The sequence below is a fragment of the Pseudorca crassidens genome, chromosome 8 (assembly GCF_039906515.1).
Source record: "Pseudorca crassidens isolate mPseCra1 chromosome 8, mPseCra1.hap1, whole genome shotgun sequence".
NCBI lineage: Eukaryota > Metazoa > Chordata > Mammalia > Artiodactyla > Delphinidae > Pseudorca > Pseudorca crassidens.
Window position 1 is genome coordinate 11145643 of NC_090303.1, and position 278154 is coordinate 11423796.

General features: G+C 54.5%; 7 protein-coding genes and 1 pseudogene across 43 annotated transcripts; 5 read left to right on the plus strand and 3 right to left on the minus strand.

Annotated features, from left to right (window-relative positions):
* Positions 1-14456: 14456 nt before the first annotated feature.
* LOC137229565 (homer protein homolog 2 pseudogene) lies at positions 14457-34271 on the minus strand (annotated as a pseudogene).
* A 3817-nt stretch (positions 34272-38088) lies between these two features.
* On the plus strand, positions 38089-132887 carry CAMK2B (calcium/calmodulin dependent protein kinase II beta). 13 transcript variants are annotated; one of them, XM_067745783.1, is made up of 24 exons: positions 38090-38301; positions 71715-71809; positions 89855-89914; positions 97000-97054; positions 100766-100831; positions 106577-106649; positions 109978-110080; positions 110169-110252; positions 110959-111053; positions 111213-111335; positions 111790-111873; positions 112615-112657; positions 113580-113654; positions 118809-118846; positions 119018-119089; positions 120566-120610; positions 122173-122221; positions 123619-123732; positions 124075-124155; positions 125133-125246; positions 130125-130200; positions 130306-130400; positions 130581-130815; positions 132336-132887. In XM_067745783.1, exons 1-23 carry the CDS (start codon positions 38237-38239, stop codon positions 130811-130813), a joined length of 1938 nt encoding a protein of 645 aa, XP_067601884.1. In that variant the 5' UTR covers positions 38090-38236; the 3' UTR covers positions 130814-130815; positions 132336-132887. The 13 variants fall into 13 exon arrangements, with proteins under 13 accessions (XP_067601889.1, XP_067601884.1, XP_067601885.1 ...); XM_067745782.1 differs by having other exon boundaries at positions 38091-38301; positions 131035-132887; XM_067745784.1 differs by lacking the exon at positions 120566-120610 and having other exon boundaries at positions 131035-132887.
* A 2403-nt stretch (positions 132888-135290) lies between these two features.
* Positions 135291-145593, minus strand: YKT6 (YKT6 v-SNARE homolog). 2 transcript variants are annotated; one of them, XM_067745804.1, is made up of 7 exons: positions 145451-145593; positions 142919-143001; positions 141627-141727; positions 140507-140611; positions 140152-140217; positions 137807-137908; positions 135291-136992 (listed from the first exon to the last, which is right to left on the minus strand). In XM_067745804.1, exons 1-7 carry the CDS (start codon positions 145552-145554, stop codon positions 136957-136959), a joined length of 597 nt encoding a protein of 198 aa, XP_067601905.1. In that variant the 5' UTR covers positions 145555-145593; the 3' UTR covers positions 135291-136956. The 2 variants fall into 2 exon arrangements, with proteins under 2 accessions (XP_067601905.1, XP_067601906.1); XM_067745805.1 differs by lacking the exon at positions 145451-145593 and adding an exon at positions 144818-145342.
* A 112-nt stretch (positions 145594-145705) lies between these two features.
* On the plus strand, positions 145706-201183 carry GCK (glucokinase). Of its 5 annotated transcripts, none has more exons than XM_067745796.1 (10): positions 145706-145850; positions 190428-190590; positions 191018-191325; positions 192342-192461; positions 194131-194226; positions 194415-194514; positions 197562-197745; positions 198900-199055; positions 199603-199836; positions 200094-201183. In XM_067745796.1, the coding sequence occupies exons 1-10, from the start codon at positions 145737-145739 to the stop codon at positions 200236-200238; spliced, it is 1620 nt and encodes a 539-aa protein (XP_067601897.1). In that variant the 5' UTR covers positions 145706-145736; the 3' UTR covers positions 200239-201183. The 5 variants fall into 5 exon arrangements, with proteins under 5 accessions (XP_067601897.1, XP_067601899.1, XP_067601900.1 ...); XM_067745798.1 differs by having other exon boundaries at positions 191111-191325; XM_067745799.1 differs by having other exon boundaries at positions 191171-191325.
* Positions 201184-201327: 144 nt separating this feature from the next.
* MYL7 (myosin light chain 7) lies at positions 201328-205779 on the plus strand. 2 transcript variants are annotated; one of them, XM_067745801.1, is made up of 7 exons: positions 201328-201539; positions 203545-203658; positions 203846-203921; positions 204253-204357; positions 204787-204865; positions 205073-205121; positions 205604-205779. In XM_067745801.1, the coding sequence occupies exons 1-7, from the start codon at positions 201360-201362 to the stop codon at positions 205703-205705; spliced, it is 705 nt and encodes a 234-aa protein (XP_067601902.1). In that variant the 5' UTR covers positions 201328-201359; the 3' UTR covers positions 205706-205779. The 2 variants fall into 2 exon arrangements, with proteins under 2 accessions (XP_067601902.1, XP_067601904.1); XM_067745803.1 differs by having other exon boundaries at positions 201410-203313.
* Positions 205780-217120: 11341 nt separating this feature from the next.
* Positions 217121-224962, plus strand: POLD2 (DNA polymerase delta 2, accessory subunit). 7 transcript variants are annotated; one of them, XM_067745825.1, is made up of 13 exons: positions 217199-217237; positions 217657-217715; positions 218355-218416; positions 218534-218807; positions 221584-221705; positions 221895-222018; positions 222306-222420; positions 222566-222764; positions 223034-223114; positions 223266-223423; positions 223627-223754; positions 224242-224343; positions 224697-224962. In XM_067745825.1, exons 4-13 carry the CDS (start codon positions 218588-218590, stop codon positions 224855-224857), a joined length of 1410 nt encoding a protein of 469 aa, XP_067601926.1. In that variant the 5' UTR covers positions 217199-217237; positions 217657-217715; positions 218355-218416; positions 218534-218587; the 3' UTR covers positions 224858-224962. The 7 variants fall into 7 exon arrangements, with proteins under 7 accessions (XP_067601920.1, XP_067601924.1, XP_067601922.1 ...); XM_067745824.1 differs by having other exon boundaries at positions 217211-217237; positions 217657-217761; XM_067745821.1 differs by having other exon boundaries at positions 217191-217237; positions 218355-218807.
* Positions 224963-225070: 108 nt separating this feature from the next.
* On the minus strand, positions 225071-234654 carry AEBP1 (AE binding protein 1). The gene is made up of 21 exons (XM_067745806.1): positions 234380-234654; positions 232398-232739; positions 231796-231858; positions 231595-231666; positions 231329-231463; positions 231186-231251; positions 230415-230492; positions 230209-230292; positions 230044-230091; positions 229294-229403; positions 229077-229216; positions 228652-228736; positions 228408-228552; positions 228220-228305; positions 227934-228057; positions 227470-227666; positions 227202-227381; positions 226648-226999; positions 226428-226567; positions 226175-226274; positions 225071-225964 (listed from the first exon to the last, which is right to left on the minus strand). Exons 1-21 carry the CDS (start codon positions 234630-234632, stop codon positions 225357-225359), a joined length of 3408 nt encoding a protein of 1135 aa, XP_067601907.1. The 5' UTR covers positions 234633-234654; the 3' UTR covers positions 225071-225356.
* POLM (DNA polymerase mu) lies at positions 233945-262223 on the plus strand. Of its 13 annotated transcripts, none has more exons than XR_010945371.1 (10): positions 234779-235218; positions 238804-238858; positions 239425-239531; positions 244693-244767; positions 255434-255543; positions 256616-256794; positions 257524-257622; positions 258764-258835; positions 260605-260717; positions 262060-262190. XR_010945371.1 is itself a non-coding variant. In XM_067745810.1 (10 exons), exons 1-10 carry the CDS (start codon positions 234779-234781, stop codon positions 262081-262083), a joined length of 1269 nt encoding a protein of 422 aa, XP_067601911.1. In that variant the 3' UTR covers positions 262084-262223. The 13 variants fall into 13 exon arrangements, 11 of the variants coding, with proteins under 11 accessions (XP_067601919.1, XP_067601911.1, XP_067601914.1 ...); XR_010945370.1 differs by lacking the exon at positions 262060-262190 and adding an exon at positions 257818-257917 and having other exon boundaries at positions 258377-258835; positions 260605-260682; XM_067745810.1 differs by having other exon boundaries at positions 260610-260717; positions 262060-262223.
* The last annotated feature ends 15931 nt before the right edge of the window (positions 262224-278154 follow it).

Sequence of the window (278154 nt, forward strand, 5' to 3'; positions counted from 1 at the left end):
GCTGGGGGTCCTAGATCCTCCCCTTTTAACCCGGAGCCCTCAGCTGGACGCCACTCTGCTGTCCTAGCCCCACTCTGCAGGCTCGGGCACCTGCTGCTGCTGGCGTGGGGAGGGCGGGGCTGGGGTCACGCACTGCAGCCCACCCTGGGAGAATCTGGGGACTGACTCGGACTTGGTGGTGCGGAGAGGGGCCAGCCTGGTAGAACAAGCGTCACGCCAGCTGTGGACAGAGAGCCAGTGGGCCTGACGTGGCCATCCTCCTGCAGGGCAGGCCCGAGCCTGTCCCCTGGAGATGGAGGCCGTCGCGAGAGAGGTGCCTGGACCCGAGAGTGAGTCAGGGCTTCTCCAGGGAGCTCGAGCCAGGCCTTCTACCACCTCTGTCCTGGTTCCTCCTGGGAGGGATCCTAGGCTTTTTGGCCAGCGCTGGATGGGGCATTAGGGACATTTTGGTTCAAACCCCCACTGTGCAGTGGTCACAGAGGAAGTGTCACCCCCGAGGCGTGAGCTGGGCCCACGCTCCTGCCCACATTCCCAGCGTCACCCCGGAGATGGCCTGGCCATGGCTGATGCTCTGCAGGTGGATGATGGAAGGAGGGGGAAGGCCCCCAGCATTCGCCTACTGAAACCCTATCAGCCCAGACGTTGCAGAGGAGGACCCTGAGGGGTGGCTAACTCTGGACGGGACCACCGGAGGTCACGGTGAAGCAATGGCGCCGCAGGGGTTTGGGGGAGGTCCCTCCTGCAAGGATGGGGAGCCTGCTCCTTGAGGGGCCGCGTAATTGGGAAGCTGCCCAGGTTATGACCTTGCAGGGACTGGGGTTAGGAGCATCGTGTTACGGTTGGGGTTAGAGCAGTGTCCCCTGGTGGGCCTGGACTTGGGAAGATCGCTGAGCTGCAGCACGGGAAGTCAGAGGCCCCAAAGATGGTGTGCCTGGCCCACACAGCGTCTCACAGGGGGTTTGGGGTTAACAAGAGGCCAGGGAAGGGCTGCAGAGCGGGGGCTTCAGGTGGGGAAGCTGCCAGCAGCCTCAGTGACCACCTGTCAGGGCTGGGCCGGTGCAGAGGGCACAGGGGCAGGAGACCACGGGCCAGGGTGCAGGGTGCCGGCAGAGGGTGGAGGATAGCAAAGGGAAGTGGAAGCAGGGGCAGGAAGGAGGGGAGAGGACGTGCCCTGCTGGGCCCCGTACATCCTGTGTGTCCTCAAGGTGAACAGCCCCATCGGTGTCTGGGAGGGCAAAGCATCAAGGCGGGCCACCCCTAGTCTCCCAGTTGCAAGGTTTGTGCCAACTCCTTGGGGGAGCCCTTAGCCCTTGGTCAAGGGGGAGGCAGGCGGTGTTTCTGGAGCATTTCGTCGCAGTGTGTTGGACTGGACAGCATCAGGACATCCTGGGTGCCCCCTCGGACTGTGGATCAGCGCCTCCCAGCGCCAGTCACAAGATGGCGCACCCTGTGTTTATGCTGGATGGAGACAGCATGGCCTCTGGAACCCCCGACTTCCTGGCTTAGTGACCCATATAAAGCACAGAGATCTGGGGCGGGCAGGCCAGGTGGAGCCCACAGCACGCCCACATACCCCAGGGCCTGGGGCCAGGGATGGGGGAGTGGGCATCCAAGGAGTCCAGGTCTTGAAGGCCAGGGTCATGCCTTGGATTTCACCCCAAATTCCTGAGGATTCGAGCAGGGAGAAGCTTCTGGTGTGTGCTGAAGAAGAGCAGGCTTGGGGAAGGGGAGTGGGGTGGGGGTGGGTGGCGGCCAGGCCCCTTAGAGCCCCCATCAGCTTCTGTGTCCTATCTGCCTCCCTTCCTCCCTCCTTTACTACCCCCCCTCCCAGTCCTCCCTCCTTATTTCCCCGCCTGACCCAGCTGGTCCCAGCTCACCTCGCATGGTCCCAGGATCCTGGCCCACAACCTGCTCCACTAGGAAACTTGAAACCCTGTGCTGGCAGAAGGTGCAGGCCGGGCCCAGGTGTGCAGGGTGACAGGTCCTGAAAAGGCACCTGTTGACCCCTCCAGGGGCGTCGTAACCCCATGGATCCCCCTAGCCTTCCCCCTCTCACCCCCACCTCCATGGCTGGAGGTGCACCTGTGAGTCTCCCCAACCTTGCCTCAGGCTGGAGGCCACCACTGGGAGGTGGAGGGTGCCTGGCTCCTCGTGCCTCAGTTTCCTCAGCTGCAGAATGACCCATGCTTGCGAAGGGCCTTTGGTGCCTGCAGCCCCTCTGGGGTACCATCCCATGGCAGGTCAGCAGTGGGGCAGGGGAGGAGCACCGCCTGCCAACCCTGGCCTCCTAGAGCCGGGCCTCCCGCCCACCCTGCACCTGCAGATCCTCCCGCTTCTCCTGGCCTTGGCTGGCCCCTCACGATTGCCTTCAGAGACCCTGACAGAGGTCACCACCCTGCCCTCCTTCAAGGAGCCCCAGCCCTGGGGGGACAGTCCCTGGCCAGGCCCCCTCGGCTCCCCTCTTAACTCTTCCATTTTTCTCCCCACCCCTCCCCACTCTGCTCCTCTCCCCGCCTTCCTCCATCCCACTCCCCCACCTCCAATTTTCTCTCCTCTCTCCCCTCTGCTTTCATCTCCCCTGTTCCCGTCCCTCTTTCCCTCCTCCCTCTGTTCTCCTCCCCACTTCCTCAGGCCTCCCTTCCTCTCCTGACCTCAAGGTGGGAAGGTGACCTGGTCGCCAGGGCAGTCAGGAGGTCCACATCCTTTAACATGTTTATTGTGGTAAATATGCATAACACAAAATTTACCATCTTAACGATTTTGAAGCGGCATTAAGTGCATTCACCTTGGTGTGCAATCATCACCACCGTCCGTGTCCAGAACTTCTTCATCTTCCCAAAGTGAAACTTCATACCCGTTAAAATATTTTTAAAGGACTTCCCTGGTGTTCTAGTGGTTAAGACTCCGTGCTTCCACTGCAGGGGGCGCGGGTTCAGTCCCTGGTTGGGGAACTAAGATCCTGGATGCTAAGATCCCCGATGCTGCATGGCGTGGCCAAAAAAAAAAATTTTTTTTTTAACTCATTGCTGGTATTGGAAATGAGATTTTACAGAAGTCTCAGTTTCCAGGCTCTCCTGAAAGCTTGGGAGCCCAGGCAGATGGGATCCGGGCGATGGCTGTAGCAGGTGGGCAGTCAGATACTGCAACCCCAGCACTCTGCACTGCCCACCACGGACTCCCTCTGCATCCAGACATTGGAAGTGGGGGGCAGAAGAGTTTGTGTCAGAGTGCTGTAATGATGGAAGGACTTGACCAGCAATTGCAGGTCGAGGGGACCGTGGGCCAAGGAATGCAGGTGGGGTCTGTGAGCTGGAAAAGGCAAGGAAGAGGATTCTCTCCCAGAGCCTCCACAAGGACACAGCCCTGCCAACATTGATTCTCGCCCCACGAGACCCATCTGGGGCTTCTGACTCCCAGGACTCTGAGAAAGTAACTGTGTTTTTTTAAGCTACAGAATTTGTGGTAATTTGTTAAAGCAGCAGTAGGAAATTAATACAGGCACTGCCAATATTTTGTACTTTAACCAGTTTAATAGGTGGGTGCTGGTATCTTGTGATGTAATTCGCATTTTTCCACTGGCCAACTATGGTAGACATCTTTTCGTGTGCCTTTTGCCATCTATATATCTTTGGTGAAATGTCTGTCAAGTGTGTTGCTCATTTCCTAATTGGATTGATTGTTTTAATGTTAAGGTTTAAATTTTTAAAATGTATTCTAGGTAAAAGTCCTTTGTTTGATACGTGATTTGCAAATATTTTCTCCCAGGCTGTGATTAATCTTTTTATCCTTTTAGCATAGACTTCCCAAGAGCAAAAGTTTTTAATGTTGATGAGGTTCAATTTATTAAAAAATTTTTTATGAATCATGCTTTTGGTATCAAGTCTAAAAAATCTTAATGTAGTCCTAGATCTCAAGGATTTTCTATTTTTTTCTAGAAGTTTTATAGTTTATGTTTTACATTTAAGTCCATGATCCATTTTGAGTTAGTTTTTGTATGCAGTGTGAGGTGTAGGCTGAGATTCTTATTTTTACCCCCTGGTGGCTCCAGCACCATTTATTGAAAGGGCTATCATTCCTCCACTGAATTGCTTTTGCTCCTTCATCAAAAATTAATTGGACATATTTCAGTGGATCTATTCTGGGTTCTCAGTTCTATTCCATTGAGTTATGTGTCTACCCCCCCGTCAATACCACACTGTCTTGAGTGCTGTAGCTATATGGTCAGCTTTGACATTGTGAATCTTTTTCTCTTTTATACTTGTTTTGGTTATTCTAGGATCTTTCTCTTTTCATACAAATTTTAGAATAAGCCTGTCTAGACTACAAAAAATCTCATTCGGATTTTGGTAAGAATTGCACTAAACCTGTAAATCAATTTAAGAAGAATTGACATCTTTAAATCTTCCAATCCATGAATGTGGTATGTCTCTCCAAGTATTTACATCGTTGATCTCTCCATCAGCATTTTGTAATTTTCTTCATATAGATTCTGCATGTGTTTTATTAGATTTGTACCTAAGTATTTTTTTAACATCTTTATTTTAGAGTATAATTGCTTTACAGTGCTGTGTTCGTTTCTGCTGTATAACAAAGTGAATCAGCTATATGTATACATATATCCCCATATCCCCTCCCTCCAGCGTCTCCCTCCCACCCTCCCTATCCCACCTCTCTAGGTGGTCACAAAGCACCGAGCTGATCTCCCAGTGCTATGCAGCTGCTTCCCACTAGCTATTTTACATTTGATAGTGTATATATGTCAATGACATATGTACTTAAACACTTTGTATTCTTTGGGTCCATTGTAAATGGTATTGCATCTTTTATTTTCCTTTCCTCTTATTCATTTTCAGTATATAGAAATGAAATTGGCTTTTTTTTTTAACATCTTTACTGGAGTATAATTGCTTTACAATGTTGTGTTAGTCTCTGCTGTATAGCAAAGTGAATCAGCTATATGTATACATATATCCCCATATTCCCTCCCTCTTGTGTCTCCCTCCCACCCTCCCTATCCCACCCCCTCTAGGTGGTCACAAAGCACTGAGCTGATCTCCTCCCTGTGCTATGCGGCTGCTTCCCACTAGCTATCTGTTTTACATTCGGTAGTGTATATATTCCATGCCACTCTCTCACTTCATCCCAGCTTACTCTTCCCCCTCCCTGTGTCCTCAAGTCCATTCTCTATGTCTACGTCTTTATTCCTGTCCTGCTCCTAGGTTCTTCAGAACCATTTTTTTTTTTTTTAGATTCCATATATATGTGTTAGCATACGGTATTTGTTTTTCTCTACAACTCAATTTCTTTAATGGTTATGGGACTATTCAGTTTATTATTTCATCTTGTCTGAGTTTTGGTAGTTTGTAATTTTTGAGAAATTGGTCCATTTCTTCTAAGTTGTCAAATTTATGTGTATAAAAGTGTTCATAGCATCCTCTCATGATCCTTTTAATGGTTGTAGGATCTGTTATGATATCCTCTGTTTCATTTTCAATATTGGTAATGTGTGTCTTTTCTCTTTTTATCTTGTCAATCTTAGTAGAGTTTTATTAATTTTATTGATTTTTTTTTAAGAATCAGCTTTTTACTTCATTTATTTTCTCTGTAGTCTTTGTGTTTTTTATTTTGTTTATTTCTACTCTTATCCTTTGTATTTTCTTCCCCTTCCTTTGGGTTTATTTTTCTCTTCTTTTTACTGGTTTCTTGAGGTAGGAGCTTAGGTAATTAATTTGCAGTTTTTCCTCTTTCCCAATGTACGCATAATGCTATAAATTTCCCTCTCAGCACTGCTTTAGCTGCATCCAACAACTGTTTTTTAAATTCAGTTTTCTATCTCTTACTTTTCTTTGAGACTTCCTCTTTCAGATATGTTGTTAAATTTCCAAGCAAGTTTTGTAGAGTTTCCTACAAACTCTTGTCTTTCTACTGATTTCTACTTTAAATCCATTATTGTCAGAGGACATACTCTGTGTGATTCAATTCCTTTAAGTTTGTTAAAGTTTGTTTTATGACCCAGGATATGGTCTATCTTGGTGGGTGTCAGTGGGCACTTGAAAAGAATGTGTATTCTGCTGTTGTTGGGTGTAGAGTGTGTTCTGTAAGTATTAATTCCTGTTGGTTGATGGTGTTGTTCACTTCTTATATCCTTGTCCGTTTGGTAGTTTTATCAATTGCTGAGAGTCCTCCACTTTTTTTTTTTTTTTCCAGCTGTGCCATGTGGCTTGTGGGATCCTAGTTCCCCGACCAGGGATTGAATGTGTGCCCTTGGCAGTGAAAGTGTAGAGTCCTAACCACTGGACTGCCAGGAAATTCCCTGAGAGTCCCCAACTTTAATTCTGGATTTTTCAATTTCTCCTTTCAGCTCTACCAGTTTTGCTTCATGCATTTTGAAGCTCTGTTGTTTGATACATACACACTTAAGATTGCTATACCTATTTGGTAGATCTTTTTATCATTAGGTAAAGTCCATCTCTGTCCCTAGTAATTTTCTATGCTCTGAATACTGTTTTATCTCAACTTAATATAGCCACTCCTGCTATATTAATATAAATCATAAAAATAATAAAAAGTATATGTTTTGATTAATGTTTACATGGTATACTTTTCCCATCCATTTATTTTCATTCTATTTTGAACTGAGTTCCTTGTAGACAGAATGTAGTTGGGGCATGTTTTTTTTATCCATTCTACCAATCTCTGTCTCTTAATTGGTGTAGCTAGACCATATATAGTTAATTATTGGTATGTTAGGCTTTTATTTGTTTATTTAAATTTTCTGTTTTTTCCCTTTGTTTCTCATTCCTCTGTTTCTTTTTCCTTGGCTTTCTTTGGATTTCTTGAACCTTTTTAAATAATTCCACTCTGATTTATTTGTAACATTTTTTAGTATATTGCCTTGCATACTTTTATTTAGTGATTGCACTAGGTATTTCCATATACATATATAACTGATCACAGTCCATTGGTGTTGACATTTTATCACTTTGAGTTGAGTGTAGACACTTTTGTTAATGTCTCTTTATCCTTCCAAATTTTAAAATACAACTGTCTTCAGTATTTCCTCTATGTTGAGGAACCACATTAGATGGTATTAGGATTTTTGCTTTAGCCATAAAATGTGATTAAAGAAATTCATGAAGTGAAGTAGTCTATTGTGTTCATCTTTATTTACTTTTTGGCCACACCACGTGGCTTGTAGGATCTTAGTTCCCTGACCAGGGATCTAACCTGGCCCCTGGCAGTGGAAGCACAGAGTCCTAACCAGTGGACCACCAGGGAATTCCCTGTTTATATTTGTCCTTCCATTGTTCTTTTCTTGAAGAAGTTTCCAGCCTTCTTTTGTTATTATTTTCTATTTGGAGAGCTTCCTTTAGCCATTCTTTAAAGATAAGTCTGATAGCAACAAATTCTCTTAGTTTTTCTTCATCTAGGAATATCTTTATTTCCCCTGCCTTCCTAAAGGATAATTTCACTGGATTTTGCAATTGACTATTCTTTTCTTTCTGCACTTGAAAAATGTTGTGCCACTCACCTCTGACCACCAGGGTTTCAGGTGAGAAATCTGCTATCATTTGAATGGTATTCCTCTATTATAAATATATTGTTTCTGTCTGGCTATTATTAAGATTTTCTTCTTTGCTTTTAGCTTTCAGAAGTTTAATCATGATGTGTCTTGGTGTGGGTCTCTTTAGGTTTTTCCTATTTAGGGTTTTCTCAGCTTCTTGAATCTGTACATTTATGTCTTTTGTAAGAATTGGGATTTTTTAAAAGACCTTATTTAATTACTTTTTCACTCCCTCATTCTTTCTCCCTGCCTTCTGAGATGATATGAATGATATGATATGAATGTTGGATCTTGTGTCGTTGTCCCATAGATCTGTGAGGCTCTGTTCATTTTATTTTTCAGTCTGTTTTCCTCCTGTTGTTCAGAATGAGTAAATTCTATTGATCTTTCTTCAAGTTTACTGATTCTATATCCTCTGTCATCTCCAGTCTACTAGAGAGTTCATCCAGCAAAGTTTTAAATTTGGTTAGTATATTTTTCAGTTCTATCATTTTTTTGTTTTTTAATAAGTTTATTTATTTTATTTGTTTATTTCTGCTTCGTTGCCACGTGTGGGCTTTCTCTAGTTGCGGTGAATGGGGGCTACTCTTCATTGCAGTGCATGGGCTTCTCATTGTGGTGGCTTCTCTTGCTGCAGAGCATGGGCTCTAGGTGCGCGTCCTTCAGTATTTGTGGCGCCTGGGCTCAGGAGTTGTGGCACATGGGCTCTAGAGCGCAGGCTCAGTAGTTGTGGTGCATGGGCTTAGTTGCTCCGCGACATGTGGGATCTTCCTGGACCAGGGCTCGAACCCGTGTCCCCTGCATTAGCAGGCGGATTCTTAACCACTCCACCACCAGGGAAGTCACCTATACTTTTTACTTTATAGAAAATATTTATTTTTAAAACATTTATTTTATTTAAATTAAAAAAAATTTCTCCAACCCCTAACCCCACCTCTGGCAACCAACAATCTGTTCTCTGTATCTATGAGCTTTTTTTTTTTTTTTAAAAACTTTCCACTTATAAGAGACATTATATGGTATTTGTCTTCCTCTGTCTGACTTATTTCACTTAGCATAATGCCCTTGAGGTCCATCCATGTTGTCACAAATGGCAAGATGTCATTCGTTTTTATGGCTGAATAAAACTGTATGTGTATGGCTGTATGTGTATACCACAATTTCTTTATCCATTCATCCAGCAGTGGGTATTTAGGTTGTTTCCATGTCTTGGCTACTGTAAATAATGCTGCAATGAATATGAGGGAACATATATCTTTTTGAGTTAATGTTTTCATTTTCTTTGGATAAATACCTAGAAGTGGAATTGCTGGATCGTATGGTACTTCTATTTTTAATTTTTTGAGAAGTTTTCATACTGTTTTCAATAGTAGCTGTACCAATTTACATTCCTACCAACAGTGCACAGGAGTTCCCCTTTCTCCACATTCTTGCCAACACTTGTGTTTCTCCTCTTTTTGATAGTAGCCTTTCTAACGGGTGTGAGGTGATAGCTCATTATGGTTTTGATATACATTTCCCTGCTGATTAGTGATGTTGAGCACCTTTTCATGTACCTATTGGCCATCTGTATGTCTTCTTTGAAAAATGTCTATTCAGATCTGCCCATTTTTAAATTGAATTTTTAAATTTTTATTGTTTATTTATTTTTTATTGCTGTTGAGTTGTATGAGTTCTATATGTATTTTGGTTATTAACGCCTTATCAGACATTTGACTAGCAGATATTTTCTGCCATTCAGTAGGTTGCCTTTTCATTTTGTTGATGGCTTCCTTTGCTTTGCAGAAGCTTTTTAGTTTGATGTAGTCCTGGTTCCAGTTCAAGACTGTGACTTAGGAAGATCCTAAACTCCCCTCCTCCCACAGAAATACTGACTCTACAACTATATATGGAACAATTTCCCCTTAGAGAAACCTAAGGGCTGGCTGAGTGATAACTGTACTCAGCAAATGAGAAGAAAACCACATCGAAGTGGATAGGAGCGGCTGGGAAGGAATTCAAAACCTGGAGCTTCTCTCTGATGAGAGGTGCCCACATCAGGCATCCCAACTTTTAAGACATGCACTTGAAAGACGAGCCCCTAAAACATTTAACTTTGAAGACCAATGGGACTCACACCCCTAGACCCACAAGACTGTAACGATATGAGTGGAGACTCTTATAAAGGGCTGGTGCACTTGGACCCACACACTCTAGGGCCCAGCTCACAGGCAGCCGATCACACCCAGACTTAGAGTGAAGAAGGCTCATCTGCTTATATTAAAGCACTGGCCTGCGAGGCAGGCATCTAATTTAACACACACCTCTAAGAGCCTGCTAGAACACGTTCTGGGGATGGAGACTGGTGGTGCTTTGTGCTTTCCCTTTGCCATGCTCCAGAGCACCAGTATCTCCTGGAAGGGAACTTCTACACACATCTGATTTTTGTGGCTGCTGCTGAGGGGATGCCTCTTGATCACCTGGCTCTGGAGGTCAGAAGAGCTTGCATTCCTCGTCCCATAGGACTGTAATAACTGGCATCACCCAGAAAGGAGCTCATACCCTTGTCTGGTGCCCTGATTTTTGTGACTGCTTCCAGGGGACACATCTATTGATACATTGCCTGGCCTTGGTGGCCAGTGGGGCGTACACTCGTGGGTCTCACAGGACTGTAAGCAATGGAGAAAGAGTTCTTAAACAGCCATCCTCAGGTACAGCAAGAAGTAACAGACCCAGGAGCTTTGTCTTTCTATGAAGAAGGCCTGTTGGCTAATCATCATGACTGAGGCCTGAGGGGCAGGCTTCTAATTAGGTATGCATTTAGGGGCTAATTATAATCTTTTCTAGAGATCTCGGAGGGTGGATGTTATCTTTCTGCTTATCCTCTGCCATGCTACAGAGTGCCATGTCTTCTGGAGGGTATCTTTACCTGCATTGGTGCTCTGTTATTTTTGTGTGGTGCCCATTTTTTGGTGGCGGCCACCCAGGAAACACCCCTTGATCACCTGGTTCTGAGGACCAGGAGGGCTTGCATTCCTGAGTCGCACAGCACTGTGGCAATTGGAGAGATGGTTCTTGGCAGGCTGCCACCCCCGGGGCACAGTGGACTGAGGCATACCCTCCAGTCTTTCTGTGAAGAAGCCTTCTTTGCTTATCTTAGAGCATCAGCTTGAGGGACAGACTTCAGGTTTGGCCCACAGTTAGTGGCTTATAGAGCCACTCTCAAGGCGTGTAGGCTGTTGACACCATCTTGGCACTCTCCACCTGCCTTGCTCCAGCTCACTGGTATCACCAAGAAAAGAGCTATGCTCATCAGGAGGCCTGATTTTTGTAACTGTGGCCCAGGGGATAACTCCAGATCACCTGGCTCTGGTGGCTAGCAGGGCTTATGCTTACAGTTCCACAGGACTGTGTGTATTTGCATACTTTAAAAGCTGCTGCCTGAAGGTCGGACTTCCAGTCAGCATGAGCATGAATCTAGGTACTGAGATCCTCTTCTTTGGGACATTGACAGGTCTTGGCACATTCTTAACTACTGGGAGCTATTAAAAATAGAATAGGCTGTTTGGACAAGTACAAAATTTGAGGGAAAATCAAGAGTTGGGGCAGGGTTGAACAAGTTTTATCTTCTAGACAAGGTTACTCCTTCAAGACTGGGAGAGGTGGTGGTTTCATCTACTGGATAGAAAGCTACACAAAGTCAAGCAAAATGAAGAAACAGAGGAATAGTTTCCAAATGAAAGAACAAAATAAAAACCCCAGAAAAAAACTTTAGTGAAATAATTAAATGATATTTAATTATTTACCTGATAAATAATTTTCCTGGTTCAAAGTAATTGTCATAAAGATGCTCACTGAACTAGAGAGAAGAATGGATAGACACAGTGAGAACTTCAACAAAGGGATGGAAAATATAAGGAAGTACCAAATAGAAGTAACAGAGCTGAAGAATACAATAACTGAACTGAAAAATACACCAGAGGGTTCAACAGCAGACTAGATGAAGCAGAAAAAATAATCCGTCAACTTGAGGACAGGGCAGTGGAACTCACCCAATTACAGCAGGAAAAAGGAAAAAGAATGAAAAGAGTGAAGGTAGCTTGAGGGAATTATGGGATAACACCAAATGGACTAACATTTGCATTATAGGAGTCCCAGAAGGTGAAGAGAGAGAGAAAGGGGCAGAAATCTTATTGGAAGAAATGATGAAAACTTTCCTAACTTGGGTAAGGAAACAAACATCTGGAGCCAGGAAGCCAAAGACTACCAAAAGAGAGGAATCCAAAGAGACCCACACCAAGCACACTATAATTAAAGTGTCAAAAGTTAAAGACGAGAGAATTTTAAAAGCAGCAAGAGAAAAACAACTTGTTGCATACAAGGGAACCCCCATAAAACCATCATCAGATTTTTTTTTTTTAGCATACACTTTGCAGGCCAGAAGGGCGTGGCATGATATATTCAAAGTGATGAAAGAAAAAAAACACTTCCAACCAGGAATACTGTACCCAGCAAAGTTACCATTCAGAATTGAAGGAGAGATAAAAGAGTTTTATGGACAAGCAAAGCTAAAGGGATTCATCACCACTAAACTACCCTTACAAGAAATGTTAAAGAACCTTCTTTAAGCTGAAAGAAAGGCTGCTAAGTAGTAACAAGGGCACATATGAAAGTATAAATCTCATTTGTAAAGGTAAATATACAGTAAAGGTAGTGGTTTGATTACTTATAAAGCTAGTATGATGATTAAAAGACACAAGTGGTAATAATGAGTATAGTAATTAGCTAAGGGATACATAAGATAAATATATGTAAAATGTGACATCAAAACCATTAAGCAGTGGGTGGAGAGGAGTAAAAATGTTGAGTTTTAGAATGGGCTCAAACATAAGTTGTTATCAACTTAAAATAGACTGTTATAGTTACAAGTTGTTATATGTAAGCCTCATATAACCAGAAAGCAAAAACCTACAGTAAATATACAAAAGATAAAGAGAGAGGAATATAAGCATACCACAAAAGAAATCAAGTCACAGAGGAAGAGAAAGAAGAAGAAGGAGGAAAAGAAGAGGAAGGAGAAGAAAGGAAGAGAGAGGAACTGTAAAAATAACCAGAAAACAACTAACAAACTGGCAGTAAGCATATTCCTATCAATAATTACCCTAAATGTAAGTGGGCTAAATTCTTCAATCAAAAGATTTAGAGTGGGGCTTCCCTGGTGGCGCAGTGGTTGAGAGTCCGCCTGCCAATGCAGGGGATACGGGTTCGTGCCCCAGTCCGGGAAGATCCCACATGCCGCGGAGCGGCTGGGCCCGTGAGCCATGGCCACTGGGCCTGCACGTCCAGAGCCCGTGCTCCGCAAGGGGGGAGGCCACGGCAGTGAGGGGCCCGCGTACTGCAAAAAAAAAAAAAAAAAAAAGATTTAGAGTGGCTGAATGGATTAAAAAAACAAGACCCATCTATAGGCTACCTACAAGAGACTCACTTTAAATGTAAGGACACACAGACTGAAAGTGAAGAGATGAAAAAAGATATCCCATGCAAATGGAAACCAAAGGAAAGCTGGAATAGCTATACTTATATCAGACAAAACAGACAATAAAAGACTGTAATGAGAGATAAAGAAGGGTGTTACATAATGATAAAGGGGTCAGTCCAACAAGGGACTATAACATTTATGTATGCACTGAATGTGGAAGCACCTAAATATGTAAAGTAAATATTAACAGGCCTAAAGGGGGGAATAGACAGCAACGCAATAGTTGTAGGGGACTTTAATACCCCACTTACATCCAGACAGAAAATCAATAAAGAAACATTGGGCTCAAACAACATGTTAGAGCAGATGGACTTAACAGATATTTATAGAACAATCCATCCAAAAGCAACAGAATACACATTCTTCTTAGGTGCACATGGAACATTTTACAAGATAGCTTGTATGTTAGACTGCAAAGCAAGACTTAATAGATTTAAGAGAATTGAAATCATATAAGCATCTTTTCTGACCACAATGGTATGAAACTAGAAATTAATTACACGAAGAAAACTGGAAAAGTCATAAATACGTGGAGATTAAACAACATGCTACTGAACAACCAATGGGTTGAAGAAGAAATCAAAAAATACCTTGAGACAAATGGAAACAAAAATGTAACATACCAAAATTGATGGGATGCCGTAAAAACAGTTCTAAGAGGGAAGTGTTTTTTTTAAAATACATTTAATTAAACAAATATTTATTAAGCACCTACTTTGTGCCAGGCACTGTGTTATGCACCCTCACTGCATGCTGTCCACACAGCATGGTAATCTCAGAAATTAAAACCAAGAAAAGGAAAGTTGTCAGAACCCTACAAACTGGGGGCGGGTGGAAGCAGGCAGAGTGCATATAGGCGATTCCCGTGCCAGAAAACACACCCACCAGAAACTTGTTTTCTTTCTCGGGACAAGTTTCTGCTAAGTGGTTGTTTTAAAGCATGTCTGTATATACTGAGAGGGAAGTTGCTGTCACCACACCCCCATACGCTGAGGCTTGATGGACATTCGAATACTATGAATGCTACTCAAAAACAGGAGGTGGAAAGGGTATTTATATTTGGATTAGAAAATACTCTTTCAGTTCATATGGTTGCAACAGCCCTTAAGAAAGATATAAACATCCCTGCCCTGACTGCATAAACGTTTAAGGTAGACCTAGTTCTGGATTCCTGAGTCAGAATTGTCCAGTTGTCTGCAAACTTGCAAGGCCAGAGAAGCGAGGGGAGATTTCTGTTCTGGAGAGGAGAGAGTGGACGGCATCCCTGGTTTGGAAACACGCCAACCTGCATCTGCATTTACAGAAGCAACGCGAATGGGAGGACATCCTAGTGCTACTCTGTCTCACGCACACACTGGGGACTCAGAAATGGTCCTAGTGGTTGGCGCCCAGCATGGAGAGGCCCCTGCGGAAGTTGTGCAGGTCGTCAGTCTTCCCATCCAGCACCTCCAAGAAGCTCTTCAGCTCCACCTTCAGGTGGCGCTGTCGGTACTTACTCTTCTCAATGTCCGTCTTCAGAGAACACACGTTGTCTTCTAGGTTCTGACTGTCTGCTGCCTCTAGTTTCTCAGCGATGTATTCACACTCTGACCTGAGTTGTGGAATGATTTCACTTTGTTTTTGGAGGTCTTTCAACTTCGTCTCCTTTTCTCAGAGTTCTGATTCCAGCTCCTCAACTCTTCTCTTCAACTGGATAGTCTTCTCGTTCTCTCTGTTTATCTCACTGCATTGCTCTTCCAGCTCATCAAATCTTGTTCCAGAGCTGGTCGTTCTCATCGTGGCAGAGGGAGAACTGCCTCTTCCACTGCTCCACGCTGGCTGCTGAGTCCTGTAGTGCCGTGGTCAGCTGGGTGTTGCTAGGAGGGAAGTTTATAGCAATAGATGTCTATCTCAAGAAACAAAAAAAAGTCTCAAACAACCTAACTTTATACCTCAAGGAACAAGAAAAACAAGAACAAAGTTGAAAGTTTGTAGAAGGAAGGAAATAACAAAGATTAGAGTAGAAGTAAGTGAAATAGAGACTAAAGAGGCAATAGAAAAGATCGATGAAACTAAGATCTGGTTCTTTGAAAAGATAAAATTGACAAACCTTTAGCTAGACTTACCAAGATAAGCAGAATACATAAAATAAATAAATAAAATCAGAAATGAAAGAGGAATGAACAATTATACACCAAAAAATTGGACAACCTAGAAAAAATGACTGATAACTAGTAAGGAGATTGAATCCATAATCAAAAATCTCCTAACAAACAAAAGTCCAGAACCAGATGGCTTCACTGGTGAATTCTACCAAACATTCAAAGAAGAATTGATACCAGTCCTCTTCAAACTCTTCCAAAAAACAGAAGAGGATCGAACTCTCCCAAACTCATCTTATGAGGCTAGCAATATCCTGATACCAGAACCAGCTAGGGATGCCACAAGAAAAGAAAATTCCAGGCCAATATCCTTGATGAACATAGATGCAAAAATTCTTAACAAAATATTAACAAATTGAATTCAACAATCCATTAAAATGATCATATACCATGGTCCAGTGGGGTTTATTCCAGGGATGCAAAGGTGGTTCAACATCTGCAAATCAGTCAATGTAATACATTAACAAAAGGAAGGATAAAAACCATATGATCATCTCAATAGATTCAGAAAAAGCATTTAACAAGATTCAACATCCATTTCTGATAAAAACTCAACAACTGTAGGTACAATTTTTACTTTGTAGAAAATATTTTTCTTTATAGAGAAATTTTTTATAAACATAAAACTTCTTTGCTGAGACTTTCCATTTCTTCATGTTTTTCAAGAAAGTTTGTAATTGCTTATTGAAGCATTTTTATGATGGCTGCTCTAAAATTCTTGCCCCATACTTCCAACTGCCAGTTGAGCTTGGCATTGCCCTCGGTTGTCTTTTCTCATTCAAATTGTGGTTTTCCTTGTTCTTGGTACGACGAAGGATTTTCAACTGTATCCTGGATATTTTGGTTATTATGTTATGAGTCTTAATCTTATTTAACTCCTCTATTTTTGCAGGAAGTCACCCTTTTCAGGTTTAATGTATACTTTCAGGCCTACTTTTATGGGTTAGGGTTCCAAGGTTTAGTTTTTGGAGTTCTTGCATGGCAGCGAGGTCGGCGTGCTTCCACTGGGCCTGGGGCTCTGCATGGCACTGGCTGGAGGTGGAGAGACTCAGGGCTCCATGACGCTTTCTCCCATAGGTGTCTGGTGGGGGAGCCCACAGCACCAGCTCTGTTGGGCCTCCCCTCTCCCATCCTTGGGCCCGAGGGCAGCCTTTCCTGTTGTCTGCCTGTTTTGTCGATGCCTAGTGGCGATTCAGATTGCAGGCCCCTGCGCCAGCCCTGATGTGGGAGATAAAAAGCAATGCCGGGACATACAACATGTTCTCAAGTCCCGTGGCCCCAGGCTGCCTGACTTCTTCTTTCCAGCTTTCAGGATCCTTTAATGAGCGTCTGCTGGATTATGTCCAGGGAGGAGGAACTGGAAAAGGGAGTCCACGCCATCCATCCTGTTCTGGAACTGGAAGTCCATTTCCAGGAGGTTTTCCCATCACAATATTTTCTCTCTAAAACAAGGAGCCATGATGGCTCCTAGATGACAGCTTGGCAGATGGCAACCCACACAAATGGCACTGGGGCTTGAGGCTGCCGGAAGGTTCCCAACATTGTGAGGGGAGGAGAGAAGGCAGGCAGAGAGGAGCTGGGAGAGGGGTGCGAGGAAGTGGTCCAGAGCATCGTGCAGCTACCCAGCCTGCTGTGACCCCGGCCCCACAGACACCCCCCCACCCCCGCGTCTGCTGGGGCACAAAGCACAGCACAGTGTGGAAAGTGCAAATGATCTGGGATGGGGGGACAGAGGGATGAGGAAAAGGAAGAGGGAGACAGTGAGTGAGGACAGGAAGACAGGCTGCTTAGGGAGCCTCAGCGTCCATCCAGCGTCTCCTCACGGACCTGGGGGCTGACATTGCTCGCGGGAGGCTCTCGCGATCCCCGTCCCCACCCCCCGGGCTCAGGGACCCCTGCAAGCAAGAAGGGAAGGCAGAGCCGGGCCTGGGGCCAGGAGGAGCGTGTGGGGACGTGGGGTCCCCAGGTGGCGCAGGAGGAGGCCACTTTTCTCAGCCGTTCCAGTCCCAGAGATAAAAATACCAGTTTGCAAAATCAGCTGCTAATCTTGTTGCTAGGTAGAGTTCAACCCCAGAATTGCCATTTTGTGCTAAGTTTGGCTGAACAGCTTTTCCTGGGAATTAGACTCAGACACAGGCCCAGGGCTTAGAGGGGGCACAAGGAGACGGGTGCTTTGCTCATAGCCTTGCGAGGGGACAGACCAACAGACAGGGTGTGTGTCACACCCAGACTGTGGAGGGACAGTGGCCCCGTGGAGGAGTCCCCACTCCACGGGGAGCCTGTGTGGAGGCAGCACACGGGGCTGGGGGCTCCCAACGGGGAGGGGCTGGGGGCAGGGGATACTGCAGTGAGCACCCTTGGGCACCTTGGGGGCGGGGTTCCTGAGGTGCAGGCTAGAACCCAGCCCCTCCAGCTGAGGACCCGGGGACCGGAAGCCCTAGGGAACTGTGAGCCCTGGAGGGGCAGGGGAGAGGGTTAGGAGCCAGGTGGAGGGGATGAGGCTGAGGTGCTCTGCAGAGAAAGGCCTGGAAGATACATGGCCACAGCAAAAGGAGGCATCTTAATGACTGTAATTAAAATGCCAAGGCGGGTCTGCAGCGGCCAGGTGGTTGCTGAATCCTGCTGAAGAGCTGCAAGTGCCTGAGACCAGGGGCCGCAGGCCAGCCAGGCCTCTAGGGCCTCTGAGCCAGGAGGTGGAGGGCCATGCCCTCCTGGGAGCTTACGCTCTGGTCCTTCTCCTTCCTGGCCTTATGGACCTCACGGGGACAATTGTAGGACCCTCTCCCCAGGCTGCTTTGTTCGTCTGTTGGTTTGCTGGTTTTGGCCACATTGCGTGACCTGGCCCCCAGCAGGGAAAGCGCTGAGTCCTAGCCACTGGACCCCAGGGAGCTGCCTTCCCCAGCCTGCATTCGCACCCAGCTGCATTCTGCTTCCTCTGGGCCCCTGCTCTGCTGGGAGGCACGAAGTCAGAGACGGCTCAGGGCCCCTGGGGCCTGGTGGGGAACCCGAGCTTCCCGGGCAGAGGCCCACTGGGGGCCACACAGCAGCGGCACCAACCAGACTGGCTCCCGCCCTCTGCTCCCAGCCTAGAGCCTGGGTCATACGGAGGGGGCGGGGGGTGGCCCAGGGACCCATACACAGTCTGTCAGGCACAGTCCTCACCCCGTGTCTGCCGCCTTCTCCTTTCTGGACCCGTTGTCAACAGCCTCTGCCTAGGAAGGCCACTAAGGTTGCCTCTCCAGGGCCCCTGGGAGGATGCTGACACCCGTGCCCCTCCAAGTGCAGGAAGGGCTCCCTAAAACGTGACATTGCAGAGGAGAAAGAATCCTGGGCTTGGGCCACGTGTTTGATTTAGAACACAGCCCTGGCAGTGCAAGAGTCTGGCCGGCAGCCACTGGAGGCCACGGGAGGGCAGCATGTTTTCTCTCCTAGAAGCAGGAGGCGGGGCTGCCAGGCCTGTCCCCCTCCTAAGGGGCAACCAGCTGTTCTTTTTGTTTGTTTGTTTTAATAACAGCTTTATTGAGATATAATTCACATAGCATAAAATTCACCCTTTTAAAGTGTACGATTCAGTGGTTGTTAATGTATTCACAGAGTTATGCAACAATCACCACTGTCTAAATGTAGACTATTTTCATCACCCCAGAGAGAAACCTCCTACCCATTAGCAGTCACTACTAATCCCACCCCCCCATCCCCAGGCCTAATCACCCACTAATCTGTCTGTATGAATTTGCCTGTTTCATAGGATGAAGTTGGACCCCTACCTCACACCATACACAAAAATTAACTCAAAATGGATTAACAACCCAAATATAAGAGTTAAAAGCATAACACTCTTGGAAGAAAAAACATAAATCTTCAGAACTTTGGATTTTATATTGGCTTCTTAAATATTACACCAAAAGCACCACCAACCAAAGAAAATTAGATAAAGTGGACTTCATTAAAATTAAAGGTTTTTTTTTTGTTGTTTTGTTTTTTTGCGGTACGTGGGCCTCTCACTGTTGTGGCCTCTCCCATCGTGGAGCACAGGCTCTGGATGCGCAGGCTCAGTGGCCATGGCTCACGGGCCTAGCGCTCCGCAGCACGTGGGATCTTCCCGGACCGGGGTACGAACCCGTGTCCCCTGCATCGGCAGGCAGACTCTCAACCACTGCGCCACCAGGGAAGCCTGAAAATAAGGTTTTAATATCCAGAATGTAGAAAGAACTCCTACAACTCAACAACAAAAAGACAAATCAACTAAAATATGGGCAAAGGACTTCAATAGACATTTCTTCAAAATAAATATACAAATAATCAATAAACAGATGAAAAGATCCTCCATGTCAATACTCAATAGGGAAGTGCAAAAACTACAATGAGATACACTTCACCCATACTAGGATGGTTATAATGTTTTTTAGAAAGGCAAATAACAAGTGTTGGTGAGCATGTGGAGAAATTAGAACACTTGCATATTCCTGGTGGGAACGTAAAATGGTGCAGGTTCTGTAGAAAACAATTTGGTGGTTCCTTAGAAACTTAAACATAGGATTGCCATATGACCAAGCAATTCCACTCCTAGATATATGCCCAAATGAATTGAAAACAGGGACTCAAACAGATACTTGTGCACCATTGTTCACTGCAGCATTCCTCACAATAGCCAAAAGGTGGAAAGAACAGAAATGTCCATCCACTGATGATTGGATAAACAAAATATAGTATATCCATACAACGAAATAGAAATGAATGAATTTCTGATATAGCAGTTCACCCTTATCCATGGCTTCACTTTCCAAGGTTTCAGTTACCCATGGTCAACTGTGATCCAAAAATACTAAATGGAAAAATTTTAGACAATTCGTAAGTCTTAAATTTCTGCCATTCTGTGTAGTGTGATGAAATCTTGTGCCATTCTGCCCGAGATCCCCAATCACTGACATTGTCTGCTCCTGACATTCAACCACTGACATCATCATGGCTCGATGTTCCAGGATCACTCCAGTCAGATGATCCTCCTTCTCACATATGGTCAGAAGGTCAATAGTAGCCTGATGCTACATCACAATGCCTACTTCGTTCACCTCATTTCATCTCAGCATGTAGGCATTTTCTCATGTCACATCATCACAAGAAGAAGAAGAGTTACTACAGTACGATAAAATATTTTGAGAGACCACAGTGACATAATTTTTATTACAGTATACTGTTATAATTATTTTATTTTATTATTGTTGTCATTCTCTTATTGTGCCCAATTTATAAATTAAACTTGATCATGGGTATGTCTGTATAGGAAAAAACACAATATACATAGTGTTCAGTACTATCTACAGTTTCGGGCATCCACTGGGGGGCTTGGAATGTTTCCCCTGTGGTTAAGGAGGGACTACTGTACATGCCACACCATGAATGAAACTTGAAAACGCTATGCTATGGGAAGTAAGCCAGATGAAAAAAATGGCAAATTGTGTATGATTCCATTTATCTGAAATATCTAGAATAGGCAAATTCATAGAGCTAGAAAGTAGATTAGAGGTTATCAGCAGCTGGATGGTGGTGGGATGGGGAGTTACTGGTTAATGGCTACAGAGTTTCTGTTTGGAGTGATGAAAAAGTTTGGAAAGCGATAGTAGTGATGGTTGCACAACATTGTGAATGTACTTAAATATCACTGAACTGTACACTTAAAAATGGTTGAAGTAACTTTTATATTACATATATATTACAATAAAAACAACTTAAATTTTTTTCTATGTATTTCCGTTCCAGGGGATAGACAGATTGCCTGGACAAGTTAGTTTGCCTCTCTAAGCCTCAGTTTCCTCATCTGTAAAATGGGACTGGACATAATACCTATCCTATGAGGTTGCTGTAAAAATCGAATGACATAACACATGTAAGTACATAGCACCAAGTTTGGCACGTGATAAGGGCTCCTTAGGGGGCAGCGGTCATCATTAGTTTGTGTGTGTGTGTGCGCGCGAGAGAGACAGAGACAGAGAGAGAGAGAGAGAGAGAGAGAAACCTGTTCAGTTTCCAGTTTGATGCCATCCCTTCCTCGAGTTACTACTTCCAGCTGTGGTGGAGGACTTGGCTAGACCACTGCCTTCACTGAGAACAAGTAGAAAATCCAGATGAAAAAATTGGTTTGAAGGCATCAGACAGCTGCAGACAACCATGAATTGAGGAGCCAAGTTTCCAAAGAAAAGAGAATTGGAGAGATGTGAGCTCGTATTCTGCACACCACTTACATCTCCAGGTGTGAACCAGTTCTTGGCTTAGAGTGGCTAGGAATCTGAGCATGGGGCTACTACCTGAGAGGCAGGGAAGCCAGTAGAGTTCTCAGCAAGTTCCTGGAGAAGCAGAGAAAATTTTAATTATAGTGCTGACAAAATAGCCAGCACTCAAGAGGCTGGAAGCCCCAAACTCAGATGTTGCCCCTGAAGCATTTGCCTATATATTTAATGCACATGATGAGAGACTAAGAAGCTAAGAGTGGAATTTTCAACAATCTAATGGTTATGAAGAGACAAAAATTGGAATTTAGGATCTGGGTTGGGGCCTGGGGAGGGCTCCACCCTAGGAATGGCCATGAACCAAAGATAGAAGGAGGCATAAAGACTGAAATCCTGCTTCCTGTTACTTTGGATTAAGATAGTCTGCCCACACTCTAGCTGCCTCCAGAGGATAAGATGAACACTCTATGGAGAAAGGTAAAAGAACCCAGAACCTCAATCAATTGTCATGGACTGTGTCCAACATTCAATTATAAATTATAGACATACCAAGGAAACCTCAGATGACTCAGATCTTGGGGTTATCAGACAGACTTTAAAATAACTTTTTAATATTTTAAAGAAAATAGATGATTAGATGAAGAATTTCACTAGAGGAAAAATAAATAAATAAATAAATATATATATATATACATTTTAGAGCTGAAAACACAATAATTGATATTTACAGTACAATCCGTGTGTTTATGATAGGACACGAGAGAACAGAGGATTAATGAAAGTTGACTGATAGGATTAGTAGAAGATAGGACAGTAGAAAATATCAAGGCTGATGCACAAAGATGGAAAATACAGAAAATAATGCAAGAGATACATGGAACCTGTTGAAAAGTTCTAAAATGTGTACACCGGAGTCCTAGAAAGAGAAAGATATTGGAGCAGAAGAAATATTAGTGGACATAATGGCTGATAATTAAAAAAAATAAATGAATGCTATCAGTCCACAGATTCAAGATACTCAATGAACCCCCAAGCAGGATAAATACAATGATAATCTTAAAAGGAACCAGAGTAAAAATAAATAACCATAAAGTAACTTCAAAGGAGTAACAATCAGACATAGCAGAGTTTTCAACACAAATGAATAATCAGAAGGCATTAAATAACATTTTTAAGTGCTGGAAAAAATAACTACCAACCTAGAATACTATAGAATTTGATAGGAAAAATATTCTTCAAAAGTGAGGGTGAAATGAAGACACTTGAGGAAAAATAAAAAACTTAAAAATGAGAGCCTTCATTGGCAGATTATCTACACTTAAAAAAAAAAAAGTACAGGGAGTTCTTTGGGCAAAAAGATAATCCCAGATAGAAAGATGGAAACTGAGGAGGGAATAAAGAGTAATGGATGGAAAGGGTAAATCTAAATGAATAGTGACTCTATAAAACAACAACGATAAGGCCTTCTGAGGTTCAAAATGTACATAAACCCATGGGAGTACAAGTTAACAATTCTGATAGTACTATAATAAGCAAATAGATGGTGGATGGTGGTAAAAAAGGAAAGAGAAAAAATTTTTAAATAGAAATAAGTATACCTTGAGCCCTTTGTTTGTGCTGTGCCAAAGACAAAAAGGGGAAACACAATGTAGCTCTTCCCATATGATTGCATTCTGCTATGTTTTTTTGCTTTTGTATTTGATCTTCCCTTTCTGCATTTAGTATTCCCTACTCAACCTACTGAGTTAATTTGTACTCCTCTAAAAAAGGAAGGAAGGAAGGAAGGAAGAAAAGAAAGAAAGAGAAAGAAAGAAAGAAAGAAAGAGAAAGGAAGGAAGGAAGGAGAAAGAAAAAAAGAAAGAGAAAAAGAAAGGAAGAAAGAATAAGAAAGAAAGAAAGAAAAGAAAAAGAAACCTATTCTCTACCCCAAAGCTTGGCTCTTATCATGGAAAGCCAGGCTTTCAATAATATTGCTTCAGCTAAAGTTTATAAATTAATTCAGGTAGTAATGTATTTCTTGGTTCTCCACTATAATTACCTTTTCCATGAAGCAGTGACTATCACTGAATAAATGAGAGAAGGACCCAGGCAACAAAAATTTTAGGGAAAGAAAAGGACTATGTAAATATGTAAAAATAAAATGCATGACAATAAAAACAAAAGAACTAGGAAGGTTGGAAATGGAAATAGAGAGTTTTAAGGTCTGGGAAGAGGTTTAAAAAAAAGAGTGCTAATTTATGGTAGACCCTAATACCCTAATAAGTAAAGGATGCATATTGTCATCAAGGGTAACCACGAAAAGAATAATAAAGGCATGTAAATAGTAAATAGTAAAATAATAGTAAAGGAATGTTTACAACACAGGGAATATAGTCAATATTTTATAATAACTATAAATGAAGTATAACCTTTAATAAGCGTGAATCACTATGTTGTACACCTGAAACTTAAATAATACTGTACATCAACTATACCTTGATACATTTTTTTTTAAAGTAAAGGGATGCGTAATTAACAGGCTAATAGATGGGAGACTGGAATAATAAAAAAAAAATCCAAAAAAAAAAAAGAGGCAAGAAAGGAGAGGATTGAAAGAATATAAAACAGGTGGGATAAATAGAAAACAAGGATTCACATAGTAGGTATAAACTCAAATATATCAGGAAGTACATTAAAGGTAAAGGGACTAATTACTCCAAGATAAATACTAAGACAGACTGGATCAAAACAAATTAAACTGGTAACTGCCTGATGGGGTGCCGCCTAGACTCGGAAAGGGCCGCAGAGAGAAGTCTGATGTGGCCTCCAGCCCCTGGGAAATCAGAATGCAGCTGGAAATGGAGCTCCTGGTGAAACAGGAGCTGGAGGACTTGTACCAGCATCATCATCACACACTGCAAAGCTACAGTAATTACCCAGGGTGGCCTTAGTCAAGAATAGACAAATAGACCAATGGGGGCTTCCCTGGTGGCGCAGTGGTTGAGAATCTGCCTGCTAATGCAGGGGACACGGGTTCGAGCCCTGGTCTGGGAGGATCCCGCATGCCGTGGAGCAACTAGGCCCGTGAGCCACAACTACTGAGCCTGCGCGTCTGGAGCCTGTGCTCCACAACAAGAAAGGCCGCAATAGTGAGAGGCCCGCGCACCGCGATGAAGAGTGGCCCCCGCTTGCCACAACTAGGGAAAGCCCTCGCACAGAAACGAAGACCCAACACAGCAAAATAAATAAATTAATTAATAAACTCCTACCCCCAACACCTTCTTAAAAAAAAAAAAATAGACCAATGGAACTGAACTGAGTCCAGAAACAGGCCCACACATGTATGACAACATTAACACTTGCTTATAAATTGGGGGAAGAAGAGTCTTTTCCAGAATTACTGCTGGGTGAATTGAATGCACGTATGGAAAAAAACTTGATGTTTATATTACACACACACACAACACACGTGCACATGCACATACACACTCTTAATTCATAAGGATTGTAGAACTAATTCAGAGGGAGAAAGGATAAAGTTATAGGAAAAAGACATAGGAGAATATCTTTATGACCTTGGGGGTAGGTAATAACTTCTTAAATAGGATATAAAAAGCATAATGCCATGGAGGAAAAAATTGATACATTTAATCACACTGAAATTAAGAACTTACATTTATCAAAAGATACTATTAATAATGTGCGAGAAGGTGAAAAGCCAAGCCACAGAGTGGCAAAAGATATTTCCAATGCATATATCTGACAGAGGATTCTGATCCAGAATATTCAAGAATTTCTACAAATCAGTAAGAAAAAGACAAGCAACCAATAGAAAAATTGGGGAAAACATGAACTGCACTTCACAAAAAGGGATATCCAAATGGCCCAAAAACATATGAGAAGGTGCTCACCCTCAGGTTATCAGGGAAATGAAAGTTAAGATCACAGTGTCACATGCACCCACCTGAACGGCCCCAAATCTTACAACACCAGTGCTTACTAGCTAGACTGTAGAGCAGCCAAAATTCGTATATTGTGTTGGTGGGAATGTAACTTGGTACAACCACTGTGGGAAGAATTGGCAGTGTCCATTAAAGGTGAGCATACTCATCCCCAACGACCCAGAAATTCACTCCTAGGTATTTGCCAAAAGAAATGCACACACTTTCACCGAGACATGAGCAAGGATGTTCACAGCAGCATAATGGATGCAGGAACAGTGGTATAGTTGCATGGTTGAAGATAGTGTGGCAATGAAAATGTTTCTAGTCCTAGACACAGAAACATGTTTGGACATCACATGGTATTGAGGGGGAAAACCTGGACACAAATGAGAAAATGCTTCACAGCTCCAATTGTTGAAACCTCACAAACAGTCCATACTAATCTGTGTTGGCAAAGGTTGCTATAGCGGCTGTCACAGTGGGGGTGGGGTCGTAACTGGGAGAGGATAGGAAGCATGCAGCCATTGTTTTGTTTCCTAACCTGGGTGCTGGGTGAAGGTGGAAGTTTTTTGTGGGTACATACTTGTGATTTGTGCACTTTTCTGTATATATGTGATACCTCAAAAAAAATAATTATTTAAAATAATTATCTTTCTTGAACTTTGACCCATTCTGTTGCCGTCTCTTCCTCCTTTTTGCCCCAATGAAGATGCTTCTTATTTAAATGTTTTTTAAAAATAATCTCGAATTTACAGAAAAGTTGCAAAATAGTACAAAGAGCACCTATATGCTCTTCAACCAAATGCCCCAATTGTTAACACTTCACTGCATTTGCCTTATAAATCTGTTTCTCTATGTATTTTTTCTGACTCATGTGATAATAAGCCATAGGCATGATTCTTCATTATCCCTCCATGGCCCTGTGCAAAACAAGAGTCCTCTCCTACATCAACCCAGTACAACTGTTAAAATCAGGAAATTATTCTTGCTCCAATATCACCATCTAATCCCATGCAAATGTTGCCTGTGGCCTTAATAATGTCCTTTATAGGCTCAGCATTCAGCCCAGGACCCCGAGTTGCATTTAGCTGTTGTGTGTGTTCAGTTTCTTTCTGCCTAGAGCAGTTCTCCAGTCTTTCCTTTTGGGCCTTGAAATTTTTGGAGAGTTCAGGTCTGCTGCTTTGTAGAATGTCTCGTTTGTTTTACTTCCCCTGTGTTCCTCATAAATGATGCAGAGGTAATGCTGCAATGTCAATTTGTTCCACTCTGGTGATGCTCACTTCTGTTGTGTGGGTAAGATCGTGTCTGCCAGGTTTCTCCACCTGTGCTCTTCATTCCTTCCTGTAGATCTGAGTTTCCACCTGGTGTCATTTACCTTAACTGTAGTGTGTGTCTTCTGTCAGTGGACTCTCTTAGTTTTGTTTATGTGAATTTATTTCAACCTTTTTTTTTTAAGGACATTTTTACTGGATAAGAATTTGGGGGGGCTGATAGCTTTTCTCTTACAGCACTTTGATGATGTCATTTCATTGTTGTCTGGCTTCCATTGTTTCTGGTGAGAAGTCTGTTATAATTCTTATAATCGTTCCCATGTAAGCAACGTGTCTTTTTTCTCTGGCTGCTTTCAGAATTCTCTTTGGTTTTCAGAACTTTGTCTGTCTGAGTGTGGTTCTTATTATATTTATCCTGATTGGGGTTTGTTGAGATTATTGGATATGTAAATTGATGTTTTTCATCAAATTTGGGAAGTTTTTAACCATTGTGTTTTCATTCATTCTGCCTCAATTTCACACTCTTTCCTTTGAGACTCCAATTATACGTGTGTGGGATCATTTTATATTGTTCCACAAGTCTCTGAGGCACTATTCATTTTCCTTCAGCCTTTTTACTCTCTAATCTTCAGATTAGATCATTTCCATTGATCTATCTTTATATACATTTTCCACTTGGGGACTGAAATTTCCAATCCATTCACTGATTAAGACCATATCTTTCTTTAATTCTTTGAACACAGTTATAATAGCTGCCTTAAAGTCTCTAAGTTCAACATCTGGGTCATTTTGTGTCCAGTTTTTCAGCTTTTGTAGATTGCTTTTTTCTTTCCTGGGGATCATATTTCCTTTTCCTTTGTATACATAGTGATTATTTTTTAATTGACTATGGACATTATGACTAATATGTTGTAAAACTCAACATTCTGTTAATTTCCTCTGAAGAATTTTGACTCCTGCTTTGTAGGCAGTTCAGTCACTGGCTGATGACCTTGGTTTTGTGCTTTGTTGTTGCAGATCCTGGAAAATCTGAGGTGTTTCCCAAGGCCCTCTAATTTAGCATGACCCGATCCTGCCCAGCCTATATGCACAGACTGGCTCTTGGCCAAGGACTTGCAGGTACGCACGTGGAGTTCTGGGGACCTGCACACAGCTCCCTCGTCTCCGGCATCCTGTCCCACATACTCCCACTGCTTCTCTGCCCAATCTGATCTTTACCTCAGCAGGTCCATGTGACCTCTGTGCCACAGAGCTGAGTGATTGTAAGTTGTCCTTCTCTCAGGGATTCAAGTCTGGCCTGTCTGTCGCCTATGGCCTGAAAACAGTTGTCTCATACATTTCATCCAGTTTTATGGTTATCTCTGGTGGAAAGGTTATTCTGGTCCCAGCTCATCCACAGTGTCTAGGCATGGAAGTCACAAGTAAGCTTTTTGATGGAGAAGGTGGCACTTATCTCCACCCGCTGCCCCCACACCCTCCTTGAGACATTGTGCCCCAGCCACTGGACCCACCACCAGTGTTCTCTGCCTGGACACTTCTCAACTCTGGCTTCCAGGACTCTTTCCTCTCCTAGTTCTCTCACCCTCAGCTTTCTCCATCTGATCTCTTTGATCAACCCTTCCTCAGACCGTCTGCTCAATGCAGGCTTCCCCCGGAGACCCATAATTGGCCTTTTACTCTCTTCCTGGCGACGTTCACTATGGCTCCCACCCTCCTCCTTCTGATGATTCCCTGGTCTGTACCTTCAGTTTCCATCTTTGCTCTGACCTGCAGGTCCATCTTCACCTGATGCTGCAGGTGGTGGTGCCAGGAGGCCCTGAGTGGAACTTAATGCCTTTACCCCAAAGCTGCTCCTCTCTCGTGTCTTCCCCCAACCCTGCCCCCTCAGAAGGAGTGGTCATGCAGCCCTGCCCCCACCCCCAGCCCTACTCATTTCTCCCTTGCAATGGCCACCAAGTCCTGATTCCAAATGGGTACCTTCTAGACCCCTGCCAATAATGGTAGCTATTATTAATATTGTTAACATTAACACCATGAAGAAGGTGAGATGTGCAGTTTCCACGGTGTGGCCCCTAGCAGCTTCTCTTGGGAGTTGAGAGAAAGGGGAAGCTGTGGAGGGTTCAGGAGACCCTGGGTCCTAGGATAGGACCAGAATCAACATGGCCCCCCTGCAGAACCCTGGGCAGAAAGCCCTGGGCACCAGCCACTTTGATAGAGACTCAGCCAGGTAGGAGCAAGGGAGCTGTGGTGGTGTGAGGGGCAACCTGCCTGGGGACCGGCCGCAGTCGGGGCTGCTCTGGAGCCTGTGCACACTGACTGCTATGAGGGTCCAGGACCACCAGCCAGCCTGCCGAGACCCCAGCTGAGGTCCTGCCCTCCAGCTGTACGGAGAGGGTTTCTGTAGTCACCTTCCTGAAGGAGAAGGAGCCTCCTCCTCTTGTGACTGTCCTATATGAGAGCCCGCAAACCCTAGTGGCCTGCCAGGCTTGGGGGGATGCTGTGCAGGAGGGTCAGGGACCGGGGAAAGGGGCAGGAGGGCTGTGTCCATGGTGTGAAGCTTCTGGTCCACCAGGAAGGCCAGGTGCAGGCAGCAGCTGGTGGAGGCCAAGGCACCCTGGGCTGGGGCCTGGGCAGGAGTGAGCCCACTACACTCTGCCGGCCTCCTGGCAGAGTCCACCCGCCCCCTCTTCCACCCACTGTCCTCAGGACCCCTGGGTGGAGGGAGCCCAGAAACCTGGGAGACCCCCATGTGATGACTGCCAGAGCAGGAGACGCTGCACACGGGGGTGGGGGGCACCTCAGAAGAGGGCCGGGGGGGGAGTCCTGGCAGGATGAGGGAACGTGGCCCTCTGGGGAGAGTTTAAAGCGTTACCTCCCCTCCGCTACCCGAGACCCACGTTTCTGGGGTGTGCGAGGAGGCAGCATGCTCAGAGGTAGGCGTTGCTTCCCTGGGGCTAAGGCCTGTGATCTTAAAGTTCTGTTTCCATCGTTTGGACCCTTTCCGGGTGGCGCTGCATGACCGGCTGGATCACTTGCCCCTACGCCTTGGGAGGGCTGGGGTGCCCCCAACCCTTACCGCTGTTGGCCCTACAGCTCAGAGCCCAGTGTCCTCATTCGCAAAGAGGTGACCATGTGCCCGCATACGGAGGGCCACGGCTACACTAGCACTTGAGTCACCCTGGCTGTTGGCCGCCTGGCCGTGGCCTGACACCTCTGAGGGAGCGCATGCCTGCAGTGCCCCATAATTACGGTGGCTGTGTGCAAACTGCATTATATTTGGCTCCCCCCACGCACGAGGCTCTTGTCTCCACGGAGCTCTCCCTCCCCACGTGTCACGTGGCCCGGCATCTCCATCCCCTCCTCCGCGTATCTGCCAGGCCAGTCCCAGCGGGGGGTGATTTGGGTTGCTTCCAGTTTTCTGGGTTATAAATAGCACTGCTATGCATGTCTTTATTACAAATCCTTCTTTCCTCCCAAACCCTGAATAACCGGTGCCCTGCGAGCACATCCTTCCAAACCCTCCTTGCTTCCCGGCGCGTCCCACCTGCGCCACGTAGACCCTCACTATGGACGGTTGCCTGGCAAGTGGACAAAAAGGCACCAGGGGCAGGAATGCAGCCCCTTCCAGGTTCATGGGCATAAACAAACCAAACAAAAACTAAAGGAAGGAGCACCCAGTATTTCCTGATGTTTTAGTCCTTTAAATTTAGAACAAGCTCCTCGTGCACCTGGGCAGAGGCTGTCAGGTGCCCTGGGCCCTGGTCATTTCCTGGTCAGGGCTGTTGGGTTTGTTTACTTACCTGTTTTTTTTCATATTCTCATTGACTTTTAAAAATAGTACAAATATAATAAGTGAAAACATTCTTATTGTGCAAAGTTCACCATAGTTTTTGCATTTCTTCTGTGGTATTTTACTTTTGAGTCTCTATGAGTCATTTGTATTTTCGTAGAAAATTTTCCATTTCAACTACGTTTTTCCAATTTATTGGTGAAGTTCTGTGCATAGTGTTCTTTTGTAACCTTTATCTCTTTATTTCATTTTTGTCCCCCATTTTAACCTTTTTGGACTTATGTTTGTTATTGACCAAACATCAAAAATTTGTCTATTTTACTATGAAAAATTTTTTCAAAGATCCAGCTTTTGGTATTACTGGTTAGTTTTACTACTGGTTGTTTTTTATTTCACTAGTTTCTGTTTGGCATTATCAAGCTCCTCCCTTTACCTTTCTTGAGGTTGTCATTCTTTTCCAGTGTCTTCGGCTGTAAATCTTAGTTTATTCTCAATCTCGCTTGTTTTCTAGTAAGTCAAGTTGGCTCATCTCCCCTGAACACTGCTTGGCTGCATCTCACAGCATGTGAGCCATGGTGGTCACTTGTGTCCGTTTATAAGTTTCATTTTTGTAGTTTCTAATTTAGATTTCCTGCTGAGTGGATGTAATTGTCTTCCTGTAGTTATTTATTTTTAATGTTATTGCACTGTTGTCACTGATTCCTGCTTTTGTAGAATTTTTTGAGACCCTCCTTTGTCTGCTACTTGGCCCATCGCTGGGACTGTTCCATGTGACTAGAAGAACATGGTTCTCCACACGTGATACCAACATTTTGTGTAATTTTATGGTGACCAAAGAGGAAAGTGGGGAGAGAGAAATTAGGAGTTTGGAATTAACATAAACACACTATTGTATATATAACAGATAACCAACAAGGACCTATACTGTATAGCACAGAGAACTATGCTCAATATTTTGTAATAAGCTATAAGGGAAAAAAATCTGAAAAAATACATACATACATATACATAATATATATCTCTCTGTGTATATATATATATATATATATAAAAATCACTTTGCTGTACACCTGAAACTAACACAATATTGTAAATCAACTATACTTCAATAAAAATAATCAATCAATACTATTATAAAGCTAAAAAAATTTTAGGGGTAATTTACATACATAATGACATGTCACGCATATAAATTACATTCACATAAAAATGCACTGATTTTAAGTGTTCAGTTTGCTACATTTTTGACAATGTATACACTTGTGTAATCACAAAGAAATACAGACCAGTTCTACCACCCCAGGGACTTCCCTCGGGCTGCTGGGAGTCAATCCCCACATTGCCTGAGCAGTGCAGCTGCTTTTCTGATTTTTATAACCATGGATTAGTTCTAGAATTTTGTAGAAATTGTATCCTGCAGTGTGTGTTCTTTGTGTCTGGCTTCTTTTGTTCAACTTTAGTTCCAAGAGATTCACTCATGTTGTCAAGTGTATCCGTAGTTGTTCTTATTTACATACACTGATCTGTTTACCCTGCCCTCCCGTGTGTGGACATTTACGTTGCTTCCAGTTTCAGCTACTATGAATAGAGCTGCTATAAACATTGCTGTACAAATTCCTTTTTTCTTCTTTTGACATACAATTTTTTTCTTTTGCGTAAATACCTACGAGTGGAATTAGTGGGTCATAGGGAAGGTATTTGTTTAGCTTTGTAAGAAACCGTCAAGCAGTTCTCCAAAGTGGCTGTCTCTAATTTCTGCACATTTTCGTTTATAGTGCTTTGCGTCTGTTAACAATAGTAAATCCTAACAGCTATTAGGTATCAGCTCCTGTCACAAAGCAGAGACTCCCAATTGGGATCAGAATTAGATCCCCGAGCTGGTGTGTACTCAAGCCCTTGCTCTTTCTGTAGCAGTGGGCTCTGCAGACATTGGCTCCTTAGGACTGACACCTGGAGAACTGGTGGGCTGTGCTCACGGGTAAGGTGGCAGAGACCACCGCTTGTCCCCCCTCCAAGATGCCTTCTCCCCTCTTCTTCAGTGACGGATCCCCACATTTTAGCTGGGTCAAGACCTTTTCCCCAGCATCCTTTGCAGCTAAGTGAAGTCATGTGATAGATTATGGCCAACGGGTCATCATGGGGAGGGTCATGTGGCCAAAGCTGACAAGGGCACTCTGTCCATCCTCCCTTTTGCTATCTGGCCACTAGGAACACGGATTTGATGGTTGGGTCTCCATGTTGGGGTCCCGGGAAGAGGACCTGCCCCTAGTGGTGGAGCAGAGCTGTAGGCAGCTGGGTCCCTGAAGGCTACATGGAGCCGAGCAGCCATGACCGTGACCACCAGGGGTGCCACCTCTGGGTGCCTGGGGAGAAGGGAACAAACGTCTGTTTCCAGGCAGCCCCTAGCTGTTGTACCCAGGTTCTCTGTATTAGTGCTGGGGATCCCAGGCCTGCAGCCACTTCAGCATACCCTTCAAGCATGTGGGGGGAGGGCAAGCAGGTGAGCACAGGAGGGACCCGAGTGCAGGGTCTCCTGACTCACGTCAGGAGGCAGTTTCCACATGACAAGTCCCTAGTGTCCATGGCGAGGGAAATGCGAGCTGGGCATGGCTCCCTGGCCCCTCCTGGCCATGTGGGACCCTGGTGTCATGCTGCCTGCCCCGCCGGCCTGAGCAGCCCTGGTTGATGGAGACCCCTGTGTGAGCATGTGGGAGGGAGCATCGCCTCAGCAGGGGTCCCTGCACCCTGAGTGTGAATCTCCCAGACAGACCGTGCTGTCTACCTTGTGCTTGGATGTCTGGAGAGAAAGGAGGAGGCCTGGAGGGTTTGCGCCCTCATGTCCGTGGGCTGAGCCCTTGGAAAGGCCAGGGGACGCTGCCCATGTCCTACGGTTAGCTTTATTACTCTGTCTGTTAGTCATTCAGGTGGCTTAGACTCCCTTGGAGGACTCAGGTACCAAGCAGAATATGCAGATGAACAAATGACAGATGTGGTGGTGCCTTTGCAGGCACTCTCTCCTCCGTCCTCTTCATTCCTTAAACACACCAGCTGGTTCTGGCCACAGGGCCGTTGCACAGCTGTTTTTTTCTGCCTGAGATGCCCTTTCCCCCTATACTAGTGTCTCTCTGCCATTCAGATCTCAGCTTAAATGATGTCACCTCCTCAGAGAGGACTTTCCTGGACACCCACTCTGAAGTTGTCACCCTGTCACCCTCTTTGCTTTAAATCTGTGTAGAGCAAATATCACTACCCAATGTTTTCTTGTTTGTTCCTTGTTGGTATTGGGTGTAAGCCCTGTGAAGGTGGCAACCTTGCCCATCTTGTTCCCTGGTGTGACACAGTGCCTGGGCAGAGCTGGACACAGTCGGCACACACTCACTTCATGCACAAGGCCAGTAGTCACCCTTGAGCAGAGTGTAGTGATTAAAGGCACCAACTATAAAGTCAGGCGACTTTGGAAGCTAGTACTGATTTTTGCCATAGATTAGCTGTGTGATCTGAGCCCAGTTACAGGTCTGTGCCTTGGTTTCCTCATTTGTAAAAGGAGGCTAATGATAGTCCCTATCTTGCAAGGTTGCTATAAGTTTATATGAAGTGGTGGGTGTTGGACCTTTAGAAGAGTTTCCATAGTGTAGTGGGTACATTGTAACTTGTAGCTATGGCCTTCATCATCATCATCACCACCACCATCACCACCACCATCGCCAAATCACCACCACCATCACCACCGTCATTACTACCATCACTATCATCACCATCATCACCACCACCATCACCACCACCATCAATCACTATCATTACCATCACCACCATCATTACCACCATCACCACCACCATTGCCGTAATCACCACCACCATCACCACCATCACTACCATCACCATCATCACCATCATTACCACCACAATTACCACCATCACCACCATCATCACCATCATCACCATCATCAATCACTAACATTACCACCATCACCACCATCATTACCATCACCACCATCATTACCACCACCATCACCATCACCAGTCACTATCATTACCACCACCATCACCACCATCACCATCATTACCACAATTACCACCATCATCACCATCATTACTGCCATCACCACCATCACCATCATTACCATCACCACCATCATTCATCATCACTACTACTGCCTCCATCACCATCACCACCATCCTCACCATCACCAACATCACCACCATCATTGTCACCATCTCCACCATCACTGCTGCTATCACCATCCCCACAACTATCATCATCATCATCACCATCACCGTCATCACCATCCCCACCACTACTACCATCATCTCCCCACATGCCTGCCATAGTGTCCTGCATGGACTGCCATGTCAGGGCCAGGTGATTGGAGATTGATGAACCCCTGCTCTGGGGTACGGCAGCCTGCTCTTCCAGGCAGATGGCTAGGACTGGGAGAGGTGGTGGCAGTGACATCCCTCCCATGACAGCAACCCCTGGAGGCAAGGGGCATAGGGGAGGCCATGGCTTTCCTGCGAGAATGAGCCCCATGTGCAGCACTTTTGGCTCTGCAGATGTGATGCTTGCTGCCATGGTGACCGTCCTAACAATAACCTCCCAGAACTGATATTCCCCACATCCATCCCAGCTGCCACCTGGGAGAGAGAGCCCTCCTCACTGACGAAAACCAGCTAGAAAGGATAAGGTGGGAGGTGGACATGACGTGGAGGTGCGGGTAGAAGAGGGCCCTTCCTGCAAGAGGGGTGAGAGGCCAAAGCCAGATGAGAGGGCTTCTGGGGTCTGGAACTCCAGAAAGCATCATGGCTGGTAGCCCTTCTCCCTTCCAGCTTTTCCACTGTTCTGGGGAGGAACCCTCTGGGTCTGGAGGTGGGGAGTGGGTTGTCCTGTGAGTGGAGTTGAGGGGTTGGGCTGTATAGGCAGGGACCCTCTGGGTCCCTTTGGTAGCTCAGTCATTCCTCACTGTGGTGCCCTGATCACCCTGCCCTCCCTGCTCTCCTCAGGGTCACTCGGTGTCATGCCTTTAATGTTCCAGCCCAGAGGAGGGGCTGCCCTGTTGACCTCAGGAGCTAACAGGAGTAGAAGGGCGGCCTCAGATCACGCCCTTTTAGTGACCCTGACCTCACGTAAACTTGATCCTGGGCAGTCTCCCCACCCGGGGGAAGGGACCTCAAAACAGACACCCAGAGTGCTGTGTCCTTGCCCAGGCCTGTAGGACGCCGTGCATGTGTGTGAGTGTGCATTGAGTGTATATATGTGTGTGTATGTGAGAGTGTATGTTTGAGTGTGTGTGCATATGTGTATGGTATATGAGTGTATGTGAGTGTGGGTTGTGTATGTGTGTGTATTGTGTGAGTGTGTATGTGTGTGAGCGTGTATTTGTGTTTGTATGTGTGTGTGTGAAAATAAAAGAGAAAAGAGGCTTAATGGGGCAGTAAGGTTTGAGTCCCAGCCACTTCTTGGCTGTGTGACATTGGGCAAGTTGTTTCACCTCTCTGTCTCTCTGCTGTCCCCCCTACTAATGTGGGGATCATAATACTATATGTCTCCTAGGACTGAGAATTAAATGAGATAATACATGTAGAATGCATATAAGCAAATCAGTGTCTGCTGTCATGGTGATTTTAATGCCACTTGATCATTGCGTGGCCTCACACTGGAAGGAGCACGTGTGACGCTGTCAGCGCACAGGGTCTGCTTGTAGCCTGGACAGAGCCTGGTTTACTGAGGGGTGCAATTTTGTTTTGTTTGCTTGCCAATTGTATTCTACTGTGTGGGACTGTCTCCTTCTCCTTCCGCTGCAGATGGCCCAGCATGTGTGGGGAGAGGCTCCTGTGGGGCAGAACACAACTGTAAGAGCAAGCCTCTGTTGGTGGGTGAGGGGCCTCCAGTGCTCCCCTGGCTGCCCCAGGAGAGGTGGGCGCCTGCCCACGAGGAGGCACCTGTGGTGCTCTGGTTCCAGCACTGAGCCCTGAAGGTGGTCTCCCCCTCTGCCCGGCCCTGCAGAGGTCAAGGCCACATCCTCCACAGGGCCCCCTCTGCCCCCAGTCCGGGTCCGGCCTTTACCCCAAGTGTTCCTTGGCCTCCAGCTGTCTCTTGGGTGCAGGCTGGGTCTGCAGAACCACCCAGTACAGGGACTGGTCACCACCTGGTCTACTCACCTGCCTGACAGCCGTGTGCCAAAGGCATCCTGGTCGGGGGGGGCCCTGGGTCCATCCCCACCGCCCACTCCTGCCTTGGAATCCCTGCATTAGATCTTTTATCCAGGAAATATTTATTGTGGCTTCTGGGACCAGCCCCGGGCTGGCCACCAAGGTGAGCGAGATGAGCAGGACAGGCCCAGACCCTCTGCCTGGGGAGCCCACGGTGCAGCAAGTGGTTCCTGTCAGGGCCTGCTGAACCGCCCAAATCCGGAGCTGGCTGCTAGAAACTGCATTTCCCCAGGGCCTCCGCAGGACGGACCCGGCCCTTTCCCCTCTGAGGAGCATGGGGCTGCTGAACCAGTGGGTTGTCTTCACTGGATCTGAAGCCCCGGCTCTGGATGGCAGCCTAGGTGTGGCCCTGGGAGGGGCTCTTCTGTGGGGCATGGGGTCAGCCCAGCCTCGCCTGCCCCTCCCCCCCGCTCGCCCCTCCTCCTCTCCTGGGCCACTTTCAAGATGGACCCGCTTCTTCCAGGCCCGAGCTGGAAGCAGGCAGGTGGACCAGGCCTGGGAGAGGGAAAATGTGTGCCCCTACCTGGGCAGGGGGGCTGAGAGCTCTCAGGACCCCAAGATGCAGACGGAGCAGCCACTGTTTCCCTGATTCGACACTCTGCCTGAACTGGCAATGTCTGTTCCTGGGACCTCTGTTCCAGACACCCCAGTGTCCAGTGCTAGGAGGAGGGAGGGAGGGAGGGAGGGAGGGAGGGGCTCGGACCATGGGGGAGGGGGTAGCCTTCACCCTTTCATCTCCCACTCCCAGTGTCCCCAGGGTGCAGGCCTGGTCTGGGAGGCTCCTGGGCAGCTCTGCCAGGGGGCTGCACTGTGCGGTGTAGAGTGGTGGAGACCCGGTCAGGAGGGGTCCTGTAGCATCTCCTCCTGGGGGTGTGAGGAATGAGTCTGTGGAGGGAGGACTCCCCCCTCCCCCATGTGCACCTGAGGCCCCTCCTGAGGTCCAGGTCAAGGCTGGCCTTCAGGGGAGAGAGGGGGCTGGGTTCACTGTGTGCAGTGTGTGTGTGTGTGTGTGTGTGTGTGTGTGTGTGCAGTGTGTGTGTGTGTGTGTGTGTGTGTGTGTGTGTTTTGCAGGTAGTCGCCAGGAGGCAGCGGAGAAGCAGGCTCAGGGAGCCAGCGGTTCCCTGTGTGCTTCGCCCCAGGCGCATGGCCGCGAGTGCTGGTGCCAGCGCAGCATGTGCAGGGCCAGGGCGCGAGTGCGAATTCTGGGAGCAGGAGTGGGTGCGAGAGCGTGTGCAGGGCGCGGGCGCTGCTGTAGGTGCAGGGCTCAGGTGCGTGTGCGGGTGCGAGTGTAGGGCGCGATTGCGGGCGCGGGGAGCGTGCAGGGGGCGGCGGGCGGGGCGGGCGCGGCGGCGGCAGTGACAGCGTCGCCCGCGCTCCCCGCGCGTAGGTGTGCGGCGCGCTCCTGTCGGGCACGGAGCGCGCAGATCTCGCGTGCGCTCGCCGCCCGGCGCAGCCCAGCCCGGCCCCCGCTCGGCGCCGCGAGCCGAGGTGTCGCCCGCGCCCGCTCCCGTGTCGCCGCCGTGCCCGCGAGCGGGAGCCGGAGTCGCCGCCGCCCGAGCGCAGCAGAGCGCACGCCAAGCCCGTCCGTCGCCGCCATGGCCACCACGGTGACTTGCACCCGCTTCACCGACGAGTACCAGCTCTACGAGGATATTGGCAAGTAAGAGCCGCGGCGCGTGCGGGCTGGGCTGGGGACCCCGGAGGGCGCCGCGCTCCGAGGGCCGGGACCCTGGAGACCCAGATCCTCTGCGCCGCCGGCTCCGGGTGCACTGCGGCCCCGCGCGACCCCGGCTCCTCCCGGCTCCGAGCCCGGAGCGCACGCTCCCGCGCGGCCCCGACCCCCGGGCCCCCGGGGCCCAGCCGCCGGACCTCGGCGCGCGCGGCCCTGCCGGGCCCTGTCCAGGGCGACCGCCCGGCCGGAGGCCCCGGCTCGAGGCGCGGGGCTCGGTGCAGCGGGGGCGGCAGCAGGTGTCCCCGGAGCGCCCGGCAGACGTGACGCATTTGGCGGCCGGAGGTCGGAGAGGAGCGGCGCGCGGGGGCGGCCGCGGGGCCTGGAGCGCGGGGGAGGGGGCGGACCTAGCCGAGAGGGTCGTCCCCGGCGCGAGCCGCGCTGTCCCCACCCCCAACAAGCGGCTGGGCGCGGGGGCGGCGGGACTTGCTCTGCGCCTGCTTCTCCGCGTGGCTCCATCCGCGCGGGGGGTGCCAGCTGCGCTCCGCGCCGCGTGGGAACAGCCTCTGCTGTGGGTGCCCAGGGGAATCGGGGTTCTGGAGGATTTTCCCCCAGATCCTTCTGGAAAGAGGAGTCTGGAGTGCTGGGGGCTGAGGTCAGGGAGCTTGGATCAGGTCACCGGGGTGAAGATGAGGGGGTGAGGTGGGAGCCTGATGAGCTTCAGGGTCATGGAGGCAGGTGGGAGCTGGATTCTGGAGAGTTGTTTGCGGGGAGGTGATGGGAGGGACTTTGAAAGCTCGTTTCAGGTAGGGCCTCACCGGGGAACAGGTGGCTCCTGGGCTTTGCTCGCCAGCAGGAGCCGTGTAGGGCCCTAGACCTGCCTCTGCCTCCGGGCTCTACCCCGAAGCGGGTCGGCGGCTCCTCTCTGGACTGCGGGTCTCCACTCTGTGCATCAGGGTGGCTGCACCTGGCATCTCCACGTCTGGCTCCAGAACTCCTGAAGCCCTGGCTCCAGCCCGGCGCGGCCAGAGCCCCGTCCTCCTCCAGCCCACCCCGTGGAAGGGGCGCTGGCGAGGTTTCCTCTTACTCATCCAGCGGCAGATCTTTTTTTTCCTTTTATTAAGAAACGTCTGTGGTGATACCTTGTGTTGGCGAGGGAAGCTGATCACTGATAATTGTGGGCGCGAGCTGGGAGGAGTGCGGGGGGTGTGAATTCCCCAAGCCTCCCTGCACGTGGGGGACGATGCCAGTTAGGCCTGGGGGGTGCTGAGGGAGTGGGGTGGAGTGGAGAAAACCCGCGGCAGGGTGCGGGCAAGGCTGGGCCCTGGGGACCCCAAAATTCCCTTCCCTCAGGTAGGGGCTGGTTGAGTGCCTGTCCCCAAGGCAGGGGGACCTGGAGAGCAGAGAAGGGATCCAGCACACAAACTGTGTGCATCCCGGAGGCCCTGAGGAAGCTTCCGGGGCATGTCTGGGAGCAGGCCTGTGAGGACAGGGCGACAGGCTGGTGGTCCTCAGGTGGGAGCAGGTGGTTGTCCGAGGCAGAGGGCGGCAGTGGGGGGAAGGTTACCCCATTCTAGGGGACCTTCTTGTCGTTTCTCTGCTTGTACCCAGGCCCTCCCATGAGGCACCCCCGGGCCCTTTGGCAGAAATGCCTCTTCCCGTTCACTCCGTCTCCTCAACCTGAAGCTGGCTCTGCTGACCTCTCCTTCACTTTTCTGTGAATCTCCCTGGGCCAGCGGCCCTGTAGGGTGGTCAGACCAACCTCGGGCCTCTGGTTGCAGCAGCAGCGACTGGTTATTCTCATCGCTGCCGTCCACACCCACACTGGGGGATGGAGGTCCTTGGGGCTGCCCTCGGGGAGGCCGGGAGGGGTGGCGGACCCTGCAGTGGAGGCCAGGCTCCTCGGGAAGGGAGCTGGGGGCCTGGGGTGGGAGTGGGTGAGGAAGCTTAGCTGTCTAGGGGGCCCAGGGGCCTGGGAGAGGAGGGGAAGACACCCCACCAGCTGGGCCAGCCCAGCACCCCTTGGCGGGGCCCCCAGGCACCAGGCCCAGTGCGGGATGCCCAGGGGCCTGTCACAGCCCTGCTGGAGCGTCCCGGGGCGGGGAGGAGGCTGGGCCAGTGCAGGGTGAGCTGCAGCGGGGCAGGTGGTCAGGAGGGAGGGTCGGGCACTGAGGCCAGCATCTCCGCCCGGGGCTGGGGTCCTCAGTGGCCATGTCGGTGGTTGTTGACAGTGCCTGGCCGGCCTGAGGCACAGTTGGTGTTGCTTCCCGGCCCAGGTGGATGCGTCCAAGTTTATTTAAAGCTGCAGCCCCTGGCACCAGTCAAGCAACACTAAACTCCCTGCCTGGGAAGGGCCGGGCCACAGGCCCACAGCTGCTCTCATGATGCGGTCACCAGCCTCACCCTTCCCTGCCCTGTCCCCTTCTCCACCTGTCCCACCCTCGCCACTGCTGCCTCTGTGCGGGATCGTTCCCTGGGGACCCGGGCATCGGGTCCGAGGGCCAGGAGAAGCTCATTTCTGGGGCTCTGCCCTTCCTTGCCCGGTCAGGGCAGGGCTCCCTGACACCAGCCTGGAGGCCTAAGTCCTGGGTCAAGAGTCACCTTGAGCCCTGGACAGTCACAGGTCAGGGCGGTGAAGCCCTCGGCCCAACACGGACCGGCCAGCAACCTGGCTTAAAATGTTTCCATATTGGATAGATTTTTTTAAATGGAAAAAATCTTCCAGGAGTAATAAAACAAACACTTGTGTCTCTTCTACCCGGAATTGGAAACTGTTCCCCTTTGTCATTTTGGCTTTAAGTCCTTTATTTTAAATTGTAAGAAATAAAGCATTACAAAGAAATGTTAAGTAACCATTCTCCAAACCGACTGTCATGCATTTGGAATTTATCCTGCCAGACTCTTTTTACTTCATTTACGCACAGATAGAAGGATCGCCAACTAATATATAGGATTCTTTGGTGTTTTTTCTTTAAACTTTACATAAAAATTTGGGAACGTGCTTCTTCACTCAGCTTAGGCCTCTGGGCATCTGTGCATGGGGACACATTCTGACCTTTTGCTGCTGCTTGTGTGTAGTGACCGTAGTATCTGTAGTACGTCACGCTCCCTTCCTCATGGCAGTCTCGGTGTTCCCAGAGTTTCTCTCTTCCACTCCTGCAGCGGGTTTGCTGGTGCGCAGGTGTGAGGGTTTCTCTAGGGTTTGTCCCCCCTGGTGGGGTTGCCAGCAGGGGTCCGGGTGTTCTCTGTGGCCACCCTGGGCCCACTCCCTCCGGCCCCCTCCCCGGGCTCGGTGCCAACCTGATTTGTCGGGCTGTTTGTTGGGTAGGAAGCAGTCTTGCATTTTGTGTTCAGGCTCCCGAAGCTTCCACTTTGGATATAATTCAGGCGTTCATGGACCCCTCCCCTTGGGGGAAGGTTGTAACAACCCCTAAGGGGCGCATCACTTCCAACATTTGATTTTATTTGATTCGAGTTGCCGGGGAATACCCCCTCCCCTCTCCCCCCATTTTATAGGCATAGAACTGCAGCTCAGGGTGGGTGGGCAACTTGCCCTGGCAGCCGGGAAGGCCCCCACCTCCAGCCCAGGGCACCCCTGTCCCTCCCAGCTTCCCCCGAAGCTCAGCTAGGCCCCGAGCTGACCTTGGTATGTCCTTGGTTCCATCCAGCGTGCCCCAGTCGGGGGACAGCAGGTCCTGTCCCGGGCTGTGACCCCTCGCCGGGAGGATAGCCATCGGCTTTCTCGGCGTCCTCTCAACTAGCAAGCGGCCTGCTAAGTAGTTAATAGATAAACTCAGGAAATTCAGAGCAAATCGACTGTGAGCCTCCTGAGCTCCGAAGCCTGGTTGCCAGGAAAGACAGGACTCAGGTGGGGGAGGAATCACCGTGTTTGCTTTCTCCGCTCTCGGGCACACTGGGTGCTTCCTGCCCCAGGGCCTTTGCCAGCGCTGTTCCCTCCTCCGATGGCCACACAGGTCATCCCCCTGGCGGCTCAGCGAGGTCCCCGTGCCCTCTTCCCGCCTCCTGCCCCACTCAGCCTCTCCCCACTTCTGTCTTCCCCTGTCACTTGGCACCATCTGACACCAAGGTGTGGGGCAGGTCCTGCCCACAGTGGGGTCTCCTGCATGTGCGAGGAAGGGGTGAGTGAACCCGGTGGCCTCTGTCTCCTAGGCTGGCCCCCAGCGCTGGAGTCTGGGTGCCTAATGTAGGGTATTTAGAGAAGAAGTCGCACATGTTGAGGCTGCTGTGAGATGCACATGAAGGTGAGGCTAGTTTAGTTACTATTGAACGGTATTTTTATACCATAACCTACTTTGCTGAGAGCTAAGAATATATCTTGCGCTTGCGACTTGCACTCTTTCTCTGCTGGTAACAGTTAAATGGTGCTTATTACATTAAGCTGCTTGATCTGTGAAATAGGTACCGTGATCACTCTCAGTTTGCAGAAGAGGTGCCTGAAGCTCAGAGAAGCTCCACACGGGGCCAGGGTTTGAATCCAGGCAGTTGACTCTGGAATCCATCTTCTGCTTCTCTCAGAAGCTCATGACCCTACCCCATTCTGTGTTTTTAAAATACTGTTATTCCACTGGCCGACTCATGGCCCGCTTGTGGTCTCCTCTGACCCTGGGCTCCTCAGGGCCTCACCTGTCCTTAACAGGCTGCTCACCAAGCCTTCTTTGTGCTTTTCCAGCACAAAGGCACTGCCCTACGGTTCCTTTTTGTAAAAACGTCATTTCCTTTGGTCGTCCCTCTGTGACAACCAACACGGCTCCCATTTGAGGCCGGCAAGGCTTAAAATTTTATTTTATTGATTAAACAGGCAACAAGGATAGTATCTTATGAAGAAAAACCAATACATAAGTATGTGCAGGAAATGTGACTCTTCCACACTCAAGTTTCCTCATCCCCCAGAGGAACCTGGCCTGTCTATTTTAATGTCAGTATAAGGATATATGTGTGTGTATATAGACGCAGGTATGTATACTCACACATATACACCTCACACATATGTATGGTTTTAAAAACACGGATGCAGTCGCCATATATGTGATTCTTCAATTCGTTTGCCTCTAACACTTTTTCATGATGATCCCTCCATGTCAGGGGGACTTTTCTTACAGTTAAGTGCCTGCCAGTTCTCTTAGAAGCAGAGATGGGTGTATAGGTGGTGGCCATATTTTTAAAACCAAAAACGGGTCCCCCTTCTCTGACAAGCACGACAGAGGGAAGAGAGGATGCTGTGTTTGAAATTGGGGCTCCCAGGGTTATCAGGAATGCATGATCGTAGTGGATGAAGGAACACTTTTGTTCTTGGTGGGGCCTGGGTGTGGGACACAGGGGTCTTGTTCAAAAAGAAGCCAAGAACGTACTCCTCTCCTTTTTTAAAAAAAAAAATTGGGGGGATCCCCCAAGAGCCTAGGGGAGAGAGACGCCATGTCGGATTTTCTTTCTTCTACTTAAAATGAAATTCTAGCAGAGATGGTTCCCTTAGAGAGCCCATACTGAGCTGCCTGGAATTTACCAAATGCTTTAATAAGAAAGACCAAGGGGGAAAATAAAAGGAAAAAAAAAGAAAAAGAAAGACCAAGGGGAGGTGACATGAACGGCGTCTGCTCCTTGGAAACATTTTGTCCCTCCCACTGCTCTCTGTGGCCACCTGGTCCAAGGCAAGAGATGTGGCCTTTCTGGAGATTTCAAATATATTTTTGACATGTTTAATTCCCCCTCTCTCCCTCCCCTCAAAATGGAATCTGATTTGGTTATTTTTAAAGCATCTTTCACAGCTGCAAGTCACTTTGTTAGTGTAGAAACGTAAAAATGCATTATGTATAACTTGGTTTTCCAAAAATTATCATATTGGCATGTTACATAGAAATGTATATTTTATTCATATAAGGATCTGAATCTATTTAAAATCTATTTAAAATGAAAACATCCTCGTGGTGCTCCTAGGTGCCTGACTTTCTGGTGGCCTTTATCTCCTAGGTTAGAGGGTCACCAGCTCGTTCAGTGGCCACAGTTCCTGGTGGACATAGTTCTTTTTGCATTGACATAATGATCCTAAAATAACTGAAGTTATGATTCTTTGTTAAGCCAGATACAAGCATTTGTTGAATTCTGGAACAGATTGGCAATAGCCGGGCATAGATTTAAGAACATTTTTTTGGAGGACACATAACCCACGCTGTTCTACGGGCCTAATTTGAGAACTACCACCTTTCCCCACTTTATGAGCAGCCGGTGGGCACTGGGGGGAAGAGATGCTGTGACTGTTACCATGAAACGGGAAGAGTGTCCTGTCCTCGGATGTAACAGGACGCCATGGCGTCGGGCACATCCAAGTTGGTGCCCGTTTGCAGCAAGGAGCGGGGGGCAGCCCCTGCCTTCCTGTCACTCAGCCCATGCTGAATTCCAGGGCTTAGAACCATGCCCAGCGCACGGTAGGTGCCCAACAGAGTGGCTTCATGTCACCCTCTAAAAGATGGGAGCCTTGTAGGTGGCTGGGGGCAGAAGGTGCTGGTGGTCTCGGAGGTCCTCGGAGATGCCCGGCCTGAGTGGCCATCTATCTTGTCACCTGATGAAGGGTGGCATGACTTAGGTGCTGGCCACGGAGCTTGATGCCAAAGGGTTTGCAGCGTTCTGCCCGTCTCTTAATAAAGTTCTTCACGTGGCTTTTGATCTTGTACATTGAGGTGCAGCCTGATTTTCAAAGCCGTTGGTTCAATCCAGGCCGTCTGTTAAGGGCTTTCTGGGTGAAGAACTCCGGTCTAGTTAGGAGCTGCACCTGCTGAAGAAGGCGATCAGGGCGGTGGATCCCAGCCCCCGGCTACACCTGGCAGACCCCACCTCAGACCAGCTGTATCAGACACGAGGAGGACACTGGTGATCCAGTGGGCAGCGCGGACACAGATCCTGCAGGGGCCTCTGTGCCCCAGGCCAGGCCCCCATGCCTGCTCCCTCTCTGGGCTCTGTGAGAGCCTCACCTGACCACATGTTTGGAATTTGCCTTCCTTTTTCTGAACACTCCACGAAATTACCCCCGACCCTATCCAAGTCACCTGGAGCAGGCCTGTGCAGAAGAAACAAAACTTGAGCCACAGATGTCAGGCACAAGTGCAATTCAGACTTTTCTAGTACTTACAAAAAAACTAAACAAAGAAACGGGTGAAAAGAACTTTAATAGTATATGTATTTAAGTCAGTTTATCCAAAATATTATTTCAGCATGTAATCAATACAAAAATTATTGTTCAGCTATTTTATATTTTAAGAAGTGTTATGTTTTTGAAATCTGTTGTGTGTTTTACACATACGGCACATCTCAGTGTGGACCAGCCATGTTTCAGGTTCTTAGGGCTGCACGTAGGCAGTGGTTACTGTATTGGACAGTGCACAACTAGAGTTTCAAGGTCATTTCTATTATTATTATTACTATTTGCAACTTTTCTGGTTTCTTTTGCTCTTCACACATTCAGCAAGTCTGCCTGCACACTGGTCATTTGCCAGGCATTTTCTAGGTGCTTAGGAAACAGTTAGTGAACAAAATCGAGGGTGCCTGCCCTCATGGAGCTTATACTGGTGGGAGAGGCAGGTAATAAACATTAAACAAATTATACGATCAGGTTCTTAGGTGATTAGTACTTCTGCTCTGGGAATAATTAAGGAAACTCACAAGTGCCAGTTAGGAAGGTTGTAGTTACGAAAAGGGTGGTCAGGCCCAGGAAAAGGAGAGAAGCCTCAAATTGCTAAAATCAGGAATAAAAGGGGACATTACAACTAATCTTATAGAAATAAAAGACAATAAGGGAATTCTATGAACAATTGTGTGCCAAGTTAGAGATAACCTAGGTGAAACAGACCAATTCTTAGAAAGACACAAACAACTGAAATTGACCCAAGAAGAAATAGAAAATCTGAATAGACTTATAACAACTAAAGAGATGAATTAATAAATTAAAAGTTTTTAAATGTCCTACAAAGAAAAGTCCGTCAGGCCCAGATAACTTCACTGGTAAAGTCTATCAGACATTTAAAGAAGAATTAATACCAGTCCTTCAAAAACTTTTCCAAACAATAGAAGAGGAGGGAATTCCCAGCTCATTCTGTGAAGCCAAGAACTACCCTGATACCAAAACCAGACAAAGACATCTGAAGAAAACTACAGACCGGTATTCCTTATGAATATAGATGCAACATCCTCAACAGAATACTAGCAAAACAAAACTAGCAGCACGTAAAAAGGGGTCATTATGAGCAGGTAAGATTTATCCCAGGAATAAAAAGTTGTTTCAAGACACAAAATTCAATCAACGTGATACGCCGTATTAACAGAATAAACAAAGAAACTATATGATCATTTCAATAGATGCAGGCAAAGCATTTGACAAAATCTAGTACTCTTTGCTGCTAGAAACACTCAACAGACTAGGATTAGAAAGGAACTTCCTCAACTTGATAAAGTGCCTCTATGGAAACCCCACAGCTAACATATTTAATGGTGAAAAACTGAACGCTTTCTCCCTAAGACCAGGAGCAATCAAGTGTGTCAGCTCTGTCCACTTCTATTGAACGTTATACAGGAGGTTCTAGCCAGGACACTTAGGCAAGAAAAAGAAATAAAAGGCACCCAGATAGGAGAGGAATAGGTAAAACTACCTCCATTTACAGATATCATGATCTTGTATAGAAAATGTCCTAAGGAATCCCTGTAAAAGCTGTTAGAACTGAAAAATGAATTTAGCAGAATTGCAAGATACAAGATCAAAATACAAACATCCATTATATTTCATTATACTAGCAATGCTCAATCCCAAAATAAAGTTAGGAAATGCAATTTCATACAGTAGTCTAAAAGAATAAAATACATGGTAAGAAATTAACAAAAGGTAATACAAGAGTTGAATGTTGAAAGCTACAAACTACTGTTGAAAAAAATGAAAGAAGATCTAGATAAATGGAAAGACATTTTATGTTCATGGATCTTAAGACTTAATATTGTTAAAATGGCAGTACACTCCAAGTTGATCTACAAGTTCAGTGTAATACCTATCAAAATTTCAGCTGCTATCATTTATTTATTTATTTAGGCCGCACCAGGTCTTAGTTGTGGCATGTGGGGTCTTTTAGTTGCAGCATGCGGGCATTTAGTTCCTTGACCAGGGATCAGACCTGGGCCCCCTGCATTGGGAGTGTGGAGTCTTACCGACTGGACTACCAGGGAAGTCCCTCAGCTGCCTTTCAAAAAAATAAATAAAAATAAAATTCATATGGAAATGCAAGGGACCCAGAAGAGCCAGACGGTCTTGAAAAAGAACAAAGTTGGAGGACTCAGACTTCCCAATTTCAAAACTAACTCTACAGCTACAGCAGTCAAGACAGAGTGGGTATTGTCCGGCATAAAGGTGGGCATAGTGTGGCAAGAGGATAAACACATAGATCAATGGAATAGGATTGAGAGTCTAGAATAAACCCATACATCAGTGGTCTGTTGATTTTTTTTGAAAAGGATGGCAAGACAATTCAATGGGGAAAGAATAAGGGGCCGTTCAACCAGTGGACAATTGCGTATCCGCCTGCAAAAGAATGAAGTTGGAACCCTACCTAACACCAGATACAAAAGTAGATATACTAGTGAACAGTAAGCACACAAGATGCTCAACATCATTATCTCAAAATGGGTCATAGACCTAATTCTAGGAGCTAAAACCATAGAATTCTTAGAAGAAAACTTAGGAGTCTATCTTTGTGACCTTGGGTTTGGCAATGGTTTCTTAGGCACAACACCATAAAGCACAAGCAACACAAGAAAAGTAAATACATTGGACTTAATTAACATTAAAAAACTTTTGTGCTTTAATGGACACCATCGGGAAGGTGAAAAGACAACCCACGGAATGGGAGAAAATATTTGCAAAGCATATATCTGATAAGGCACTTACATTTAGAATATTTTAAGAACTCACTACCTAACAGTAAAAAGACAAATGGCCCAATTAAAAAATGGGCAAAGGACCTGAATAGACATTTCTCCAATAAAGATATGCTAATGGACGATAAGCACATGAAAGGATGCTCAACATCTTTGGAAAATGCAAATCAAAATCGCAATGACATCCCACCTCACTTCCACTCGAAAGGGTAGAATCAAAAAGACAGACAATGCCAAGGGTTGGTGAGGATGCAGAGTTGGAACCCTCATGTACTGCTGGTGGGAATGTAAAATGGTGCAGCTGTTACGGAAAACAATTTGACAGTTCCTCAAAATGTTCCCTTCCTAGGTATGTACCCAAGGGATATGGAAACAAATATCCAAAGAAGACATACAGATGGCCAATAGGCACATGAAAAGATGCTCAACGTTGCTAATTATTAGAGAAACGCAAACCAAAACTACAATGAGGTATCACCTCACACCGGTCAGAATGGCCATCATCAAAAAGTCTATAAACAATAAATGCTGGAGGGGGCGTGAAGAAAAGGGAACCCTCCTACACTGTTGGTGGGAATGTAAATGGATACAGACACTATGGAGAACAGTATGGAGGTTCCTTAAAAAACTACAAATAGAGCTACCGCATGATCCAGCAATACCACTCCAGGGCACATACCCGGAAAAGATGAAAACTCTAATTTGAAAAGATACATGCACCCCAATGTTCATAGCAGCATTTACAATAGCCAAGACATGGAAGCAACCTAAATGTCCATCAACAGATGAATGGATAAAGAAGATGTGGCACATATATACGATGGAATATTACTCAGCCATAAGAAGGAATGAAATAAGGCCATTTGCAGCAACACGTGTGGACCTAGAGATTGTCATACTGAGTGAAGTCAGTAAGACAGAGAAAGACAAATATATGATATTACGTATGTGGAATCTTAAAAAAGGATACAAATGAACTTATTTATAAAACACAAAGAAAATTAACAGACACAGAAAACAAACTTATGGTTACCTAAGGAGAAAGGAGTGGGGGAGGGATATATTAGGAGTTTGGGATTGACAGATACACAACACTATATATAAAATAGGTAAACAACAGGGACCTACTGTATAGCATAGGGAACTATATTCAGTATCTTGTGAAAAAAACCCATATATCCACACAGAAACTTGTTCATAGCAGCCTTATCCACAGTAGCCAAAAGGCAGAAACAACCGAAATGTCCATCAACTGATGAACGGATAAAGAAAGTGTGTTATATCCACACACTGGAGTAGTATTCGTGCATAAAAAGAAATGGAGTACATTATGGCTTGTGGTGCCTGAGGGCAGAGTCCAAAGCGCCGAGGCCAAGCCGCAGTGAGCCATCCCCCGTGTTCCTTAGCCCCAGCCTTCGCTCCATCTCACACCAGGGCACCTGTCACTGTGCCCAGAAGCCGCTGAGAGCCACCTGGGAGCCGGAGGCTGGAGACTGGCGTGGGACAGACAGCAGGGGGTGAGAGGTCGGGAGGGGACACCCACAAACCTCTCCTGTCGCTTCCCCAAGTTCTGGTGTTCCATTTACCATGGTCTGGACTGGCTTTGGGTCCAGAGTGGTCTCAGAGTGGACACAAGGCCATGGCGGGACACAAGAGGCCGCATCCCCACCCTGTCCCCCGACCCGGATCGTGCTCCTGGCCCTGACTGGGGGAGGGGTTTGTGCCAGCATGGGTGCTGGAGGGTGAGGCCCCTCTTGGAGCAGGAGTGGTGGGTCCCAGCGGGTGTGGTGACGGGCGTGCCTGGCAGGAGGGGACAGGCTATCAGCGCGACTGGCAGTGACGGGAAGGGCTGGAGTGGGGATGGAAGCCAAACCCAAAACCCTGGGCTCCGTGATTCTGGGACGTCTGGTCTCCTCCTTCCCGGGCCCGCACGCCTCCATCACCGCCTCGGCTGGGTGCTCGCCCTTCTTTCTCCCTTCCTCCCTTCACCTCTCCTTACCTCCTCTTCTCCTTAGGCCCCTTCCCCAGGCTCCCGTGTCTCCCACTCCTTCTGTCCCCTGGGGCACCCTCGAGGCTGGGCTGTGACCCCCCCCTCTGGCCTCGTCCCCAGCTCTCTGGCCGAGGCAGATCCAGGAACCCGTGAGCGCCTAGGAGCAGGGCCTGGCCGGGAACCCAGCAGACAAGTGCCACACGGGGTGAGGGTCCTCCAGCCCCTCGTGAAGACCGGTGTCGGGGAGGACACCGCCGTAACACCTCAAACTCGCGGTCCTACTTCTGGGGACCAGTAGGTGCCTTGGCTTCTGAGCTCTGCCCCTGGCGTTGCCCCACATGCCGGGGATCCACTTGCTTCTGTCCTGAGTGAGCCCCTTGGGACTGTCCCATCCAAGACTCCTGGGCCAGAGCCTGGGCGCTGAAGCCAGGGCTCTGGTGTCCCCGTCGTTCCAGTATGGGGTGGGCCCTGGCGTCTCCTCATCTGTGCTGTTTCCTTCCTCGAGGGTCTGTGGCCCTCAAGTCTGGGGGGGGGGCCTCGGAGCAGCAGTGAGACTTCTGGGGCGCAGACCGTGGTCCCTGAAAGGCGGTGCTTTTCGCGGTTCCTCTGCAGGCCTGAGCGTGGGCGCGTTCGTATTCTTCCATTTTTATTTTCTGATCCGTGAACAAATGCTCATCTTGACCACTTGCCTGCGGGGCAGGCTGCCGAGGACGGCCTGTCCTGGGGCAGGTTAACCTCTCTCTTCCACTTCAAGCTCAGACTTTTCTTTCCTTCCTCCTTCAGCTGTGCCCGGGCTCTTCCTGGTGTGGTGACCGACGGGCCTTCCCCCCATTGGGCTGGCGGGACCCCGTGGAGCAGAGGCTGGGGGGCTGGCTTGGTCCCTCTGTTCCCCGTCTCCTCTCCTTTCTCCCCTCACTTAAAGGATGCTTAGGGGTCTCTCCTGATGCCGTCCTGGGGACGCCTTCTCCTACCTCCCCATCCTCAGGCTCCTCCGCGCTGAAATGCAGGTGATTCCTCCCTGTGGATTGAGCTGTCGTCTGAGCTCCAGTCCCCTCTGCTTTCCCACGACCTGTGTCCCTCCGCCCCGAGGGACAGTTGGTGCTGGCACTGGGTGGGGGGCCAGGGCTCGGCTTTGCTGGGGACTTCTGTGCTGTCACCTCTCAGGGTGCGTGGGGTCTTCAGCCTCGGTCCCCACTGGGGCGCAGTCTGCGTGGACTGCAGAGTGGCGACCCTGCCTGTGCCTGGGCCCTGACTGGGCCCATCACAGCTGCTCGTCCCTTTCAGTTCATGGCTTTCTGTCTGGGATTCTTATGCTTTTTTCTCCTCTAAATTTTTCTTGTTCGTCAGCAGAGGTTAAGGTTTGATTTGTCATGGGGTTCCAAAGGCGCTCTTTTTAAAAACCTGATTTTAGAGTCAGCATGACAAGTTACCAATTTCTTCCATTTTTTCTTAATGATTTCTTAGAGATACGGCTGCCTATCCTGCCAGGAGATTTTTTTTTTGTGGTAAAACATATATAACATAAAACTTAACCGTCTTAACCATTTTAAAGTGCGCAGTTCAGTGGCATTAAGTACATTCACGTTGTTGTGTTATTATCACCACCATCATGCATCTCCAGAATGTTTTCATCCTGCAAAACTGAAACTCTGTCCCCATTAAATGCTAACTCCCCATCCCCTCCCCCCAGCCCCTGGCACCTACCATCCTACCTTCTGTCTCTGAATTTGACTACTCTGAGTACCTCATGTAAGTGGAAGCATACGACGGTTGTCCCTTTGTGTCTAGCTTATTTCACTGAGCATAATGTCCTCAAGTTTTATCCATATTGTAGCATGTGTCAGAATTCCCTTCTTTATTAAGGCTGAATAATAGTTGATGGTATGGGTGGACCACATTTTGCTTATCCCATTCGCCTGTCGATGGACTTTGGCTCTCGTGGTTATTTTCTTTATTTTTAAAATTTTCTTTATTGTTTTGTTAAAGACTTTTTTGATGTCGACGATTTTTAAAGTCTTTATTGAATTTGTTACAGTATCGCTCCTGTTTTATGTTTTGGTTTTTTTGGCCGCGAGGCATGTGGGATCTTAGCTCCCCGACCAGGGATCGAACCCGCACCCCCTACATTGGAAGGCGAAGTCTTAACCACTGGACCGCCAGGGAAGTCCCTCTTGTGGCTGTTTTAAAGAACAGAATACATGGTCTCCTCCCGCTGGCCACGACTTCTCAACACTGGGTTGTGTGGCCTTGGGCCACCATGTAACCTCTCTGGTTTCAGTTTCCCCCTCTATAAACCAGGAGGGTTGGTCAAATGACTTTGCGGGGTCCCTCATGTCTCCACGAATTGGCTCTGTGGAAACCCCACTTCCTTCCTCTGAGACTCGCCACAAAGCTCACCTGTCAGATGCTTGGGTGTCCACCGGCCCATCACACAGGTGTTTGCATTCCTGGAGAATAAAACTTAAGAGGGATGAAGTCGAATTGACCTGAAACGCAAAACAAAACAAACCCCTAGAGCTTTAATGGATACACACCTTGTAGGAAAAAAGAATCAAATGGCCAGGAAGCCCATTGTTCTAAGCTCCAGATCCCCTCGGGTCGGGGCCACTGTGGGTAGATCGCCGCCCACGTGCCCTGCCTCCTGTCAGGGCCGCGGAACCTTCCATTCGGTGTCCCTCCTCCCCGTCTGTCTACTCCTGCTTGTCCTCTGTGAGCTGCGCGGCCTCAGCAGTAATTTCAGGCCCCCGGGGGGTTGACTCAGTTCTGTCCCTGTCGGTGACTGCCTGGCACTGTGACGAGGGGGACGGATGTGGCTTTGAAGAGCTGCCTTTGAAGGTCGCTCTGCGGGCCCCTCGCTCACAGACCCGGGCTGGGAGGACAGTCCCCGGCCGCTGCGGTTGGGTGTGCATCCCGCTGTCCGTTAACCCAAATCGGCCCTCAGGTCCATCCACGGTCGCACTGGGAGGGCAGCCACTGGGCTGCTTTCCGGAGCGCACTGGCCCTTCCAGCTGTGCTGCGTGTGTCCCAGATGTGGAGACTGGAGCCGGGCTCCGTCCCCATCCAGGGTGGTCCCTGAGTGTGAAGGTGGCAGATGGGGGTGCAGCTGGGGCGGGCCCTGGGCTCAGGTTCTGGGGGGCCATATTAAGAGCACGGTGACCTGGAAGGGATGTCAGTGTCCCCAGATCAGGACAGTCAGCCTGAGCCCGAGGTAGGCGAGTGGGCTGACCTGGACCCCAGCACCCGGCCCAGCTCAGCAAGTGTGAGCTGCTCCTTGCCGGAACCTCCTGTACCAGTTCCTTCGGTGCCTCTGCTGGACCTCCCTGGGCCCTTCTGGCCTGGCCGTCAGTGGCGGGCAGCTGACCATGGACCGATGCCCGGGGGGGGGCATGTGTCCTTGGCCTCTGGCCTTGGGGGGTTCTCTCTGACACTCCCAACTGCAGTTTTCCTTTTGGAACAGAAATCTCAGGGTTCACATGCACAACTTCTCAACAGCGCCCCCCAGCACCCCTGTGGAGAGGCATCAGGTCTCTGCGTCTCTGGGGTGAGGTGGGCGGGCAGGCAGCTCCCAGAATCCCCCAGCTGAGCACCTCTATCACCACACAGTTCTGTCATCTTTATAATCGAGGTGAATTCACTTCCTTCCCATGACATGTTCATGCTTGTGAAAATATCAAAGTGTTTGCAGACATTTGTTGGTGAAATGGCTTGGTGCTCTCTGTCTAAGTGTCAGTAGAAGGGAGGCCCATGATGTGACACCCCGGCTTTGTCCGTGGCTGGAGCAAGGATGGTTGTGGGTATCCAGGACGGTCCAGGGCCCTCTCTCTGAGCTGGCTCTTCACGATGGAAAACAGAGGAAAAGTCAATAACGGTTCCGGCATCCTCTGTGGTCCCTGGTCTCTGATAATTCAGGGTGAGTTGATTTTTGCCTGGTGGGCACTCGAGGGGGACGTGCATGCACCCCAGGCAGGGCATGGGGCCGGGGGCAAGAGATTCAGGACGAGGGCCCCAAGTGAGGTGCCACCTGCACACAGGGTAGTGGGAACCCCGGGCCCCTCCAGGCCTGGTTGGACCTTCCTGTCCAACCCAACGTCATCCCCGGCCCCCAGATCATTGCCAGCTTCCCTTGACAAGCTGGAATCCCGTGCTGTTAGGATTCTGGGGGCAAGCAGGTGCAGATACAAGCGCTGCCCTTGAAGGCTCCAAGTTCATCTTAGGGGGCAAACAAAAACGTGCCTTGTTCCCTCTCTCCCGAGCATGTAACACACAGGGCCACAGGGGCTACAGGTGGCGAAGGGGTGGGGGTTGCCTTCACATATAAAGAGCTTCTACAGGTCAATAAGAAAAGAGCCAAAATTCCAACTGAAATACGGGTGAAGGGTGTAAGCAGGCAGTTCACAGAAAACGAAATGGAAGTTCTTTCAACCCGTGAAAACATGAAGAATAGAAATTAAACCAGAGCCAGTGCTCGCTTGTTCCTGAGTTCACCTCGGGCTTCAGGTACGAGACGGTTCTTCCAGGTGGCCCATGGGCTGGTGAGGCTGCCTCGATCAGTCTCCGGGCTCAGCTCTCCTGAAGTGGATGAACAGAGGCCCTGGGTGTTGTGGGTAGGCCTGGGATGGGCTGAGGCCCCACAGCGTAGGCAGGAGAGGAATTCCAGAGATCCTCCAGTCCAGGCTGAGCTGTCCAGCTGCGGGAGGCCCTGCTCACCCCCCTCCCCCCTCCTCCTCCGGTTGTCCTCCCAGCGAGTGCCCCGCCCCAGGGGCCAAGCAGGGCCAGAGCGTTTCTGTTAGCTGCCCCCCAGCCTCTGCAGAGGCCACTGCAGGCCGCACCGCCGGCTCTGACCCGCAGGCCGTGCCCCGGCCTGGTGGGAGGAAGGGGCACTGGGCACTGAGGGGTCCAGGGTGGTGCTGGGGCTTTCCTGCCCTCCTGTCCCACCTCTGTCCTAATTTTGGCCTTTGCTTAATGCAAACCCAGTACTCGGGTCATCTCCATGGCTTCTGGGGGGGCAGGGCCCAGTGTAGTTGCTACTGAAGAGTGTACTGGAGAGAAAGGTGGAGAAGGAGAGAAGACAGACACCTACATGGAACGGGGGAGGGAGGGGTGGGCGAGAGTGAGGGGCACACAGACGTGAGCCTGACCCCACGAGAAGCCCAGGAATGGCGTGCCCATGGAGGCTGCACGCGACAGGCTGGATTTGAGGTGGGTCCTCAGCGGACACCAGCTCTTGCCCAGGGGCCTCTCTCTTGTCCCCTGGGACAGCCTGCAGCACCCGCCCCCAGCAAGCCTCTGGCCTGGCCAGGATCTCATCCACCCCACCCCTTCCTCCACACTCCACCCCATGCACAGAGGGGGAAGGGAGTGGTGGCATTCCCCGTTGTAGTCCCCTTTCTAGAGGCGCCTGATAGATGTTAACACCTGGGCTGGTGGGCGGCAGGGACCCTGATCCATAGTGCTTGCCCATCCCTGTGGTGTAAATACCCCCATCATGTCTAACGTCAAGCTACCAGCATGACGTCAACCACAACGTTTGGTTTTCTGTAGCCAGTAAGAGGCAGCCTGTGAGCCAGACCCGGAAGGAGCCCTGGCAGCTGAGCCCCTGCTCTCCGTGCTGGGATGGCGCTGCTAGACTTCTGCTCAGCTCAGGTTCCCAGACTCAGCGGCTCCTGCCCCGCCCCCACTGGAATATTCCATCTATTCCCACCCAGCCCCCTACTCTTTCTGAGCCAACAGAGGGCACCTGATAGGCGAATGTGCAGGAAGGGTGCGGAGGGGTGTCTGCGTTTAGGTCTTGCCTGTGCCACCCACAGTGCCGTGAGCAAGGCATTGGGTGCCCTCACCCTTCCCGTCTTCCACAGGGGTCCTGAGAGCCCAGGGGCAGACACTTTGGAAGCTGTAGAGGGTGGTCCCGGGCGCTATCAGGTCTGGAGAGTCTGTGACACCCCCAGCACCCTCCTCACCCTGTGCTACGTCCTCGGTCGCGCTGGGGTGTCAAGGTTTCAGTGTGACTCAGATATACCGGAATTTTCCTTATGCTTTTCTTTCTCTCTTTTGGCTGCGTCGGCTCTTAGTTGCGGCACGCAGGATCTTTTGTTGTCGTGGGCTTCTCTCTAGTTGTGGCTCGCGGGCTCTAGAGTGCGCGGGCTCAATAGTTGTGGTGCGCGGGCTTACTTGCCCCGCAGCATGTGGGATCTTAGTTCCCCTGACCACCTGCGTCCCCTGCATTGGAAGGCGGATTCTTAACCACTGGACCACCAGAGAAGTCCCTTCTTATGCTTTTCTGCATGTGGTTAAAAAAATGCCCCAACTCCCACCCCTGTCATAAAAAGATACTTTGTTTCCTCTTTATACTTAAAAAAAAAACCTGATGGACTTTATTTTTTAGGGCAGTTTTATGTTTACAGAAATATTGGATGGAAAGTAGAGAGTTTCCATATTTACCTCACAGCCAGGCCCCAGTTCCCTTTCCTGTAACCATCTCACTTGCGTTCAGACGTGATACACTTGTTACACTTGATGACCAATATTCCTACATTAATATTAACTGAAGCCCATAGTTTGCATAGGGTTCACTCTGTGTTGCACAGTTCTACAGGATTGACAAAGGTATAATGTCATACATCCATCATTAGAGTATTTCAGATCCTCTGTGCTCCTCTATTCATCCCCTCCCATCCTCCAGAGCCCCAGACAACCACTTTTTACTGTCTCTATAATTCTGCCTTTTCCAGAATGTCATGGAGTTGTGAATCATACAGTGTGTAGCCTTTTCAGATTGCCTTCTTTCACTTAGTACCATGCATTTAAGTTTCCTTCCTGTCTTTTTGTGACTTGATAGCTCATTTCTTTTTAGTGCTGAATAATATTCCCTTGTCTGGAGGTTCCGCAGCTTAATTATCCATTCAGTCTACTGAAGGATGTCTTGGTTGCTTTTAAGTTCTGGCGATTATGAATACACCTACTATGACCATTTGTGTGCAAGCTTTTGTATGGACATAAGTTTTCAACTCCGTTGGGTAAATACCAAGGAGCACGATGGCTGGATCACATGGTAAGAGTATGTTTAGTTTTGTTAGGAACTGCCAAGCTGTCTTCCAGAGCAGCTGCCCCATTGTGCGTTCCCACCAGCACCGAGTGAGAGTTCCCGTTGCTCCACAGCCTCACCAGCATGTGGTGGTGTCTGTGTTCTGGATTTTGTCTGTTCTAATAGGTTTGCAGTGGTATCTCGTTGTTTTAATTTGGATTTGATGACATATGATAAGGAGCATCTTGTCATATGATTATTTGCCATCTGTATACCTTCTGTGGTGAGGTGTCTGTTAAGGTCTTTGGCCTATTTTTTTTTTTTTTTTTTGCGGTACGCGGGCCTCTCACTGTTGTGGCCTCTCCCGTTGCGGAGCACAGGCCCTGGACGTGCAGGCTCAGCAGCCACGGCCCACGGGCCCAGCCGCTCTGCAGCATGTGGGATCTTCCCGGACCGGGGCACGAACCCGTGTCCCCTGCATCGGCAGGCGGACTCTCAACCACTGCGCCACCAGGGAAGCCCGGTCTTTGGCCTATTTTTAATCAGGTTGTTTGGGTGTGCTTTTTATTATTGTTGCTTTTTTTTTTTTTTTTTGTGGTACGCAGGCCTCTCACTGCTGTGGCCTCTCCTGTTGCGGAGCACAGGCTCCAGACGCGCAGGCTCAGCGGCCATGGCTCACGGGCCGAGCCGCTCCGCAGCATGTGGGATCTTCCCGGACCGGGGCACGAACCCCTGTCCCCTGCATTGACAGGCAGACTCTCAACCACTGCGCCACCAGGGAAGCCCCAATTGTTGCATTTTAAGAGTTCTTTGTATATTTTGGATACAAGTCCTTAATCAAATATGTGTTTTGCAAATATTTTCTCCCATCTGTGGCCTGTCTTCTCATTTGTTTACCCCATCTTTCACAGAGCAGAAGTTTTTTATTCTAATGAAGCCCAGCTTATCAATTCTTTCTTTCATGGATCATGCTTTTGGTGTTGTATCTGAAAAAGTCATTGCCAAACCCAAGGTCACCTAAATTTTCTCCTATGATACCTTCTGGGACTTTCGTAGTTTTGCATCTTACATTTAGGTCTATGATCCATTCTGAGTTAATTTTTGTGAAAGGTGTAAGGTCTGTGTCTAGATTCATTTTTTGGCATCTGAATGTCCAGTAGTTCCAGTACTGTCTTAGACTGTTCAGGCTGCTATAGCCAAAATACCGTAAACTGGGTGGCTTATAAACAAAGATTTGTTTCCCACAGTTCTAGGAACTTCAAATCCAAGATCATGGCTCTGGCAGATTCAGGGTCTGGTGAGACCTGCTTCCTAGATGGTCATCTTTCCCCTGTGTCCTCACATGGCAGAAGGGCTGGAAAGATTTATCTGGGGTCTTTTTTATAAAGCATTAGTCTTGTTAATGAGGGCTCTGCTCTCATGACCTAATCACCTCCCAAAGGCCTCACCTCTTAATCTGTCCAGTTGGGGTTAGGATTTCAACATATGAATTTGGTGGTTGGGGCCTGGGGGTGGGCATGGACACAAACGTTCAGTCCATACCAAGCACCATTTTTTGAAAAGACAATCTTTTCTTCCTTGAATTGCCTTTATTCCTTTGTCAAAAATTGGTTGACTGGGCTTCCCTGGTGGCGCAGTGGTTGAGAGTCCACCTGCCGGTGCAGGGGACGCGGGTTTGTGCCCCGGTCCAGGAAGATCCCACATGCTGTGGAGCGGCTGGGCCTGTGAGCCATGGCCACTGAGCCTGCGCGTCCGGAGCCTGTGCTCCGCAACGGGAGAGGCCACAGCAGTGAGAGGCCCGTGTACCACACACACAAAAAAAAATTGGTTGACTATTTGTGTGGGCCTATTTCTGGGCTTTCTGTTCTCTCCCATTGATCTATTATCTATTCTTTTACCAAACCACACTGTCTTGATTATCGTAGCTTTATAGTCTTGAAGTCAGGTAGTGTCAATCCTCTAACTTTGTTCTTCTCAACAATATTGTGTTGGCCATTATGGGTCTTTTGCTTCTCTGTCTGCTACATTTGATCTTAGCCAAAAAGCCGAGAAGCAATTTTTGCCTCTCTGTATAAACTTTAGAATCAGTTGGTCTATAGCCGTAAAATATCTTGCTGGAATTCTGATTAGGATTACATTGAATGTATAGATCAACTTGGAAAGAACGGATATTGTGACAATATCGAGTCTTCCTATTCACGCATGGGATATCTCTCCGTTTATTTAGTTCTTCTTTGATTTCATTCATCAGTACAGACCTTGTACATATTTTGTTGATTTATACCTAAGTGTTTCATTTTTTGGTGCTAATGTAAATAGTATTGTGTTTTTACTTTCAAATTCCACTCGCTCATTGCTGATATATAGAAAAGAAATTGACTTTTGTATATTAATCTTGTATCCTTCAACCTTGCTATAATCATTTATTAGTTCCAGGATTTCTTTGGTCAATTCTTTGGGGATTTTCTACATAGATAATCATATCATCTGGGAAGAAAGACAGTTTTATATTTTCCTTTCCAGTCTGTATACCTTTTATTTCCTTTTCTTGCCTTACTGCATTAGCTGAGACTTCCAGTATGATGTTGAAAAAGAGTGGTGAGAAGGGACATTCTTGCCTTGTTTCTGAACTTAGAGGAAAAGCACCTACTTTCTCACCAAAAATATGATGTTGGTTGTAGGTTTTTTGTAAATGCTTGCTGCGGACTGAATTGTGTGCCCCCCAAATTCATAGGTTGAAGCCCTAACCCCCCCACCATGTGACTGTATTTAGAGATTGGTTATTTAGGAGGTAATTAAGGTTAAAAGAGGTCATAATGGTGGGGCTCTGATTTGATAGGATTAGTGTCCTCATAGGAAGAGACACCAGACACTTTGCTCTTTCTCCATACGTACCCACTGAGGAAAGGCCAGGTTAGCACACAGCAAGATGGTGGCCACCTACAAGTCAAGAGAAGAGAGCTCACATAAGAAACCAAACCCTGCCGGACCTTGATCTTGGACTTCCAACCTCCAGAACTATGAGAAAATAAATAAATTTCTCTTGTTTAAGCCACCCGGTCTATAATATTTTGTTATCAGCCTGAGTTGACTAATACAATGTTCTTTATCAAGTTGAGAAAGTTCCCCTCTATTCCTGGTTTGCTGAGAGTTTTTTTTTTTTTTTTTTTTTTTTGCGGTACGTGGGCCTCTCACTGTTGTGGCCTCTCCTGTTGCGGAGCACAGGCTCTGGACGCGCAGGCTCAGCGGCCATGGCTCACGGGCCCAGCTGCTCCGCGGCATGTGGGATCTTCCCGGACCGGGGTGCGAACCCGCGTCCCCTGCATCAGCAGGTGGACTCTCAACCACTGCGCCACCAGGGAAGCCCTGAAGAGTTTTTATTATGAATGGGTGTTGGATTTTGTCAAATGCTTTTTCTGCATCTATTAATATGATCATGTGATTTTCTTTTTAAGCCAGTTGATGTGATGCATTACATTAATTGGTTTTCAAATGTTGAACCAGCCAGGCTTGCACAACTGGGATAAATCCTACTTGGTCGTGACGTATAATTCTATTTATACATTAGTGGATTCAATTTGCTAATATTTTGTTGAGGGTTTTTGCATCTATGTTTGTGAGAAATATTGATCTGTAGTTTTCTTGTAATGTTATTATTGATTCAACTTCTTTAATAGATATAGGTCTATTCAAATTGTCTATTTCTTTTATTTTTTTTTACTGTTTAAAATTGAGGTATAGTTAATCTCCAATATTATATTAGTTCTAGGTGTACAATATAGTGATTCAAAATTTTTACAGATTATACTCCATTTAAAGTTCTTATAAAATATTGGCTGTATTCTCTGAATTCCCTGTGCTGTACAGTATATCCTTGTAATTTATCCATTTTGTAAACAGTAGTTTGTTATCCCCTACCCTTATCTTGCCCCTCCCCCTTCCTTCTCCCCACTGGTAACCACTAGCTTGTTCTCTATATCTGTGAATCTGTGTTTTGTTATATTCATTTGTTTGTTTTATTTTTTAGATTCCACACATAAATGATATAATACAGTATTTGTTGTTCTGGTCTATTTCTTGTTGTGAGAGTTTTGGCAAATTGTGTCTTTCAAGGAATGGGTCCATTTCATCTAGGTTTCATCAAGTTTGTGGACATAGAGTTGTTCATAGTATTTCTTTATTATCCTTTTAATTTCCAAGGGATCAGTAGTGATGGCCCCTCTTTCATTTCTGACGTCTGTGTCCTCTCTCTTGTTATCTTAGCCTGGCTGAAGGCTTGTCAACTTTATGAATCTTTTCAAAGAACAGCTTTTGGTTTCATTGATTTTTCTCTGTTGATTTCCTGTTTTCAGTGTCATTTATTTCTGCTCTGACTTTTATTATGTCTTTTCTCCTGCTTACTTTGAATTTAATTTGCTCTTCTTATTTCTAGTCGCCTAAGGTGGAAACGTAGATTATTGATTTTAAATCTTCTTTCCTAATATATGCAATCAATGGTATAATTTTTTTCTAAGCACTTTTTTTTACTGCATTCCACAATTTTGATAAGTTTTATTTTCATTTTCACTTTGTTAAAATGTTTAAAATTTTCCTTCGAGATTTCTTCTTCTTTTTTTATTTTACTGTGTAATTTATTCCATAGTTTTTATTTTTAAATGTTTGTAAATTGTAAAATATTACACGTAGACGATTTTCCATTTAAAAAATAATGTGGGCTTCCCTGGTGGCGCAGTGGTTGAGAGTCTGCCTGTCAATGCAGGGGAACGGGTTCGCGCCCCGGTCTGGGAAGATCCCACATGCCGCAGAGCGGCTGAGCCTGCGTGTCCAGAGCCTGTGCTCTGCAATGGGAGAGGCCACAACAGTGACAGGCCCGCGTACCGCCAAAAAAAAAAAAAAAGAAGTAAAAAAAAAAAAGGTAAACTTGACCCACTGACCTTTTCCCTGATTCATATCCTCTGTCATTAGCCTCCTTACCCAAGAGGTGATGCTGCTGAGATTTCTTCTTTGACTCTTGTGTTATTTGGAAGTATGTTGTTTAATCCCCATGTATTTTGGGGTATTCCAGCCATCTCTTTGTTTTTCATTTCCAATTTAATTCCATTGTGACCTGAGAGCATACTTTGTATTATTTCTTTTCTTATAAATTCGTTAAGGGTGTTTTATGGCCCAGAATGTGCTCTATCTTAGTGAAAGTTCACGTGAGCTTGAGAAGAATGTGTGTTCTGCTGTTGTCGGATGAAGTTGTCTCTAGATGTTAATTACATCCAGTTGATAGATGGTGCTTTTCAGTTCAGCTGTGTCCTTCCCAAATTTCTGCCTGCTGGGTCTGTGCATTTCTGATAGATGGGTGCTGGAGTTTCCAAGTGTTCTAGTGGATTCACCTACTTTTCCTTACAGGTCTTTCAGTTTTGCCTCATATAGTTTGTCCTTCTGCTGCTGGGGGTATACATGCTAAGGGTCATGTCTTAGAGAAATGACCACCTTATCATGATGTGAAATCTCTCTTTGTCCCTGGTAACTTTCCGTACTCAAGTCTGCTCTGTCTGAGATCAATATGGTATATCTTTCTCCATCCTTTGACTTTTTTTCATTGTGGTAAAATATACATAACATAAAATTTACCATTTTAACCATTGTTAAATGTAGAGTTTAGTGCCGTCAAGTATATTCACAGTGTTGTGTAACCGTCACCACAACCCATTTTCAGAACTTTTTCATCACTCCAAACAATAACTCTGTACCCACTCAGTAATCCCATTGAGTCCCACTTCCTTCAGATCCCGCTGTGTCCCCTGGGCTGGTGCCCACCCTCTTATTCCTGTTGGCTTTGCTGCCTTGAGCCCTCCAGGAAGCTTCTCAAGGATGTCTGTACCCGGTGGAACGGGGACTCAGGGGACCCCGCTGTGGCGGGGAGGGGTGGTGGATCTGGGCGGTACTGAGAGTGACCGTGTGAGGTGTGAGGCCCGAGAGGTTTAAGAGCAACACGGTGTCATGGACAAGCGTCAGAGTCGGGCTGTTCTCATCTGTGTAGGACTCACAGACTTGACGTGACTGTATAAAGTAACAATGATGACATGAGCGCATGAGAAATGTGAAAGGATTCCCCTTTGTGGTCATTTATATCTAAATCTCATTACGATGTAGGGTGCATTTTGTCATAAGCCTTACGTGGTCAGGACATGGCTCCCCAGTCTGCTCACGGAGCGTTCCGTCTGCTCTCAGCACTGTCAGAAATGTAAGAAAACGTTCTCTCTGAGTTGACGTTCCTGGCTCTTCCAGATGAAGCCCTGCTCCCCGGGGTGTCTGGGAGGAGGGCAGTGGGGGGACCTTGATGCCCGCGTGGGTGGGGAGGGGGCTTCCGATGGGAAGAGCGGCCACCATGGCCTGCGTGCCCTGTTCCAAGGGGCAGGCAGGGAGAAGAGGGGGCCACGCTGGGGTTTTCTCCATCTGGGATGCACCTACAGACTCCATGGGCAGCGCTGCTGTTCTTGTGTTTGGGTGGGTGTCCTCAGATGGCATTTCTGTCCCACCCAGGCCATTTGTTTCTTTGTTGAGGGTTGCATTCGGTGTTGAGCCCTTAGACTAGAACCCCTCCCTGTCCCCCGCTCTTGGCCCAATTGAGACTTCTTTGGGTAAAGATTTCTCTGGACTTGAGGACATGGTGGGGGGAAGGGTAAGCTGGGACGTAGTGAGAGAGTGGCATGGACATATATACACTACCAAATGTAAAATAGATAGCTAGTGGGAAGCAGCCGCATAGCACAGGGAGATCAGTTCGGTGCTCTGTGACCACCTAGAGGGGTGGGACAGGGAGGGTGGGAGGGAGACGCAAGAAGGAGGAGATATGGGGATATATATATATGTAGAGCTGATTCACTTCGTTATACAATGGAAACTAACACACTATTGTAAAGCAATTATACCCCAATAAAGCTGTCAAAAAAAAAAATAAAAGTGAAACAGTGAAGACCAAAAAAAAAAAAAAAAAAATTTCTCTGGCCAAAGAAGTTAGGGAAAGGCTGTACCTCATACTCACTGGTTGGAAATTCACAGTACAGATGACCATGTTAAAGGCCCTGGGAAGTCCTGCAGTAAAAAAGGAAGGAAAGAAGGAGGGAAGGAAGGAAGGAAGGAAAACATTTTAACTTACTGGTTTCTAAACCTTTTTGCCCACAGAACCCTTTTCGTACCTAACATCTGGGAACATCCTGTGGAGCTAATATGTGATGATGGTCATTTGGGAAATGTTTGACTGGTACACGCAGTGGCAGATTCCATAAGGCAGAGTTGGGGGCCAGCATGTGCTATGGGTTGAATTGTGTCTCCTCCAAATTCAGATGTGGGCTCCTAACCCCCGTACCTCAGAATGCGACCTCATCTGGAAATAAGGTTGTCATAGATGTAATTAGTTAAGCTGAGGTGGAGGGTGGGCCCTCATCCAGTAGGACTGTGTCCTTATGAAAAGGGGAAACTTGGGCAGAGACACACAGGGAGGATGCCATGTGAACATGAAGGCAGAGATGGGGGTGATGCTTCTACAAGCCACGGAGCCCCAGGGATCACCAGCAAAACCCCAGAAGCTGGAGAGAGGCCTGGGACAGTGTCTCCCTCACAGCCTCAGAAGGAACCGACCCCGCCAACATGTTGGTCTTGGACTTCCGGCCTCCAGAACTGTGGGACGATCTCTGTTGTTTCAGCTGCCCAGCCCATGTACTGTGTTGTGGTGGCCCCAGTACCCTGGCACAGCATGGATGACTTAAGACTTGCATTTCTGGCCCAGGCTCAGAGGTCGGGGCCAGGGAGCTGCCAGGATTCCAAGGAAGGACCTTGGAAAGCCCAGGGTCGGACTTTGGGGAAGTGGCAAGAGGTGGCGTTTTCATCGCTGGCGTGGGTTGTAAATCACCCAGCGACTGTGCCTGTGGAAATAAACCCTACAGAAATAACCGAGATGTTTACGGCAGGCACTTACAAGCAGGGAAACTGGAGACGCCCCAAATGCCTGCCAATCAAGGAAGCACTCGGCTACCCATGGAAGGAACATTCTCTATGGGGAAGATGACAAGTATATGCGATCTAGGTCAGAGAGTGGGAATTGCGTGATGTTAAATATATAAATTGTGATGTTAAATATAAAAGCAGGAACTCACGCGCTGATAAAAGGCATGCCAGGATGCTGCAGAGACCACAGGGATTACATGTTGTCCAGTGTCGGTCTCTAGTGTGTCTACTTGAGGCCCTGTCCTGGAACCCAGGACGTTCTGGGTCCTGGGCAGGAGTGGGACACGGTCCCCCGAGCTCTGTGTGCCGTCCTGTTGGTGGATGCTGGGCAACCCTCATGGGCCTGCGCTCTGGACGTCGCTCTTGTGCTGGGACCTCGTGCTCCTGCCCAGCATGGCACGCGCTTGCCCAGATCCCCTCGGAGCCAGCACACTCTCCTCACCGGCTCTGACCCCGAGGCCGGGGAGCCTGGGGAGGGTCCCATACCCTCCTGGTGTCCCTGGACGGCGTCCACCAGTGAAGCAGTATGTAGCTGCCGGATCGTGCCGTGGAAGAGTCGTTCACAGGGTGGGGAAGTAGTGAGAGGGAAAAGCAGAACAGAAACAGCAAGAGTCTCCTGAGTGTTGAAGAGGAAAGCCTTCCTGTGGTGCAGACCTCACTGGAGACACATCAGAACATCATGGGACATCGTGGGACGCCAGACAACGGGTTACGGAGATGGAGGCGGCTTCGACTCGCTCTATTGAAACTACTTGTTTACTCCATTTTCTGCTGTGAGCAGGGATTCTGTTTTCAAAATTGTTATTATAAGCAGGAAAAAACCCCCACAACAACCTCATGTAGAAGTTCCTATTTTCTACCAAATTGCTTAGGTCCAGATTAAAAATATAAAGGGACCTCCCCCGTCATTTTAATCAAAGGTAGAAAAAAAAATTTTTGCTAACACACACATAAGCAGCAGCTTGATGTAGTTTAAATCCACAAATCCAAGCAAGCAAGGGCCTGGCATGGTGAGTGAGCGTGTCTGCTGGGCTGTCCTCCCCGCTACCCGCTCTCCCCGCCCCCGAGTGCTGGCCCAGACCCTCCTCAGCCAGACTTGGGGCGGCCCAGACCGGGCAGAATGGACGTACTCGGCCTCAGGCTGGTTCAGGTCATCCATGTGTTAATTAACGCGGTAAATAAAACCGTTGGACCAGCCAAGTGCCTCTGCTGCCTGCTAAGCCTATTCCAGAAAGCTCTTCTTGTGTGGATCTGCCTGGGGAGTCGGGGGCCAGGAGGGCTGTTTTCACTGAGCGGGCACCCCTGCGCTCACCCTGTGTGGGAGCCTTTACAAAGCAGATAAACAAGGCTTTGGTCCTTTCCTTTCCCTCAGGACTCCTGGCTGCTTTGGGCTGTGAAAGTTAAGAAGGCCGTGGACGGGTCGGAGCGTGGGCCCTTGTCTCTGGTTGGCTGTCAGGATTCCTGCTTCCCGAGCACCTGAGTTAGCAGAGTATGGATGGGATGTCCCGGGTTGTTGGGCCACCGGGTGTGTCTGCCGCCGGGCTGTGCAAACAGCTCGCAGCCCTGGTGGCAGGCAGGCAGGTGCCTGCGAGGCCGGGACTGGGTGGAGAGAGCTGGAGTCGGGTGCAGGGTGGAGCCAGGGATGGGGGCAGTGGAGACAGGAGCCGCCACGTCCCTGGAATGTCTACTGGGAGGGATGCAGTGGAAGCGCGGAGCGGCCGCTGAGCAGCACAAGTAGGGGCTCCCCGGGCTGCAAGGTTCTGACGCCCGCTCCGTGCCGGGACCTCTGCACGTGCTGCCTGTGACCGTCATGAGGAAGCCCTGCAACCCCAGGCCCCGGACGCAGGGTCCCGAGAGCAGCATCCGTGGTCAGCGCTTCTGTGTCCCTGCCGTGGGGACAGGGCAAGACCGGACCCTCCCGCCCCAGCAGCCTCTCCCACCAACACCAGCTCGGCTCAGCGGGCAGCGGGCAGAGGGCAGGCGGGGCAGCTGGGCTCGGCCAACAGAGCAGGGAGCGGACAGGTCCCCAAAGCAGGCGTAGTGGGGGCCTCCATGGGGGCTGCAGGTAATCAGTGTCGGGGGCAAGTTCCAGGTGGCAGTGGGCAGGCGGTCACGGGGGCAGCTCAGAGGCATGGCCACAGGTTGGACGGGGAGCAAAGAGAGAGTAAAGGGGATGGGGAGCCGCTGGCTGGCTCACTGCGTCTGCCCGGTGTGCAGGGGCCAGTCACCCCCTTCGCTGGCGAGAGACTGACCCTCGGGTGCCACCGTGGGTCCACGCGGCCACAGCAGTGCTGGGCGCCCACCTGCAGCAAACCAGACCCCAGGCAGCTCTGGCGTTAACGTCCCCCTCTCTCTGGCCGGCCTCTCTGGTGTTGTGGTCCCACAGCAGACAGGAGAGCACTTTCTGATCCACCAGCCGGCAAGGACTGAAAGAGTGTTTTCTTCCTTTCATTAGCTTTACCTGATTTTTAAAAGCCCCATGACATGCTTGGTGCCCGGGAGCCTCCTCCTCTGAGCACGTTATTCAGATCACTCGAAACCCAAGCGCAGCAGTACGTGCCACACCGGGCATTGTGTGGCGACCTCGAGGTTCAGGGGGTCCCCCCACCAGGCGCACCCTCTTCCCAGGCAACTTCACCCGCACCCAGACCTTCACTCTCACCCTCCCTGACCTTCACCCTCACCCAGACCCCCACCTTCCTGGCTTCTCCCCCACAAGCTGCGGCTGGGTGACCTTGCTGACCCTGCAGCCGGCCACCACCCCCCACGCCGTTCGTGGACGGTCGGAGTGTCGGGCAGCGCAGGCAGGTCCCACCCGGATGCAGTCCACTGTCCGCCCTGTCTGTGTGTGCTTCTGCATCTTCATCTCAGCCTATCTGTGGGTACGGTGGGGAGCCTCCTGCTTCGATCAGGGGCTCCGTGACCTCCGCTCCACAGGAGACATCCCCCCACCTACACTCATCCAGGGAAGCCTCGGGAGGTGACCCTCTCCTGCTGGCCTGCGGTCCAGAGTCTGCCCCATCCCGGGCTCTCCCTGTCCTTCTAGAAGGCTGCCCATTCTTGTCCCGCTGGCCTGACACATGCTGAGGTCCAGCATCTCCACTCTCCACAGTCGACCTGTGGTGCTCTTACTCTCTTATCACAGTCTGGACACTGGGCCTGACCCCAGCATCCCGATTGCATGTGGAGAGCCACAGCGTAGGGCCAGAACTGGACAGATGAGTAATTATAATGAAGTGGGCAAAGTGAGCCGAGACACGTGCAGCATCGGCGTCCGGAGGAGACCAGGCTGACTTCCTGTGGGCGCTGGGAAAGACTTCCGAGAGGAGGTACTGAATTGAGTCTTGAAGGATGCAAAGGAGTTTGCCTGGGGGCAGCGGGGATGCGCTTAGGATGCGGACCCGGGCCCTTCGTCCGTGGTGTTGTCTCAGTGACTGTAAGTTTCTGGGAGGCAGATGCTGTGAGCACTGAGGGAGGGTGGTTGCTGGCCTCACTGTTGTCTGTGATGTTCAAGGTGTCGGGGCCCCCAGCCCATGGCCCGCACGGCACTGGCGCTTCTGGGGGGCTTCCTTGTGATGGGCCTCGACTAACTAGCAGAGCGACCAGGAAGGGGGCGGATGCCTGGGGTGGGGGTGGGAGGAGACTGGGGGATGGTGGTGACTGGGAGGCTGGCTTCAAGGATGGAAGAAGGGAGCTGAGGGGCTGCCCGAGGGGCGGTGGTCATCGGGGGCAGAGCCTCTTCCCTGTACTCTCCCTCTGGGTAGTTAAGTCACCGAGAGCCCTCTAACTCGTGAGCTTCCGCAGGCGCCTGGCCAAGCTTTCCTGGCGACTTCCACGTGTCTTCAGCTGGGAGACTGAGCTCTGAGGGCTCCCCAGGGGCCCGGCACAGCCTCACCCCAGGCCGGCCCAGGTTCCCCCTTATAGCTGACAGGCATTGGAGTGCAGGTGCCCCGTGGCAGACCAGGGAGGGGTGGCCAGGCCCGGGGGTCGGGCAGCTGTTTCTAGAACTTCTCTTCAGGCCGGGCAGCAGGGGCAGGAGAAGCCCTACACCAGAGGGGCCTCCAGAGGTGCCCTCCCCCGCACCCGGCAGGCAGGACTCCAGGAGAGGAAGGCTTGTGTCCAGGAGCAGGTCCTGTGCCAGCCTGAGTGCAGCCTGTGAGCACCATTATTGAGCGCTTGCTGGATGCCGGGAGCTGTGCCTGCCGCCTTCCTGGTTTCCTCCAGCGTCTGGCTCCTGCCCGCTTGGCACTGCCCTCATCACCAACCCAGAGCCTTCTACGGAGGAGAGAGCAGGGTCTGAGCTGGAAGATGTGGGGCAGTGGGGCAGCCTGTCCAGGATCGTCCATCTGGCTGCCGGCTCTCGTTCACTTTATTTATGCGCATCCTGCCGTGCGCCAGGGAGGATTCCCGGCTCCCTGTCACTGAGTCCTGTACTTACCCTGGCTGGGCAGCAGCCGGTGGACAGGCTGCGTGGGTCCCTTCCCCTCCAGGGATGAGCTCACCCTAGGGCCCCTTGGTGCCTCGCCTGGCGCCCACCATGCTGAAAGCAGCCCTCTGGCTGTTGGGAACTTGCAGCATCGTGGGGTCGGATTCTGGCATAGGAAGCTCTATCCCAAGGAGGCTTGTGAGCCAGTGGTTGTCCGTGCGCTTTGGGGGCCAGAACGCGAAGGGTGGCGGCTCAGCCCTGTACGTGTGATGCCCTCCGCCCTCCTGGGCAGGAAGTGGATTCGAAGACCAGGGATGGGCTGGGCTGGTGAGGGTGAGGCCAACGCAGCCTCGGGCGGCCCTCGCAGTGGCTCTGTGAGCCTTTCCCGCTCCTTAGATGGATGGGGAAACTGAGGCTCAGAGGGTGCAACCCGGTGCAGAGCAGGCCTTGAACCCAGACCTGCTCGAAGCATGTGGCCTTTCCCCCTCACCACGCTCTCTCCCAAGCTAGTCTCACCGGTCAAAAAAAAAAAAATCCTTTCTTTATGTTATTTTTCTTAAAATAATAATAAAAAAAGAATATTTTGAGAATGTAACCCATGCACGTAGTGAGAAAATCACACAGGACAGAGAATGTAGAGTGAATTTTGTGCCCCCCGGCTCCCCGTCCCGCAGAGGCAGCCGCTGCCCAGTTCCCTGGCTGACTTTGGAAAAGCAAAGCTACGGCTCTGAGCACAGCTAGCGATCGTAAAGACCCGGGTCGTTAAGAAAATGTTCAAATAGATTTAGCGTAATATTTATTTATTTTCCAAGGAAGTGAATAGTCTGTCTTAATGACGTTTTGATCTCAAACAGGATTAGAGCGAAAAAGCGTTCCCTGTTTAAGACACTGCTTTCCTGGGGCCCAGAGTCCGGGTTCGGGCAGCTGGTGGGCTTCTCAGGCTGCGTGGGCAGCAGGGCTCCGGGGTGGGGTTATGACGGGGGTCGGGGGGAGGCTGTGTTCCGATGGAGGCCGTGCCTGCAGGGCCTCTGGGGAGGGAAGGCGGGGGAGGGGCCTGCGGTCAGGGGTGTCCCCAGCCCCCCTGGCCCCACCTGCTCAGCCACCTGTGGCCTTTGTGCCCACCTCTCCCTAGCGGCCTCCAGTCTGGACCCTTCCCAAGACATTTCCCGTTCCGGCTGTGTCTCATACGTGCTGGGTCTAATGTTCCTCGAAGATGATCTCAAATCAAATTAAACCGACGGTGGTGACAAGTTGAATACCGCGGAGGGCCTTCTGACGGGCCCCAGGCTCCCTCCGGCCTGTGCCCCACGCCTGCCCTGGACCCACACGGGCCTGTTCTCTGGCCTCTGGCTTGCTGTGCCGCCTCCTGCAAAACTTCCTCCTCTCAAGGGTCACTGTTTCGGGGCCACGTGCAGGACGTCTCGATGGCCTTGGCAGTGGTCACCCACTCTCCTGGGTTCCCTTCTCTTGGCTCTCCAGGCTGGTCCCCTCTCCTCTCAGGAGCACTAATGCTGTGGGCGTGTACACGTCTCCTCTGCTATGGGCCTCTGCAGCCTCTGCTGTAACTTGGGGCAGTGTTGGTGGAGGATCCGGGGGAGGGGGCCCTGGCCTCCAGCTTTGCAGCTTAATTATGCGATGCTTCTCCCTCCCTCCAGAACCTTCACAGAGTCCCCGCAGGCTGCACCAATCTATTCCGCTGTCTGGAGCTGGGCCAGGGTTCATTGCTCTGGGAGGACTCACTGGGTCTCACGTCCTGGGCATAGAGTGAGGGAGGATGCTCGCTTAGAGGCCCTCGGTCCAGCTGGCCCATGAGGATGCCCAGGCGGGGTGTCTCGCAGGAGCTGGGTGTGCCAGTCGGCTGGGCTCTGCCAGCTGCCGGGAAAGGGGCCCCTGCCGGGCTGGCACTGGGCGGGGTGGGCTGGGAGTCGTTTTGGGGGAGGGGCGCCCCTTCCTCGCACAGAGGCTGGGCCTCATGACCGGGTGCTGGGTGTTCACCGGGGGATTAATCGGCTCCCTGCCTCTGTTTCCCATTTCTCCCCCAGGGGGGCTTTCTCTGTGGTCCGACGCTGTGTCAAGCTCTGCACCGGCCATGAGTATGCAGCGAAGATCATCAACACCAAGAAGCTATCCGCCAGAGGTAGGGAATGGCTGTGCTGGCTGGCGAGGGCCGGGGGCCGGGGCTGGAGCCCGTCCTGAGGGATCGGGCTCGGCCCGTGGCTCACGGGGGCACAGTTGGAGCGGGGGCAGTGGGACGTGAACGGTGCCCGTGGCCGAGTGGGGCCGGGAGAGGCACCCGCACACCCTCACATCTGGAATTGCACTCTCGCTCTGGTTTGGAGGCTCGTGGAGCCCCTGCCTCACCTCCCCAGGGCTGGACGGGGAGAGGCGTGCGGCCAGGTGGCTGAAGTGCTCAGGTAAGGTCGTCTGCCCACGAACTGTGGGCCAGAGGGGGCCTCGGGGACCTGAAGACTTTGGGTGACAGGGCAATGCTTGAGGGGCGGCACAAACGGCACGTTTCCTAACTCAGCCCCCGCCGGTCTTCCGGACGCAGGGCTGCACGTGGGGACTCATCTGCCTATGCTGGGGAGGGCTCGGGGTCTGCAGGGGTGGGCTTGGTGCTGGCCCCGGGCGTGTGGCCTCACCCCATCCAGCACCGTCGAGAGCCCTTGCTGGGGGACGGCCCGTTCTGGGCAGACGGACAGACCCCTGCCCTCGGGGGATCCAGTGGAGTTCCACGTGGCGGGGATGAGGCGGGACGTCGGGGCAGGGGATGACATGGGGCGACAAGGCCAAGGCGGAGGTGCCGCCCTGAGCAGGTGATGTCAGAGCACAGAACCGAGGGGACAGGGGGCCGGGAGCCAGGCAGGCCCCACGCTGGTGGGGCCTCCAGCGTGGGTGTGGAGGCATGGGCCGTCCCAGTGAGGTAGCAGCACCACTGCCGCCCCCTGTGCTGTGGGGAGCCCACGGATCTCCAGCCCCAGGGTCAGACAGGAGGGGCTGGGTGACCCCTTTGGCAGAGGGAGCTAAGCCCCTGGCCTGACGGTCTCCCACCTCCAGGCACACACATGACCCCACTTAACACCCAGACACAAATCTGAGCCAACAGAGAGGCTCCTTCTCTGCAGAGAGGCCTTGACTGTAGGCAGTCCTGGCCCGAGTCCCTCCCCAAGGCGGGTGCTGAGAACGCCTCCGTCTGTAGGGTCTGCAGTTTCCAGCCCGGCGGCCTGTGTGGGCAGGCGGCTGAGCCCGCTGTGCGGTTCGCTGAGCTGCGTGTAGGTGTTGTTTGGGCGCCTGCTGCGTCCCAGGCCTTCAGGGTTGAGTGTTTCCAGGGGCGGGCGCTGCTGTCCCAGCCTGGCCAAGGGGCTGGTTGTGCTCGGGTGATGAGGATGACACAGGGCCCCGCAGAGACAGGAGTCTGCGAGCCAGACAGCCCTGGGGTGTTCGTGTCGGGAAAGCTCAGATCCCGCAGCTAAACTGTGATCGTAATCATAATGCACAAGCTAATATTTACCGAGCGTTTGCTGTGTGCGTGGTGCCGCCAGATGCAGGGCAGCTTCCGTGTTTACTGACACTGGGTGTGCGGCAGTGGTGAGCCACCAGTGTCAGATGTTTTCGGGGGGATGTGTCCGCACAGTGTGTCCGTGGAGTTTCTAAAGCAGGAGGAACATTCCACTTCATTCCATAGGCTTGTGCCAGGCCACAGGAGGAGAGCGAGCCCACCTTCAGAGGTCCCATGGACTCATGAGGGACACCCTCACTCATCCACCAGCTTTACCTAGCCTCTCCCAGTCAGTGCCCAGCACTGAAGATGGGGTGATGAGCAAACAGACCCAAACAAGCCACTACAGCCCCATTCGAGGGGTGGGAGCACAGGGGACAGAACAGGGAGGTTGGATGGGTCTTGAAGGATGAATAGGAGTTTGTGGAACTCAGGCAGAAAACCACCTGTGTATGTTTCCGTGGAATCACGCAGCTCCTTTCAAGGAACCTCACGCTCCCCTGTTTATATCCTCAAAGTGTTCTATAAATCGGGAGGATCAAAAGCAGTGGAAGGGCTTCCCTGGTGGCGCAGTGGTTGAGAGTCCGCCTGCCGATGCAGGGGACACGGGTTCGTGCCCCGGTCCGGGAAGATCCCACGTGCTGCAGAGCGGCTGGGCCTGTGAGCCATGGCCGCTGAGCCTGCGCGTCCGGAGCCTGTGCTCCACAACGGGAGAGGCCGCAACAGTGAGAGGCCCGCGTACCACAAAAAAAAAAAAAAAAAAAAAAAGCAGTGGAAGTCTGAAATTCCTTTCATGCTCCACAATTACAACCTGCTCTTTCTTCCACCCCTGCAGTAGCAGGCCTGCTGCCCACTTCCTGAGAGCCAGCCTGCTTTCCATTGAGTCCCGGAGGCTGGGCCCCCGGAGACCCCTGCTAAGGGCACCGCTGTGGAGCTGTGCAGACCTGGGGCTCCGTCAGCCCTGCGCCTGGCCTCAGTCTCCTTCCTGGCTGGGCGTAGCCTGGGTTGGATGGTGGCAGGCAGCGCCGCCAGCCCGGACTGGTCTGGAATCGAAGCAGCCAGCCCTTGTCTGTTGTCACCTTCCCTCTGGACCACTTTCCGGGCCAGGGAAGCCAGGACACCCCCTGCTTTGCCTCTACTCTTGGGCCCCTGCATTGCCCAGGTCTGTGGAGGTCTTGGGCATTTGTTCCCCCCGTTTACCTCGTCATTATGGAAAATTTCAAACATCCCCAAATATAGAAAAAATGATAGAAGGAGCCCCCAGCTTCGACACAACAGTTTCCAGCTCCCAGGCAATTTAGTTTTCATCTCTAACCCTCCCCATCTCCCACCCCTGCCCATATATCTTGCAGCAGATCCCAGGCTGGCCACCATTTCACCCATAGTGTTCAGCATGTTTCTGTAACGGAAAAGGATTCGAGAAACAACTGGCACCTCCCTGTGCAGGGACCCAGGCATCTTCTGACCCTCTCCAGCCCCTTTCGGGGCTTTCCGAGCTGAGTGGACAGTGGAAGGGGTGAGGGGAGAGGATCTTGGGCCCCCGACCCTCATCTTTACGCTGAGTGTGGACCAGCAATGGGGGCAGCCAGGCTGCTGGGTTTGGTCTTGTCGCCGCACGGCCCTGACCACCTTACTGTATGACCCTGGCCATGTTACTTAGCCACCCTGTACCTTAGTTTCCCCAGCCGTAAAATTGGGATAAATCTGATATCTACCTCAGAGGGGCATTGTGAGGGTGAGAGAAGGACTAAGGTGCTTGGAAGGAGCTGGCTGAGTGTGGTGCTGCCAGGGCACCTGCTGCCTTCTTCCCCCTTTCTTGCCAGACTATCCTGCCCAGCCTGCAGGCTCCAGGACTCCTCCTCCAGGAAGCCTCCCTGGGCCCTCACATCCAGCTTGGAACCCCCCAGGTCCCGAAGCAGTCACCTTAGACATTTCTTCATTGATCACTTGCTCCTTGAGGGCAAATGCAGTGGGTTCGTCTCTGGGCCTTCCCAGCTCCCGGCCCAGAGCCTGGGAAAACACACGTAGGAACATCCCACCCTCTCCTTACCAGCCTTTGGGGACTGGCTCCATAAAACCCAAAGTTCTCACCTGGCCTGACACTCAGCCTTTGGCCCTGTCTTCTCCTTACCTCCCAGCAGCTCTGCTCAGGCACTTGGTCTTTTCTGGTTCTGTATACCCCAGGGCCTTTGCACCTGCCTTCTCTCTGGAAATGCTTTTCCTAAACTTTGTATCTGCTTAACTCCTGTTGATGGCACTTCCTCAGAGGGGTTTCCCCTGAGCCTCCAGTGGGAATCTGGGACCTAAGCACCCTGTTTTTATTTATTGGCTGTCTCTCCCACGAGACTGCCAGGACTTCATCTGTTTCATTCACCACTGTGTCTTCCACACCCTGCTCAGGCCCTGACAGGTGCTGAGCTCTCCATGTTTTTGAATGAATGAATGAATGTTTTGAGTGAGTGGATTTTTTTTTTTTTTTTTTTTTTTTTTTGTGGTACGCGGGCCTCTCACTGTTGTGGCCTCTCCCGTTGCGGAGCACAGGCTCCGGACGTGCAGGCTCAGCGGCCACAGCTCACGGGCCCAGCCGCTCTGTGGCATGTGGGATCTTCCCGGACCAGGGCATGAACCCACATCCCCTGCATCGGCAGGCAGACTCTCAACCACTGCACCACCAGGGAAGCCCGAGTGAATGGATTTTGAAAGAGCAGATGTGTAGTCTGTGCTGGAGTGAGGTTAGTCTCCCAGGTGTGAAGTTGGGATAGGGACTGGGTGGAGTGAGGTCTAGAAGAGGGTTTGCTGCAGGGTGGGGTTTGCAGGGGAGGCCCCTGGTCACTGAGCGCCTGAGCATTTGGGAGGTCCAAGTTCAGGAGAAGTTCCATGGTGAAGACTGAGGGTGGTGGGGAAGCAGGGAGGGGAGGCCTGGAGCCCACTGCTCCTCCCTGAATCCTGGTGACCACCGTGCAGCCTGCACCTGTGTTCTGCAGGGTCCAACATGCTCCCAGCAGAGGGTCCTGACGCCAGACCGGTCCCCTTCCCACAAAGGCCATTTCAGAGATGTTTGCCCCACCTGTTGTCCTGGAAGGCACGGGTGGAGGGGAGCGGCCCATGGGTGGGGAGGAGGACGCCAGGCAAGCACCCTAGAAAGAGGGAGAGTGGGGAAGTGGAGACTGGACCCAGAGGCCGGAGGGGAGGCCCCACTTGTGCCGGCTTCATATTCAGTGCAGTGCGGAGTGGGCTCACTCAGCACTGCAGGGAAGGTGTCCACTCCTGGGCTGAGGAGACGGGCTTAGTCCTTCAAGGCTTCCAGGGATAAGGAGAGCAGCAGGAGGACGATGCTGGTGCTGGACACACAAACACTGTCCCACCCGGTAGCTGGCAGTCCTTGAGGCCACGAGGACACTGCAGGTTACACCCAGCTTGTGCCCAAGGCAGGAAGAGTTAGATTTTTTTAATTTAATAATTAAATAGAGGACTGTGAGGCATTCAGAGGCTGTGAATGTACTGAATAATGGGAGATTATTAAACTACTGTTAACAAAAGCAGTTAGAGGAAAATTAATTGACGGGGTGGGGGGATAAGGAGAGCATCGGGCCCATGAGGCTTACAAAGGTTTCCTGTTGCTCCTGCGTCCCCTCCCCCTCCTCCTCCCCTCGCTCACTGCCAGCACTAAGGGGCTGGTCTGTTGGCCTTTGGAGGGAGCCCCATGGACTGAGCTCCATTAGTACTTACTGGCCCCCAGTGTCCAGGGAGCAGGTGTCCCAGAAATGACCCCGGCCTGCAGCTGAACTCGGGGGAAGGACCCTGCACAGGAACGAGGGCTTAGGCGTTTATTGTGTCCTGACCCTCAGCAGCAGTTTTCACGAGGTCGGTGGTGGGCGCCCCATTCCACAGACGAGGAAACTGTGTCCCACAGAAGCAGAGACGTGCTCAGGATCCCACAGCCGTAATGAGCAGAGCCTGGGACACGGGCGGCTCTAGATTTCACCCAGCTGCGGAGGACTCAGGGTGGATCAGGTGTGGGGCTGACCTCACAGGTGGGGGGGCTGACCTCACAGGTGGGGGGCTGACCTCACAGGTGGGGGGCTGACCTCATGGGTGGGGGGGCTGACCTCACAGGTGGGAGGCTGACCTCACAGGTGGGGGGCTGACCTCATGGGTGGGGGGGCTGACCTCACAGGTGGGGGGCTGATTGTAAAGGTGGGGCACTGACCTCACAGATGGGGGGCTGACCTCACAGGTGGGAGGCTGACCTCACAGGTAGGGGCCTGATCTCACAGGTGGGGGTCTGATTTCAAAGGTGGGGGGCTGACCTCACAGGTGGGGGGCTGACCTCACAGGCATGGGGCTGATCTCACAGGTAGAGGGCTGATCTCAAAGGTGGGAGGCTGACCTCACAGGTGGGGGGCTGACCTCACAGGTGGGGAGCTGACCTCACAGGTGGTGCTGACCTCACAGGTGGGAGGCTGATTGCATAGGTGGGGCTCACGGCCCGGGTGAGGGAGTCACCGCACAGGTGAGGGACTCAGCGCACAGGTGAGACAGGCCACAGACGTTGAGATCTGGGGCTCACTTCTGAGCCTCCTCCCGCCCCCAAGCTGATGCCCAGTTTACCCCCAGCTACCTTCACCTGGGGCCACCCCCTCCGCAGGGCCTGTGTGGCCCCTTCTGCCTTGGGGGGCACCCCTGCCGGAGCTGTGACAGGGCGGAGCTGTCTGGCCCCTAGGGGCTCTGGGGCTGAGCCTGCACCCCGGCCAAACCTGCCCGGAAGCCTTCGCCCAGCAGGAACCGGGGGCTTTCCTGCTGCAGCCGGCGCTGCCGCTTTGCTGTTGGCCCCCCGCGACCCACAAACGGGAAGACGACCGAGTCAGAGGATAACGGGCGCGGGGGAATCCGCGGAACTGGGTTACCGGAGGACGCGGCGCCGCATTGCAGGGTCGGCTGAGCATGCGCCGCGGGCGCTGGGCTCCCCTCCCCTCCCCTCCCCCCTCCCCCCTCGGGCACCCCTCCCCAGCCTGGGCACCCCTCCCGCCTATTCCGCGGCCCCGCCCCTGCCCCTCCCTGGCAGCTCCTAGCGCCCCAGGGGCGGAGTCAGGGCCTCACCGTATAATGTCCCAATTTCAGATAAACAATATTTTTTTAGAATAAGTATGTCCCAAACCCCCAGCCAGCTTTTGATCGACCCTGCTCTCGAATCGGGGCTCCAGGGGACCCTGGGTAGTGGGAGGGGTCTTCCTAGGGACCCGGAAGGTGGGTGGAGTAGGAGGGTCCCTTCCTTGGCCCCAGGCTCAGTCTTTAATTGGACAGACCCATCCCTCCCGGGTTCTGTTGCCAGGACTTGGGTTTTTGCGGAGTTGGGGGCGCCCACCTGCAGGTGGGGAGGGAGGAAGAGGGAAAGTTGGGGGACCCTGTGGGCGGGGGGGACCCTCCCCCAGTCCCATGCCAGGGGGAGGATGAGGGAGCAATGAGGGAACCGGCTGCAGTGGCCAGATTTAGAAGTAATTTGAATTTCAGATAGGCTGTGAAAAATCTTTGAAGACAAATACGTCCCAAACTGCACGGGACATACTTGCATTAGAAAATTATTTATCTGAACTTGGGACATATTTATATGAAAAAAAACTTGTTGCTTACCTGAAATTCAGATTTAACTGGTCATTTTGTGTTTTATCAGGCAATGCCAAACAGAGTTGTTGAGAGAAGAGGTCTTTGTCATTAATTCATTATTCAAACAGGCTAAATCAGAACTTCCCCAAACTGGAGTGAAGGCAGGAGAGGAGAAGAAAGGGGGGTGGAGGCCAGGCTGTGTGGGCAGGGGTCCTGGTGGACACCCCCTCCGTGTGCTTGGTGGCCTCACCTGTGAGGAGGAGAATGTGGCAGCTCCGTGGCCCTGTTCCCTGGTTCTGGGGTGTGTCTGTTTCTGGGGCACGGCTGCCTCTGTGAACCCTGAGTCCCAGGGGCTGGGGGGGGCCTGATAGCGATGCTCTGTGAACTCAGGCCACAGCGGTGCCCACCCCATTGAGCTGTAGAGGGTCAAGAGAGGGTGGGGAGGTGGCAGTGCCTAAAAGGGGGACTGGTCCAGGGTTACTGGGAGGAAATCTCCACGAACTCCTGGGCCCTTGTGGGGTTGTTTTATCAGCCATTCCTGTCATTCCCCAAATCTGGGGGGGTCCTTACTGGCAGCCCTGTGCACCCCACATGCACCAAGGGCCCCCCTGGAGGTGAGCGTAGGGTCAGAGGGGCAGCCACAGGCTTGAGGACCCGCTGTCTTGGTCAGCACGGCAGCCCCCGGCTCCCAGCAGACTGGCTCTCTGTCTCCGCACAGCCTGTCTCCCAGCTCCGGGGGGTGGGGTTGGGCAGGGCGGGGCGCAGGGGCCTCTTGGTCTCCCTCCCTGAGCCCAAGGCTGTGCTTTGCGCACAGTAAGTCCCTAATGAACATGATGAAGAGGTGGGGGGAGCAGAGCGCTTTCAACTCAAGAACTGAGCTGGAGGAGGGGTCTGTTGGGAGGTGGTGGTCTGGGCCACCAGTAACTACAGATGGAAGGAGGAGGCTGGTGGAGGGAGGCGTCCCAGAGGCCTTGCTGAGTCTGAGTAGGACCCTGACAGAATAAGCCCTGCACCCTCTGGGGGCCATGCCCTAGCCTGGAAAGCACGCCGTGCTGTGGCAGTGTCACGGGTGCTATCTTGGGGTGGGCTGTGATGAGACCCCAGCCCCGGCATAGGACGTACTGCACTGGGGCTGGGGAAGGAAGCAGGAAAGGAGGAGGCCACTGGTGGGCTCCTGCTGTCACCATGGCCTACTGTACTGGAGGGTGCTACTGTCCCATTTTACAGTTGACAAAACTGAGGACTCGAGAGGTAGTCATTTTTATTCACATCACCTCCTTTTTGCCTATTAGTCAGCGTGGGAGCCCGCCCTAGGGTCGTGGGCATGACCAAACACAGGATGGGGACCCCAGACAGCTGAGATGGACAGCAGTCTGTGTCACACAGGCTCAGAGCCCGGGGAGGACACTGCACGTCACGCAGGCCACTTCGGGTGCACTTGGGGCAGAATGAGCAGGTGACCAGAGAGTGGGGTGCCCCTGGCTGCCCCAGGGGAATGTGGTTGCTTGTTTGAATAATTCCTTGCTGGCAGGGGACCGAGGCCACCAGTTGGGGATGGGTCTGCTCTGCTCCTGGTCTGCCTGGGAGGAGGGCCGCTTGGCTGGGTGAGCGGGCTGGGGAAGCCTACAGCTAGGCCATTCGGGCCCTCCCGGTTTCACCAGACATCAGGGCAGCACATCACACGGGGCCTCAGTGCCAGGCCTTACATCATGAAATGCCACGTCTGTTTCAGAGCTGAGCTGTGCCCCGTGTTGGGTGATGACGGCTCTGAGCCTGAAGAGGGCGAATCTGTTCCCATGGAGGAGCAGCTGAAGGGCCACGGGGACCGCAGAGGGAGGGCTCTGGGGACCACATGGCCAGCTAACAGCTCAGAGGCCTCAGCGCTGCGGTGTGGGGAGCGGCAGGTCGCTGGCCCAGCTCCCATACACCTGGCAGCTTGTCCTTGCCCCTCGAGGGCCCTTTCTTTGTCCCAACGAGGCAGTGGCAGCTGCAGGACCCACACAGGTGCCCTCCCTGGGCTGTGTGGCTGCCAGGTGACGCTGGTGTCATCATGGCTGGTTGCGTGCCGCCTTTTAAAAAGAAAACACACACAGGAAACTACCATGGGAGCAGCTCTTTTCATAATCATGGCTTTGCCAGTGCCCGCCAGGGCCTGAAGCGTGACTAGACCTTCCTGGGGACCCCAGTGCTGGATGCAGAGCGGGATGGGATGCCCCCAGGGCCCTAGATGCTCCCTGGGTGAGGAGGCTGGGGTCAAGCATGTTAGCCCGTTGGAGGCTTGAGAAGCCCCAGGAGAAAGACCATAGGATGGCTGAGGACTCCACGCCAGCCCCCCCGGCTGGTGGCCCAGCTCCGAGGCCCTACCCCACGGCCTTCCTGTGCCGCGTCCTACATCTGAAAGTTGGAGGCGATGTTAATAACAGCCCTATGTCGCGGGGAGCCCTGGAGAGCCGAAGAGCGGACAGCAGAGGCTAATCCGAGGCCACCCGCAGACGCTCTTGTGCTCTGGAGCAGAGGAGCGACCAGGGTCCCAGGGCAACGCTCCCCTGTGACCTTCTTCCAGCTCCTGAACCAGCTTGTAGCCCTTGACAGTGACCGGATGGTCAGACCCCGCTGTAGGCCCTGCGCTGCCCCTGGGGTCGCTCCCACATGTGCCAGCCCCCGAGCCCCGTCAGGAGGCGAGAGCCACCGAGGCCCTGGCTTGGGGACGTCCTTCCCGAAAGTCCTGTCTTCTCCTGCAGTCTGTCCCTGCTGCACCCAGAAAGGGGCTGAAGCTGAGGTGGGAGCCTCCAGGGTCAGCAGGTGCTGGTGCTTACGCTTGAACCGGCCTCTGTCTGCCCTGGTCCACCCACCCCCAGGCCTGCTCATCCCCTTCCTGGGACCCTGAGGGCAGGACTGTAGGTGGTAGGGTGAGGTGCGCAGGCTGGAGGGTGCCGTGGGCGCTGCTGTGGACCCCGCTGGCTGCTGTGAATGTCCAGGATGTCCTAGCAGAGTCTGACTCAGCAGCTTGGAACCACAAGAGCTTCCGGCCCGTGTTCCCGCGCTCTGTTCCCCTGGACCCTGACAGCTTTGGGACACGTTGAGTGAAGGAGTTGATGCTGGGCAGTGATTACTGTGAGCCCGCATGAAGTGGGATGTGGATATCCGTGAGCCTCTGAAGAGTCTAGAAAGCTCTCTGTGCCATCCGATGGCGTAGGTGGTGGAGACGGGTGGGAAGGAGAGGAGGGAACCCCGGATGACGCATCCCGGGGCCCAGTGACGCGGGTCAACTGGGGACAGTGGGTCCTTGCCCTTGTCCAATGCAGCCGCGGACCCCCACCTCCCTTTGGAAGAATAGAAGCCCCTGGAGAGGAGACAACTGCTGGGGTCCTGAGTGTCGTGTTGGACGGAGGCTGGAGGAGGGAAGCGAGAACAGCAGCGAGGATGACAGGCCAGGTGCCCAGCTCTGTGGGCAGGCAGCGGGGACGGGCCGGCAGCTGGGGTTTCCTCTCTTCCGTGGCCTCTCCCTGGGAACACCCACCAACCCTTTTCACACGTGGGAAACAGACTCAGAGAACAAGACTTGGTCCCGTTCAGGGCCCTGTGTCCAGTGTCCCAGTGGCCATCCGAGCCCGGCCCATAGGCGAGCCTGCCACACCCCAGCTTGACGACGTTGGTTTGGGTTCACTGCTGAGTTAGCCTGGAAGGAACAGGAGCCTGGGCAGCCCCCGACCCTGTGGAGCCAACAGCTGGACAGCCAGGATGGGACGTGGGAGCTGCCCCTAGCCCTGCAGGCTACGGCTGTCCTCGGACCTCCTGAGGTGGGCAGCGTGGGCATCTGACCTCCCCCCCCCGGGGAGGGGAGGCACTGTCTCTGGCTGGCGCAGGACGCCTGGCCTTTGGTCACACCCACCCGGGTGAGGACAGGCGAGGCAGCCAAGGGCAGGGGCTGCTGCCTGGACTCCCCGCAGCTGCCGTCCTCCAGACACACCCGCACCCCCATGCTGCGTGTTCAGGAAGGTGATTCTGTAGACATGTCACCCTCTGGGGCCTGGCCACACGCACACTCCCACGCCCCGCAGCCTGTCCACCCCTTCGCCGTGGGCATCCTTCTCCCCTGGGGCCTTGGCCACAAGGGGTGGGCGTCTGTGCTTCAGTGCAGAAATGGATGGTGACCCCGGGGCGGGGGCCTGACCCCAACCTGAAGCTCAGATCCCTGCTGACTGGTGTCCAGGAGCTGCTGAGTTTGGCGGAGTGTCCTGGGCAGCAGCCACGGTGGCCCACGATCTCCAGCCGGTTCCCTGACGTGTCCCAGCCTCCCATGTCCCAGGCCAGGACCCCAGCAGAGCCCTCTGCCATCCCCTCATCCCCAGCTCTCCCTGGCCAGGTCATCCTCCAGCCAGGGTGGGCGGGGGGGGGGGGAAATGCAGAAGCCCGCAGAGACCCTTGTGCAGGTGGGGTCTCCCCAGTGAACACAGCCCGCCCGGCCCCAGGGCCTAGGGGGGTCCAGTAGGCATCGGGGAGGAGAGAGCGTTCCTGAACCCCTCCACGTGCCAGGCGGTGTGGGCTTTCCACGCGGGGTTTCATGTTCGGTCCAGCCTGACCTGTCCTTACTCCTGACTTCCCGGGACGTGGCCGCACTTGTCCTAGGCCGAGCCCCGGGGAGAGGGTGGCAGCCCCTCCTCACGGCTGGGCCTCCTGTCTTCCCCCCGCCGCCCCGTCCTTCCTCTGCCCGTGCCCGGCGCCTCGCGGGTGTCCTTCTGCTGGTGACGGCACTGCTGCCGCTCGTGGCAGCTGGCGAGGGGCCAGGCGCCCACCCACGTCCCTCCGTTGCCCTTCTCCTGACTCCTCTCACCCCCCAACCGCCCCGCTCTGCTGTGAGTCACCCACAGCCAGGGAGCAGGTGGTGGCTGGGAAGGCGGCCGTCACTGGGAGGCTGTGAGGGAGGCCACCAGCCTCAGGTCCAGTCCTGGCCTTGGGGACTCTGAGCTCCTCTGGGTGCCTGTTTCTCGACCGTGCGCCCCACCCTGCAGGGTGCAGCAGGGCCCACGGACATCCTCTCCCACCTCCAAGGGCGGCATCTCCCGCCCTGCCCTCAGCTGCTACCTCTTCATTCTTGACTCAGCTCCGGCTGCCCCCACCTGGGGGTCCCTGCCTGGGAGGACTCGCCCTGTTGATGAGTTAGTTCGTGGCGGGGAAGAGCCGGTTTGAGTCTCTCTGCCATTCCACGGGGAGTTATTGAAGTCAAAGTTAACGCTTACAGTGAGTGGACAGCGCCCCCCTGTGGTCACCTGTGGCAGCGCCTGTCTCTTCCTGCCCCTTGGGGTCCCCTGACCCATCCCCTTCACAGTGATGGGTGCCAGCCACGGCACAGTGACAACCCCAAGCGGGCCCCTCCCCGCCTCCTGGGGGCTCCTGGGGTCTGGGAGCTGCCATCCTGTGTGGGGTGTGCACCCAGTGTGAGGCGTGCAGGGCTGCACGGGGCCACCTCCTTTCCCGGGTCACCCGGCGCCACACCTCGGGGGCCCCCAGAGTGCAGGGTGGGCCTGCACAGAGATCAAGGCAGAATCACCCAGAAGCTTCCAGGTCCCGCGTTGCTGGGGCACGGGCCACAGAGCTGAGGGTCTGGGGCCTCAGGGGCTGTGACAGGAGCTCAGGCGGGTGACAGCTGGTGATGGCAGGTCCAGTGTCGCTGGTGTCTTTGAGTAAAGTGCTTTTTGTTTTGTTTGATAAGCGCTTTTATAGAGTATAAGTGAATGTTGTGTTTTATCGATGGGGTGTTTCTCTGCTAGGAGAAATAAATAGCTTGTTTCTGCCTCTGCCAGCCCCCTCGCGGGAGCAGGTGTAAGTGTCGCGTGCACGTCAGGTTGCCCCAGACGCAAGACGGTCGCTTTTTGGCTACAGGCCCGCAGGCACTTAGGCTGGTCTCCATGTGGGGTGTGGATCTGTCAGGCACCCGAGCATTTAAGAGATGGCTGAACTCAGGGGTTCCCTAGAGCTTCACATCAGAGGGAGTGTGAGAACCGAGTCTGTGCCCGCATGAATGGCACGCTCCTCCAAAGCCCCACTCCGGCGCCCCCTTGAGTCTCCTTCAGGCAGCACCATCCCCCGCACCCCTGACTCTGCTGTCCTCAGGGATCACGACACTGCTGCACCTGCTCCTTGGGACCCAGGACCAGTGTCCCATGGGTCCCCGGGACACGGTCAGTGCTGGCCTTGGGTCTGTGGCGGGGAGGAGGGCGGAGAGGTCTCGCCTTGACAGGGTGGGGTTCTGGAGGCTGGCGGGGAGCTTAGCTTGTGCCCTCATTCCCTGGCTCCCCATTTTTCCGTGTCCTATTTCAGAGGTCGCCCTCAGACCCCAGAGGCAGGGCACGTGAGGGGTGATGCAGGGACCGACCCTGGAAAGGGGGCCCAACGCCCTCTGGGGACAGGATGCACGGGGGTGTCAGTGGGGTGGGTTCTCGGGGCTCACTCGTCCTTGCGTTCAAATCTGCACAGGTGTGGCTCACGTTCCGAGACACGTCCCAATGTTCCGTAACAAAACGCCAGCCGACGTGGTAGCAGGGCCACAAGCAACAGGTGCCTGGGCCTCAGGGCAGCTCCGGGCACCCGGACCCTCAGGGCGCCAGGCCACAGCCCTGGGAGGGCCCTTTCGAGCCTCTCGGCTGGGCTCGAGGCACCGTGGCCTCCACAGCCCTGGCAGGTGCCTGGTTGGCCCCTCCTGGGGTCACCCGCTGCCTGCCCATCACTGCGGTGGGCAGGGCAGGGTCTGGCTGCGCAGGAGGACTCTTGGGACCTCCCTCAGGAGGGGGTACTGGGCTGGGGTGCCCGGGGTGCTGATGGGTCCTGGGTGGGATGGGCAGCCTTTTGACTGCCTTCTCTCCACGGGCCTGCTTGGGGGTCACTGCCGTGGTCTTCTGAGTCCAGGCAGGTCCCTGGGGCCAGGGCCCCGGAAGGGAGGGAGGCTGGCAGGGATGAGTAGGTGCGGCAGTTCTGAGAGGTCACAGGGCTTGCTCGGGGTTGCTGGCCGGTCCCACATCCTGCTGTCCGCCGGGGGACGCGGTGGGGTGGAGGTGTCCTCCCAGGTTCCCACTGGTGGTTTAGAGCCAGGACACACTTCCTGCCAACCAGACTGGGTTAAATTAAACCCACCATGTCTATGGTGGGTTTTACGATGTTCATTTGGACATTCAGAAATGATGCCTCAACTTTGTAGAAAGAAAATCATAGGATGCAGGCAGAGTTAGGATGCTGGATTCTTCCTCACATGGCCACGTGTTGGGCCCGCGATGGGCCTCCTGGGCCGGAGAGGGACAGCCTCCTCCTCCAGCCCCTTCTTGTGGCTTCTGGTTCCCATCTGAGGTCATGGAATATCAGCTTAGATTTTTAATTCCAGGGCAAATGTTACCATAGTGGGTTTTATGACACACCCTCATCATATTTAACTAGTGGCTTTGTGCTCCCTGGAGACAGGATCAAACTTCTAAAAAAAAAAACCAATATTTTTCCCTATGATAAAAGTAACACAAGATTGTTGTCCAAGTTGGGGAAAAAATATAAAGAATAAAAATTACCCGTAATTCTGCCACCCAGAGTGAAGCAATTACTATCTTGACATGATGTACACACTTGGACTCTTACCAGCTCGGACCACGTGCTGTGATGCAGTTTCAGAGCTGCTCTCTGGCTGAGTGCTGCTGGGCCCAATATGGAAAGGGGACAGCCGGGAGTGTCAGTGACCTGCGTGGCCATGGGGTGGACACCAGCACCTGGGCTGGGCAGCCTGGTGTCTCTTCTTTTTTTTTTTCTTTTTAACATCTTTATTGGAGTAGAATTGCTTTACAATGGTGTGTTAGTTTCTGCTTTATAACAAAGCGAATCAGCTATACGTATACATATATCCCCATATCCCCTCCCTATCCCACCCCTCTAGGTGGTCACAGAGCACAGAGCTGATCTCCCTGTGCTATGCGGCTGCTTCCCACTAGCTATCTATCTCACATTTGGTAGTGTGTATATGTCCATGCCACTCTCTCACTTTGTCCCAGCTTCTCCTTCCCCCTCCCCGTGTCCTCAAGTCCATTCTCTACATCTGCATCTTTATTCCTGTCCTGCCCCTAGGTTCATCAGAAACTTTTTTTTTTTTAGTATGTGTTATACTAAAATATATATATGTATTAGCTTACGGTATTTATTTTTCTCTTTCTGACTTACTTCACTCTGTATGACAGACTCTAGGTCCATCCACCTCACTACAAATAACTCAATTTCGTTTCTTTTTATGGCTGAGTAATGGTGTCTCTTCTCGACCCCAAACAAATAATTTATCCCCCCGAACATGCCTCGGAGTAGGTCCAGATTTTTTGGATGAGGCTCTCTGTCCTTGGTGACAAGATTCAGTAAAAACATATAGTTGTTTGTTATCTGCTTTCCAAAGGTGGAGTCCCACATGGATTTTTCTCCCGGTTTTTATCTATGACTGCAGCCAGGCAGTTTTCCAGAGAAAACTACCCCTGCTCCCACTGCCTCATAGCCTCCTGTCTCTCTCTGACCTCAGCCTTCCTCTGGCCCCATCTGCATGAGGGTAAGCTGCTCAGGTGCCGTCCACATCAGGAGGAATCTGCTGTGACATTATGGGGACAGGAACAAAATTGGAACGTAGACTGTGGGTTAGATTGAGTATCGTATCTGCACTGGATTTAGTGAGTGGGGTAACTGCCCTGAGATTATGTAAGAGAACGTCCTTGTTCTTATGAAACACACCGAGTGTTACCTGGTAGAAGGACACCGAATGCGGGGCTTACTTTCACATGCTTCAGAGGAGGTAAGTGTATGTATAGGAAGGACAGAGATACAGAAGTGCGGTCCAATAGTACTTTGTACTATTCTTGCAACTTTAAGTTTGAAAAATGTTCAGAATGATAAATGTAAAAAGAAACACTGTGAAAGAACAAAACAACCCACAAACCCACAACCGTGCGCATCCAGCCCTTGTAATTCCACCCTGCGGGCGAGCAGTAGTCCTGGATGTTGCGAGAACCATTCCCCTGCTCTTCTCTAGAGTGGGCCTCACATCTGTGGAAAGCCATCCGCCCCCCACCTGGTTATGCTGACTGTTGCCTGTTTTGGAGCTTCATACAGACGGAAAAGTGAAAGCCACCCCGCTTGTGTTCTTTTGCGGCCACTTTCCACTTATCCCTCCTAATGGTGACTCTTGGGCTGCATCTCGCCTGCTGATGCTGTAACTGCCCCGCCCACCCTCCCCCCCTCCCCCCGCCCCCCACAGGATGGGCCACAAGAGTGCTTGCTGCGTTGGATGTGGAGGTGAAGGAGTGAGGGAGGGAGCAAGGGAGGGTGCGAGGGTCTGTCCCGAACGCCCGGCCCCTGCCCTGCGGTTCTGCCAGAGCCCTCCCAGGGCCAAGGGGCCTGGCAAGACAGATGGGAGTCAGGTGGGCAGCTCAGGGAGGTGTTAGCCTCTCCGGGAGGCTTGAGTGCTCATCCTGAGAGGAGGGAGAGCCAGCTGGATGCCCCAGGTGTCCCCAGAGAGATTCCTGTCTGCAGGCATGACTTTCCCGTTCAGGAGAGGCACATGTGTGTTTCCAGGTATGTCCGTGTTCAGGACTGTCCTGATTCTCCCAGCCTCTGTCACATGGCCCAGGGAGAGCTGACCACACACTAGCCAGCGGGCTCCCTTCCTGCAGGAGGACCTGTTGGTGGCTGGGTCCTTTCCCCCCAGGCAGAGGCAGGGATGGGCTGGCAGGTCTGAGGAGCCCTGCTGAGTGGCTTTACTGCTTCTGAGGACATTCTGTAATTAGCACATTAATTGTGTCCCGCTAGTGAGGGCTGTCAGGCGTTCCCTGGTGAATCAGGCGGTCCTGTGGTCTTGTCTGGTGTATTAATGTCCTCCCCAGGCCCCTGCAGTGAAGGGCTCAGTGCAAGCAGCGGCGGGGTGGGGGGGTCCCAGGCCCCGAGCACCCCCTCCCCAGTCACTTTCCGCCCTGGAGCAGCTGCCATCCTGAATCCCCACCTTTCTTCACTGTCCGGCCGCCCGTGTGCCCGGTGCCGTGCGTGTCGGCCTCTTTGTGAACGACGCGCGGTTTGGGTCCTCCTCCGTGAGCGGCTTTTTCCACTTGGCCTCACGTTGGGAGGTTGGGGTGATGTGCACACGTTGATGGGTATATTCTGTTGTGTGATTTATTTCTGCCTTCTCCTCTCAATGGAAATGTGTTTTTTTTTAGTTTTTTACTGTGACAATCTCCATCAGCTTTTAAAATCCTCCTGGCACCTCTGTTTGAAAGATAAAATTTCTGGCTGATAAGTTGCTTGGTCCTTGGAGGGGGTGGCCTCTGGAACTGAGGTCCTGTGCCTCTTGGGGATGGGTGCAGGGACACAGGGCTGGAGGGGGGAAGGGACCAGCAACAGTCTTACCCGGGGTGACTTCTCTCTGAGGCTTTGACTCTCCTTCCTGCTGACGTTGCAATGAACACCAGGGCCCGTCAAAATTCAGGCCTGTGTTTTGTAGGTTTGTGCATAGGGGTGGGGGTCAGGTCGAGCATCCTTTGCCCAGATGTCCAGCCAGAGGCCGGCCCAGGCCCATGCTGACCCGCAGCGCTGGTTGGACGCCCCCAGCGGGCCGACAGCCCTGCTCTGCCAGCCCCTCAGCCGCTTCTGAAGAGCAAATTAGGCCTCAGCAGAAAGCTCTGCAGAGTCTGGAATTAGGACAAATTAGTGAAGGATTGAATTGGTGCTGTCCGTTCTGTTGCTGAGAGATGGCATTTTCTCTTCCTGAATCACCTGGGGAAACTTTTGGCCCCGAGTGAGCACCGCTCCCATCTCCCATGGGCCTCTCACCCCAGGCACTGGGCAGCCTCTTCCAGCTCAACACTGCCAGCCAGGGATCGGGATGGGGGTGGGGGGCACAACGTGACGTGTCCCCTGGGCAGGCAGCGGTCACCCGGGTGGGCACTGAGGGAGGTGGTGGCCAGGTCCTCCTGGCCCTGAGTCTCGTGGTTGGCAGTCTGTCCAGCATGCAGTCGAGGGGCACAGGGTGTCACTGGCTGCACGGCCACAAGGTGATACCGTGTCCCTTTTTGTCCCCAGATCACCAGAAGCTGGAGAGAGAGGCTCGAATCTGCCGTCTTCTGAAGCATTCCAACATCGGTGAGTAGCCCTCGGGGTAGGGGTCCCAGCTCTCCCATACAGCCAGCAGGGGGAGCCCAAAGGCGTCCGTCCCTTTCCTTCTCCATTGAAGTATCCCACCCTCAGGCCCCTGGAAACACCTCCTCCTCCTGACCCGGAGGGATTCCTGCAGGGACTTTGGGGCAACCCTCTGGGGGAGGTCAAGGCTGGACTCCTCCTGGACGGGTCCCTGCCCACTACTCTGTAAGTCTGATCCATGATTCTGGTGAAAACACACAGGGGCCTCACGTTCCATGGCTTCAGAAAAGCCACAAGACGGCCTGATTACAGAGAAAAAAGTTCGGAAACCGAAGACCACACCAGGCACAGCCCCAGCCTGAGGTCTGAGGCCTGAGGCCTGAGGCCTGAGGTCTGAGGTCTGATTCTGGAGAACCTCTGCCGTCCCCCCAGCCCGGGGCCCCTGGAACTGCCATCTGGGGCGGGGATCAGCTGCCCCTTGGGGGCACGTGGAGCCCCAGGAGCCCAGGTCTTGGCCTCAGGGAGTGTGGGTGCCCTGCCCACGGTAGGCCCCTTCCTTCTGAAACCCCAGACTGAGTAGGGACTCAGTCCAGACACAAGCGTAGGAGCTGCTGGGACCCCAGACCCCGGAAGCTGGTGCAGATCTCCCGGGGCCTGTCAGCCTCCGCCTGCCCGCCTCAGCCGTGAGTGGCCCCTGTCCGCGCAGCACAGCTGCCTGTCCTTCTGCACCTCTGGTCCCTTTAGGGACTCCTGAGGAACCCAGGACCCAGCCCTTGACCACACCGGGAAGCAGCCGGGTGGCACGGGGTGGGGTGGGGGCCACGTTCTCAGAGGCACCCAGGGAGCTCATCAGGGAGGATTCCTGGGCACTCTTGCCCGTGCGCTGACTCAGTTGTGCCAGGATGGCGCCCAGGACTCTGTCTAAAAGGGATGCCAGGCTGTGCTCAGCAGTCACGTCCGTGCCACTCCCAGGGCAGGGCCTCGGCCGCGGGGCCAGGAGGGCCGCAGGGGGGCTTGGGGTCCTCGGAGCTGGTTGTGGGAGCTGCTGCCTCCCTGGCTGTGGCCCCTCCAGGCCGCTGGCTCTTCTGCAGCTGGCCCAGCCCGGGCGCAAGGCAGATCTCCCGTTTCTGGGGGGGGCCCCTTGGTGTCGGCCCCAGGGCTGCTGCCACTCCTCGTGCCTGGGCCCACGGACTCTCAAGGCTGAGACTGTTGGAATCACGGTGTGCAGATTCCTGACCTGCCCCCGGGAAAGCCTGGCTCGGAGGCCTAGAGCGGGCCCAGGAATCGGAATCTGAGCCAGCCTGATGGGTGATTCTGAGGTGGGAGTCCACAGGGACCCCAGCCCCCTCTTCACTGGGCTGGGGCGCGTTTGGCAAAAGGGCTGTTGCCCCTCTGCCCGTCCAGGTCCAGGCGCCCGAGGACCCTCTCTCTTGGTGCTCCTGGCTGGTGCCACCGCACCGCCAGCTCTACCCACACCCCTTCCCATGCCAGCTCCCTCCCCTGTGTCCGCTGAGCGCCCATCAAGTGTGGGTCCCCCATTCTGAGTGATTTTCAGGAATCCTCTTACTAGGGAGAAGACCCAGGTGTTCTTGGGTTGGTGTTCGGGGCCAATTCTTCAACAAGAAGCCCCCCTGCCCTGCCTGCATACCCCGTGTGGTTCTGGGTGCGTTCCGAGTGGTCCCTGGAGTCCGCCTAGGGGGTTTATTCTAGAACACAGGGGAGGCAGAGCTGAGACTGTGGGGTTCAGCTGAACATTCTCTGTAGACTCAGGAGGGGCTCTCTGAGGAGTGAGTAGTGGGGGAGACTTTTGGGGGAGGTGAGGGGAGCCCCTTGCTCCGTGGCCTGTGTCTACCCAGCCCCATCTCTGAACAGAAGTGTTCCCAGCCCCTCACCCCCGGGAGAGGAGGCAGGACCACGTTCAGATAGAGGCGGGGTAGGGGCTCTGGGAGGGACTCCCCTTCCTGTCCTGGCTCACTCAGGAAGCAGTTGTGCTCAGGGCGTGGGCAGGGGAGGAGCCTCAGTTTGCCCGTCTGGAAAGTGGAGATGCTGCTACCTTCCTCACAGGGACCCCCCCTGCAAGGACCCTCGAGGGTTCCCCTGGCGAGCCGGGCGTGAGCTGTGAAAGCCCTCCTTTCCGAGGCAGTGTGCTGAGGTTCAGAGCTCAGAGATCTGGATTCGGACCCCACCTTTCCCTCAAAAGCCACAGCAGCCACTGAACTGCTTTGAGGCACAGTCTCCTTGTTTGTGGACTAGACGTGTTTCACAGGTGTGTCAGCCATCCAGGCTTGGCAACTAAGTACCCCCAAACGCAACCAACAAGCGTTGATTCTCTCTGTTTCTGTGGATTCAAGAGCAGTTCAGCTGGGTGATTGGGCCAGCCACCTAATTTGTGGGATCGGTGCAAAATGAAAATGTGGGGACTTTTTTCAAAAATTATTATGAATTTCAAGACAGCAACAGCAGGGCAGGGCCCTCTTGAGCCTGGGGCCTGGGGCAGCTACACAGGTGGCTTGGCCATGAGCTGGCCCTGCCCAGGGCTCCAGAGACAGACAGAGACAGACAGAAAGAAAAAGAGAGACAGAGAGAGGCCAAGACAGAGATTGAGACAGACAGACAGAGACAGACAGACAGAGATGGAGAGGGAAGGAGAACAAGGAACACAGTGCCTTTTCTTCCCCAAATTGTGGTAAAACATACGTAACAATATTTATCAGTTTAACTATTTTTAAGTGTACAGTTCAGTGGCATTAAGTACATTCACAATGTTATGTAACCATCGCCCTCATCTGTACTCAAAACTTTTTCATCACCCCCAGGGGAAACTCTGCATTCATTAAACACTACCCCACCCCCACTGCCCCCAGCACCTGGCACCCACCATTCTACTTTCTGTCTCTATGAATTTGACACCCTGGGAACCTCATCGATATGGGGACCATACAGCATTTGTCTTTTGGGAACGGGCTTATTTCACTGAGCCTAACGTCCTCAAGGGTCATCCGTGTTGTAGCAGGTGTCAGAATTTCCTTCCTTTTTAAGGCTGAATAATATTCCACTGTGTGTATATTCCACATCGTGTTTATCTCTTCATCCATCAATGGAACTTGGCCTGTTAGCTTTCGTGACTAATGCCGCCGTGAACATGGGTGTCCAAGTCTCTGCTTTCAGTCCTTTGCGGGTATACCTCGCAGTGGATTCTTGGAGCATATGGTGGTTCTGTGTTTAATTTTGAAGTTATGATCCAGTCTGGGAGGGGTCAGGCTGTCACCCTGCCTTATTCTGTTTGTTTGGTGGAGGAGCCAAGCTCCCCTCTTAAAGGAGGCCCAGCAGAGGGTGTGAGTGCTTCTCCCCATCAGCACGACGGCAGTGGGGGCTGCTGGTTGGGCTGTAGCATTAGGAGCTGGTACCCGGAGTCAGGCCCCCGGGTAGAAGCTCCCCTCCCAGGGGCTTTAGTTTCTGTTCAGAGACCAGGGGACACCTGGGCAGAGGAGACAGGTGTGGGCCGGCCTTGGCAGTGTGGGCCCGTCCCGGGAAGCAGGCCCGGGCGTCTGGGGACGGGCATGACCCGCAAGGGCCCTGCTGTGGGCCATGCCCTCCACAGACACGTCTGCGCTGTACTCGACTGTCCATGAGGTTGGCTCCCTCCACCCGGGGCCTCAGGAATCCCCTCGTCAGCGCATGTTTACGGACACCTACCCCGTGCCAACGGGAGACTCGGCCGAGGGCAAGGCTACCTCCACCCTCACCTCACTGGTGGGCTGTAGCCACCTCAAGAGGTTGCTGCTCAGCACGTGAGGGTGTCCCAGACTTCCCACGCTGCCCCCAGGGACTGTGGGTGACAGAGATTAAGCAGTGCCCGTGGCAGGCAGAATCTTCCACAGCCTTGTTAGAATGGGTCCCATCGGGCAGTGAGCAGAGCCCGTCAGCCTTGACTCAGAAGGCAGCCCCCAGCCTACCTCCAGCCTCCCTTCAGCCTCCCTCAGCCTCCCTCAGCCTCCTTCCAGCCTCCCCTCAGCCTCCCTCAGCCTCTCTCCAGCCTTCCCTCAGCCTCCTTCCAGTCTCCCCTCAGCCTCCTTCCAGCCTCCCTCAGCCTCTCTCCAGCCTCCCCTCAGCCTCCCTCAGCCTCCTTCCAGCCTCCCTCAGCCTCTCTCCAGCCTCCGCTCAGCCTCCCTCAGCCTCCCCTCAGCCTCCCTCAGCCTACTTCCAGCCTCCCCTCAGCCTCCCTCAGCCTCCTTCCAGCCTCCCCTCAGCCTCCCTCAGCCTCCTTCCAGCCTCCCTCAGCCTCTCTCCAGCCTCCCCTCAGCCTCCCTCAGCCTCCCCTCAGCCTCCCTCAGCCTCCTTCCAGCCTCCCCTCAGCCTCCCTTTAGCCTCTCTCTGGCTTCCCCCCAGCTTCCCCTTAGCCCCCCGTCAGCCTCCTCTCTGCACGCTGACCCTTTCTCTCCTGGGCCCGGCTCATTGGTGGCAAATTCCCACCTCCTGGTTTCTGGGGCTGGAACTGCCTTCCCTTGCAGGATGGTCCAGCCAGGAGCTGGGCGGGTGGGCACCACGGGGGACAATGGCCCTGCAAGGACTTCCTGCTGAGATGAGGAGGCCAGTGCAGGAGGGGAAGGTGAAAGGTTTCCAGTCTCCAAACGCTCAGGGCCCATGCTGTCACTCCTCAGCTCTTCCTTCCCAAAGCCCATCATATGATAGGTCGCAGGGCCCTGCCCTCCCTCACAGCACAAGGGACCAGGGAGGGGTTCAGGGACAGCTTTGGAAGCAGAAGGACCCCCCACCGAGAGGCCCCTGGCCTGGGACTCGGGGTCCTGTCCCTGGAGGAGCTGCGGCCCCAGCAGCAGGAGGCGCATCCTTGGGCTCCCCCGACCCCCTCGTCCCCGTGACCCAGTGCTCCCAGGCCAGACTCTTTCAGGTATTACTGGGACTTTATCTGCCGCCTCTGTATGCCACCCGCAGTGTTATTTACTTACTGTTATTTAAGTAAAATAGATTCTATGACAATTCCTTTCCTGACTTAGTACTGCCTGTGAAATCACGGGTCTGATGTGCTAGGTAGGTTTTCTTCTAAACCATTAAAGTAACGCATAACTATTTTTTAAATGTTAAAACTGTTTAACTAAAAAAAGTGTCTATGCCCACGTGGCCTTGACTCCCATGCAGAACCCCCAGTGTCTCCCAGGGCGAGGCCCAGGGCCCTGCCAGCAGGACCTGGGAACCTGAGCCCCTCTCACCCGCTCGGGGGGCGGGGCCTGCGGGCAGGGTGGCCTCCACCAGGAGGAAGGCCCAGCAGCACCCCAGACTTATGGACCCCTGAGGCTCCCCTGGGGAAGGGGGATTCCCCTGCATGGGAGGAGAGAAAGGCCCCACGGTGGGGGGGGGGGTTCCTCTGGGTCGCTGTCTGCAGGGCTGGCGGGGTGGTGGAGGGTGGACCTCTCCCCTCCATGCCACCCCTCCACCCCAGGCCTTTCTTTGCTTGGAGTTCCAGGGGAGGCTGCTCGGAGGGGCCGATGTGCTGGGCCCCCCGCAGAAAGGAGTCAGCAGGGGGAGGGCTTTTGGTCCCTCAGGGATTTTGCAAGAGGGGCCTCAAGGAGGTCGCAGTGAGCCGGGGGTCTGCTGTGTGTTAGGGAGTTGCAGACCCGCCCGGATGGAGTCGGGGTCCGGGCGCACCTGGGTGGGGTGAGGCTGGACGCCGGGCCCTTGAGCAGAGATCACAGTGAGCGATGGGAGGGGGGGATGGTGAGAGAAGCAGATGTGTGAGCCGAGGCGCCCCTGGAGCCACCCATGCCCCTTCTCCTTGGCGACCAGATGCCCTGACTGCTTGCGTCAGGGGCCTGCCCCCCGGGCGCCAGGCCGTGGCCGAGGTCACATTGGGGTTCCTGGTGTGAGGACGCTGCTGGCGGGGCCCTTGGGAAGCCCGGAGCTGGGAGAGGGGGGATGCTGGCCGCGAAGCTGGGAGCTAGGGCAGCTTCGAGAGCGTGAGTGAGGGGCTGTGGGCCCCGGGAGAAGCTCTGCTCTTCACCCTTTTGGTGCTGGTGGCCCCATCCCTCGTGGTGGTGGGGAGTGAGGCCTAAGGAGCTGAGGGGCGGAGCGGGCCGAGGCTGGTGGAGCAGCAGCTCTGTGGGGGCTCCGAGCCCCCGTCCACACTACTGCTTTGGCCTTGTGTGAGCTGTGTGACCCTCAGCCAGTAACTTACCCTCTCTGTGCACCTGTAACTTCTCGGGATGAGCACACTGCGGGCTCCTGACACAGGAGGCAGGATCCGTCACGTGGGGGGCAGTGTCCAAATGAGCCGTTCCTAGAAATACCTGCTGTTGAGTGCCGGGCGCGTCTTCACCTCGAGGAAAAGGAGGCACCGGGCTTGTGTTCTTTGTGCTGACATCCACTTCGCTGTTCACTCATTCATTCATTCCCTCATTCATTCATTCATCAACTCCTAACCAGCACGGCTCTGGCCGGGCCCTTGTTCCAGGCTCAGGGAGTGAAGAAAACGCACTAAAGCAGAGAGCGCGTGCGTGGCCTGGCACCATCCTACCGACCATGCCGCTTCTGGAATGGGAGCTCAGGGTCTGACCTTTGGAAGTGATGCCGCACGGGGCCCTGGGCAGGTGGTCCTCCGCCCGGGGGTCCCTGCCTCCTCAGCCTGGCCCGAGAGGCTGGCAATGGCGCCCTCCGCACTCCTCTCCCATGAAGCCCCTGGACGGCTCCTTTCCAGACCTGGTGGTGTGGGCCTTCGTCCCTGCACCGCTAGCCCTATCCCTGCTGCGTCTGGGAGCAGGGGACCCGGCGGGGGCTGAGAAGGGTCAGGGTCTCCCTCCGGCAGAGGAAAGGAAAGGCAAGACCACACCCCTGAGGCCCTTGGATACTGGCCTGGGGCCGGCCGGCCTGCAGGGCCCACGCTCACCCCTCGGGCTCTGCCTGCAGCATCCCCCGGGCCCTGCCCAGCCCGGGCTGTGGGAAGCCCCAGGCCTCGGCCCTCCTCCTTGGAGCGCTTGTGCTACTGGCCATGGGACTGGACGGGTCGGAGGCGGGCTGGGAGGCGTGGGTAGGCCCCGGGCTGCTTCCCACGCTCACGGCCTCTCCCATCCCCACAGTGCGTCTCCACGACAGCATCTCTGAGGAAGGCTTCCACTACCTGGTCTTCGATCTGTAAGTGCCGGAGCCTAGGGACTTGTGCTCTCATCTGCTCCCAGCATTGGGCCGGGCTGGGACCCTTGGTCTCCCCAGCCCCTGCGGGCAGTCCTCCGCCTCCCGGGTAGCCTCGCCCCCAGCCGCGTGGGCCAGCCTCCCTCGGCTCTGCTCTTAGCCTGTTGGCTTTGCGCTGGCTGGCGCACGGAGTCCCAGGGGGATGGGGCTGCCCGGCTGGTCCCCTCCCCCACACAGAAGGGCCTCCTGGAGGCTGGGGCGGAGGGGAGGGAGGGAGGGGAGGACCCCCGGAGGAACGGGCCCTCGGTCTACCTTCCCCTTCCTTCCCCTGGCTGGGGCCCACCGGCTGGCGTGAGCATTTGCGTGTGTGCATGTGTGTGCAAGAGTGCCTCTGGGTTTATGATTGCGTGGATGCATTTGTGTATGTTGATGAATGGGCACGTGTGTGTGTGATTTGTGGGGGCGTGTACGTGTGTACACATGTGCACGTGATTTGTGGAAGGGTGTGCACAAGAGTGCCTGTGTGTTATGAGTGCATGTGTGCGTGTGTGTTTATGAGTGTGCACGTGTGTTTCAGTGTGTGCACGTATGTGTGATTACATGAACACGTGTGTGGTTTGTGTGTGTGTGTGAGAACATGTGTATGAGTTGGGGTGTGGACATGCACATGTGTGTGTGCATGTCTATGGGTGCATGTGTGCACACACATGTGGCTTGTGGGTGTGCATGTGCACCCACATGTGCGTGTCTGTGTACACGCGCATGTGATTTATGGGGTGTGCGCATGCATGTGCGTACACATGTACACATGTGACTTGTGGGAGTGGATACACATGGGTATGTGTGTGCATGTGTGTGCACGCATGCATGCGTGTGTGGCGCTAAGTGAGAGCGTCTGGGGCCTCTGCTGCCTCTCACTTCCTGCTGGATTTAGAAGCGGTGATCTCATCCCCTCACTTCCCGACAGCTCCGGCTGAGTGCTGCTATATTTAGCTGTCCGTGAGTCAGCACAGCTCGGGACCCTGGGGTGGGCAGGGGCTGTAGCTTTGGGGTGGCTCTGTGTGGCCTCCACGAAGCCCAGCCTGGGGTCTGTGGCCATGGGGGCAGGGCGTGTCTCCATGGGAGAGCTTCCCATCTCTCTCAAACGACAGATGCCTCGGCCGTGGGGGCGTGGAGGCCTGAACCCCTGGCCCACGCGGGGTCCTTTGGCCAGGAGAGGCCTGCAGGGGCTGGGCCACCTCTCGGTCCCCCTGTGTCCCACAAGACACCACTTCAAGTCACCAGCCGGGTGACCAGGGCCGACCTGTGACACAGCTGCCGCTGCTGGGCGGAGGCTGTGCCCTGAAACGTCTGTCGCCTGGCCCCTGTGGAGGTGGCAAGCTTGCTGTCACCCCCGTGGGCCCCCAGACCCACCCAGTTCCACCAGCCTCTTTTCCAGGAAATACAGAGGCCCCCGGGCTGGAGGGTGGCCATGTACGGGCCCCTGGTGGCCGACAGGTGGGTGGGTATGTGTGATTCAGGAGTGGACAAGATGGGAGAGAATGGTGTGCGCGTGCGTGTGTGTGTACGTGTGTGCACACTCGTGCATGTGAGTGCGTGCACGTGTGTGAGAGGGTCTTGAATCTGCTGCTCCACACAACAGGCAGGTGTGGGGAGAGGCTCTGAGCAGGGCTGGAGAGAGGAAACTGGCTGGTGTTTTTGGAGAGGGTGACGAGGAGGGGGGACCTGGGCCTTGCACATCCTCCCCCCAAACCTCTGTGGCCCCCAGGCCTGTTGAAACTCCCACTCTGCAGCATCCAGGACAGCCCTAGGCCTCAGGCAGCTGTTTGGGGGGGCAGGGAAGGCCTGCACGGGGGGCTGCTGAGGGAGGGGTAGGACTGGAGGCGTGGAGATGCCCCCCACCCTGCGCACAGCCCTCCTGTGCCACTCTGCATCCCCTCTGCCACTCTGTAGCCCCAGAATTGGGGAGACGTTTCTGGCCTGGGTTGGCCTCACCTTCAGGAAGCCCCAGGCCCTTTGGCAGTTTGGGGGCTCTGTGGATTTGGAGATTGACAGGTTTCCCCACTCCCCATGCCTCAGAATGTCACTTGGCTTTGGGGACCAGGCCTGGGAACAGAGGAGAGGGCTCTCCCAGGGGCTGTGGCTGCAGCCCAGAACTAGCCATGCTGTCTGGCTGGAGCCTGAGGAAAGGGAGAACACTGGCCTCCAGACCAGGCCCTTCCCGGCCAGCTCGAGACGCCAGCCCCCTGCAGCCAACTGCCTGACCTACAGCTCTGGACCACAAGGCCCCAGATGCACAGACTGAAGCCTCCTGTGGATGCGAGGACCCAGAGGGCCTGTCCCCGGCCCCAGGTGGAGCCTCCTGCGGGGGCTCCCTGTGCCCCTGCTACAGCCCCGAGCAATACCTGTGGCCTTTCCACCTCCGCCCTATGCTTGGACTCAGGGTCTGCAGAGCCTGACCTGTGAGCTGTGTGTGCAGAGAGAGAGGCAGTGAGTCCCACTCCCTTGGGCTGGACGTAGAACCTCATCCTCCCGCTTCACACACACACGTGTGCACACAGACGCATGAGGCTCTGCTCCCTCGGGCGGTCACCTGCTCTGAGCCTGAACCTCCGCGGGTGGCAGAGGGGGACCCTAAAAGCTCCCCCAAGTCCCAGGCTCGTTGGGAGCCTGACAGGATCTGAGGGCCAGCATCTAGCCTCGAGTGGGAGCACGCCAACACCCAGTGCATCCTCGTTTTTGTGTTTCTCTAACACTAAGAGGGAGCCCGCCCACGCCGGGGCCACTGTCCAGCAGGGCCCATGCCCGTGGTCGCTGAGTGCTGGGCACAAAATGGAGCCAACCCAAGCCCCAACTTCGAGAACTAATGGGAACTGAGATGCAAATGGAGAGATCACAGTGCATGAGGCCAGCGCAGCTGCAGGTGGAGAGAGGGTGTGGCTGCGGAGGGAGTGTCCCTCGGTGTCCCCACAGGACACAGGAGGGAGACTCTGGACCACACAGGGGTACAAAAGCCCTAGATGGAGACTTCCGGTGGACTCAGGGCTTGCCGGGTGGAGTGAAGGGCTTGGGCGGACCCAGGGGTGGCTCCTCCCTGCTCCCCGTGCATCCATCCCTCAGCCCTACTTTTCACCTTGCTGTCCACGCCCACATTTCCCAGCCCAGGGGATCTAGTCATTCTGGCAAGCGACACATGGCAAGAGAGTGTGTGGACAGAGGTCCCACTCTCCTTCTGGAAGTGGGGCTTTGAACACGTCGTGCCCTCGCCCACCAGGGAGGCCAGCTCCAGGCACCGTCTCTTCTGCCGCTGTGCCCTGTGTGTGGGCCGCATCCCTGGCCTCGGGGGGTTTGACAAGGGAGAACCGGAATTAGTCACAGGGCCTGGGTAAGTGAAGAGGCCTGGCTCAGACTCCGGGGCTGCCTGAGCGCAAACTCTGGGAAAGTCCCTGAGATCATCGAGGCTCAGTTTTCTGAGCTTAAGAGTGCCAGTGTCATGGAGGGGCCGTGAAGGCTAAAATGTGAAGTACCGCCCTATGTGAGTAAGCGTTCGGTAAGCTGTCAGTCCCGGGTGACGCTGGAGACGGGGCGGAGGCGGTGGTGGTGAGGACGGTGGGACTGATGGCTGTGGAGGTGAAGACAGCGGTGCTGCCGGCGGTGGTGACGAGCAGGTGGCGATGGAGGTGACAGGGCGACATCTGTGTGCTTTTCCCACAGGGTCACTGGTGGGGAGCTCTTTGAGGACATCGTGGCGAGAGAGTACTACAGTGAGGCAGACGCCAGGTGGGTGCAGAGCCCTCACACCATCCTGGCCCCTCTTCTCCTGCCCGGCCTTCCCTCTCTAAGCCTGGCTCCTGCCCCTCTGGCCCACATCTGCTCTCGTGAACGTTGTCCCTGACATGGCCCAGGCCGACGGTCCACTGGGCAGAAGTGTCAGGTGGCCCGCCTGGCGGACGCCTGCCCCGTCTCCCCTGGGGTAGGTGGGAACTGGCCCACAGAGGGGCTCTCCTTGGGGTAGCTGGTGGGGGGAGAGCAGACAGAGCATGGCGGTGGGCATCCTCCTGCCCTTCCCTTGGACTTGGTCAGCCCTCATGGTGGTCGAAGGGGACCGACCTTCTCAGAGATACCATCTGCAGTGCAGCTGCTGGGAAATAGCAGGGCCCTTCCCCCCAGAAGGGCAGGCCCCCCGTGACCTGCTCTGGCCCGTGCTGTGGGCCAGATGCCACCCCGAGCCGTGACAGGTGTGTCACTCCTGACAGCGCATCTCAGCTTGGAGATGGCTGCGGGCCACCAATCCCGGCCTGCCCAGCCCGGCCCGCCCAGCTCCCAAGGACACACGCGTTTAAAAGAAAAAGAAAAGAGGCCGACAGTGGCCCTCTCTAGGCGGCGGAGTTACGGATGCTTTTAAATTTTTTAATCTTCTTCGTCTATTTTAAAATTTTTCTTTAACGAATATGTATTCCTTTTCTAATCAAGAAAATGAACGTTATTTTAACAAGTAGCTTTTTGTGACTTGCTTCTGCACCCCCAGGCAACCTTGCCCGTCGGTGACAGCCTGGGTCCCCGTGAGAATATGTGAGTGGGTCCCTGGTGTCACCCGGGCACCCACAGAGCTGGGCGGCAGGAGGCTGGGGGCCTGGCGGGCGCTGGCGTGGGGTGCTGGAGCCGGGGTGAGCTGGGGTGTCAGGGCACTGGCTGCTTTTCTGAGGCTCCTTGAGGAAGGGCTTTCATTTTGCACAGCAGCCTGGGAGCGACCCGTTCCCTCCGAGAGCAGGAAGACTCCATTTTTATTTCCTACTTAGAAAGTAGAACAGAGGCACCTCCTGCTGCTCTGGGATGCTTGGGCGAGAATGTCCCAAGTATGCGTGCCTGCCTGCTGGGTGGAGCCAGAGCCCCAGACCCGGGGTCCTGACATCTGTCAGGGCAGGACAGGAGAGGAGGTCCCCAGCGGCTGCCCCCAGGTCGGGCCCCAGGGCCCGCAGCCAGGGCAGCGCTGGGGCCGGGAGGGCTGCCTTCCAGCGGTACCGGGGTGCCTCGGGGGGCGCTTGCCTTCACCGTCCTCGTCCCACCCCCGCCTGGAGCGTCCTGCCAGGGCTCCTCGGTTCTCAGCACCCACCGCTGGGCACGGCCCAGGGCCTGGCAGCCTCCTGCGCTCTGTGGTTGGTGGTCTCGCTGGAGGGGGACGTGGCCCACAGCAGAGCCCCGCTCTTGGCTGGGAGCCCCCAGTGCCCGCCTCTTCCCCATATGCCCGACGGCCACACTCCCTCCCCTGCCACGTCCCCCACGCGTGCCCCGTCCCCCCAACACCTGTGTCCTCGGAGGTCCTCCCTTGCCCACTCTCACCTGCCTCCAACCTCGTCTTCTCCGATGACCGCTTCTGCCCCCGCCCCCGCTCCCCAATTCTGCGGCTCCCTCCTGCCTGCCCGGATGGCCGGCATCCTGACCTTCCTGCCTGGGCCTCCCTTGTGGAGACTTCCCTGGCGTTTGGGGCCCCACCCACAAATGCCTAGTTTCCTCTCACAGTCTCCACCTTGCTCATAGCCAGACTACCAGGGGGGCGAGAGGGAGCGAGGGATACTCTCGGGGATCCCTTCCAGCTGGCCTCACTCGTTAAACCCGCACCTCAGGCTGCCCCTTCTCCCGGGAGTCCTGGACCCTGGAAGCGTGCTTTTGACCTTTGTGTCGGTGCTTAGCCTTCGGGCAGGACGGCCTGAGAGAGTGACGTGGATGCCCACGTGGGTGGGTCTCCCACGGGCATCGTCAGGAACTGTGGCAGATGGGGTGAAGGCTTTCTCCCGCCCTGGGAGGGTGTTCCCCCAGGACCCCCAGTGAAAGGGGCCTGGGCTCTGCTGAGGCTGGAGCCCTAGACGCCCAGCCGTGGTGGTGGGCACCTTCCCGGCCAGCGTGCAGGCCTGGCCCCCGCCAAATGCGTCAGCCACCCTTCCGGTGGCCTGCCCGGGGCCGTGCTGCTCAAAGCTGAGCGAGTGATGAATTTCCAACGTGTCACGTCTCTAGAGGAAGAGGAAGCAGGGCAGGAGTTGCTTTTCTGAACCTTTTTCTAACCGAGAAGGCTGGAGATTCCTCTGAGGAAGAAGTGGGATCTTTATTTTGGAGTTTGTGGGGAAAAGGAGGGGTCTTTTTCAAACCTGGGAAAGCAAAAAGTTCAAAATATTTAGAGCCCATTTTTAAAAACCCTGAAAAGCAATATGGCTCATGAGGGATGCTTATGGGGGCCCGTGAGAAGGCTGGCTGTCCCAGGGAGGGGGCGAGGGGGGAGGGGAGGAGGGGGGAGGGGCACATCTGAGGTGACAGCAGAGCCCAGAACCATGAGAATAACGTCCAGGACCGGCCAGCGTCTGGAATGCCGCTTGGGAACAATTCTGACCACAAAAGTGACTTTCTGAGTTCAGAATATGAAAAAAGGCCCCACGAGGAAGACGGTATGATGTAAATGACAGGCAGAAGGGAGGCAGGACCTCATGACTGGCCAGGCGGCCTCATGTCCTCCAAGGCCGTGGTCTCAGTCGGGAGACCAGGGCGAGAGCAGGGTGACGAGGGCCCCGGGAGCGGCCCCCCAGAGGTCCCTGGAGGGTGGGCTAGCTGGAATGGGCCGCTCTCCAGGCAGGTGGTGTCCACCTGCAGGCCGCAGAGGCCACTGCCACGTCGGTCCCAGAGATGCTGTGAAGAATAGGCCCGGGAGACAGGCGAGCAGCGTTGCCGCACTGGCTGTGGGGAGGGGGTGAGCAGACCTGCACCGTTTTCTCTTGGGGAACGTGGTTTGCTTGGCTAGCTCATTTGTGAGTACTGGGGGCTAAGCCAGCACATCTCTCCATCAGGGCGGCCACGAAGCGACCTGAGCAGGGCCTGCGGGCTGGGCGGACAGGGGCTGCATCAGAGCTATAGGGCTGGATTTCAGCCAACGGGCTGAGGTCTGTGATGCTCGGGGAGACATGCTGGCTCAGCAGGAGCAGTCACCCTATCTCTGGCGCTGGTTTGGGGCCCTGCACCCCCAAGAGGAGACGCGGGGGAGGGCAGAGGGCACAGCCCACCCCCATCTGAGCCGACATATCAATCGGTGCTGCGGCTGATGGATCCCTGGGTCCGAGAGACGTTTGGGGAACACGTTCCTACAAGGCTGGGCCTGAGGACACAATCGAGAGGAAAGAACCGACATGTCCCTGTGGTCATGGAGGCCACAGTCCGGAGCAGAGACGGACGCTGCCCAGACGCCCACACAGAGCGCAGGGCCGCCGCGTGACTGCAGTGTGGACGACGGGGGTGCCTCACGCTTGCTCGACACGGAGGAGAGTGCAGAGAGCGTCCTGGGGTTGAGAGCGGGGCAAGCTCACAGGGTGGAGGAAGAAGAGGGGCTCGACCCAAAGCTGAAGACTCGCAGGGCTCTCGGCAGGCCTGAGCTTGGGGCCGGACCGTTCCAGGGCTTTCGGGGAGTGGCCAGGGGCCCAGGAGATGCCGGCCCGTGGGCTGTGAGGGCTGCTGATGCGCTGGAGGGAGGGGCGGGGTACCACGGGGATGGCAGGGCACACGGCACACGGCTGGGACGGGTGTTCCCCGGGGCAGAACCACGGTCCGGCTGCAGCGGCACAGGCGGGGGCTGGTCTGCCCCAGGGTCCCCGAGGCCCTGTATGGGGTCGGGTGCTGCAGCGTGTGGGTGATCCAGGGACTCGAGGCTGAGCTCTGGGAGGATGCATTGGTGCCCCCAGCATGCCTCCCCAGGGCTCTGGGTTTGCCAGGGAGCCGCAGATTCCCGGGGACTGGGAAAGCCAGAGTCCCCTGCCCTGGGCCCTGGCTCAGTGGCCTCAGCTACAAGTGCTGGGCCTTTATCTGGCCTCTGTCTCCACCCAGCAGCCTGTCCTGACCTCAAAAGAGCTTCCCCGACCTCATGGCTGAGCTCTGCCCATGAGGAGGGAAGCCCCTGAGTGGGTCAGCCTGGGCGACAGGAGGGGTGCTGAGCCCGTGTCTGCAGTCACGGGAGGGCTGGTGGTGGCTGGGTGTGGAGCTGGGGCTGCAAGGATGGGCGTGAGGACCACAAAGGATTGTTCCTGGCAGATGAGGACGTTGTGGGAGGGGCAGGAGTGGGGAGGGAGGCACTGGGAGCAGGTCGGGCAGGAGAGCTCAGGGCGTGGGGCGGGGATGGGCTTTCCAGCCCCTAGAGGCACCTAAGGGCAGGGGGTGCTGGGGGACTGTTGCCCACAGGTTTGGGCCCGGCTCCTCTTGACCCCTGCAAACCTCAGGAATCCATCATCAGGATTCTGAGGTCTAGGTTTCCGCAGGGGGGAACTCAGGTTTACTTTTCTATGCAGCAGGTGGGCTCCAGATGTGGCCATAGGTATTTGAGGAAGAGGCCTGGTCCCCTGTCCCTTCTCTGAGTTTGCTGTTAGGAAAACGAAGCCCACCCCTCCAGCTGACCTTCAGTCACCCCACAGGGTCCAGCCATGGCAGGAAGGGTCCTGAGGGAGTCTGCCTGTGCATCCCTCGTCCCCACCCAGAGGGGCTGTGGCTGAGACCCCAGGGGGTGAGCTCCAGGGAGCCTGTGGCCCTCCTGTCCCCCGTGGCTGGTAACGCTGCAGGGCTGCTATGGGAGCCCAGGGTCTGTGCCTGGCTTTGGGGACAGCTGGAAACTTTCCAGTCCCCTGGGGCCACCTGGGGGAGGCAGGCTCAGGCCACAGGGGCTGGGGGCATCTAGGTCTGATGTTCAGGGCACGTTGCTGAAGCACCGGTGTTGGAGGCGCCTGAGGAGAGCTGGGTCTCTCCCTCCAGCCAGTAATACCCTGGAGGGCTCGGGACTTCTCCCGGCTCTGGAAGGAAGCCCCTGGCTTGGGGCCCTGGGCCGTGCCAGGCTGCCTCTTCGCCAGGAGCGCATCCGGGACCCCAGGGCTGCTAAGAGCTGAGCTGTCTAGCACGGCAGCCAGCAGCCAGTGTGGATGTTCAAGTTTATTCAAATGAAATGACTCCTGCCCCAGCACATGAGTGACTGGAGGCTGCAGCATTAGCGCTACCCCAGAACAGAGGGGGGCCCTAGTGGCCAGGGCGTCACCCCACACTGCGGCACCCCACTCTCGCCCTCTCACCTCTGCCCTTTCCTGCCCGGGTTCCCCCATCTCCAGCCTGCCTTGCAGGGTGTGGGCTCAGGCCGGGCCTCCCTCCTGCAGGGCACCCAGCTCAGGTCCAGGCTTGGCCAGCATGAGCCTGGGGAGGAGGGCCCTGGGGCCAGGCGTGTCTCCTCTGAGCAGCACTTCCAAGGGCCTGGCCCGAGGGGAAGGCAGGGTGGGGTCGCAGGGGGCCTGGCCGGCCCTTGTGCTGACCTTTGGGGGTGAGGAAGTCTCCTCAGAGGTCCCCTCCTGGCCAGTGTCTCCTCTCCCATGTGGCAGGCCGCACCTTGATTCCCTGCTTCCCCGCGGCCCCCTGCCAGGCTGGGGACCCCCCCCAGTGCCACACAGCACCCTGCTCCTGCGCCCCCGCCCACTCTTCGGGGGCCACCCGCACTAACGCGCCTGCTGTTTGCTTCAGTCACTGCATCCAGCAGATCCTGGAGGCGGTTCTCCATTGCCACCAAATGGGGGTCGTCCACAGGGACCTCAAGGTGAGTCCCCCACCGTGCTCTGTGCCAGGTGTTTGTTGTCTGTAACTGCATGTTGCGTTTACCAGGAGGCTCTGGGCTGGGGCAGTGCAAGCGCCAGGAGACACTGTGTGTGTGGGACGTGTGCACGTGCGTGTGTGTCTGCGTGTGAAAGTGCATGCATGTGAGAGTGTGTGTGCGTGTGTATCAGCACGTGTATGAGCACCTGTGTGTGTGTGCATGTGTGTTTGTGTGTGAAGGTACGTGCATGCGAGAATGTGGGTCTGTGTGCACACGTGTATGTGTGTGTGCCTGTGTGGGCACAGGTGTATATGTGCTCACATGCACATGTGTGTATACGTGTGTGCACATGCATGTGCGTTCATGCACGTGTGAGAGAATATGTGTATGTGTGCATGTGTGCACATCTGTGTGCGTGGTGTCTGTGTGTGTGCACACATGCATGTATTTGCACACGTCCCTCCCAACACCTCTAGGCTCCGGGGCTGAGAGGGGACAGTTGTCAAAAATCAGCCTATTAACACGTGTCCACTCGGGGTCTCGCTTTCTGGGCTCCGGTTGAGATTCGGACCTGGCAGGTGGGACACCTGGCAGGTGATGTGCGTGCAGGTGGGGCTGATGCCTCGGGAGCAGGGGCTGAGGGACCAGCCTGGATGGTCTCTGCAAACTTCCAGCCCTTTCTTCTAGTAGCTCTTGGCTCAGCTCTGGGCAAAGTGACCATAGAGCATTTAAAGCAAGGTTTGTCACCCACAGGGCTCAGTGCGGTGGGAGGGTCTTCAGGAGGACTACACCCCATCCTCCTGCCTCCCTCCCTCCTTTCCCCCTCCCTCCCCCTCCGCCCTCCTCCTCCTCTCAATTTCTCCTCCTTTCTTTGATTTTAGCTTTCTTCAAGTCTGGGTTTGGGTCAGTTTCTTCTGTTGGGGGGTGGGGGGACCCCTGGGCCTGTCATCCCTGCTAAGAGACCTGCTGGTGGCGTTTGAGACCAACTTTCCCATGGGTGCTCGGGCTGAACGGGGTCACGCCCTTCCTCGGGCCACCGAGGGGTGTGTGTCTGTGAGCTAATCTTTGTGGGGCTGCTCTTGGAATGTTGTCCTGCCAGGAGCAGGCCCAGGACCCTCTCCTGTGCCCTTCACGTTCCCGCTCTCCCTCTGCATGTGCCGTGTGGTCCCCTGTCCTTTCACATGCCCACCCAGGCCCGCCGTGTCTGCCTGTCCTGTGGGTCCCCCTCTGTCGCTGTGTCTTGTCTGAATCGGCCTCATTGGGGGCCTCAGGGAGGAGGGGCCGCAGGGGAGTGGGCGCGCATCCCCCCTTGACTGTGGACCCCGTGATGCATAAGTAACTTAGAGGCCAAAGCAGGCAAATGGAGATGGATGCTCCCCCCAGGCCAGGTGTGCCCTGGGGACAAACAGAATCCTTGCCGAAAAGAGGAAAAGGGGGCAGGAGTCTGCCAGGTGTCGGGGGAGCAGACTGCCCCTCCTCCTCTAGAGAGGCCTCCACCATCATGACTGAGACAGCCCCCCAGAAGCGGTGCTGTGGTGGGTGTCCTCTCAGCCAAGGTGTGGAGGGTGGAGAGAGTGGAGGGGGCTGATGCCATCCCAGGGTGCTGCGAGGGAGCCAGGGTGGAGCCCGGGGCCAGGGCACCACTGCTCGGACCCAGCTGGCTTTCCTGCCTCTCGCCCCGCCCGGCCCCGACCCTTCTTGTCCAGCTCTTCCCAGGGACCAAGTTCACTTAGCTCCTTCTTCCTGGGGAGGAGAGCTGGTTTGTTTCCTCGGGGTGGGGGTATCTGAGCTGTAGAAGTCAGGTCAAGCCCCCAGCTGCAGTCCCTGACCCCTACGATTTCAGACTTCTTTTTTAAATTTAATTTTAAAAAATTGAAATATAGTTGATTTACAATGTTGTGTTTATTTCAGACTTCTTGATGTGGGGTGTGTGGAGAGGTTGGGGTCCCCTTGCCCCACGCACATTTGCAAAATCAAGGTGTTCAGAGGCGGGCTTCCCTGGTGGTCCAGTGGTTAAGATTCCGTGCTTCTAATGCAGGGGGCGCGGGTTCGATCCCTGGTCGGGGAAGTTCCACATGGCGTGCGCTGTGGCCAAAAGAGTTGATGGGACATGCATTAAGAAATAAACTTTAAAAGAGGAAGAAAAGGGGAGTATTAAAAACAAGAAAGACCAATAATCCGGAAAAAAAAAAAAAAAAAAGATGTTCAGAGGCCTCCAGGCCGTGCTGGGCAGACAGGGCTGAGTGTCCCCAGCGCACATCACCTGCAGGGACAGCACCTCGTCCAGCCAGCTGTGTGTGGGCCTGGAAGAACTGGTTTCTGCCGGGTGGGACTGGCATACTTCATCTCTTCCACGTGTGTCGTCCTAACACCCCAGGTGTACAAGCGGGGTTAACTCAGTTCGGTTCGTGGTGTTTGTCTTTCTTGGTAGCACCAAAGTGGCAGTGTGGTCTCAGCGGGCCTTCCCGTCGGGAGGGTGGCCTGGCGAGGGAGCCGAGGGCCCAGAGAGGCATGAGGAAGTCCAGCGGCTTTGAGCTCTGAGCGCTGGCCGCTGGGAGGTGGTGAGGCTGGTGGGATAGGCTGGGATGGGAGGGGCCCAGCGCACAGGGCCCAGCGCACAGGGACCCCCTCGGGCCTTCGGGGCCAAGTGTCCCCAATCAGGGGGCAGCAGCCTCGGCGCTCCAGTGGGACAGGGATGAATGTCCTTCCAGCTTGAGGAAGGGCGCTGCTGCCCGACTCAGGGAGGTCTGCATGGGACCTTTCCCACCTGCGGTCGAGGCAGGCCCCCTCCGGCCAGCATGGGGCCGGTGGGACTTGGTGGACAGACGTCCTGCACTGCCAGGCTCTCGGGGCCCTCGGTTGTTCCTTCTTGCCCTTTGAGGGCTGCCGTCCTGCCAGCAGCGCCTGAGCGCTCCGGCAGGCAGTTGTCTGTGCAGCCAGCCGTGGTGAAGGGAGGGAAGCCCCTCTGCCGGTGGACGTCCCGGGCCCCTGCACAGCCTGCCAGGGCCTGTAGGCTGCGCTCAGTTTTTGGTCCCAGCGCCCTGAGTTCACAAGCTTGCGCTTTGAAAGCCAGCTTCCCTCAGCTCTGGGGCGCCTGTCCCTGCCCCCCGGGGGTGCGGGGCAGGGACAGACTGCGGGGTGCAGGCCCGGCGGGGCCCAGAGCTCTGGGATACGCCCAAGCCAAGGGTGTCAGCTGCGCTGGGGGGACACCCACGTGGTGACAGGTCAGGCCTGTGTGCCCCTGTCTGCAAAGCACTATTTTGTCCCCCTCCCTCCCGTGACACCCCCGGGTGTAAACCACACGCTCTCGGGCTGGTCGCCTTCCCCGCAGCCCGAGAACCTGCTCCTGGCCAGCAAGTGCAAAGGGGCCGCAGTGAAGCTGGCGGACTTCGGCCTGGCTATCGAGGTGCAGGGGGACCAGCAGGCCTGGTTTGGTGAGTAGCCGGCTGGCCGACCGGGGGCCAGGCTGGGGGCGTCAGCTGCCCCCGGGGCCCCTCACACGGCCCTTTCCCCTCCCGCTAGGGTTCGCTGGCACGCCAGGCTACCTGTCCCCAGAGGTGCTGCGCAAGGAGGCGTACGGCAAGCCGGTGGACATCTGGGCGTGCGGTGAGGCTGGTGTGCGGGGCGGGGTAGGGCCGCAGGGCCACTGTGAGGGACCCGCCGCTGGGCTGACTCACAGGGCTACCCCCCGCTAGGAGCGCCCTCTCCACCCAGACTGGAGTCGCTAATGCGATCCTGGCGGTTGCTGAGAAGCCCACCGCCCCAGCACCTGCCCCGCGCTCTGCAGAGCGGTCTGGAGGAGGAGCGGCAGGTGCCCAGGTGGTGGATGGATGCTGGAGGGCTGGAGACCGTGCACACCACCCTGGCGAGGCCTGTCCTCTGCGCGGCGGAGGGGGCCGGCCTCGGGCCTCTCCTGTGAAGTAGGATGAGGGTAGAGCAGAGGTGAAGGAGATGTATATGCCATTCCGCCGTCAGGGTCTCCAAACAGTGACACTTGCTGACGCTGGCTGCGGGGGCCGGGGGGGGGGGGTCCCACTGGACCTTGAGGGTCCCAGTGTTCTCATGCGGCTTGCTGGCTTCGGGCAGTGACCCCCACCCTAGCTGATGCTGAGAAACTGGCTGAGGGTCCCCTAGCTGTCAGGCGGCAGAGCTGGGCATATGACCCCCACGCCGGGGGTCACACAGCTGACCCCACGCAGCAGCGCCCCACTGGCTTGTGGCCGCGCTGTGGGCTCTGTGGGCTGGGGCTGAGCCGCTGGGCGCAGGCGGTGAGGGCGGCAGTGCGAGGCCCTGCGCTTGCGGTTCCCCGCAGGGGTGATCCTGTACATCTTGCTGGTGGGCTACCCACCCTTCTGGGATGAGGACCAGCACAAGCTGTACCAGCAGATCAAGGCCGGGGCCTACGACGTGAGTGCCGGGACCCCCCCGACCCTCCCCATCTGGGGGAGGCAGAGGCAGGGAGCGGGGTGACGCCGCCCGTTTCCAGATGAGGCCCCCCCCGGAGAATTCCGTCTTCTGCCTGGGAAGGGGGCTTTAGGCTCCCTTGTGCGTGGCTTCCCTTCGTAGTTCCCATCCCCGGAGTGGGACACGGTCACTCCTGAAGCCAAAAACCTCATCAACCAGATGTTGACCATCAACCCTGCCAAGCGCATCACGGCACACGAGGCGCTGAAGCACCCATGGGTCTGCGTAAGTCGCCCCAGCCTCGGACCACCCCCCGGCGCGTTGACCCTGGCGCGCTCTCCTCGCATCCGGTGGGTCCCCTGGTTTCCCGGGGGCTGCGTGGCCTGTGGCTTTGAGGCTGGTGGGTTTAAAGACCTTAGTCCCTGGGAGACTAAGGAGCTCTGTGGGAAGAGGAGGCCCAGTCCAGGGCGTGAGGGGATAGAGTAGTGAGGTGGGTGAGGGACAGGTAGGGGGGCGGACGGGCCATGAGGGGTGACGGGCTGGGGGGTTAGGCAAGCAGCGGGGACAGGTGGCCTCTGGCTGCAGTGGGCGGCCGGCAGCTCTTGGCACAAGGGCCCTGGGGGTGCTGCTGCCCTGAGCCTTGCTCCGAGCCCCCTCTTCAGAGCCCCGCCTTGGGGACAGAGCTGATGCCCCTCAGGGCTCCTTGCAGCGTGTGACCCCCTCCCCCCCCTCCCCACAGCAACGCTCCACTGTGGCCTCCATGATGCACAGGCAGGAGACCGTGGAGTGCCTGAAAAAGTTCAATGCCCGGCGGAAGCTCAAGGTGAGATGCCGGCCCCAGTGAGGGCCAGGGTGCCGCGCCGGGCACACGCGCTCCCCCACCCAGAGGGGCCGAGGGCCCTGCCCGGGGCTCGGGCAGGCCTGCGGGGGTCCCAGTCACCTAGGATGGGCTGCTCGCCAGCGCCGTCCCAGACTAGCCCCCCATGGCAACAACACCAGCGGTGCCCAGACGTGAGCCTGGCCCCCAGGTGCACAGCTGGTCCCTCCTCAGCCGCCCACGCTGCCCATGAGGCATTCCTGGGGCTCCCTGGGGGGAAAGGCGCCCTGTGGTCGGTCATACTTTCTGAGTGGGAGAAGGCTGAGAAGCTTCTGACCTGGGGCAGGTTTGGTCAGGAGATCAGCTGAGCTCTGCTGCTTGCGTGGGCAGGGGGAGGGCGGGAGGGAGGGTGGGGGGCCCTGGGCAGGGAGGCCGTTGGGAGCCAGGCCCGCCCTCCCGACAGGCTGCTCTGTGCTGAGAGTGAGTGTCCAGGCCTGGCGGCTGGCGTGCACGTGCCTGTCAGGGAGAGGAGGTGGCGTGGGGAGAGGCAGACCCCCAGCTGCAGCCCCGGGGGGTCTTGACGCCTTTAAGAGCTGGGCTCAGTGGGCAGTTTAGGACCTGGGGTGCGTCCCTGTTTTAATGCTGGACGTGGGTGGCATGTCTGGGTGCAGCTGCCTCTCTGCGAGGCCGTGACTCGAGGTGCGGGCGGGGGTCTCCGCCTGGCCTCAGCCGTGTGTCTCTCCCCAGGGCGCGATCCTCACCACCATGCTGGCCACGCGGAATTTCTCAGGTGAGTAGAGCCTTCTCCAGGAGGAGCAGGCCTACGGCGGGAAGGCTGGGGAACGACCCGCCACCAGCTGCCTGCCGTGTCCTCACCCCACTGTCCCCTCCTCTGCTGCTGGCCCGGCCCGACCTTCCGCCCTCTGAGACCCTCGGGCCACAGAGGAGGCCTGGGCTACGGCCGGGCCCCGCGAGGGCCCGTCCCTGAGTGTTGGGTCTGTGTCTGAGCTGCCCGCCGGCCGGGCCGCAGCTCCGTGTGTCTGTGCAGGCGTTGGTCGGCACCTCTGTGGCCTCGTTGTTGTCCTGAATCCTCTGAGCACCCGTTCTGTGTGTGGGTTGGGGGGCGGCTAGAGGAGGCTCCGATGCTCTGGCTGGCGGCCGCCCACCCGGGCGCCGAGGGTGGGCAGGGCTGGGGGTGTGCGGCCGCTCTGGGGGGCTGTCGGCGCCCCTGAGGCCATGGGCCCAGGCAGGCCCAGCGGGGACAGTGTCACCCGAGGAGGGCCGCTGCCCCCGGCGCTCCTGTGGCTTGTCTGTGGCCCGCGATGCTGGTGCGGGTGCGTCTGTGGTCCGTCCTCGTTGTCCGTTTGCATCAGCACGCGCCCCATCCTGTTACTTTTGCTGTGGTGCTGTGCTGCCGGGCGGGGGGGCATGCCGTCACACCAGTACTAACAGGACGTGTCCTGTCCGCACGCCCAGCCCGGCATCCGGAAGGCCCCGCTGGGGTTTTCCAAGGAGAAAGGAGGCAAACGCTTTTCCGGTGTCCGTCGGTCTCCATCTTGTTTTCACGCTCCTGTGAAGGGATTCTGGAACCATCTGTCACCTCAACTTTGACTCTAATCTTCTTCTGCTTCCTTTGTCTCTTCTCTTCCCTCACCTCGCCCACCCCTCGTCTGTGTCCGCCCCTCCCCTCGTCTCTAACCCGGTGCTAACAGTGGGCAGACAGACCACCGCTCCAGCCACAATGTCCACCGCGGCCTCCGGCACCACCATGGGGCTGGTGGAACAAGGTAGATGTCCCGCCTGTCGGCATGCAGGTCCCTTCGCTGCACGCAGCCGCCGGCTGGGCCTTGAGAGCCTCCCCAGAGGCCCCGGGAGCCCCTGCTCCCGCCGTGGACACGCCCACAGAGCCCCCGTGGGCAGGGAGGCAGCCCCAACTGTCCCAGCGGCCTCAGACCCCACCTATTTCAGGAGGGGCCAGGCTAGCTGACCCCTGAGCCGAGTTGCCCTCCATGCCTTTGACCGAATTCCCCAGTCCTGGTTCCTGAGTCTGGGGGTCAGGAGACCCCTCTGGTCAGAGCCCTTTGCTGTCTCAGTCTCACGCCCCGCTTGTCCATCATGACCCCCGCTCAGAATGACCTTGACACCAACCCCAGGAAGCCTCGGGGCTGCTGCTGGGAGTTTAAATCCCGAGTGGGGGCCCTGGGGAGAAGGGCGTGGGCAGAGACCCTGCCCCGTGAGAGCCCACTGGCCACCCTGGCCACCCCCGACCTGTCCCGCACACGCGCCCAGGGCTCTGCCCTGTGCTTCCAGCTGCTCGCACGGAGCCGGTGGTCTGTGCTGAGTCCCAAACATGCACGTCTGCCCCGTGAGCCCCAAGACGGGGCCCTCGGCCACCCAGAGAATGACTCTGAAGGCCTCCTCTTGGTTTCTTTCTACGAGGCCCCCATTACCTCGTCCCCACCCTGTGAGGGGAGAGGCTCATTCTGCTAACCTGTGCCCCAGTCTGTGAGGGGCAGACCTCCCAGAAGGCCCATGCTAGCTCCCGCTCATCCAACCGTGACCTTGGCCGCATCACATGAGGCTAGTGGACCCCAAGACTTCCTAGTGGGCCCATGGCCCCAGCCTGAGCTGAGGGTGGCACAAGTGTAGGGCGGGCAGAGCCTAGAAGAAGCCCGGCATTTCCTGCCAGTGCCTCGAGTGTCGGCCGGGACAGGGCAGACGCCCAGCCCCTCCCAGGCCCAGGCCCTTTCTTTTTTCTTTTTTTTTTGGTGGGGGGTACGCGGGGCTCTCACTGCTGTGGCCTCTGCCGTTGCGGAGCACAGGCTCCAGATGCGCAGGCTCAGCGGCCATGGCTCACGGGCCCAGCCGCTCCGCGGCATGTGGGATCTTCCCGGACCGGGGCACGAACCCGTGTCCCCTGCATCGGCAGGCGGACTCCCAGCCACTGCGCCACCAGGGAAGCCCCCGGGCCCTTTCTTTACTGCACATCCAGCCCAGCTCTTACCCCGTGACCCCACAGGGTATGCAGGCCTGCCTGCCCACCCAGAGAACCCCGGCTGCTGCCTCCTGGGGCTTTCAGAGCAGGGCTGTCCTCAGCAGGAGGGCCTGTGCTCCTCCCGTGAGCCCGGTGACGGGTCCAGCAGGCAGGCCCCCGGGGTCGTCCTGAGTCAGCTTCATTTTTTGGGCCTTTCCGGAGCACCTGAGAGGGAGGGAGGGGCAGTGGGACACGAGACAGTGAGACTAGGGGCTCCTGGTGAAGCCGGGGGTGGGGCAGCGGTGAGCGAGGCAGGCGCCTCTGAGCCGCTCTCTGCCCGGGGCTCCCACCTGCAATGCCCGCTGCCTGCAAGGGGATGTGGAGCGTCCGTGCATGAGGCCGCGAGCATGTGCGGCTCTGCCCCCGGCGCCCAGGGCTGCTCTGTCCTGGGGGTGGTCCGTGCATGTGGACAGAGCCCAGCATGGCTGTCCCTGAGTGATGAGCTAGGGGACGAGGTAAAGGCTGGGCCCTGTGGGTTGAGCCCCCATCCCCGCTAGGTCAGCCCACCTCAGCCAGTGCGTTGGACCCAGCAGACATGGCAGGCAGGGGGCTCAGTCCCAAGGCCATTGCTTCTCTGTGGATGACGGCCTCTGGGGTGACGTAGTACCCTCGGCCAGCGGAAGACCGGGTGTCTTTGTAGATCTCTTGCAGTTCATCAAGGCGGCCTGGTCAGTCCCACTTGGCCTTCACCAAGAGGAGACTCAGGCAAACTGCTGGGGTGGCAATGATGACCTGGCCCCAAGGACCCGGGCCAGGGTGGGGCAGAGGGTCTCTGCTTGTCTCCGGGGGTCTAGGGCGCCTGGTTGGTCCACCTTGGCTCCTGCTGTGTAGTAATGAATTCGACTTGAATTCGACTTGAGGAAACACAAAGGAAACTCCCTATGCCTTTGACCGCTAGTGTAGACAGGAGTCAACAGGATTCTGGAATTATTCTCAGACAGAGATGTGAATTTCCAGGAAACGCGGCGGCCAGGAGCTGAGCTCAGGAAGACGGCAGCTGTGTGTCCAGACACCCTGTACCCAGACACGCAGGTGTAGGTTACAGGGGTTCGCAAGGAGGAGTGTTCGGGAATCGATTACAAGGACAGGTGTCTGCTGCAGGGCATCCTGGAGCCTGGGCCGTGGTGGCGGACTGAGTCCCCTGAGGGGTGGCTTGTTAGGGAGGGGAACTGGTACCGTCCCGTGTAGCACGGTCTGGAATGTGGGTTTTGATAGAATCAGGGACTGAAGGGAACCCTCTTAAGACCCAGGACTGTCCCAGGGTCTGACCCAGGGGCCCCCCTTTCCTGCCCAAGGGGAAGACCAGGCAGAGCTGACTCTGCCCCCACCAGGGCACTGGGCTGGCCCTGACCGGACTTCTCAGACCAGCACTGGCGTGCACTGGCTCTAACTCAGCTGGCCGGGAATGCCGCTGGCCAAGGCTGTGTGGCACTGGGAGGTGACTCTCCCCAGACTGCCCACCTTAAATTGGGGGCGGGGGTCAGCTTGCTCGTCTGCTCAGCTCTCACGACGAGTGCCTTCAAGACGGGCTGGACCCCACTTTCCTCCAGCTGTGTCCAGCCAGCTGGTCGGCCAGCATAAACAGGGTCCCTGGGCTCTGTGACCACAGCACGACCCCCACTTCGGGGTCAGTAGGGAGGCTAGGGCCATGCTGGTCAGGAGTGAGGCTGCAGGCCCTGGAGGCCCGGGAGTTCCCATGTCTGCAGGGCTCGATTGTTCCTCCGTGGTGAGTTACAGGCATGCGGACGTAGCTGCCACCTGGGAGGTTTTCACAGTCCCCGCAGTGGGAAGTGGGTTGTGGCCCTGAGCAGGCGGCATTTCTGGTCCTGGATGCCTGCGGAGTCCGGCCTCACCAGGTGAGGCCTCGCCCTTGGGAGGATGAACTGGGGGACGAGGAAAGGGATGACCTGTGGTCCCTTCACTCGCTGGGGTACTGTGATGCTTCTCACGGGGTGAAGCCCACCGGGCGACAGGGTTGGGCCAGGAGTCAGGTTTCTCGTTAAACTTTGGCCCGTGGATCCTGGGAGGGAAACTTGAGGGAATTGATGGGTCCGTTGGGGAGGAAGGCTGGGAACTGAGGCTGCGCCCAGTGTAGCAGGTCTCCGATAACCCCGTGGGGCCCTCTGGCTGGGGGCAGCCACCTGTGTGCCAAAGCAAAGCCCGGAGGGCGGCGATGGCCACCTGGACAGGGTAAGGCAATCAGCAGGGGGTGGCCCAGCGGCCTGGTCGCTGCACTGGGGACCTTGACCAGTGGTTCTCGAACTGAAGGCGTCAGGATCCCCCAGAGCAGATGAACAGTTAAACTGATGCCGAGCCCACCCCCGAGTTTCTGCCTCAGGAGGTCTGGGGCAGCCCAGGCGATGAGATGCTGACGTTGCTGGCGGGGGCAGGGGTGGGGTCCAGGGGGACCGCACTTTGAGAATCGCTGCATCTCTCTGGGTCTTTCTGATGTGCCGGCCGAGTCAACGGCCTCCAGGGATGTTCCCAGCAGGAAAGGTCCCCCCCGCACAGGCCTGCTGGGGGCCACCCTCCTCCCTCTGGGCAGACGGCCTCCCCTTCAGGGCTGGCCAGCCAGAGCTTTTGGAGCCGGTGGTGGGGACTGTGCCACCTTCCTTCCAAGGCGAGGGACCCCACCCTCCGGCATCCGAACCCAGGGCTGCTTCTCTAACCCGCACCGGCTGTCCTGGGGCACTGCTTGGTGTGAGCGTGGGCAGGGCGGGTGAGGCAGGAGCCGCTGAGCCCTGGGCTGCAGACTTGCACTCCCTGCCTGAACGTCCACAAACCTTGTTTTCTCTCTCTTCTTTCTTCCTCACTCCCTCTCCTCCCCTTCTCACCTTTCCTTTTCCGTAAGGTAAGCTGACTTCCTTTGTTTTCTTTTTTTTTTTTTTCGAGTTCTGTAATTAAAACTAATCTCTGCAGAGGGTGCAGATGCTGGGGGGCTAAGGGCCTGTGGGGTGTGGCAGGTCAGGGCCCCTGAAGCTGGCTCACAGAGAGGCAGAGGCAGAGCCGGGCCGCCCCCGACCTCCTCCCCGGGGGTGCGGGGAAGGCTGGGATGAGACGGGCCGTCTGCTGGGCCTGGGCTTCTGAGGGGTGGTGGGAACCTGGGGTGCAGGTGGCTCTTTGGACCCTCCCCCAGGTGTGTCATCCTGTTGATGTCACTCAGAGCTTAAGGTCCTTGGTGGGTGGGCACAGAGGCCCGAGTTGGCCCAGTCGGTGCTGCCAGAGCAAGGCCGAGCGGTGGCCCCAAGGCTCGGGCTGCGGGGTGGTTTAAGAGGGAGAGTGAGGCTGCCCCCCGGGGCTCTGAGCTGAGAGGCGTGGCCTGAGGCCTGACCGTGGGACCAGAGCTCCGAGTCCAGTCTGCCAGGGGAGGGGGGCCAGGAGGCTGAGAGCAGGCACCGGGGGTTGGGGCAAGCCCCTCCCTTTGTGGGTGGCCAGCTGCAGCCCACCCACCCCTGCCTGAGGACATGGGGGTGCCTACCACTCCAACCTGCTGTCCTGCCCTGTGTTCGCATCTCGGGTGACGGGCAGCGCCCTGCCTTCCTTTTCGGGGAACCTGCATGCTGCCCTCCCGGAAGCTGCTGGTCACAGGTGGGAGGAGAAACCTTGGTGTCCTCCAAGGTCATGGTGGATGGCCGGGGGGAAGGCCCTGTCCCGGGGACGAGGGTCCTCGGGCAGCGCTGGCCAGGCCTTCCCCAGGGCGGCCCTGCTCGGCACAGGACACAGGCCCGCTCTGTCCCCAGCTGGGCGCAGAAGCTACCTCTGCCTTGGGACCTTGGGTCGCCTGCTCGCTCAGTCATGGGGAGCCCAGGCTCCTTGCAGGCCCCCGAGGCTGCCTCATGCCGAGGGGGTGGGCTGTCCTGGGACCCGGGCCCCTCACTCATCACGTCTGTTTCCTCCAATGCAGCAGCGAAGAGTTTACTCAACAAGAAAGCAGACGGAGTCAAGGTGAGGCGCTGGCTTGGCCCTGGGGGGTCTGGGCCCCACCCCCCCCACCCCCCATCTCGAGCCTACAGCTTTGCCCAGTCCCCAAAGCTCACTCTGGGCCTCCTCCCCTCCCAAGGAAGGGGCGTGACCCCCTCATTCTCTCCCTAATGGCTTCTCTTCCTCTCTCTGCAGCCCCAGACGAATAGCACCAAAAACAGTGCAGCTGCCACCAGCCCCAAGGGGACGCTTCCTCCAGCTGCCCTGGTACTGAACCCCTCGTCCCCCGCTTCTCGGCCCTCCCGTACCCTGGCTGTGTGCTAGCCACCTGTCGGGAGGCCGGGGGTAAAGCTGGGGTGTGTGCCAGCCTGTCTCTGACAGATGACACTTAGCCCTTCCAGCCCCACCGCCGCTCGGGTGTGGGAGTGAGGGTGGACTCCAGTTCAGGCTGTGCCGGAGAGCCGCTCTGGGTGCAGCGGACAGGCCCCTGCTGACTTGTGGATCAGCAGTGAGAGCCCGTCAGGGAGCCAGTGAGGCTGAGAGCCAGGATGCAGGGCACCAACCTTGCTCGGCCTCTCTGCTTGCAACGGGCTGACCCCCCGTTGATGGGCCCAGGCAGGCTCTGCAGGGAGAGTGGCCCGGGGGTCGGGGGTGAGGACAGGTTAGGCGGTGGGGACTCCCCCGCCAACCCCTCTCCTGGGTGCTGCAGGGGTGTGCTGTCTGGGAGGTGGGGGCCTTTGGTTTCTCCCCAGGAAGAATGGGTGGGCCTGACCTTAGCTTCAGAGCCCGGTGATCTGGAGGGAGACAGAGACCCCTTGGTGGTTTCCCTGGTGATGGCCCAGCAACAGCTGTCGGGTCTAGGGCAGCAGCAGCCATGGCATTTCCCATCAGAGTCTGTGTCCTGCAGGCCCCGAGGCAGGTGTGGGGAGGTACACTTCTATGGCCTGTGGCTGCCTGGAGGGTTCAGGGGGCTCCTGCTGGGGAGGGCTGGGCAGACGTGAGGTCAGACGGACCCGCCAGCACCAGCCCTCACCTGGAGGGTCCTGTCCAGGGGATGGAGCTGGTGGTGCAGGGTTGTGGCCAGCGGGTACCGGCCCTCCTGCCCAGTATGCTGTGCGCCTGTGGTGTCTCGTGTAGAGCAGGCCATCCCGAGAGGCTGGGGTTTGCTGGTCCACAGGTTCTGAGTTTGCTGAAAGCACACTTGGTGTCCCCGCGGGCCCCAGGCCGTGCTTCTGGGTGTGAGCCCTGGACCGCCCGTGGAGAGGCTGGGTTTGCCGAATGGCCATCCAGCGAGTGGGAGGGCAGCCTTGGTCCAGGAGGGGAGGGTCCCACGTGCCGGCCTCGCAGCCAGCCCCGTCTCGGACCCCATCCATCCCATGTGCCACCCCACCCCCATGACATCTTCAAACTGTGCCCCGCCCATGCCGAGGCAGAGGGCCCGGCTGCAAAGAGAGGAGGCGGCGCGCCCGAGGCAGGGCACCCAGCGTGTGGCTTCTCGCCACCGCCCTCAGGCGCACGCTCTCCATCGCCCTCCCGTCACAGGCGCCGGCGAGGTCCCGGCAGGTCTGCTTGTTCCATCTACATCGTCCCAGGTTTCTCTCCAGCTGCTCTGCTCCCCGCTGGCCATCTGCCGCCCTGCTGAGCTGCCACCCTCTCCTCTCCTCTCCTCTCCTCTGGGGGGCCTCCACTCTCCTCCTCTTCTCACTTCCCTCTTTCCTTCCTCTGTGCTTCCTTCTTCTGTAGGAACCTCAAACCACCGTCATTCATAACCCAGTGGACGGGATCAAGGTACTGCGCGTTCCTCACCGCCCTCTTGGGAGTGTCTGCTCAGGCAGTAGGCAGACCCCCTGGCCCTGGGGAAGCTCTGGGATGTTGACCCCGGGGAAGCATTTGTGCCAAGACAACTGTGCAGGGACCCCTCCCAAGGCAGGACAGAGCCCCCCAGGTCCGCGGGCTGCTCCCTTTTGGGGAAAGGCCCCAGGTGCGGCCCTTTTTGGAGGCATGGTTGTACCAAGTCCACGGTGGACACAGGAGCCTGGGCTTCCTCATGTCCTGAGCAGGGTCCACTTCTCAGACCCTCTCCATCCTGCCTTGGCAATGGCCAGGTCCAGCCTAGCCAGGAGCAGCTGAATGCAGGGCCCACTTCAGAGGCTCAGGGCGCCAGGAAGAGCCTGGGTGTCCTCCGTGATGCGCGGCCAGGGCTGCGTGCTCCGGGGGAGAAGGGCCGGCGTGGGCTGCCCGGCGTGCCCCCGAGTGTGGAGCGGGGGAGAGGGGAGCAGCACAGACTCCCCGACCTCACCCGTTGCTCGTCGCCTCTGCCCGCTGCGCCCGGTGCTGCCCGCTGAGCTGCCCCCTCCTCCTGCCCCTCCTCTCTGCTCTGGCATCAGCTCCCATCCCATCGGCATCTTCACCCCGGGGCCAGGGAAGGGGCTGGCTCTCTGGGGTGGGGGGAGGGATGGGTGGGCGGCCACGCTGTGTTTCCAGAAGCGGACTTCCACCTGGGCCTGGGATCCTCAAAGGGTCCCCACACACCCCAGCCATGGGCCAGGACCAGGGGGCCTTGGGCAACTGGCTGTGGGCCGGCCCCCAGGCTCAAGGTGCTAGGAAGAGCCCGGGTGTCCTCTGTGACTCGGGGCCAGGGATGGGTGTTCCTAGGATGCTGTGTCTGGAGTGAGGCTTCTGGGGCTGTGGTGTGAGCCCTGATCCTACAACCTGTAGACACCCGCATTCCTGGGCCAGGGCCCAAAGCAGTGTGTCCTGTGAGGGGGCTGGAGGGGGCGGGGGGTCCCTTGGGGACCCTGTTAAGATGTTCCTTCTGAGGAGCAGGCAGGCCTTCTGGGGACCCGGTGACAGGTGGCTGGCACCTGGTTTTATATCTGAAGGGCAGTAAGCCAGGAGTGAGGTAGGAGGTGCTGGGGCCCCCTCTCTGCCCTTACGGCCACCCGAGAGGTAAGGCCAGGCCTGGCTGGACGGTCCGGGCCTGGGGAGGAGGTGTGGTCGCTGCTGCAGTCTGTCTGGGCCAGGCCAAGGCTCCGGAGCAGCTACTGGAAGCTTCCGCCTTGTCTGCCAAAATGCACGGGCTCTGGGTGATTTTCTGCTCCACTCGGAATCTTGGAATTCCAAAAAGCTTGTTTTCCTCTCTTGTGGATGAGTCATCTGAGCACACGGAGTCTTTCCACTGGGTGTGCCTTGTGGGGATAAGGGGAAGTTGGGGTCCTCAGCTGTTGGGGACATGGCGGCCCAGCCTGGGGACAGGTGACCCCTGGGGCTGGTGTGAAGCTCCAGCGCTGCCTGTGGGTTTCTGGGGTTCAGGCCACGTCCTGACCCGTTGTCTCCCTGTGTCTCCCCAGGAGTCGTCTGACAGCACCCACACCACCATAGAGGATGAAGACACAAAAGGTACCCCAGCTCCCCGCCTGCGGGGGCAGCGGGGCGGGCCACTGGCGGGTGGGGAGCCGGGATGGAGAAAGGCCGAGGCCTGTGGTGCGGGCGTGTGCCCAAGGGCTGACCCTGCTCAGGGCTGCAGTCCCACCTGAGCCTGGGTACAGACCGGCGCCGGGCAGTCTCCGGAATAGCATCCAAGCAGAGCCTGACGGGCCCGGGCTCCCTGAGCAGCGAGGAAGCCGCTGCCCTGGCTGGGCCAGTTCTCTGCACGGGCCCCCAGATTGCTCTGGGGGCTGTGCGCCCAGTTCCCACGGTTGAATCTGCTGTTTCTTCTCTCAAAGGTCCTTAAACCTGTGCCTGCCCGGCTGGCAGTCAATTCGGGGATGGGCAGCAACGGGCGTTTCCTGGGCTCGTTGTGGGATTGGGGGGTGGGCTGCAGAGACTCGAGCTCCCACCCACTCTCAGGGCTCCCAGGCTGAGCTGGGCCGTGCTCCGTCTGTGCCCCACAAGGGCCCCAGGGTGCCGGGCACCGTGTGCTCACCCAGGGCCCCCTCTTCCACCCTCGGCTTCCTCAGCTGCCCCCAGGGAGGGGATCTGGTCCCCCCTCCACTCAGGCCAGGCCGCCCGTCCCCACGTGGAGGGCCCGCCTGACCCTCTTGGCCACGCGCTTGTAGTTGAGCGCTGGGTGCCCTCAGGGCTGCCCCTGGGCTGGACAGTGGCCACTCAGCCAGTTTAGGGGGGATGCAGTGACCCTGTCCTGAGTACCCTCCCTGCCCCAGAGTGGAAGCGAGCATAAGGCTTTGGCCTCTGGACGCAGGGAGGGTGGGCGTTCACGTGTTTTCTCCAGACTGCAGGCCCCGAACCATCAGCATGGAGCATGGAGGTCTGCAGACCTCTCCCAGGCCCTGTCCTGTGGTTCTGTCCCTGCCTCAGCAGGCTGGGGGCCTGAGGCAGCCTGAGCCTGCAGGAGCACAGGGGAGCGGGCCAGCCTGGCCAGCCTCGTCCCAACCCCTTGTCTGGCTGGGGGAGGGTGGGCAGATGCCCGAGGGGCCTCGCGGGGCAGGGCAGGGCAGGCACAGGGGCCCCGGGGGCCTCTCACCTCAGCTGTGTCATCCGTCAGATGCGGAGAAGCCTCGGTGGGCCCAGGCCTGGCCTCTGCTGGCCTTGGCACACAACCTTCCCACCTGGAGGCCGGCCTTCGAAGGCCCCGTGTCCAGCCCTGCACGTGGTCCTGTGTCTGCCTCACATACCTGCTGTGATCGCACAGCCCTGGGCGCGTGGGGGTGATGGCGCTCCAGGAGCCCTGGACCCCACCGCGTGGTTCTCCAGCTTAGCCCCTCTCCTTCTCCTGCACTCCCCCTCCTCTCCTGCGTGTCCTCACCTGCGTGTTCACATCTCGTCTGTCCGCTCAGCCCCCAGGGTCCCTGACATCTTGAGCTCCGTGAGGAGGGGCTCGGGGACCCTAGAAGGCGAGGGCCCCCCGCCCTGCCCGCCTCCGGCTCCCATAAGCCCCCTGCCCACCCCATGTAAGTAGCCGGGCCCCTGCTGCTGTGGGGGTCTCCCTGAAGGGCCTGCAGCTCCTCTGAGGGGGCACTTGAGATCCAAGGGCCGGCCGAGCTTGGGCACCAGCCTGCCCCCGACAGCCCCCCTCTGAGGCTCCCCAGGGCCTCTGCCCCTCAAGCCCCCCGCCGTGCGGGCCTTCCCCACTGGCCTGGGGGGCCGCCCGGTCCACCGTTCTGCTCGGGTGTCAGGGCCAGGGCTCCTTGATGCTGAGACAGGCCCCAGGGCGGCAGAGAGCAGGGGCCCTGCTTCCTCTCCCCCAGCCTCGCCCGGCAGCCTCCTCATATGTCTGCCTCCTGTCCACCCAGCCCCCAGAATCTGTGACATCCTGAGCTCCGTGAGGAGGGGCTCGGGGACCCCGGAAGCCGAGGGCCCCCCGCCCACCCCATGTAAGTAGTGCCCCAGGCCTGCTGCTTCTGCTGCCCAGCGGCTCCTGCGTCCTGCCGTGCACGGCCTCAGCTGCTCCCAGGCCGGGCTGCCGAGGCCTGGCTAACTGTGTGGCCTGGCTGGCCGTCGGGGGGCACACGCGCTAACTACCCCCCAGTCCGGTTCCCCGACCCTCACCTCCCACACTGCTCCCCGCACTGCTGTCCAGGGCCCCAGGCCTCTCCCTCAGAGGGTCTCCCAGGCCCAGGGCAGCCGGCAGGGCCCCTCTGAGGCCACCCACCCATGTGCCCTGCCCCTCGGGCCCTGGGCCGTGCCCTTGCCAGTCACGCTGACTCCGTGTGGGCCCCGGGGAGCCTCGGGGAGCCCAGGCACAAAGCGCTGTTATAGAAATCCTCTCAACCACAGGCCTGGGGGTTTAAGGGGAGAAGAAAGGGCCCGGCCTCCCTGCAGAACTGGGTTCTCCACAGAGAGGCCGGACGTTCTGCTCATCCTTCACTCACTCACCCCTTCCTCACCTGTCGGGCGCTGACCGAGGGCCTGTCCTGCACTGGGCTGTCTCCTCTGTCCCTTCCTGGGCCAGGCTGCCCTTCTATGGAGGGGACCCTCTGCCCGCAGCAGCTTTCCACGTGCCCCCACCGACCTGGTCAGACAGGTGCAGCTGGCTGAACGTTCCTGAAGCTTCCCCCTGTGCCCCACACCCCTCTCTGTCACGCTCCACTGCCATGTCCCTTCTCCACCCCTCTGTCCCCCTCCATCCCCTATGTCCCCCCTCTGTCCCCCTCCATCCCCCCTGTCCCCCCTCTGTCCCCCTCCATCCCCCATGTCCCCCCTCTGTCCCCCTCCGTCCCCCATGTCCCCTCGTGACCCCCCCATCCCCCCACTCTCTGGCTTTGGCTCACCAGCTCATAGGTTTTGTCTTCTGTGTGTTTCCCGCCTGCCTCGTGTTTCTCGTGTTCACGTCTCGTCTGTTCCGCCCCAGCCCTCAGGATCTCTGACATCCTGAACACGGTGAGGAGGGGTTCGGGGACCCCAGAAGCCCAGGGCCCCCCACCCTGCCCTCCTCCGGCTCTCCCAGGCTCCCCACCCACCCTGTGTAAGTAGCACCTTGAGTGGCCCTGCTGGCTGCTCCTGGGGGCTCACAGGGGTGTGGAGACCCCTGGCTGCGGTGCGCCGCCCCCTGGCTCTGGGAAGGGGCCGGCTTGGGGGTAGGGGGACGTGGGGTGCAGGGAATTCCACACGGAGCCGCCGTTTGGCTAAAGACATGCACGTGTGCGAAGAGAACCAGGAAGCAGTTTCCCATGATCTAGAGCCACACGCTCCCAGGGTCTGCAGTCTGCGGGTTTCTTCCGCAGCGAGGATGGGACGGCGCCGGCCGGGTGGTGCCTGGGGTTACGCCCCCGCCGGTGATGCTAGGGGTGGGGGCCCGGCCGGGCGGGCGCTGGGCTGGGCCACCTCCCCAGGGAGGGAGGAGCCGCCGCAGCCCGTCTGCCGCCCGCCTGCCAGTATCGCTTACAGGGATGGATGACACCCCAGGGCGGCAGCCATCCCCACCTCCGGGGAGACACCGGGCTCTCAGAGGAGAGGCTGCGGGGCCGGGGGCCGGGCATGGCGGGGGAGAGGCTGGGTGAGTGCCGGGCCGGGAGGGTGCTGACCCCCGCCCACCTGCTGTGGGCCAGCCCCAGGGGCCTGGCCGAGAGGAGGGAGGGGGGAGGGAGGCCCTGGGAGCAGCCGGGCAGGCACGGAGGCCTGAATACTGTGGCCTGAATCCGGGCTTGCCTGAGGGGCGTGGAGGCGAGCGTCCGAGGTGAGGGACGGGGTCTTGCAGGCGGGCGCACAGCGGAGCCTGTGGGAGGGGGCCGATCCCCGTCCCCATTTGTGCGGCGTCCTATCCGAGTCTAGAGGCCACCACGTCCCCATCTCTGGGATCCTTGCGGCCCCTCCTTTCACAGATGAGAACGATGAGGGGAGGAGATGCGGAGGGTTGTGCCCAAGGGGGCCACCTGCAGCGTGACCTCGGCCCAGGGCTGCGTCCCGCCCTAGGAACGTGCGCGGGCCAGGTGGGGACCTCTGAGGACAGGGCATGCCACGGGTGCTGAGCACCCCAGGCTGACCTGGGGGGCCCACGGCACTGGCTTGCCCCTTTAGGGGTCTGTCCTGAGCTTGACTCCGGGGGGTGTGGCCACAGAAGGTGCTGTGACCAGCACTGGATGGAGGGTGGCCGGGCCTGCAGGGTGCAGGGGAGGGGAAGATGCAAAGCCCTGGGGGGCACCGGGGGCACCGGGGGCACCGAGGGCGGGGGGGCCCCATCAGTCTCCCTCAGGGAGAGGGGTCTCGTGCTGGGATGTGCACCCTCCTCTCACCAGGAGTTCCCAGCATCCCAGCTCCATAGGCCTGTGTGAGGGTCCTCGGGTGAAGGAACGTGGGTGGGGCCGGCCCGGAGAAGGGACTTCTGAGGGGCCGTTGTGGGGTGAGTTATGGCGCTACGTGGGCTGAGTGCCAGAGCCGGGGTGCCCCCTCTCCAGCTCTGGGACCAGGGTTCGGCCCCTCACGGCACCGAGGCCCGGGCTGCAGAGGGCCGTCCCTGGGCTGGGTTGTGGGTACCCTCCTTTCCCGGGAACGTCCCCGCCAGCTGTCTCAGTGTGGAAATGGGGTCGGTGCCCACTGGCCGGGGCCGTGTTCTCCACGATCAGGGATTACGCACAATCCAGGCTGATCCTGTGCAGCTGCCTCCCTGGGGTGGCTGGGGGCATCCTGGCACCCCTGCAGCTGCCGAGGGACAGGCCTTGGGGTCAGCCTGGGGTCACTGGGGTACCCCCGGACCCTTTGCCGGTGGCCGGGCCTCCCTGGCCTGTTAGCTCACCCCAGGAGAGCCGGAGGGGACATGGGGGCTGCACTTCAAGCCAGACCTCAGCTCCGTCCCCGGAGTTGTCTGGTGGGGGGGGCTTGTCCTCAATAACAAGCCTCACCCCCGCCCCCAGGAGTCCCTTCGCGCAGCATGCCACTGGGGGGGAGGAAGGATTGCTCCGCAGCGTGGGGTTAGACGTGGGCGGCAGCCCCTCCGAGGGTCAGGAGCGTCCAGCCCACTCCTGGGCTGTGACTGGGCTCATGTGGCCTCAGCTTTCCCATCTGCAGAATGGACGTGGTGGCTGTTTCCTAAACTTCAGACTTTGCAATGTGTGCTGCGACCCTAGGTTTCTATTTACTTAATTCTTTCTCTTTACACTGACTCCATTTTTAATTACGCTTTGTTTAAAAATGCTCAATATTACTTCATTAAGTGGAAGATTCAGCTCGCCACAGTGCAGTAGGGTGACTGTAAAATCAGAGTGCACGGGAAACAAAACAGAAAAGGTCACTCAATTCCAGCTGCAAGGCTGTTGGCTAAGGGCTCACATGGGGCGGGGGCGGCTCACGACGTTTGTGAAGAAGGGGGGTTGACAAGTGTCGGGGTGTCGGGGTGCGTAGATGTCCCCTTGGCGAGATCAGCAGGATGGCCTGGAGCTGACAGAGTAAATCGCAGGTGGGAGGTGGGGGCTCCTGAGCAGGGGCTGGACCTGGTGCCACAGGCGGGAGGCGGCGAGGTCCCGGGTGACAGACCACCCTGGGCAGGGACGGAAGTGGCAGGGGCTGGGTGTTGCCCCCCCTCTGGGCGGGGTCTGGTGGGGGAGCTAGGCTGCACTGGGGGGAGATCAGAGCCTGAAGCTCGAGGCCACCTCCGCAGAGGTGACAGGTGAACTGGGGATGGGGGTGGATGAGGTCCCAGAGGAGAGAGGGTTGCCCAGAATTGCGAAACGCCCAGGCAGAAGGTGGAGAGGTGGGCAGGCTGCGGGGGAAGCCCTGAGAGGGGAGACGAAGTGTGATGGGATGGGCGAGGGAGGGCGCGGTGTGTGGGTGGAGGTGTGGAATACCCAGAGGGTGAGGACAGAGGCCGGCCTGCACGTGCTGTGTTGGGACCGAGCTCTGCAGGTGGACGTGGGGCATCAGGACAGCTGGGCCCACAGCCCGCCTCCTGGAGGCCAGCTTCCAGGGCTGACCAGACAAGGTGGGGCTCGGGTTCTGCAGAGACAGCCTTAAGCCCAAACCCTGCTGTAGTCCAGACGTGGAGTTCGGCGGCAGAAGCGCCGCCGGGTCCAGAGAGAGCATCTCTTTTATATAGCGGAAGCCCACGCGTGCTTGCGGGTTGGTGTGCACACACACACACACACACAGCAAACACACACACGCATGCCCACATGCCCACTCTCTCACCTGCGCACGTGTGCACGAAGGTGCACACACACATACACATATGCTCATGCATGCGCTCAACCATGACACCCTTGGGTGTCATGGAGCTCACCCTGCAGCCACTGTCCAGAGCTGGTGCGACACGACCCAGGCTCCCAGCTCAGACACGGGCACGCCTGGGCTCGCACGCAGCAGGCAGCATCTTCTACCATGGACTCTGTCCGCTTCCTAGCTGGGTGCCTGGGAAAGTGAGCGCCCAGACAGCCGAAGGTGCTGATGGGAGGGCCGTGGGCACATGCTTCAAAATGCTAACTGCACCTTTTTGGAGCTGGCAACCCGCGCTCTGGGAATGTAGCCTGCAGATCAACTCACGTGTGTCCTGGTCCCGGCTGCTCTGCCAGCTGAAGACTGGAGACCTACAGATGCCCATCACTAGGCCTGGTTGAGTGGGGATGCCCATCCCACAGGAGTGGCCGTGCAGAGAGTCTGTGGTCCCGATGTGCTGCTGGAAGCAGGGGGGACACCAGTACCCATGCTGGGAGTGCGCAGACATGCGTAACTGGTGTGGCCGTGACCGGGGAGGGAACGGGGGGACAGAGCTCCTGGGGTCGTGCTTTCGGTGGCCTTCTTGGGTCTGAGTTTTATCACTGGCATGTTATCACTGCTTTAAGAGATCACCACGTGTGGATGCGTCTGTGCCTGTGTGCACACTCGTGTGTATTTCCTGTGTGCCTTTGGGTGTTTCTGTATCTGCACAGAAGTGGTTAAGCACCTCAGGACGGTACTTCTCTGGGGAGAGTGAGCGAACAACAAGATTCAGGGGAACACAGGCATCTGCATCTTTATCTGGAAGGTTTTATTTCTTGAAAAGAAATCTAAAGCAAATAGGAAAATGGTTCAGGTTTGAATCAGCAGGCTGTGGGCTATATTATTCTTTCTGCTTCTTCCATGTGTTTAAAATGTTTTGCCTGAAAATAAATGGTAGTTAAAGAGATAAAGGAGCTCCCAGGCGCGCACCCGGGGGACTGGGTCTGTCCAGGACCAGAGGTCAAGTGGGCAGGAACCCGGAGAAAGCTGCTGGCGCAGGGCCTCAGGTGGAGGGTGCAGGATGGAAAGGTGATGCCAGAGGACTGGCCTGGGGTCCCAGGACCGCAGACAGGTGGAGGCTGGAGGAGGTGGAAGGCCAGGCGGCAGCCTGCGGCCTTCCAGGGAGAGAAGGCAGTGAGGCCCGCACTCTGCCTTCCCCTGGGCCCGGCTCCCTGGCCTTTGCGCTGAGGCCTGGCCCTGCAGTCTTCAATCCCCTGCCTGCTTCGTGAGCCCGCCCTTAGTAGACAGCTGCCTCCCCAAGAAGGCCTATGAGAGCAATGTCCGTGGTGGGGGGCGGGCAGGAGCTGGGAAGGCTGGTCACAGTGTTGCAGCTGCGGAGGGCCCAGGGGATACAGCCGGAAGGACTGGGGCGTGGCAGGCTTGGCTTCCCCTTCCTGCCTCTTCCAGACCTTTTGTACTCTGGATGGAGTATTTCCGTCGTTCAGGGATGTTGTATTTAAGACAAATAAGACAGAGGCTTGTTGGACTTGGAAATGGGGACCCCGTTGGTGTCCCTGAAGGGAGCAGTCTAAGCCGGGCAGCCTCGGGGTCCCTCCTGGAGGGGGAGGGGGAGGGGGCGGGGGGTGCTCTGCGCGGGACCCCCCCCCGGGGCTGCAGGGGGGTGGCTCACGGGTCACTGGGCGGCTGTCCCCCACAGCGCGGAAGCAGGAGATCATCAAGATCACGGAGCAGCTCATCGAGGCCGTCAACAACGGTGACTTTGAGGCCTATGCGTGAGTCAGGGCTCCTGGGCCCATCCTGGGGCTGCGGGGTGGGAGGGGGGTGGACGGACGGGGCGGGTTCTGAGGGGCCCCTCCTCACCTGGGTCTGCCCCCCAGGAAAATCTGCGACCCAGGCCTGACCTCGTTTGAGCCCGAAGCCCTGGGCAACCTAGTTGAAGGGATGGACTTCCACAGATTCTACTTCGAGAACTGTGAGTGCGGGGCGGCGGCAGGAAGAGGGCGGCACCCCCGGGGAGCCCGCGGGCCCCCAGCCGGGCGCGCAGGGAAGCCCTGTCCCGTCCTCGTCCCGCCGGAGGGGGAGGGGTGGCCGGGCCGGCGCTCGTAGGGGGCTGGGCCGGCGGCGCGGTGCCAAGCCCCTGCCCCGCCCACAGTACTCGCCAAGAACAGCAAGCCGATCCACACGACGATCCTGAACCCGCACGTGCACGTCATCGGCGAGGACGCCGCGTGCATCGCCTACATCCGCCTCACGCAGTACATCGACGGGCAGGGCCGGCCCCGCACCAGCCAGTCCGAGGAGACCCGCGTGTGGCACCGCCGAGACGGCAAGTGGCAGAACGTGCACTTCCACTGCTCGGGGGCGCCCGTGGCCCCGCTGCAGTGAAGGTGAGCGCCCTGGGGGGAGGAGAGCGCCGCCCGGGCGGGGCTGCGGAGAGCGGTGGGGAGGCCAGCGTGGTGTTAGGGGGGCAGGGGCGCCGGGTCAGGGCCTCCAGGCTCCTCGCCGGGCGGCCTCGCAGGCGCCCACCTTGCAGACGCCAAACCCGTGTCAGACGGAGAGCGGCCGCCGGACGCTGACCTGCCCGCCCTCGGTCCGCCCCGTTTCAGAGCTGCCGCGGCTGGTTTCACGGGACAGACTCGGTGTTTGGAGCCCAGCTGCCCTCGGGCGCACGGCCTGCCTGTCGCATGTTTGTGTCTGCCTCGTTCCTCCCCTGGTGCCTGTGTCTGCAGAAAACCAAGACCAGATGTGATTTCTTTTTAAAAACAAGACGACAACCGCACACACAAAATTGATGTCGGATGAAATGGAAAAAAAACGAAACAAGGGAAAAAGCTGTAAAAAGCCCTGGCGTTTGTGGGGCTTCGAACCTTCTGGCCGCTCCCCGCCTAAGCTCCACGTGTCCGTCTGCTCCTGGCCTCCTCCGGGGACCGGCCGGGGCAGTGAACTTGTCCGCAGGGGCCTGCCACCCAAGGAACGGTGTTTGCTAGGTGGCGCCCACCCCCACGCGTCTGCATCCTCCCTGCCGCGCATGGCTCCTTGTCAGGAGTGTCAGGTGTCGTCTGGGGAGGGGCTGGGGGGGCTGAGCATGGCTGTCCTCCCTCCTGCTTCCCTTCCCTCCTGTCCTCCCCGGGGAGGCGCAGGTGCGAGCTCCCGGTGTCCCTGGCATGGGTGAGCAGTGCAGAGGCTGGGCCAGCCCCTCTGGGAGGATGCGGAGCCCTCGGAGAAGGCCCGGCGGGCCCAGGGCTCCAGCTCTGGCCCCATTGGGGCCAGGGAGGTGCACTGGGTCAGGCAGGGGGTGTAGGGGGGTCACCCCTTACTTTCAGACCTCATGCCTGGCAAGAGACATGCCGAGAGGATGCTGCTGGCTGCGGCCCAGTGTGCAGGGGTCCCCGGGGCTGGCCTCCCTTCTGTTCAGGCACCTCTCCCTCTTTGCCCCCTCCCCCCTCCCCCCGTGTGGGTGTGGGGCAGGAAGGAGAGAGGGGTCAGAGGCGGGTGGGTGCCTTTGGCTCCCAGGCCGAGGCAGAGTCCAGGCAGGTGTTTGCTGAAGGAAGCTGCGCTTTCGGAGTCTGGGCCCAGGGCAGCAGGGAGCGGAGGGCCGCACGGGGCTGCGTGTGACAGGGACCCCCGGGGTTGGGAGAAGGCGGGCTGGGCTCACCTGGGGTCCCCCTGCGTGCTGGCGGGCACTGTGGCGAGCCTCCGGGATGGGCCACGTGGCCAGGGGGCGGCAGAGAGAGTCAAGGGCCGTCGTCTGGGTGTGCGAGCGGGTCTGAGCTGGCCCGCTGGGCTGTGGTTGGGGGGGTGCAGGGGCCGTGATCGCAGAGGTGCAGGACCCCCTGCCCCAGTACCTGCCCTCTTCCACTCATGTTGTTTTCAACACGGATTTTCTTTATCTTCCCCCCCAATCAAGCCAAGGGAGGGGCCTGGAGTGGGGAACAGGACACAGGATGCTGGTCTCCAAGGGGACTGTCCATCGACAGACACTCAGAGTGGACGCTCGCCTGCCCGTCCGCGGCTGTGCTCAGGACAGCTGTCCCCACCCACGGACGCGGGGTAAACACCTGCCAGGCTCCCTGGGCCTCGGGCAGCGGCAGGGCCCGCCGTGGACAGCGTGTGGCCCGGCCAACCTCGCCTCCTTGGGCCTCCTCCCCTCCTCTACCCCTTCTCTCCACGGAGCTGCCTGTCTGGGATAATTTGGGGGTTTTTTTCTGGGGGATAGTTCTTTTGCATGACCCCTCATGAGCAAGCCACACCCGCTCTTCTAGCTAGATGTCCGCGGTGTGGCAGCGTCGGCCAGCCCGCCCTGCAGAGGGTCGGCTGCCTGCGGTGCTGGCCGGCCTTTCCTCTTCTCTCTTTTTGCTGAGTTTCATTGTCTTTTCTTTCTGAGCCTTGTAAGTGTACAAAATTATTATTTTGTTCTGTCTCGGGAAACTGCAAATAAAAGGAAAACAGGACAAACTGCTTCAAGTGCATCCGCGTGCTCTATGCTGGGACCCTGCTGACCCCTCACCTCACGGCAGGTCCCTTCTCCACCATGTGGGCCCCGGGCTGGCCAGGCTGCAGAAACCTTAGGCCAGACGTTCCCGAGCCCGTCTCGGTGGACGGCACGCCCAGGTGGGGCCCCTCCGTGCCGCTGCAGGTCAAGCTCTGCCAGCTATCCCCACCCCAACCTCTGGTTCCCCTGAGGCCCTGGACAGACCCCTGAGTCCCCACGCCCCCAACCTCTCCCGTCACCCTAGTGGCCTCTGAAGATGAGGCTGGGAGAGCGGATCTATGTGGGAAGAGCCACAGGACCAAGGCCTGCTGCCCTGTCCAATCTCTCCCTCCACCCATCCGTTCTTCGTGCACGTTGATTAGAACACGCGGTGCCCAAGGCCAGCCCCCGCTGCTCCTGTGGGCCCTCACGCTGATTTGTGTAGACAGCATGTAGGTGTCACACAGGCCAGCGTGGATGTCAGACACCGACGTCAGGAGCAGAAGAGCAGTGGCTGCTGAGATGCAGAGGACAGAGCGGGCGATGACAACGGGGGCCCGGAGAGACTCTGCAAGGAGCCCCGAACAGCAAGAGCCCAGCAGAGACCAGGGGGACAGAGGGATGCCAGGTACGGAGGCTCCCAGATGGTCGCAGACTGAGGAGAGGGCGGGAGGGAGCGAGGGCCCAGGGTCGGCACAGCCAGGTGGTCCCCACCAGGCCTTCCCTCTGCAGCTTAGCCCCAGCATGGAGGGACGTGTCACCTGGCTGCCCACGGCACCCCTACAGCAGGGGACACAAAAGCCTGCTGGGCCTCCCTCGGGAACACTCACCCTCGGCCTGTGTGGCTGAGTGAGCGCTGGCCCTGTGGCTGCTGGCCTGTCTGATCACCTGACCACAGAGCCGCATGGCAGCCCGGCCCCGCGGCTGTCTGACCACGTGGCCACATGACCACACCGCTGCATGGTCGCCTGGCCCTCCGGACATCTGCCCTCGTGGCCGCACACACTCAGGCCCCGCCGGGCGAGGGCTTCTGGGGCCTGCCTGTGCTCTGCTGTCCCTCCCGCAGACCTCTTGGCCCACCTCGCTCCCAGGCAGACCCTGGGCAGCCCTGCTGGTACCTCAGAGGCACCCTCCTGTGGAGATGGGCAGCCTCACCTCCACGCCTGGTCCCCAGGCCCTGCTGCCTGTCTGTACCTTACGCCTCGAGCTTACTCAGCACAGAAATACAGGCTTCAAGACAATCTGATACACCAAACGCGCCCACCCAGGGGGGTCCAAGTGACTTCTGACGAGACAGCTGCCGCTTCGGGCCAGCTCAGTCCTGTCCACTGGGACAGAACAGGCCTCCTCCTCCAGCCTCGGCATCTGGTTGCAGGCACCTTCAGATGGGCCAGGAGGCCCTCGATGCCAGCTTGTCGGCCCCGTGGCCGATACCCGGCAGGGGCTCTCAGGTGTGCAGGCAGGAGGGAGGGCTGCACGGGGAGCACCTCGGAGGATCCGAGAGCAGGGCACAGAGAATCTAGGACAGAGCCCGCGAGTGGAGTCTGTCCCCGCCGCCGCAGTATCTAGGGCTCCACTCACCTATCAGCTGTAATCCGAGGAGGCTTTCCAGGCCAGGCCTCCCTCCGGGCACCCGCCACCGCCTCCCCCCACCCCCCATCCCCCCCACTGCAGATTCTGAACCCTGAGGTGTGCCAGGACTCCGAAACCCAGAGCAGGGCCGGCAGGATGGGCAGAGGGAGGTCAGTGAGAGGGCCTTTCACTTGTCATTTTAAAAAGCACGTGCTTTGGGCATAGCTCCCTGCACCATGGGTAAAAACCCTGCCCTGGCGGGTCCTCTGGGCACGAAAAGCCGGGAATGCCCACGCTGCTCCCTATTGCGATGGTCAGAAGTAAGGCTGAAAACAGGCCCCAGGCCAGCGAAGAGACAGACTGAGAAGTGTTTGCAGACCGTCTGATGGCCAGCTGCCGAGGATGTCCCCTAAACGAGGATGAGAGTCCCAGGCCTGCAAGGATGCCTGGAGCACAGGGAGCTCCCACACCCCAGCAAAGACAGCACGCGCTGGAGGGGTTCCCATCTGTGTGGCCCCGGCCCTGTGGCTGTGCGGCAGCCTCCCAGGCGTAGTGAGGACCAGGTCACAGGGTTCAGAGCAGGGCTTCTCTCTGCTCTGCGGCTCCGTCACCCACTTCCTGCTAGAAAAGTCTGAGGGGAGATGACCGCTTGGGCCTGGTGGGGAGGGGAGCGGGGGTGGGGGGTTAAGGGAGATGCTGTCTCCCCCCACAGGAACTGCCCCAGGAGACGGGGGACCCCACGCTCTGCAGGCGCACGGCGCGGAGAGGCAGGGCTCCCGCGGAAAGGGGTCCCTGGGGCTCCAACAAAGCACAGGACTATTTTGGAATTTCAAAAGTCAACTTTATCCAGATAGGAACCTTTCAGACAGAACACAGAGAGAAAAAGGTAGGCGGCACTTATTAAAATACACTTTGCCAAACGATTTAACATTAGAATACAAGAGGAGCTGGGGAAATGCCGGATGCGGGGTCTCGGCCAGCCCCACCCCCAGTTCCTCCCCAGTATCCTCCGAAGTGGGAGGAGAGTCAGACAAAGCTCAAATCATTCCTAAGGGGAGCTCACGGCCACCTCAGGCGCCAGCGAGCAGGCTGGGTCTGCGCCTTTCAGGGGCATCCGCGGCAGCAGGACTCACACGGGCAGGCTGCTTTTAGAGAAAAAGGGCAGCTGGCAGGTGAATCTCTTCGGGTGGGGTCCTCGGAAGCCACGCGGATCCCACCTTCTGGCCCAAGCAAGGGAACTCGCGGCCGCTGGCACTGCCCGTCAGGGCAGTGGGACCTCCCAGTTAGGGCAAGAACAGAGTGCGCAGGGATGGACACCCAGGGACGAGACCACACTGGTTGACACCACCCCAGCACGGGCTTCCGCGGAGACTGAGTCCCGCAGGGGCATCCCGAGCTTGTGTCCTCAAGAAGTGCAGCAGGGCCCCAGGAGGCAGTCTGGAACATGGCAGTAGGGCCCGAGGGACCAGAGAGGCTGAGAAGGGCCCAGAGGCCCCCGGGCCACTGCCTGGGCTGCTCTGCGTGTCTGTTTCCAGGGTTGGGCCTCAGAGCCGTGGGCCTCGTGCGGCTGGGGTGGGGGGGGGGAGGGTGCGGGCTCAGCGGTGCTTCTGCAGGGGGCTGGGCTGGAGTGTGGAAGGCGCAGGCCGTAAGTGGGGTGCTGGGAGCCCCCGGGCTGGCTGGCACCTTCTCTTGGTGCCTGGTAGTGGTGGCCACAGTAAAGGTCACTTGCTAAGACGTGTGTTAAGTCCCAGGTGATTGTCAGGACAGTCTTGTCACCAGAAAGGCAAGTGAAACCTGTTCATGAGAGCCTACAGCACACCCTGCTATGATCCAGATGTTCAAAGCCAGACCGCAAGTCCGGGCAGGCGCCCCTCCCGAACTTCCAAGGCATCTCTTTGGAGCTCGCTGGACGGGCACTGCAGAAAGTCAGCCTCAGCAGGAGCGCAAACAAGGTCTCAGAACTTGTGAAGCCCAGTGGCTGTCTCCTCCCGACATGGACACGCTGGCCCGAGCCCCCATCGGCGCCCCCCACGCCCACTGCGCCCGCAGTGGCTGTCTGTCCCACCCCAGCCCTGTAGTCAGGGCACCCCACTCACTGGACTGTTAACACAGCTAGCGTACAGATAAAACCCAAAGGTGTACTGACGATCAACAAAGAGCCGGCTCTGACCCCGCCGTGGGCCTTGCACACGTCCTTCCCAGGGGGTTAGAAACGAGCCCTGCAGCATCTACAGGAGTCACTGAGCTTTATGGTTTCATTCGGCCCCAAAATACACGTTTAGGGGGCCTCAAATTACTAGACATGTGAATCTGAACGTTCCCCACCCCCAGGTCCCTTCCACCCTTCGGTTCCTCCCACGAGCTCCAAAGCCAAAGTTGAGTCTGTCCCACTCGGGTCGTTCCACGGTGGGTCTGCTCCCTGGGGGCTGCAGTTCCGATGTGAGTGACGGTGGCGTGCCAGCGCAGGGGCCTCTGCCGGCCGCTGTCACATGATCGCACAGCACGAGTTTTGCTTCCGGGCCTGGAAAGAGACAAAGAAGAGCTGAAGAGGTGGACCTCGGCACACGTAGCACTGGGGGCTCCGTGGGGGTTGGGCGGCTTTACCGGGGGCTCCGGGAATCGCAAGGAGAGAGAGAGAGAACCGGCCCGTCCGCGACGCCTGGAGCGAAGCTGTCCAGGAGCAGTTCATACCCCTGAAGTTATTTTGTCCGCCTTCCGTTAACGCTATCAGTAAGGAAGTAAACTTCCTGTTGTCAAGCCAAGTACAAAGAACAGGAACGTTAAGTCGGGTTGGCTGAGTCTCTTCCTCTGCTCCGGCCCCATCTCCCCGTAAAGCTGTCTTAACCCACAGGGGTGCTTCTTACTGAGGATGTCCTCAGAGAACAGAGAGGTTCACACTTCGTTTGTGGGGCCTCCGTTACCTTCCCTCTCACCTCCTGTTCGCAGATGCCCCCTAGCCCCACTGGCATCGCCCTTCAAGGCACACGTGAGAGCAAACGTGTGTGTGGATGGACCAAGTAAACGCAGCGCCCCGCTGTTCAAACTGAAATCCTTTGGCTGAAGGGAAGCTAACTAGGAACATAAGGAACTCTCTGGAAGGCGGCACACTGCTGCTCCTCGGCAGGCAGCAGGGATGCGGGGCCCACCCTTCCGGCCTGGGGAGGGGGGAGCCTGGAGGCAGGGCGGGGCAAGGCCCCAGCTCACCTAGGCTCCCACAGCGCCCCAGTGAACCTGCCGCTACTGACCGGCCACGTTACTGAACGTTCCAAGGAAGACTTGTTTAGTGGTGAGCACTGCTCTGCAGAAGGGGTGCTCGGGAGCCGGGCCGCACTCACCGTTTTATAGAAGGCTTTAGACTGTATTCCCAGCACTTCGGATTTGGACACCAGGTCATCTAGCTTCTCGCCTCGCTCTAACAAAGACTCCATGGTGTTGTGCTGGACAAGAAGAAAAACGGAAAAGAACACTTTGCTCTGTTCACAAAGTGAGTAGACGCCAGCCCCCTCGAGAAGCTCAGTCACAAGAAAGCACTTCCTTTGGGCCCCTCCGCCATATCTGGGCCACTGCATCAAGACACAGTGTCCCAGACCTGTGGAGGAAACAGGACCTAGTGACCTTCCTGGAGAACCTAGAAGGTTCTAACTGGGACATAAAGCACTTCCCCCAAATCCTCCACAGCACAGGCTCAGCCAGCCACACTCCAGGAGGGATCACCTACGCCTGTATTTATACACACACATTCCTACTGCACAGAACGCTTCCTGTTCCCCCAGGGGAACTGTGTCTAAATCGCATTACTGTCAATTCTGCGAGAGCACTTCTGCACTTAGGCAGTACAGACAGACCCTTTCTGAACGGGTGAAGGGATGGAGGCCCTCAGAAGAGCCCCCAGCCCCACTGCCAGGACCATCAGGAAGTGGCCGACTCACTCCCACCCCAGACGGCCATTGCTAGGGCAGCCGCAAGGCCCTCAGAGGCCTCTTCAGAACAAGTGGCACGAACCTAGCTTTGCACATGTGAAACGGCACAGAATGAGGAGTGAGCAAAAATGTCCTTTATCTCTACACACAGCCGAGCAACTCTGATTTCCACCATAAAAAGTTAACTGGCTCAAGACATGAATGGGATAAAAGGTAGCATAACCAGTAATCCAGATTTTATCACTGCAGCCAGAATGGGCTGGGTGTCCAGGACCCATCTGCTCTGTGCAGTGGAGAGAGAAGGAAAAACGGGGAGCATGTGTCCCCCGGCTCTGTGGTGCTCACGTGCGCAGGTTCTGAAGCAGCAGAAGGCAGAGACAGGGCTCGGTTAGGAAACATGCAGAAACATGTCACAAAAGACAGAGAAGTGCCTGAAAACTGTCACATCTAACTTTCATTCCAAAGCCCCCAAACATTATCCAAAGCATGGTTTAGAAGACCTAGGCTTGGAGCCCCTGGGATGCTCTTTATAGAACACAGCCTGCTGGGTCCTGCCCCAGACCTGTGCATGAAAGCTGAGCCAGCATTGGTAGGAGTTTTATATTTGGGGTAGGATTTGTCTGGCCACCTTTTCTGGGTTTTATTTTAATTTTCGGGGGGCTGTGCTGCGCAGCTTGTGGGATCTTAGTTTCCTGACCAGGGATCGAACCTGTGTCCCCGCAGTGGAAGCGCGGAGCCCTAACCACTGGACGGCCAGGGAAGTCCCCTTTCCTGGGTTTTATATCCATCTACTTAGGTGTCCATTACTTGCCGGCGCGGGCTAAGCCCTCGCCCTAAGCCGAAGCCGGGCGTTGTTCTGTGAGCAGGGGCGTAAAGCTCAGGATAAGCTCCCAGTCCTGGGAGCTCGCACACGGGTCAGGATTCACGTAAACGTGCAATGACAATGCAGCGACATTCGGAAAGGGCCTGTACAGCCTCCGAGTACCCTGGTGGCCTGAGTGCAGGGCGCCCGTGCAGGAGGCAGACAGGAAAGGGAGGGAGGGCCCGGGGTGCGGGACCATGTCAGGGAGCCTGCACTTTATCCTGGAGCTGACTTGGGAGCTGCCAAGGACTTCAGGCAGAAGAGTGACAGATCAACAGCTACTGTGTAGTGGACAGACTGGAGGGAGGCAGGAAGCCAGGGGACCAGTCAGAGGCAGAGGCCCCAAGAATCAAAGCCAGTGCTGATTGAGGGCCAAAGGTAGCTCAGAGTTTTAACAAAATGTTGAAGCAATTACAAACCAGGATATTTCAGCTAAAAATGCAGGGTTCCCGCTCTTCTAAAACAGGCCTGATTCTGACAACGCCGGGCCTGCATTTAGTCAGAGCGGGTGAGCCTCAGTCTGTGCCGAGACCCAGACCCTGAAAGGGAGGCGCCTGCTGGGCAGTGGCTCAAGCTAAGACAGGCACTGCAGAGGCAGGACCACAGAACTCAGATCCCCCGAACCCAGTAACTACCCAGACAGGGAGCGCGGACGGGAATATGCTGGGTCCCTCACACAACGGGTGCCGTTAACCAAGACGGGGTGCGGGAGGGATCCTGCTAGGGTTGTCTGAGTGAGTCTGGCTTTGAGGCCTCTGATGCACGGGGACAGGTGGGCAAACACCACTTTCAGAAAAGTGCTTCGACTACAACTAAAGCAAGTGTCGGCCGCGCGGGCTTGACTACCGGCAAATCTTTCTGCCCCTCGGTTTGGGGACTTGCTCTCCTACTTACTTACCAGGATGATTTTGGTCTCATCTAGTTCAGCCTGCACTTTAGTCATGGGGTCAGCTTCTCGGGGGTTCTAGGAAAGACCCAAAAATAAAAACCATGTCAGGACTGGAGTGGCCACCTGGAAAACGGGGCTCAAAACCAAGTGAGCTGGACACACTTTCAGAAGTTAAAAACCACAGGCTGTTTAACCACATGATAGAGAAGCAAAAGCTTGCCTAGGAGCTCGGGTTCCAGGTCTTAATGTGGGTCCCTGCGTTTTTCAAAAGGACATCAACATCCACATCACCCAGAGCCACAGCCACCAGGGCCACCGGCTCTTCTGTTCCGCGCAGCTTTGGCACACAGTCTTTACACCCTACCTGGTATCTACTGAGGTGACCGTCCAGGCCTGCATACTGGATGGTATCGGGGGATCCAACTGGCCAGTCTATCCTGTCGACCTGCTTGGAGAATTCGTCCAGTACCTGCAGGACAGAGGAGCTCAGCAACACGCCCTCCCTTCTGCTGTGCTCATCCGAAAGAGAGGACCCAGGGAGGAGGGTAGAGGAGGATGGCTAATGGCAAGGGGAAAATCTAAGCTCCAGTTCCTCCTTCCTCAGTATTCTGGGACTTAAACACCGAGGATGCCCAGCCTCACATGAGCCTCATCTGGTGAATGACAGAAGTATCAGAATTTCAAACTACAGATCTCCACTTTTATCAGGTTACGAATTTCCAGAACAAAGGATATTGGCCCTCTAATTTTCCAAAACAATTCTTCAGAAAGGTAATTAGGTCCCTTGAGTTTAAGCAGCCGCCAGATTTCATGTGCTTATAAGTGTACGACTGTTTTGGGGGATGTGAGGCCAGGGCCTTTGAGGAGTTTATCATTAGCACCACACAAACACACTGAAGAACGTGGCGGCGCTAGCCCCACACGGGGCAAGAAGCTGCTGTAACTGCACGATGGGCCAGCAGGGGGACTCCTGCAGCAGAGGCACAGAGGTGGGGAGGGGCCCAGTGTGTGCACTACGAGCCTGTCGGAGCAGAAGAGGGGAGGAGGGGACGTGGGTCACGGGGCAGAGCACGCATTTCTTTCTTCAGAAAGAAATGAAAGTCATGACTTTGAGGGCAGAGGCAGGAAGAGAGCCAGCAAGAGGAGTGATGGGGGCAAAAGCACAGCCAGAGCTGACGCGAGGGCCCCCTCCCGGAAGGAGAGTTGCTGTGACTCTGTGGCCAACAAGAAGAGTCAAGGCAGCACCAGGGACACTAGTAGGGTGAGAAGCAGAAATCGGCAGGGGCAGGGGGTACGGTGGGGTGGGACGGACGGGACTGGGAAGGCTCCCAGACTCTCTCTTGGTTTAGGGTGAAGAGAAAAACTGAGAACAGGTTGATTTTGGACACACTATTTCGCCCCTTCCGCCTTGGGCCCTGTCGTCACTCCCGGCCCCAGTCCACACTCGTCTGTCCAAGTACAGTCCAGCCGAGCTGCAGACACACCTTCTCCAGCAAGGTAAACGCCACCCGGGATGGGTATTCACTGTCAGCAATGACCACTCCCGCCAGACTGTCGTTTCTCACGTAGACATGGCACAGATATTCTAGGGAGACAAGAGGCCAGACACACAGAGGGTGACGTGAGGGCTTTAGACTTTCTCACCACCAAAACCAGTCAGAGTGTTACAGTGCTGGGCTCCTGCCTCCTGGGCCAACGAAGCGGCTCTAAGTGAGGTTTATGGTCAGGCCCTGCACATAGGACAGCACGTGTAGTTCTGACGGCAGCGCGGCCCAACACCTGCTGCAGGGTGAGTGAATGCCCCAAGGCCCAGCGTGCAAAGCCAGGGTCTAAAGGAGCACCAGTGGTGCAGAAACATCCCAGGCAACAGGGCCCCAGGTGCATGTCCAAGTCACGTCCTTGAGCTCTAGGTCAGGCTCGGCTGTATCTTGGGAAGCTGCAGCCCTCTGGGGCTCTGCTGTGCTCTGCTCCCAAGCTGATGGAACCTTGGCCAAGCCAAGCAGCCTCCACTTTCTTTGAAATCACCTGTCAGGGCCTCAGCCTTCCTCATTACAGCAACCTAGCCTGCTCCACTCTGTTGGTGGGCCTTGGCGGGGACAGGGCAGGATGGGAGGAAGAGACAAAGCCCATCCAGAAAAAAATTAGCCACAGCTGGCTGGGGTCTCAAGCATGTGCTGAAGTCATCAAATTATCAAAAGGTACAGTCTATACAAGGGCTTCTGCAAAACAGTCACAATCCCTGAAATTAATTTTTGTCACTTTAAAAGGATTCAGAGATGACACAGCTCACCAAATGCCTCTAAAATAAATGTCTAAAAAAATTTTAAAGGAAACCTGAATCATGAAGAAGAAAAAACTAAGGTCAAGAGGAAAAAATAATGAGTTTCCAGATTCCTGGGCAAAAATCTAAGCAGCACAGAATACAGTATTACCTCCACAGGGCTGGGTGGACGTCCTTTCCTGAGATGTCTACAACTCCAGAGGGGAAAGAGGACACAGCAGGAAGGCCACTTACTGCTCCGAGAGGCGGACCCCAATCTTAAGCGAGTCCAAGCTTTTGGGGGTGATTTTAACCAGGCAACTTCGACACCAACAGTGGGCATAGAATTTTGCGTAACAGGAAAACGAGGAGGAGGGAAGAGAGCAGCTAGCAGAGCAGTGGGGTCCTGGTAGCCCGCTTCATCACGCGGCAACCACTCCTGCTGATCGAGCTCCGAGCTGCCTGAGGTGGGGCAGCCAGGCCAGCACACACTCACAAGGTAGCAGGTCCTCTTACCTTGTTCCTTGACAGAAGCTCTGCTGCCTTTCGAGGAGCGCTCCACAATCAGCTGACTTGTGAAGGTCATGAATTCCTGAACGCTAAGAAACACAACACATATTACCTGTTCCTGCCACCTTGTCCCCAACACAGTGGAAAGGGACCTCTGAGCGTATACACTAAGGAGACACTGCTTCTTGGTTTCGTTCCTTTCCCTCCCAACCTTAGGACGAAATAATAAACACCCTGTCAATGATCACAAATACAGGTAATTAGAAATCACCGAGACCATTCAAACCACATCTGCTTGCTACCTAGCTCGCTCAAACAAACCACTTCCAGACTTCCAGGGAACTTTCTACAGGTTATACTTAATTTAACATTTTGGTCAGTGTATGATTTGGGGCACAGCGGAGAAGCAAAAGCCAGCTCCTGTTTTCAAGGCTCCACTGACTTCTGAGAAGCGGGGACAAGTAAAATCTGTGACAGAATAACGTAAGTGGCAACAACTGTTCAGCGGATGCACAGTCAGTTATGGCCGCTGCCACTGGCTGACCCCGGCAATGCGACATGTCCGCAGTGACTGCTGGCTCTGGCAGAGAACGAGGCCTCCGCTCTGCTGGGGCAAATCCACCCTATGAGCCCGGGGCACTCTGGAAGGAAGGCAGGGCAAGAGCTCAGACAAGACAAGGAAACGGAAAATGGCTCGCACAGAGGCTGAGAGGGAGGAGGCGGCTCACGGGCCCCACTGAGCGATGTGGCCAGAAAGGAAGGGTCCCAAGTGACGACGGTCCAGCTGGAGGAAGCGGAGTTAACAAGAAGCCTCTGACTGGGAATGCCATGTAAAGGGCCATCAGCACAGGGCCGTGACTTGGGGAATCCACAGTTAGCCCCAGCAGATGTGGATACTTCTGAAACCGCACGGAGAGCCACACAGACGAGTGAGGACTCGGGAGGGGACTTCCCTGGCTGGGATCCCAGCTCCACCACTTAGGAGACGTATGACCTCCGGGGCAAGGTACTTACTGCACCAGGCTTCATCTACAAATCGAGATTTACTGCGATGATTAGATGAGCACTTAGCACGATGTCTGGCGCACAGTATTACTTGTTATTATTATTTTGAGAGGGTGATAGGATCAAGATGATCCCTTAGAGAAAACTCTGAAAATAAGGAAGTCCTTGCAGTAAAGCTAAAAAGAGACAGAGCTTAGAGCAGGACTATAATTAGACAAATGAAGAACTGCATTCATTGTGAAAGTCTGCCTACAAGGGCCAGAAAAGCTGGAAAACCCTTCGAAGGGTTGAGGCTTGGGCTCTGATAATCCTGAGACAGGCAGGATGGAAGAGAAGAGGACTTATGAGAAAAACGGTGAGCTCGGCTGGACTACGTGTTGTTTTAAGAGGCACTGGTAGAGCTGTCCCTACAGTATTGCAGTTGTGTTAATCATCTGAAACTGGTCTGGTATCGCAAACCAGTGAGGTGAAAGTCCTACAGTGAAATCTCTGAGAATCTTCAGTATACGTGCGGAGGGGAACAAGAAAAAGTGAAAGAATCAGAATTAGCCAAGTTAGCTCCCAAAGTTCGATCACAGAAAAGAAGGGACACAGAACAGAGACTAGAGGTCATGATAAAGAAAGCTACCAAGTGCCAAGAAGGACCCAGAAAGAAGCAGAAAGTTTCAACAAAATAACAAGAGGAATTGTCTGAGATCCTGCCAGTAAGCCACTCTCATTAAGAACAAAACAGCCGCACTGAAGCAGCGAAAACAGAATCCAGACTGCAGATTCCCCCAGACCCGGAGACTGGATGACCACAGACCCAGACTCTGTAGGGTCCTTCTCCTTTTGTGCCTGAGTCACCCCCATCCCTCCCACGAACAGGCTGGAAGTGTCTGTGGTAATTCTAACACACACCTGATTGCATTAAAGTGCCTCACGAACGTTCAAAAGCTTGTAAGCGCTACAAATCCCACGCTTCCTTCCAAATCTTCACCGTAGAACCCTTCTGTACCACTAAAGCCCAACCATAAAGAGCGTACGATTTGCGTTGGGGTCCTGGCTGGTTTGCCATCCATCTCTTGGGACCTCAGTGACTTCACCCATAAAATACGACAGTATACCAATATCTCTCATACGGAATTGCTGGAAAGCCCCACCAGATAATACAAACGTGGCTCTTAAGGAGTGGCACGTGAACTTCCTAGGTCAGCATCACTAAGTGGGCGTTGCTGGTTTAAAATATAGATCGCTGGGCCTCCACTGGACGTGAACCTGGGGAATCTGCACTTTTTCAAAGCCCCCTAATAATTTTTATACGACAGAAATTTGGAAAAACCCTGATTACAGCATTACGTTCTACGATGGGATAAGGCTTTTTGCGATCAAAAAAACATGAATCTTCAGAGGCACAGTCCGCAGGCCGAGGAAGAGGCCACCGCCGGCTCCACTGCGGGAGGCCGAGCCACGGCCCTTCCCCGATTCCGGGGCCGTCTCCAACCCCGACCCCGGGCCTCCCCGGCCGGGCACCGCCCGCCTGGGCCCGCCTACCTGGACCTCTGGAAGAAGCTGAAGGAGGACACGTCGTACGCGGCTTTGAGGAGCACCGCCTTGGCATCGCCTTTGTACAGGACGCTGAGGCTGTACAGCCTCATGGCGCCGCGCCCTCGGGCCGGCTACCCGCCTGGCCGCGGGATCGGCTCGCAGGGAGCAGCTCGGCACCGCCCCTCGAGACCACCACAGGTTGCTGACGGGTCGGCCGCCGGCTTCCTCCGCCTGGCTCTGGGTCCACTTCCGGCTCCGATCAGAGGCCTACCGAAGGGTTTTCGTGCCCCGGATGCAGAAAGGAGCAGCCGGAAGCACGGGCGAGGGGGCGGGGCAGAGAGCTGCGCGTGCGCATGAGGTCGGTCCCCGCCCTTCGGGCTTTCGTAGGCCGGCCGGCTCGCTGCTCGTAAGTCTTTAGCCTTCCCCCGCTGTCCTTCTCTCTGTGAGGGCCTGTCCTTTTCTCCCTGGCCGTCCTGAGTTCTCCCAGGGGCCCTTCGCTTCCTCCCGGTCCGTTCTGAGCCCTGTAGGGTCGCCTGTGTCCCCCGGCGCTGTCCTCCCTCCGAACGGTGAGACCCAGAGTCCCACCCACACGCTAGGGCTTTGTAAACCCCACACAAGGGACTTTGATTTATGGGCGAACTGCTGTCCCTGGAAAGTGTTTTGTGAATCATATCTCCTTTCTGAGTGAAGAAAGGCAGGGACCTGCCGGGAGGTGAAGGCATGCCTCTCATTTTCAGATGATTGAGTCCTCTCTTGCCATTCCCACGCCTTCCTCCTGCCTGCCTGGGAGCAAGTCCCTGGTCACACAGGTCCCTTCAGCACAAGCCCGCAGGGGTGAGGGCTCCTGGGCCTGCCCACCACCTGGGAAACCAGATGTCTAACCACTGATTTGGGAGCCAAACTGCTGACCTCACAGAGTAGCAGAGCCACTTCACCTCAAAAGGGGCAGAAATTCATCTCCAAACTGAGGGAGCAGCTTGGCTTACTGTGACTTGGAAAAACTTACTTTGCTTGAGATGTTGGAATAGTGCTTTTTCAATGGATGGGGATGAATGAGGCTCAGTTCCCTAAGGGTAGTACATCTTTCATGCTTCTTGTTTGTTAAATGGTATGTTATCCGAAAGCATCTTGCAGGACAGAGGTGAAAGAGCCTTGGTGTTTGGAAGTTGGCAGAAGGGTTACACAACTATCATGCTAGAAGCTAGAAGCAGCCAGATCTGAAATGATGGGAAAGAGATGGTAGTATTTGAAAAACCAACGGCATCACTCTAAACATTACCCTAAATCAGGGTGTCTCAACCTTGTCACTGTTGATATTTCGGATTGGATAATTCTTTGTTGTTGGCGGCTGTCCATGCATTGCAGGCAACATCTCAGGCCTTTTACCCACTAGATGCTGGTGACACCCCACCGGCCATTTGGCAACCAAAAATGTCTCTGGGGCTTCCCTGGTGGCGCAGTGGTTGAGAGTCCGCCTGCCGATGCAGGGGACACGGGTTCGTGCCCCGGTCCGGGAAGATCCCACATGCCGCGGAGCGGCTGGGCCCGTGAGCCATGGCCGCTGAGCCTGCGCGTGCGGAACCTGTGCTCCGCAACGGGAGAGGCCGCGGCAGTGAGAGGCCTGCGTACTGAAAAAAAAAAAAAAAAGAAAAGTCTCTGGTGGGACTTCCTTGGCTGTGCAGTGGTTAAGACTCTTGAGCTTCCACTGCAGGGGGCACGGGTTTGATCCCTGGTCGGGAACTAAGATCCTGCATCCGTGTGGCCAAAAATAAACAAACAGACAAATAAATAAAAATACAAAAATGTCTCTGGACATTGCCAAATGCACCCTGGGGAACAGTGGCTTAGAGAACCATTGCTCTAAATATTCCTGTGGCTGAAGGAAGTTTCCACCACCTGCTTTCACTCAGTACCTTCCTCACCGACCCTCTTCCCTGGCTATTTCCAAGTGCAGAGGGTGAACAGAGCTTTCCCACATCCCCTCCATGTTGGTACTAAACGTTAAGAACAGACTTTGGCCAACGCCAGGCCTGTGTCACGGGATGGTGGAGAGCTGTGCAGCCCCATCCTGACTGCGCTGACATGGTTGACCTATAGGGGGCGGGTGAGAGCCATTTTTGAAGACAGTTCTCAAAGTCCCTTTTCCTTTGCCACTAAAAGTCGTACAAAAGGAGGAATCAGGAGGACAGTGTTGGGTTGGAATAGATTTAAATGTATTCACGTGACACGTAATAGTAATTGTCTCGAAGTTTCCCTTACACCAAGCACTTTCCATATGCGTCCTCATTTAATCCTCACAAAAACAGAGGAAAATATTATTACCACCTTACAGACATGGAAACTGAGATTCAGGTTAAGGAAATTGCTCCTAAGAGGCACACGTCAACACCAAAACACGTAACAAACTTTCACAGCTCTAGCAGCGCTCTCCCTCCTCTCTGGCCTTGCTTGTCCTCCATCACCCCAGAAAGCCTCGCTTGGCCTATGTGGTTACCAGCTCCCCAAGCTCATCCATCTTACTGAATAGCAAGACCCACCTTCCACTCCAACACCCCAGCTGCCACCCAACTTGGATTCAGTCCCAGCACTTCTACAAACCACAAAACCACAAAAGTGAACAAACCATTAACTCCTCTGAGTCTCTTTCTCTCTTTCATCTATAAAACTGGACAAATACCCTTTCCATAAGCATGTTGCTGGGAATGATAAGACATTACGTTCCAAGCTGTAGTCATAGTAGCTGTTTAACAACTAACAACAATGATGATTACGTGTATTGTTACCGTTCTTGAAAAAAAGGAGGAGAGGTCATGGTGGGTTACAGGTGTCCTGCAGGCTGTGGGAAGTGGAGATTTGATGGTAGGCTGAAATCTGAGGAAGGTCTATAGATTGCAGATTAGTATTGTATCTGTTTTAATTTCTTGATTTGCTCATGGCGTTGTGGTTATGTAAGTGAATTCTTTGTTTTTAGGAAATACACACAACTACTCGGGTAAAAGGACAGCCTGTCTGAAACATGCTCTTAAAGGGTTCAGATCTATGATACATATGGAGGGTAAAGCAAATACGGTAAATTTAAAGAGTCAGGATGAAGGGTATCCAGGAGTTTCACTGTACCATTCTTGCAGCTGTCCTGTAAGTCTGCAATTATGGGGATAGAAAAGATTGTAGGGCAGGGTGCTGACGTCATGCATGCAGCATCCACACTTGTGGGGATGGCATATTTCTCTGGAGTCCTGACCCCCCTCATTTGCTGGGCCCTGCAGACAGAACTGGAACAAGGCTGCCCATGACAAATGGCTGAGGCTCTCTAAGTTCGCCCCCACTGGGCAAGGCAGGCAGCCACCCACCTTTGAGGCTTTGCTCAGCTCTCGGAAGGCACTCAATTTAGCTGCACAGTGGAACCCTCTAGGGAGCTGGATAAAAGCTGGCTGAGGGGCATACTCCAGGAGGCCCAGCCCAGGGGGGAAACCAGCCATTCAGTGGCCTCGGTCCCCATACCCCCTTGTCCGGCCAGTCAAGGCCAGGGCAGTAGGGCTGTTTTCACTCTAAGCCTAACACCAGCCTCCACAGCCTTCCCAGGAAAGGGGCCCTGAAAGGGGCCACCAATGTGGTCAGGCCTCCAAAGGAGTTGAGAGCACGTCACTATTGTTTTTTTATAAAAGTATAAAAGCTTTTTCTCTGGTCACTTCTTTGGATTTTCATTCTCTCGTGAAGGCGCCTCTGTACAGGTAAAAATTTAAATAAAACCTGTATGCCTTTCTCGTGTTAATGTCAGTTTAGTTCCTAGGCCCAGCTGGAGAGCCAAAGAGGGCAGAGGAAAATTATTCCTCCCCTACACTTTCTTAGTAGTTCACCAAGTCTAAGGAGCATGGACTTGATGCCATCAACTGGGGTCTACTAGCAGACCCAGCCCCCAGGAAGGCTGCTGACTACCACCACTGCTTACCCACGTGTCCTGTGCTCCCACTCCGTTCTCCAGGCCACAGGGAAGACAGGCACAGACATGGCTCTGCCACCAGCAGAGAGGGAACAGAAGATGACAGAGCAGGAGAGGACCGGGTATACTATAAGGTTTACCTGGAGGCAGTGGGCAGGAAGAGATCACAGCCAAGGAAGACAGGAGGCAGCTGGGAGCTCCCTGAAATAGAGGGACAGGCACCCTCAGAACTGCCTCTCCTGCAGGGGCTTCCCAGGAGCTGTATTTGTACCACCAGGCACCCCTCCCCTGCTCCGGATCTAGGGATGGATGTGTAGCCCACTCTGGATACATGGTCACTTAGGCAGGTGACTTGACCTGAGGCGCCCTTACTCCTGTGGTGCTGCCCTGCACAGAAAGTGGGAGAACGTCTGCAGAATAGGAAGGGGGGAAGGGGGGCAGGCAGAGGCCCTGGGAAAGAGGCAGAGCCGGCCACCATGAAAGAGGAGTCTGGGCCTCACAGCAGCCTGGTCCCCAGGACCTCTGAGAGCAGAAAGCAAGGACGGGAGTCATCATAAAGGAAAAGTCACGACTAAGAATCTGAAAGTGCAAGCGATAGAGCCCCCTCCCCAGCCCCCTCCATCCCCACAATCCCCGTTTCCACATGGGTGCCAGGAAGTCTGAGCCAATCAACACAATCCCATCCCTATTGCCTCAGAGATTGGTCTACAGATGGGCACCTGACCCACGTCTCAGCCAATCAATGCAGACCTTCTCCCCCCACCAGCAGCGTAGGCCGTCCAATTAGAGCAAAGCCCAGGACTTCGTGTTTGACACTTGGGAGAAGCAATGGGATTTGCCCAGGTTAAAAAGGTCAGCGAACCCCAAACAGTATTGGTACAAACTTCTGCTTAAACATAGAAGATGAAATACATATGTTTATATGAGCTTCACTAGAATGACACAAAGAGGGCAGGAGGAGAATGGCAAAAAGTGAGAGGCTAACCGGGGTAGGCAGGTTTAAATTGGGGAGAGGCGGGGTGATGGGGGCTTAGCAGAGTGAGGGCCTGAAGCACAAGGTCCTGGAGCTGCAGGGGCGGGTGGGGGGGGGGGCGGGGAGGAAGCAAGGGGAGCCCTGAAGACGCTCCTCCTTCCTGCACCACAGATACTTCCCCCAGGAATGTACCATCCTCTGCCTCACCCTAGGGAGGAAGATGCAGGACTTTCCTGTGGAGACTTGAATGTTCAGCGATTCTGCCACTTTGAGGCCCCCGTGAAATCACCTGTTGTTCCAAGTAGTCCCTGTTGGGTAAATGTCTCCTGTGAGGTCACTCCCAAGGCTCTGACCTGTGTGCAGTGTGGCTGCCCTTGGATCAGGTGACATTCCAGTCATCTGTGGCCAGGGAGGCCACAGGGCTATGCAGCAGGGCCTGGGACTTCTGCATGAGGACTGCCTTGGCCCCTGTCCTTGGGGGATGGTGAGCCTTTGCAGCCCAATCCTTCAACATCCCCAGTCTCAGTGAACTCATTTGAAAGTGGTAAAAATAATACCACCCCTGCCTACTGCCCCAAGACTGTCTGATCAAATGACAGAATGAATACAAAAGTACTTTGTGAATCATAAACGTTTCAATCAGTATAATTATAATGACAATTTCTCCTCCATATAAATATATTTTCTTTCTTTAGGAATAAATCTAATAAGAAATATATACGATCTATAAGAGAAAAATAATGAAGCTCACCTGAAGGGCATAAAAGAAGACTTCAACAAACAGGGCAACTGGCTACATTTCTGAATGAGAAGACTTGGCATTATAAAGATGTCTGTTCTCTAAAATGGATCCCCAAATCCACAAATTCAATGCCTTTCCAATGAAATTATCAACAGCATTATTTTAGTGAAATGGGAAGAGTAGATTCTAAGATTTATATGAAAGATAAAAGCCTTATGGTAAAGAAAATTTTGTAGGAAAATAAAAGGAAGGGATCCCTTCCCACCAGATATCAAAAAACTGAAAAGTGCCAACTGAAAGAATGTGGTATCTACAGGAACGGACAGAGAGACATCCAGCTCATAGACAGAGCTGAGGCCAAGGCAGGCAGAGTACCAAGAGCCACTTTTACATTTAGACAGTCTGTTGCTGACACAGGCAGCAAAATGAAAAGGAAGAGAGAGAGAGAAAGAAAGAGAAGAAAGAGAAAAGGAAGGAAGGAAGGAAAGAAAGAAAAAACACCCAAATGTGCCACTTCCCATCTTTGTCCCATGCACCAGAAAGGATGACACCCAACCAAAGAGAGCTGGATGCCTGCGCCTCAAGTCACCCCAAGGCATCACCTCTGGCTGGGAGCCCATTCTAGATGGCAACTACACCCTGGGGGCAGGGACAGAAAACCTCGTATCTCGGAACCAGAGATGAGGGGAAACCCTCCTGATGCCTCCTGGGCAGATGTGGAAGAGAGTGGGTGGTGGCCTCAGAGCAGCTCCTCACAAGTCCAACCTCGGTTCCTGGAGTATCACAAAGTGTTCTGACAGGCTCAGATTAGCTGTGGTCCCAGACTTGGCCTGGTGGCCTTTGAGGACACCTGCAAGGTGACCAGAGCAGAGCCGTTCCCTCACAACAGAGAAATGCAACAGTGGAGCATGAACTGTGGTGCAGTTATCAATACAAATCAGTGGGGAAAGGTAGCCAACAAATGTTAGACTCCTACCTCATACTATACACAAGCGAATTCCAGAGGGGCTGAGGCGCTGAACATTTTTTAAATATTGGGAAAATATTACAAGGAAATGTGGGAGAACATTTTTCTAATTTTGGATGGGAAATGCTTTTCTTTTTTAAAAAAATATTTTTAAAAGTTATTTTTGGCTGCATTGGGTCTTAGTTGCTGCGCATGGGCTTTCTCTAGTTGCAGCGAGTGGGGGCTACTCTTCATTGGCAGTGCGCGGGCTTCTCATTGCAGTGGCTTCTCTTGTTGCGGAGCACGGGCTCTAGGCACGCGGCCTTCAGTAGTTGTGGCGTGCAGGCTCAGTAGTTGTGGTGCACGGGCTTAGTTGCTCCGCAGCCTGTGGGATCCTCCAGGACTAGGGCTCGAACCCGTGTCCCCTGCATTGGCAGGCAGGCTCCCAACCACTGTGCCACCAGGGAAGCCCCCAGAAATGCTTTTCTTAACAAGACACGAGCTTCAAAAAAAGAAAGAAAGCCAAATTCATAAAAAAGAAATACTTCTCTGTGTTAAAAGACACCATTGATCAAGCCATATGTTTAGCAATAGGTAATACAGCATATTCAACAAGAAAAGGATTAATAGGTATTATGGATGGAATATAAAAATAGTTTATACAAATTGAAAAGTAGAAGACAATTCAATAACAAAACAGTTAAGTAATATAAACAAATCATCCTTAGAAAAAGGAATACAAATAACTATAAACATATGAAAAGGTGTCCAGCACTTTGCAATTCAAATGATAATGAGACGACAGATAAGCAAAAGTTATAAAGATTCATCATCTCAAGGACTGGCCAGCATGGAGTCAAACTCCTAATGATGCTGGAAGGATTAATTGGTGAAGCCATTTGAAGGGGCCAATGTAGTCCTGTCTGCACAATCATAAAATGTGCCCAGCATTGGACCTAGCAATTCAGCCTCTAGGAAGCATCCAGAAGAAACACATGCACGTGTTGACCCTGGTAAAAGGCCGAGATTTATAACAGGGGAAAACGGAAACTGCCCAGATGACCATCAATACGACATTGGTTTAAAAATATTTCAGCGTACCCATTTGGAGAGATCTCACCGGCCACTCCTTCCCTCTCCCTCTGCTGGATCCCAGCAGAGCTCATGTTTCCAGATGGTAGTCAGGGAAGGCAGTGACCAAAGCTTGAGGGTGGCCTGGGCACGTGTGGCAATGCCACTGGCTAAGCCACCTGCTCCCTCTCCTCTGGTTCCCAGACTCAAGGGGGCCTCTCCTCCTTAGGACATGAATTTGGAAGACCCTGTGACCCTGCCCTGGGAACTGGACAGGTGGCAAAGTCTGCGGTGATAAGGTGATTGGGCTGTCGCTATGGTGATGGGGATGGAGGCCTTTTGCCATCAGCCCCAGTTTTCTGCATGGCAGCTCTAATGACAGGATGGTCAGCCCTGCAGAGGCTGGAGGGTGTGAGCGCAGAGGCCTGTTCCTGGTTGCCATGGCAGCGTGGGCCCTCGCAGGAGCGCAGAAAGCCCTGGCAGGAGAATTCCCCACTCCATACCTGGTCAGAGCAGGAAGTGTTGGGCCGTGACTGAGCCTCAGGGAAGCAGGTTGGGGTGTGAGAAAAGAACAGTCGCCTACAGCTTAATTACTCAAAAGCTGTCCCCCAGCCACAGGAGGAAAGAAGACCTTTTCTGCTGAGTCTGTCTAGAGGACACCACGCCGTCACAGCTCAGCACAGCCCGGAGAGAAAGCTGACCAGTGCTGACCAGCTCTGGAGCCCGGCAATGGCCCTGCCCCGATGATACCTGGCCTGACAAGGCCTCAGTGGGGAAGGGTCCCGACTAGGACCCAGAAGAGAAGGCTGGCAGGCTTGCTGGAGAACAATGAAAAGGAGGAAACTCTGTGATTGAACCTCAAGCCAGAAGCCAGCCAGAAGGTGGACCATATTCTACCAGACACTCGGGCCGGCCGTGACCCTTGGTTGGGAGAAGCCTGGGGATATTTCTGCCTTGGAAGCCCGTTGGGGAACACTGAGGGGTTCCAGCTCCCCCAGGCGGGCTGCGGTACAAATGCTGGATGACAGAGCCAGGATGGAGATCGCCAAGAAGGAAAAGGTAGCTCTCTGCTGCATTCGGTTTTCTAGAAGTGCTTCTTACACGTTCCTGTATTCAGTGGTTTGTTTAACTTGACCAAGTGTTTGTGCCTCAATATCTGATTGTATGTGCAGGTGCTTTAGGGACGACCTGCTGGGAGTGAATTATGCGGCATTGACTTTGGTAATGCTTTTATTTTATTTTTGTTTTTTAACATCTTTATTGGAGTATAATTGCTTTACAATGGTGTGTTAGTTTCTGCTTTATAACAAAGTGAATCAGTTATACATATACATATGTCCCCATATCTCTTCCCTCTTGCATCTCCCTCCCTCCCATCCTCCCTATCCCACCCCTCTAGGTGGTCACAAAGCACTGAGCTGATCTCCCTGTGCTATGCGGCTGCTTCCCACTAGCTATCTATTTTACGTTTGGTAGTGTATGTATGTCCATGCCACTCCCTCACTTTGTCACAGCTTACCCTTCTCCCTCCCCGTATCCTCGAGTCCATTCTCTAGTAGGTCTGCGTCCTTATTCCCATCTTGCCCCTAGGTTCTTCACGACCATTTTTTTTTCTTTAGATTCCATATATATGTGTTAGCATACGGTATTTGTTTTTCTCTTTCTGACTTCACTCTGTATGACAGACTCTAGGTCCATCCACCTCACTACAAATAACTCAATTTCGTTTCTTTTTATGGCTGAGTAATATTCCATTGTATATATGTGCCACATCTTCTTTATCCATTCATCTGTTGATGGACGTTTAGGTTGCTTCCATGTCCTGGCTATTGTAAATAGAGCTGCGATGAACATTTTGGTACATGACTCTTTTTGAATTATGGTTTTCTCAGGGTATATGCCCAGTAGTGGGATTGCTGGGTCATATGGTAGTTCTATTTGTAGTTTTTTAAGGAACCTCCATACTGTTCTCCATAGTGGCTGTATCAATTCACATTTCCACCAGCAGTGCAAGCGTGTTCCCTTTTCTCCACACCCTCTCCAGCATTTATTGTTTCTAGATTTTTTGATGATGGCCATTCTGACCGGTGTGAGATGATATCTCACTGTAGTTTTGATTTGCATTTCTCTAATGATTAGTGATGTTGAGCATCCTTTCATGTGTTTGTTGGCAATCTGTATATCTTCTTTAGAGAAATGTCTGTTTAGGTCTTCTGCCCATTTTTGGATTGGGTTGTTTGTTTTTTTGTTATTGAGCTGCATGAGCTGCTTGTAAATTTTGGAGATTAATCCTTTGTCAGTTGCTTCATTTGCAAATATTTTCTCCTATTCTGAGGGTTGTCTTTTCGTCTTGTTTATGGTTTCCTTTGCTGTGTAAAAGCCTTTAAGTTTCATTAGGTCCCATTTGTTTATTTTGTTTTTATTTCCATTTCTCTAGGAGGTGGGTCAAAAAGGATCTTGCTGTGATTTATGTCATAGAGTGTTCTGCCTATGTTTTCCTCTAAGAGTTTTATAGTGTCTGGCCTTACATTTAGGTTTTAATCCATTTTGAGTTTATTTCTGTGTATGGTGTTAAAGAGTGTTCTAATTTCATTCTTTTACATGTAGCTGTCCAGTTGAGACAGTGACTTCATTGGGCAAACCAGGTCCTCTCCCTACTGCTCCAGACTCCGGCCCTGTGACCTGGAAGTCACAGGCTGCCAGGAGGCCCGGGAGGTGACCTCTGTTGGGAAGAGGGTCCGGGGAGTTTAGAGCCCCAGCTGGGGGGCTTGGGGCCTGGGATCTTGGTGGCAGAACCAACTGCCCAGCCATGAGGCAAGACTCAACAGACATCACGAAAGGTCTCAGATGCCTGCGCTTCCCTGCAGGAATCTTTTCCTAAGAAGCCTCAGGGCTGTTGCTCCTGGTGAGGAGTTGAGAGCAGTTACTTTTTCCAAAGCAAAGAAAAATCCAGACGTCTTCTGAGCCAGCCCTGTGCGCGAGCGGAGCCAGGGCTGGTGACAGGGCAGAAGGAAGAGCCTGCCTGCTCCCGCAAGCCAGGCGGGGCGGGGGAGACGGAGGAGAGGGCCCATATCCAGTCCCTTTGGCATGGTTTCCTCCTCACATGTCTTTTCTTCTCCTTCTTCTGTGAAATGACAAGGTCAGCATAAACACTGGGCTCGTTCTGCTCCTGGCAGAGCTAATGATGTTGGGAGAAAAACAACCAGCCTGGGTCGGGGTGCCCGCAGCTGCAGGCAGCAGGAAGCCCACGTCTGCTGGTTCCTGGGCCGATGACCGGAGTTTGGATGAGAAATCCTACGCAAAGGGGCCGTGGAGGCCAGCTGGGGAGAAGGGAGGCGGGGTCTTTGGCACAAGCAGAGAGCTAGCGTGGCGACAGTGAGAGGTGGGGCCTGTGGCTCGCCGTGGGGAGCTGGTGTGGGGAGGCCACCACGTCAGACTGGGGCTGGCCCACGCCCCCTTCTCGTTTGTCCCAGGGACACAATGCTCCACGCGGTAAACCGTTTCTGTTCCACACATGCGGTGTGCCGACCCCCGTTCAGGAGCCAGGCTGGTTCCAGATCGCTGGTGGGGGACGGAAGGGTGTTTCACTGACAGCCTTGTCAGGGCAGAGAGGAGAGGGAGGCACTGCCTCTGGCACGTGCCTTAGGGGGTACCAAAAACATCAGTCATCAAGATAAATAATATTCTAATTCAAATTCTAAAGAATCAAAATCCATGCGAAAAATTATGATGAGCAAAATGCCAAATTTCTAAAGAAAGAGGGCCTGAGTATTACTGATTTTTTTCGCTTGTCTTAGGCCTGTGCCGGCTGCCCTTAGAGTGCCAGCTAGCAAGGTGCCAGGGCCAGACAACGGAGGCGTGGGGCTGTGACGTCCACACCCCTCCCGTCTGTCCTAGCTGCCCAGAGGACCCACCTCTTGTCTGGGGGCTGGGGGAGCGGGGTGGGGGTGCTTCAGCTTGGTTTCAGGGCCGTCCTAAGGATCTGAGGTTTCGCTGCCAGGCCCACCCAGGTCCAGCCCTGCATCCCTGGGAAGTGATACACCCACCCCAAGCCAGCGTGTAGCCTGGAGTGGTCGGCTGGGGCTGTATCCACACAGGCTCCCAGGAGGAGAGCGTTCAGGTTGCTTTGGAGGGAACTGCAGTGCTGCTGGTTTTGCTCGTTCTTTTCTAATTTATGTATTTATTTATTTATTTTTGGCTGTGTTGGGTCTTCGCTGCTGCGCGCGGGCTTTCTCTAGTTGTAGCGAGCCGGGGGCCACTCTTCGATGCGGTGCGCAGGCTGCTCATTGCAGTGGCTTCTCTTTGTTGCAGAGCACGGGCTCTAGGCACACGGGCTTCAGTAGTTGTGGCTCGCAGGCTCTAGAGTGCAGGCTCAGTAGTTGTGGCACACGGGCTTAGTTGTTCCGTGGCATGTGGGATCTTCCCGGACTGGGGCTCAAACCCCTGTCCCCTGCATTGGCAGGCGGATGCTTAACCACTGTGCCACCAGGGAAGTCCTGGTTTTGCCATTTCTGTTTCTCTGGTTCATCTTGCCTCTGTACCTGTCGGATCACCTGTGGTCATCCCCCTATAATCTGCAAGAGTGTGTGGCCTCAGTACCGTTTTCAGTGGCTTCCCTGGGGGGATGGCAGCTTCTTACGTGGTTTTTCTAGAGCTCCTTGGGGGCAGGCCCGCTCCTACTGATGCTGCTTCTTCTCCCCTCCAGCCTGCGGCTGTGGAACTCCACCACAGAGTCATTCCCTTGGCATGGAGCTCTCTCTTTTTTTCCCCATAGTTTTATCATCTGTAAATGGGTTAAAAATATCATCTTTTTCCTTAAAAAATTGTTTTTAATGAAGTATAGTTAATTTTCAATGTTTCAGGTATACAGCAAGGTGATTCAGATACATATATCCTTTTTTAGATTCTTTTCCATTATCGGTTATTACAACATAAGAAATATAGTTCCCTGTGCTATACAGTAGGTGCTTGTTGTTTATCTGTTTTATATATAGCAGTGTGTATCTGTTAATCCCAAATTCCTAATTTATCCCTCCTTCCCTTTTCCCCTTTGGTAACCATAAGTTTGTTTTTTATGCCTGTGAGTCTATTTCTGTTTTATAAATAAATTCATTTGTACCATTTTTTTGGATTCCACATATAAGTGATATCATAAGATATTTGTCTTTCTCTATCTGACTTATTTCACTTAGTATGATAATCTCTAGGTCCATCCATGTTGCTGCAAATGGCATTATTTCATTCTTTTTTGTGGCTGAGTAATATTCCAGTGTATATGTGTACCATGTCTTCTTTATCTGGTCATCTGTCAGTGGACATTTAGGTTGCTATGGAGTTCTATCTCTTGATGGCCACAACTTCTAGGAGACCTGAAATTGGGTCCTGGGAGCCACGTTGGAAGTTCCTGGTCTATTCTTCCCCCTCCCTCATCTGTGCCCTTCTGCTGGTGGGCAGGAGCGATGGGGGCTCTAGAGCCGGTACAGTTTGCCTTATGTGGTGGGTTTAGGGAGCACTTTTCAGGAGGAAAGCTGGGAAGGTAACACTCCAGGTGTCTTAGTCTGCCCAGCTGCCATCTGGGTGACTTAACCAGCAGACACTGCTTCCTCACAGTTCTGGACACTGGAAGTCTGAGATCAGGGTGACATCATGGTCAGATTCTGGGTAGGGCTCCCTTCCTGGCTTGCAGATGGCTGCCTTCCTGCTGTGTCTTCACATAGTTGCAGGGGGGGAAGGAGAGCACTCTGATCTCTTCCTCTTGTGGGGGCTCTACCCTCATGCCCTCATCTAACCCTAATCACTTCCCAAAGGCCCCACCTCCTGACACCATACACTGGGGGTTAGGGCTTCGACATATGAATTTGGGGGGACACAATTCAGTCTATAGCATGAGGGGTGGGGGTGAGAGCCATAGGGGGCACTGACCTCCCTCCAGTCAGCCCCCCTCAGCTGCCCTGGGCACTTCGCTGCTGAAGGAGAAGGCTCAGAGATGGGGTGAGTCTGCATCACTTGGCAGGCATGCGCATCCAGGTTCCCTGGCAGGACTTGTCCCAGCGGATCTGGGGCCCCAGCAGGAGAGATGCCCTGCCCCCCAAGCCCCTTGGAGACCTTGCTACTGCCAGATGCTCAGGAGGACGCGAAGCTCCAGGTGGGCCCCAAGCAGGTGTTCTGGGAAAGGGGCCTATGCAGGGAGGAGCAGATGGCTCCGCTGAGCAGAGCGGTGATAAGACCCTGAGTGTGGGGGGAACCAGGCTCCCCGTGGCTGGTGTGGATTCAGCAGCAGGGGCTGGGGCTGTGCCTGCCTGCCGTGGGCCCCTCTCGGCCAGGAGCCTCTGGCTCTGAGCAGTGTGAGACATTGTCCCTGTGGTCCCGTGACGGGGCTGGGCTGGGAGGCCGTGGAGCAGAGACTGCCCCAGGAGAGCTGAGCAAGCTGCCTGCGTCCCAGGCCTCAGGGTCCAGGCACCTCAGGAAGAGCATTAAAATCCCCAGCATGACTGTGCTCTGGAGAGGCGTCATCGTCGGGCTTCTCGGGTCAGGAGCAGGCCAAGGGGACCCGGCAGTGAGACGGTGCAGACCCAGCCAGGCCCACGCCTGCTCCTGCAGCAGCAGCACCGGAGGGTGGGAGCGGGGGAGAGGCACAGAGTGCTCTCGGCCGCCTCCCCCATTTCTGCCGAGCTGCCCTGAAGCCACCTGAGGCAAGCGACGTGAGAGCTGCATTCAAGGGCGGCCCTCCAGAGAAGGTTCTGGGGCCCCCACTGTGGGCTGCGCTGCAGCCTTTGGGGACAGCCCAGGCGTGTTCCCCATGTGTCCCCATCCCGGCGACAGCGGGGCAGGCCTAGCCTGGCCCAGCCCCTTCACCTTCACCTCACTTCCCGTCTCATGGGTGGGCGCTGATCCTCAGGAGGACGCGGCTCTTCCTCTGTCTCTCTCTCTTTTTCTGTCTCTCTCCTTCTCCTGTCTCTCTGTCTCTGTCTCTGCGTCTCTCTGTGTGTGTCTCTATCTCCCTATCTCTCTCTCTTTGTCTATTTCTGCCTCTTTCTTTCCCTCTCTTTCTGTGTCTCTCTAGGTCTGTCTCTCTGTCTCTTCATCTGTGTGTGTGTGTCTCGCTGTCACTGTGTCTCTCTCTGTGTGTCTCTCACTGCTTCTCTGTGTCTCTGTCCCTCTCTCTGTCTCAGGCTGGGTGCACATTGAGAAGAGGCCCCCTCATCCCCCCCAAGCCTGCTGCCTCCCACATCAGTCCCTCAGGGCTGGGTCTGCCCACTGCCCAGTTTCCTTCCAGACTGGAGTCCCCTCGGGCCCCTCCTCTGCTCAGCACAGGGCTCCCTGCTGAGCCCACGTCCTCCTCTTCAAGGCCACTTCCCTCCTCAGCCTCCAGGGGCCTCCCAGGAAGCTTCTTGGCGTCCACCAAGGCCCCTGGTCGTCTGACCACCACCATCTCCTCTCTTGCGCCACGTATTCTATTCCTTTATTTCTGAAAGAGCAGCCGTTTCCTGGTGACCAGTTTGTGTACAGGCCATCGAGCTGTTTAGAGAAGCCAGCTTTATGGGACGAAGTTCCAGCAAGTACATGTGCCTGATGAGGGTCCATTTCTGCTTGTTTACTTCTGCTCCAAGGAATCCCTCACTAAAGCCACTCGCATTTCAGATACAGTTGTGGTGCCGGCTCCTGCCTCCCCTTTCTCAGTGAAGTTGAAAGCCAGTTGTCAAGTTTCATAAAAAGCACCATGGGGGTTTTGACTTGGGGAGAGATGAACCTTCCACCCCAGAATATAGACCACTTCCCCCTGATTCAGATGGTCTTTTTTTTGTCTTTTTTGCTTTTCGGACACATGTTCACATTTTCTCTCTTTGGGTCTTGGGCTCTCCTCTCCACGAGACTTGGGCTCCTGGCCCAGGCCTCTCCCTGGCCCCTGAGAAAGCCAGTCTGGCTCATCCTCCGGCCATTGATGCCAGAAGGTCCCGTCCTGAGGGCTGGGGCGGGCCAGGGTGCTTGGGCTCTGAGCCTCCCACAGGCTCCCCGCAGGGCAGCTCCCGGACGCCAAGCTGGGTGCCGGGGGTCCCACCAGCTGCTGGAACCAGTGGGAATTGCCTTGGTGCTGACAGCCCAGCCATGTTCTAAACCGAAGGGAGGTGATTGGGAGGGGCACTGGGGGGAGCGGGGCTGCAGAGGCCATGAAGGCCAGAGTGTGTACCCAGAACACGAGTGGTCCTGCGGGGTAAGGGGGACAAAGGGTCAGGTGTGCGGGCAGACCATGCCAGAGAACCCACCCTTCCGGGTGGACGGCCGGCTGCCCCTGGGCCCCGATGCCTCAGGGCCCGCTGCTGCCCTGCTCTCGATCACTGCCCCCTTCCCATCCCTGCACTTGCTCTTCACATGTCTCGCTCAATCCATATCTGCTCTTCCCCCCTCGGCTGCCCCCCACCAGGCTGCACCTGCCCAGCTGGCGGCAGCGGGCAGGTCTTCCAAGTCTCCCCCACTGGTGCTGGACCCAAGCAAGAGTCTCACCGAGGGGAAGAGCCCCAGCGATGGGCCCTTGCTGCCAAGTCCCCGCCGGCCAGGTCTGCCCACTGCTCAACCACTGGCTGTTATTGGCGATGGTTCTCGGAGGCTGCCCTGCCCCTAATTTCACAGAGGAGGGCTTTACAGGCAGAGAAGCCCCGTGAGTTGCTGAAGTCACACAGGGTGAGTGATGGAGACCTGGGTTCAGTGAGAGCATGTGTTCTTAGGCAGTGACTTCATGAGCCCAGAGGTGGCCCCTGGAGAGGGCAGAGCCTGCATGGGCTCTGGAGCCAGCTCCCTCGAGGCCTGGTGAGATCTGCGCGGCTCTGGGCCTCACCCGCCTGGTCTGCAAAATGGGGCAATAGCAGCGTGTGCCGCCTAGGCTGGGTGTGGAGACTTCTGTGAGGTGTAGCTGGAGGTCGATCAGATGGGGACGCAGGGACCAGGAGCTTCTGAGAGGCCCCAGGGCTCTGGCCACCACTGCTCACTGCTCCGGGGTTGATAGTGCCTACACTGTCTCCTTTGCTCCCGCCCCTCTAAGGTGTCCTAGCATAGTGTGCTTGCGGAAGCACATTTAGGACCACGGCCTTATGTTCTGTGAATGTCTGTAGATGCCTGCTGACCTTCCAACACACCCCTGCCACACACAGCTCAGCAGACCCCTGAGCCCTGGGCAGGACCCTGGGTGTTGAGTGGTGAGCCAGCTTGGCACAGGCTGTGGTCCTCCACGCTGGGCACCCTGGGCTTGCCCATCCCTCGGCCCACTGTGCCAGCCACCCTGCCCAGGCAGGAGACCTGTTTGATCTCGGAGAGATGGCAGTGAGTGGTGGCTTGAAACAAGATCTAGTTCCCTGCCCAGGAATTGAACCTGGGCAGCCTGGATCAAAACCAGGCATCCTAGCTGCTAGACCACCAGGGGCTAGAGGCTAGAAACAAAATTCCCCTGGCCCTTGCCCCCAGTGAAAACTGCATTTCTCAAGGAGGCAAAAACTGTAAAAACGGGTACAAGTTGACTATTAGAGACACAGTACAACAAGTGGGAGAGCACACAGAGAAACCGTTTGTTTAGTTGAGACAGAAGTAAGGCAGAGATGCACACCCGGCGAGCAAGGGTGTGGGCGTCCTCCCTAATGAGGAGGAGAGCAGTAAAGAAGCGGTTAAAGCATTCATATAGGGCAGTTCTTCCGGGTCTTTGTTTACCTTTGGCCAATTACCTGGTTTCTTTTTCCACACCTGTCCTGCCCTAGGACCTCCCCAACGTGTGTGCGCAACTTTCTTTCATGATGGGTTCCAGCCCAGAGGCCTATGGGGGGGCCTTGGCATCACATATTATGGGGTAGCGCCCCCTCCATTTTGACCCCCAGGGAGCCTTTCTGCGCATGTGTAGTGTCTCCCTTGCCCCAAGGATGGGAAATATGTGACCTCTTGATCCTTCACTCAAACAGGGTTTAGCCCCTCTCTGCTCCTGCCAGGACCGTTATCTTAAAGTGTCTTCAGGAGACAAAGCCTGGCTGTTTACCTTGCTTCTGTCGTTATTTCTATTTTGAAGTGCAAACAGGAGGCTGGTTGTAAATGCCTAGCCTGGAGCCCGTCTGTCTTGTCCCTCACAGGGCATCAGCAACAGACCTGGGTGGAGTGCTTCCGGCCTGTAAGGACCCAGCAGATCCATCCTTGGCCCCCAGGGGAGGTGAGGGGCGGGAGGAGATAAAGACCCTCCCTCGTTAGCACTCCCCAGAGAGCAGAACTGGTCTGGGCACCCAGAAGGGAAGGAGGCCAGCTCCACCTCCAAGGACTGCCCTCTGCTCCCAGCCTGTGCCTGGCTGGGCTGCAGGCTCAGCCTCACTCTTCCCCTTTCCAGCAGGGTGGCCTTCGGCGACTTTGAAATCCCTCCAGACCTCAGTTTCCCCTCCTGTACAGTGCCTCCCTGGGCTGCTGTATGGGTGTGAGCCCCTGAGTGTGCACCTCTTGCAGGCGTGAGCAGGGCGGGGCCCTCATGCTAGGTAACCGAGCGCCGACCTTTCCAGAACACCACTTCCACTGTGAGTAGAAGTGCAGAGAAGTCCCACAAGTAGACAGATTGAAGGAGGAACGCGATGCATCCCCTTCCAGAAGATACAGAGTCCTCACCCTGCGTCCTCCATCCCTCCGATCTCTGCTTCCGTCATTGTCATTACATCTTCTTCTCTGACCTTCCTGCCTCCCCCTTCCCTCTTCTAAGGATGCTTATGATGTCATTGGGCCCACGGGATAATCCCGGACCATCTCCCTATCGCAGGGTTCTTAACAGCTGCCACATCCCTTTTGCCATGTAAGGCCACATTTCACAGACTCCAGGGACTAGGAATTCTTGAGGGGGTGGCTTTGCCTCCCTGCCCCCACCCCCAGCTCAGTGACGGGCACAGCCCCGCCCGCCTGCCTCACCCTTTGGCTCACTGGCTTTGAGGACTTTTTCTTTGCAGCTGTAGATATCCGCCCCCCCACACCCGCCCCGACTGCACACACGCTTTTAATCAAATTCTGACACTTTTAGGACTCCCCTGGCGGTCCACTGATTAAGATTCTGCGCTTCCACGCAGTGGGCACAGGTTCGATCCCTGGTCAGGGAACTAAGATCCCGCATGCCATGGGGCGCAGCCAAAAAAAAGAAAAATTCTGACACTTTTAATCAAAATCTTATAAAGCAGACCACACAGAGCTATTCCCCCTCCTGGGCAGCCCTGAGGAGGGCAAAAGAGGAGGCTGCCCAAGCCCAGACCCGTGCAAGGTCACAGCCTGCATTTTCCCTACGTTCAGGAATTGGTACCAGTCTCCTGCGTGGCCCAGTGGAGGGCAGGAGAGACCAGGCTAGGGGAGGGCCTGGGGGCCCATAAACAGCAGAAGGAAGGGACTGAGAACCAGGGCAAGTGGCTCCTGGACATCTTAGGGAGTTTGGGATGAGGTGCACGGCACGCCCTTCCTTTTCAATCTTTTCCAGGTGGGTTGGCCAGGAAGGCCAGCGAGAAGGGATGCTGCACAGGGGCCTGTGGGGGAAGCCAGCCCAGATGGGATGTGCCCATGAGGGTTTCGAGGCAGGAAGAACACTCAGGACGGGACACGTTGGGTCATGAGGCCCTGCAGCACAGGAGAAAACCACTTTCCTAGGGGAGGGGCAAGGACTTGACGCTTCTGGTCCGTGAGGATGAAGGGACAGCACCGCCAGGAAGAGCCAGGAGTCCCCCGCCTTTCCCCTTGTCCACGGCCAAGTGCTCTGCTTGTGTCTGATGGGTGACCCTCAGTCAGCCTTCCCTCCAATGCAGGCACATAACCCTGCACAGCACTGTCTGGGGGAAACGCAGCGTTTTCTAGTAGGCACATTACAAAAGTAAAAAGAAGTAGAGAGATTAATTTTCATAATGCTTTATTTAACCCACTATAAACAGAATATTATTGGGACTTCCCTGGCGGTCCAGTGGTTAGGACTCTGTACTTCCACTGCTGAGGGCCCAGGTTCCATCCCTGGTTGGGGAACTAAGATCCTGCAAGCTGCGCAGCACGGCCAAGAAAAAACAAAACCAATATTATCATTGAAATGTGTAATCTACATAAAAACTGTCAATGAAATATTTCACACGCTATGGTTCATATTGCTTTCCAAAGCCATGTGTATTTTCCACGTACAGCATCTCCCAGTGTGGACTTGCCACGTTTCAAGTGCCCAAGAGCCACATGTAGCCAGTGGCTACCGCCCTCAATAGCACAGGTCACAGCCACTCTGACAGGTGGTCACCCAGGGAATCGTCAGGAATCCCTGGCCATAAGCAACGCAAACTCAGTGGAACCAGAGGAAGCAAAGAGGGGCTGGACTGGCCTGATGGGACCGAGCTCCATGTGCTGAGGGTAGGACAGCTCTGGGGAGCAGGACCTGAGACTCAAAGGCAGCCAAGGCCCCTCTGTCCACCTCTGTCTGGGGCTGGCGTCACTCTCCCCACCTGACGATGGAGCTCCAGGCTCACAGCCTTACAGCCTTATAACCAGAGGGAAAGGAGAGCTCTTCCCTGTGAGTTCCCGCTAGACACGATTCCCAGGAAGGACTCCTCAGGGCTCTGTTGGGACCACGAACCCACTGGAGAGCCACAGGGTACGCGCAATCTGACCGGCCCAGCCCGAGGCGCTAGCTGCCCGAGATACTAGAATCAGCCGCCTTCAGGAGTCAGAGGGCTGGTGTAGGGACGCAGGACAAGGGTCCTGTTCTGGGCACACCCGGCCTGACCCCCGTCCATGCCTGTCCTAACAGCAGCGTGGCCCCTGTGCAACCCAGCTCCACTCACCAAGACACTCACAGGCCTGCTCTGGGCTCTTGTCTTGCATAGTCTGTCCTTGCTGTGTGCCCCTTGGCCAGCTGGCCCCAGCAGCCCTTCCGCCCTACCATCCTCGCCCCCACGCCTGGCTCCGCTGGCCGTCCCACTCCAGGTCCTCAGCTTGCAAGCCCACTTTTCCCACTGCTTCCAGAGTGAGCCATCTGAGCCCAATTCCAGGCGTGCCTTCCCTGCACAGAACCTCCCGTGGCCTCAGCGCAGAGCCAGACCCTCATGGGGCGGCCCAGATTTTAGCCTCAAGGCCTGAAATCTGCAGCCACACTCCAGCCACCCCAGACCCAGTGCCCTTCACTGTACCCAGTCGAGCTCCTTGGCCTTGGCTGTTGTCCTCTGCCTGCCTGGCTACCGGCACAAGGAGCATGGGTGAGCAGGTCACAATTACAGCTTTAAATTTAGCGGGACTCTTCTTGTACCTCTACTGGAAGCAGCCCTCCCTTGAGAACCAGGACGTCTAGGCCCACAAAACCTAAGGTGGTGGGTACAGAAAGAGCAAGTTCCCCAGATGGGTCAGGGGGAGTGATGAAGAGCCTTTGGTTCCCAGACCCATGTATTTTACCTTCTAGGAACACAGCATCACCCAGTGGCCATTAAAGAGGACATTGCACCCTGGAGGTCACCTGCCCCTTCTATAGGGGAGTATCTTCAAGCTGACAGCTCAGTTGTACCTTCAGGAGGCTGTGTGACCACTGTATAAGGGGGGCAGCTTCTAGGTGGGAGGACTAGTGGATCCCGTGGACCGTGTGCTATCTGCCAAGCCTCCTTTGCCATGAAGGGGCCCTTCGTCTGCGATCGTGTTGTGGAGGATCTCATATCAGTAGATCAGACATTCTGTGGTTCCTCAGTTGGTGGAACAGGCTGAAACACTGAATGTAGGAAAGGCAGATGCGTGCCTGGAATATCAGATGAACTGTTGCCCCTTCCAGAGAGGGAAGGGCCCAGGGTAGTCAACCTGTCACCGAGTCGTGGCTGGTTGGTCTCCTGGAGGAACAGTGTCACACCAGGGGTTTAGGGTCGGTCTCTGATATTGGCAGGTCACACATTTGACAGCAGCAAAAGCTAGATCAGTCTTGGCAAAAGGGAGCCTATGCTTCCACCTCCGCCACCACTGTTATTGGTTTGTGAGGGCATCGTGTAAACACTGAGCTGACGTAAGGAGCTGCTGGTCAGTCCTCCACGTGCTTATTTAGTGCCTCTTCTCTAGCAGATGGTTTCTCACAGGCAGTAACTCCCATGCACCTGGATTTATCTATACGCCTCCTCCCCACACCTCTCCTGTCCCCAGTCCTCTTAATCTCTCTCCTTCCAGCTAAGCTATTCACCCCTGTCCATGGTCTCTGCGTACCTTGACCTTTGGACCACTTCTCTCTCCTCACAAAGTGAGTCACTGGGTGCCCGGCCCCACACTCTGCCTCTTGAGAGGATTTCCCCTCACCGCTGTCTTCTGGGGCCACCCCTGAGTGGGACTGCGGTGCAGCAGAAGTCCACTCCCAGCTTGTACCAACCCAGCTTGGCCAAGCTGACCTGTCCGTGGACCAAGCGTGGGTGGGTTTTTGCCCTCCTCCACAGCCAGGCAAAGGGAAGGCCATCTGTGAGCTGAGAGAGGGGCACGGGGGCATCGGTGCAGGAGTGGTAGGTGACAGGTGGGTCTGGGCCAGCTGTTCCTGCAGCTGGACCTGCTTGAGCCTGGTTGCAGATGCCCCACTTCCATCTTATGATGGATGGCTGCAGGGCCTGCCCGATCTGATGACTTAGCAGCTCTGACAGCATTCAGCTCATGACGGGCAGTCCTGGCCACGTGGTCACTCGATGTCCCATGGTCAGATGCTCTGTCTCTACCTATGCCCAGTGACAGGCCAGGAGCTGCCTTTCAAGTGGTGTTTGGTTCTCTGCTGCAGTTGGCAGGACCTTGGTGCAGAGCCCGGGTTCTGGTCTGTGACCCTCCTCTGGGGGTTTATCACACTTCACACAGTGTAACACCTCAAGTATCAGGGCTGCCGCGTCACATGGCCTCAGAGTCAGGGCTGATTGTGGCCGACTAGCTGCAGAGCCCTTTCTTTCTCTGTCTCCGCTTAAACTGTCAGCCTTCTGTTTCATCCAGTAAATAGGCTGGAACAGTATTGCCAAGGGCAGAATATGCTGCTTCCAAAATCTGAAGGGGCCTGTCAAGCACTGTGCACCTTTCTTAGCGATAAGAGAAGAAGGCACATCATTTGTTGCTCACTTGAAAGCAGTTGTCCTTGGCATGTGCAGACCACTGGGCCCCTCACATGGCACTGATGTGGCAGGCCCCTGAGTCTTTTCCTGGTGTACCTCGCCAGGACATCCATGGTACTTGCCGCTTTTGCTCGGTGGGTCCAACTAGCATGGTGTCATCAATATGGTGAGTCAATATAATGTTCTGTGGTCTGTGTAGACCAGATGGTTTAGGTGTCTTGGGACTGTACTGTGACAGAGGGCAGGAGAATTCACATCATTTGGAGCAAGACTGTGACTGAATACTGTTATCCATCTCATGTGGGCGCAAACTGCTTCTGCTCTTCCTTCCTGAAGGGAATTGTAAAACAATGAATGCCTTCGCTTGGGCTGCCATAACAAAATACCATAGCTTCAGTATGGGTGGTGGTTTCAATAGCAGACATTGATTTCTCGCAGTGCTGGAGGCTGGAAGTCTGAGATTAGGGTACCAGCAGGGTTGGGTTCTGGTGAGAGCCCTCTTCCTGGCTTGCAAATATCCACCTTCTCACTGTGTCCTCACATGATGGAGAGAGCTCGAGCTGCCGTCTCTTCCTCTTCTTGTAAGGACACTAATATCATCATGGTGGCCCCACCCTCATGACCTCATCTAAACCTAATTACCTCCCAAAGGCCCCACCTCTAAAAACCATCACACTGGAGGTTAGGGCTTTAACATATGAACTTTGGGGGTACTTTCAGTCCAGAACAATAAATTTGCCAGACTAATAGCTGCCTACTATGTACCTACTATAAACTGTGTTAATCTGTTTTAGAAGAGATACTATATCCAGCACTTCAGCTGCAATTGTATAACTGAATGTGTGGTAGTCAGTCCACTGCCATCCATTCTGATCCATTCAGTTTTCAGGGATCAGACTGGAGAATTTAATGATCATATGATGTGACCCACACCCTGCGCCCTTTGAGTCATTAAGAATGGCAATCATTTCTGCCGTTTCCCCAGGATTTGACACTTTTCTTTTGGCTCGTGTGTGTGTGTGTGTGTGTGTGTGTGGCAATTTCAAGGGCTTGCACTTGGCCTTTCCTATTACAAATGTTCTCGTTCTATGGATCAAGGAACCACTGTGAGGGCTCTTCCAATAGCTAAGTAAATCCATTCCAATTATATGTTCAGGATCCAGGGAAGTGGCCACTGAGTGAATCCGTGGAACTAGTAGATCCCACATAAGGCAGACCAGGGCAAGAACCCTATTTATCCCCTCACCCCAGTATGCCCCTGTGCTAACAGGGGAGCCATGATAATACATTGGGACCCTAGATATCCATGTCAATTGCCATGAAATAGCCATTGAAGTATCTGAATATTATGTGTATTCAGGCAAATAGCCACATATCCCTATTATATATACTTGCCGTGGTGTTTCGGGGTCCTTCCTTCCTCATGGAGACTCAGTCCCTCTTTCAATCAATGGGTTCTGGACCTGAGAACAGGGTCGGGTTTGGAAACTATGCCTTTCCATCTTAACTTTCCACTGGGGTGGCTGACCTCAGCCTTCTGCTCACCCTTTCTTGGCCCGAAGGATACAACACTCTATCAGCTTTCTCCTTAGATCCCTGTAGGCCAACCCCCTCTGGTTGCCAGTCTTGCTGCTCAGTATGGTAATTATTCCTGCTTTGCTTCTGGTCTCTGCCATTAAGGGATCTGGCATCCCCACTGCTACTAAGGAGTGTAGTTCTGAAACAACATCTCCTCCCATCAGCCCTGGTCTACAGAGGACAGCCCCCTCTGAGCCTTTCTGTTGATGTCCCCTCATCAGCATGTCCCCTACAGCCTTGGAAAACAGAGTATCCCTCTACTTTTCCAAGGAGTATGGCCACCTTGTGGGTTTTCCAGTCTTACAGAGCAGATCAACATTATTATACCCATTTCTCTTATCCTTTTGATCACTTCCTCCACGGTCTGCCATATAAACTCAAGAACCTCTGCCTCCTTTATTTATTTATTTTTAAACTTTTTAAAAAGAATTTTATTTATTTTTGGCTGTGTTGGATCTTTGTTGCTGCGCACGGGCTCTCTCTAGTTTCAGGGAGCGGGGGCTACTTTTCGTGGGGCTGCGCGGGCTTCTCATTGTGGTGCCTTCTCTTGTTGCGGAGCATGGGTTCTAGGCACGGGGGCTTCAGTAGTTGTGGCTCGTGGGCTCAGTAATTGTGGCTCACAGGCTCAGTAGTTGTGGTGCATGGGGCTTAGTTGCTCTGCGATATGTGGGATCTTCCTGGACCAGGGCTCAAACCCACGTCCCCTGCATTGGCAGGCGGATTCTTAACCACTGCGCCACCAGGGAAGCCCTATGCCTCCTTTTTTTAAATTGAAACATAGTTGATTTACAATGTTGTGTTAATTTCTGCTGTACAGCAGAGTGATCCAGTTATACATATATATATATTTTTAAATATTCTTTTCCATTGTGGATAATCATAGAATATTGAATATAGTTCCCTATGCTATATAGTAAGACTCTACCTCCTTTAATGTGGGTCATTGCTTTTTTAAAGCTTTGAGAGCCACCCCAGCAATGTAATGGAACCCTCTCTTGGGACTCTTGCCAGGGTGTTAAATCCTACATCACCGGTGAATGCTCCCTTGTCAGCAAAGTTACCCTTCTCCTTAGAGTCTACCTGCCTTGGTCCAGCACGTGCAGGTCAAGTCTCCCACTTCCGGCCAGAACATGTTAGCCAGAGCCTGCAGAAACCTCAGCGTATCATTCTTTTCCTCCCTCAGCAGGTCCAAGCCTTCCCCAACTGGCCATTTTGAGATTTGACATTAGTGCATATGGCCAGGGGGAGAGGCAGAGGCAGGTCCTGAGAAGGACATACATCGTCTCTTTGAGACTTCTGCGTTGTTGTCAAGGGAGACAAGGCCTCCTTCTCAAAACAAGGCTACTCTGTAAGCCCAGAGCAGAGGCTGCATGGGAATCTGGGAATTCAAAATTCTCAAGCTCATCTACACATACCCGGAAAGCCAATCACCTGCCTCTCTTTCCAACTCCTCCTTCAGTGATGCCGTGTTGGCAGCTTGAAATTGGCCATGGAGGGAGGGCTTACACCATGAAAATCAGAAAATGCTACCAGGAGCTTCCCTGGTGGCACAGTGGTTAAGAATCCACCTGCTAATGCAGGGGACACAGGCTCGAGTCCTGGTCTGGGAAGATCCCACATGCCACAGAACAACTAAGCCCGCGAGCCACAACTACTGAGCCCACATGCCACAACTACTGAAGCCTGCATGCCTAGAGTCCACGCTCTGCAACTGCAACAAGAGAAGCCACTGCAATGAGAAGCCCGCACGCTGCTACGAAGAGTAGCCCCTGCTTGCCGCAACTAGAGAAAGCCGGCGCTCAGCAACGAAGACCCAATGCATCCAAAAATAAATAAATTAAATAAGTAAATTTAAAAAAAAAAAAGAAAATGCTACCAACCACGTCCTCCATCATCCCTGAGAGCCACTTGTTAACCATTGGCCAGCACACCACTGCCCACACTCCTCCCTCACGGGGCAAGCTTGCCCTCTCTGAAGTTCAAATACTGCTCCCTTACAATTAAGTCCTGCATCTGGTCTCCAGCTCTGTTGGCCTTTGGGTGCAGGAGACAAATACTGCCCAGGAGACCCTCCTCCTCTCCCACTTTGCTTTAAATCAAGAGATCCGAGCCTGGCATTTTCTCTTTCCAGTGCATTGTGACACTTATCAACAGCCACTCAGTTGCACAGTACTTAGGCTGACGTCCCCCCCCAGAGCCCTCAGCGCCAGACATCACACGGGCGGTGCCTTCCCGTCCATCAGCGCTCTGCCCCCACCATGAGAATCAGTGGAAGTCTGCCACCAGTACTGCTTCTGCCACCAGTGACGCTCCTCTCCTCTCGTCAATCCCGCTGCAAACAATCTACTTCCAGAGCCCCACCTCATTTCTAAGACCTGCCTGGCACCAACTTAGGGCTTAGGAGGAGGGTCCCAGAAGGTGTGCGACGAGGCTTCCGGTACCGGTCACTTGTGAGAGAGTGTGCTCAGGTGAGGCCAGGTGCATGGGTGTTGGGGTAAGACAGGGTTGGAGGCAGATTCGGATTCAGCAGAAGTCAATCCCCAGTCTGATCTCACGGGGAGCTCTGGAGCATGAATGGCGTCATGAGTCATCCCTCCTGAGGCCGGTCAGGGTCTGCGCTCCTGTACTGGGCAGTCATTGGCTGGGGGTCCCAGTGGGAGGGCCAGGGCTGCCAGATTCAGCAAATAAAAATTCAGAATGCCCAGTTACATTTGAATTTCAGATAAACAACAAATATATTTTTAATATATGTTCCCAGTATTGTGTGACACACTGTATTTTCTCTGCCAATCCTGGAGGCACATAACCTTCCAGGTATTTCTGGGTGGGGTGACTTCATAGACTGAAGACAAGTCTTAGGAGAAGGGTCCAGCTGTGAGCTGCTGGCAGCCAATTGGAGCAGCTGGGGAGCAGGTGCAGTGCCCAGCAAAGGGAATCGTGGCAGGTACCAACACCATCTATAACGTGATAGGTTATGCCGTGAGCAGGACCACTGTGTACTCCATACAAATACAGCCACCGCTGAGTTCTTTAAGAGTTCAATGATTAGGTAGTTGATGTTTTGAATGCTTTATAGTATGCAAAAATTGTTGGTGGATTGCTGTATATAAAGAGAGCTTTAGTGATATTTGGAGAATGAGATGGAGCGTTTGGATGGGCATCATTTATTTTTCATTTAAAACAAGGAATGTAGGCTCTTGCTCTTGGAAATTTGTTCACCAACATGTTTTCAGAGTGGCTGCAAAGTCATGAGTGTAGTTCAGCCACCTGGGGAATCCACGTGGGGAGAAGCAGCAGACCTAGGTTGACCAGTGGCACCATTAGCCATGGAGTAAGTCAGAGGGTAGAACAGGGCGTTTCCCTCCATCCTTTCAGACACAGCCCCAACTCTGTCTGCAGGTGGTGGGGCCGGAGCGACGGGGGGAGCATGTAGCAGAGCCCCCCATGCCGTTGTCACATGGCCACTGCCAGAACCACAGCCTCCGGGAGGTGGCCCAGAAGGGTCAGGGGATCAGGTTCCAGGGAGGCTGGGGTGCCTCTGTTCAATTCCTCCACTCAGGTCTTTTCCCCTGGAGAGCCAGTTGTTAACCATTTTCCGGCAGAGCGCTGGTTTCCATCACCTCGAAGGTAGTAAAGTCCAGCTTCTGCCTCACCTCCTGGGGGCTTTCCTGAGCCACCCTGTTGAGGGTAATTACCTATGGGTGTCCCGCCGTCCCTTGCTTTCCCCTCTCTAGGCTTTCTCACATGCAGCAGAGCCGAATGACTTGTTAGTCCCCACTGTGGCAGTTTGGGTCCATTAGGCTGTACCAGATTCCCAACTATCACTGAGTTCTCTGATAGGGCTCATAATCTCACACAATAAACAGGCCAGAAGTGGTTCTCAGCCCAATACAGTGACACCCTGATGTCAGGCTCTGGGTCAGCTGTGCTGGCTGTTTTCGCCTCCCCCTCATGACAGCACAAGGGATACCAACAGACCTAGTGAGGCTCCAAATGCAAGAGGGGAGGGCCTTCTGCTGCCGCATCTTCCCCAGGTGCCTCCCTCCTGGCAGCTCCAGAATGGGTGGGCTTTAGGCCAGATGGGGCCATCCCCCAGTGCTGGGCTTGTCGCCACCTGATCCCCAAACAAAACGGAGGGTCCATGAGCAAGCAAGAAGGGGAACCAGTGGTGGGGGGCAAGAAACAGTGTCTGCCCTCACCCCTAGGAGCAGGCATGAATCACATGTCTGAGGTCAGGTAGGTAGCAAGTGTCCACCAGCTCCCATCTCCTGCTCCAAGTGCCACGAGGGAGCTGGAACGATGACTTCCAGGGTCCTGGCTCCTCGGGGTGGAGAGACCCTGCTGCAGAAGGAGGCTTGAGGAAGGCAGCAGCTCTCTGCACGGGCGCCTGTGTCTTTCCACCTCTAATGTGGTTCCCTGACTCTCTTCAACTTCAACTGCTACTCTTCTTTTCTAAATGACGATATAAAATGCATACAGTAAAATTCACCTTTTTAAGTGTACAGTCTGATGAGTTTTGTCAAATGTGTACAGTTATGTAACTGCCATCACTGTTGAGATACGGAATCTTCCCGTCACCCAACAGATTCCCTCCATCCCGCCTCTTTTTCTTTTTAATAAATTTTTATTGGAGTACAGCTGCTTTACTATGTTGTGTTAGTTTCTGCTGTACAGCAAAGTGAATCAGCTACGCGTATACATAGATCCCCTCTTTTTTGGATTTGCTTCCCATTTACGTCACCAAAGAGCACTGAGTAGAGTTCCCTGTGCTGTACAGTAAGTTCTCATTAGTTATCTATTTTATACATAGTAGTGCATATATGTCAATCCCAATCTCCCAGTTCATCCCACCCTCCCTTCCCCCATTGGTATCCCTACATTTGTTCTCTAAGCCTGTGTCTCTATTTATGCTTTGCAAGTAAGTTCATCAGTACCATTTTTCTAGATTCCACATATAAGCGTTAATATATGATATTTGTTTTTCTCTTTCTGACTTACTTCACTCTGTATGACAGTCTCTAGGTCCATCCACATCTCTGCAAATGGCACAATTTCGTTCCTTTTTATAGCTGAGTAATATTCCATCGTATATATGTACGGCATCTTCTTTATCCATTCATCTGTCGATGGACATTTAGGTTGCTTCCATGTCTTGGCTATTGTAAATAGTGCTGCAGTGCAGTGAACATTGGGGTGCATGTGTCTTTTTGAATTATGGTTTCCTCCAGGTATATGCCCAGGAGTGGGATTGCTGGATCATACGGTAGCTCTGTTTTGAGTTTTTTAAGGAACTCCATACTGTTCTCCATAGTGGCTGTATCAATTTACATTCCCACCAACAGTGCAGGAGGGTTCCCTGTTCTCTACACCCTCTCTAGCATTTATTGTTTGTAGATTTTTTGATGGTGGCTGTGCATCCAGCCTCTTGGTGTCAATCACCGCCTCCACTCCCAGACCCTGGAAACCACTGGTCTGTTTTCTGTCCCTTTGGTTTTGCCTTTTCTATATAAGTGGGATCATTGAGAATACAGTGTTTTGTGTCTGTCTTCTTTGACTTTGCATCATGCTGTGCACATATCAGCAGTCTGCCAGTCCTTCTTACCTCTCCACAGCTGAGCCGTGGTCCACTGCAGGGATGTGCTATGTGTCCATTTATTCATTCACTAGCTAATAGGCATTTGGGGGGTTTCCAGGTTTGGCTACAATGAATGAAGCTGCTGTGAATATTCAATTATGAGCTTTTGTGTAGACTTGCGTCTTCATTTGGTGGGATAAATATCTAGGAGTGATGCCAGGTGGTGTCAGGTGGCAAGTGGATGTTTAACCTTGGAAGAAACCACCAAACTCTTTTCCAAAGTGGGCTGTACCATTTTCATTCCTAATATTTGAGGGCTCCAGTAACTTCACGTCCTCCCCAACACTTGCTTTTGGCCATCTTTTAACTTCTATTCGTTCCGGTGGGTATACAGTGGCAGAGCATTGTGGTGTTAATTGGCATTTCACTGGTTGACTAATGAGGTACATATTTTCATATGCTTATTGGGCATTCTTTGTGAGGTTTTAAAAATTGGGTTATTGGACTTCCTTGGTGGTCCAGTGGTTAAGACTTCGACTTCCAATGCAGGGGGTGGGGGTTCGATCCCTGGTCGGGGAGCTAAGATCCCACATGCCTTGGGGCCAAATAACCAAAACATAAAACAGAAGCAATATTGTAACAAATTCAATACAGACTTAAAAAAAAATGGTCCACATCAAAAAATGTTAAAAAAAAATGGGTTATTGTCTTCTTATTGAGTTGTAAGAGTTCTTTATATGTTCTGGACACAAGGCATTTTATCAGACGTGGTTTTGCCAAAACGGTGAGAGTAAAGCTACAGGGATCCTATTAGGAACGTGGAAACATGTTTCTATGAACAGGGTTCACAGCCTTCTGCTCCCACTGCTGAACCCTTGGGCAACAGCCCTCACCCATCGCTGCAGTCTTCCTGTGATGACACCCCAAGCTCGTCTGGGGCTGGATAGCTCAGTGACTAAGAGTCATTGAGACAGAATGCCTGAGTTTGAACCTCATATTTGCAGGGTGATAAGGGTAAGTAACTTACCTTTCTGTGTCTTGATGACTGTACCTGGCACAGCACATAAACAGCCATTATTGTTGTTGTTGTTTGTTGTTGTTATTTTCCCAGCCCCATCCATCCCACCTCTGCCACCGCATCTCCCTTCCCCCTGTCCCCCTGCTGTCATAAACCATCCGGCCTTCCACTGTCTGCAGGACGCAGTTGAACACACAGCCCCAACTTTTGGGCCCCTCACATACTGTCCCTGCCTGCCAATTAAGTCTTATCTACTTATCATGTCATTAAATAAGCATTTATTAAGACTTGTTATGGACCAGGCCTTGCACTGGACATTTCCATAGCCATATGAAAATAGCAGCAGCAACCACAAACAAACAAAAAACCTAGCAGGACCTGGTATTCTTGTTAAGGGAAGTTCTTTGACATCTATTAACATTTCTTCTATTTTTCTCCATCTGGTCAGGTTTTTCTTATCTTCCTGAGTCAATTTTGATAATTCATATTATTTGGAAAATCATCCCTTTTCTCTAGATTTTAAAAATTTATTGAAGCAAGTCTTACACATAACTTTCATAAGACATTTGAAGCTCCTCTTTATCTGTGGTCATGTCTCTTTCTTATCCCTGAAGTTATTTATTGGTGTCTTCTTTTATCCTTGATTAGATGACCAAGTGTTTGCTATTTTATTGGTCTTTTTAAAGATCTGGGTTTGGGATTTCTTAATCAAGTTTACTATTGTTTTTGTTTGCATGCTTTCTGTACAATTTGTTTCTGCTTTTATCATTACTGATTCCTTTATTCTTAGGTTTACTTTATCTTCTCTGTGTTGGGGATTTTAAGATCTTGAGAGGAATGCTTTGCTCATTGATTTTCCATTTATTTTTTTGTGAGTGCCTTTAAGGGCATGAATGTTCCTTGGAGTATTGCTTTGGCTATTACCCATACTTTTTTTTTTGGCTGCACTGGGTCTTCATTGTTGGGTCTTAGTTGCTGCACGCGGGCTTTCTGTAGTTGCGGCGAGAGCAGGCTACTTTTCGTTGCAGTGCACGGGCTTCTCATTGCGGTGGCTTCTCTTGTTACGGAGCACAGCCTCTAGGCGCGCGGTCTTCAGTAGCTGTGGCATGCAGGCTTGCAGGCTCTAGAGTGCAGGCTCAGTAGGTGTGGCACACGGGCTTAGTTGCTCCGTGGCATGTGGGATCTTCCCGGACCAGGGCTCAAACCTGTGTCCCCTGCATTGGCAGGCAGATTCTCAACCACTGCGCCACCAGGGAAGTCCCTACGCATACTTTTTATTTTCGGTATACTCATGGTTATGCATTTCAAAGGGATCTGTAACCCAACTCAGATTACCTGTTTAGCCCAAATGCCATTTGCAACAATCTGATTTCCTGGGTGTGCCCTCTGTGCATGTTGCTTCAAACCACTGTAAGTATCAGTGTTTCTCCAAATGCCTCTGACTTTGTCCTGTTGGCCCCTCTATCTGGAATGTTCTTCTCTGCTGGCCGCTTCCCACTCATGCATTAAGGGCAGCAGGAAGCAGTACTGAGAAATCCTATTCTCCAGAAAACCCCATCAGTCTCCTCCATGTTCCCCCAAGACTCTGTAGCTCTGCCAGTATCAGTCTGTACTTGTTATTTGCTTGTTCCTTCTGCTAGATTGTAAGCTCCTTGAGAACTAAAACCTAGTCATTTTCATAACCTCATACTAAGCACAAATTAGGTGCTTAATAATGTTGAATAAATGAGTGATTCAGTCCCCTCCCAAGCTCTATTTTTGCTCATTGGTGCTATCATTCTGAGTATTAATTAGGGCAAGCTTAATTGCTGTAACCAACACCAAAACAGGAAATGGGTCTACAGAGCAGAACTGTATTTCTGGCTCATATGATAGTAAATGCAAGTGTGAGCTGGCTGACAGGTTGTCCTCTACACGGTAATCTAGGAGTCCAGGCATCTTACATTTCTTGTCTCCACTGCCTCCTAAAGCTTCCTCATCATCAGTGTGATGAAGCCCGCAGAAAGGTAAGAAAGAATCTAGAAAAGCCACTCTGTTTGAAAGCCTGGACCAGGAAATGGTAGGCTCACACAGGGTGGTACATCTCAGAGCAAGAGAGGCTGAGAATACAGAGTGGCTGGCCAGCCATGCACGTGGCGTTGTTATCACAGCGGGCAAAGAGGACATGGATTTTGGCCCACAGCTGGTAATCTCTACCACAGTCCACAGGTACCCTTCTTCTTACACTTAGAATTCACATTCATCCCTCCCCAAAGGTGATGAGTCAAGATCCCACACAGTCCTTGTATCCAGGGGGAGATGCAGGCGTCTCCACCAGGTGCAAGTAATGCTGAGCACGGTCCCATCGTCTGGGAAGGAAAGATGAGTCACCATCCATCCTTCCTCCCTCCCTCCAGGACCAGGGGAGTGGGCAGAGTGTCCACAGTCCAAATTCCTATTGGGAAAGGGGAAGAATGGAAAACAAAGAAGTGACATCCATAGTGATGATGAAATCTCACCAGGCAGGGACTGGGAAGACCTTGCCCTGGTGGGGACATGTTCCTCCGTAGGACTCCAGTTCTGCCCTCTGGGGGAGACTCTGCAGCCCCAGGGCCCACCCTTTGGGAGATTCTTCTTTGACCACTATCCTCTATGATATAATACCCTTTCACAGCCTACTTCTTTCTGATAAAGTTTGGGGGCCCAAGGATTATCTTGTGGCTTAAGCAATCAAAAGCTTTTTCAGGGCTTCCCTGGTGGCGCAGTGGTTGAGAGGCCGCCTGCTGATGCAGGGGACACGGGTTTGTGTCCCGGTCCGGGAAGATCCCACGTGCCATGGAGCGGCTGGGCCCGTGAGCCATAGCCGCTGAGCCTGTGTGTCCGGAGCCTGTGCTTCGCAACGGGAGAGGCCACAACAGTGAGAGGCCTGCGTACTGCAAAAAAAAAAAAGCTTTTTCAGGCCAAGTTCATGGGGGGGTTAGCAATACAATTCCTCAAAAACTTAGGGCATCGCATCTATTTGCTAATAGACAAATGGTGACAGTAACTACAACCAAAATCTCTCTCCTCGACATGGTTTTTATGTTGTCTTTCTTCTTAGTCCCTATTCCCCTCTTAGTGGCATCCAAAACAACAGATCACAGTGAGAATTAGTCTTTGCCACAGGTCTGAGACCTGTTGTTTACAGAAATGACTGAACGGGCCTTCTCAAAACCTTCTTCAGGCTTATGTCCAGTTTGGGGCAATCCAGAAGTAGATTTCCCTCACCCTATTCATAAGTCATATCACATCCATATAGTGTGCAGGGCACCTGCTCGTAAACATTGTTGAAAGAATGAACGAAGGTGCAAGGGTGATTGAGTGGTGATTCCATTTGGGGCAGTAAAAAACTTGCTTTTACCATAAAAATAAATAGCTTGTTAGTATTCTCTCTTTTATTATTGTGGCAAAACATGTAAAACATTAAATTAGCCATTTTAACCACTTTTGAAGTGTACAATTCAGTGGCATTAATTACGTTCACAATATTGTGCAACTATCATCACTTTTTCCAAAACCTTTTCATCATCCCAGGCAGAAAACTCAGTAACTCCCCATTCCTCCCCACCATTCCCTAGGTAGCAACTATTCTACTTTCTGTCTCTATGAATTTGCCTATTTTGATTTTTTTTTTTTTTTTTTGGCGGTACGCGGACCTCTCACTGTTGTGGCCTCTCCCGCCGCAGAGCACAGGCTCTGGACGCGCAGGCTCAGCAGCCATGGCTCACGGGCCCAGCCGCTCCGCGGCATGTGAGATCCTCCCAGACCGGGGCATGAACCCGTGTCCCCTGCATCGGCAGGCGGACTCTCAACCACTGCACCACCAGGGAAGCCCCTATTTTGATATTTTATGTAAACAGAATCATACAATATTTATCATTTTGTGTCTGGCTTATTTCACTTAGCATAATGTTTTCAACATCCATCCATGTTGTAGTGTGTCAGAACTTCATTCCTTTTTATGGCTGAATAATATCCCAGTATATTTAATAATACTTTTCTTTCATTCATTCATCTGTTAATGGAAAGTTAGATTGTTCCTACCTTTTGGCCACTGTGAATAATGCTACTATGAAGATTAGCATACAAGTATATTTTTTAGTCCCTATTTTTAATGCTTCGGGGAATATACTTTAAATACTTTAGGAAATGTTAAGCCATTATTTCTTCAATTACTTTTTCTGCCTCCTTCCATCTCTTTTCTCCTCGTGGAACTCCTACAATTCTTACGTTGGAATGCTTTATGGTGTCCCACAGGTCTCTCAGGTTCTGCTTATTTTACTTCATTCTTTTTTCTGCTAGGCAGATTGGATAAGTTCAACTGCCTTATCTTCTTGTTCACTGACTCTTTCTTCTGCCCGCTCAAAACAGCCCTCTAGCATTTTCTTTTTTGTTGTTTTTCATTTTAGCTATTGTACTTTTCAGATCCAGAGTTTCTATTTGGTTCCTTTCTATAATTTAAATTCTAGGGAATTGTCATTCCCTGTTTTTTCATACATTGTTCTTCTAATTTCCTTTAGTTCTTTTCCTTTAGCTCACTGAGCATGTTTAACTTAAGTTTTTTGACTGGTAATTCCAATGTTGATTTAATGTGTTTGACTAGTAAATTCCGGTGTTCAGGTTTTCTCAGGGATAGTTTCTATTGATTTTTTTTCCTGTGAATGAGCCGTATTTTCCTGTTTCTTTGGATGCTTTCTAATTTTTTGTTGAGTACTATATTGTGGTAACTCTGGAAGTCAGATTCTCCCCCTCTGTAAAGATTGGTTTTGTTGCTTGTTGAGGACTGCAGTTGTTCATTTGTATAGTGACTTATCCAAACTTTTTTTTTTTTTCAAAATCCGTATTTCCTGTTGTATATGTTCACTGAAGTTTCTGTTCTGATTTCTCTGCAGTCAGCCTGTGACCTGACAGAGAAATCCTTAAATGTCTGGATCCAAAAAACAAAACAATACAAAAAAAATTAAACTGTTATGTATGTCTCTTTAACTCTTCTGCTAAATGCCACCAGGGAGGCTGCTGCAGCCTGAGGAGGATGAAACAAAGGCAAGCTCTGTACTGAGCCCTCAGGGAACCACCAGAATAACCAAAATGCACAGCCCAAGGTCCTGACTGCCCAAGGAACACGGGTGCCATTCCCATGGCCATGGTGGGGAATGGGGCTGGTAGCTGGTTTGTGTCCACTACTCACTTACAAGCCATCAGCAAACTCTCCTTTCATCAAGCACTCCCCTGGTTGCTATAAGTGTCCAATCAGGTTTATTCTGATCATTTTTTTCTAGTGTAGTGTTTGTTTCGGTGGAGGGACTCATCTCTGGAACTTCCTACTCCACCATTTTCTGTGACGGCATCCTCTTTCCAGACAAGAAGCTTCATTGATTTACTGTGGGAGTGGCATCCAAGAGGCTGTGCCACGTGTCTGCCTCCTCAGACCACCAAAATAATCAGCAGGCATGGGGGTGGGGCTTTGGATTAGGACCTGCTAGAGATCTAGAGCTTTGGACGGCCTGTATTCTAAACTCTGACCCAGGGGCTAAAGCATCCTTTGGTAGTAAAAATAGCTACAAATTATTGAACAACTTGTATTGCCAAGAGTCTTATCTACATTATCCCATTGAATCTCCTCAGTAGCCCTGTGAGGTAGGTAAGTCGTTACCTCCACTTTACTGATGAGGAAGCTGAGGCCCAGAAACTAAGGGACTTGCCCAAGTCCTACGGCCAGTGAACTGCAGTTTTCCGACTCAGGCTGGTGACCTCGTGTTCCTGTGTCACCCCAGCGTTATCCTGCCTTCCTTGTAGGGGTCCTGGATGATCCCACAGCCTGCCTCCCCCTCCCCAACCAATGTGCCGGACACTCCCTGTTCCTCACCCACCCTCTTCCCCTACCCCTCCCATGGCCACAGCCTTTAGGTGTCCCCCTGAAACCTGGCCCCAGGCCTCCAGGCCCACCTGCTGTCAGAGGCTGCACCATGCCATGCAGACCCTGGCAGCTGCTGCTGTCCCAGCCCCACCAGCTGACGCTCCAGCATGGAAGCAGCTCCAGAGGCTGTTTCTGGACCCTCAGCATGTGCTTGGCCCTGAAGGAGCCCTCCCCCTCTAGTCAGGAAGACTAATCTTCCAGTACACCTGGAGTCAGGCTGGGCTGCAGGCAAATCCTGGCCAAGTCACTAATGGCTGTGGTATCTTGGAACTCCCTTAACTCCCACGGGCCTCAGTTTCCCCACATTTAAAATGACTGCCCTGGGCTTTCAGGCCAGTTGTGATCCACATAAGCATCTAGCACAGCAGCCAGCACGTGGAAGCCACTGGGTACTCACCAGCTGTGGTTATCATGACCCCAGCCCACTCTGCTGTCTCTTGTCTCCTCTCCCCGTTGCCTGTATCCCTGACATGGCCACATTGCCTGACACCCTCTCACCTCCAGGCCCCTGGCCTGCCCTTACACAAGGGCACAGCGAGTCTCCAGTCAACCCTGCTGTAGGCAAACACGTGCAACGCCATGCTGACCTCCAGGCCCCATTGCTTCAGGTCAGGGAGTGCCCACACTGTTGCCCAGCTGGTGCCGAGGGCCATCAGGCCATTGGGGAGGGGCTGGCATCTCCAGATCCCAGCCCCGCTTTCTTTCCCACTGGAATATGGGGGCCGGCAATTTGACACATTTAACTCTGAGCCCGCATCCTTCAGAGTCTGGGCATCAGAGCCTCTGTGCAAAAATAGCAGATAAGGCCCAAACTTTTTATTTTTCAACCTGATTTTAAAACAGTACTCCATTAATACACATTCATTGCAGAAAAACTTAGGACATACAGATAAGCAAAGAGGAAAATTAAGTCACTCATATTTCCATTATCAAGATGACTACTATTACCATTTTTCTGTATTTCCTCCCATGTGTATATTAGATATAATATACATATACATGACAAAAATGAATCATGCTATATTTTATAACTGTTTTTTCTATTTGTCTTCTATTGCTATGTAAAAAACTACCTCGAAATTTAGTGGCTTGAAAAAACAAACCTTTATTATCTCACACTGTCTCTGTGGGTCAGGAGTCCAGGAGTGGCTCAGCTAGGGTGCTCTGGCTTGGTGTCTCTCCTGAGGTTTTAGTCAAAATGTTGTCTGGGATGGCATCACCTGAAGGCTCGATGGTTGCATCTGCTCCCAAGGTGGCTCGCTCACCTGCCTGGCAAGTTGGAGATGCCCATTGTCAGGAGGTCTCAGTTTTTCTCAGTGGACCTCCCAATACAACCTGAGTGTCCTCATGATCTGGTGCTGGCTTCCCCCAGAGTAAAGAATCCAATAGAGAGAAAAGCAGAAGCCTCAGTGTCTTTGATGGGCTAGCCTCACAAGTCACGCTCCGTCATTTCTGCAATAGCTTATTAGTAACATAGGCCAGACCTATTCAGCATGGGTGGAGCCTACCCGGGGGGTTGAATGCAAGACATGGGGCTCATTGGAGGCCCTTTTGGAGGGTAGCCACCACATTCTCTTTAAACAGGATGTCATGAACATCTTTCCATGCCAATAGAGGCCGATCAATCTTACCATTTTAAATGACTGCATATAAATGTAGCATAATTTATTTAGACAATTTCCTAAGGTTGGGTGTGAGGATTATGTCCCATTTTTGGATCCTAGAAAGTAACCTGGAATATCCATCTCCGAATTTGTCAGATTATTTCCTAGAGATAAATTACAAAGAAAATTAAATCATGCCTGTCAGTCAGCTCCTTGAGCAACCGAGAGATGAGGGTACCAACTGGGACATAGAGAAAAGTCCCTCTGGTCCTGCTCTCAGATGCCCCACATCTCTCTCTCCCTATTAAGTCGGGAGCTCACTATCTGCTGAGACATACTAGCCCATTGTTGTGCAGTTCTGGTTTTTTTGGGGGGGGAAAGTCTAAGCAGAAACCACATTCATTCAACCTCCTCAGGACAACCCTTGAGATATTGAAGACTCTAATTATGTCCTGGGCATCCCTCTGGAGCCATTGTCTCTGAGGCCCTCCCTCTCCTGGCCCCTCTTCTCTGGACAGGTCTATCCCTTGCTGCAGGGATCCTTGACCCCAGCCCAGTGTTGACCCTCTGGGGTCACTCCCTCACCTAAACAGGAAGCGGTGAGACAGGGCACACCTCTTGTGGTGGGAGCACAGGAGAGCTGGCATGTTGCACGAGAGTCTGGCTCCGGAGGATTAACTAGTATGGGGAAGTGGGGCTGTTGGACGCCTTCCTTCCTGCCCTCACAGGTGCTGGGGAATGCAAGGAGGCAGCCCCAGGAAAGGGCTCTGGTGAGGGGTGCTTGCTGGTCAAAGTGCAAGCCAGAGAGGACACTGGAAGTCCAACAAACAAGAAAGGGCCCCACTGATCTCTGCCCAGCCCTGTCCTCTCCCACTTCCCAGAGGAGAGCTGGAGGATTTTGATCGTCTTCTCAGGTGCTATGTGCCTGGACCAAGAGAAGAGCAGCTGCTTCTTGGCCTGGCTGCTCCAGAAGGCCCCCAACTCCAAACCCAGGGGTGAGCCCTGCCCACCCTGTGCAAACAGCGGCTCAGAGCCAGGGGCTGGGGGGACAGTGATCTGTCACATGTGGGTTTGGTGAAGCCCTTGGGGCTCTATTTTGGGAAGGGGATCAGTCATGTCAGGGGCTTCCTCAGGGATGACCACACTGGCCATTGGCGGGAGAGCCTGGCATCCTGTCAGGCTACCGCTCCCCAACCCCGCCCACTCCTGAGCTCTTGCTGGTTTCAGCAGGGCTCAGCAGCTTCTTGCAGGTCCAGGCAGGACGGGTTCACTCCCGGGCAGGGAGCTGGGAGTGGGGAGGGGGTGGCTCTCAGAGCGAGCTCTGGCCTGGATTTTGCAGACCCAAACCCCAAGGATGACCTTCCCGGCCTTTTGAGGCAGGTTTTGACGATTTACAATTGAAGACCCCTGATGAAAACAAGCATTTTCTACTTGGTGGGGGCAGATGGCCCTGGGTGGGGGTGGGGCCAGTCATCAGGGTGGTGCCCACCCCGCCTCCATCTGCTCCCCCTCACTTCCCCACCCCTCCCCTCCCCTCCCCACCCCACCTCCTGGCCCCACCTACCACCATCCCTCACCCCCACCCTCCAGTCCCGCCTCTGCCCAGGGCCTGAGCCTGGCTCTCAATGCCCCGACCGAGGTCTTTCGTGCAACCCCCGCCCCCCTTAACCAATCCTGCCAACCGATCCTGACTGGCCACACGGCAGGGCTCTGAGGGCTTAGGAGAGGAGCGGCCCAGGAGGTCCCTGCCCTCTGCAGCCCTGCTTCACGAGGAGCCTGCCTTGCTCAGGGCCTCAGGCCTGGCCTCCCAGCCACCAGCCTGTCTCCCCTCCCAAGTACAGGACAGGCCCCAGGTGAAAATTAGCCAGGGATCCCCGTGGTCCAAGAGCAAGCCCAGACCCTTCGACCTGCATGGGGCCAGCCCCTCAGCAGCCCCGCCCTGTCTGCCCGGCTCTGCAACGTGCTTTCCTGACCTGAGCAGCGTGATGACTGCCGCCCTGGCACATCCAAGGACTGGAGCGCATATAGAACGGTTCTGCTCCCTCCGCAGAAACTCTGGGCGACGAATCCCCACCCCGGTGGGCTGAAGGCATGGGGCACCACCCCACAGCCCTCCCCTCGTGGCCCTTATCACCCCTCACTCCAGGCAGGCCTCGTCTGCCCTTTTGGCCTGGTCTGACCCGGTGGCGGTAGGCTGAGTATTTCAACAGCCAGCTGCTGAATGCTCTCTGCAGAAGCCCTGGGCGGCCTGCGCGGGCAACTCCCCGGCTAGGCGGCTCGCGCCTGCACGGGCGGGCCTCAGACTCCCGGCCTGCAGCCCAGCCCTGCGCCTCCGCAGACAGGAGTGTCTCTACCTCCCCGCAAACCTACCTTTTGGCGCCTCAGAGAGTTGGCGATGGAGGCCACAAGGAGCTGGGTCCAGACAGCTTTGAATCTGGTAAGGGTCACCCCAAAGCCAGGGCAAGTGGTCCCCAGGGCCACGGCTGGGGCAGGTTCTTCCTGTGTGGGTAGGGCAAGTGGTTTGGTAGAGTGGAGGTTAGGGGGAGCTCTGGACCCCTTGGAAGGAGGCGCAGAGGTGCGGAGGCTAAGAGGCAGCTGGTCCCTCCCGATACCCACTGTCCAGCCTCTCCAGGAGGGGTCTCCAGGGACGGCCTCTTCTAGGGGACTTGTTCCTGGGGCTGACAGTGCTAGGCTGTCCCCTGTGCTCTGGCCTCACTATTCAACTGCTACTTGGCATCCATCTCCCCTTGGCTAACAGACACGCCAACGTGCCTGCAGAGACCAGGCGGATTTCCCCAGCCCAACCCACCCCTTCTCAGTCTGCAGAACGTCCCCTCGTAGCGCTCAGCCATCAGTATGAGGACAGTCCTTAAGGACACGGGTCTGGACAAGGCCACAGGCTGTACAGGTTGGAAGCAAAGTGGGAGGGGCCAGGCTGGTTGGGCAGGGATGACGGGGGCTGGTGGGGCTCGGCTGGGGACACCTGCCCCATTTATGCCACAGTCAGTGTTTTGGGACCCTGCCCCAAGGGCTCAGGAAAGATGGCAGGACATCCTGTGGGGCTTGTATTTGACAGATGAGGAGACAGGGAAAGGTCTGAGAGGGCTTCCCACACCGGCACAGCAGTGGACGGGCCCCAGAGGGCCAAGGCATGGGGCCCCTGGGCAAACGCTGGGTGCCCTGTGGGCTCCAGAACCCATCCCAGTGTCCTGGAGGGCAGTATGAGCCCTGCGTGGGTCCAGCTGCAGCCATGGGATGGCTGTGTACACACAGTGGGTGACCCTGGGCCAGTTGCCGCATACTCCTGGGGAAGTGTGTCCCCAACCCGCCAGCTTCAGACTCTCCTGGAGAATCCCAGGAGAGCCAGGATGGGAGGACCCCGGAGAGCCAGAGGGCACTGGGCAGTCTGGCTCTTCTCCTGCAAAGCCCCGGGCCAGGGCACCAGAAGCCGGAGTCCTGGGGGGCTGTGGCACTGTCAGATGGTGGCAATGGCCCTGCCTGGAGAGTAAGAGAGTTGCTCAGGGAGGAGACCCCCTCCCACCATGTTTGGGTGCAGCCGTGAGCCCTGATGCTGTGTCCTGTGACCTCCTGGTGAGCAGGCAGGGGTGCAGCTATGGGGGCAGGGCTGGGAGGACAGGCTCTGTCTGTGCTTTGTTCTTCTGTGACCTGGGGGGGACAGGTGGCTTCTTGGGGTTCCTAGGCTGCTCGGCAAGACCTTTAAGCCAGCTTGCACGGACACCCAGCCTGCGCTCAGGGAAGGGCTGGGCAGCCCAGCGGGGTAGGGAGGGGAGGAGGGCTCAGAGCCAGCACCTGGGTTCAAAGCCAGCTCCGAGCATCTAGATCTGTGGCCTTGGAAAGGAAGTGGAGATGATAAAATGCTTGGGTTCCAGGGGGATTAAGCGTAAGGGAGAACTGGGGATGCCCCAAACGGGGCCTGGTGCACAGTGCCTGCTTCTGGGGATGTTTCCACGGGGTCTGTGAGGCAGGCCTCTGCCCCGTGACTTGAACCCAACTGGCGTCCGCCTAGACACGCAGCCTTGGGGGTAAGGTCGGAGTGCCTCCTCTCAGGGTTGCAGGCTAACTGTGGTGTCTGCAGGCCCCAATGCACCCGAGAAAGGGGCTCACACCCACCATGGAGGATGCGCCCCACGGCCCCAGGGAGGGTTTCTGGAGGCCCGTGTGAGCCTGTGGCCGCCTGGAGTGTTGGACTGCAGCCATGGAACCTTCCAGCACCCTTCCCAAACTCTGCCCACGTGGGCCTGGACACAGAGGGTGAAGGCATTGGGTCACAGCCCCTCATGAGTCCAGGCTCGAGGCCACTGGCTGGGCTGCCATGACGGAGAGGGAGGGGATGGAGCCCAGCAGGGCCTGCGGGCTGGACCTCTGCAGGGTCAGCATCGCTTTTGTTAAGAGCCGTGATGTCTTACAGTTCTGTTTTGGGAGAGATGCCGGGCAGCCTCTTGAGGACTTCTGACAGCGGCCCTTGCGTGCGTGGCTTTGGGTGCTGGCCTCACTCTGTGCTGGCTGCAAGTGGCTGCATCTAGAAGATGAGCGGATGCCAGCCCCGCTCCCGAGCTGTGTCAAGGATGAAAGAAAGGCAGCTTGTGTAGTGCACTCACCTCAGAGCCTGGCGTATTGGAAGGATTCAGCAAATGTTAATGTTACTGTTCCTTCCTGGCGCCTTTTACTTGAAAGTGTGTGAAAGAAACAGAGACGAGGCCAGGCTGTAGGCATGGGCCTCTGAGGACAGCCTGGATCGTTTCACAGAGCGTGAGGGCCTCTCCGGGGGTATGTCCTGCCAGGACGGCCTTGGGGTGGGCTGCACCCTCACCCCATCTGGGGCTGTAGCTCACCCCAGAGCTGCAGAATGGCTTAGCAAATACTGGTGTTTGACTCTGTGTGTCTTGTCGTAGACTTTATCAGCCCCATCCCTTTGTGACCTTCCCTGGGTTTAAATTCTAAGTGTGAGGTTTTGGTAAGAGAATTCGCTCCTAAGTAAGGATCTGTATGCATTAGGAGTGCTTTGGGCTGCAGGAAACTAAAGACCTGACTGACTGTGGCCTTAAGTGATTAGTATCTATTCCCACAACCGGCACTTGGAGGTGGGTGGGTCCAGGGTTGGCTCAGCACATCAGTGATGTCATCAGGGCTGGGCTCCCTCTGTCTCTCTTCTTTGCCATCTATAATATGCTAACAACCTTTTCTCTTCAGCCTTGTCTCCTCGTGGTTCAGGATAGCTGCTGCAGTGCCGGTCAACACACCCTCATACAGCTATGTTCACAAAGTTAGAGGCGCACTGACCTTCCCAGAAGGCCCCCCTCCTGCTAAAATCAGGCTTCCCTTCACCTGACACTGGCCAGAACTGGGCCACATGCCCATCTCTAAACCAAGTCACCAGCAAAAGGGGATAAGATAGCTGGGCTTGGCTTAGCTCAGTCACGGGCTGTCCCCTGGGCCTAGGAAGGGGCTGTCTTCCTTTGACGTGATAGCTCCCCAGGCCCCCAACAAAATGTGGGCTCTAAAAACTGAGGAAGAAGGGGCAAGCAGCCGTGTTGTCTCCTGATTGGAATTCAGAGCATCTCCACCCCCCGAGCTTACATGGAAAACTACCAGCGAGAGAGTAGGAGTTTTTTGAAGAGTGGACCCACGGCTTTTATTCGAGCAGCCTCCCTTTCCTTGTTGGTCCAAATATGTAGGGAATCAAAGTGGTCTTCTCTCCATGAACACGTGCTGTTGTGCAAAGGGGAAAGGGCAGCCACACCACGGTCCACACGCAAGGTCAGAGCAGGGTCCCTGCTTCCGGGGGACTAGTGGGCATGGGCACGGTGTTTAAGCCCAATGTCATGCCACCATGAAGGGATGAGCAAGCGGGAGGAGAACCCAACGCAGGCCGTCCACACTCACGGGAATGGCGGAATTGAATCTGAGCTTTGTGTACCAGCCTCCCTCCTGTCAATGTATAGGGACCTCTCCTCCCTCTGAGGTCCTCAGCGCCTTCCAGGCTATGGACTGCCATGCTTTAGTCCACCAGACACCTCTAACTAACTTTCACCTCTAAGTAGTGTGTCTTGACCATCACTTACGGACATGTGTACGCACTGGCCCACTAACTCCCTTAGCATAGATTCCTAGAGGTATAATGATCGGATCTTTTAGACAGTAACGCCAGCTGCCCATCGCCCTCCAGGCGGGCTCCTCCAGCCCGTGTCTCACTCACTCTCCTGGTTAGCGCCTCCCTCCTCCCCTGGCCTGGATCAGGGGTACAAAGGGAGGTGCCATGTCTGCCCTCTGCCCCTCACCCCCCAACACGCCCCAAGCTGCATTTGTTTGGAAGCTGGCGTTGGAACTGTGCTGTCTTAATTTTTCAACTGGTTGTAACTGTGGTAGTTTGAAATGATGGGCCATCCTGGACCCAGGGTCAGGGGGCAAAAGGAGACCGTCGGTGTGTGGGGGAAACACACACTCTGTGGTCCCCCTTCCCCATACTGCACAGCCCCTCGTCCACCCAGCTGTTCCCCATCTCCCTCCCTGTACAGGTGGAACAGATCCTGGCGGAGTTCCAGCTGCAGGACGAGGACTTGAAGAAGGTGATGAGGCGGATGCAGAAGGAGATGGACCGAGGCCTGAGGCTGGAGACACACAAGGAGGCCAGTGTGAAGATGCTGCCCACCTACGTGCGCTCTACCCCGGAAGGCTCAGGTACCGCGGTCCAGGGTGGGGCAGGGATGGGACTCACATGGGAACCGTCAGGTCCTCATCCAGAGGCAGCTCTCCCCTGGCCCCAGCAGGGAGAAGTGCCCCAGGCCCTTCCTAACAGCCCTGACTGTCCCCAGCAGCCCCGAGTCAGCTCCCCAAAATGCTGTGCCCCAGACACCAGCCAGGTCTCACCCTCTGCGCCGCTGGCCCAGCCCTGGGGCCTTCAGGCTCACTCTGGCCTCAGGAAACTGGCTCTCTTCATCTCACAATGAGAAACTGGTTTCCCACAGTCATTTGGGGGACTCCCAGCCCAATCCTGAGTCTGGGCCATTTTCCTAGGTCTTCAGGTGGGCCCTGGGCTGGGGGCAGCTTCAACCCAAGACAAGGGATTCCTGCTGCCTTCCCCAGTTCACCTTTGCCCTTTCCACAGTTTATCCTGGGGTCCCCCAGATGTCTGGCATCGGGGGCCCCTCGTCCAGCTCTTCTGGTCCCCCCACCATGCCTTCCCCTCCTCCTCTCCCAGTTTGGGGGCTCCTGCCCGGCGGTGCCCATGAGACTGATGTGCTTCTCTCTGTGGCTGCAGAAGTCGGGGATTTCCTCTCCCTGGACCTGGGCGGCACCAACTTCAGGGTGATGCTTGTGAAGGTGGGGGAAGGGGAGGAGGGACAGTGGAGTGTGAAAACCAAGCACCAGATGTACTCCATCCCCGAGGACGCCATGACGGGCACTGCTGAGATGGTGAGCAGCTCGGGCTAGGGCTTGTGGGGCCAGGGACCTCGGTCAGGACCACCCAGGATCTCGGAGCATGGCTAGTCCTGGTGGGAGGGCCCACCTGTCTACCAGGGGCGGGCAGAGCTGTGGGCCCAGCCTCAGGGGACCCTGCTGCAGGAGGAGGAGGGAGCTGAGAGGCTTAGGTGGACGGCCACTGGGTGCGGCCCCAGAAGGTCGCACCCCTGCCCAATTTCCCAGAAGGATCTGGAACAAGGCAGGGCAGCCAAGAGAGCACGCTGGTCCAACAGGCTCGCAGCCCATCGTTCTATCTCCACCCCACGTGTCGCCCTCACCCTCCACTAGCATGGATGCCAAGTGGCATGACTGCAATGCTAATATATGACCACGGGGAGGACTCGGGAAGGACCACAGAAGTAGGGTGAGCCCTGGGCGGAGGTGGGGAGCAGCCAGAGCCAATCCCCGCGAGGGGCAGGGCTTCAAGGTAGGAGGCCAGCGGCCGCCTGGTCCTTGCCACAGCCCCACATGCCGTGGGTCTGGGCGTGGAGCAACGCTGGTGCCACCAGGGAGCTCGGTCAATCAGCAGGGCACTCTGTAACGCCCAGCTCTGTGGATAGGCCTTTGTGAATGGGGTGGCAGCTGGTCCTCGCAGGCCCAGGGCTGGGGTGGCCAGAACACTTGGAGGCAACAAAGAACACTCTATGCTGGAGTCAGAAATTGTAGTTATCGCCAGGGATGTGCCTCTGTCCAAAGCCTGAGACTGGACTCCACCGGGTCCAGCCGGGAGGGCCAGGCTAACAGAGCACAGCTGGGCTAGGGACCAACCCCGTCGTCCTGGCGTTGCCCTGTCCCGAGGGCTGCTGTCAGCGGGACTGTGGCATGGGGCGGGGCTCGGGGCCTGAGTCCCGACAAGCAGTGCGGAGGCCACGCTCTCCTGGGGCCCTGTGGCTCAGCAAGGGCTGCGGAGCGCCTCGGCAGGAGGCTCGCCCCTGCCGCTGATGGCCTCCGCGGTGTGCGTCCCGCAGCTCTTTGACTACATCTCTGAGTGCATCTCCGACTTCCTGGACAAGCATCAGATGAAGCACAAGAAGCTACCCTTGGGCTTCACCTTCTCCTTTCCTGTGAGGCACGAAGACATCGACAAGGTGGGACCAGGTGTAGAGTGGGTGGGGGGAGGTGGACGGATGGACGGACAGACACCCCAGAGAAAGGCACCCATGAACTCTGCCCTGTGCTGCCTTCAAATGCAGCTCCCATTGTTGGGAAAGAGCCTTGGATTCAAACTGGCTCCATCACTTACCTCTCGTGAGACTCTGGGAAATGATCGTATTAGCTGATTCTTACTATTTGCCTCCCACAACCCTATGAGGCGTGCGTATCTCCCCCATTACAGGTTAGGAAACTGAGGTGTAGCAACTTGCCCATGGTGGGAAGTGGCAGTGCTGCGGCTCAAACTCAGGCAAACAGGCTCCAACACACCTGTGTGTCACCTCTATGCTGTACCGCTGCCTGTGGCAGAGGTGGCAATGTGCCGGGGCTGAGGGTCTACCCTGCCTTCCAGCTGGCAAGTTAGCCTGTCACAGTTACACACACACACACACACGTACATGTAAATTACACACACACACACACACACCAGTTATGCATGCTCACGTAGACATGTGTAAATTATACGTATGTATGCACATAAATTATACATGTGAATTGTACACATAGATGTATGCGCTGTACATATTTAAATTATACACATGCATGCACTCATGTCAATTATACGTACATATAAACACATAAATTGTACATGCATATTTTTATGCATACATAAATTATACATACATATATATACACGGGCCAGTTATATATTCATATATATCTACACATGCCAATCATACATACATATATACATGTAAATTATACATATCAAGTATACATGCATATAAACGTGTAAATTACACATGCATATTTACACGGCAAGTATACATGCATGCATATATGCGTATGTCAATCATACATATATGCACATTCACAGGTCAACGATACATACACACCCACACGCATTGATTATACATACATATATACATGTGTGTGTAAATTATCCAAACATACGCACAGTTATACATAACACACAGGGCCTCTGGGTCAGAGAGAAAGCCAGGTCAGTATTCCTGGCAGAAGCAGGAGCAGGAGCAACGTCTCATATTGCTTTTCCAAGCCCCAGTCCCCGCTGGGCACTGAGGGCCAGGTGGGACCTTCACACGCAGAGGGTGCACACAGGAGAGGAGCCCCGATCTTCTACTGGCTGCACCCCTCTGGACCTCATCCTCACTCTGGGATGACGACCCTGGGCTTAACTACACAAGCATTCTTAAATTGGCTGGGACCCAGCCCTGCAGAAATATGAGATATTGGTAGAAAATTACCTCCAACACTTCTTGAACTTATACGGCTGCTTTGAGCCACAGTTTCCTCAGCTTTAAAGTGGGTGCACAGGGACTTCCCTGGTGGTCCAGTGGCTAAGACTCTGCGCTCCCAATGCAGGGGGCCCGGGTTCAATCCCTGGTCAGGGAACTAGATCCCACATGCCACAACTAAGAGTTCACATGCCGCAACTAAGGATCCCGCATGCCACAACGAAGATTCCACGTGCTGCAACCAAGACCTGGTGCAGCCGGATAAATAAATAAAAATGAATAAATTAATTTAAAAGAAAAGTTAATTGTAAAGTGGGTACACATCCCTGTGGTCCGAGTTAGCTCCCGTCCCTTCACGCCTGCCCCCAGCATCCAGCAGCCACCGAGGCCCCCCCTCTTCTCCCAGGGCATCCTTCTCAACTGGACCAAGGGCTTCAAGGCCTCAGGAGCAGAAGGGAACAACATCGTGGGGCTCCTGCGAGATGCCATCAAACGGAGAGGGGTGAGTAGCATCTGCAGCTGCCCCTACCCTGCGCCCCCTCCCCCTCCCCTCCTGCGGGGAAGCCAGGGAGGGCTTTCTGGGCATCCCCCCAGGAAGGGGTCTCTGCCTTCTGCGCCTGGCTGGACTGGCCTGGAGCAGGCTGAGAACCCCCCCAGCCCCATCACCACTGCCTCTATGCCTCTTGGCAGGACTTTGAGATGGACGTGGTGGCGATGGTGAACGACACTGTGGCCACGATGATCTCCTGCTACTATGAAGACCGCCGGTGTGAGGTTGGCATGATTGTGGGTAAGGATGCGCCCCCTGCCTGACCCAGGGGCCTTGGCCACCACCAAAGACGGGGCCGAGGCTTCCCGTCTTCAGCAGGCTGCACACGGCCTCTGTGCCAGTCATGGACCCCAGAGGTGCTGGAGCCCAGGGTCCTAGGGAGCAGCAGGGGTGTCCCGGAAGACAATACACCAATGTACATTGGTACTGGGTGTACCAATAAACAGGTGCTGTTTATTGGTAGGAAGCATTTCAACACTCATAAGTCACTGCCTCAGATGGTGTACCAGCTCACGTCCACCTGGCCCATCAGGATTTAATTAAATCACCTTATCTGGTAAGTTGACCGACCTGGACAGATTTGTCCAAGTGGAAGAGGAGAAACCAGAGTGGTGTCATCCCTCCCTGGACAGTCTTACCACACCCCGGGGCAGCCATCTGCCCTGCCCGAAGTGGAGGCAGGTACCAGGAAAGGAGGCAGCACTGGCCCCAGTGGCCCTTTCCCACCAACCAAGGGCCTTTCCCAGAAGTTCCCAAGGCCTTACAATGAGTGTTTACTGAGGAGTGTTTACTGGACACACAGGCGAGTGGGTATTTCCCTGGTTCCCAGAAAGTCAGCATTAAATGTGTTTGCTTCCACGGCCTCTTCAGGGCCAGCCCTGAGGGTTTCTATGTTCTTAGGACCCATCTCCAATTGCATGCACATGTCCTAAGGGGCCGGCGACCTGCTCTCTGCCTCTCCTCTAGTTTCTCACATCTCCTCCTTCCATTCTCACCTTTTGGATGGGAAGTTCTTTTTTTTTTTTTTTTTAACATCTTTATTGGAGTATAATTGCTTTACAATGGTGTGTTAGTTTCTGCTGTATAGCAAAGTGAATCAGCTATACGTATACATATATCCCCATATTCCCTCCCTCTTGCATCTCCCTCCCACCCTCCCTATCCCACACCTCTAGGTGGTCACAAAGCACCCGAGCTGATCTCCCTGTGCTATGCGGCTGCTTCCCACTAGCTATCTATTTTATGTTTGGTAGTGTATATATGTCCATGCCACTCTCTCACTTCGTCCCAGCTTACCCTTCCCCCTCCTCATATCCTCGAGTCCGTTCTCTAGTAAGTCTGTCTTTACTCCCATCTTGCCCCTAGGTTCTTCATGACATTTTTTCTTAGATTCCATATATATGTGTTAGCATACGGTATTTGTTTTTCTCTTTCTGACTTACTTCACTCTGTATGACAGACTCTAGGTCCATCCACCTCACTACAAGTAACTCAATTTCGTTTCTTTTTATGGCTAATATTCCATTGTATATATGTGCCACATCTTTATCCATTCATCTGTTGATGGACGTTTAGGTTGCTTCCATGTCCTGGCTATTGTAAATAGAGCTGCGATGAACATTTTGGTACATGACTCTTTTTGAATTATGGTTTTCTCAGGGTATATGCCCAGTAGTGGGATTGCTGGGTCGTATGGTAGTTCTATTTGTAGTTTTTTAAGGAACCTCCATACTGTTCTCCATAGTGGCTGTATCAATTCACATTCCCAGCAGCAGTGCAAGCGTGTTCCCTTTTCTCCACACCCTCTCCAGCATTTATTGTTTCTAGATTTTTTGATGATGGCCATTCTGACCGGTGTGAGATGATACCTCATTGTAGTTATGATTTGCATTTCTCTGATGATTAATGATGTTGAGCATCCTTTCATGTATTTGTTGGCAATCTGTATATCTTCTTTGGAGAAATGTCTGTTTAGGTCTTTTGCCCATTTCTGGATTGGGTTGTTTGTTTTTCTGATATTGAGCTGCATGAGCTGCTTGTAAATTTTGGAGATTAATCCTTTGTCAGTTGCTTCGTTTGCAAATATTTTCTCCCATTCTGAGGGTTGTCTTTTGGTTTTGTTTAGTTTCCTTTGCTGTGCAAAAGCTTTGAAGTTTCATTAGGTCCCACTTGTTTATTTTTGTTTTTATTTCCATTTCTCTAGGAGGTGGGTCAAAAAGGATCTTGCTGTGATTTATGTCATAGAGTGTTCTGCCTATGTTTTCCTCTGAGAGTTTGATAGGAAAGTTCTATAAGTCCACACCTAAACAGGAGCTCCAAGGGCCCTGGCAGTGCTCCCCTGGCTCTCTCCGGTTCCCCAAGACACCACCACCTGGGCTCTACAGCCGCTTGCCTCGGGCTCGCCCCATCTGGAGCAGAGATGGCAGAGTGGCGCGTGGTCGCATCTGCCCTGATGTGCTTAGAAACATGTTTATGATAATCACCAAGCACTAAACACTGGGAGAAACCATATCAAAGTCTGGATTTCTGGTTTTTCCCCACAAAAACTTGGAAGGCCCGGCATCACTGGGCCTGAATTCCAGGCAGCTCCACTGCTGGTGTGAGGTTGGCATGACTGAGTTGCTGTCCCTGATGGCTTGAGGGGTGTGCAGTCACGTTCAGATTGAAGCTCTGCTGTCACCATTTTGAAACTCTCAGTTTATGAACAAAGGACCCCATGTTTTCACTTTGCATGGGACCCTGCAAATTACAAATTCCTTAGCCAGGCCCGCCTGCAATGGCCCGTGTGCTGCTCCCAAGGGCCCACGCTGTGACATACTCACCTCTGGGTGCCCGCCTCCTCCCCACAATGGAGCCTGGTACAGAGGAGCTCAAACACATGCTTAGAAAGTGCCAGAACACAAGGGTGGTGCATAGATAAGACAAAATCATAACATCCCATACCCATCTCTAATTGGCAAAGCACTCTGACACATGTTCTTTCCCTCATTTCTCTCAACTACCTAGGTAATAGGAGTAGGTGTTACCAACCCCTCTTGGGGAAGAGGAACCGCCCGGGGAGTTGGGCTTATCTACCTGAGGTCACACAGCTAACCCAGGTCTTCCAGCTCTTGGGAGAGCTGGTTTCCTTTGCTCCAGGGGATGTAGGAAGTGCTGGGGGTGGAGGGCTCAAGGAAGCTGGGAAGACAGGGCCACACGGGGCTTCCTGCCGGGGGGATGCACCCAGCAGAGCGGGCATCCCAGGAAGCGCAGCGCCAGGTGCAGCCTGACGCTGCCGCCTCTTGCAGGCACCGGCTGCAACGCCTGCTACATGGAGGAGATGCAGAACGTGGAGCTGGTGGAAGGGGACGAGGGCCGCATGTGTGTCAACACCGAGTGGGGTGCCTTCGGGGACTCGGGCGAGCTGGACGAGTTCCTGCTGGAGTACGACCGTGTGGTGGACGAGAATTCCCTGAACCCCGGCCAGCAGCTGTAAGGACCGCCCCTCCCCCTCCCCACACGACGGCCCCGCCCCGCTCTGGCGGCAGATGGGGCCGGCCCGCAGATAATGGGCTTGTTTTTAAACAGCTCTGGGGAAAAGCAAACTGACAATCCCTTCGTAAGCTGGCTCTTCTCTTCCTTCAGCTCGTATGCGTGTGCCCCTCTGTGAACTGGGAACAGTGAGAGATGCCAAGGATTAGTCTTTAAAAAGAGGGTCTATGGGGACTTCCCTTGCGGCCCAGTGGTTAAGACTCTGCGCTTCTACTGCAGGGGGCGTGGGTTCCATCCCTGGTCGTATCCCACATGCCGCGCAGTGTGGCCAAACTAAGACTCCAAAAAAAAAAAAAAGAGGGTCTGTGGATAGATGAGCAGGAACCTCCCCGCTTCCGACAGGTGACCCCTGGCACAGGAAGGCTCTGAGACGCCCCCCAGCAACGTTAAGTGGGTTTAGCCCGGAGTTCCCCAAAGTACAGCTCTGAACACGTTCACAGAATGAATCATAGTATTTGGGGGTGTGCTGCGGGTTCGCGGACAGCTGGAGAGCCAGCCCTCACAGAGCTTGTCCTGAGTCAGGGCTCTCCTTTATCAGCCGCCTTCTGCGGCGCGCCAGGCACGTGCTAATTCTTTCATGAGCTTCCTCTCGGGCTCTCATAAACCTCTACTAGGTCGGTAGTATTCAATGTGCTACAAGATGAAAATACGGAGGTTTACAGACTCTAGCGCCACCGGGCCAACTCCGTGGATTCCAGGAGCGCAGGGGCCTAGGAGCCCTAGCAAGTGAGCAGAGGCCCGCCCAAGGCTGGTCACTAGCCGCTCTAAGCCTGAGCTCCCCCAGCTGACACTGGGTGATGAGAACAGCACTCGTTCCACAGCTGTGGGAAAACCCAAGTGGGCTCAGCGCAGGGTCCTCCCTGAGGTTGGCCTCAGAGGGACTGAACCGAGGCCCCACAGTAGAGCGTTCTCCCAAGGCCCCAAAGCCCCTGTTGATAAATGTGGGAACGGGCATGAACCCGGTTTTGCCAAGGCGGGGGGTGGTCACAGCGTCCCACATGGCCTCCTCGTGGCCGTGACTGGGGGTGGTGGCTGGCCTCTGCCTGCTGGTGGGGACCTCCCTCCTGGGGGTGACCCGGCTGCTCTCTGTCCAGGTACGAGAAGCTCATCGGCGGCAAGTACATGGGCGAGCTGGTGCGGCTCGTGCTGCTGAAGCTTGTGGACGAGAACCTGCTCTTCCATGGGGAGGCCTCGGAGAAGCTGCGCACGCGCAGCGCCTTCGAGACATGCTTCGTGTCGCAGGTGGAGAGGTGCGCAGATGCGCGGGGTCGAAGGGTGGGGTACAGGGGTGGCGTGCGCGGGGTGGGTCCTGGACCCAGACCCACGGGGCGTGGGGACGGGGCCCGGGCGGGGCTCAGAACGCAGGGGCGGGGCCCTGGTGAGGTCAGGGGGTAGGAGCCCAGGACCTGGTAAGGTTCCGGGGTGGGGCAACCGTGGCAGTAGTAGCCTTCAGCCCCCAGGGGAACCCAGCGTCAGGCAGCTGACGGAGACCAGGCGTCGTCTCTGTGCTTCCCACCCGCTGTGGACCTCGTCTCACTTCATCCACGCAACAGCCCCGAGGCGCGGCAGTGTCACCCACGTTAGGGCGGAAACCCTGGGTTTAGAGAGAGGAGTAATGACCAGATTACTGCTGGTCCCTGGCGGAGTCAGACCCGCTCCGCTCGGAAGCCCGAGCCCCAAAAGCGCTTTGCCTGGGAGAGGTGGCCAGGGGGAGGAGAAGAAGCCGCCGCTGTGGGGATCGGGCTGGTCCGGGACCAAGTGACCCTCCCGCGACGCCCTCCTGTCCCCGCCCCGCAGTGACTCGGGCGACCGCAAGCAGATCTACAACATCCTGAGCACGCTGGGGCTGAGGCCGTCGGCCACCGACTGCGACATCGTGCGCCGTGCCTGCGAGAGCGTGTCCACCCGCGCCGCGCGCATGTGCGCCGCGGGGCTGGCGGGCGTCGTCAACCGCATGCGCGAGAGCCGCAGCGAGGACGTGATGCGCATCACCGTGGGCGTGGACGGCTCAGTGTACAAGCTGCACCCCAGGTGGGCCCGCTTAGCCGTCTGCACCTCCCCGCCGGGTCCAGCCTCCCTCTTGTGAATTCGCCTCCTAAGGGCAGAGCCCGGGCATCCGTCTCCATCTATGATATGCAGGCCGAAACGGATGCTCTCCGAGGTCCCAAGGATTCTTAATCTCCTCGCTCCCCTAAGCGCACAGACTCAGGGGGAGGTTCCCCTTGGCTTACCCTCTGCCCTGTCTTAAGCGCGTTAACTAACCGCAGCCCCGCTTGCCCCCTGCTCAGCTTCAAGGAGCGGTTCCACGCCGGCGTGCGCAGGCTGACGCCCAGCTGTGAAATCACCTTCATCGAGTCGGAGGAGGGCAGCGGCCGGGGTGCGGCCTTGATCTCCGCGGTGGCCTGTAAGAAGGCCTGCATGCTGGGCCAGTGAGAATAAAGGCTGCAAGGCAAGGAGGAGGCTGTGGCCGCTACTAGACCTGGGCTCCAGGGGACACACTTCCTACAGGTCCCCCCAACCTGGTCCAGTCAAGAGGCTTCTCCTTGTAAGGACCTTGGATGCCTCCCATCCCCGCTGTCACCCCAGGAGATGGGGAAAGCTTCTTTGGGGATGCGGTGAGGCCCTGAGCAGGGCTCTTCTCTCAGGGTCAGTTGGTAGGATAGCCCTAGGGCCCTGACTGGGTTGGGGGCTGAGATGAACAGGAATGGAGAACCCCCAAAGTACCTCACCTTTCTTGCTGCAATCAGGGGCCCAGAAGGGAGTTATTAACTCAGGATTTTGTTGCATTTCTGCACTGCTTGCCTCTTGGAGCTTTCAGCCTGGCTCAGCCCTTGCTCTGGGAAGGGGGTGCACTCTGGACTCTACCATAGCCTGGCTTCCCTGGGAACCCAGCCCACATAGAGAGGCAGCCCTCATGACCTGGCCAGACCTAGACCTGGGCTCCACAGGGGGCCCCGGAGAGCTGCAGATCACCCAGGCCTGGGAAATGGAAGGGACCAGCTCCATGTTGGAGGCTGTGGGTACCCCGAGGCCTGGAGATGGCAGCCTTTTCCCTCCCATCCTGCCATCCCTGAGTGGTTTCCGGTTCTGGGATGGACCCTCACAGGAGGTGCAAGAGACAGTCCCCAAAGCCCCTGCCCAGAGGGGCCCAGGAAGAGGAGGAGTCCCCCTACCCACAGACAGGCCTGGGAGCATCTCCGGGATCGAGTCCTCGGCTCCCACGGCGCTGGGCACTCAGAAACCCCAGCAGCACTCAGCACACCCCCAAGGGACAACCCAGGCCTCTTTCTTCTCACCAGACCTCCATGTACCACACCAACCTCTCCATGCCCAACCTGGGACTGTGTGGGTTTTTTTAATTAAAAGTTTAGAACATGACCTTGTCCACCATTCTTTGATCTCTGTGTATAAGACTGTGGGACAGTAAACATATAGACGTGGTCACATGTACACAGACACTCTGCAGGCCCAGGCGTGTTTTGGAGTTTGCCATCCTCTCCACAGAGCTATGCCAGGGATTGTGAAGAGTGACAGACCGGGCCTTAGGAACAGGAATGGGGTGGTGTGGCGGGGTGTGGTCAGAGGTCCTGGACTTGCCCAGGCCTCTGCCCACCAGCCTGTGGGATGCGGGGTGTGGTTCTGAGGTCTCCGAGAGCTCCAAGGGAGTGTCAGGGAAGGAGTGGGGCTGCTCTGGGAAGGGGCACGGCTGGTTCTTGGGACTGGTCCTGCTGCAGGTCGGTCTCAACAGGGGATCCCTTGGAGCCACTTGGGTTGTGACAGTGACTGCAGTGGGAGGCCAGGATTATAAGAAGTCACATGATTTCTGCGGTCTTTCCAATTTGGTCCTGAATGAAATGCCTACTTCAAGTTAGTCAAGCCTAGGGCCTAAGACCAGTTACTTATGAACACGTATTCGTAAGATTTTAACATACACGCACTTTTTTTTCAGGTGTTTGGATGTTATCATCTTTTTTTAATTTAACTTTTATTTTATATTGGACTATAGTTGATTTACAACGTTGTGTTAGTTTCAGGTGTACAGCAAAGTGATTCAGTTATACATATATCCATTCTTTTTCAGATTCTTTTCCCATATAGGTTATTACAGAGCATTGAGTAGAGTTCCTTGTGCCATACAGTAGGTCCTTGTTGATTATCTATTTTGTATATAGTAGGGTATATTCCACTCACTTTTCAATGAGGGAAACTATCCAGCAAATCTGGAATGACTGTGTTGTTTTATTCAGAACTTAACCCCAGTTGTGATTTTGAGTTGTCACATCCTCCTTGAGATGCTCTCTCGTTTCCTGGTATGCCTCATGTGGAATTTAGTTCTCTCGAGTCTAAATTATGCATCAGAAGTTTGTGTGAGCATCTGATGACTTCATTATCAGTAGTAATGTACTCGTGTTCCACCATTCAGCTGCAGTATTTGATCTCATTTTACCATAAATTATTTCCTAGCTGTCCTTTATGTTATGGTTTAGGGCATTGTATTGTTTTTTTTTTTTTTTTTTTTCTTTTTACAATTCTCCATGGAGGTAGCTTGTATAGCCTATGAATTTCATTTCAGGAGAGTAAAGGAGGTGTTATAAAATACTTACTTGCTATACAAAAGGGACATTGGGGCTGATGGATGAGAACCCTGCTCTCCCAGCTGGCCTCCCTGCATTCCTCACCCCAGTGGGCCGTCTCCTGTACCCGGTTCAGGGAGCAGCCAGCAGCCCACTCCTGCTCTGGGCGGTCCCCAGCCCTCCAGCCCCTGTCTGCCCCGGGCCTGCAAGGAGCCTCGAGGCTGCTGCTCTGGCACAGCAGACGGAGCCTGGGCCCCTCACTCTGCGGTTGAGCCCCACAAGAAGGGCTCGTGACCCACTTTCATGGGGATCCCAGGGGATGCTTGGGGTCCAGGCAGTGCTCCGTGCTCCAAAAGCATCACGTGGAGGCTCTGTTTGGGGTCACAGGCAGCTCAGGGCTGGCTTCTGCCCCTTGGTCAGAGGGGCCAGAGGCCAGGGTCAAGCATCTTCAGCAAAACCTCTGGGAATCCCCAGGGGTCTCAGGCCAGAGACCATCCTCAGAACCACCAACTGCCCTCCTAAGCCCAGTGGGGGCCCCGGGCCAGCCCCCGCACCACTGCTGTCCTCTTGGCCTGAGTGGGTTCTGGGCTGGAACTGCAGGAAGGACAGTCAGGTGGGGTTACAGGGGCCCCTCGTTCAGCATGAGAGTGGTGAGAGTTGCGACTCTGCTCTCAGGAGGCGTTTCACCCGGTGCTGTCAGGGTGGGTAGACACCCGGATGTCACAGGGCGGGCGGGGGGGGCCTGAAGGTCGCCAGGAACGTGGCTGGAATCTGCTCGGGGGCCCTGTCCTCCCCCAGCCCAGGCAGAGGCTGCCAAGTTTGGGCCTATCCTCTCCTCCTGTCCTTATTTGGTGCGCTCCAGGTGATAAGGCTGAGACATAAAGGGGGCTGTGGGCCCCTCGCAGCAACCAGGCTGCTGCAGAGAGAGACGATGGTGAGTGCCAGGTGGGGGGGACTCAAGGCCAGCGGCCCCCCAGGTGCTGTCCTTTGGGCTGGGGGAGCGAAGCCAGTGACTTCTGTGCTTGTGTTGGGCCCGGAGAGACGGTCTCCAGGGACAGGAAGAGGATCCTGACCCGGGCTCTCCCGGGAATGCTCTGGGGAGGTCCGTGGCAGGGAGTCCTCGGGGAGCTGGGGAGAGGACCCCTCCGCTCCCACTGTGTTGCAGGCCAGCAGGAAGGCGGGGACCCGGGGCAAGGCTGCGGCCACCAAGCAGGCCCAGCGAGGCTCTTCCAACGTCTTTTCCATGTTTGAGCAAGCCCAGATCCAGGAGTTCAAGGAAGTGAGTGCCCTACCCCCAACAACCTGGGATCCATCCGGACACCCTGCCCCCAGCACACCCCTCTTCTCTGTAGGTCAGTGGCCCTGGCCCCTGTCCTTGCTCCTCCCACCACCCAGGATGCCCCTACCTCCCGCCTCCCCCGGGTGGGGACTGCTCCCACCTGCAGACTATAGCCTGCACCTCACAGGCCTTCAGCTGCATCGACCAGAATCGCGACGGCATCATCTGCAAGTCGGACCTCCGAGAGACCTACTCGCAGCTAGGTGAGGGCATCCACCTCCCGCCCGGCCCGGCCCTGCTGGCACCAGGGTCCCGGCTCAGAGCTGCTGGGCTGGGGGGAGCCCGCTGAGAGGGGATGGGCAGGCTCTCAACAGGCAGCGCCCCAGCCTGTATTCTTCTCCCGGCTCACCCTCCCGCCTCCTCTCACACCCCTCCCCCATCACACCCCCTCCCCCATCACACTTTCCTTCCACTTCACCTCCCCCACCCCGAGCTGCCTCTCACTCTCTACCCTGGGAAGGAGGGAGGGGCAGCCCAGGCCCTACTCGGGGACACTCAAGGTCCCTGTGTCCATTTCACATCCCGCCCCACCAGGGAAGGTGAATGTCCCAGAAGAGGAGCTGGATGCCATGCTGCAGGAAGGGAAGGGGCCCATCAACTTCACAGTCTTCCTCACACTCTTTGGAGAGAAGCTCAACGGTGAGCCTGGGGCGGCTCTGGATCCCCCTGGCCAGGCAGCGAGCTTGAACCCCACCTGGACCCTGCCTGGACCCGGCCTGAATCCCACCCAGACCCCTTCCATACCGTACCTGGCCCTCGCCCGCCCAGAGGTTGTAGGGGCCACCTCTGCATTCCAGACCCATGAGCACTGATCACCCCAAGTCTCAGGGTTGGGAAATATGCCTTCAGATTCCAGTCCCAAATCCCCAATCCTAGTCTCCCTGCCAGGCTCGCCCATCTCAGAAGGACAGCCGCTCCTGGCGCCTCTGAGCCCCGAGGGGCGCTTTCTGTCGGAACACCCTCTCGCTTCTCTGGGACTGGAGGACTCCCCCTGCACCCTGGGTTCCTCCTGGGTGGGACCGGGAGGATGGCAGTGTGGCTGCTTACCTGACCCCCTTGGCCTCCCAGGGACAGACCCCGAGGAAGCCATCCTGAGCGCCTTCCGCCTGTTTGACCCCAGTGGCAAGGGCGTGGTAAACAGGGACGAGTAAGTGGGAGCAGCAGGGCGAGTGCCGGGGGCACCATGTTGGATGGAAGCAGGGAGGGCGGAGGGTCGCCTTGTGAGGGTGGCCACCTGGACTTTGGGGCCCGCTCTGCTTTTGGGGGGGTGGCCACCTGGGCCAGGGGAGCCCCCATTTTCCCCTCCCGGATCGGCCGCCCCAAGGCCCTCCCCACTGCTCCCCACCTCCTCCAGGTTCAAGCAGCTTCTCCTGACCCAGGCGGACAAGTTCTCTCTGGCCGAGGTGAAGATTCCGGCTCCTTCGACACCCCTCCAGGCCCCTTCGCAGGGCCCCCAGCCCGCAGGGCCCTGGGGAGGTCTCGGTGACCCACTGCCCTTGTGGGCGTAGGGCCCAGCTTTCCGGGGAGGTGCCACCTCTCTTGGGATCTGGAGGGTGAAGGACATGGAATCAGAAAAGGAGGAGGGTGCAGGCTGGGTGAGCTGTGTGTGCAGAGGCCCAGGCGGGAGAGTGCGGTGCACCTCAGGATCTGGAAGAGGTTTCCTACACTGGGGAGGGGGAGGGGAGGGGAGGGGGCCGGGCCCGTGGCCAGGGTGGGCCCTGAGACCCACGGCACCCTTCGCTCCTGCCCCAGCCTCCGGCTGAAAACGCTAAGGGGCAGCGTACAGCCCCAGGGGCGGGGCGAAGGGTCTCAGGCCTCCCTCGGGTCACGGGCACCAGCCCCCAGGACACCCTGGCTGGGCGGCGTCTCACCAGTGCCTCCCCAGGTGGAGCAGATGTTCGCCCTGACGCCTATGGACCTGGCCGGGAACATCGACTACAAGTCCCTGTGCTACATCATCACCCATGGGGACGAGAAGGAAGAGTGAGCCCGAGGCGCTAGCGGCTGGGACTCAGGGCCGGCCTGTGGGGACACCTCAATAAACGCTGTTTCCGAATTAGACCCACAGTGGTGGCCTGTCTGTGACAGATGGGGTGGGGCTCCACAGGGACTGCTGTAAGAACCAGCCCGGCCCTCACCGGCCCCCTCCGTTCACCCCACACCGTCCCGTGACATATGAACCGGGATGTGCCCGGCTTACAGATGAGGACGCCGAGGCCTGCGAGGGTGCCCAGGGCCACTCCTCTAGGAGAGGAAACCCAGAGCTTTACGCCCGTCTCCACCAGGCCCGGATCGAGCCACGCGACGGGCCTCTGCTCAGCGAACATCTGCCAATAGCCCGGGGACTCTGCCTTCCTGGGACCCCATCTCTGCACACGGGCTCAGGTGGGCATCTCTGCACGCGCGTGTGGTGTGCTGGGCCCCGTGTGAAAGGCACCGAGGGACCCATTTGAAAACACAACAGGTGAGGTGCCTTGTCACCAAAGGAGGGGCTGGAGTACACGCAGACTTCCAAAGGAAATCCTCCGGAATTGGCCTCATGCCTCGGGGGTGAAAGGATCAGGCTGCCAGAGAGAGGGAATGGGTGTCTCTGGAGGGCATTGCTCGTGTCCCCACCTCACCTACAGAAACCAGGAGCTGGGGGGCACCCAGCCTCATCCTGGGAATGGGAGGGGGAGCAGGGCAACCTCCAGAGCACCCACGGCAGGGAGCGGGAGGAAGAGGCAGTGGGGAGAGAGACAGCTTGAACCTGGGCAAGACCCAGAACACAGGAAGTCCTTCTCTGGACAGGAACCAGCAATGCTGAGTAAGAGCTTTCTGCCTCCCCCCCGCCCCCACCCACTCCCTCCAGGCCCTGCTGCAATCCCCCAGCTGGGGAGGCGAGAGGAGGTGAGGGAGAAAGGAGGAACTGACCACATTCCCTCCAGAAGGCAAGCAAGAGGAAAGGCATTTCACCCGACGGGTGTTCAGTTTGGATGTTTACCTGGGACTTGGCAATTTTAATTACTACATTGCGAATTGAGATTTAAAGTTATCATGGCCTTTCTATTACTTATTCGTGATCACAAACGTCATGGCACTGCCTGAGTCTTCATCCAGAGAGCAGGCAGCCTCCCCGACTCTGCCCCCTACCCCCGCCACAGCATGCTTGCCGGGAAGATGGGTGAACAGGATCAAGCAGGTGTTGGGAATTCCCTGGCGGTCCAGTGTTTAGGACTTGGTGCTTTCACTGCTGGGGCCCGGGTTCAGTCCTGGTCAGGGGACTGAGATCCTGCAAGCCTCACAGCACGCGCGTGCGCGTGCACACACACTCACATACACACACACACACACACACACACACAGAGCAAAAACAAAAGTCAAGCATCAAGCAGGTGTTATGATTCTAGCTCATGAGTTCTGCTTGTTCAACAAACTGATTTCAAGAAGTAAGGGATGGGGCTTCCCTGGGGGGACAGTGGTTAGGAATCCACCTGCCAATGCAGGGGACACGGGTTCGAGCCCTGGTCCAGGAAGATCCCACATGCCACGGAGCAACTAAGCCCGTGCGCCACAACTACTGAGCCTGAGCGCCACAGCTACTGAAGCCCGCACAGCTAGAGCTCATGTTCCACAAGAGAGGCCACCACAATGAGAAGCCTGCACGCTACAAGGGAGAGTAGCCCTTGCTCGCCGCAACTCGAGAAAGCCTGGCGCAGCAACAAAGACCCAATGCAGTCAAAAATAAATAAATAAAATAAAATAAACCATGATAACTGTAGAAAAATGACTGATAAAAAGCTCCAAATATTAAAAAAATAAAGTTCAAAAATCAATAAATTAAAAAAAAAGAAGTAAGCGATGATTTTATAATTCAAGCCTCTTCAAGGAAAAATTGTGAAAGACTCTGAAACAGACCAAAAAGATCATGGGTGTGTGAACAAAGAACAAAAAGCGTCGTTCACCACCCAGTTCTACAAGTCACAGCCCACTGCGGTCGCCCACCATCCGGATGGAAGACAGGAGGAAGCATTCTGTGCTTTGGATAACCGGCCCCTAGATAGTTAGATGCACACCTCAGGAAGGATTCCAATAACCCCAGATTCCTGCATCTTCCCATACATTGAAAAGTACTAGAATCATTAACTTGATTTGTGACTAGGAGTCACACATCCTTTGTCCTTTGTGACTAGGAGTAATCTTTTACCAAGATGTATGCTTGACTACATGTATCTCCTAGCCAAAAAAGTCATATATAAACTGGCTTCTCGCCTTCCTCTTCAGAGCAGTTCCAAGGAGCTCGCGGAGCAGCTGTCTCTCAGGCTACTGTCCTCAGTAAGACCCGCAGGAGGGCCTCGAGCCAGGGCTGACCCGCTGTGCTGCTGAGTCCCTTGGGCTTTGAGTGGTGCAAGCAGAGATGGCTGCAAAGGCAAATACAAATTAAAAATGAGAAAAAGTTAATACTCGCTGATGCAAAGAAAGTAAACACTCTCCTCCCCTTCCTTAGAGCATTTCCTTTAGAAAACTTGTAAGTTCTTTCTGTGTGTGTGTGTGTGTGTGTGTGTGTGTGTGTGTGTAAATCTGTTTAAAAGCTAAATCAGCCTCTTGCCAGTTTGACAACGCTGGACCGTCTCCCAAGAACCTGGGGGCATCTCTCTGGAGAGAGGTTGCACCCCCCTCGCCCAGATGCCCTGTGTGGTAGGAGCTTGATTTCCATGGCCCGGCTTGCAAGCCTGCTTCCAGTTGTAAAGAGAGGAGAAGTTTGCTCTTCCTCCAGATAAAGGCAGTTAGCAAACGCAGGTGGCCCCCTCAGTCCCAGTGGGGCAGGGTGGGGTGGGCGGCGGGTGAGCTGTGTGACAGACAGTGCTGCCAGGCCTCTCACTCAGGACTGGTTTCTGTTTCTCTTGAGGACGAGGACAGATGGGTTGAACTGGCATGAAAGGGGCGAGACTACTTCCTGCTCTGCCATCTCTGTGATGAGCAGAGTCCTGGCTTCGTGCTTATTCAGTAACGCATCTGTCTTCTTTCTTGTGACTTTGGTGGAGAGGTTTTCTGGGTTGGCAGGAGATGTTCTTTGAATTATCACCCCAGCTTCGCCTGAAGCTCCATCCCACCGGAGCCTCAGCCTCGCTGGAGCGGGTGGGGAGTGGGGGATGGGAGGGTGGGGACAGAGTGGCCTCACCGGGCTGGCCAGGTGTGCAGCGCATGGTCAGGGTGGATCCAGGCCCCTGTTCGCTGTATTTTCTAATTTTATCCTGAGACTGTGCAGCCCCCAGCCCGGGCCCCAGTCCCTGCCCTGCCTCCACCCCATCTCAGAGGCAGGGCTCACATTCTTTAGCCATTTTGACACCACTGATAAAGTTAGAGACAGCCTTTTTTATCAGTTCTGCCCTGGCATGAGAAATCTGCGATCCGTCTGCTTCTCCAGAAGATGTGGCCTGTCCAGAGAATTAGCCGACAGGGTCTGATAGCTGTCACTCTCCCCATAGCCCACCTCGCCCACCCTCTGGTCCAGGCCCTCTCCCAGCAGGCTGAGAGGTCCAGTTCCCCAGTTTGGGTGACTGAGTTGATCCGAGAGATCTCAGTGTTGGTGCTTTGCTCTGATTTCACTGCAGCAACGATGCAGTTACACTGGAAAGACTAGTAAATAATAGGTCTACATACACTTGCCTCTTTGCAGTGAGCCTTCTAGACTCTTCTGGCCTGAAAGGCCAGGAATGTGGAGATGCAGAGGGAGGCACCGTGCTCGGGGAGGGCTTCTCCGCGGGAAAGGAGCAGGCCTGGGAGTCAGGGGGCCACACTCATCGTGTAGGTGAGTGACCTTGAACGACCCCTGCTCCCTCTCTGGGACTCGGTTTCCTCATCTGTGAAGGAGAGGCAGGGCTGGATGTGAACAGCACCTGATGCTTGTTGAGCACTCCTGCACCAGGCACTGTGGAGTTACCTTCCAGGGCCACACGTGGCAGACTCCTCATTGCCAGCCTCTAGCCCCAGAGTAAAGTCTACACTTCTCAGCCTCCTTGCCAATAGGTGTGACCCAGTGGATATCAGTTTTGCCCTTAAGAGACAGATGTGTGCCCTTCTTTACCTCCCCTCCTGGCATACGACCCCCAGGGCTGTTGTGGGGGGGGCGTGAGCTGGACCCAGCTGGGTCCCTGACACTTGGGGGCACCCCACGACAGCTAGACCTCCTGTCCACAAGAAGAGAAATAAAATTCTATGTAATCGGGCTTCCCTGGTGGCGCAGTGGTTAAGAGTCCGCCTGCCAATGCAGGGGACACGGGTTCGATCCCTGGTCCCGGAAGGTCCCACATGCCGCGGAGCAACTAAGCCCGTGCGCCACAACTACTGAGCCTCTGCTCTAGAGCCCGCGAGCCAAAACTACTGAGCATACGTGCCATCACTACTGAAGCCCATGCGCCTAGAGCCCGTGCTCTGCAACAAGAGAAGCCACCACAATGAGAAGCCCCCGCACCGCAACAAAGAGTAGCCCCCGCTCGCCACAACTAGAGAAAGCCCACGCGCAGCAACGAAGACCCAACACAGCCAAAAATAAATAAATAAATTTATAAAAAAAGAAAAAAACACTTCTATGTGATCGAAGCCCTATTATTTGGAGTTTTTTTATACTTATAGCAGAACCTAGTCCTAACCAACACAGTATGGCCATTATCCCCGCCTCAGCGGCAGGGAAACTGAGGCACCCCGTGGTTAAGCAAACTTTTCAGAGCCACACACAGCCCGGAGGTGGCACAGCCAAGTTTGAATCTGCTGTCGATCTTTGTGCGGACTGATCCCAGAGCAGAGCATGTGGCACTAAGGCTATAAGTTTGGGTCTTCCTCTCCAGGACAACAAACTGGCCACAGGTGGCCCCAGAGAGCCCATGGACGGGCTGAGTCCTCACACGTGGAGGCCCCCCACATACACCCAGGGGCTGAAAATGAAAACATGTGAATTATTGATATATACCTCTTAACAGCACTCACCCACACCCTGCCAGCCTCTTCTGAGATCAGCCCAGAGTAAGCCCCCTGTGACAGACACTAGTTTTAGTTCAGGACCACCCGGCATATCCACAGGACGGGGGCCACTGCAGCACTTGATTTTGTTTTTCTGATTCAATGTGCAGCTGGAGGAACGTGCAGATGTCTTGGGGGTGGGCTGGTACCCCAGACAGTTAATGGGTGCTGTCTGCACAGGTGACCTGACAGTTTCCTAGCAGCAAGGAGGGGGGATGGGAGGTGGTGAGGGCCTTAAAAGGGTGGCAAGCTGGAGGAGTTGTCGTCTGTTTTGAGGTGACAGAGCCCCTGCGAGCCACAGCTCGTCTGCATACCACAGTGGGGCAATCACCATAGTCAAGGCTTTCTGTGTGTCAAGTTCATGCAGAGCTGCTCCATGAGGAGGCCAAGTCTGTTTCTCCACCCTGGAACCTGGGCTGGCCCACGGCTTGGTGGCCTCAAGCAGCCTGTGGTTCTGTCCTCACTTCCTTGGAACGGGAGGTCATTGTGCAAGGCAGAGCCCAGAATAAAGGTCACGTGAGAGAGAGCCCTGGCCCTCGGCCATCCCACCCAAGGCTGGACTTGGAACCGAGACTGTTGGACCCCTAGCTGCTGTCAAATGGCCATGTCCAACCTCAGGCAGGAAGAGACAACGAGCTGTCGGGGCACCCACTGCACCACAAGAAATAGGAAATTGTTGCTTTAAGTCAGTAAGACTTGGGATGGTTTGTTTTGCTGTCATAGATAAGAGGAGGAGGAAATAATGTCAAGGAGAAGGAAATTTTCCCCTCTCCCCTCGTGAGTTCTTGTGGCTGGACCAATAATAAAGTTGAACAAGACCAGTTAACAGGAGACAAAGAAACACATTTTAATTCCTGCACATGGAGGTCTCATGGGAATGGGACCTAAGAAGCCACCAAAGCAGGCAGCTTTTATACTTTTTAGACAAAGAAACCAATTTGGGAGGAGTTGACGGCATGAAGAAACTGAGATTTTGAGGGCTTAATTGGGGAAGAATCTAAACAGAATTTGGGTTTGGGGTTGTAAATTTAAAAAGTCACAAGGTGTGTTCATACAGGCTTCTCACCCCAATTTCCCGTCTCTAGCAATAAGGGTGTCCTCCCCCCTCCAGGCGTAGGGAGCCCTTTCGCAAGAGAGGTGATTTCCTGCTTTCAGGGAGACAGAAAGGAGGCTCAGGGTGTCCCTCCTGCATTGGTCATTTCTTAAGTAACTTTAATTCAAAATAATCAATATGCCATTGTGGCCTATTATGGGATGGCCCACCCTGAGTCCCAACAGTAGCACTGCCAAAACTTTAAGAACGATGAACTGACAATTGAGATTCTTTCCTTCATTTTGACCTTTGGTTACAGGAAACAAGGCCCACTCCAACTGGCTCACGGCTCACTGGTACCCCAGGCACCCATGGTTTTTGGTTAGAGACTTACTGAGACCAGCTCCTCTGATGGAGGACACAGGGCATGGAGATGCTGAGAGTGCAGGCTGGAGGGAGCTGAGCCAGAAGGTGCTGGAACAGCTCTGGTGGTCATCAGGGCTGTGCCCGCCCCCTCACAGGTCCCACATGTGGCCTTCTGGCCTCCTTGGGCTTCAGGCCCCAGCACAGGTACCACCTCCCTAGGAAGCCATCTCCCGACACAGGTCTGGGCCATGCTCCACTTAGGGCTTGTCCAGCCCACCCTTAGGTCAGCCCAGCTTCCCGGCTTCAGCGACACAAGCTTAGAGACATGCGTCATCCCATCCCTAGCACCAAGCCTGGCCCGTAGCAGGTGCTCAGGGAATGTCTCGCGAATGATTATAGCGACATTATGAATGTCCCGACTCCTGGAGCCTGAGACCGGGAAGCTTTGTAGGTTCTGTGGGTCCGTGGGGTCTGCGGTTTCTCTCCAGCAGGCCTTCGGCCACAGGAGACAGCACGGAGGAAAGGGGCAGGAGCTGTGGCTGCGGGGAAAAGGGGGAGCTCTTCTCCCACTGTCCCCTCCAGCTCTGCCGCCCGCTGCCCTTCAGCGCCCGTCTGCGCTACCCCAGGGGTCTGGAACAGCCTCTGACCTCCACCTGCCAACTCGCCTTGGCCCTGCCCCCGCCCACAGGATGCTCTGCTGACGCGCACAGCCACCCAGCTCCAAAATAGAGCCTTACCATCCCTGCCCGCCCGCCCCGTTCTGCCGTCAGCAACACCTCCACCATCCTCCCCCGACCCGCTCCTTAACTCTCACCCCTACAAGGGTGAGAGTTTGTCCTCCTCCCACCCCTACAAGGCTGCCCTCCCCAGCACCTCCCCAGGTGCCCTGGTCAGCCCAGCTCCAGCCTGATTGTCCTGCCCCCTCTGACTCCCGCTGCTGGCCTGACCTGACCCCCGACACCCTCCCTGCGAATGTCCACAGCTTTCTGCTTCCACAGTGCAAGGAGTTGCCTTGCAGTGGACAGGGGTCATTTTCCCGGCTCAGTGCCTGTCCGCTTTCTAATAGCACTGATTCCCATGGGGAATTACTTCTCTCAGAACGTGTGTGGCTCTGATGGGGGTAGTTCCTGGTAACCAACCCTACAGAGGCGAGGGGCTCAGACCTCATCTACACAGCGGGCAGCAGGCACTTGGGCCAGCCAGCTGGACCACCTTACCCAGACTGTTTCATGAGTGAGTAATCTTAGGGCAGAGGGAACCCTGGGGGCTGGCATCAGATCAGAGAACTCCAGACAGGAGATGACTGCTGTGCTCCCAGCTTCACGGCCCTCCTGTGCTTTCCATCTGTTCCCAAACCCAGTCCTCCAACCTCCCACCAATGCTGTGTCTCCCTGATACTGATATCCAACTAATCAACTACCTTTGTTTTGTTTTTTTTTAATTTTATTTATTTTTTTATTTGGCTGGGTGGGTCTTTGTTGCTGCGCGTGGGCTTTCTCTAGTTGTGGCGAGCGGAGGCTACTCTTAGTTCCAGTGCACAGGTTTCTCACTTGTAGTGGCTTCTCTTGTTGCAGAGCACGGGCTCTAGGTGCACGGGCTTCAGTAGTTGTGGCATGCGGGCTCAGTAGTTGTGGCTCGTGGGCTCTAGAGCGCAGGCTCAGTAGTTGTGGCGCACGGGCTTAGTTGCCCCGCGGCATGCGGGACCCTCCCGGACCGGGGCATGAACCCACGTCCCCCACACCGGCAGGCGGACCCCCAACCACTGCGCCACCAGGGAAGCCCGAACTCTTGTGTATTCTTAGTGGGAATGTAAAATGGTACAGCTGCTGTGGAAAACAGAATGATGGTTCCTCAAAAAATTAAACATAGAAATACCATTTAATCCAGCAATTCTATTTCTGGGTATATGGCAAAAAGAATTGAAAGCAGGGCCTCAAACAGATATTTGTACACCCACGTTCTCAGCAGCATTGTTCACAATAGCCAAAAGATGAAAACAACCCAAATCGGTATCCATCAGTGGATGAATAAACAAAATGTGTTCTATACATACACTGGATTATTGTTTGTCCATAAAAAGGGATGAAATTCTGATACATTCTGCAACATGGATGTACATTGAAGATATTTTAATGGAAATAAGCCATATACAAAAGGACAGATATTGTATAATTCCATTTATATGAGATACCTAGAATAGGCAAATTCACAGAGACATAGATTAGAGGTTACCAGGGGCTAGGGTAGGGGGAATGGAGAGTTATCGTTTAGTGGATACACAGATTCAGTTGGGGATCATGAAAAACATCTGGAGATGGACAGTAGTGATGGTTGCACGGCAATGTGAATATACTTAATACCAATGAACTGTACACTTTATAATGGTTAAAACGGTCAATCTTATGTTATATATATTTTACCACAATAAAAATTTTTTTTTAATAAAACCACATTAGTGAGCATCATTGAAGGCCCTCTCCCTGTAATGCCATTCCACCCAGCCCTTGTTTTCAATGGAAACTAGTACTTATTTGAGGGACCCAATCCCAAAGACACCACTTCAGCCTTTTGGGACCCCTCTGCTCTTTTATATACCTACATACTTCATTTAAGAACATGTTTGGGGCTTCCCTGGTGGTGCAGTGGTTGAGAATCTGCCTGCCAATGCAGGGGACACAGGTTCGAGCCCTGGTCTGGGAAGATCCCACATGCCGCGGAGCAACTGGGCCCGTGAGCCACAGCTGCTGAGCCTGCGTGTCTGGAGCCTGTGCTCCGCAACAAGAGAGGCCGCGATAGTGAGAAGCCCATGCACCGCGATGAAGAGTGGCCCCCGCTAGCCGCAACTAGAGAAAGCCCTCGCACAGAAACGAAGACCCAACACGGCCAAAAATAAATAAATAAATTTATAAAAATAAAAAAAAAAAGAACATGTTTGGGCGACTTCCCTGGTGGTCCAGTGGTCAGGACTCTGTGCTTCCAATGCAGGGGGTGTGGGTTTGATCCCTGGTTGGGGAATTAGGATCCCGCATGCCACACAGTGCTGCCAAAGAACAAACAAACAAACAAACAAAACATGTTTCATTTCATGTTCAGAAAATCCAAAGTGGGGAAAACAAATTAGGGGTTCCTTTTCTAAAATAAAATAAGAAGTTAGCAATTGCTGGTCCTGGTTCAGTACTGTGCCCCTCCTTCTTATCACAAAACCAGATTTCTCAGAAACTCAACCTTCCACCCCCCACCCCCATCCCTGCCAGACTTCCCCTACATCTCTGCCAGATTTGATCTCATCATCACCCTTGGCTGCCAGGGAGGCTGGGAAAATCAACACTTAAGCCTTTCCATCCTTGCAGACAGCCAGGGGAAGAGTTAGGGAAGGATGTTCCGCCCATGGAAGCACACCCACTTGTCCGCAGCCCCCCCCTTTCCCAGCCACCATCATTCCTACTATGACTGTTGCCTCCAGGTCTGTCCTACACCCCCTCACCTGCCCCAACTGCGTGCCTGACATAGGCCTGCCAGTAGCCGACCTCAGTGGAGAGGCTGCCCAGCTTCATGTCTGAGCAGAAGTATCAGTTCCAGCCCCCGGCTCCCTGGCTGTGTGACCCTGTGCAACTATGAATCTTTCTGTAAAACGGAGATCATAGTACCTGCCTCACAGGGCTATGGTAAGACTCAATAAGATAATGCTCTTGAGACATTTAGCACATTACATGCCCCGCCCCACCCCCACCCCCGAAAAGTGCTCATCTATTCATTCAACAAATACAGGCTGAACTGGGAGTTTCCATGAGTCAGGCACTGTGGTAAGTGAACTAGACTAGCTTTCCGCACATCCTCTGAGGGCAGACTTATCCAATCCAGTCTAATTGGATGTTTGACAAATGTCTGAACGGCAGGGACAAAAGTGAAGTAATGGGCAATTAGATGGGCAGTCCAGCTGACCTGCATATGCAGAGAGCCAGCACACATACAATGGCAGGGCTGAGTCATGCTGCCTCAGAGTGAATCCTAGTTGTTACTCACTAGCCGTGTGACCTCTCAGTGCCTCAGTTTCCTCTTCAAAGGGTTATTGGAGGATTAGCTGAATTTGTATGTGTCAAGAATTTAGAACAGTGTCAGGTCCATAGCAAGGGCTTTTATGTGTTATCCATAACTATTATCTACTTTGTTGAGGAGACAAGACTGGGACTTGAGAAACAGATGCAGAGTGAACCAGCAGAACAGCATGTGCTAAAGAGACTGAATCCCGGCGCTGGTGGCAGTGGAGAGGAAGCGTCATGGGGAAGGGCCACTGGGGCTTGCTTAGGAATTCCAAGCGATGTGGATTGGTGGAGATGTGGAAAAGAGCCCGCACGAAGTGCGGGACGGCACGAGAATTCCTTGGTGGGTAGGAGGAGTGTGGATGACGAGAGGCAGTGAGGACAACAGAGACCAGGAAGTGTTGGGTGGAGGCTGGCAGGGCTGTTGGCCCCGTGCGGAAGGCCTCAGCCAGCCAGTCCGCTTCCCTGACCCTAACTCTAAGTCCTCCCCCACTGTTCTGGAACCCAGTGCCCGGCCCTGTCCTCGGACTTGCGGCAGAGTAATCGCTCCCCTTAGGCGGTGCAACAATCGTCCTCAGCCCTCCCACCGTCCACCGCAGAAGCGGGGACCCAGCGGTGTCCTGGGGTGGCGCAAGGGGCGCCAACTCTAGGGAAGGCGCAGTGACCTCAGGGTCAGGCCTCCGGGAAGGGCCGGGTCGGGGCGTCACGGCGCACACGAGTGCACACTGGTCCCTAATCTGCAACCCCGCCCCGCGTCTCCCTTGGAATCGGGGGCGTGATCCCGCGCACGCGCAGAGCTCAGGGGCGGGGCGCGCGTCAATGGACGGGGCGGGCGCGGCTGTGGGCGAGCCCTGGGGGGGTGATTAGCATGGTGGAGCGCGCTGTCATTGGCGGGATGCAACATGGGCGGGGCGAGGCTCGCGGAGTGGCGGGAGGAGGTGCGCGGCGGCGGGCGGTCCCCGCGATGATGAGCATGGTGGAGCACGCAGTGATTGGCGAGATGCCTCTGTGGGCGGGGCAAGGCGCGCGGATTGGCGGGAGATGGCGCGCGGCTGTGGGCGGGGCCGCGGCGTGCGGCGAGGTGAGTGGGGTCTCGCTTCCCCAGGCCGCGTGGATGCTTGGGGGGGCTGGCTCTTTGGGGGGGCTGGCTCTTTGGGTGTCCTCGCGTGGGGGCGGGTTAACAGGCATCTCGCGAGGGAGGTCTGAGCAGGCTCTGTGCTGTACTCCCCCAGACGGCCCCAGGTTGCGGGCCGGGGCCGTGGCCTGGGGATTCAGGCCGCGAGACTCCTTCGAGACTGCGGCCAGAGCGCTGCCGCCGCTCTACACTTTAGGGTAGATAGTTGATTCAGATACCGTCCCAGCCCAGAGCTGTTCTGTAGGGCAGAATTCAAGCCACCTAATAGCTGTGCTAAAAAGGCGGGAGGAAGAAATCGGTTTTAGTGCCACGTCTTTTTTAACCCATTCCATGCAAACTATTATCATCCCTGTACGCATGTAAAGAAATGACTGAGCTGCTCCACGCACTGATCTTGGAACCTGCTGTGGATCTGACGCCTACAGTACGTCTCAGTGGGGCTCCGGGCTGCTTCTGGAAAGTGGGCTCAGGTGCTGATGCCTCTGCTCTCCTGGAGCTTTTATTCTAGTCAGAGGAGGCAGACAATAAACTTAAAATGTATTGTCTGTTGGAAGATAAATGCCATGGAAAACAATAAACATTGGAGGAGCAGAAGTGCCAGGGGAGGGTTGCAGGTGGAGAAGGTGAGGTTTGAGCAGACCTGAGGGACCTGAGGGAGAAGAGCAGGCCTCCTGGTGGGGGGACAGGAGGGCAGGACCAGTGGGGCAGATCTCATAGGCCACTGTAGGGACTTGGGGTTTTATTCCGTGAAATGGGGAACCTTTGGAGGGTTTCGAGCAGAGAAGTGACTGATTTATGTTTTGTTTTATTTATATTTTTAATCATAGGCTAATTATTTTATGGTAGGCTTGTGTAATAATAAGGTTGGCCTCATGCCTTGAGATGGGGCAGGTGCCAGGGAGCTGGATGGAGGCAGATGAGAAATTCCATTTGGGACATGGAATTTGAGACCTTGATCATTGTCTAGGTTGAGGTGTGGAGCAGGCAGTGGACACTTGAGATGGGTTTGGAGAGCGCCAGTGGGAGAAGCATTTCCTAGCTTTCCTCATCTCCCTTTTTGCAGGTTACAGGGGACACTGGTATCCAACCTAGTCGAGTTCCAGGTGCTGTTCTGGCCGGAGTCTGGTGTGCACCACAAGTCTCCCCCACCCTCAGGGCCCTGTGGGTGCGGTGGAGCCACACTAGGGACGCGGCTGCCGCGGAGGTTGCAGGGATTGCAGGACTGCGTTTGTGTCCTTTCAGGGACCACCTCCTCCCTGTCCCGGCCACAGCGGTCTGGACACATCAAGCACGGACATGTTTTCTGAGCAGGCTGCCCAGAGGGCCCACACTCTGCTGTCCCCACCATCAGCCAGCAACGCTACCTTTGCCCGGGTGCCCGTGGTGACTTACACCAACTCCTCGCAGCCCTTCCGGCTGGGGGAGCGCAACTTTAGCCGGCAGTATGCCCACATTTATGCCACCCGCCTCATCCAGATGAGGCCCTTCCTGGTGAGCCGGGCCCAGCAGCGCTGGGGTAAGTAATGAGTTTGGGGAAGTGCTTCTGGGTTTGTTGGGCACGGATCTCCAGACCCTTGGGGTCGTCTGTCTTTCCTAATCAAGTGGCCTGGGCAGTGCAGGCCTTTTTCTTTTTTTTTCCCATTTCTTCCTTGGTGATCTTTCCTGCTTTTAAGTTATTCTTGATGAATTAGGACCCCCACCACCTTCAACTTTTGGGTGATGCCCCATCACCTCATTGTTACTATTTATAAGAGTGGCTTTCTGGGACTTCCCTGGTGGTCCAGTGGTTCAGACTCCTCGCTTCCAATGCAGGGGTCATGGGTTCGATCCCTGGTTGGGGAACTGCTATCCCACATGCCTCGTGGTGCAGCCAAAAAAAAAAAAAAAATTACGAAAAAAAGGTAGCTTTCCACGTAGTTTTCATTTCATGTGTTATGTCTTTAAACTGAAATTTTGTGGGTGAGACCGTGTCTTATTCATTTTTATTGCGCCCCCCACCCCCACCCCGCCGCCCAGCACCAGGCTTGCTGGGTTTCAGCCCAGGTTGCACATTGGAACCACTGGGAAAGCTTTGGCGAGCACTGGCTCCCAGGCCTGTCCCATCCCACCAGGTCAGCTGGATTGACTCCGGTTTTATTATACGCAGCCAGGAGAACACTTGACCCGATCTCCTAGCTACATCCTCATGTTAGAGATGTTTTCTGTTTTCCTTACTGCAGGCAAAAGTGTTATTCACCTTTTCTCTGCCAGGGTCTCCTTCCTCTGGTTCCCAATGCCTTTCTCTCACTTTCCTTGAAGTCCTCGAGGACACCCTCCTCGAGCCTAAGGTCAATGTCATCTTTTAGATTCTTTACAGCAGCATCTGCTGTGGTACCAGGTTTCTCTTCTTTTTTTTAATTAATTTTTATTGGAGTCTAGTTGCTTTACAATGTTGTGTTAGTTTCTACTGCACAGCAAAGTGAATCAGTTACACGTATATACATATCCCCGCCAGGTTTCTCTTCTAACAAAGCTGCCCAGTGACAGAAAGCAGCCATTTTATTCTGTTCACAGAGTGGGGCCCATGATGAATGGGGCCTTGGCTGGGTGACTGACAGTAGGCAGCATCGTTCACACCCCACGTGGCTTCTCTGCGTGGCCAGGCTTCCTCCCCCGAGCTCAGTCCATCTCAGAATTCACCTCTCTCCACTCACAAGTTTCCTGAACACCTCAAGCCCTTTCTTACCTTTGGCTCTCCCTGCGCCTGGCACGCTCTGTCCCCGGCACACTCTGTCCCCAGGCTTCCTTCACAACCTCAGCTGAAACATCCTGTGCTTCGAGAGGCCGCCTGGGCCAGCAGGGCCTTCTCCGTTCGCAGCACTTGTCCCAGCAGCAGATCCCGCCTTTCCTGCTCTTGCCTCTCCGTCTGCGCCGGAAGCTCAGTGAGGGCAAGGATGGGCCTTCGGGTTCACTCTCGGTGCTGGCGCCTGGCCTGGCGCCCACACTCCGCCCGGATGGACAGATGTCCCGCCCTCAGCACAGGGCTGTGTGGTTCTACCTGGTGCTCAGACATGCACACTGGATCTCAGCTGGGTAGCCTTGGGCGTGTTCCTTAATCTCTCTGTGCCTCAGTTTCCTCAGCCCGGTGGTGGGGTAATAATATCTCCACTGGCGTGTTGTCGGGGGTGGAAGAATTCCAAGCGCAGGGCTTGGCACGGCCACCTGGGGCTGAGTGAGGGCTCGGTGGACATTGTGCCTTTGGCATCTGTTGTCTCTCGTGGCGTCTGGCATTTCTATCCAGTGCCGGCGCCCTCCTTATCTTATTTTGAAGCACTCCCCCTCGCTCCCCAGGGCGTGGACCTGTGGGATGTTCTTGGTTATTCCGGGGCAGGAGGGATACGTGCTGGAGTCACCGGGCTAAGGAACGGGCTGGTCCCAAGTCCACATTATCCCATCCCCTCCTGTTAGCGTTTTCTCCAGGCTTGGGGTCTGTACTAACAAACCCTCAGGCCTTCTGGGACGTGGTTCCTCCCTCCTGCCCACCCGAGTGACCCCTGCATACCACCCCTCTCCCACGCCCGTCTTCCTGCCCGTCCCTAACGCTTCCTGTGTGCTGTTCTCTGGGATCCCAGGCCCTCTGGTGACTCCACAGGGAGCAGAATGGGGCGGGTGGGGATATGAAGTTTGGATTTGGGGTATCTCTGTTTTCAGATGACGAGGCATTTGTGGGGCGGATGAAAGAATCCAAACTCTCAAAAGAGACTGTAATATTGTTAGGGCAGGGCTGTGTTGAGACTTGGCATACCTCCTTCTAAGGATCAGCGTTATAATTTAGGTATAAGTGAAGAAACTCTGCATTAGCTTCCCGTGGCCGTTGTAATAAACAACAGAGCCGCAAACTGAGTGCCTTCAAACAACAGAAGTCCATTCTCTCCCAGTTCTGGAGGCCAGGGCTCCAAGATGCAGGTGTCGGCAGGGCCGCGTTCCCTCCAGTCCTTCCTTGCCTCTTCCAGCTTCTGGTGGCTGCCCCGGCACTGCTGGGCCCGCGGCTGCCTCCCTCCCGTCTCTGCCCCATCTTCACGTCGCCTTCTCTGCATGTCTGCCTCTCTTGTGAGAACGCTTGGCATACAGAGCGCAGGCACATTCAGAGTCCCTCTGTCCCCCTGGGGCCAAGCGATCCTTTAGGTCTAAGGGGTCCTTGCATTTGACGTTCTCTCCCTCCTCGTGGAGGCCAGGGCCCCAGGGCCGCGGTGCTCCGTGGCCGTGAGGGGGTGGAGGGGGCTCGTCTCTGAGCTCAGACCCTCATGCCGCAGGCAATGGAGTCCTGATTAAGAAGCTGTGTGAGCTGCAGCCTGGGGAGAAGTGCTGTGTGGTAGGGACCCTCTTCAAGGCCATGCTGCTGCAGCCGTCCATCCTGCGGGAGGTCAGCGAAGAGGTGAGGACCCCACGGGCTGCCCCCAGAATACTTCCCTGGGGGCACTGATGGGACCACCTGCCTTGCATCCTGGGAATCAGGGCTGGGCCTCTGCCCATGGAGGAGGGGGCTGCAGGGCCATCTCACTGACGTGGCACCGGAGCCAGAGTGGGCTCTGGCCCCATGACCACTCCCATCTTTGAATTCCAGCACAACCTGCTCCCCCAGCCTCCTCGGAGCAAATACATCCACGCAGACGATGAACTGATCTTGGAAGATGAATTGCAGCGTATCAAACTGGCGGGTGCCATCGACGTGGCAAAGCTGGTCACAGGTGGGGAGGGGGGAGGGGGTGGCCCGCACCTCTGGGTGCTGGCGAACACCTGCATTATTCTTGCAGCCATGGGGTTGGGTTCAGGTGGTGGGTGAGACCCAGGTAGGGGTCAGTTCTTCCCACCTCCGCCCGGAGGCACTTGACTCTAGGAAGCAGATGCCCAGTCCTGAGTCCTCAGTGAGAACTCACCAGCAGAGGAGAGCTGCTGGTTTTGTCATCTGGGTGCCTGGAAGGGGGTGGTAGCCCCTCGGGCCCCCCCTCCTGGGCCTGACCCTGCTGCTCCCCAGGGACGGTCCTGGCTGTGCTGGGCTCTGCAGGAGACGATGGGAAGTTCCTGGTGGAGGACCACTGCTTTGCAGGGCTTGCTCCCCAGAAGCCCACACGCCCCCTCGACACGGCCAGGTGAGGAGCAGGGGCCCGGGTCCGGTCAGTGGTCCGGGGGAGTCACATTCGCTGGCCCCTGCTCCCCTGTGATGGTGACAGAGCCCCACCAGGAGCTCCACGCAGCCCTCCCAGCACCCACGAAGACCCCGACTTCTTCCGGCAGGTTTGTGCTGCTGGTGTCCGGCCTGGGCCTGGGTGGAGGCGGGGGCGAGAGCCTGCTGGGCACCCAGCTGCTGGTGGACGTGGTGACGGGGCAGCTTGGGGATGAAGGGGAGCAGTGCAGCGCCGCCCACGTCTCCCGGGTCATCCTCGCTGGGAACCTCCTGAGCCACAACACCCAGAGCAGAGACTCCATCAATAAGGTACGGCACCCACCTGCCTGCGTTCAAGCCCTCCTTCCCCGCGGAGCGTCGGGCACGGGGTCTCGCAGGCCTGGTGACCCAGGAATCTCCTGTCCTCAGGCCCTGCTTTCTGAGGGCGGTGGCGGGGGCCGGAGGCCCGGCAGTCTTACTGTCCCCCTGTGGGTGGGGCTTTGCTCTGCTCTCAGCCCTCCTGGCGGGGGCTCTGGGTATGGCTTTGATGTAAGCCTCACTTGGGGGCTGATCGCCTGTGTATGGGCTTCTCCCCCCAGGCCAAGTACTTAACCAAGAAAACCCAGGCAGCCAGCGTGGAGGCTGTCAAGATGCTGGACGAGATCCTCCTGCAGCTGAGCGTGAGTGAGCTGGGGGCAGGCCACTGCTCGGGATCGGGGTCTCTGGCACTGCAGTTGGGCACTGGAAGGTGGGCTGGGGAAGGTGGACTCCAGTGGGGTGCGTATGGAGGGAGCTGGGCCCTGCGAGCTCCCCTGCCCCTGTGCCCTCCAGGCTTCCGTGCCCGTGGACGTGATGCCAGGCGAATTTGACCCAACAAACTACACGCTCCCCCAGCAGCCCCTGCACCCCTGCATGTTCCCACTGGCCACTGCCTACTCCACGCTCCAGCTGGTCACCAACCCCTACCAGGCCACCATCGACGGAGTCAGGTAGCCCCACTCCAGGCTGACCCCTGGCCTTCTGCCTCGGTGGCACCAGGAGGGGAGGGTTGGGCCCAGGGCTGTGGAGGGCCCACCTGGAGTCGGGCTCGGGACTCCCTGTGAGGGTGCCAGGTGAGCTCTGGGCCGGCAGCCGTGGGAGGAGTGCAGACGGTGGCCCCCCAGGGTGGGGTCAGCCGAGCCCTGCCTTGCAGATTCCTGGGGACGTCGGGACAGAACGTGAGTGACATCTTCCGGTACAGCAGCATGGAGGACCACTTGGAGATCCTGGAGTGGACCCTGCAAGTCCGTCACGTCAGCCCTACAGCCCCTGACACCCTAGGTACTGGGACTCAGACACGTGGTGTGGAGCAAAGTGCCGGGGAAGGCCAAAGGGGCTCCTGTCATGCTCGGAGGGTTCCCAGCCTGGATTTGCACCCACCAGCCTAGCCGTGACCTGTCTAAGGAAAAGCCCCAAAGCTTGGTTTGTCTTGGGAGCTACTGTGGAATCTTACGTCTGTTCGTGGCCAAGGCCCTGCTTAGGGCTGAAGGCCATGGGAGCACAGTGGGAGCTAGGGCCGGTCAGGGCACTGCACCCTGGCCCGGTGCCCACCCAGAAGGGCGAAGGCGGCAGCGGTAGAGCATACTGCCCTGCCTCTGGGGCCACGCAGCAGTGTGTGGAGATGTTTTTGTTGTGGCAGCTGCCACAGGGTCACGTGTGTGAGATGGCACTCCGCATCCTACACGGGACAGCCCTACCCGAGATGTGTAGGTGTCTCCGCGCTGCAGCTGAGAAGCCCCACTCTCAGCTGTGGGTCCTCCTTCTCCAGGTTGTTACCCTTTCTACAACACCGACCCGTTCATCTTTCTGGAGTGCCCTCACGTCTATTTTTGTGGCAACACCCTCAGCTTTGGCTCCAAAATCATCCGAGGTAAGTTTTGTCTTCTGGGGGGTCCCAGGCCTGGGCTGACGCGGGTGACACGCTCTCAGCTGGGGCCAAGGCTCACAGAGAAAGCCTGTGTTGGAGTGTCAGGCGCCCATGGGTGGACAGCCCAGGCTCTGCAGGGACTGAAACTGTCCCCACCAGAGCTCATTCTGGTCAGTGTGGCTTTAGCCTTGGACCTTTATGGGGTCCTTGGCCCTTTTTGTTTCTGGTCTCAAGGAGCTTCTGTGGTCCACGCTCCCATGGTGCTGATGGGGGGCTCCTGTTCACTTCTGGTGACTTCCCTTTGAGACGGGCCTCACCCAGAACCTAAGGCGCGCCCCCACGTGGCTTCTTTGCAGGCCCTGAGGACCAGACAGTGTTGCTGGTGGCTGTTCCGGACTTTAGCACCACACAGACCGCCTGTCTGGTGAACCTGCGCAGCCTGGCATGCCAGCCCATCAGCTTCTCAGGCTTTGGGGCGGAGGAGGAGGACCTGGGAGGCCTGGATCTGGGCCCCTGACTCACAAAGGCGGCCTTGTCCGGAGAGGCCCCCGCTATTCCTTCCCTGTGGCGTCAGCACCACGGCAGCTTTGCCTTTGTAAATAAAGCCTGAGTGTTTACTGGTGTTGAGCTGGGCAGACCTGGTGGCGGGCCAGGGCACTCCTGTGGAGGGAGCCTCCCTCCTCCTCCCCTCTCCCAGCTGGTCAGGATGGCAAGCGGTCAGTGACACATCTGCCGTGAGCTTGGTTTATTGGTGTGGCCGGAGCAGATGGTGGAGAAGTCTGCCCCCACCCCCACCCCCCCGCACCCGGGCTCGCTCAAGCTGCCCCAGCCCGGCCCTGCAGCAGAGCGGCCGGTGGAGCAGACGCCTGACACAGACCCTGGCTCCTAGGTCTCCATCACTTCATGCCCCCTCCTGGCAGGGCCCACACCGGGGGTCTTTCCGTTTGCTGATGGCCGCTGAGCGGGCCAGGGCAGTGTGACTACTGGTGCAAGCTCGCGCGTTGGCAGACCTGTTCTCAGAAGTCCCCGAAGTTCACTGTGTAGGTCTCAACTGTGGTGAAGGGGATCTCCTGGCCCGTGACCATCTTTCTCTCCTCCTCCTCACCCTCCTCGGGCGCCAGCTCTGTCCCAAACTCCGTCACCACCTCCGTGTAGGTCTCGGTCTCTGACTCCTCCCAGCCAGCTGTGGTCTCGGGTGGAAAGTGCCAGGGACCCAGGGTAGAACTTGGGGCGGGGGAGGGGGCAAGGGAGGGGGTGGGGAGCAGTGTCGGGGGGGTGGGGGGCGACGTGGGGACGGTGGCCGGGCTGGCGGTGGCGTTCAGGCGCCGGAGCCGCATCTGTTCGCGCATGCGCAGCCGGTACTGCAGGCGGCGGCGTTGCATGCGCCGCTGCTGGGGGGTCATGGGGCGCGACGGGTCGATGTGCGGGATGGGCCGGTTCCCGTTCATGGCCATGATCTCCCGGATGCGCTTCCAGTTGGAGCGAGCCAAGATGAAGTTGCACTGGGTGGCCCCGATGTCGTAATCCACGTTGCAGGTCTTGGAGCTCGGGGTGTAGCCCTCTGCGTGGGCCGTCACGCGGTACTCCCCCGGGTTCAGGATGCGCCAGTAATCGCCGCCACTTGCTGCAGAGGGAGGACGGGTTCGGCTGCCTAGGAGTACCCCCTCCCAGGCCCCAGTCCTCCTGTCCGAGATCCCCCTAGCCCTCCCTCTGGGGGGCTCCAGAGGAGCAGGGACGTGCTAGGCAGGCCAGGCTTGCCTTGCCAACGGCACGTACAGATTTGGTGCCCCCCACCTCGGGAGGCAGAGCGGCGTAGAGGTATGCACTTGTGTACCTGTCTTCACTCCGTGGTTAATGCCGCTCACGGAGATGGTGGCGTTGGCGATAGGGATGCCCTGCTCGTCCGTCACAACCCCCTTGATGCCGCGGTGAACCTGCAGGGGAGGCAGGGCGGGTGTCCACATGGAGAGCCCACTGGGTCTGTTGCTGCCCTGTCCCATGCATGAGGTCCCCTCGCCCTTCACCACCCTCTCCCCAAATGCTGCCCCACTCCTCCACCTGCACGCCCTCCCCGGCAGCCCGCACACCTGCTCCATGAAGGTGAGCAGAGCTTCCTTGTTGTTCTCCCACTCTCGGGGCAGCTCACTCTCGTGAGGGAACTTGTCGCAGCCCAGGTAGATGGAGAGTTCCAGGCAGTTGGTGTGCAGGTAACTGAAGTCGTTGATAGCTGGGCAGGGCAGACACAGAGCCGCAGTCACCCCTGCCCACACCAGATGCCCCACCGCAGACCCTCCCAGGCTGACTCACTCCCAGAGCGGGGTTTCCACTTGGCCCCGTTGACGATGCCCATGCCGCCAGTGTAGTCCTGCGCTTGGCACCCTCCCCGGTAGGGCTCGGTCATGGTGAGGTGGGTAGAGGCGAAGGAGATGGAAAGCCAGCGGAAGATGGCGTGGTCTGGGGTCTCTTGGGCCTCAGATGCTTCTTCTTCGTCCTCTCCCCGGGCAGCTGCCATGGCCGCGGCCAGCAGCTGCTCCTGGCTGGGCGTGCGGGCCATGTCATAGGGGTAGGACACGAGCCGCTCGCCGCCGTTCAGGTTCGCTCCCAGCACGAAGGGGTTCTTCTCCATCCAGGCAATGATAGCCCGGACCTCCGTGGACACCTAGGGTGGCCAGTATGTGAGGTGTGGGCTACAGCCTCCATCACCCTCCATGTAGACCCCATACTGGTACTCATGCCCCCTCAGTCCCTCCAAGGCCCTGCAGTCTCAGCACCCGGGCTGGGTAACCCACGGCCCACCCCCAAGTCCGGAGCTCCAGGACCCCAGGGTCCAGGCTGCTCCCACAGGCCCTGCTGGGCCTCACCGTGGCATCTGGAGACAGGTAGTGTTCAGGGATGGGCAGGTTATTGTTGGGGACCCGGTAGGGAACCCATTTCCTCTCCTCAGCTCCCCAGAGCACTGAGTTGAGATCCGGGAAGTCCTCATAGATGTCAAAGCCCTCCTCGGTCCACAGTCCCAGCGCCCAGTTCCCAAACTCTGAGCCCTGGGGGAGCAGGTGGGGGTAAGCATCAGCAGCCCACCCACAGCCCTGCCCCACCCTGGCCCTGCCTTACCCCCTTCCCTCTACCCACCGTCTGCGCTGCCACCTCGTAGCCGTCAGGATTCAGCGAGGGCACGAGGTGGATGCGCGTGTCCTGCACCAGGCTGCGCACGCGCGGGTTTCCGTCTCGGTACTCGCGGCACAGGTACTGCATTAGTAGCAGCAGCAGCTCTCGGCCTAGCACCTCGTTGCCATGGATACCAGCTGTGTAGCGGAACTCAGGCTCCCCTGTAAGGGCAGGAGCCTCAGCAACCAAGCAGCCTCCTGAGGCCTGAGGCCCAGGGGATCTGAGGAAGGACCCAAACCGGCCTCATCCCCAGAGGGGTGAGGGTGGCTGAGGACTGTAGGGCCCAGCAAGGGGCTCCAAAGATAGGTGGGAGGTGGTGAGCTGGAAACATCAACGGCGCAGACCCAGCTACAGTGCCAGGGCCTTGCCTCTATAATCTGTTGGGCGTGGGGAGGGCCAGGCCTCCAGGGGGCTGTCGGGGCCCTCACCCAACTCGTGATCCCCGGGGTTGTCCGAGATCTCCATGGCGTAGATCTTGAGCCCACGCGAGCTCTTCCCTAGGCTGTATGTGCGGGTGATAGTGGGGCACTGCTCGTTCACCACCTTCATCAACTGGGTGCCAGAGAAGACACAGAGTTACGCAGCCCACCTACTCCCGCCACCCCCAGCCCACCCGCAGTGACCACATCTCTCCCATGGCCTGGGTCTGCTCTATGGGGAGGCTCCCCTGTTAGCCCTGAGCCCAGTCCGTGGCCTCAGGACAAGCACCCCAACCTGGCGCATGTCCTTATAGCTGTGGTGCCGGAAGTCCAGGTCGTCGGTGGTCAACACCTCGTTCTGTGCATAGTAGCTGTGGACAGCTGCAGAGGGTGGGCAGGCAGGGCCTTGAGCTGGCCACCTGCCAGCCCACCGCGGGTTGCCCCAGCTTCCCATCCATGCCCCTGCCAGCCCCCTGCACTCACGGGACATGGGGCACCCCAGCACCTCCAGGCGCATGCATAGGCTGCCGTTCCAGGTGAGTGGGTAGATGCGGATGAAACGGGCCACCACCGGCTCCGGGAGCTCGCTGAGCACAGGTGTGTCCTTGTCCACGTTCCCACGGAAGGTCTGGGAAGAGGCAGGCCTCAGAGCAGCCCCCTACCCCAGCTGAGAGCCCACCTGCGGTTCAGACGAGGGGCGTATAGAGCCGAGGGCTCAGGTGCCCACCATTTCCTCGTAGCCGTTGGTGTACATCACCCATGTCTGGCTGTCATTGCTGAAGCCCACGAAGAAGGAGGTCACGAAGTCGTCACTGGGGAGCGGATGGTGGTCAGGGTAAGGCTTCTCTCCCCGCCCCAGGTCCAGGCCCTCAGGCGGCCTGAGCCCCCTCTTCTGGGCCCAAGAACCTAAGAGCTAGCAGGTGTGTGGTGTTGGCCCGGATGTCGGGAGAGGCTGCCATGGCCGCTGCGTGGCCGTGGGCGACTGGTTTGCTTATCTGGACCCAGGGAACCGACCGGCCATAACCGAGGAGTGGCGGTGAGGTGGGGCAGGGGAGGGCCCTGGAAGGCCCACTGGAAAGTTCTGAACGGGACTCAGAGCTGTGCCTGGAGCCACCTGCCCCCACCAAGTGGCTGTGAGCCTGGTGGACTTACTGGATGCTGGAGTCGCGGCCCTGGGTGATGACGCCCGTGAACTTGGTGGTCCTTCTGGTGTCCACCTCGATCCACTGGGTCTGAGAGTCGTCCTCGGCACACCACGCCCCGTCGTAGTAGTCGTCCTCAGTGTCGCCGGCCTGTCGGGGACAGCAGGGGGGCTGAGCAGGCAGGGAACCCCTACCCAGCTGGGAGATGGGCCCATCCCGACACCCACCTGCATGTTGAGCCGGCCACGCTGTGCCCCTAGGCCGTGGCGCAGCATGGAGGAGGACCGGATCTGGTTGTCCTCGATGCGGTGCGACTCCATCCCGATGGGGGGGCACTCTGGGGACACGGCACCCCAGGCTGGTGGCCCCCTGGCTCCGTCCCTCCCTCCACCGAACCCAGAAGGGAGGAGCCCAGCACCCACTTCCCCTCACATCAGGGGGCGCCAGTGAGGGCAGCTGTGCTCCAGCCTGTGCTTCCCCACCCTGAGTCTCAGCTTCCCCCTCTGGAGAATGGGCTGATGACACCAGGCTCCAGGGGACCATGGGGCTCACATGAAATCACAGGGACAGCCACCCCAGGGCCTGGCCGGTCCCAGGCATTGTCTGCGTCGGGGCCATCTGCGCACCTGCCTTGTGCCCTGAGCTCTGTCCCCTGGGGTCAGGCCCAGGATAGAGACACTCCAGGGCCTCTCCCTTTCGCGTTGCAGGACTTTAAGAGCAGGAAGGGGCTCTGGAGGCCTGGAGTGCCAACAGGAAATCCGGGTTTGGGACCAATGTGTGGCCTTAGGTGGGTCACGTGCCCCATCGCCGTCACCCTGCGGCCATGGCACGGCCCCAGCGCCGTCACACCCGCCCTACAGCCTCCATACATGCCCATGGCAGCCCCGGCGCTCGTAGCTATGCTGCAGCCCTCACAGCCCCCCCCCAGCCCCCCGCACCTATCCCGCTCCCCCCGAGCCCCCCAGTGCCTCACTCACTGAGTTGCTCTGCTGGAGCCCACTCCTCCAGCTCACCCTTCCGGGGCCCTGGGGACAACAAAGGGAGGAGGTGGTGCTGAGGGTCCCAGAGCAGCCGGGGGTCTGGCGGACCTCTCATGGGGACCCAGGTTGTGTGGGCCCAGCCCCCAGCCCCCAGAGACACACCTTTGTGGTCCTTGCCCTTCTCCACAGTCCATTTGTCATGCGTGTCCTCCTCCTTGGGCCTGCCGCCCTCCTTTTTGGGTTTCTCTGAAGGGTGGAAGCGGGGAGGGGCCTGTCGGCTTAGCCCCAGGCTAAGGGGGGCTTCAGGGGGCAGGTGGGGTGGGGGTCAGGCCTGCACGGGGGGCTGGGGGCAGCCTGGGTCCACTCACTCAGGCCCTCCTTCTCTTCATCTGTTTCCAGGCTAGGGTCAGGCTTCTGGGGCCTGGGAGGCCGGAAGTAATAGTCCACTGTGGGGAGGGAGAGCCCTGATGAGATGGCCCACCACGAGCCGGGGCTCCTAGGTTCACAGGAGCCCAGTGGGCCGGACTGGGCACGCGGTGCACAAGGTGAGGAGGTGAGATCAGGGTGGGCCTTAAAGAGTCCAGATGGGCTGAGACGAGGAGGGAGGGTCCTCCTGGAGGGGGAGGCTGCTTGGGCACAGGTGGGGTGAGCGAGACCCCGAGGAAGTCACCAGCCTGGCGCCCCCGCAGGGCGTGGCCCGGAGAAAGGTGGGGAAAGGCTGGGCAGGGAGTGGGGCACGGACATCAGACATGCCCCGAAGGACGACTGGCACCTGTGGCAGGAAGGGGGGTCTGGAGAGCTGAGCTGGGGCCAAGGGGTTGATGGGGACCGAGGCCAGGAGGAGGGGAATGGGGTCCAAAGGGGCCGGGAGCAGGAGGGAGCGGAAGGCGGCATGGGAGTCCCGAGGGACGAGGGGCGAGGTGGCCAGGACCGGAGCTCGGAGGGCCCGAGAGTGAAGCCCACTGGGGCTCAGGGCGATGGGGGGAAGAGCGAAGTTGGGAGCCAGGAAGACCGAGCCTGAGGGAGGAGATCAGGGGAGGGCGGCCAGGCCGGAGAGGGTGGCCAGGTAACTCCCACCAAGCTGGAGGCACAGGCAGCCCGACCTTGGGATGCAGAGGGCAGGGGCCCTAGGCACTCACTGTCGTCGTAGTTGGGGATCACGTAGCCGTCCCCATAGTTGGGTGGCAGCGGCTTCAGAGGCGGCTCTGTGGAGGTGGGAGGCAGGGTTGAGCCGGAGCCCCCTCGCCTGGCACCCCGCCGCCCAAGTCTGCCCGCATCCTACCTATCCTCTCCTCCGGGGCCTCGAACCCCGGCCCGGGAGGCTCAGCCTTCTCCTCAGGGCGCTCGGGCCAGAGCCTTTCCGGCCTTCTCCTGCTGGGGGGCGGCCTGGGCTGCTTCTGGCGCCGGATGTACTCAACTGGGGGAGAGGGGGGCGCTCGGAGCTGGGGCCAAGGCCAGGGAGGGTGGGGCCTCCGGGGGCCGGGGGTGGGATCCAGGCGGGGAGGCGGGGCCGGCGGGGCCTGGGTTGGGGGGCAGGGTCCTACTCACAGTCTTCGTAGTCCTCCCGCTCTATCTGGTCGTTGTAGTCCAGCGTGGGCTGCTCTGTCTCCTCCTCCGGCTCTGAGAGAGAGAGCGCTTGTGGCCGCCTCATCGAAGGCACTCCCCGACGCCGCCACCCCGGCCCACCCCGGGGACCCAGCAAGCCAGGGCGGTTGGTGCCCTGAGGCCAGGTGGCCGGCGCCCACTCACCAGGCTGGCGCTCCACGTCGGTCTCTCCTGCTGGGCCCTGCCAGGGATCTGGGAGGGGCCCGTCTGCAACACAAAGCCCAGGAGCAGGTGGACGGGAGGCCTGTCCTGACCACTGGCTGCACCGTGAGCCTCCACGAGACCCGGGCCCTGCCGACACGCCCTGAACAGCTCACTCCCGGGAGGCCCGGGCTGCTCTAGCCCTAAGCACCCTGCTGGCATTTCTGGGGGGCCAGAGAGCTGGACGGCTTTCTGGGGAGCCCAGGCCCTGCTGTCTGGGAGGACCTGCCGCAAAGCTGCCCCCGCAGGCGGGCACCCTCCAGGCTCAGAGCCCAGTGACGCTGTGGGCAGGTGGCTCTGGATGGGGCCCAGGGGACGGATCCCAGGACGGTGGAGAGCAAGCCCCCACCACGAGGCTGCCAAGCACTTCCTCCCCAGGGGAGGAGCGGCACCGAGGGAGGGACAACAGTGAGGCCGCAGCGCCCACCCGGACTGGGGGCTCTGAGGGTCTGCGAGAGGCAGGGCCTCAGGGACCCGCCCTCAGCCCCCTCCCCCTGCAGCCCAGCAGGTCAGAGCCCCACAGTCTCAGAAGAGCCAGCACACACCTCCCTCCTGGGGCAGCTCCTCGAGGCCGGGGCTGGCGACTGGGGGCAGTGGCCACTTCGGGCTTTCGGAGGGGGTTGGGATGGGGGCCTTCTTCCCAGCCAGAGGCCTCTTGTTGGCCTTGGGTGGCTTCTCCTTGGGCTTCTTGGTGGCCTTGGGTGGCTTTTCCTTGGGCTTCTTGGTGGCCTTGGGTGGTTTCTCCTTGGGCTTCTTGGTGGCCTTGGGTGGCTTCTCCTTGGGCTTCTTGGGAGGCCTGGAGGGCACCTCCGGGGGCTGCTTGGTCGCCTTGGGGCCTTTGTCCTTCTTTCCTTTCTTCCCTTTGTCTTTGGCTTTTCCTGGAGGTGCTGTTCAAGATGCAGACTCAGGTAAGATCAATGAAGAACCCCCTCTATGCCCCATGTGCCCCCCACCCCCGGCAGGGTGCCTACAACCTGGGCAGAGGGGCTGCTGTTAGCCCTGCATTTCCCAGATGGGGGAAACTGAGAGGTGAAGCCACTTGCAGTCATGGCAGAGCTGGGACTGGCTTTCTGCCACCACCACACCTTGGCCTGGGTAGCTCAGCTTCCCAGGGGGTAGGCCCTCGTCCTCCCATCTCCCAAAACCTCCAGAGGAGCACCTCACAATCCCCTCTTTCACCGTACGGCCCCTTGGCCAGTCAGGGCCCACTATTCTGTGCTGGGCACAGAAGGGGCAGAGAGGTGACTAAGCCATCCAGGCCTGGGGAGACTGCCCAGTCTAAAGGGGGAGGCAGTCTCCTCCCTGCCAACTGCCACACAAAGTAAAGGGCATGGGCCCGGGGCCTCTCTGAAGCTAGAAAAGCTTCAAAGAAGAGCGACACTCATGGGCTATCCCCTATCCAGGGGTAAGGAGTCTGGGGTGGGTTGGAAGCCATAACCATAGGGGGTCCTGAGGCCACACAGAGGACAGATAGGATAGGTGGGCACTGCAGCTGCTCGCCCATCTCGGAGTCTGGGGGAGGGAGGAAGCAGGGGCAGGGCCTAGGGCTGCCTATAGGAATCCTCCAGGCCCCTGAGCAAATGCTGTTGAAAATGTAATGGAGGAGTGGGGGCCACATGACCGAAATACTGGAAAATCTACAAAACGCAGACAGTCAGGAGAAACAGAGCTGCCACAGCAGCATGCAAGAGGCCGGGACAGCAATCTCGACCGGAATGGCGGGGGAGGCTGCGATGGGTCCCAGGGAGGAGCCAGGAAAGATCTAGAGCGGGATGAAGGGGAGGAGCTGCTGACCTCAGGAATGATGGACGGTGCCCTGGAGTCTCCTGGGAGAGAGATCAGCAAGACCCCTGCCCACCCTCCGGAAGGTCACAGTAAACAGCAAAGATTTATTGACAGCTGATTATATAAGAGGCACTAGGCTACATGCTTTGGCGATGCATCACCTCGTTTAATTTTCACAATAACCCAGGACTACTGCCCAGTGCCTCTGGGAGCCTTGTGGAGACCAGGGTCTTCTGCAAGGCCCTCCCCCGGCTCTGTGCTCCTGGAGTAGGAGGCCAGGCAGCACAGGTAAAAGGCTGGTGTCCCAGGCTGGGACTCTGGCAGTGGTGTGGGCACGGCCAGCGTGTGCCACAATCACACTGAGTGGCCCCATTAGGACGGCAGGGCCGTTCCCGTTCAAACTGACCTGGGCAGGGGGCAGCAAAGTCCCCAGTTAGTTCATGTCTAGTCCCTCTGGGGGTTTGGGGCTGTGCATGACGGATTGGGAGGACCCAGTTCCACTGGGCAGTGGACCTGCTGGATGCATCTCCAAACCCAAAGGGCTCCAAGCCAGCACTGACCTCTGCCTGGCACAATGTCCCGCCAGATATCTGGGCTCTCTTGTGCCTTACAGAGCCATTCCTCACGCTGGGCAGACTGGACCTCGGCCAGACACCACCGAGGCCCGCCATTCAAGCCTGAGGTGCAGGTCTCCCCGAGGCCCCCCATCACACCGAGGGCCACCCCTACCCGGTGCTCTTACCCTCTTCGGCCACCCCCGGACGCGCCCCCGGCTTGCCCCCTGTCTGGGCTTTGCGGACGGGAAGGGTGGGTTCAGGGGGTGGTGGGGCCTCCACGTCGTCCTCCCGGGGCTCGGACTCCAGCTCCGACAGGAAGCCCTCGAGGAACTCCTCGATCTCGTCGTCGGTCAGCACAGTCTGCGGGCGCCCCCCGGGGCACAGTGCCAGCAGCGCCAGGAGGCAGCCGAGCAGGGGCGCCCCGCGCAGGACCGCCATGGTCGCGGCCCGCACGGGGGGCGGGGGGGGGGGCCTTCGGGGAGGGGCGGGCGGGGGCTCCGGGGAGGGGCGTGGGGGGGGCTCCGGGGTGGGGCGCTGAGGGCTCCGGGACGGGCAGTGGCTTAGGGGTCGGTGTGGGCTCAGGGATGGTCTGGGGGTTCCGAGGCGGTGGCGGCGGCTGGGAGCTCAGGTCCCGCGTGGCGCGCTCCCGCGCGGACTGCCTTCTCCAAAGCGCCAGAGGCGGCCGGGGCGGGGGTGCTGGGGCTTCCGGAGCCGGCTCCCCCCACCCCCGGGGAAGGAGGAGGAAGGGGAGGAGGAGCCGGGCGTGGACGGAGGGGCTGCGGGGGGAGCCGAGCAGTCCCGGCGCCGCGCGCGCTTGGCACTTCCCGGAGTGGGAACTGCGGGCTGTGTCCCGGGCCGGGGCCCGCGCCTTGGAAGAAAGGCCGCAGGGAGGGAGCGTCGGAGGGGACGCGAGGTCCAGAGGGTGCGGATCGGAGCGCTCCGACGCCCCTGCCCCGCGCCGTCTGCGACACCGCCCCCAAGCCGGATGGGAACTGGAGGCGAGATGCCCCAGAACCGGCTGGAGGTGAGCGGGACCACTGATGGCAGAGCCAAGCCACGAACTCAGGCCTCGAGGACCCTCCCCATCTCGGGACCCGCAGCAGTGTCCCCACCTATCCTTTCCTCCCTCTGGAGCCTTGGCCTGGCAGCTCTGCCAGCTGTCACCAGCCTTCATTCAGACATCCAGCTAACCTCCCAGGTCCGTGAGAGCCGGGCCCTGTGCTGGTCCCCCTGGGAAGGACCACACTTTGGGAATTCACCCTCTAGTGAGGGGGACAGGTGCAAAACCGCCCTCAAGGCAGGCTAACTGCTCTGCTGGGGGTAGGAGCCCCCATGTAAGATTGCCCCTCCCCTCCCAAGGGACTGACATACTAGGTCAAGTTTGGAGGGAGGGTCAGAGATGGAGCAGGGAGGGACGGACGAGATGCCTTTCAAGTTGTAATAAACTGTGTGTGTCATTCATAGGCATGGGCTGTCAGGGGTGTGGAGGGACTCAGCACTCACACAGCAATTTCCATACAAGCTCAGGGGGTTCTTGCCCTCCCCTGCACTCCCAGCAACAGAGGGAGGGATCCCAGATGAAGAGCCCGGCACGGAGGTGGGAGGCAGCCAGCTGGCTTATGTGGCCCCCTTCTAGCAGATGGTACAGCCTCAGGTGAAGCCAGGTCAGATCAAGGGAACATTTTAGGGGCGGTGCGTGTGAGCCCAGCCCCGCGTGGAAGATGTAGGGGCCACAAAGGCATAGGAGATCAGACACTACCCCTGAGGACATGGGCCAGCTGGCAAGAGAGGATGGGTACCTTCAACCCAACGAACCTGGGTGCTGGGACCTACCACGGGAACAGTTCACTCACCACCCGAATAGGAGCCACAGATGTTTACGGTCGGTTCCCCTCCCCTACGGTTTCTTTTACTATTTCCCCGCAAAGAACGTTTCTTCACCTCTAGGGATACACTGCTTTCCGAACAGCTGAGATCCCAACCAGGACAAACAGACGTTCCTCTCCTTCCTCTTACCAGAACCCAGTTTTTTAAAACTGTGTTTACCATAGCTCCAGCTACCATATGGACCAGACGCAGCAGCGGCATGTAGATTGGGTAGTCAGAGAATCCCAGGATCGATTAGTAATGTCTGCCATGGGTGTTGGCTTAGGGAGTTATGCCATGTGTACCTGGTGTTTCCGTAAGTCTCTCCCCAGGGGCAGATGTTGGCTGGCCCCAAATGGGCATGACACCTAAGGCCAGAGCTCCCAGAACGTTCCTCCTTGATGGGATGAGGAAGCAAGAAAAAGCACATCTGGAGCCCATGGGCCAAGTTTAGCAGCAGTCAGCCCTGAGCCAACGTTGTCTGAGGGTTTGGCCCAGTTGGGAAAACCCAGGAGAGCCCGAGATGATGAACAGGCAGCAGCCAGGGAGCGTCGTGCGAGCTGCTGGCTCAGCCCGGGACTGGGGGCAGGACCCCGGGGGCTCTCCCTTCTCTCACCACTTTCTTTCAAGGCCCTTCATTCGCTGCTCACTGGTTTGTACTTAGAAAGGCAGTGGGACTATGTCAAGAGCTGGTCCCTACAGGCAAATCCCAGCTCCGCCCTCCTGGCCATCTGATCACAGCAAGTAACCTCACCGCTCTCTGTGGCCTCACTGCTGCTGACCAAACAGGGACTTTGCACGTGCTGTGCCGAGCGCAGTTTCAGCACTCGCGACCCAGCAGCTTCCAGTTCTTGTCAGTTCCCTTAGGAGACCAAGACCCACCTGGGCTCTCGGAGGACGCCCCCCCCCACCCCCCCATTTGGGCCTCCTTGTCCCTGTGCTGTCCTCACCCTGCCGTGTGTACCCAGGCTGGTCCTGGCAGCAGTAGGATGAAGAAAGCTCTTACCCATAAATGTCCTCTGCGAGCCTCTGAATCATCGCTCTCGAAACTTTTGTCTTGGAATTTGTTCTGTTGCCCCCAGTTGAGTGTGTCAAATAGGGAGGCCCAAGGCTTGGGGTGGGGGCTGGTGGCGGCTGTCGAACGTCACTTCCCTGGGAACAGCTCCCGAGTTCAGCTGGCTCACACGTGGATCAGATTTGGGCTCAACATCCTCTGCCAGGGAAAATAGAAGCCCTCAGAAAATTAGAAAGAAATAGACAGAGGCTTCTCCTCAGTCACAGTGAGTCACCAACAGAAACATGAACAGAGGCCTGTGGGGAGCTGGGCTCTGGGGTGGGGTGGGCAGCAAGTTGGGGGCCCCCCTGCCCCCTCCCACCCAAGAGTCTGGGCAGGTGGAGGGGGGCAGTGCTTCCCTCGGTGGGCAGGGCTGGGACTCCACTTAGCTTTAAGACCTGCACTCAGGAAATCCCGCAGACCTAGGCCCATCAGGACCTGTCATCTAAACCAAACTCCCCAAGGGCAACAGCCCAGGCCGGGAAGAGGCAGGCCAAGAGGTGGGAAGCTTGCGGCCTCCTGTGGCTGCCTTTCACCCTTCTGGGATCCAGGCCCCCTGCCAGCGGGTGGGGTGTCTGTACCCACGTCCAAGGGCTCTCCTGAGCTAGCCTGGGAGTCTGCTGGACGTCCTGGGTCCCCTCACCTCCAGCTACCTAAGAGAAGGCTGGGCCTTTCCCTCCTACGGAGCGAGGCCTACCCTAGGGGCTGCAGCAGGACTAGGCTTACAGGCAGAGACAAGGCGACATCTCACCCTGGTGGATCTTCCCTTGCTGCTTCCAGAGTTGGGGAGCAGAGTTCTTGGGGGAGCCTGACATGGGCTGGGTGTGTGTGTGTGTGTGTGGAGTTTTCCTGCAGCCTTGTGAGGGTCAGGCTGGTGGAGCCCACAGATGCAAGGGTGGGGAGAGGAGGGGGCGGGGCCTGCACTCTCACTTCTGCCCAGGCTGGGGTCGGTCCGGTTTAGCTCACGGGCCAAGAGCTTACCTCTGAGGGCCATTGAGAAAGAACCATATGCCAGGAGGGCTGCCTGCCAGGGTGGGAGGTCCCCAGGAGAGACACCTGGCTGGGGGCCGAGGTGCCCGTGCTTGGGGTCAGCAGCAGGGGCATTGCAGAGGTCTGCAGAGACCCATCTGGGAGGAATGGTGCAGTGCAGAGGCCCTGCGGACTGCAGCGAAGGGCGGGGTGCGGGGGGCGATGGCGGTGGGGGAATGTGGACATGTAGGCAAAGCTGTCACATGGGGGCTTTGCCCCGGTCAGTAATGCCCTCAGCGGGGCGGGGGTGGGCGGGGAGCCAGAAGCTCCCACGTTGGGAAGGGGGTGAGCAGGTGGAACGGAAATGGAACCCACCCTCTTCCCACTATGGTGGGGTCAGTCCCCCAGGGATGAGAAATCGAAGCTTGGCTGTAGGTCAGGCTTTGCCTTGTTAATGCTTTCCGATGCGACAGCTTCCTGCATGAAAAGAAGAACCCAGGATGGACCTGGAGCAGCAGGGGGAGGGGCTCTCCTGCTTCCTTCTGCCCATCCTAGAAGCCACACTTAAAACTATGACCTGGAATAACTCTGTTTTCTCAGGCTGTAAGTTGGGGTGGGGGGGAATGGCTCCATGACCACTAGCAGTGCCCCGCCCCTGTTAGGAAGGGTCTCCCATTCAGACAGGCCTGGTCAAGCAACGTTAGCCTCTTGTCTTTGCAGATCAGACAGTTTGGATCTCGAGGCAACTCTGGCTGGAGCCTTGGGAGGCATGAGGGTCAGTCTCATCCCTGCGTGGGCCCCAGGTGACCTTGATCCGTTCCCCTCTCCCACCAGACCTCAGGGTGGGAACCCTGAGGTCACTACAAACCTAGTGACCACACCTCCGCACGAGATGGAGAGATGATGGCGTGGCCCCATCCGAGCACTCACTCTCCGCGTCCAGGGAATGAGGGGGTCCCCGGAGGAGGGTGCCCCGAACCGTGGGTGGCCTCTCTTCCCTAATGGGAAGAGCCATGCTCTGGGACTCTCAGGGAACTCATCCATTCTAAAGGTTTCAGCAGAGTCTCTGCACCCAGGGGCACCACACCTCAGCTTCCTGAGTGTCTGAAAAGATGCCCCCAGGCCGTCCTTCTAGGACTACCAGCCATGTCGGCAGGAGACTGCCTCATCCCATGTCACTGTAGCCTGAGAGTCCATGATGTCATCACCCTCCACTTCCTAGCCCCCAGCCCGCCCCTATCCCGCCCCAGCATCAGCCCCCCTCACTCTGGGTCCCCAGCGATCTAAGCACGTGTCTGTGGGTGTGTGTCCCTGACTGTGGCTCATTTGTTCACTGGGCAGGTCTCCACGGAGCTTTCAACAAGGTCCAGCCCTGAGCGTGGCCCAGAGACCCAGCAATCATGGAGGTATCCTTCCTCTGAAGATGTTCAGGCCAGAGGGAACAGGATGTGAGTGGTTGGACCTCCGGAACAGAGGGCACAGGGGAGGGCATCGAACCCCGGGAAGTGGAGTCCTGCCCTGTGGGAGAAAGGGAAGGGGGATCCCGGCGAGGGAGACCCTGTCTCCCAGGCTCAGACTCCTCAAGTCAGTCGCCTGCATCTCAGGTCCCAGCACGTGGACAGTGGGCTGGGCAGTGATGGTGCTTTTAATGCTTGTAGAGTATATGTGCCATCTTGCCCCGTTTTCAAGTAAGGAAACTTGGGCCCAGGGAGAAGTGATGTGTCCAGGTCACAGCATGTCAGTGATGGCGTGTCTATGAGGCCAGACCGCATGCTCTTTTCCATCCGGTTTACACAGCATCCGGCATTGGCCCACCAGGCCGCGGGGCTACCAGCCCCTCCTGCTGAGGCCCGAGTATCCCAGGAGCCACCCTGGTGCCTCAGCCTGGGCAGAGGTGGGAAACTCACCTGCCAAAAGGACCAGTGTGTCCCACTTCTAACTGCGGCCGCGGAACACTGGGGCTGGGAGCAGTAGCGGCAGAGCTCCTCCAAGGCTCCCGCGGCCTCCAAGGCAGCAGCTCAGACCCGGCCCAGCTGGCTAAAATGAGTGTGTGCGGTGAGGTGGGGGTCGGAGTTGTAACTGGAAGGCTCTGGAAGCCGGGCCTCCGGACAGCAGGCCCTGGGATCAGGCACCAGCCCTCCCAGTCTCCTGGAGTCCTGAGTTGGCCTCGAGGGACCAAGCGAGAAGGACCCAGGCCCATCCGGTCCCTCTGCCCCTCCCTCTCAGGGGAGGGCCCTGGAAACGCCCTCTTGTCTACAGTTTGGACAACACCGGGGGTAAGTCTGCCCGGGCTCACCAGGAGGGTGGTTCCCAGAGCCATGGGACCTGGGGTCTCCCAGACAGTGTCTAGCTGTCCGCACAACTGGCAGAATGATTTTCTTGGTTTCCAACAACTTGAAAACCACATGTGATTTTCCATAGTCTGGTGCCCCCGCCCAGCTCCCCAGGCTTGGACTGCTGAGTGAGCAGAGTTCACCGGAATTCCTTCCACTCACCGCAGGACCCAGCCCCCGGGAGACTGGGGGGTCACTGCAGCCGCAGGGGGGCTGATGGGCTGAGGGGCGGGAGGCGGGCTTCCAGTGCCTGAGTAATTCTGCAGCCCGCAGACTGGGATGAGGACAAGGGCTGCGTGTGGCAGTGTCATGTGACAATCAGGCAGGGTTGTCCGGTTCCAAACAGGCTCTACTGGAAAAAAGTATGCTCAGCATTCCTCCCACCTTCATCTAAATTGACTCCGATGGATCGAAGATGTAGATGTTGAAAGAGAAGCCATCAAAGTCGTAAAAGAAAACATAGAAATCTGTGCTTATAACCTTCGTGGGGGAAGTCTTTCTAAGCAGAAACTGTAGAAGGATGGAGAATTTTGGTTGCATAAAAGCGCTAGCTTTCTGTTCAGAATATCCTGAAAATGAAATTAACAGGCAAACAGAACACTGGAAATAGGTCCACAAGCCCTAGGTCAGAAAGCGAACATTTTAGGAGCTGCCCGTGGCCTCAGAGCCTCTCTCCAAGCCTCAGTTTCTCTCCTCCTTAAAATGGGATAATACTGACAGTATCGCTCCTTGTAAAAAGGGCACAAGGTTTCACTGAGATAAATCTAGAAAGCTGTGCCTGAAAAATAGTAATTCTTTGAGAAAGGGAAAACATTCTTTACATTTTTAAAGCTAATTTGACCTTGTTTCCAGTTTTAAAAGTGAGCCCCGAGATAGAGGCCAATTCACAAAAGAAGCATAAGTGGGGACTTCCGTAGTGGTCCAGTGGTTAAGACTCCACGCTTCCGCTGCAGGGGGCACAGGTTCGATCCCTGATCGGGGAACTAAGATCCCGCATGCCACTAATAAACATATGCAAAAATGTTGACCTCATGAAAAATTATGCAAATGCTAATTAAAATACACTGAGTAGTACTTTTCCAATATCAAATTCCCAAAGATTAAAATCCTCCTGGTGGGCTTCCCTGGTGACGCAGTGGTTAAGAATCTGCCTGTCAATGCAGGGGACGCGGGTTCGAGCCCTGGTCCGGGAAGATCCCACATGCCGTGGAGCAACTAAACTCATGTGCCACAACTACTGAGCCTGCGCTCTAGAATCCGCGAGCCACAGCTACTGAAGCCTGTGCAGCTAGAGCCCATGCTCCGCAACAAGAGAAGCGACTGCAATGAGAAGCCCGCGCACCGCAACGAAGAGTGGCCCCCGCTCACCGCAACTAGAGAAAGCTTGTGCGCAGCAATGAAGACCTAACACAGCCAAAAATAAAATAAATAAATTTATTTAAAAAAAAAACCCTCCTGGTGGAGGCGGTACCAGAAAATCACTGTCTGAGCACTGTCCTGCAGGACCATTTGGCTGCAGAGATCAGAAACCCCACTGTGATGAGTAATTTTGTGTGTCCCCTGACTGGGCTAAGGGATGCCCAGATCAACGGTGAAACATTATTTCTGGGTGTTTCCGTGAGGCTGTTTCCGAAAAAGAGTCACTGATCTGAATCAGTGGACTGAGAAAAGCAGATGGCCCTCCCCAGTGTGGGTAGCCCCAATCTCTGCTTGAGCTGGGACGTCCATTTCCTGCCCTCGGACATCAGCTCTCTCGGTTCTCAGGCCTTTGGGTTTGCACTGAGCTGCACGACTGGCTCCCCTGGGCCTCCAGCTTGCAGACGGCAGATGGCAGCCTCCATAACCATGTGCATCAATCCTTCCTAATAAGTCTCTCTCTATACGTGTACATGTATCCTGCGGCTTCTGTTTCTCTGGGGAACCCTGCCTGATACGCTCTCTAAAGCAGCTGAGCCCTGACAGGCGATCCCACAGGTGCCTGGTAGGACAGAGGGCCACCACGTTCCCCTGCAGCCCAGCCTTCACTGTTCACCCAGACCCCTCCATACACCAGAACTTCAGCCTGGACTTCAGCTCGATGCATTTCCCAGAGGGGACTTGGACCAGGCAACCGGACTCCACCCTATACCTTATTCCAATCAGCTGCTGGAGGGGTCGGCCATGTGCCCAGGTATGGCTGCACCGGCCACCTCCCCTGGAGCCAGAAGAGGACCCGAGGCCTGGGTAGGCCCTGGGCTCATCTTCTCGGGAAACTGGACGCCAGCCTCATAAATGAGCATGTGCCCCAACATCTGCACCCCTCTGCCACTCCAAGGACAGATTTTCCCGTCCTGAAGTGCATTGTGACCTCAAGGTGGGTGAAGCATGTGACTCTGGAGGTGGCGAGCCTGGGATGTCCATCCTGTCCAGGGGGACTTTGGGGAATGAGGTGCTGCATTAGCCCCTGAGAAGGCCTCCCCTGCCCCAACCCCCACCCCGCCCTCAGACTAATACAACACGTTCCTGATTTAGTGGGAGGAAATCCCACCGACAGGTGGGCACGTCCTGCCTCAGGGGACGTATTTGCTGTTCCTTCGGCCTGCAGTGTCCTTCCCAGCTTCTCAATGAAGCTTCCCCAGCTGCCCTTCGTAAAACTTCAGCCCTCTCCTATATCTGCCAAAACAAACCATCCCACTCCCCTACTTTATTTCTGACATATTGACCCATTGGGCGATACTGATGGTGCTAATGGCTCCAGTTAAGTGGCCTCCCTGTGCCCATGCCCTTTGCCCTGTGCCTTGTAACCTTGTAGGCCCCTCCTACTCTGACTATAGGCTTGGCCATGTGATGGCTTTGGCCAGTTGGACAGGAACAAACTTGGTCCAAGGAGAGGCTTGAAAAAACACTTGAAGCATCCTCTCTCCCCTTCCCCACAACCTTCCAGAACGATGAGAGCACACCTGGGCTGTCCTGCTGGAGGACAAGACCACAGGGAACAAAGCTGAGACCATGCAAAACAGGCTGCCACAGCCAGTGGGACACAAGAGGGAGACCAGCGAGACCAGCCAAGCTGGGCTCAGATGGGCAGAGCTGCCCAGGCAGCTGGCAGGCAGGTGAGCTAATAAATGTGATTGTCTTAATCTGCTGAGTTGGGTGGTTGGTTACTCAGCAATAGCTAACACTCATCTCAGATGTTTATCATCTGTCTCCCTACCAGCAGTGCCAGTGTCGCAAGACCAAGGGATCAGGGGCTGTGATATTTCCTACTACAGCTCTCTGGCCCACAGAGGCCCTGAGTAAATATCTGTTAAATGACTAAATACAGAATAAATACCGTAACAGAATCTTGTGAGACAGATAACAGTCCTGGAGCTAGTCAGAACTGAGTGGAGGGTGGTACTGACACTGGTGAAGAGAATGGCAGTGAGTGAGCACCAAGGGAGTCTCGATAACTGATGCAGGTCCTGTCTGTGAGCTTCAAGACAAAGACCAGGGCTTCCCTGGTGGCGCAGTGGTTGAGAGTCTGCCTGCCGATGCAGGGGACATGGGGTCGTGCCCCGGGAAGATCCCACATGCCACGGAGCAGCTGGTTCCGTGAGCCATGGCCTCTGAGCCTGTGCGTCTGGAGCCTGTGCTCTGCAACGGGAGAGACCACAACAGTGAGAGGCCTGCGTACCGCAAAAAAAACCCCAAAAAACAACAAAGCAAACAAACAAACAAACAAAAGACAAAGACCAGCTCAGAGTCCCCTTCCTTTCATTTTGTTGCTCCTCCATTCTCAGCATCTGGCTTCCATCTCATGATGCAAAACAGCTGCTTGAGATCCAGTCATCATTGCATCATCCCAGCCAGTAGAAAGGCATAGAAAGGCACAATCTCTTCCATTAAGAACTTCTTCCAGAAGCTCACACAAAGCTCCAAGTTCATTCCATTGGCCTTGGCCAGAACTCAGTCACAGCCATACCCAGCTGCAAGGGAAGCTGAGAAGTGGAGTCTTTTTTCTGACAGCCTTGTGCCAGCTAAGTGTGAGTTCTGTTATCAAAGAAGAATGAGATAAATACTGAGGAATAATTGACAGTCTTTGCTACAGCTGACATTATTTTCACTTTTGTGTCTGGTAAGATTACTAAGATCTTCAAAAGGTGTTAAAAAAAAAAAAAACAACTAGCATCTGGTAGAGGAAGGTGTGAAAGCTGAAATCCCAGGGAAGATAAGAATAAGAAACACATCGTGGTATTAGCCATTTTATAATCAGTTTGTGTGTAAGGTATTCACATTCTTGCATGTTTGTCTGCAGACCTGAGCCAGAAACCCAGCCAACGAAAACAAGACGCGCTGACCAGCTCTGTAGGAGGAAGGGGACCCCTAGCAGGTATGCGTCCCCAGCTCCACAACCCCTGCCATTAGCGTGGAGTTTCAGAGCGCCCCCAAGGCTGCTGCAGCGCCCAGAGTTCTCAGTGTTGAAACCCATAGCTGCCGTCTCTATCCGGATCTTCCTCCTCAGAGCCAGGCTTCTCTAAGGAGTTGTGCACACTCATTTTTCCACTTGCTCAGTCCCAGGGAACTGTTCCTGCACCTGGCACTCTCACCAGGCCCCAGGGATCGCCCAGAGCCACCAGAGGCCCCGACGTGACCTCCTTCCGGGCTGGCTCGCCGTCCTCCTCCCCTGCTTCCATGGTGGCCTTTGCAGCACCGGTTCTCTCCCAGTACACACCACGCAGCCCTCACCCACCAAAGGCCCAGATCCCTGCCCACCTTTTAAATCATCCACTGATAGTTCTTTGCACAAACACCATCTCAAAGAGAGAAGGGGTCAGACTCCATGTCTAGAACCCCAAAGACCTGGATTCTGGGAGATCACCATCACATGGGCCTCCGAGGCCGGCCCTCAGGGTCTCCCACGGGGATGTATAAGCTCAGTCGAGCCAGCCCTGGGCCTCACAGGCTCACCTCGGGCACGGGGTCATCTCCTAGCAAGAAGCACTTGCTGAGGGCAGTAAGAATAGGATACACGCATTTAGTGCCAGGAAGACTTGCCCAGCCAGAAAGTGTCCGTAGACTGGCTCCATGTGTGGGCATGGCCACCCCAAGTCCACACAGGGAGGACCCGTGCCCTGGGAGCTTTCTCTCCAGCAGAGGAGACAGATGCTCTGGGCCAGTGGGCTGGGGGACATGCAGGGACCCAACCCGGACCGGGGGACCAGCAGAGGCTTCTGGAGGAAAGAGTGAGGGGGATGAGCTGGGTGAGTCCCTGCAGGGAGGGGACGGTAACCCAGGAGCGGGGACTGGACACATGAAGACCCTGCTGTAGGGGAACTGCCGAGGGGATCTCAGGATGGGCACAGTGTGGGCAGGGGGCTGAGGGCAGCGTGAGGCCCGGGTAGGTCAGCAGACCCCTGGAAGCCAACTTGCACTTGGGTTCTGTGCTGTGGGCAGTGGGACTTCGTGCGACCGTGTGGAGATGGGGAGGGCAGAGGGGTCATGAGGGGCAGGGATGCCAAGCGGGGGAAGATGCTGGGGCAGGACCCGCAAGACCTGGGCCCAGCGGATGACAGAGGAGCCAGCGAGGCTGCTGGTTGGGAACTGGTGGGTGGGAATCCAAGAAGGCCCACAGGAAAGTAGGTACAGGGAGAGGAGGGGTAGACCAGCATGGGGGCCTGCCCTTCAGACACAGTCCTGGAACTGGGACCGTGAACCTGGCTGTGTGGATGTGGGAGTGACGGAGGGGTGAAGGGGAAGGACAGATGCACCCAGGGAGTGCGTGGGGAGTGGGACAGCGACCTCACCCCTTCCAGGTTTGATGAAAGGATCAGATGTTATGTGATGGTGGCCACTTTGCCCTAACCCCTGCCCCTTGAGATGCCACATCCCCAAATGAGCCTGTGCTCCTCACGGGGCTTGCAGGGCCTGCAGGTGGGCCCCGAGTGCCTGCGCCGGGGTGGGCACACGGCGGTCCTGCCGACCTTGCTGCTGGATCTGAAACCCTGCCGGCTGTGAGCCATTGGAAACAGGGGTGGGGCCTGGGAAGTCTCAGGGTAACTCCTACCCCACCCCTGCACCCCTGCGGTCAGGAGCCCTGGGCTAAGCACCCCTACCGGGCCTCTCTGCTGCTGGTTCTAGGTCTACCTAAAACTCTTCTTGGGACTTCCCTGGTGGTCCAGTGGTTAGGACTCTGAGCTTCCACTGCAGGGGGCACGGGTTCTGTCCCTGGCTGGGGAACTAAGATCCCGTAAGCCACGTGGCACGGTCAAAAGAAAACTCTTCTTATTACAAATCTCTTTATTATGCAATTGGTGTGTGCTCATGGCAGGAAAATTAGAAGACACAAGTAGGCAAAATAACAAACTGATTATGATAAGTTTTTCTGAATTTCAAACTGTCTGATCCCCCAGAGAGAACAAGTAACAGTTTGTGACATAATCAGCCGGGAGTTTTGGAAGCACATTGACCAGGAATTCTGTGATGGAGCTAGGCTCCTCGGGTCACATCTGTGAAATGATAGAAAAAATATATATTAGTCTCTGCCCTCGGTTCCTGGCACAGAGCTCCTAAATCCCTTGGAATTTCCTAAGTGATAAGAACGTGAGGAGCATCTTTTGTTCTAATATTTGGTCTTTGAACCCACTCTCTGGCACAGAGCTCCTAAATCCCTTGGAATCTACTGGGTGGAAGGAGGATCTTTTGCTGCAATTCTGTGACTCTAAGTGGGTTCCTGGATGGCTTCTGGATCAGGGCTGGTCACCAGAAAGATCAAGCCATGATAAGGAGCTTGGAACTTTCAGCCCAGCTGGAGATGGAGTTAATGATCGATCGTGCCTGTGTGATGAAGCTGGCTATATAAAAGTCCCTAAAGATGGGGTTCAGAGAGCTCCTGGCTGGTGAATACATCCATATGATGGGGGGCTCACTCCAGCTCCACGGACACAGAAGCTCCTGTGCTCAGGGCCCTTCTGGACCTTGCCCTGTCTATTTCTTCATCTAGCGGTTCACTCATATCCTTCAATATCCTTTGTAATAAGCTGGTTATCTAGTAGGTAAACTGTTTTCCTGAGTCCCGTGAGCTGTTCTAACAAAATATCAAATTGGAGAAAGGGGCTCATGGGAACCCCAGCTTATGGCCAGTTGGTCAGAAGCACAGGTGACAACGTGGACTCAATGTTGACATCTGAAGTGGAGGCGGGGCCAGGCGGGTCTGCACTAACTCTGGTCAGTGTCAGAATTGGGTTGAACTTAGGACGCCCAGCTGGTGCTGGAGAATTGCTGGGTGTGGAAAACCCACACATCTAGTGTCAGAAGTGTCACGTGAGAATAAAGAAGAACACAGGGGTGTTTTTCCAAGGCAGCACCCCAAGGCTGCTGTTCACCAGCTGTGCAAACTCCAGCAAGTCACTTGACCTCTCTGTGCCTCTCTCTCCTTCCCAGCAAGATGGGAACATGGATGTCATCCACTGACAGGAATGTCCTGGGCCTCAATGAGCTGACACGTGTAAAGTGCTTAGAACTGCTCCTGGCAGAGAGCGCTGCTCTCATTTTAAGTGCACATGCTTAAAAAAAAACATTTTATTATTGAAATTTCAAACATATCCAGAAGTGGAGAGGTGATATGCCGAACTTTCCGCCTCTGTCATCAAAGTTCTCAACTCAAGGCCCATCTTGTTTCATCTGTGTCCCACCCTTTCCTCCGCCTCGACATGATTTTGAAGCAAATCCCAGACATCATATGATTTCACCAGGAAATATTTGACTGTGTACTTCTAAATGAAAGGACTCCCTCTGCTTGCCTCTCTCTTTCTCTCTCTCTCTCTCTCTCTCTCTCGCTCTCGCTCTCTCTCACTCCACCATAACCTACGTAATGATTGATAACTCTCAACCACGTTTCTTTTTTCTTTTTAAATTAATTAATTAATTAATTTTTTGCTCCTTTGGCTCTTTGCTGCTGCGCGAGGGCTTTCTCTAGTTGCAGCGAGCGGGGGCTACTCTTCGTTGCGGTGCGTGGGCTTCTCATTGCGGTGGCTTCTCTTATTGGGGAGCATGGGCTCTAGGCGCACGGGCTTCAGTAGTTGTGGCACGTGGGCTCAGTAGTTGTGGCTTCCGGGCTCTACAGCGCAGGCTCAGTTGTTGTGGCGCACGGGCTTACTTGCTCCGCGGCATGTGGGATCTTCCCAGACGAGGGCTTGAAGCCACGTGCCCTGCATTGGCAGGTGGATTCTTAATCACGGCGCCACCAGGGAAGTCCCCCCTGCCCTGACTTTAGTTCTCTCCATGGCGCTTTGCCCTTCTCCCGTCCTCTCAGTTATCTGTGGCTGTGTGACAAAATGCCCTAAAGCTGATTTGTCTTAAAGCAGCGGTGCTACATCATTCCTTACCATTCTGTGAGCCACTGCATGGGGGAGGAGCCGGCTGACGCCACGTGCAGGAGTCTGCTCACAGAATATGAGGAACGATCTAGCGCTGCTGCTTTAAGAGGTCAGCCGGAAGCTGGTGTCCCGAGGGCTCCTGGTTCTCTGTTCACGTGGTTCCCAGCACCCACAGTGCAGCCTGAACTTCCTTCCGTGACAGTTGCCTTCCAAGAGGGCAGAAATGGAAGCTGCGTGCCCTCGTCAGGCTGAGCCCACGCATCCCACAATGTCGCTTCTGCTGCCTTCTGTTGGTCCAAGAAAGTTCCAGGGCCGGCCCCCTATTAAAAGGAGGGGATAGACCCCACCTCTTGCCGGGGAGAGCATCAGAGGCACGATTGGAGAAGGGTGTGCACGCCAAAGGGACTGGTCAGCCATGCCCTCTGTGCCCCGTGGCACCACTGGCACCGTGTGCATTCTCCTTATTTGTCTATCTGTCTTGCCTCTACAAAAATGGAATGAAGGCAGGTCCTTCTGTGCGTCTTATATCTGTACCCCCTGCGCTTAGGGCAACACAATTTTGTTGAATCCGTGGTTGGGAGGCTGGCTCAGAAGTCAAACAGCCACTGTTTAAATCATAACTGTGCCTCTGTGTGCACTGTAAACTTGGAAAGAGTACTTTGGCTCTCGGCCTCAGTTCTTCTCTCTGTAAAATGGGGGAAGTAATAGCAGTACCAATTCCATACAACTGGGGAGAGAATAAAGATGTAATAGAACAAATAATTAACACAATACATGGCCTATACCAAGCCCTCCATAAATGTCAGTAGTTGTACTGACTAGGATCCCCCCCACCCCACTATACCCAGATTCCATCCTTTTCCATCTGCATGCGGCCCTGACCACGGACACCCTCCTGAGCTAACCACCCACCCCCCTTTCCTCCAGTGAAGGACAGACTCTGACCTTGACCTGCCCCATATCCTGGGGCAGGCTGCTGCCTCCCTATCTGGCCTCTCTATACCCTCCACCCCGTGGGCCACCGTCCATGACAACCTTGGGCATTGAGCCAAGCTTTCCAGCCCAGGGCTCTCCTTGAAGCCGATAAGCTGGAACTCCCCACAGTCATATCTGTGTTTTATTTCAATAACAGTAGTAAATTGGAAAATACCTAAATGACATTGGGTCTGTTCACTCAAGAATGTAATAATGTCATATTCTGCCTTAATATCAATGGAATTACCTGTGGTGGAAAGGGTAGACAGTTGTGTCAATTTGTGACGGAGTTTGGTTCAGCAAACATCCCTCTTCTCGTAATTCTTCCAGACCACTTAGCCCTTCCCCTAAGGATTACCAACCATGCTGAGTCAGGGCTAGTTGGACAAATGAACGCTAAGAGCCTTCATTTTAAGGACACATCTATCTCTTTTCCATCATTCTTAGGCCAAGTCCCCATGGTGGGAGGGAGTCAGGGATTCTTCTCTACCCCTTGGCCCAGTCTTCCCACTCCAGATCTTGCCCTAGGCCTCCAATCCCCCCACCTCCTTCTTACACAGAGCCCATCTGTTTGTGTCCCACCCCTCCCCCAAATCCACATGTTGGAATCCTGATGCCCAAGGTGCTAGTGTTAGGAGGTGGGGCCTTCTGGAGGTGATTAGGTCATGAGGATGGGGCTCTCGTAGCTGGGATTAGTGCCCTTATAAAAGAGGCACCATGTCTCACCCCCTCTGACATATGAGGATACAGTGAAAACTCTGCAGCTTGGTAGCGGGCCCTCACCAACACTGAATCTTCCAGCACCCTGATTCCACATGTCCAGCCTCCAGAACTGTGAGAAATTAATGTCTGTTTTTTTCAAGTCACCCAATCTGTGGTATTCATTATAGCTGCCTGATCAGACTTAGACACCATCCAACAAGCAAAGGGACCCACGTTTTCCTTAAAAGACAGTATAGTTTCTCAAAAATAAAGCATCTCCTTTGGTCACATAACCTGGCAGGCCCATGGCAAGCCACAGTCCCTGGCATGAGCACATCTATTCCTATCAGAAACTACATCCTGCAGCTCTGACGGATTTTTGCAGAGATCCATGATGGGCCATGGAACCTGTCAGCAGAGTCCAGGGCTGAGCCTGGGTCGGAGGTGTGGACTCAGGGTAGTAGATTGAATGGTGGCCCCCCACCAAATTTATGCCCATGAGGAACCTCAGACTGTGACCACATTTGGAATAAGGGTCTTTGCAGATGTAATTAAGAATTTCATGATGAGGTCATCCTGAATTAAGGGTGGGCCTTAAATTCAATGACTGGTGCCTTTATAAGAAAAGGTGGGGGGGCACTTCCCTGGTGGTCCAGTGGTTAAGACTCTGCGCTTCCACTGCAGGGGACACGGGTTTGAACCTGGCTGGGGAACCAAGATCCCGCATGCCATGCAGCGTGGCCAGAAAGTAAAAATAAATTAAAAATTAAAAAATATATATATATATAAGAAAAGGGGAAGGGACAGAGGGAAGGCAGCCATTGGGTTGGGGATGGGGCAGAGATCAGAGGGATGCAGCCGCAAGCCCAGGAATGCCAGGAGCCACTAGGAGCTAGAGGAGGTGGGAAGGATCTTCCCCTAGAGCTTTCAGAGGGAACACGGCCTTGCTAACACCTTGATCTTAGAATTCCAGGCTTCAGAACTACAAGAATAAATTTCTGTTGTTTCAAGCCCCCAGTTTGTGGTAATTTGTTACAGCAGCACAGGACCAAATACACCAGGTACTATGAACTGAATTGTGTTCCCTCAGATTCATATGTTGCAGCCCTAACCCCCAATGTGACTGTATTTGGAGAAAGGCCTTTTAGGAGTAATATGGTTAAATGACGTCACAGGGGTGTGGTCCTAATTTGATACGACTGGTGGCCTTATAAGAAGAGGAAGAGATCTCTTTCTCTCCCTCTCCACGAGCACACAAAGAGATCGTGTAGGCACACAGAGAGACGGTGGCCGTCTACAAGCCAAGAGAGAAGGCCTCAGAATGAAAGCTGCCTGCCAGCACCCTAATCCTGGATTTCCGGCCTCTAGAATAATAAGAAATGTTTCTTTTGTTTTGGCTGCCCTGTCTGTGGTATTTTGTTCTGTCAGCCTGGGCAGACTGATGCACCAGATAGCCCAAACCCACAGTGATGCAGTGGGTAGCTCAGGAAGGTCCAGGGAGTGGCACTAGAGGTCAGAACTTTGGGCCAGTGGTCCTCAGGAGCTCCAGTCTGACAGCATCAGCAGGCTGACCGCACACCCTCTGGAATGCAGCTGGCAAGTAACCCGCAGGAGACGGGAATCGGTGGGGGGTTGGGCCTCAGAGCCAGGCAGAGTCCCGGCCCCACAGGCCAAGGACAGGCGCCAACAGCACTGAAGCGGACTTCAAAGACGGTGCTCCATGGGGAGGTTTTATGAAGGTCACGAGGACTGAAAAATCACCCCCAGGGGCCTTTTCTGAACTGGAAGTGGGAACAGGAAATAGCTAGATGAGATTCATCTTGGAAAGATGCGAGCTCATACATCTGGGTAAAACTAATCCAAAACACAGCATGAGAAAGCACAGTGCAGAACACAAGGGAGGACTGCCACCCTCAGGGCTGCCGAGAGGGCCCAGCCAGGAGATCACCTGTGCAGCCTCTGACTTTTTTTGGGGGGGTGGTCTCAGCGTGGGCAGCAGGGAGCTGGGGACTTAGACATTTGGGAACCCCAAGCCAGGTTTATCGGAGATAGAGGGCTGAGGTCTCCGCTTCCCAGCTGGATGGACAGTGACCTGGTGGTCCAGGGAGGGGAGGAGAGGAGCACGCCAACCATCGATGCTGTGGCTTTGCCCACCTGTGCCCAGGCCTCCACTCAGTGGGCACTGAGGATCACCCCTCACAAAACTTCCCTGGGCCTGTGGAAATCCTCATTTTTGCAAGTTGCCCAGTATTTTAAGTATTCAGGTGCGATGGGTCATTAAAAGCTGCCTCTGGGGCTTCCCTGGTGGCGCAGTGGTTGGGAGTCCGCCTGCCGTTGCAGGGGACACGGGTTCGTGCCACGGTCCGGGAAGATCCCACATGCCGTGGGGCGGCTGGGCCCGTGAGCCATGGCCGCTGAGCCTGAGCGTCCGGAGCCTGTGCTCCGCAATGGGAGGGGCCACAGCGGTGAGAGGCCTGTGTACCGCAAAAAAAAAAAAAAAAAAAAAAAAAAAAAAGCTGCCTCTGCTGCCCCAAAAGAGAACCCAGGTGCCTGGGATGGAGACAGAGGCCATCAAGAAGAATGGAAATTGTTTCAGGGGATAGGCTGCTGCTCTCTGAGGAAAGGCAGAACCCACAGATGGGGAACACGGACTCCTTGCAGAGAGCCTGGGAGCTCCCCCTTCCCAGATGGCAGGAGGAGAAACGAGCACAGGAAATGAGAGAGGGGCCGCATCCCAGGCCTCCCAGCCAGGGTGTGTGTCATGGGCCCAGGAGGGCAGGTCAGGAGCTGGAGTGGAGGCTGAGAGGAGGCCTGGGCTGAGGCACCAGCCTGTTTCAGCCCTGTGCCGCAGGCAGGGAAGACTGAGGAGATCACATAGCATAACAAAGAGATTCCAAAGCGTAGTGTCTGAAAATATGAGAGACATACAGGAACACTCGATGTTGTCAAGATGTCAGCTTTCCCAACCTGGTCTAGGGATTCAACACAATACCAATCTTGGAAAAGGAATTGCTGGGTGAGATTTTTGTTTTCATTTTGTTGGCTATGGTTGCTAAATTGGCTTCCAAAAAGTCCCTCCTACAATCTGCCAGTTCCCTCATGTGTGATCAATTTTGTAAACGTCGGATAATGCGATAAGTGAAGATACTCTCATTTAAGTTTGCCCTTCCCTGATTGGACAAGTCAGGGAATCTGGTATGTTTTTGAGTAGCATTTCCTCTGTAAATTGCCTACTGGTGTTCTTGCTTGTCGTCTTTTCCTTATTAATCCGTGGACAATTTCATAATTACAGGAATTAGATTTAAATTCAAAATGTGTCACACTCTTCCCCTGGTTTGCCTTTCTTTTATTATTATTATTTTTTAATTTATTTATGGCTGTGTTGGGACTTCGTTTCTGTGCGAGGGTTTTCTCTAGTTGCGGCGAGCAGGGGCCACTCTTCATCGCGGTGCGTGGGCCTCTCACTGTCGCGGCCTCTTTTGTTGCGGAGCACAGGCTCCAGACGCGCAGGCTCAGTAGCTGTGGCGCACGGGCTTAGTTGCTCCGCGGCATGTGGGATCTTCACAGACCAGGGCTCGAACCCGTGTCCCCTGCATTGGCAGGCAGATTCTCAACCACTACGCCACCAGGGAAGCCCTGGTTTGCCTTTTAATGTTTAAATACATTTTAAATTTGTATGTCTTCAAGTTTATCATTCTTTTCCTTTAGTGTCTTCAGGTTTATTGTGATACTTTAGACCATAAAAACATTCATTGACTCCCCAGTACATTTTTTTTTCTTTTTTAGATTTTAATATTTGATCCATCTGGATTTTATTTTGGTGTTAAACAGTAAGGGAGGGATCCAACTTCCATTTTTCCAAATGGCCGGCCAGTCGTCCTTAACGCCATTCGATTGAGAAAGACTGAAAACCCTTTCCAGGGGTTTGAAGCGGTCGCTCCACCAGCACGCTCACTCGCGCATCTGCCCGGGCCCGCTATCCAGGAGCCCGGCGCCGCCAGGTTTCCGGTGCCCATCGGTCCAGCCCGACCCAGTCGGAGGGGGCGAATAGCAGGGGCGAACAGCAGGGGCTGGGGCGGATACTCCTATCCTGCTGAGAACGGATCCCTCTCCTACCCGCCAAGGACCCACCACTAACATCTCCCTCCCCCCACGCGCCGAGGACGGATCCCCGAATACCCCCACCTCGATCTCCCCTCTTAGCCTCCGAGGACGACTTCCCTAATCTCCGCCTCCTCCCTTCCAGCTTCTGCCCGCACCCCTTTTACCCGACCCCCCTACCCTCCAACCCAGTCTCTCCTCCCGGGTGGTCCCAAGGATGGGACGGGACTTTCCGCGAGTGTAATTTAAATAAAAGGCGTGTGCTCTGGCTGTATTTGCATAGAGGCGGGGCCTCTGGCGCTGAGAGGCCGGAACACCCAATCAGGTGGAACCCCGGGACCTCTACCTCGCTCCAAACGACCCTGGGGGCGAAATCCGCCCAGAGACTTAATTTGCATGGGGCGGGGCCTGCCTCCTTGAGTGGCCGGGCGCCACTTCCCCTTCCAGTCGGCTTCCTCCCGCTGGCTTCCGCCCGCTGGCTTCCGCCCGCTGGCTTCCGGCATCCGTGCGGCTTCCGCCCGCCTTCCGTCCGCCTTCCTTCCGGCTTCTGTCCAGCTTCTCTCTGCTTTCGCCGGGCGCCACCCGCGGCCAGGGGACGAATGCTACCAAAACGGCGGCGAGCGGGGGTCGGGACCCCGGACACCGCCCCTTCCTCCGCGGCACGCTTCCCTGGGGTCACTGTCTGCCTGGCTGAGCCACGCATGGGCCGCAACCGCCGGGCCTTCCTCACACGCCTGGCTCTCTCCAAGGGCTTCCGCGTCTTGGACGCCTACAGGTGCGCGGTCGTGGCGAAGCTCGCCGCCAGGCGAGGCCACCTTCCTAGGGCCGACCTTTCTGAGGGGCGCGGGGCGGGTCCGGCGCCCACGGCCTCGCCTCACCGGGGAACGTGGCACGCCCGTATAGGTATCACCATGCCGTCGCGCCCGGTGGGCCGGGAGATGCTGCTGAGTGGCGTGATGGCCTGAACACAGATGCCCGTGCTCGGAACTTTGCAGCTGATCAGCCACATTCACGTATGTTGTTTCCTTACTGCTGAGGATATTGAGATCTGAAACGACTCCCATGCAGCTGACCCCGGAGCGGAGGGGCACCTGAGGTGTTTGGATTCCAAGTTAGCCCTGGCATTTCATGGTCATATAGCCTTCCTGTCAATTTCCTCTTTTGTAAAAGGGTGTTAGCAGTTAGGGTCAGGAGTGTTTCTGTAGGACAAGGAGAGAATGTATGCCGGAGGCTTTATAAAGGACCATGTGAGTGTAGCGGTGGTTAACAGTCCTTCCTTAGGTGGATTCATCTTGCCCTGTTAGCTAAACTGATTTCTCTCCTCAGGGCTGAGAAAGTGACTTGAGTGAGGCTCAAAGAGTAGAAGAAAACCAAACAAAAACAAAACCACTACAGAAGCAATGCTGAAAGTAAGGGAGGAGGGTTCCCATGGTTTTGAAGTTGAAAGAGCAAGTGAATCAGGGGCCAGTCCCCCTGAAGCTTAGTTAACCATTCCCAGGGGTGCAGCAGACCCACTCAGGAGAGGATGATGACCACAGCCTAGAATGTACTGGGCACTATCTAAGCCGTTTTGCTTATTAGCTCATTTAATCTTTACAGCAACCCTGCAAAGTAGATATGTTATTATCTCTGCTCTGTGGATGAGGCAGTCAAAGTACAGAGATAAGTGATGTGCCCAAGGGCACATAGCAAGTGTGTGGCAGAGCTGAGGTTCAAACCCAAGCAGTCTGTCTCCAGCACTTCGATGAAGACCCCCTCCTGGTCCTGGCCCCTGTACCCCTGGCCTCTCCTTCCTCTGGGGTTGGGGGGAGAGGGAGACAGACAAGTTAACACAAAAAAGGGTTGGTCTTTTCATCATAGCTAGAGCCGAGAACCACGCACAGCTCTGCGGATGCTGGAGCGGTGGAGATGTTTGTCTGCCAGGAGGAGGGGTTGGGAGGTCTTTCTGAAGAATGAATAGGTGGTCACCAGGCAGAGGGGATAGTAACAGCAAAGGCCTGGAGGCATGGAGTGCAGCAGGAAGAATGGCAGGTCTGGGAAAGGGCTCTGGGCCTCACTTCCTCTTCTTCCCTCCACCCAGCTCAGAGGTGACACACGTCATGATGGAGGGGATCTCAGCAGAGGAGGCCGTCTGCCAGCAGGAGCGCAGGACGGCGGCCCTTCACCCAGGATGCACTTGCCCAGTGCTCTTAGACGTAAGCTGGTTCACGGAGAGCATGGCAGCTGGGCAGCCAGTCCCTGTGGAGTGCCGGCACTGCCTGGAGGTGAGCTGGGTGAAGGATGAGGGTGGGGCCCCAGAGAAGGCCCCAGCGCAGGCCAGAGCTCAGCTGGGACAGGTGACACGGCAGCCGTGCCTCAGTGTCTTTCACATGAGGTGGGCGGTGAGGGCTCAGCCCGGACCACCAAGGGGCCCTGGGAAGCCAGGCCGTTCCGGCTTCTCCTCTCACCATTGGTGCAAACTCTCTTGAGATCCACTTATTTTTGGCATCTTTAGGCCTTTCTTGCTTACCAAGTGGAGAGACTGTGACCCCAAGTGGGGCCAGCAGGAGGCCGTCCTCGGGGTGCTGTGAGGTTCATGGCCTCCGCCCACCTCTGTGCTTCCTGGGTGAGCACAGCTGGGGGCTGCAGGTGTGGGCTCAGAGCAGGGCTGCCCGCATTCAAATCCTGACTCTGCCTGTGAGCCATGAGGCCTCGGTGTCCCCGTCTGTGAAGTGGGGGTGACAGGCACCCCAGCCCACTTGCCGGAGGGGGTTCTGGGAGGTGGGGCACATACAGCACGTGCGGTGGCAGCTGGTGCCACTGCTGCCGCTCTGGCCTCTGCAGGGCGACACCGCCTCTGCCCCGTGCCTCTGGCAGTTGTGCCCTCTGAGAGTCGGCCCCGTCTGTCCCGAGAGCCCTAGGTGACCACCCAGGAGAGGCAGGGCTCCGGGGGGCTTCCTTGGCCCCTGCCCACCCTGCAGCCTCGAAGCAGCCTGTATATTGCCCTTCCCCAGGTGACTGTGTGCGGGAAGGGGCCGCCACGCCCAGCATGGAGGCTGCCCTGTGCCTGCCAGCGGCCCACACCCCTCACGCACCACCACGCCGGCCTCTCGGTGAGCCCTGGGTCCCCTGCCTCCCTGGGATGGGGCCAGGCCCTCCCCTGTCCCAGCCTTGGAGGGACGGGTGGGGTGAGGTACCCCGCCATCCCTGCCCCTCCCCAAGGGCCCCTCCCTGCAGTAGGCTCTGGAGACGCTAGCGGAGGCCGCGGGCTTCGCCGGCAGTGAGTGCCGCCAACTCTCCTTGTGCAGAGCAGCCTCAGCGCTCAAGGCCCTTCCCAGCCCGGTCACAGCCCTGAGCCAGCTGCGTGGCCTGGCCCACTTTGGAGAACGCTCGTGCAGGGTCGTCCAGGTCGGTGCTCCCCGCACTTAGCAGGGCGGGGTGGGGGGAGGTGAGGGAGCCTCAGGGCCTGGCAAGGGCAGGTGGCTTGGTGGCTCAGAGCCCAGCTGTGGCCGGCCACCCTCTTCACTCAGATTCCTCACGTGTGAATGGGGGCCACAGCACCTGCCCTAGGGGGACCGAAGGGGCTCAGCCAAGGGAGCTGCTGGGAGCCCGGCAGGCTGGTAGCTGGCTCCACTTGGACCAGCGCAGACCGTCCCGGATGGTGGAAGAGGACCCCTGAGCATGCGCACCTCTTTTTACAATGCGAAGTATTTGAGGACCCCAAATGTGAAGTTGTCCTTTTGTACACTTACCACTGAGCGAGTATATCACGATGGAAAAGATACTTTTGAATTCACTTAAGCTTTTTTTTTTTTTTGCGGTACGCGGGCCTCTCACTGTTGTGGCCTCTCCCGTTGCGGAGCACAGGTTCCGGACACGCAGGCTCAGCGGCCATGGCTCACGGGCCCAGCCGCTCCGCGGCATTGTGGGATCTTCCCGGACCGTGGCACGAACCCGTGTCCCCTGCATCGGCAGGCGGACTCTCAACCACTGCACCACCAGGGAAGCCCCACTTGAGCTTTTAAATGAAGTCTTGCTGAATTCACCTATGTTTTAAAAGCAGTTGTTTACGTATTCCAGGGCTTGCTATTTATCTGAGAGGTGGCCCACGTTCCCCGCCCTAGGGGCTTGGAGGCTCCCTGGGCACAGTCTTCATTTCCAAGTCCCCCGGGATCCTGCTCCCACAAAGCCCCCCTGCTGGGCCTTGGGCACCCAGGTCTCCTCTTGCCAGTCAGGCCTTGTCTTCTCCCACAGGAGCTGCTGGAACGCGGAGTGTGTGAGGAGGTGGAGAGAGTTCGGCTCTCGGAGAGGTACCAGGCCATGAAGGTATGCAGGGCAGCCCCCGGCAGGGGCACGGAGCTCCACGGTCCTGCCCCAGAGCCACAGCACATGGTTCATGCCATGTCAGGTGGAAAGTGGGGGCAGTGGGTCCCCCCCGGGGTCAGAGAAGGTCTCACTGAGGAACTGGCAGGTCAGCCGACACCCGATATACACGAGGCAGCCAGATGGAGGCGGACGAGAAGCTTGTTTTGAGCACAGGGAATTTTCTAGATCACTCGGCACCATGTGTTCTTATTTGACTATTGATGGCATATCCTCAAGTATATCACATGCTCTGGCATTTTACACAGAGCATACTGAACAAAACAGAACCTTTTTCCGGGTGCCACGGGGACCGTTAAATCTGTGGGACTGCTCACCCTCGCAGTGTCTCCACCTTTGTGACCTCACATACTCATTTTCTTGGTGGCGTCCTGCCTGTGTCCACGACGCACCTTCCCGCTGGTCCCGCCCATTTCTGGTCTGATAACGGAGCTGCCAGAGCTCTTGTGGATGCCTTGGTCGGGCTCCTTAGACACCCTGGTTTTGTGGCTGGAGGTTGTCAGATCAGCGACTGGTCGGGGGGGGGGGCTTCAAAAAGGGAGAGGAACCCTGTGTAAAGGACGGGGGGTGGGGGGCTCAGGGGTGTGGAGGCAACACAGGAATTAGTGGCTGGAGAAGCGCTGGGAGAGGGCACAGTCATCTGCTACCTCCCCCGGGGTACCCCTGAGTCCCAGAAGGCATCCAGGCCAGGAGAGAAGTACGTGAACAGTTAGAAGTTTACTGTTATAAACAGCATGATTAGGTTATTCTCAGCATCTTTCCCATCCAGTTCATGCTCTTGGTTCAGGGGATCTAGGGAAGGATGGCCAGCACAGTCCCAAAAGGGCAGGCTACAGCTGGTCTGCAGGAAGTGGGGCTCAGGGACACGAGTGCCACACAGCTGTTCTTCCTCCCCTGGGCCTGCTCTTGTGTTTCAGAAGTCCCTGGGGAGGGGCTCTGAGTGGCTGGCCTAGGGCAAGTGCCCACCCCTGTCCAACGAGCTATAGTCAAGGAAGAAACAGGTGAGTTGCTAGCGCCCACCCTGGGTGTGGGATACCCGTGTGAGGGCAGCTGGCCACCCCACGAGAGGTCAGCTCCAGCAGCATAGTTAGTTTCCACTGGCCTGGACATCTCTGCTGACCCGTGGCCAGGCAGTGGCAATTGTCATGTTTGAACCTGGAACAGAGCCCCAGCCAGCCCTAACCTGTTCCTTCCAGATCCTGCTAAAACAACCCCCTGGCTATTAACTGCCCTTTTTGCTGCCTGTTAAAAGGCAGAGCCACAGTAATAAGTCCCAGCTGCTGTTGGGTGGGATGGTATGGTTTTCCCAGTGAATGGACGGACTGTCAGGTCGCCTACTTTGGTGATGTTGGAATCATAGGCTAGAACTGCACAAGTTCTGGGGAGAGACCCTGCTCGAGGAGGGGACCGAGGCCTGGGGAGGGAGCACGTGGGGTCTTTCCCTGCCGTCCCCTGTGAGGGTGGGCTGTGTAGGCCAGGCTCGGGGTTTGAGTCCTGCCTGTGCACTCGCTGTGTGGCCTTGAGCACGTTGCTTAAACTTGAAGAATGTGAGTGGAGATGCCACTTGCCCGGCCAGACGAAGACTTAATGAGGCCACTTGTGTAACGCTGCAGTGGTGCTGTCCTGGGACACGCCTTGCACGGATCAGTGTCGTCATCTGCATCTCGCTGTAAGAGTTTGCTCCTGACCAAGTGTGCTGTGCTCATCCTCAGAACAGCTCTTCACTCAGATCTTTGGGGTCGGGCTAAGGACCGCTGACCGGTGGTACCAGGAGGGGCTACGGACGCTGGACGACCTCCGAGAGCAGCCCCAGAGCAGAGAGCAGGTGAGCCCTCTGGGAGCGCTGGGCCCTGGGCTTCCCCAAAGCACCTGTGCCTGAAAGCCTCCCACACCATGGAGCCCTTAGCTCTGACGCATGGCATATGCTCGTGGCTGCCTGTGTGGCAGGGAATGGGGTGAGTGTGAAGACGGGCATCTTTATTTGGTGGGCTTCCTGACCCAGTGGAGTCAGGACCCGGTGCAGCCCCTTCTCAGTGAGCGATAATGGTCAGAGTAGCTGCTGTGCCGTTCAGGACCTCCTGGTTAGACTTGGGCCTGGACCAGGCATGTACCCCTTACTCCTGATTCCGTAGAGGGGAGGGCATGTCAGAGCAGCCCGGGCCCTGGGCACACTTGCTTGTGTGCTGCTTGGCGCCTTGGCCCACTGGCTGATGGCGTGGGGACCTGTGCTCAGCGGGGAGAGGCTCAGTGAGGAGCCTGCTAGTGGGAGGTGGTGCCGAGCGGTGGAGAGACGTGAACTTGAGAGTTTGTCAGGCCTGGGTTTGAGTCCCATCTCTGCCGCTTACTAGGTAGGAGACCGTGGCCCTGAGTCTTGACTTCTCTGAGCCTGAATTACGTTCTCTGTAAAGCATGGGAATCCCGTGAGCTCCTTGGCGTGAGGCCAGCAGGTCGCAGGTGTTGAGCAGACTCTGTGTTCTCTCCATGTGGCCTGGATCGGGGACCCTGCTGAAGGAGCCCCACAGCCCAGCACTCGTTGCCTCTTTGAACATCTTCCTGGGGGCTGGGGGAGGGGAGGCCAGCTGGGGGTCCTGGGAGAGTCTCCTGGCCGGTCAGCAGGACGTGAGACCACAGAGCCGTGCGTCCGGTGGAGTGTGATGGTGGCATCCGTCGGTTCCGTTCAGTGTTCTCTCCTTGCAGGAGAGGCCCGCAGCGCTTACTGAGCGCGCATCCTGCCCGGGGCCGTTTATTCCCTCACGTAAACCTCTCCTAACTGTGTGTGTGGAAGGCCCAGTGATCCCTCTGACAGGGGAGGAGGTGGACACAGGCTAGAGCGAGGTGTTGTTAAGCGGCAGAGCCATCTTCACATCTCTTTATCACCTCCCGGCCCCGTTTCATGGATGGGAAAACCGAGGCGTTGAAAGGGATAGTCTGTATCTTGATTGTGTCAGCATCAGAATTCTGGTGTGACCTACAGTAGTTCTGCCAGATGTTACCGCTGCGGGGAACTGGGCAGAGGGCACAGGGGACCTCTGTTATTTCTTTCAACTGCATGTGAGCCTACAATTGTTTCAAAATAAGCGTTTGATATTTAAGGGAGAGGAGGGGCTAGTGGGAGACAGCTAGAGAGGGCCGGGCTGGGCAGGTCAGGAGAGCTGTGCTGCCCACAGGACTCCAGCACCACCAGGACCTGAGCACCCGGATCCTGCGGTCAGATGTGGAGACCCTGCAGCAGGCGGTGGAGGCAGCCGTGGGGCAGGCCCTTCCTGGGGCCACGGTCACGCTGACCGGCGGCTTCCGGAGGTCAGGGGGCTCCACACGCCCTCCGGCTCAGCTCCAGGCCCTTCCCAGTGAAGGCGTCTGAGGCGGGACCACTGAGGTGGGCCTTCCCTCACTGAAGGGATTCGGGAGAACACGGAGGCTGAGAGTTAGACTGGCCCCCTCAGGGCCACGACGTGGACTTCCTCATCACCCACCCCCAGGAGGGCCGGGAGGCAGGGCTGCTGCCCAGAGTGATGTGCTGCCTGAAGAAGTAGGTGAGGGGCTTCCTGCTCCCCCCGCTGACGGTCCTGCCAGGATCCTGGTTCCTGTCCCAGCCCCACATGGCGGTGCCCGGCCATGTCTGCTCTCCCCCAGGACCTTGTCCTGTACCGCCAGCACCAGCGCAGCCGGCAGGCAGACGACCCCACCCACCTGCACCGGCAGAGCCACACCATGGATGCCTTCGAGGGGACTTTCTGCATTTTCCACCTGCCACAACCCCCAGGGGATGCTGTAGGGGCGCCCAGAGGCCCTGCCCCACCCCGACCACCTGGTGGTCACCCCCATCAGCCAGTTCCCCTCTGCGCTACTCGGCTGGACTGGCTCCAAGGTAGGGAGTGTGCTGCTGCGGCCACCCTGGAGTCTGGGGTTGGCGGCCCTGCTGATGCAGTCACTCTTCCCCAGCGTTTCGAGCGGGAGCTGCGCCGCTTCAGCTGGAAGGAGAGCCGGAAGGGCTCTGGCTGAACAGCCATGGTCTGTTTGACCCGGGACAGGTGTGTTGCTGGGACGGGAGGCCTGGGTGGGGAAAACGGCTCTCTGCCCGGCCCACAGTCTGCGTCGGCCCCAGGGCCCTCCAACCTGGGACCCACAGGGCCCTCAAGAAGCACCCCACCGCGGGGCTGGGCTCTGCCTGCCCTTCCAGCCTCCTCCCCACACCTGTCTCCGGGAAGCTGCCGCGTGGTGGAATGGCTCCCAGGCACTCGTGCTTGCACTCTGTTGCAGAAGGCGTTTCTCCACGTGGCTTCAGAGGAAGACATTTTCAGACTCTTGGGCCTTGAGTACCTTCCCCTCCAGCCAAGAAATGCCTTATCCTATTAGCTGGCCCCCACTTCCGCTCTCTGGAAATGGAGGGTGCCATGTGAGCCAGACGCTGTGGGTGTTCTGGTCCCTGAATGTTTCCAGGTGGAAGATGCACTGCTGCCCCAAGTCCTCACCCCTCCCAAGTGGGAGCCCTGTCTGTGTGGACCACCAGCCCCCCACATACACCCAGTTCAAGCTGTCATGAAATGAGCATGTGGAACAAACTAAGCTGTATTTTCTGAACGTGTTGCTGGTGTGGGTGACTGGGGAGCATGGGCATTGGTTCTGCCCAGAGGTCTGCTACGGGGTGCTGGTGAGGGTGGGGGATGTGGACCTAAGACAAATAGACTTCCAGTTATTTCTCCAAAAAAAATGGGTTTATTCAGGATCAGCAGAGAATGGGTCTGCAGCCATGGCAAGCCATGTGCAAGTCCCCAGCAAAAATGGAAAGGAAAACGCTCTTACAGAGGGGAAAAGGAATTTGGGAAGGCTATAGTAAACAAGAGTCCATGGCTTTTCATTGGCCGAGTCCTCGTCAGGAACGAAGAGGAGATCTTTCTTTCTTTTGGGCTCTGCTACCATCACAGGGCATGAGCCCTCCCCCTTCTGGTCTCCCAACTCTTATTAATGTTTTTACACTTCCCCTTTCGATCAAGATGCATCTCTGAAAGCATCACTAATCTGAGTCAGGCTTTCCAGTTTCAGGGTCTTTCTGTTCCTCAATACAAGGAAGGACGTTTCCTGGGTGTAGTGTCCCACATCAGAGGGAAAGTGCACAGATTGGAGATCTATTGAGGTTATATTTAAGTAACAAGGAGGGGTAGGAGGGACAACTCTTAGGCACTTTTTATCTGACGTCCATGGCTTTTACCAAGATCCTAAACGGTAGAGATTATCTGAAGCCTTATGTAATCAAAGGTCTGGTGACAAAATTCCAACAGGCCTAGTCTGAACATCTTTGGAAAGCTGGCTCATCGGATGTCGTCTGCTTCAGTTCAGGGAAGTGTTTACTTTCAGGTCACCAGATGATTTGCAGGTCCAGACAGGGTTTGGTGCTTTCTTTAGGTGTGTCATGTGAATCCAAGAGTTGTATTCCTTGGAGTTTTGCAGCACAAGGGTTGGTTAGCAGTACCTGATAGCAGCCTTTCCAGCAAGGTTGAAGAGAGTCCTTCTGGAGATGTCTTTTCCAATAGATGAAACCTGCAGGTTGCAGGGTGTGATGTTTAAGGTCTTCATCTCCCAAGAGTGCACTGTGAAAAGGTTGCTTACCAAAACATGGTTATTTTTAATAGAAGAAATTAGGCCTTTGCAGTATTGGAGTATCTCTCTTCTTATTGGTTGTGGGTCAAAAGAGGCAGGAGCCGGGCTTCCCTGGTGGCGCAGTGGTTGAGGGTCTGACTGCCGATGCAGGGGATGCGGGTTCGTGCCCGGGTCTGGGAGGATCCCGCATGCCGCGGAGCGGCTGGGCCCGTGAGCCATTGGCCGCTGGGCCTGCGCGTCCGGAGCCTGTGCTCCGCAACTGGGAGAGGCCACAGCAGTGAGAGGCCCGCGTACCGCAAAAAAAAAAAAAAAAAAAAAGAGGCAGGAGCCAAGTGCACTGGGCATCCTGTGACTATCTCAAAGGGTGTAAAAGTTCCAAAAGGGGTGGGTCTATGATTTAGAAGGACCAACAGCAATGCTTTTGACCAAGGTATTTGGAGGGCCTCTACACGTTTTGCCAGTTGAGTCTTAATAATGCTGTTAGTGTGTTTGACCAAACCAGAGGGTAGGGGGTGGTAAGTGCAGTGAAAGTGTAAAACTGGCCAAACAGCACAGACTTTTTGAAGCACCTGGCCAGTGAAATGGGTTCCTCTGTCATCATGAAGTTGAAGCGGAGTTCTCCAGGTAGGGATAATCTTTCCCAAGGCACTTGAGTCACAGAAGAGGTAGTAACCTATCTGCAAGGGCAAGCTCCAGTCCAGTGTGAAAACATACATACCATGACTAAAACATACTTACATCCACGAAGTGGAGGAAATTGTATGAAATCCATTTGCCAGATCTCAAATGCTCCATCAGGCAATTTAAAACGTCCAGGAGCAGTACAGTCAGACTTCCCTGGGTTGTACTTCAGACAAGGGGAGCAATGAGTAGGTGCTTTCTGTGGCGTTGCTAGTGTTTCCCCACCAGTACTGACTCATGAAGGCTGTCATTTTGTTAGGCCAGTGGTTTAATGCATGTACAGTGGTGAGGAGTGGGTAGGACTGGGTTGTTACTTGGCCTGAACCAGAGCTTTCTCTTTTTTATCAAACCAACAGTCGTTGAATTCCCAATCTTTTCCCGAGGCCAGTTTTTGGGCTTCCCGAGCCAGGTTTTCAAGGTATCACTTGAGGAAATATCCCTTTGGACCATGACAGAAGTTTAGCTGCTGTGGTTCCTTTAAAGGCGGAATTCCTTGCAGAAATTTTGGCAAAGTGATTTACCTTAGCTTCCAGAGAGTCCAGTTTAGAATGCCCTGGAATCTTACTAATAACTCAAGGGTGGATAAAAGTGTTGCATCCAATAATTCCTGAACCCGGGGGCCATTTTAAATTTTATTTCTGCTGGAAATAGGGAAGCCACATTGCTTCCACAACATTCCAAAATCATGAGCTACTCCGAAAACGTATCTACTATCGATATAGATATTGGCAGTTCTGTCCTTGGCTAAAGTACAAGCCTGTGTGAGAGCGTATCATTCAGCCTGTTGGGCCAAAGTAGCCGTAGGTAAAGATGCTGCCTCAGCAACATCAAAAGAAGTTGCAGTAACATCCCCAGCACAACATCTGCCATTGTCCCCTTTTAAATAAGAACCGTCAGTGAACGTGAGAAGTCAGTGTTACCGACTGAAATTTCCTAGACATCATTATGAGGAGTCAGGAGGTGGTCTGTCAGGGTTAAGCAAGGGTTAAGCAGTTGTGAGGGACTTCCTCAGTGACAGAGGAGAGAAGAGTAGCAGGGTTAAGGTTATTACAACGTAGAAGAGTTATGTGAAGAGCAGCTGACAAAAGGACTCCAAAGGAGGTGAGACGGCTGACTGAGAAATGTTGAGTGTGATGAGAATTCAGGAGGGCTATTGCATGAGGTCCAGAAATGAGTAAAGGAGATCCCACAATGATTTTCTCAGCGGCCTTAACCACAAGGGCAGTGGCCGTGATGGCTCGAGGCGAGAAGGGTATTTCCGTGTTACAGGGTCCAGTTGCTGGCCATAATACCCTATGGGTCGACGGGGGTCTCCTTGCTTTGGGGTGAGTATCCCAAGGGCATTCCCTTCTTTTTCGTATACAAAAAGGGAATCTGATCATTGGGTTGCCTAAGGGCAGGTGGGTTCTTCAAACTCTCCTGTAAGTCCTTAAAATCTGTGTATCTGGTTCTTCCCTAAAATTGGATTGGAGTTGTGCTTCAGTAAAACAGAGGTTTGGCCATGAGAGAGAAATTTGGACCTCAATTTTGGCAATAACCAACTGGCCCAAGAAAACCTCACAGTTGGTGCTTAGTTTTGGGTTTAGAGAAACTTAGCACACCAAGAAGTCTGTCTGGAACTAAGTGTAGCCCTTGTTCTGATATCAGATGCCGTAAACAATGAACCTGGGTTTGGGGCAAACTGCAATTTATCCTCACTGCCGTATGTTCCTTTAAGGCTGAAATCGTTAGCAGGTGGATGATGACTTCCAGTGAGGAGGTTTGAGAAAGAGCAAAGAAGCAAATCATCCACATATTGAAGCAAAGTAGAACCTCTAGGGAACTTTGTATCGTCCAGATCAGCCTTCAGGAGTTAGGAGAAATAAGGACTCAGTAAAACCATCAGGTCTTACTGTCCAGGTGAATAGGTTTTCTTCTCAAGTGAAGGCAGAAAGTTATTCGCTAGGTTCAACCGGAATGTTACAGCATGCACTGCCTAAATCAAGTTACAGTAAAGAATTTACCTCCTATGGGAATGACTGTTAGGAACGTAGGAAAGGAGCAACAGGGTGTCAAGGGATAGCTATGTTGTTTATTACTTGGAGGTTCTGGACAAACCTACACCCTTGGCTTTTAGGTTTCCTCATCTGTAAAATGGGAGTATTACAAGGGCTAGTACAAGGACTAATGAGGCCCTCAACCGTGTAATCTTCAATTACGGGCTTTATGCCTGGGATGGCTTCTTTACTTATACATTGTCAATACTGGGAAGAGATTTTGAGAGATCTGTTTGAATCTCCATGGGAGATATGCTGTGAATTTTGCCAGTGTCAGTGGAGATTTTGCCCATAAAAAGGATGGTAGCTGATTCAATAGGGACAAATGATCTGTGTTTCCAGAATCAGCTCTAGTATCATCAGAGATAGAGCAAATGAAAGATATCAAAGAGTCGTTTAATTCACATTGTTGTTTACTCTGATGACTACTGTCAAATTCTGGAATTATTTCCCCCTTTTGGGAGAAAGAACTTCTGGCCTGATGCTTCTCTAAGAAGTCTCGGCATAATAAATGGATAGAGGTGGAGGAACTAAGAAGAAAAGTGTGTGTATCTCTCAGAGGGCCTAAACAGAGTGGAATAGGTTCAGAGACAGGAGCCTGTTGAGGTTCATTGGAGATCCCCACTATTTGAACTGTTCACTTTGAGGCAGGGGCTGCTTTATAGTAGTGGGGCTGAGCCTTGAGAGTGGCTCCAAGTGTCAATTAGGACTGAAGAGATTCACCCCCAGTCTGGAGAAACGTTTCTCTAAGCCGGTTAAGAGGGAAGATTGAGAAGAGCCCCGTTGTTGAGAATTGGGAGGATGGTGGAAAAGCTGGTTAGAAGACTGAAGGTGCCTGAAGCACTTAGATTTGTACAGTCTCTTTTCCGAAGTCTAGGTTCTTTGCAACAATAGCAGAAAGTAGGGCCTAAACTAGGACCTATTTGACCTAAAACAAATAGGAGGGTTTTGGTTTCATTTAGGAGCCTTCATTTGCTGGAGTTGAAGATAAAGGAGTTTAGCTGTCTCCCTTTTAGGTGACTCCTCTAAGAAAGTGAGAGAACTGGTTTTCAAGATTAACTAAATCTGGAGTGGACACAGTTTTTCATTCCATCCTGTTCCTTTTTGCTAGAAGGGAAAGGTCCTGCTTCAGCCCACTAGTAAACATAGAGTTAAAAGCTGCCTGGGTAGAATTAACATCTGAAGGAAGATCAGAATTTTCTTTAAAAACAATCTGAAGTCAGTTGTTAATAGTCACGAACAGATTCATTAGATTACTGTGTGCAAGCCTGCATTTTGTTCCAATCAACAGGCTTTGGAAGAGCTGCAGGAATTGCCCCATGAAGTCGCCTAGCATTGCGTGAGCCTGATCATGTAAGTTAGCAGGGTGGTCTCCTGGTTGTAATTCTAAAGGCCTTTTAGGATTTTCCCAAGTAGCAGTTCTCATCCAATGCTGAGCCTGGCCTTCACCGACAAGCATGTGAACTAGCTGATGTAAGTCAGAGAAACCGGGTTGCTGAGTTTGAATGACTATATTAAATTCCTCAGCAAATCTGTGAGGATCTTCAGTCACTTTGGAAACATCTTTGACTGTGGCTCACAGTTCACCTTTAGTCCAGGGAGTATACGAAATTAAGGGTTTAAGTCTCTGGGTTCTTAGGAGGCTTAATTTTAAAGGGACAGGTTCTGATAAGTTCAGGGGAAAAGTGAGTGGGGAGAGTTTTAGAGAAAAAGGGAAGTTCAGTGAGAGAATTAGTATGGGGAACTGAGGAGCTAGAGCAGGTGTAGGTGGCCCAGAAGAGCAGGAAGTTGGCACTGGAGGTATGGCCTGAGCACAAGGGGCTGAGGGAGGGAGACAGGATGTTGCTGGAGGTGGAGCCCGGGACAAAGCAGCCAAGGAAGAAGAGCCTGAGGCTTTGGGAGCCATTCTATCTTTTTAATGATTTGTTTGCCTCAAAGTCTTATTTTGCAGAAAGTCAGTTTTAGGCTGCTGATAACATCTGGAAGCCTCAAAATACCAATCAAAATACGCATTCCATTCAGTTTTGGAAATTTTAGGGCTCTGATAGTCCAATTGCGTTTTAAGAAAAGTAAGCTCCCCATAATGGCCATCGATATTCTAAATTGCATTTGGTGAGGTGGGTCCATTTAGTTAGAAATTCTCATGAAGAAGGGCTACAGTTTTTAAACATGAAATCAGCCAGACGGACATCCCTGGTGGTCCAGTGGTTAAGACACCACACTTTCACTGCAGGGGGCATGGGTTCGATCCCTGGTTGGGGAGCTAAGATCCCGCAGGCTGTACTGCATGACCAAAAAATAAATTAACAACAAAAAAAAATCAGCCAGAGTCCCTGTAAGGTGGGGGGCGGGGGCTGCCCTCAAAATATTTAGATAATTAGGATCCCATTTTTCAGCAGTTTTTCTCTAGAGTAAGAGGATAATTTTTAAAAAGTCTAAACATTTCAAGCAGCTTACAGCTTAAACAGCTTGCAGCCCAGACAGTTCAAATATCTCTAACAGCCTGCAGGCCTAATACCAGCCAGTTCTAAAGGAATAGGTTGGTCCTAGAGGAGCCAGGCCAAAGGCTTCTCAGCAGAGTTCCAACAGAACAGCCCCTATTCTAAAGGAATGGCCCGAAGGCTGAACTGGCACAATTCTGATGAAATAGCCTCAGTTCCCAAAGGAATGGGCTGAAGCCTAGCCAGTTCCAGTTGGAACAGTCTGATTTCAAAATCAGATGTGTACTTGAGTACAGAACAAGGCCTTATCCAGAAAGGACAAGACCTTAAAATAGATCCCAGGTAAAGCCTGGAGAGCTTCAAAGAGGGCAGAGGCTCAGATCCAGGAGAAGTACCTTCAAACTCCAGGATCAGTGAGAAAATCAGAGCAGCAATGGGCTCATGTGGGAACTGCACCTGTTTACTTACAAGCCCATCAGGGGTCTTCTCTGGATCCCTGTACAAGTCACCAAAATGTTGACCTAAAACAAATAGACTGCCAGTTATTTCTCTAGCAAAAATGGGTTTATTTGGGATCAGCAGAGAATTGCAGTTCAGGGTCTGCAACCACGGTGAGCCACATGCAAGTCCCCACATGGCAAAGGAAGGAGGGGGAAAAGGAAGTTGGGAGGCTGTAATAAACAAAGAGTCCCTGTTTTTTAATTGGCTGAGTAGTTGCCAGGATTGAAAAGACTCTTTCTTCTTCCTGTTGGGCTCTGCTATTGTTGCAGGGTGTGGGAGCTCCCTTTCTGATCTCCCAGCTCCATTTAATTGAGGTTTCTGTTTATTAATTTTTTACAGGGGCATCATAGCTCTGTGACCCGTGGCCAGAGGCCTCAGGCTCCTCCCCTGTAGAGCATGGACCTGAATGGGGCTTTGTTTCTGTGGTTGTTGTTATAGAGCCTGAGGTAGTGGGTGGCAAGTGCTTTGCACAGTGCCTGATTCAGCTTCTAGCCTCAGGGCCTCTGAGCTGAGAGGTGGAGACGGGTCTCTTGCCTGCTCGGAATCTACCTCGGGCTAAAGGGTGTGCTGGGGCATCTGGAGAAAGGGCCCAAGGGTAGGGAGGTGGGAGGAAGAGAACTTTCAACGCTGACCCACCACCTCCTGCCTGGGTTAGGCCTGTATCTCCCAACCAGGCTTCCTGTCTCAACATTTGCTCCTTTAAGGTCTGTCCTCAAGAGTCTTAAAAACAGGTCACATGGTATCTTTTACTTCTTGCTCAAAGCCCTCCAGTGGATCCCCACCTCTCAGTAAAGCCAAAGTCCTCACAGTGGCCCCTGGGGGCCTCCACCTGTCTTATCTCCGGCACTACCCCTCTCTCAAGCCCCACTGCCCTGTGATGAGCAGGTGTGCTCCTGCCTCACTGCTTTCCTACTTGAACCGTCCTAGACACCCATGAGGCCAGTGGGTGTTTCATCCTCTCACTGAGGGGGGCCGGCCACGTGGTGGTCTTTCATCCTCAAATCCCCTGGCATGCTCCTTGCCATAGGGCCTTTGCCCTTGCTGTACTCTCCACCTGGAAGTGATCTTCCAACTCAAAAGTCTCTTTATCAGGTGAGAACTTCCTTGGCCAATCACCACATAAAAATTATATTTTTTAAATTAACATGCTGTAAACTTGACACTTTTGGTGTAAAGGTTTATGAGTTTTAACATTTAGACCCATTCACCTCCACCAAAATCAGGACAGCCCCTCATCCTGTCCCACTGTGGTCATATGCTCTCCCACTCCAAGCCCACCCATTTGGTTTTTCTGTGTCTCTACAGTTTTGCCTTCTCCAGAATGTCATGTAAGTGGAACCTATTTGTAACCTTTTGAGACTGGCTTCTCTTACTCAACATGCCTTTGAGATTCATCTAAGTTCCTGCTATTCCTCTTTCTTTTTTTTTTTTTTTAAAGAAGATGTTGGGGGTAGGAGTTTATTAATTATTTATTTTTGCTGTGTTGGGTCTTCGTTTCCGTGTGAGGGCTTTCTCTGGTTGTGGCAAGCGGGGGCCACTCTTCATCGCCGTGCGCAGGCCTCTCACTATTGCGGCCTCTCTTGCTGCGGAGCACAAGCTCCAGACGTGCAGGCTCAGTAGTTGTGGCTCGCGGGTGGGCCTAGTTGCTCCGCGGCATGTGGGATCCTCCCAGACCAGGGCTCGAACCCGTGTCCCCTGCATTAGCAGGCAGATTCCCTGCGCCACCAGGGAAGCCCTATTCCTCTTTCTTGTTGCATAATATTCCATACCATGGATAGTCCACAGGTTACCCATTCACCTGTTGAACATTTCAGTTGTTTCCAGGTTTTGGTGATTATGAATAGACCACCTGTAGACATGCATATGCAGGTTTTTGTGTGAACAGAGCTTTTCATTTCTCTTGGGTAAATAATAAGACATAGGATCACCAGGTTCGATGATAAGTGTATGTTTAACTTTATAAGAAAGTGCCAAATTGTTTTCCATAATGGCTGTATCATTTTGCACTAGTGAGGAGAGCCACACGTGTAAGTTAAACATGTACCAGTCGCCAGGTGCTCTGTATCCTTGCCAGCACTTAGTATTTTCAGTATTTAACTGCTCTAGTAGATATGTAACAGTAGCTCATTGTGGTTTTAATTTGCATTCCCCCAGTGTCTACAAATGTCAGCCATCTTTTCACTGGTTTATTTACTGTCTGTATATTCTCTCTGGTGCAGTGTCTGTTCAAATTTTTGACCATTAAAAAAAAAATTGAATCGTTGGCTTTCTTACTGTTGAATTTTGAAAGTTCTTTCTGTATTCTGTACATAAGTCCTTTGTTAGTTATGTGATTCATAAATATTTTCTCCCAGTGTGTAGATTACCTTTTCATTCTCTTACCAGTGTATTTTTCAAAGCAGATGTTTTAATTTTTGCTAAGTCTACTTTACCAGTTTACCAGCTTTTTTTCTCAGCCATTCAAAATCGCCGTTGTGAAGAAATTCAACAAGCTACAAGAAAACTCAGAAGACAGTTCAATGAACTCAAGAATAAAATTAATGAATAAAATTAATGAGGGCTTCCCTGGTGGTGCAGTGGTTGGGAGTCTGCCTGCCGATGCAGGGGACGTGGGTTTGTGCCCCGGTCCGGGGGGATCCCGCATGCCGCAGAATGGCTGGGCCCGTGAACCATGGCCACTGAGCCTGCGCGTCCAGAGCCTGTGCTCTGCAACGGGAGAGGCCACAGCAGTGAGAGGCCCGTGTAATGCAAAAATAAAATAAAATAAAAATATAATTAATGAAATTACTATGGAGATTGAAATTATAAAAAAGGACCAAACAAATTCTGAAGCTGAAGAATTCAGTGAATGAGAAATAAAGATCAGAGCTGAACTAAATGATATAGAGACCAGCAAAACAATAGAAAGGCTTAACAAAACTGAGAGCTGTTTTAAAAAAATAAAATAAAATTGACAAACTTTTAGCTAAACTATGAAAAAAAGACTCATAAAAAATTATAAGAGAAAGAACAGACATTATAATTGATACTGCAGAAAAAAATTGGATAAGAGATTACCATGAACAATAATTGACAACAAATAAGATAATCTGGAAGAAATTAATAAATTTCCTGCAACATTTACCAAACTGAATCAGGAAGAAATAGAAAATCAGACCAATAATGACAAAAGGAATTGAATCAGGAATCAACCTCTCAATATAGGAGGAGCAGACTCCCCAGGAGCTGACAGCTTCCCTGACAAATTCTATTTACTAAACATTTAAAGAATTGATACCAGGGACTTCCCTGATGGTGCAGTGCTTAAGAATCTGCCTGCCAATGCAGGGGACACAGGTTTGAGCCCTGGTCCAGGAAGATCCCACATGCCACAGAGCAACTAAGCCTGTGCTGTGCGCCACAACTACTGAGCCTGTGCTGTAGAGCCTGTGCTCCACAACAGAGAGAAGCCACCCCAATGAGAAGCCTGCTCACTGCAATGAAGAGTAGCCCCTGCTCACCACAACTAGAGAAAGCCCACGTACAGCAATGAAGACCCAATGCAGCCAAAAATAGAAATAAATAAAATTTATTTTAAAAAAAGAAAAAAGAATTGACACCAGTCCTCAAACTCTTCCAAGAGATTGTGAGGAAGGAAGACTTCCAAACTCATTCTGTGAGGCCAGCATTATCCTTATTCCAAAGCCATTTCGCACAACAAAAGAAAAGGAAACTATAGACCAAGAGATTAGAAGTGTTGGCGAGAATGTGGAGAAAAGGAAGCACTTGTACATGTGGTGGGAATATACATTGGTTCAGACACTGTGAAAAACAATATGGAAATTCCAGAAAAAATTAAAAAATAGATTTATCATATCCAGCTGTACCACTTCTGGGTGTATACCCCCTGAAAATGAAAGCAAGATATTGAAGAGATATATGCAATCCTATGTTTATTTATCACAATAGTAAAGCTATGGAAGCAATCTAAGTGCCTATAAATTGCTGAATGGATAAAGAAATTGAGATATACATTTATTTATTTATTTTACATTGGGCCATTTGCAACAACATGGATAAGCCTTGTTGCAAGTGAGATAAGTCAGAGAGAAATACAAATACTGCATGATATCACTTGTATGTGAATTCTAAAAACCAAACTCATAGAGTAAAATGATGGTTGCAAGGGGCATGGGATGGGATAGGACATACATTTAAGGGTACAAATTTGTGACAAGTAACAAAAAAGTCCTAGAGATTTAAGCAAGGTATAATGAATCTAAACAATAGAGAATAATCATCAACACTTTTACATCATCTTTTCTGAATACCATTTTTTAATTTTAAAAGTGTTTTTATTGGGGTATAATTGGCATGCAGCATTATATTAGTTTCAAGTGGACAGCATAGTTATTCGATATTTGTATACATTACAAAATGACTGCCATGTTAAGCCTTAGTTACCACACATCACCATACATAGTTACAACTTTTAAATATGTTTTATATATTTTGGACATTAACCCCATATCAGATATGATTTGCAAATATTTTCTTCAATTCAGTAGGTCACCTTTTCGTTTTTTGATGATTTCCTTTGCTGTGTAGAAGATAATCTGAAGTAGTCCCACTTGTATATTTTTGCTTTTGTTGCCTTTGCTTTTGGAGTCAGATCCAAAATTTCATGGCCAAGACTGATGTCAGGAAGCTTACCACCTATGTTTTCTTCAAAATTTTTTATGATTTCAGGTCTTGCACTCAACTCTTTAATCCATTTTGAGTTGATTTTTGTGTATGGTGTAAATTAGTGGTCTGGTTTCATTCTTTACATGTGGCTATTCAGTTTTCCCAGCACCATTTATTGAAGACACTTTCCTTTCCCCATTGTATATTCCTGGCTTCTTTGTCATAAATTAATTGACCATATATGCATGGGTTTATTTCTGGGCTCTCTATTCTGTTCAATTGATCTATGTTTCTGTTTTTATGTGAGTACCATACTGTTTTGATTACTATAGCTTTGTAATATAGTTTGAAATCAGGGAGCGTGAGGCCTCCAGCTTTGTTCTTCTTTCTCAAAGTTGCTTTGGCTCTTCTGGATATTTTCATATATGGCCTTTATTATGTTGAGGTATGTTCCATCTATACTTACTTCATTGAGAGTTTATATAATAAATGGATGTTGAATTTTGTCAAATGCTTTTTCTGCATCTATTGAGATGATGTTTTTTAAATCTTTCATTTTGTTAATTTGGTTAATACATTGATTGATTTGTGGATGTTGAAATATCCTTGCATGCCTGGAATAAATCCACTTGATCATGCTGTGTGATCCTTTTAATTGTTGAATTTGCCTTGCTAATATTTTGTTGAGGAATTCTGCATATATGTTTATCAGGGATATTGGCCTGTAAGTTTCTTTTCTTGTGGTGTCCTTGTTTGGTTTTGGTATCTGGGTACTGCTGGTTTCATAAACTGAGTTTGGAAGTATTCCCTCCTCTTCAATTTTTGAAAACATTTGAGAAAGCATTTGGTATTAATTCTTCTTTGAATGTTTGTTAGAATTCACCAGTGAAGCTATCTGGTCCTGGACTTTTGTTTGCTGGGAAGTTTTTTATTTCTGATTCAATTCCCTTACTACTAATTAGTATATTCCGATTTTCTATTTATTCATGATTCAGTCCTAGAAGGTTGTATGTTTCTAGAAATTTCTCCATGTCTTCTAGGTTGTCCAATTTGTTGGCATATAATTGTTCATAGTAATCTCTTATAATCCCTTGTGTTTCTGTCATATCAATTATAATGTCTCCTCTTTAATTTCTGATTTTATTTATTTGAGCCCCTCCCCCTCTCTTTCTTGGTGAATCTAGTTAAAGGTTTGTCAATTTTGTTAATCTTTTCAAAGAACCAGCTCTTAGTTTCATTGATTTTTTTCTATCATCTTATTAGTCTTCATTTCATTTATCTCCGTATGATCTTTGGTATTTCCTTTCTTCTAATAACTTTGGGCTTTGTTTGTTCTTCTTTTTCTAGTTCCTTGTGGTATAAAGTTAGATTGTTTGAGGTTTTTCTTGTTTCTCGAGTTAGGCATGTATTGCTATGAACTTTCCTCGTAGAACTGCTTTTGCTGCATCCCATAAATTTTGGTATGTTGTAATTCCATTTTTATTTGTCTCAAAGTATTCTTTGAATTCTCTTTTGATTTCTTTGTTGAACCATTGGTTATTTGGTAGCATGTTGTTTAACCTCGTATATTTGTGAATTAGTTTTCTTCTTGTAATCAATTTCTAGTTTCATACCACTGTGGTCAAAAACAAATCTTGATATGATTTCAGTCTTCCTAAATTTATTAAGACTTGTTCTAATATATGATCTAATATATGATCTATCCTGGAGAATATTACATGTGCACCTGAGAAGAACATGCATTCTTCTGCTTTTGGATGGATTTTTTTTAATATATTTTTAATATATTTATTAAGTCCATCTGGCCTTATGTGTTTTTAAGGCTGGTGTTTTCTTCTGATTTTCTGTCTGGATGATCTATCCATTGATGTAAGTGGGGTATTAAAGTCCCCTAGTATTAGTGTATTGCTATCTATTTCTCCCTTTAGGTCTGGTAATATTTGCTTTAAAAGTGAAAGTGCTCCCATGTTGGGTGCATAAATATTTGCAAACGTTATATCCTCTTATTGTTATTGGCTCTTTTGTTATTATGTAATGACCTTCTTTGTTTCTTACTATAGTTTTTGTTTTAAAGTCTATTTTGTCTGATATAAGAATAGATGCCCCAGTTTTCTTTTGGTTTCCATTTACATGAAACAGCTTTTTCAGTTCCTTCACTTTCAGTCTGTGTGTGTCTGTACATCTGAAGTGAGTCTCTTGTAGGCAGCCTATAGGTAGTTTTTTTGTTTTTTAAATTTATTCAGCCACTCTCTGTCTTTTGATTGGAGGATTTAGTCTACTCACATTTAAAGTGATTATTGATAGATATGTACTTATTGTTATTTTGTTACTTGTTTTTAGACTGCTTTATAGTTTCTCTGTTTCTTTCACTTTCTCTTGCTTTCTTCCTTTGTAGTTTGATGACTTTCCGTAGTGGATACTTAGATTCCTTTCTCATTATATTTTGTGTATCTACTATTGGTTTTTGCATTGTGGTTACCATTAAGGTTACATATAATAACTTATATTTATAACAATGTATTTTAGGTTGATAGCAACTTAAGTTCTAACATATTCTAAAACTTGACATTTTTACTACCCCACATTTTATATATATATATATTTTTTAAATTTATTTATTTATTCATTTATTTAATTTTTGGCTGCATTGGGTCTTTGCTGCTGCACGCGGGCTTTCTCTAGTTGCAGTGAGCGAGGGCTACTCTTTGTTGCAGGGCACAGGCTTCTCATTTCGGTGGCCTCTCTCGTTGCGGAGCACAGGCTCTAGATGCACAGGCTTCAGTAGTTGTGGCACGTGGGCTTCAGTAGTTGTGGCTTGCGGGCTCTAGAGCACAGGCTCAGTAGTTGTGGCGCACGGGCTTAGTTGCTTCGCGGCATGTGGGATCTTCCCGGACCAGGGCTCGAACCCACGTCCCCTGCATTGGCAGGCGGATTCTTAACCACTGTGCCACCAGGGAAGCCCCACACATTTTATATTTTTGATGTCACATTTTACATCTTTTTATCTTGTGAATCCCTTAACTAATTATTGTAGCTACAGTTATTTTTAGTGCTTTTTTTGTTTTAACCTTAATACTAGCTTTATATGTGATTAAACCATCACCTTTACTGTATATCAGTGACATTTATACTTTACCAGTGAGATTTATACTTTCATATGTTTTCTTTGTTACTAATTATCTCCCCTTCTTTTCAGCTTAAAGAAGTCCCTTTAACAATCCTTGTAAGGCCAGTTTACTGGTGATGAACTCTTTTTGCTTTTGTGTATCTGGAAGATCCTTTATCTCTTCTTCAATTTTGAATGACAATTTTGCCTGGGTAGAGTATTCTTGGTTGGAAG

Coding starts and splice junctions, on each gene's coding strand:
- CAMK2B (XM_067745783.1), top strand. CDS start 38,237: ATGGCCACCACGGTGACTTGCACCCGCTTCACCGACGAGTACCAGCTC. Junction 111,874..112,614: donor ATGCCCGGCGGAAGCTCAAG/GTGAGATGCCGG, acceptor GTCTCTCCCCAG/GGCGCGATCCTCACCACCAT. Junction 113,655..118,808: donor CATGGGGCTGGTGGAACAAG/GTAGATGTCCCG, acceptor CCAATGCAGCAG/CGAAGAGTTTACTCAACAAG.
- YKT6 (XM_067745804.1), bottom strand. CDS start 145,554: ATGAGGCTGTACAGCCTCAGCGTCCTGTACAAAGGCGATGCCAAGGCG. Junction 143,002..145,450: donor AGCTTCTTCCAGAGGTCCAG/GTAGGCGGGCCC, acceptor TGTGTTTCTTAG/CGTTCAGGAATTCATGACCT. Junction 137,909..140,151: donor ATGAGACCAAAATCATCCTG/GTAAGTAAGTAG, acceptor CTTCTTGTCCAG/CACAACACCATGGAGTCTTT.
- GCK (XM_067745796.1), top strand. CDS start 145,737: ATGCAGAAAGGAGCAGCCGGAAGCACGGGCGAGGGGGCGGGGCAGAGA. Junction 145,851..190,427: donor GGCCGGCCGGCTCGCTGCTC/GTAAGTCTTTAG, acceptor CTCCCTGTACAG/GTGGAACAGATCCTGGCGGA. Junction 194,227..194,414: donor ATGCCATCAAACGGAGAGGG/GTGAGTAGCATC, acceptor GCCTCTTGGCAG/GACTTTGAGATGGACGTGGT.
- MYL7 (XM_067745801.1), top strand. CDS start 201,360: ATGGGGTGGTGTGGCGGGGTGTGGTCAGAGGTCCTGGACTTGCCCAGG. Junction 201,540..203,544: donor TGGGACTGGTCCTGCTGCAG/GTCGGTCTCAAC, acceptor ACTGTGTTGCAG/GCCAGCAGGAAGGCGGGGAC. Junction 204,358..204,786: donor CTTTGGAGAGAAGCTCAACG/GTGAGCCTGGGG, acceptor TTGGCCTCCCAG/GGACAGACCCCGAGGAAGCC.
- POLD2 (XM_067745819.1), top strand. CDS start 217,121: ATGATGAGCATGGTGGAGCACGCAGTGATTGGCGAGATGCCTCTGTGG. Junction 222,765..223,033: donor GCAGAGACTCCATCAATAAG/GTACGGCACCCA, acceptor TTCTCCCCCCAG/GCCAAGTACTTAACCAAGAA. Junction 223,115..223,265: donor AGATCCTCCTGCAGCTGAGC/GTGAGTGAGCTG, acceptor TGTGCCCTCCAG/GCTTCCGTGCCCGTGGACGT.
- AEBP1 (XM_067745806.1), bottom strand. CDS start 234,632: ATGGCGGTCCTGCGCGGGGCGCCCCTGCTCGGCTGCCTCCTGGCGCTG. Junction 229,404..230,043: donor GGCTCCAGCAGAGCAACTCA/GTGAGTGAGGCA, acceptor CCGTGTCCCCAG/AGTGCCCCCCCATCGGGATG. Junction 228,737..229,076: donor GGCCGCGACTCCAGCATCCA/GTAAGTCCACCA, acceptor TCCGCTCCCCAG/TGACGACTTCGTGACCTCCT.
- POLM (XM_067745807.1), top strand. CDS start 234,779: ATGGTCTGGGGGTTCCGAGGCGGTGGCGGCGGCTGGGAGCTCAGGTCC. Junction 239,532..244,692: donor CAGGCCAGAGGGAACAGGAT/GTGAGTGGTTGG, acceptor GTTTGTCTGCAG/ACCTGAGCCAGAAACCCAGC. Junction 244,768..255,433: donor AGGAAGGGGACCCCTAGCAG/GTATGCGTCCCC, acceptor ACGCCCGTATAG/GTATCACCATGCCGTCGCGC.